At 43.3% G+C, this 214,196-nt stretch overlaps 2 protein-coding genes and 1 long non-coding RNA gene across 4 annotated transcripts in view; 1 reads left to right on the top strand and 2 right to left on the bottom strand.

Moving 5' to 3' along the window:
* Window positions 1-12,202, bottom strand: part of LOC115105392 (scavenger receptor cysteine-rich domain-containing group B protein-like) — a 13,413-nt gene extending 1,211 nt beyond the window's left edge. The window contains exons 1-12 of one of the 2 annotated variants that reach the window (XM_029627383.2): window positions 11,760-12,202; window positions 8,708-8,894; window positions 8,049-8,081; window positions 5,710-5,757; window positions 4,392-4,694; window positions 4,127-4,195; window positions 2,727-3,041; window positions 2,498-2,581; window positions 2,071-2,139; window positions 1,546-1,860; window positions 276-350; window positions 1-58 (exon numbers count right to left, since the gene is read on the bottom strand). The exon at window positions 1-58 is cut by the window's left edge and continues 1,211 nt beyond it. In XM_029627383.2, the coding sequence (XP_029483243.1) occupies window positions 1-58; window positions 276-350; window positions 1,546-1,860; window positions 2,071-2,139; window positions 2,498-2,581; window positions 2,727-3,041; window positions 4,127-4,195; window positions 4,392-4,694; window positions 5,710-5,757; window positions 8,049-8,081; window positions 8,708-8,840 (1,502 nt within the window). In that variant the 5' untranslated portion in view covers window positions 8,841-8,894; window positions 11,760-12,202. The remainder of the gene's footprint in view (window positions 59-275; window positions 351-1,545; window positions 1,861-2,070; window positions 2,140-2,497; window positions 2,582-2,726; window positions 3,042-4,126; window positions 4,196-4,391; window positions 4,695-5,709; window positions 5,758-8,048; window positions 8,082-8,707; window positions 8,895-11,759) is intronic. The other variant, XM_029627384.2, reaches the window with a different exon arrangement.
* Window positions 12,203-30,444: 18,242 nt separating this feature from the next.
* On the top strand, window positions 30,445-205,451 carry LOC115105391 (peripheral-type benzodiazepine receptor-associated protein 1-like). Its single transcript, XM_029627372.2, is given in 32 exon segments — window positions 30,445-32,889; window positions 104,259-104,366; window positions 113,068-113,196; window positions 125,184-125,360; window positions 136,851-137,039; window positions 149,604-149,786; window positions 150,693-150,776; window positions 151,140-151,229; window positions 151,496-151,618; window positions 152,535-152,639; window positions 154,834-154,884; window positions 155,700-155,732; window positions 161,907-162,081; window positions 163,431-163,648; window positions 169,600-169,706; window positions 169,931-170,040; window positions 170,487-171,404; window positions 171,613-171,764; window positions 172,501-173,178; window positions 174,241-174,579; window positions 176,107-176,262; window positions 176,654-176,946; window positions 176,948-177,521; window positions 177,829-177,931; window positions 179,156-179,298; window positions 179,517-179,685; window positions 185,073-185,141; window positions 185,682-185,729; window positions 192,041-192,153; window positions 199,848-199,919; window positions 200,219-200,347; window positions 201,281-205,451. Coding segments are annotated over 32 exon segments (7,257 nt in total). The 5' UTR covers window positions 30,445-31,824; the 3' UTR covers window positions 201,635-205,451.
* A 94-nt stretch (window positions 205,452-205,545) lies between these two features.
* LOC115105390 (uncharacterized) lies at window positions 205,546-207,397 on the bottom strand. Its single transcript, XR_003859862.2, has 2 exons — window positions 207,063-207,397; window positions 205,546-206,199 (listed from the first exon to the last, which is right to left on the bottom strand). It is a non-coding gene; the product is annotated as an uncharacterized LOC115105390 (long non-coding RNA).
* Window positions 207,398-214,196: the final 6,799 nt, after the last annotated feature.

Below are 214,196 nucleotides of genomic sequence, written 5' to 3'. Positions count from 1 at the left end.
GAGAACATCTCCACCCGGCCCTCGCAGCGGTGCTGCCCGCCCACCAACCTCGCCAGGCCTAGAGGGAGAGACAGGGTAGAAACAGTCACATATACTGGAGCAAATAAACATTAAACACTAGAGACACATATCACATACCTGATCCTAAGACATGATTGAAGTATGATGCATTACATAAGACTGCCTCTGACAAGTGATACTGGGAAGGTGTGTTGATCTTTGGATACCGTGAAACCCAGAACATGTAGCTAAACCTCAACAGGTACAAGACTCACCTTCACTTGGTGGTCTAGTGGTGGGCGTTCTCTCTGTCATCCCGAAGTCATTTCCAGGTCCCACAAGCTGAAAGGCTGGAGAAGGAGGGGAAGACCGTATGAGACTTTAATCTGCTGTGTATGTTTCCCAAGGGAGTGGTCATCTACTTGAGAACAACTGTTGATACAGTCCTATCAGAACAGGCTGGAGCACTCAAAACATTGTAATGAGTTAATCAAGTGATCAGTTAATCAGATATATCAGAAGAATACTGCTCCAGAAGTGAACTTAGTGATCATCTCACTCAGAAATCAAAGGTTCACTTGTTCACCTAGTCTGCTCTACTAACCATGATTTGATGTAGACCTGAGTAACAGGAATGAAGTCTTTGTCTCTTTCATTATTTCTTTCTCTACTGTTTGTCTTATTTGTCCTTAAAGAATGGAGGTTTAGCCTGCAGGCTGCCGTGTGAAGCTAATGACCCCTGACTTCTCCACTCTATATTTCATGCCACCCAGCTACTCAACCCTGCACGTTAGAGGCTGCTGCCCTATACAGTATACATAGACATGCAATCACTGGCCACTTTAATAATGGAACACTAGTCACTTTAATTATGTTTACATACTGCTTTACTCATCTCATATGTACATACTGTTTTCTATTTTACTGTATTTAGCCAATGCCACTCCGACGTTGCTCGTCCTAATATTTATATATTTCTTAATTCCATTCTTTTACTTTTAGATTTGTGTATTGTTGTGAATTGTTAGATACTACTGCACTGTTGGAGCTAGGAACGCGAGCATTTCGCCTCACCCGTAACCTTTTGGTTACTAGTCCAACACTCTAACCACTAGGCTACCCTGCCGCCCCAATATGTATGTGTGTGATCAATACATTTGATTTAATTTGATGCCCTTTGGACTATCTGGGACGGGCGCTTGCTCCTCAGAGACCAACACTCACACAGTTAAATGCACCAGCTCAGCAGGGAAGAGGAGAGATGGATGACTGTGGGGATGGTGTCTATGGGGTGACTATGTGAGTAACTGTGAGCGAAAGCGACAGATGAGTTTTGTGTGTGTTCATTTGAGTGCGTGTGTGTGAGTGCATGTGTGTATTTGTGTGTGTGTGTGTGTGTGTGTGTGTATTTACATGACTATGTGCCTAGCTGTCTCCATCTTAACAAGCCACCACTGCAGCAGTACTGCCTGCAGCAGATCAACATATACATTTCTGATTCGCATCGGGCAACAGTTATATTGCCACAGTTCCAGTCGGTCTTACGTGTACAGATGACTCCAGCGTCTTCATGATGTCCACAGTTGTGCTGTCCCCAGCCCAGGTGGAAACAAGCCGACAGCTCCCCTTCACTGCCCGTACAGTCCACATTGTCCAGCAAGATGGGGCCCGAGCCGTAGCCGAAGTAGGCCAGGACCTTGGCAGAGATGGCAGGGCCACAGCCCAGATGCCTACACACCACCTGGGCATTGGGCAGATCCCAGTCATCGTCACACACCGTGCCCCACTGGTTGTTGTGGAACACCTCCACACGGCCCTGGCAGCTGCTGTTACCATTCACCACGCGGATGGTGGGCCGCTCTGGAGGAGGAGAAGGAGAGACAGAGGGGTATGAGGAGATGAGGAGAACATTCTTCATGGAGAGGTTCATCGAAAATGGTGGCATTGTGCCTCCCTGTTGCACAATTTAATATTTGTGAATAATCAGCCAATATTATAATAACTGAAATATGAGTTTAGAGTGCATTAGTGGGAGTTTATAATTATCACATGGGGGTGCAACATCATTACCTCTTGTTGTCATAGCAACCGTTGTCATAGCCGTAGTTGCTTCGGTGACTAATTCTGTTTGGTCGGTTACTAGAATAATAGGAGAAATGCATTAGAATCAGAATGATGAGTCAGTTTACACATATGCAAGCTGATGCCTACAGTACACAGCAGAGGGTTTTCCATCGACTGAGATGAGAGACTGGGAGGAGAGTGGGTGGGGTGACATGATTTACTTGCTCCACTACCACCATTGATTGAGTGGCGCTGCTGAGTCACAGATTTTAGACAGAGAAACCTATAGGGGAAACAGCACCATCTGTTGCTCATAGGATAGAGGTGCAGCAGTGTGGCCTGATGATATGGGTCTGATGAGGGCCTACACTGCAGCTGTTATTGCTATTGTAGTACTGCAGTACATGAAAACGGAAATGACTTCAACAATTACCTGCAGTGCTGGCAGTCTGAAAGAATCCCCTTCCCATGCCCATGGTTTCAGTGTTCACAGGAGGAACGGTAGTGGATCCTGAGCCTGCACAGATAAAACAGACATGAATAGCAGATATTAAAAATAGTGTAAAAGCAATTAGCAACATGAATTTAAGAAAGAGAGAGCGAGAGTGACAGTGAGAGAGAGAGAGAAAAAGAGACAGAGAGAATAAGAAAAAGCTTCTCACCTGAACAGATAACCCCAGCGTCCTCATGATGTCCACAGTTGTGTATCCCCCAGCCCAGGCTGTAGCACTTACTCAGCTGGTTCTCGTAGCCATTACAGTTGACGTTGTCCAGTAGAATCAGGCCTGTCCCGTAGCCAAAATAGGCGTTGGTGGTGGAGGAAACGGCATGACCACAGTATATCTGCTGGCACACCACCCCTGCGTCTCTCATACCCCAGTCGTCATCACACACCGTCCCCCAGCTGCCACGGTAGTAGACCTCCACCCGTCCCTGGCAGTAGTCCACACCACCAACTAACCGGATTGTACCATCTCCTAAAATATAGGGGAGGGGAGGGATTCATCACCATTCCATACATCTTCTCAGTCTAAGCCTGGCTTCATTCTGACATACAGTACACAATGGCATAAGATCCTTCAAACTGAATATCTCTCTGTTTCACTATTTAGCTTGGATTCCAGGCTAGATTTATTGAGATCTTGTGTGCAGATGTTGTCTTTATACAACACATTGAATAAGCACTCTCTGTTGAGCATGTGTTCATTCTTTTTCAGTTCATTTTCTGTCCCTCTGTGACAGTGTTTGTAGACGGGTTGGCTGACAACATCACAAAAATTGAAAAGTTGAAACAATACCAAAGTGTCCTCCCTGCCACTGTTTTGGTAAAAGGCTAAGGGATAGGGCTGGAGAAGTATAACCACTCTCAAATCCATAGATAGCAAAATTATAGTTTTAAGGCCCTGTGCAGGCAAAAACAGGATTTTCCTATGTTTTATATATTTAAACACTACAAGGTTGGAATAACACTGAAATTGTGAAAATGATGATAATGCCCTTCATACGCAAGCGCTGTTTGAAAAGACTGCCTGAAATTTCACGCCTGTTTTGCTGCGATGGAGTTTTGGCCTGACTGGTAACATCACCAGGCGGTAAATTAGTTAATAGACCAAAAAGACAAATAGAGTTTCAAACCTCTGTGCCAATAACAGCTAGATTTCAGTTTTTACCCTCCCCGCTCAGACGACTCTCAGACAGTCCTAGCTAAATTCTTGATTGAGAAATTGCTCTTTGCTAAGAAGCTAATTATTATTATTATTTTTTTACCATTTTAATTGAAAACATTAAGAGTAAGGTACTTAAATGTAACCCAGAAATTATTTGATATTGAGATAAAAACAGCTTCATTGGACCTTTGAACATGTTTTGAGGCTATACGGTGTTTGTTTCCATTTTGAAGTTATATTCTTCAAGAATAAAAATGGATGTAGCAACTGCAGATTGGCCCTTTATTAAACCTATTAAGTGAATAAAATAAACCCTTCTTGAATCAATTTTGTTTACTTATTTTGTGTGTGTGTTTGACTGAAATTAGAGAGAAATAAATTAAATGATCACTTACTTAACCCTGAGTTTCTCCTAGAGGGAGTGGTGGGCTCGCCCATGCCCCGTGACTCCAGCACTGATGTATCTGAGGAGAGACGAGGGGAAAAAAGGAGTGAAAAATGATGTTTTTATTAGTGAAAATAGGTTATTGTATCAGTCACCAGAGATATGTCCCTCTTAGAGATCTTAGAGATCCTTATAAATTGTAAAGACCCTACCTATAGAAAAGGAATTAGAACAGTTATAGACTAGATTTTTATATATCTCTCTATGGGCCCTACCTTTGCATGTGACAGACACGTCCTCATAGTGGTAACAGTTGTGGATGCCCCAGCCCAGACTTCCACACTGTCCCAGGTCTGTCTCCCCTCCTTTGCAGTCTACATTGTCCAGCAGGACGGGCCCTGAGCCCTGGCCATACTCTGAGATGCTGCCCACCGCCATGGCCAGACCACAGTCCAACTGCCGACACACCACGTTGGCATCTACCATGTCCCAGTCGTCATCACACACTGTACCCCATGTCCCGTTGTGCCAAACCTCCACACGCCCCTCACACCTGTTACGCCCGTTCACCAGACGCACTGGAGAGGAGAGGGAAGAGAGATCCAAAGATACACGGGCAGCGAGATACAAAATAATATTACCAGACGCACTGAAGAGGGGGAGAGCAAAATACAACATGGTCAGAGGATTCACTGAGGAATCAGCAATCGGGACAGCTGACCTCCCTGCTCTCTCCCACTCCAATGCTGATGTCATGAATGTTACTGTAAGTGTGTGATGTTGTGTCATATTATCCTGTCAGGAGGCTGGTTTCTAGATCTCATTTAAGTTAATTCAAACCTTGTCCTTTTACTCACTTTGACTACACGCTAGCCACTCTTTTTGTATTCTACATGTGCCACACAACATAGAACAAAAGTCTGTGCAAGCACATAAAAAGCCTACTGTCTGTGGGACAGTATACTGTGTGTTACTGTCTGGAAATATCACTATCATATAATGATAGTTAATAGTGACAAGAATCCGTTTAGAATAGCTTGTGTAATCCCTTCCACCTTCCAATTTAAGGAACAAAATAAGACTAAACAAGCTACGAGAGAGAGAGGGAGAGATGGAGAGAGAGAGAAAGAAAGACAGAGAGGGAGAGAGAGAGAGAGATTGAGAGAGGGAGAGAGAGAGAGAGAGAAGGAGAGTGAGAGAGAGAGGGAGAGAGAGGGAGGGAGAGAGAGAGAGGGAGAGAGTGAGAGAGAGAGGGAGAGAGAGACAGAAAGAGACAGAGACAGAGAGAGAGAGAGGGGAGATGAAGCACACACTGTAGCAGAATAAGTCATTCCGGGGGATTAGGTAAATTGAGAGCAAAGGGAAGTGACCTTGTTGTAGTGTCCCTGGGGCACTGATCTATCTCTTGCTCTCTCCTTTTCCTTCCTTTTCCCTCCCTCCTTCCCTCTCTCTCGCTTCACAAGTTACGTTTGATAGTCTTTTATTCATGAGTTGGATGTGGACATGTATTTGTTGAACATGGGTACTTCAGACAGACAGAAGGTGTGGTGGATGTGGTGAGAGTTGGCGGGAGCCCAGCAGCGCATTGCCAACCTTGAGAATGCGTTGTCTTCATGGCAGTCATCGTCGTCGTGCTATTGGCTGGAAAAGAGGGAGGAAGGAGAGAGAGAAAGAGGGAGAGACTTTGGTCAAATGATTTGTTGAAAGGAGGTTCTTGGCCCTTCATAGTTACTGTATTCTGTATCTACTATATCTATTTTCCTGTAATTCGAGATGCAGCTTGAAAACGCAGCAGGAAGCCTATTTAAACCATGTAGCTAAACCAGCTAAGAAGTCTAACATAGAAATATGTATTGAAGGTTGACACATTCCAGTTTGTGAACTTTGGGGGTTTTCGTTTTGATAATGGAAACATAAAAGTTACCAAAATAATTCCCAATGTCTCTTTTATTTTTAATAAGGTTTTATTTTGTTACAATCACTGTAGAGTTGGATGTGGAACTGGGCACTCCAGTCAGCCTCAAGTCTTCTTGGGTTTGACGCTAGAAGCTTGGCACACCTGTATTTGGAGAGTTTCTCTCATTCTTCTCTGCAGATCCTCTCAAGCTCTGTCAGGTTGGATGGGGAGCATCCCTGCACAGCTATTTTCATGTCTCTCCAGAAATGTTCGATCGGGTTCAGGTCTGGACTCTGGCTGGGACACTCAGGGACATTCAAAACTTGTCCCGAAACCACTCCTATCTTGGCTGTGTGCTTAGGGTCGTTGTCCTTTTGGAAGGTTAACCTTCGACCCAGTCTGAGGTCCTGAGTGCTCTGGAGCAAGTTTTCATTGAGGATCTATCTGTACTTTCCTCTGTTCATCTTTCCTTCGATCCTGACTAGTCTCCCATTCCCTGCCGCTGAAAAACATCTCCACAGCATGAGGCTGCCACCATCATGTGTCACCATGGTGGGGTTGGGATGTTTCCTCCAGATGTGATGCTTGACATTCAGGCCAAATAGTTCAATCTTGGTTTCATCAGACCAGAGAATCATGTTTCTCATGGTCATATTCCTTTAGGTGTCTTTTGTCAAACTCCAAGCGGGTGTCATGTGCCTTTTACAAGGGAGTGGCTTCCTTCTGGCCACTCTACCATAAAGGCCTGATTGGTGGAGTGCTGCAGAGATGGTTGTCCTTCTGGAAGGTTCTCCCATCTCCACAGAGGAACTCTAGAGCTCTGTCAGAGTGACGATCGGGTTCTTGGTCACCACCCTGACCAAGGCCCTTCTCCCCCGATTGCTCAACTTCTTTAATTTAAGAATGATGGAGGCCACTGTGTTCTTGATGACCTTCAATGCTACCAAATTATTTGGTACCCTTCCCCCAGATCTGTCCCTCAACACAATCCTGTCTCTGAGCTCTACGGACTATTCCCTTGACCTCATGTCTTGGTTTTTTCTCTGACATGCACTGTCAACTGTGGGACCTGATATATGTGTGCCTTTCCAAATCCTGTCCAATCAGTTGAATTTATCACAGGTGGACTCCAATCAAGTTGTCGAAACATCTCAAGGATGATCAATGGGAACAGGATGCACCTGAGCTCCACTTCGAGCCTCATAGCAAAGGTTCCGAATACTTATTTAAATAAGGTATTTCTGTGTTTTATTTTTTATACATTTGCTAAAATCTCTATAAACCTTTTTTTCTTCTCGCTTTGTCAATATGGGTTATTGTGTGTAGATAGATGAGGAAAAACATACATTTTTATCCATTATAGAATAAGGCTGTAATGTAACAAAAACTGGAAAAAGTCAAGGGGTCTAAATACTTTCTAAATGCACTATATGTCTTTGACTACGCATTAACCAAACATCTGATAAAAGTCAATCCAGATATAATGATTGAACACCTCTTCTCCCATCATTTAGCAACCACACAGATTCTATAGGGTAGTACTGTGTTGACAAACATCTAAGCCTCATTCACTTGGCTATATTGGTATGACTGTGAGAAATCTGGAAATACTCAGGTTCCTTTACTGGGACTTGTTGGGCTGTATGTCTGGGACCATAAAGTTTGAGGACATCAACTGTGTCTTATAGGGGAAGTATAAAGCCACTGAAACTGTGGTTTCTGGTTACCTGCCTCACAAAGAGAATAGAGGAACCTTTCTAAACATTATGCCAAAAATAGGTAAATTCACCCATTGAAGACTACCTGGCTCATTGAAACTAAAGGCCCTAAACACGTTAACAGTTATGTTATGTTCGCTATGTGGGTTAGTTATTGAAAGCGTCCTGGTATTAGAATATGGTGTTTCTTTGTTTTTGTCATATGTATTCATAAGTGACGTAAGACTGAAATCTGGGGTGGAAACAGTAACGTTACGTGCATTTCAGAAAAGATGGGTCAGTAAAACGAGAAGAGATTGACTTGGAAATATACTCACTGGATATGGCTCGTCTGCTGATTTTGGTCATATCTTTTGAAATCAGAAAATAAAGAGCAGTATGTCAGGGCACAAAGAGATGTCTTAGATACCACAGCAATCCAATGCATATTTGAAGTTTGTAAACATGTTCTATTTTTAGCAAGGGGTCCGTTCGATCCATAAAGTCCAAAGTAGTATAATCAATAACTACTCAGTCACTCCCCGACCGTATCCCTGTTCCGAACAACTAGCAGAATGTTTGTACTTCAAAGCCTAACTGGGTAACAGCTACTAGAGGCAGGCAGTCCTACAGGGACTTGTTCCTCGGTCCCAAGTACACCCAGGTACACCAGGTTCTCTAGCTCTGTAAAGGTTACATACACATGTAAATGTTCTGACTTATTCAGCTCATGACTAGGAAAATCATGACAGATCTGTCTCTTTGCAGTACATATCAAAACAAATTTCACCCACCAATTTATCTGCAAGGAGGGAGCATTCCTTGAGCTGGTGTAATGTTGGTTAATTCACCCACCCCCCAAAGCCCTTTTTGCCCCCCCCTTTCCACCCTCACCCCCCCAACCCCCTCCACACACACAGCCCAGACAACTATGGGGTTTAAAAACGATAGTCTCCCAATTCAAAATGAGCAGTGGTGAAATAGCACGCACACGTACACTCACCGATCTGCAGAATCCCACTGATGCCCACCAGTAGTAGGGAACCTAGCAGGGACAACAGCAGCCAGACAACCACTGTCCAGCCTCCACATGGTCTACGCACACAATCTGCTACGCGCTGCCCTCGCATGGCTCGCTGTCTGACTGACGCTCCAATCAGTCTGGGTGCCTGGTGGAACACACACTTACACACACAACCAATCAGTGCACTGGACTCTCTATCTCCGTCTCTGTCTCTGTCTCTCTGTCGCTCTCACACACACATTACCTACCTTCCTGCCTTTTTCTGTTTCTCTTCACTGCTGAAACAGTCCTGGACCCCTAATACTGGTACTCACTGCCCACCACTAGTCTACTGCTACTACTCATAATCAATAACCATTGTATTCCCAACGTAGTGTTGGATAGCTGTTTCTAGTGCAACCCCCTGCAGCCAAATGACTATACAGTAGTGGGGAGTTAGTATCGATGATAGTATCAGGCAAGTGAAGCTTATTGGTTGGATGTTGGAACATAAATAGTTTCCAAAAACCATGCACTGAACTGAAACCGGTGTGTGTGTGTGTGTGTGTGTGTGTGTGTGTGTGTGTGTGTGTGTGTGTGTGTGTGTGTATGTGTTCCAGTGATGGAGAGGAGAGGTGTGAGTGAGCACGCCATGCTGTGTCTCTGTGTCCACTCCAGATTGATTGGCACTAAAACAACTCCCAGTGTGCCCCAGGACCTGCTGGAGCATAAAGCCGACTGGCCCATTTCCCCAGGCCAAAATGGCTGCCTAGCTGCCTACTACACTGCCACCCCACCCCACCCCACTGGACACTGGCTGGCTGCTAAAACACTGGGCACAGAGAAACTGTTGTGACCTGTGGTGAGCATGCTGGTACAAAATGGATACCAGTGCCATGCATCACCCAGGTGGCAGTGAGTGGACATGTGCCACCGCTACCCCAACAGAGTGGCAAACATTATATTTTCTTTTCAAATTAGTCTATTCTGTACTACAGAGGGCAGTAAGTAAGGGATGCCAGTAGTTATACAGTATGTCTAGAAGGCGTAGACAGTATGGGTGCATCAAAGCTGGGACTAAGAGACTGATAAACAGCTTCTTTCTCCGGTACCCTGCCCTGAACCACCTGCTACACGAGGAAGCACAAAAAAACGTGACCAAAGAATCTGGTTTCATAGGGAGCAGCAAGAAACATTGCAAACTGCTGCTGCTGCTGCTTGATTTCTCTTGATTTTGCCAACAAACAGCTCTTGCCTGGAGGGATGTTTGTTTTTCAAAATAGGTCTGACTCCAGTAATAAACTCTTTAATTGCATACAACTATTGTCCTGAAATCACATCCTCATGCTCATATTTATCCACTGAATTCTGAAGAAAAGTTTGGTTTGTATAATTGTTTGATAAAGCGGTAAGCAATCTAAATGTGAAATATTTTTCTTTTTTTGAGGAAAATGCTTGTTTTGCCTATGTCTGATCAGACTTTTGGGTTGGTTGTTTGTCTTTGTATTGGACCAAAAGCCTCTTTGACCTTACAGAGGAATGTGTACTAGTTAGTTTGGGGACTGGGGACGGATGATGAGGGGAGAAGGAGAATATGATATTGGCCCCTGGAGATAGTGGACATTCCGAGCCCAGGGGCCAACAAAAAGACATTTCTGCTGTCTGTGGTCCCGATCGTCAGGCCTAAACGCTGCTTCCTGCAATCTGTCACTGGAACTCTCTGAAACGCTTAGGCAGCCGATGACACCACAGGGGCGCCTCTCGGCTCCTGGGAGAATAGGAGGAGAGGGGGGTAAGCAGCAGCTAGAAGGGGAGGGTGGCAAGACCAAATTCACCTGCTCATCTTCCTGTAGATATGTGTCCAGTTCAGTTGGATTCTGCCCATATGTTGTAGTATAGTGTAGCTACACTGTATATTACCATAGCAGATACTGTAATGCACTGTAAATACACTGACAGGTCAGCGAACACCCTTCAGCACCAATCAACAGCTTAACAAACCCGCTAACCTTGACCCTGTTCAACTACACTAAACTTGGCCAATGCATTTGGAGCCTCTACCCTGTGTTATTTAATTTAATTGTATTGACGGCCATATTGCATGTATGAAAGGCCATGACATTAAGTTGAAAGATGAAAGGCAGGAGGGAGGAGGTTGTGGAGAGCAGAGGCAACCAGAGGTCATTGTGCTGTCCAATTAGGAATGCGGAGCAGCCCAGCACCATGGCTGTTCCATTTGGGCACAGCGTGCTAACAAACCGCTCGAAACCCTGGGACAAATGGTTCAGTTATGAGGGATGAAAAATAATCTAGTCCCCAATGTTGTATTTTTCAATACTCCATTCATAACGGGATGTAGCGCAGATCCGCCGGGGAATAATGTTGCCTTTTGTGTCGGCTGTGCTTCCCCTCCCTCCTCTTTGCCCTGCGCCCCTGAGAAATAGCTGAAAGATCCTCTGCCCCATGAAAATACCCCTGAACGTCCGAGATAACCAGGAATATAACACTCTGACTCTCTCTCACGGTCACTCACACTAAAAGGGAGGAATTTTGAACCCTTTAAATTCAGATTCTTTGCATCGGTCGACAGGTCTATCTGCCCCTTGTCCATTTCCATGGGTAACATCATCCCCACATTGCATATTTCTTGTTCTTTGCCCATTAAGACGCAGCAAATAAGACAGAAGAGTCATATCTTCAATCAGTTATTGACAAAAAGAAAATCATTTTCATGTTAACATAGGGTTGTAGAGTTATAATTGGCTATAATTGTGATATTATTTAGTAATTTTCCAATTACAATGCCACTTTAGAAATCACTCAATTATTTATGTTCTTGTTTCATCCACTGAAATATTATTTGATTAACTACAGATTGAATATAGTTATACAAAATCACTGTGGTGAGACATTCAAAAGGCACATTTCACGCTACTTTCCAATCACTGGCTTGAAATATAATATATATTTAAACTAAGAGTTAGGATCATGTGCAATTTGAAAAATGTACCAAACATAAAGAAATTATAAGAATTTTCAAAGATACCTGGAATAAAAGTTGCTCTCTTTTCCCACAGGATAAATAAAATCAAATAAATTTCCAAAAATATCTACAAACAAATTGTCCTTCGATTTTCTGATGGCAGGTAGCTCACAGAACAGTTCCCCAACTCTCGCAGCAGAAAAACATAGGAACTTTGTGTGGAAATAGAGGGAGAAAAAAACAGTCGTCCGGCTCTACATGTACCAAGCTGTCTTTCATCTCCTTCACCTTTCCGTGATTATAAGTACCTGGCTTCAGTGACAAGTTTTACTTAAAACAATAAAGACAACAGCATTGTATGTTAATATCCTAATGCCCCGTGACTGCCTATGGTTAGAAGAAGCAGAAGAGAAAAAAAGGAAATGTTGAAAGCCAACCCTTCACATGTACATCTCCAGTTTCAGCTAGCGCTCATTCAAGGTGCGGTCTTCCTCATCTAAGGGACTGTACAGTCACAAGGGGAGAATATGGAGGAGAGGGCAGTGGCTGTGGCCGTGTGCGTGTCCATGTGTGTGTGTGCGCGTGCGTGTCTCTCACCCACAGTCACAATAGTAAAGTAACACAGTGTGAAACTGATTCAATGTTTCAGGTTCAGAGATTTGAAATAGAATTGCACCTTTAGTGTTTTTTTTATGTGAAAAAAAAAGAAACAAAAATGGACTCAAATGTGATTGCAACAGCATTCAAACATGAGACACATCTACAGGACACTGAGAGAGGTATATGTTTTTGTATAAGAGCACAAGCATGACATGATAACTGGCAGGTCTACAAAGTCGAAGTTTCCATGAGTTGTGAGTTCAGGTACGCCTCCACGCAACAGCAAACCAAGGAAAGTAAGAAGCTCGACAACAATGACAAAATCCAACAAAAGGGCTTACCATAAAAAACTTGCAAAAGGTCTAATTCGAGGCGGAAAGGAGTTGGAGCACTGAATAAAAACGGTAAAAGTCAGAGAGGAATTTTATCCATTGTTCAGGATGAGTACAGGTGAGTGATGCTTCCTTCCTCGAATAAGTCCTTTTTCATTGTAAGTCCATTTGTTGGATTTCCATGATGTGTCTTTGGTCACACGATACTTCCAGCACTCACAGAAATATACCTTACATGTTTGTATAGAATAACAACATGCAGGGAAAATAGAGCAGTATCGAGTAGACCCCCCCGGCCACAGCCACTGTGTGTTTTTTGGGGGTTCCATTTTTCTCATAATCAGAATAATTATTTTTAAGTCATAAGAGCACACCTGCTGTGAGGTCAATACAGTACTTGACCTTTTAACTGTACTCTCAATACCTCTAAACATAAAACCATTTACAGTATGCTGTATCGTAAGGAACTTTGTACCAGGATCATGAAGTCGATATCAGTGACAATATTATATTAATTTGAAGAACTGAGGTATTGAAAGGGTGGCCTGTTACAATAAATCACAAAACAATGCAACCAAATGTAGCTCTTGTCTCTGCTACTGGTCCGGTGCATTGTTACAAGAACAGGAAGGTTGAAAAGATTATGGTAGCAGTAACCCTACAATCATACATTACAAGCCGAAACAGGAGGCCTCCATCCTCCAATTGCATATTTCTCACACAAGAAAAAGCCCTGGGCCCCCCATCCCTCGGCTGAATTGAATTGAGCCTCAGCAGAGAAACGTGGCTAGCTGCTCCGGCTCATTGTTAAGGTTCTCAAGTGCCAATTCAGGGCGCCTTCCTATGTTGTCATCGGATGAGTCAAAATACAGGAATTTTGTTTCACAAGGCTAATCCTGTATAGTCTGAACCTCCAGGATTGGAGCCCAAGCCTGGATCACAAATTCTCTAACTGAGATATTAGCTGTTAGTTGGATCATTTCGTAACCTGCTTGTGAGAGAAAAGGAAAAGCTAGCAAAAGCTAAAGCAACATGGTGCCATTATAAACACCACTACCCTCCTTGATCACTACTTCTCTTATTGCCACCACTGACTGCAATATAAACAAATGCTACATACGACAACTACCACTGATAATCTATTCATATAACATACATTCACCCCATTATTGGAGCCCTTGATAAAGATGAGCATAAAAGACTGTAAAAAAAATTAATTATACAAATACTGAGCTATATCGTATGCTCAAAAAACTGTTTTATACTAATACAGTTGCTCAGAAAAGGATTCATATTTTATTCTCTCAGAAAGAGGTGTCAAAATGATTGCGTACCCTCGCCTTGCTAGGGTGACAGCACCAAGTTTTTTTCTATATATATAATGTTTTTGAGATCGGAGAATGTATTGGAAGGGATCTTAGACCATTCTTCCATGCATAATCTTTCCAAATCATTGATATCTTTTGGTCTGCGCTTACGGACTGCCCTCTTCAATTCAAACCACTGATTTGTGGTCAGTCCGGAGACTGAGACTGCCATTGTAAAATGTTTATTTTGTGGTCAAATAACTATTTCTTTGTGGATTCTGACGTGTGCTTAGGGTCATTGTCTTTCTGGAAGATCCACTCGCAGCTAAGTTTCAGCCTCCTGGCAGAGGCAACCAGGTTTTGGTCTCAAATGTCCTGGTACTTGGTAGAGTTGATGATGCTGTTGACCTTAACAAGGGCCCCAGGATCAGTGGAAGCAAAATAGCCCCATAACATCACAGATACACCACCATATTTTGCAGTAGGTCTGAGGTCATTTTCTGCATATGCATCCTTCTTTCGACATGAACCCTCCACTGGTTTGCATGGTCAAAGGCCTCTATTTTTGACTCATCTGGTAAATAGCACCCAGTTCAAAACCAAGTGCCAATGCCGTTTAACTCCAGGAGTTTACACTTGTTGATTGGTCTCAATAAAGCCTTTTTTCTGGCAACCCTTCCAAAGAGCCTATTGGCATGGAGGTGGTATCTAATTGTAGATTTGGAGACATTGTGACCCTAAGATGCAAACAAATTCTGTAATTCTCCAACTGTGGCCCTTGCGTCCTGAACCATCCTGCTCACTGTGCGTCGGGACAAGATACACAGGCATCCTGTTCCAGTGGTTTTAAACGTCTTAATTATTGCCCTAATGGAGGTAAGTGGTATATTTATTTGTTGCTCTTTTTTTTACTCATTGTTGGATTCATGAAGGTCAACAACCATTCGTCTCTTTTAGTTTAAGTTCTTTGCCTTTCCCATGGTGATGGATGACAAATGGTTTTTACATGTGTGTTACCTCATTTTTAAACCTCAGTGAGACAGGAAGCCATGGAAGGCCACAATACAGTTCCTGAAAGTAACTGCCCAGTGATAATCTAACTTTTAAAAGTTCATATTCTGTTAACTCATTCCCAAATAAGTTGTTGTCTCATCCTATACTTGTATACTCTACCATCCAGGACCTCTATACCATAAATTGTCAAAGACTCCAGCTACCCAAGCCCTAGAGTGTTCTCTCTGCTTCTGCACGGCAAGCGGTACCAGCGCACCAAGTCTGGAACCAACAGGACCCTGAACAGCTAATCCAATGGCTACATGGACTACCTGCATTGACCCTAACTCTCTGGCACATTGGACTCTTCCCACTCACTCACACATACTTAAACTGACACCCCAACACACAAATAACATTTTATTTGATTCCATTTGATCGATTTGTGGGCAAAGCATAAATTGGAGGAAAAAACACTTCAAAAACTTCACCTCAACTTCACTAGTATCTCAAACAGACCATTTTATGCTTGCTATTTACTCAAAGAACATGATGTCATCTCCCTGAGGAGGATCAGCTGGCCAATCAGTGTGGTCTAGAGGAGGATGAGCTGGCCAATCAGTGTGGTCTAGAGGAGGATGAGCTGGCCAATCAGTGTGGTCTAGAGAAGGATGAGCTGGTTAATAAGCTAAAAAAAAATGATGACTGGTACAGTATATGTCCACACCATTCTGTTGTTGGAGTACACCCACACCATTCCAACATAGAAAAGCTGCTTTTTAACATACTTAATTACCATTGCTTGGAAGGAAAACTATTTACGTGACTAATTTCAGGAAACTAGGCGTATGTTGTGCCTCACTTCTTCAAAGGAGAGCCATTTGAACATACATTTTTTTTTTTTATCGAAATGCATTTTTGTGGCAGAAATGCCTTCTGGAACATGTGAAGTTTCATGTGCCTTAATAACAAACTTGTATACCATCTGTAAATATCAATAAAATTGTTAAATTACGAGCCTAGTTGGTTTAGCCACAGAAAAAGACAGCAACATTCCAGCTAGCTATGATTGACTGAAATAATGAATGGGCTGGACATGCCGAGAGATGGGTTTGGATTGGTCTGCCATGTAGCACGCTTTTGTCTATTTGAGCAGTTCAGTATGTGTAGATAATCCTTTCTAACACAGCTTTATTTGAAATATATCATGTAGTAGAACTGCAAAAGTGTTGCTCTCCACTTTCTGGAGGACAGAGTGTTGAAATTAGTGGAATTAGAGTATGATAGCTAAGGGGATGGAGAAAACACCTGTCTCCGGATTACATCTTCAAAGTAAGGGCAACCATAGGATCCATGACAGAGCAGGAGAAGCATCCATCCATGTATACGCGTAAGATAGTCTAGGTAGCTGCATTTTCAGATATTACACGTTTCTATTTTTGTCAGAAAGTCATTTTCATTTCAAGTTTAAGTGTACTGTTAGCTAGCTAGCTAACGTTACGTGTAGGATCTGTGTAGTAATATTATTTGTATCTCAGAGCCATTTGCTTTGCTAGTTATAGCCTAATGTTAGCTAGCTAACATTGAACCTGGTTGGTTAGCTACCTACAGATTCATGCAGGGAAGTATAAAGTCATAAATTGGGATTATGGTTCATTGTTTAGCTAGCTAGCTAAACTAGATGTCTTAACAAGAGACTCCACTATGCAAGTAACCATTTCAATAGAATGTGCATGATGTCACTGTGACAACTGTTGATAGACGTAGCTGGTAAACATGCTAGGGCTATCTGCTCCGAGTTCAGAGCACTCTCATCTGAGTGTGACAGAGCACAGAATAACTGACAAATTTACAAATGTTCAACACCTGTTGAATATGGCCGGTGTCAGTAAACGTTGGCAAAAAAGCGCAATCAAATTGTTGCCAGCAGCACAGTTGCAGTGACTCTGGATAATATAAAAACAGCCTAGCCAGCTCTGCTAGGGCGAGTGAAATGGTTAGAGTGAGCTGTTCTCTCATTTGTGTCTGGAAGTAGCTGGCAAGCTAGCCAACGTTAGCCAGTTAGCTTGGGTGCTTGACTGCTGTCGTTAGGACAGAACGCTCGGATCAACCCAATTCCTCGGCCTCACATGCGAATCCTTAAAGAGAGGGGTGGGGCTAAAGCTTAAGAGGGTGTGAACGATGCTGAATGGGTGTAGACAAAGAAGAGCTCTCCAGTAGGTGTACCAAAACATTCAGGCCATTCATCCATTTTCTCAAAAGTGAGGTTACAAGTTTATCAATTTTCAAAGCAGAATTTCTTTCCCATTGTTCCTTAACTGTAGTCTATAATATACCAATTTCTAGCTTTGAGCTTTCTACTTTTATCTAATGTAAAAAACACGAAAAACACAGGGATGTCACTAGCTTACCCCAAATTCTCCTGTAGTAAGTAGTGCAAGGGCATTCTGTAGTGTTGACAACGTAATGTAAGAACACAGCCCAAGTGGCCAGGTCCTCTCTCTCTCTCTCTCTCTCTCTCTCTCTCTCTCTCGCTCTTGCTCTCTCTCAACAGCTCAGGACTGCCTGCCAGGAAGGTTATGTAAAAAATGAGAGAAAAAAAGATAGAACAAACAAAAGCCACAACGAATCAGAAACGCTCTTGATTGTGTGCCGCCGCAGAAATGTGCAAGATGATACAACGTCCAGAATAGGAAGGCACACACAGTGAGAAAGCCTGTGATTGTCTGATTAGGAAAATATACAGTTTAATTAAAGAGAACCACTCAACATTCAACTAATGGAAAACATATATATCAGTTGTGGGGGAAATAATCTCCAATCAAACTAGCACTGTTCCCCATTCACTAGTCATACTGCCACAGGACAAAATCTGGAAAGCCTGATCTTGAATATTATTGTATGTGCACAGATAATGTAGAATCAACCTCCATTCAGATTTTCAATCCAACAAATCTCTTGATTGATAGAATTGTTATATGAAAAGTGGTGGAGAAGCATAATGTATACTTTCTAGATATCTCAATGTTCTAGTTGGAATGAAAACATTGTTTGTTCTTTGTTACCAAAAGGTGCTATGTGTTGTTTTCTATAAAAAAAAGACACTGATCTAACCCTCTCACAGCTATCAAATGCACATCAATGTCCATCTCCAAAATGCCTTGGTATTCTCCTGATTTCATGATGCCATGCACACGTTAAAGGCACCCAGTGCCAGAGGCAGGAAAGCAACCCCAAAACACCACTGAACATCCTCCACGTTTGACTGTAGGGAAGGTGTTCTTTTCATTGAAGGCGTCATTTTGTAGCTATCACACGTATCATATACAGTACAGCAATAAACCATTCAACCAATCATGCCAGTCCTTCCTCAATCTCAGGCCTCTTGTGTCAGATCAAAAGGGATGCTTACATCACACCAGAACAGGTTATTCCTAAAGCAAGCTTCAGTTGGCATGAATGCTGTGGAATTTGGCTGAGATCAAAATCAATCATCTTATTTCTGAAACCTCACAACCATCACCATTCATGCCAAACCTTACCCCATTTCAAGCCTTTTGTGTTTCATCGAAAGATGTATTTACAGTCGTGGCCAAAAATATTGGCACCTTTGCACTTTTTAGTAACGAAAAATAAGTTGAAATTTACCAAAGTATTTGTTCTCCACAATTCTTTATTTCACTGTTAAAGTTACAGAGGCTTTGTTTTTGATTCAGAACTTAATATATCAATTTAAAAAAGAAAATAAACAAGAAATGGCATCGACAACCTTATTGACACCCTAGACTTAATATTTGGTAACAGCCTAACAGCCTACAGCCTATGGTCAAAATAACTGCAATCAAGCACTTCCTATAGCCATCGATGAGCTTCCTGCACCTCTGTACTGGCAGTTTGGCCCACTCCTCTTATGCAAATTGCTCCAGTTCTCCCAGATTTTAAGGGTGCCTTCTCCCAACTGCTGTTTTTAGATCTCTCCATAAGTTTTTAATTGAATTTAGATCTGGGTGCTTTTTGAAGTGTGTTTGGAGTCATTACCCTGCTGGAAGATCAATTACCTTTCGACGGAGATCCAGCTTTCTGACACTTGATCTGATATTGCGCTCCAAAATGCCTTGGTATTCTCCTGATTTCATGATGCCATGCACACGTTAAAGGCACCCAGTGCCAGAGGCAGGAAAGCAACCCCAAAACACCACTGAACATCCTCCACGTTTGACTGTAGGGAAGGTGTTCTTTTCATTGAAGGCGTCATTTTGTTTTCTGTAAATGATGGTGATGGTGTGCTTTACCAAAAAGTTATCATTTGGTCTCATCTGTCCACAGGACATTCTTCCAGAAGGATTTTGTTCAGGTGTGTTTTGGCAAATTGCAGTCGGGCTTTCTTATATGTGTCTCTCTCAGCAGTGGGGTCCTCCTGGGTCTCCTACCATATAACTCCCTTTCATTGAGTTGGCGACGGATGGTGCGAGTTGAAATTGTCGTACCTTGTGACTGAAGGTCAGCTTGAATCTGTGTGGCACTTGCTTTTTCCACCATTTGAAAAAAAATCCTTCGCTGCAATCTTCCATCAGGTTTTCTCTTGCAGCCACGTCCAGGGAGGTTGGCTACAGTGACTTGAGCCTTAAACTTCCTGATAACATTACGTACGGTGGAAACAGGAACATCAAGGACTATGGAGATGGACTTGTAGCCTTGAGGAGCCTTGGCTACAATCTTGTGTCTGACCTCCTTGGATAATTCTCTGGTTTTCTTTATTTTCTCTATGATCTTTGCAGTATACACAGCGACACAAAACAGGAGAATGAGTCCTTTTCTCTATTCAAACTGGTTGAATGAGTGATTTCTATATTGCAGGCACCTGCAACTCACCACAGGTGAGTTCAATTCCAAAGTAAAGGAGAAGCATCGGCTTGAGATCAAATTATTTTTAATACTTCTAAAAGGTGCCAATAATATTGTCCGGGCCATTTTAGGATTTCTTTGTGGAATAAGCTAAGATTTAATAAATTATTAAGATTTTTTTGGTTTTGTTCAACTGCAAACCAAAGACATACATATGTGGATACCAAAATATTTTTACATTTCAACAGTTTTCTGGAAGAAATAGTGTGTTATTTGAAAAAAGTAAATTGTATGGAATTTGACTGCAATCAAAACCCGTTATTATATTTCAATTGTTCTAATCCTTACGCAACTGCTGTATCTTATGCATGCCAACACCTACAGATGCCCAATCTTGGCCCATCTCAGTCCTATTGTGTCTGATCAAAAGGTCGCTTACTTTATATCTATTTTTTGTTGTTGCTCCTTTGCACCCCAGTATCTCTACTTGCACATTCATCATCTGCACATCTATCGCTCCAGTGTTTAATTGCTAAATTGTAATTATTTCGCCACTATGGCCTATTTATTGCCTTACCTCCCTAATCTAACTACATTGCAAGATCCTCCCTAATCTAACTACATTAACTACATTTGCACACACTGTATATAGACTTTTCTATTGTGTTATTGACTGTATGTTTGTTTATCCCATGTGTAACTCTGTATTGTTTGTGTCGCAGTGCTTTGCTCCATCTATGCCAGGTCACAGTTGTAAATGAGAACTTGTTCTCAACTAGCCTACCTGGTTAAATAAAGGTGAAATTAAATAAAAAATTAAATAAATAAACATACCTTTCTCTCTCTAAAATATGTTTTAGCTGAAGTCAACACCCATTTTCTTATCTGAAATATTCCCCTCTCAGGCCTATTGTGTCTGGTGTGCTTTTAAGCCTTATTGCATTACATTCAAAGACATTGTTAATGTCCTTGTTAGATATAGAATCGCACCTCGGCAGCAGCCAGCAGTAAGAATGACTGTTGCAAAGACAATTCATCGCTATCTCCCTCATCCCTCTTTCCCTCTCTTCAAACTACTAGCTGTGACAGCCCAGCATGTGTCTCAGGGTTCGCATGTCGCCAGACGGTGAACGCCATTCATGCAGGTATCTCTCAGATTCCCGGCTGGCGCTGGTGCAGGAGTCCCACAACAATGATGGCTGAGATGGTTACTAATGATTAAGAAGGTATTAACTTAGCCTCATTTCAATTGCAATCTATGGGATTGAATGACCAGAATCCTACAGTGTTATCTCTTCATCTAACATTTGACATTTTGACACAAGTTCTTGTCGAACTTGTGTCAACTTGAAAGCAAAAAGCTAAAACAGTGTTACTGTAGCTAGCCTCATCTGAACCTTCAGAAAGAACAACGTCCGATGTCTGTCTCTGTATAATGGATGGGTTAATAAAGATGTATCGTAGTATTGAATCTCACTGTCTTATCTGCTTCAACAAGGTTACTCACACCAAGTGTGGTAACATTTTACAATATGACCCATCGGAAATAGGGGGGCAATCCCTAGAGAACTGATCTCTTTATATCATATTGCTCTAGAGACATTATGACTAGGGCCCTGTGTTTTGGGCTATCATGTCACATGACCTAGATTTTAACCGCAATTTCTGTTCCAGAAATTAGAATTACACCAAAAAGGAAACCAATTGTCTGAGGAAGGGAGAGTTTGTTAAAAAAGCTTAAAATAAAGGTAAAAATCCAGGTTATGTGACATGATTGCCAAAATCAATGTAGACAATCCCTACACAATAAGGAACAGTCCCTACAGAATTGAACAGTAAGAAACCCTGCTCAACTAAATTACTATATATTTCAACAAAATTGCCATACTACATTATACAATTCTGTTACTAAAGTCATTACAGCATTACTACACAGGGATAAGAGAAGCCTACTGTACAGAAAAGTATGTTATCCAAAGAGAGCTCACACTGGTCTCCAACTAAACGTTTGTAACTGTGGTTACTGTGGTGAACGTTTGTAAACGTTTGTAACTGTGGTGATAGAATAGTCTTTATCTACCTATGCCATGACTATTTCAATGTTAATACTTTAGTAGAATCCTGAGGAGAGAGTCCAATATAAATCGGACTGCTTTTTCACATACTGTATACACTATCTACAGCTTCATGGTCTTGTACTGTACATGGTACAAAACGTCTCCTATATGCTATTATTTATCGACAGGAGACCAGCACAGTGAACAATGATGATCCCCATGAGATGATCCTCTGCTGCTGATAAGTCTTCAAAAAGAACAGCCAGTAATGTTAGAGACAGTACCACTTGTCCACAGAGACACCTTTACTTAACTTCTGATGGCTCTAAGACAATAGTGACACTACCGCCCACCTCTCTGGGTGTGAGACATACCAGTACCCACAAAACAATTAGAGAGAAAGAGATGGATAACACCCATGACATAGTTTTACATAACACTGGACAATCTTAAGGGAGGCTATTACATCCTGTGTTATGTCATTGTGTCACAGAGGGAAATTGGTTATGGTTCTATGGGTTCTCTGTACCATTGCTCTAAATGGTATGCAGCACCAAGTTCTTCCACACCGATCTCGACAAACCATTTCTGTATGGACCTCACTTTGTGCATGGTGGCATTGGCATCCACGTTCAAAGCCACTGCCACATGAATCTTTTGAGTTGTGGTGGTTAAAATATCACTGCTAAAATCTGTTAAGTGGTTTTTGCTTTGCAGGTAGTTCAATACAGTAGGTAATACAGATCATGCGGACTGGGATATGTTCTGGGATGCCTCTGAGAATAACATTGAAGAATACACGGACACCGCGACTGAGTTCATCAGGAAGTGTATAGGGGATGTTGTTCCCACTGTGATTATTAAAACCTACCCAAACCAAAAACCGTGGATGATGCTTTTTATATAGCTTTCAAGGAGCGGGCGTAACGCCCGGGGTGTAGTGGAAGAAGAAGTCAGGCGCAGGAAGCAGAGAGTTCAGGGTAGCGCTACTTTTTATGCACCACAACGGTGAAACGATGCCAACCCAAACAAATGCCCCAAACACGGGGAACTTAAACAGTCCAGCAAAATACAAACACACGGACAACCGTGACCTACAGCCGTGTACACACGTCCACTGAAATAATCCCGCACAACCAGCAGGCTGGTAAATAAAGCCCAACCAATTAGCCTAAACTAAACACATGTGCAACTAATGAACAGAAAAGGGGGAAAAGTGATCAGTGTCAGCTAGTAGGCCGGTGACGACGACCGCTGAGCGCCACCCGAACAGGAAGGGGAGCCACCTTCGGTTGGAGTCCTGACAGTACACATGAAACGAGGGGTTAATGCGATAATAGGAAGGGAGTTGTAATCTATAACACACCTCGATTATCCTCCTCAGGACTTTGAAGGGCCCCACACACTGCGGCCTCAGCTTCCGGCAGGGCAAGCGGAGGGGTAGGTTTCGGGTCAGGTTTCGGGTCGAGAGCCAGACCCTGTCCCCCGGTACAAACACGGGGGCCTCACTGCGGTGGCGGTCAGCACTCCTCTTCTGCCGTCCACTGGCTTGTTTGAGGGATTCCTGGACGGCCCTCCAGGTCTCCTTGGAGCGCCGCACCCACTCCTCCACCGCAGAAGCCTCGGTCTGACTCGGATGCCAAGGTGCCAGGACCGGCTGGTAGCCCAACACACACTGAAACGGTGATAGTGAGTTTTGGGCTAACTCCGCCCATGGGATGTACCTAGACTACTCCCTGGGCCAGTCCTGGCAATACGACCACAGAAACCTACCCACCTCCTGGTTCACTCTCTCCACCTGCCCATTACTCTCGGGGTGATAACCGGAGGTCAGGCTGACAGAGACCCTCAGACACTCCATGAACGCCCTCCATACCCGGGATGTGACCTGGGGACCCCGATCAGAGATGTCCTCCGGCACCCCGTAGTGCCCGGAAGACGTGGGTAAATAACGCCTCCGCAGTCTGTAGGGCTGTAGGGAGACCGGGCAACAGGAGGAGACGGCAGGACTTAGAAAACCGATCCACAACCACCAAAACCGTAGTGTTCCCCTGAGACGGGGGAAGATTGGTCAGGAAATCCACTGATAAGTGAGACCATGGCCGTTGTGGAACGGGGAGGGGTTGTAACTTACCTCTAGGAAGGTGCCTAGGAGCCTTACTCTGGGCGCACACAGGACAGGAAGAGACATAAACCCTAACGTCCCTAGCCAAGGTGGGCCACCAATACTTCCGCCGGAGGCCCCGCACTGTCCTCGCCACCCCAGGATGACCCGAGGAGGGTAGGGTGTGAGCCCACCAAATCAGTTGGTCCCGAACACCAAGCGGCACGTACTTACGCCCAGCCGGACACTGAGGAGGCGCAGGCTCCGCCCGTAACGCCCGCTCGATGTCCGAGTCCACCTCCCATACCACTGGTGCCACCAGCCTCTAGGCTGGAAGGATGGGAGTAGGCTCGGTGGACTGATCCTCCGTGTCATAGAGACGGGACAGCGCGTCGGCCTTTATGTTCAGGGAGCATGGTCGGGTGAAGAACATGGCCCACCTTGCCTGACGCGGATTCAGTCTCCTAGCTGCCCGAATATACTCCAGATTCTGATGGTCGGTCCAGATGAGAAAAGGGTGCTTAGCCCCCTCAAGCCAGTGTCTCCACACCTTCAGGGCCTTGACCACAGCTAACAACTCCCGGTCCCCCACATCATAGTTACGAAAAGAAAGCGCAGGTGCGGAGTTTTGGTGGCGTACCCAAGCGCTGTGATAGCACGGCACCCACCCCAGCCTCGGATGCGTCCACCTCCACTATGAATGCTAGAGAAGGGTCCGGGTGCGCCAACATGGGTGGATCCGTGAACAGCGCCTTCAACCTATTGAAGGCTCTGTCCGCCTCTGCCGACCACCGCAAACGCACTGGCCGCCCCTTCAGCAGTGAGGTAATGGGGGCCGCTACCTGGCCAAAACCCCTGATAAACCTCCGGTAGTAATTGGCAAACGCCAAAAACCTCTGCACCTCCTTCACCGTGGTAGGAGTTGGCCAATTACGAACGGCCTTAATGTGGTCACACTCCATCACGACCCCCGAGGTGGAAATGCAATAACCCAGGAAGGATACGGCTCGTTTGGAGCACACACACTTCTCAGTCTTGACGTATAGGTCATGCTCCAGCAGTCTACCAAGCACCTTGCGTACCAGAGACACATGCGGTGGCAGAATAGATCAGAATATTATCGATATAGACAACCATGCCCTGCCCGTGCGGGACCCTGAGAATCTTGTCTACAAAGGATTGAAAGACGGCTGGATCATTCTTTAACCCATACAGCATGACGAGGTACTCATAGTGGCCCGATGTGGTACTAAACTCGGTTTTCCACTCATCTCCATCCCGAATACGCACCAGACTACGCGCTCCAGAGGTCCAGTTTTGTGAAAAACTGTGCACCGTGAAATGATTCCCCTGCGTCACCATGTCCACCAGCGGGGAAGGGAGAATCTATCGGCACGAGCGGAACACCCAGTTTGATGGCGAGTCCACGATCCATAAAGTTCCCAGCTGCACCTGTATCGACTAGCGCCTTATGCTGGGAAGAGGGGGAAAAAATCAAGAAACAAAATCAAGACAAACATGTGACCAACAGGGGGTTCTGTGTGAGTTTGGTGCTGACTCACCTGGGGTGACCGAGAAGCGTTCCACCTGCCCTCTCGACTCCCAGATGGGCCCCCCCAGCACCGATCGGCTGTGTATCCTCTCCGACCACAGCTGGTGCAGGGGGAGCCTCCTCCTCCGGTACCCCACGGCACGGCTCCCCCTAACTCCATAGGCATGGGAGCGGCGGAGCTGGGTGGTGGAACGAACAGGATCCTCTCCGAACGCTCGGGGGTAGCCAGCAGATTGTCCAGCCGGATAGACATGTCGATGAGTTCATCAAGGGAGAGAGCGGTGTCCCGACACGCTAGCTCCCTACAGTCGCTCAAATAGGATTCCGGGTAGTGCTCCTTTGCCGAAACACAGACAGAGCTGGGCCATTCGTGCACCACCCTATGGGACTCTCAATCACAGCCAAATATGATACAGCCTGGATTATAACCAGGGACTGTAGTGACACCTCTTGCACTAAGATGCAGTGCCTTAGACTGCTGCGCCACTCGGGAGCCCATTGCTAACATCAACAACATCATGCCAGAAACTCTAGACCCACTCCAATTCACATACCGCCCCAACAGATCCACAGATGACGCAATTTCAATCGCACTCCACACTGCCCTTTCCCACCTGGACAAAAGGAACACCTATGTGAGAATGCTGTTCATTGACTACAGCTCAGCTTTCAACATCATAGGGCACAGAAAGCTTGTCACTAAGCTAAGGACCTTGGGAATAAACACTTCCCTTTGCAACTGGATCCTGGACTTCCTGACGGGCTGCCCACAGGTGGTAACTGTAGGCAACAACACATCCCCCATTCTGATCCTCGAAACTGGGGCTCCTTATGGGTGCGTGGTTAGTCCCCTCCTGTACTCCCTGTTCACCCACGACTGCGTGGCCAAACACAACTCCAACACCATCTTTAAGTTTGCTGACAAAACAACAGTGGTAATAGACCTGATCACCGACAACGATGAGACAGCCTATATGGAGGAGGTCAGAGACCTGGCAGTGTGGTGCCAGGACAACAACCTCTCGCTCCATATGAGCAAGACAGGAGCTGATTGTGGACTATAGGAAAAGGAGGGCTGAACAGGCCCCCATTAACATTGAAGGGGCTGAAGTGGAGCATGTTGAGAGTTTCAAGTTCCTTAGTGTCCACATTACCAACAAACAATCATGGTCCAAACACACCAAGACAGTGAAGAGGGCACGACAACACCTTTTCCCCCTCAGGAGACTGAAAAGATTTGGCATGGGTCCCCAGATTCTCAAAAGGTTCTACAGTTGCACCATTGAGAGCATCCTGACCGGTTGCATCACCACCTGGTATGACAACTGCTCGGCATCTGACCGTGAGGCGCTACAGAGGGTAGTGCGTACAGCCCAGTGCATCACTGGGGCCACGCTTCCTGACATCCAGGACCTATATACTAGGCGGTGTCAGAGGAAGGTCCAAAAAGTTTATTTAGTAAATATTTTCTTAACTCTATTTCCTGATCTGCATTGCTCGTTGAGGGCTTGTAAGTAAGCATTTCACTGTAAGGTCTACGACCTGTTGTATTTGGCGCATGTGACAAATACAATTTGATTTGCACCGCAATAGTTAAATAGGATAGACCTTTTACTAGAACACAGTATATATACTGAACAAAAATATAAATGCAACATGCAACAGTTTCAAAGATTTTATTGGGTTACAGTTCATTTAAGGAAATCAGTCAATTGAAATAAATAAATTAGGCTCTAATCTATGGATTGCACATGACTGGGCAGGGGTGCAGCCATGGGCGGGCATTATATATTTTTTATTTAACCAGGCAAGACAGTAAACAACAAATTCTTATTTACAATGATGGCCTAGCCCGTCCAATGCTGGGCCAATTATGCACCACCCTATGGGACTCCCAATCACGTCCGGATGTGATGCAGCCTGGATTCAAACCAGGTACTGCAGTGAAACCTCTTGCACTGAGGTGCAGTGTCTTAGACCACTGCGCCACTCGGGAGCCACTCGGCATAGGCCCGCCCACTTGGGAGCAAGGCCCACCCACTGGGGAGCAAGGCCCAGCCAATCAGAATGAGTTTTTCCAAAATGGCTTTATTACAGACAGAAATACTCCTCAATTTCATCAGCTGTCCAGATTTCTGGTCTCAGATGATCCCACAGATGAAGAAGCCAGATGTGGAGGTCCTGGGCTTGCGTGGTTACACATGGTTGCGGTTGTGAGGCCGGTTGGACGTACTACCAAATTCTCTAAAGGAGGCTTATGGTAGAGAAAGGAACATTTTATGGCAACAGCTGTGATGGACATTCCTGCAGTCAACATGCCAATTGCCTGCTCCCTCAAAACTCAGTGGCATTGTGTTGTGTGACAAAACTGCACATTTTAGAATGGCATTTTATTGTCCCCAGCACAAGGTGCACCTGTGTAATGATCATGCTGTTTATTCAGCTTCTTGATATGCCACACCTGTCAGGTGGACAGATCATCTTGGCAAAGGATAAATGTTCACTTACAGTGATGTAAACAAATTTGTGCACAAAATTTGAGATAAATAATATTGTTCTGCATTTGGAAAAATCCTGGAATATTTTATTTCAGGTCTTGAAACATGGGACCAACACTTAACATCAGTGGAGGCTGCTGAGGGAGGATGGCTCATAATAATGCCTGGAACAGAGTGAATGATACCATTCCACACATTCCGATCCAGCCATTACCAAGAGTCTGTTCTCCCCAATGTATATACACTCTGGGCTCCGACATTGCTTGTCCTAATATATCTTTATTTCTTAATTCCATTCTTTAACTTTTTAGAACCTTCTGTATTGTTGGATATTACTGCACTGTTGGAGCTAGGAATACAAGCATTTTGCTACATCCGCAATATCTGCTAAATGTATTTTTTATTTAACATTTAAGTAGGCAAGTCAGTTAAGAACAAATTCTTATTTACAATGGCGGCCTACCCCGGCCAATGCCTAACCCGGACAACGCTGGGTCAATTGTGCGCAGCCCTATGGGACTCCCAATCACGGCCGGTTATGATACAGCCTGGAATTGAACCAGGGTCTGTAGTGACGCACTGAAATGCAGTGCTTTAGACTGCTGCACTCAATGAACAGGATGCGGTAACATACAGTACACAGGCCTCTGTCTTTTTGTATGTGTGTGTGTCTCTCTATCGTTCTGTCTGTCTCTCACCCTCTCTCTGTCTGTCTCTCTTTCTCTCTCTCCGATTCTCTCTTTGGTGCCAGCTGTCTGCCACACATGAACAGGGAGAGATGGGAATGAGAGAGGGAGCAGCCCAAGGACACCCTGATAACAAAGAGGAGTGTGCAAAACCACACACTTTCTCTCTTTTTCTCTCTCTTTCCTCAAACATAAAATTGTACTGAATCACAAGTGCACACAATCATATTCACTCTGTATTTGATGTTTTTTCATCATCAAATTTTGTGTGCAAGGCTTGGAGTTAATTTCACCAGGCTAATGGAGTGTGTTGGCGTAATTACCAGAGTAGCCTAGATAGCGGACAGTCATTCTCCACATCAGTTCCTTGTTAGCTCAAACTCCCTCCTGTGGCTAAACAAGATACAGTACATTCTCCCCTGGTGGACGTGGCACAATGGAATTGAAAAGATATGTAGCATACCTCAGGGGATTTAATCCATTCAATATCACAGGAAGTATTTTTTCCACATATTTATGCAATCCCAGGTATCATGTTATATGTTCCTGCTGGTCTGGACATATTCTCATGTGAAAAATGTAATAGTGCAAAACCTGTGTTATTCTATTCCCATAACTCAAAGCATGCACAAAGACCTATTTATGACAGGTACAGTTGTCTTCTTTAATGATGAGAGGGGGTCATGTCAGATTGTGATTAGGGAGCTGAGGTCACCAGGGTCCTCTTCACTTTCATCTGGGGTACTGTACTATAGATATAATCTGGTTAAAAAAACAGTGTTCAATCTGGTTTAACAAAGCTACTATAGACATGCCCCTAAACATGTAGCTAGTTGAGGTCACCAGGTCTTTTTCACTGTGGTGTACTTATACCTTAGAGACCTGCCCCTAAAATGTGAAACGCAACCCTTCTCATGTTCCTCTCAGTGACGTTTAAGGTAGAAATCAAATCTCAAGGGTGCAGTTGTCACAAAGAAAACAAGGCAAAAAACAACATAGATCCACAAAACAAAGTAATGCTTCACAAAACTATTTTTCTCCCTTTCCGAGATTTGGTCGGGTGTGGAGCTGGAGGGCAGGGACAGCTTCCTCCCCTCAGAGGTTGGAAATCAGGGCATCAGGCCAGCATGAGAAAACATTTAGAAGAGAGAGAATATTTTGAGGGGAAAAGAGTGAAAGAAAGGGAAGTTCACAATGATCTCTTTTCCCCAATGTCTCAACCTGTAGAGACACCTGACACTACTGATTGAGTGAATTCATATCCCTGTGATGGCAGCGAGGAATAAAACAGCAGATAGTAGCTGAAGGTTGAGTGTGAGAGGAATGTGCAGAGACAAATAGGACACAAACGTTTCTTTGTCACAACAGACAAGAGACACAGAGGAGGGACAGTCACAGGGCACAGCACACAGTCATCTCTGCCCGGGGCAGGCTGTCATTGTAAAATAAGAATTTGTTCTTATTAACTGACTTGCCTAGTTAAATAAAGTTACTATTATTTGTTAATAATGTTAGTTCTGTGTGTGTCATAGACCATAGTTACAATGGTGAGGTGCCTGTGTTGAACCAATTATATTTAGCATCTAATAATAGATAACAGTTTGTCATTTCAAATACGACTCTGCTAAAAACTCGCAGCCTCCCTTCCTCACATTTCAACATGTGAAATAGTTTATTTTTTCATTTTTATCAGCCTTATAAATAACGGGCCATATGCACTTGCACATGCAAGCCACTAGTGGTCGGTCGACTTACCGTCAACTTGATGACGGGGCAAGCTTAAGTGCTCTTCCAGAGACACTTAGAAAGGAGTAGGATCCTCTCCTGAAGCAACTGGTCCTCCATTGAGATGTGGGTTTCGACCGAGGCCACTACGGTAGTTCGAGTAAATCAAGAACTGTTGTCTTACGTGGGCACCGGTTGAGGGCTTGTTCTAACTTTAAATTGTAAAAGGAATGGCTAGTTATTTTAGTAGCAACCGACTGGGTTATAACGTTAGCTATCTAACTTTGTGTGTTGCTGTAGCTACCATTAGCTAACTGGTGAGAGGTGAGTTTGTAATGCTGTGTGTTATGTCTCGTACCTTGACTGTCATCCACGTGTGGCTACTGGTTTTTAATTAGCTCCCGGGCTAACTAGCAGTCAGCTGATTAACTAGCTAGCTAGTGGCAGATTAGCCTAGGCAGCCGATAGTGGCTAAACTAGTACAGTAGCGGATGCAAGCGAGACGTTATCTCACTCTTCGCATGTTTGTTGTCAATTCTAGCCTCTTCGCTCCAGGATACCTGTACACACAGCTCCTGGAGCAGAGGCTATGCCAATTCTAGTTTTGGGGCACGATGACGTCAATTCCAAACATGGCCAGAGAACTGTCCATGTAACGTCAATGAGCTAGCTACCTAATGAACATTTTATTAGGCTAAAAACAAACATGTTATCCTTGCCTAGCTATACGGCATCAACTTTGCTCAAGTTGCATTGTATGATGCCACTTGTTGCATCCCCGACATTTTCTTGCTTTAGTGTGCATAATCAACTAGCTTAGCTAGCATGTATTTGCTAACATTTCATCCTTCACTGTGTGTGTGGATTTGAATGACGTCTGCTGCACGTGGGCAGGTAGCTAGGTAGGAAGATAGTTACACAAATTGACTGACACATTCCAAACTAGTTTGTAGGATCAATGACCAGTCATTTGTCATGCATGTGTATGGAATTTAACTTTTGATGACTGTTTTCTCATCTTTTGTGGACATGCAAGCAATGAGTTCCCTAGTCTCACTACATCAACTACCAACCAATTCTCATGAAAGATAGAACATAAATCATGCAATCACAGTGCTTTGACATCCATCAAACACTGATTTGGATCCTGCCATCTGATTTCCTGCCATCCATTCCCCCCATCAACTTCTTTACAGTGATCTGCTGTGTTAACTTCATGCTGCTTGTTTGATAAGTATCACCCCATTACATCTCAACCTCCTGCATGACTCCTCCCCCCCATAATCATCTGGCCCTCAGTCCAACTGCATGTGTCCTCCCCTTGCCTGAACTGAGAGGGCCTCCACTAAACTGCATGCGCTCTCCCTTGAACTGAACTGAGTGGGTCTCCCCTCGGCGCGCCTGCTTTTCTGTGAGTGCTTCACTGACCATGGGGAAGGACAGGGGGGGTAATGCTATGGTTCTGTCGTCGAAGAGGCCGTGCCACGGGTGGGGGGACCACGGTCGCGACCTGGAAAAGCTGCGTTCGACCCTGGAGGTAGAGAAGTGCCGTAACCATCAGGCTCACCAGAGGTTCTCTCTGGAGCTGCGTCGGCTCCGCGAGGAGGCTGAGAGGGAGCAGCAGCAGGCCCTGAGGGAGCTGACGGCCAGGCACGAGCGACAGAAGGCCCTGGAACTCCAGCGGCTACAGGAGGTGCTGAGGAGGGAGCAGGCTGCTGAGGTGAGACACCTGCTGAGATACAAAGGACAGGAGTTAAAGGCAGTAGGCACTGGGCTGGAGAGGGAAGCTGCCACCAGGCAGGCCAGGGAACTGCAGCGCCGGCTGGCTGAGGAGGCCAACACAACCATCACTAAGTCTGGGTGGAAGAGCAGGGGGGAGAACGTAGACAGAGAGCCTGGTTGTGTTTGCAGCGGTGCCAGCTGCCGTAAGCTGGAGCAGCTGCTGGTGAGGCTGCAGGTTACAGATAGAGATGGAGAGCAGGCTGAGTTCCTCCAGCGTCTCAGACAGGAGCTGGAACTGGAGAAAGACCTCTGCCACCTGCTTGAAGTTGACAGACATGGACGACGACTAGGGACCAGGGAGGTGAAGGAGAGGAACCAGAGCTCCAGGGCTCTCAAAACCAGGCACAGGTCTAAGAGCTGTGTCCATCTCCGCAGCAGCAGCACCCAGGACCAGGAAGACCACTCCCATCGCAGTGGGCCTCCACCACTGGCCCGCTCCAGGTCCCTTTCCCAGAGCTCCAAGAGTCCCTCATCCCCTCCACCCAAGAAGAGAACCAGGAGAGAGCATATGAACGTGGCTTCAGGAAAGAACCTCAGTGCAGCTGCCCGCTGCTCCTCTCCCCTGACTGGGGACACCTGTCGAAGCACCAGCTCCCCTCAGACCACATCCTCACCCCATGCAGGCTGGGACTTCCAGTCTAAGTCGCCTGGGTCAGACAAGTCCTCACCCTCCAAATACTCTGACAAAGACAACATGGAGGACAACATGGAGGTAAGCTGCTTCATATTTGCATTTTCTCACCCCTCTTCCCTTTGACTATAGGTTGATGAGGTGATTTGAGGTCACCTTTCTGGTCTCATTATAGCAAATGCCATGGCTTCAAACTTTCTAATGTGCACATGCATTGATTTTGATTATGTAATGTGTTTCTGATTTGTTATTCAAGTAATTTGGGCATATGCTTTAATAATGCCAGCACAGGCTTTAAAAATGCAACCTTGCATGTTTTTATTTTGCTCAATGAGCGTGTAAGATATGCAGTATAAAGCAAAAGCAATCCTTATAGTCATCGTCTTGGAAGGAGATCAGATAAAAGCTCAAGGAAATTGGATTAGGTCTGCTGGTCATAAAGACCTGAGTTGTTCCATGTAATTTCAGCAATCCATGACACCCACCATCACATACTATTCCAGAACAATTTGTGTAGTTAGAAACAGATAAGATTAGCATTCCTGCAGAATTATTTTGTTAGCTTAATTTCTCAGATAAAATTAAATTAATTGATTGTGCCCAAATTGGCCCTTTTTTTTAAATTTAAGATTCAATATAGTACCCAACATCCAATGTTAGGCCAAATTTCTTCTTTCCATTGTGTAAAGGAATCCAATAAAATTGTCAAAAGCCACCCACGGACCCCACACCCCACGCCAATCCTACCCCAACAAGAGGTATACAGTATGAGTTGACCATGTTTGACAAGTAGTATGGAGCTGCAGTTTGGAGTATTGCTTCTTCATCCTATCTAATGTATTCCAAGTGTAACTTGTGATGCAGATACACAGGGAATACGTTTCCCCTATATGCATTTAGCAGTGGAACATTTTTATAATTGCAGGAAATTAGCTTTGAAACTGCAATTGTTCTCTTAGCCCCATGATACCATTTGTAGAATTGCAGGAAATTAACTTTTTTTTAAAGCTACATTTTGTTTCTGTCATATTCTCTTCCACCTGCTAACTTTGCCACCGCTGCCAAAACATTTTTTTTAGGGGAAACATTGGTTGAGGTTTTTTCTCCCATTCAGAGAAATTAGTCACTTGCATTATTTACCATAAGTTAGTGTGAAAGGACTAGGTTTTTCCCACTAGATGTTCCTGTTACTGTCACACTTTTTTTCTTCCATTTATTAAATGGATCACACAACTTCCTTTGCAACTTTGGGTAGAAAACCAATAGCTTTGGCTCAAGAGGAAAATAAATTGTGTGGTCAAGCCAGTCCACTGTGAATGCAGTTAATTTTGTCCTTCTCTTAGCAACCTAATGCTTCAACCCTCAGGGCTGTCCCTATGGTGCAATTCTCATATGAAGACTTTTCCTACAAGCCTAAAACTTTGATGTAATGGGCTAGTGACTAAAATGTTGTGACAACTCCAATAATACAATTATAAACCTTTGCAGTCATAACATTTGAAAACATCTATGTAGTGTGATTAGTGACATTTACCATTAAACCCAACCCAATAACATTACAGAACACTACATTGTGTGTGTTTGGGACTTTTACCATTGAAGACCATTAGATCTGCTGTAGCCTAATGGTTTGCTTGTTTACCAGGAATGGTCTAACTAATCCAGAACTGTTTTGAAGGGAATAAGCTACTGACAAAGGGGACATTTCCTGGACCGAGATTAAGCCTAGGAGAAGGACAAACTGAATAGCTTTCATGGAGGACTGGCTTGAATTGTGAGGATGACCACACAATTGTATTTTATCATGAGCAAAATCTATCGTCTTTGCAACTTTGGGTAGAAAACCAATGTTATGATCCATTTAATAAACACGAGCAGTAAAATGTATAAAAGGTTGTGGCAGTCGCAGGAACAGCGGTATCTAGTGGGGAAAAACATGTTACCGTAATTTCTGGACTATTAAGTGCACCTGAATATAAACCGCACCCACTGAATTAAAAAAAAAAAGTATTTTGTACATAAATAAGCACATGTCTATAAGCCACAGGTGCCTACTGGTACATTGAAACAAATGAACTTTACACAGCCTTTAAACGAAACACGGCTTGTAACAAAAATAAATAGGCTTTTAAACGAAACACGGCTTGTAACAAAAATTTGAAAAATAGCAGTAAACAGTAGCCTACCAAGAAAGTCATTGGTCACTATCTTCCTCCTCCTGTGCACTGAAACCACTGAAGTCATCTCCTTCGATGTCGGAGTTGAATAGCCTCAGAATTGCTTCATCCGATGTTGGATCGCTGCCTTCTTCAACACGCAGCAGTCCAGCCTTTCAAAACCCGTTGATGATAGTGGATTTTTTGACAATGCTCCACGCTGTCAGCAGCTCTATTTCCTTTTCCAACAGCCAGATCGATCGCCTTCAACTTGAAAGCTGCATCATATGCATTTCTCCATGTCTTTGTCATGATGAGGGTGACAAAATGACTACCGTAATCAGACTGATGGGAAGTTTGAGCGCGCTCGATTTACGTCACATTATGTGACGGTGCTCAGTTTTTTGGCGACATGAATCTTGTGAAAGCGTGAAAAATCCATAAATTAGCCGCGTCATTGTATGCGAGGTTCAAAGCGTGGGAAAAAAGTAGCGGCTTATAGTCCGAAAATTACGGTACTTTAACACTCTTATGGTAAATAATGCAAGCAACTTCAAAAGCTAATTTCTCTGGAAAAAAAAACAGTTTCACAGTGAATACATTACAAAGGATGAAGAAGCAATACTCCAAGCCGCAGCTCCATACTACTTGTCAGACCAAGAACTGATACTGTGTACTGGCTGTTGGGGTGGGTGTGTGGGGTGTCCGTGGGTGGCTTTTGATAATTTCAGTAGTTCCTCATGTTTTACTCATTGCTAGGAAGAATGATGGTCAAAATCTGATGTTCAGTACTATATTGAATATTATATGAATCCCTTAAATTTAAAATGGCCAATTAGGGTGCAATCAATTGGCTTAATTTCTTAAATCAAAATAATGTTTCAGGAATGATAAGATTATCTGTTTAACTACAGACACGATTTCAGCACAATCTGAGATGGTATGTACCAATCCTCTTTCTTGTGCTTTTTAAGTGGAATGGCCCACTTCAAAGTTATGGATGCAAATTGGATGCAGTCTATCACAGTGCAATCCGTTTTGTCACCAAAGCCCCATATACTACCCACCCATTGCGACCTGTACGCTCTCGTTGGCTGGCCCTCGGTTCATACTCGTCGCCAAACCCACTGGCTCCATGTCATCTACAAGACCCTGCTAGGTAAAGTCCCCCCTTATCTCAGCTCGCTGGTCACCATAGCATCACCCACCTGTAGCACGCTCTCCAGCAGGTATATCTCTCTGGTCACCCCCAAAACCAATTCTTTCTTTGGCCGCCTCTTTCCAGTTCTCTGTTGCCAATGACTGGAACGAACTACAAAAATCTCTGAAACTGGGAACCCTTATCTCCCTCACTAGCTTTAAGCACCAACTGTCAGAGCAGCTCACATATTACTGCACCTGTACATAGCCCACCTATAATTTAGCCCAAACAACTACCTCTTTCCCTACTGTATTTTATTTATTTTGCTCCTTTGCACCCCATTATTTTTATTTCTACTTTGCACATTCTTCCACTGCAAATCTACCATTCCAGTGTTTTACTTGCTATATTGTATTTACTTTGCCACCATGGCCTTTTTTTTGCCTTTATCTCCTTTATCTCACCTCATTTGCTCACATGTATATAGACTTGTTTATACTGTATTATTGACTGTGTTTGTTTTACTCCATGTGTCGTTGTATGTGTCGAACTGCTTTGCTTTATCTTGGCCAGGTCGCAATTTTAAATAAGAACTTGTTCTCAACTTGCCTACCTGGTTAAATAAAGGTGAAATTAATCAAATAAAACCATAGGGATGGTGCCAGGTTTCCATCCAGTCGTGATGCTTGGCATTCAGGCCAAATAGTTTAATTTAGGTTTCATCAGACCAGAGACCAGACCAGTTTCTCATGTTCTGAGAGTCCAAGCGGGCTGTCATGTGCCTTTTACTGAGGAGTGGCTTCCATCTGGCCACTATCATAAAGGCCTGATTGGTGGAGTGCTGCAGAGATGGTTGTCCTTCTGGAAAATTCTCCCATCTCCACAGAGGAACTCTGGAGCTCTGTCGGTGACCATCGGGTTCTTGGTCACCTCCCTGACCAAGGCCCTTTTCCCTCGATTGCTCAGTTTGGCCAGGCGGCCAGCTCTAGGAAGAGTCTTGGTGGTTCCAAACTTCTTCCATTTAAGAATGATGGATTCCACTGTGTTCTTGGGGACCAACCTCATGGCTTGGTTTTTGCTTTGACATGCACTGTCGACTGTGGGACCTTATATAGACAGGTGTGTGCCTTTCCAAATCATGTCCAATCAATTGAATTTACCACAGGTGGACTCCAATCAAGTTGTAGAAACATCTCAAGGATGTTCAATGGAAATGGGATGCACCTGAGCTCAATTTTGAGTGTCATAGCAAAGGTTCTGAATATTTATGTAAATAAGGTATTTCTTGTTTTTATTTTTAATACATTTGCAAAAATTTCATCCTCCCTATACACCATAACTAAGTCAAAAGATTGGACACATTTACTTATGACTTTTCTACATTGTAGAATAATAGTGAAGATGTCAACTATGAAATTACACATGGAATCATGTAGTAACCAAAAGTGTTAAACAAATCTAAATATATTTTAGACTCTTCAAAGTAGCCACCCTTTTCCTTGATGACAGCTTTGCACACTCTTGGCACTCTCAACCAGTTTAACCTGGAATGCTTTCTCAACAGTCTTGAAGGAGTTCCCACATATGCTGAGCACTTGTTGGCTGGTTTTCCTACATCACCACTGCTCCTCCATGCTTCACGGTGGGAACCACACATGCAGAGATCATCTGTTCACCTACTCTGCATCTTACAAAGACACGGTGGTTGGAACCCAAAATCTCAAATTTGGACTCATCAGACCAAAGGACTGATTTCCACCGTTCCAATGTCTATTGAGCATGTTTCTTGGCCCAAGGAAGTATCTTATTCTAATTGGTGTCCTTTAGTAGTGGTTTCTTTGCAGCAATTCGACCATGAAGGCCTGATTTCACGCAGTCTCCTCTGAACAGTTCATGTTGAGATGTGTCTTACTTGAACTCTGATGCATTTATTGGGTTGCAATGTCCGAGGCTGGTAACTCTAATGAATTTATCCTCTGCAGCAGAGGTAACTCTGGATCTTTCTTTCCTGTGGTGCTCCTCATTAGAGCCAGTTTCATCAAGAAGCTTCAAATGTGCCTTATTGACCGACCGTTATGCCTTAAAGTAATGATAGACTGTAATTTCTCTTTGCTTATTTGAGCTGTTCTTGCCATAATATTTGGTAAAAGACCATGTTCTGTATACCACTCCTACCTTGTCACAACACAACTGATTGGATCAAACATATTAAGAGGGAAAGAAATTCCATAAATTAACTTTGAACAAGGCACACCTCTTAATTGAAATGCATTCAAAGTTACTACCTCATGAAGCTGGTTGAGAGTGCCAATATTGTGCAAAGCTGTCACTGCAAAGGGTGGCTACTTCACTATTATTCTACAATTTAGTAAAAATAAAGAAAAACCCTCGAATTAGTAGGTGTGTCCAAACTGTTGACTGGTACTGTACAATGAACAAAAATATAAACTCAACATGTATACTATTGGTTTCATGAGCTGAAATAAAATCCCTGAAATGTTCTATATGCACAAAAAGCTTATTTCTCAATGTTGCACATATTTATTTACATCCCTGTTGGTAAGCATTTCTCCTTCGCCATTATAATCCATCCACCTGACAGATGTCGCATATCAAAAAGCTGATTAAACAGCATCATTACACCTTGTGCTGGGGACAATAAAAGGCCACTCTAAAATGTGCCGTTTTATCACACAACACAATGCCACAGATGTCTCAAGTTTTGAGGGAATGTTTAATTGACATGCTTACTGCAGGAATGTCCACCAGAGCTGTTGCCATATAATTGAATGTTCATTTCTCTACCGTCTGAGACCAGCCACCCGGACAGCTGGAGAAACTGTGCATAACAGCTGTGCATAACCAAAGAATTTCTGCACAAATTGTCAGAAACCGTTGTAACCGACTTCAGTGGGCAAATGCTCACCTTTGATGGCTACTGGCACGCTGGAGAAGTGTGCTCTTCACGGATTAATCCCCATTTCAACTGTGCCAGGTAGATGGCAGACAGCGTGTATGGCGTTGTGTGGGGAGCGAGCAGGTTGCTGATGGTACGGGCAGTCATAAGCTACGGACAACGCACACAATTGCATATCGATTGCAATTTGAATGCACAGAGATACCGTGACAAGATCCTGAAGCCCATTGTCGTGCCATTCATCCGACGCCATCACATGTTTCAGCATGATAATGCACAGCCCCATGTGACAAGGATCTGTGTACAGTTCCTGGAAGCTTAAAATGTCCCAGTTCCATAGCTTGCATGCTCACCAGACATGTCACCCATTGAGCATGTTTGGGATGCTCTGGATCACCATGTACGACAGCGTGTTCCAGTTCCTACCCATATCCAGTAACTTCGCACAGCCATTGAAGGATGGGACAGCATTCCCCAGGCCACAATCAACAACCCGATCAACTCAAGGTGAAGAGGCGACTCCGATGGCATGCTGGCCATCTAGGCAGTTGCAAAGAAAAGCCACATCTCAGACTGGCCAATAAAAGATTAAGATGGGCAAAATAACAGACATTGGACAGAGGAACTCTGCCTAAAAGGCCAGCATCCCAGAGTCGCCTCTTCACTGTTGACGTTGAGACTGGTGTTTTGTGGGTACTATTTAATGAAGCTGCCAGTTGAGGACTTGTGAGACGTCTGTTTCTCAAACTAGACGCTCTACTGTACTTGTCCTCTTGCTCAGTTGTGCACCGGGGCCTCCCACTCTTTCTATTCTGGTTAGAGCCAGTTCGCGCTTTTCTGTGAATGGGAGTAGTACACAGCATTGTACAAGATCTTCAGTTTTTTGGCAATTTCTCGCATGGAATAGCCTTCATTTCTCAGAACAAGAATAGACTGAGTTTCAGAAGAAAGTACTTTATTTCAGGCCATTTTGAGCCTGTAATCGAACCCACACATTCTGATGCTCCAGATACTCAACTTTTGTTTATATTTTATTTCACCTTTATTTAATTAATTACTTAAAAATTATACAATGTGATTTTTCTGGATTTTTGTTTTAGATTCCGTCTCTCACAGTTGAAGTGTACCTATGATAACAATTACAGACCTCTACATGCTTTAAGTAGGAAACACTGCCGATTTTGCAGGTTATCAAATACACTGCTCAAAAAAATAAAGGGCACACTAAAATAACACATCCTAGATCTGAATGAATGAAATATTCTTATTAAATACTTTTTTCTTTACATAGTTGAATGTGCTGACAACAAAATCACACAAAAATGATCAATAGAAATCAACCCATGGAGGTCTGGATTTGGAGTCACACTCAAAATTAAAGTGGAAAACCACACTTCAGGCTGATACAACTTTGATGTAATGTCCTTAAAACAAGTCAAAATTAGGCTCAGTAGTGTGTGTGTGGCCTCCACGTGCCTTTATGACCTCCCTACAACGCCTGGGCATGCTCCTGGACAGTCTGTGGTGCAATGGTGGATTGGTGGATGGGAGCGAGACATGATGATACCGAGATGTGCTCAATTGGATTCGGGTCTGGGGAACGGGCGGGCCAGTCCATAGCATCAATGCCTTCCTCTTGCAGGAACTGCTGACCCACTCCAGCCAGATGAGGTCTAGCATTGTCTTGCATTAGGAGGAACCCAGGTCCAACCGCACCAGCATATGGTCTCACAAGGGGTCTGAGGATCTCATCTCGGTACCTAATGGCAGTCAGGCTACCTCTGGCGAGCACATGGAGGGCTGTGCGGCCCCCCAAAGAAATGCCACCCCACACCATGACTGACCCACCGCCAAACTGGTCATGCTGGAGGATGTTGCTGGCAGCAGAACGTTCTCCACTGCGTCTCCAGACTGTCACGTCTGTCACGTCTGTCACGTGCTCAGTGTGAACCTGCTTTCATCTGTGAAGAGCACAGGGCGACAGTGGCGAATTTGCCAATCTTGGTGTTCTCTGGCAAATGCCAAACGTCCTGCACGGTGTTGGGCTGTAAGCACAACCCCCACCTGTGGACGTCGGGACCTCATACCACCCTCATGGAGTCTGTTTCTGACCATTTGAGTAGACGCATGCACATTTGTGGCCTGCTGGTGGTCATTTTGCAGGGCTCTGGCAGTGCTCCTCCTTGCACAGAGGCGGAGGTAGCGGTCCTGCTGCTGGGTTGTTGCCCTCCTACGGCCTCCTCCACGTCTCCTGATGTACTGGCCTGTCTCCTGGTAGCGCCTCCATGCTCTGGACACTACGCTGACAGACACAGCAAACCTTCTTGCCACAGCTCGCATTGATGTGCCATCCTGGATGAGCTGCACTACCTGAGCCACTTGTGTGGGTTGTAGACTCCGTCTCATGCTACCACTAGAGTGAAAGCACCACCAGCATTCAAAAGTGACCAAAACATCAGCCAGGATGCATAGGAACTGAGAAGTGGTCTGGTCACCACCTGCAGCACCACTCCTTTATTGGGGGTGTCTAGCTAATTGCCTATAATTTCCACCTGTTGTCTATTCCATTTGTAGAACAGCATGTGAAATGTATTGTCTATCAGTGTTGCTTCCTAAGTGGACAGTTTGATTTCACAGAAGTGTGATTGACTTGGAGTTACATTGTGTTTAAGTGTTCCCTTTATGTTTTTGAGCAGTGTACTTGTTCTCCCCAGTGTATATGCATACAGAGAATAGAGTCGGCCTGAGAATTGAACCCTGTGGCACCCCCATAGACTGCCAGAGGTCCTGACAACAAGCCCTCCGATATGACACACTGAACTCCATCTGAGAAGTAGTTGGTGAACCAGGCGAGGCAGTCATTTGAGAAACCAAGGTTATTGAGTCTTCCAATAAGAATGTGGTGATTGACAGAGTCGAAAGCCTTAGCCAGGTCGATGAAGACAGCTGCACAGTACTGTCTTTTATCGATGGGGGTTATGATATCGTTTAGGACCTTGAGCGTGGCTGAGGTGCACCCATTACCAGCTCTGAAACCAGATTGCATAGTGGAGAAGGTACGGTGAGATTCGAAATGGTCGGTAATCTGTTTGTTAACTTGGCTTTCGAAGATTTTAGAAAGGCAGGGCAGGATGGATATAGCTCTATAGCAGTTTGGGTCTAGTGTGTCTTCCCCCTTTGAAGAGGGGGGTGACCGCGGAAGCTTTCCAATCTTTGGAGATCTCGGGAGATATGAAAGAGGTTGAACAGGCTAGTAATAAGGGTTGCAACAATTTCGGTGGATAATTTTTGGAAAGATAGGGTCCAGATTCTCTAGCCCAGCTGATTTTGTAGGGATCCAGATTTTGCTGATGGTAGGGGTAGCCAGGTGGAAAGCATGACCAGCCGTAGAAAAATGCTTATTGGTATTATCGTAGATTTATCGGTGGTGACTGTTTCCTAGCCTCAGTGCAGTGGGCAACTGGGAGGAGGTGCTCTTATTCTCCATGGACTTTACAGTGTCCTTATTTTTAGGAATTAGTGCTACAGGATGCAAATTTCTGTTTGAAAAAATTAGCCTTAGGAAAGCTAAGTGACTCTGTATATTGGTTCCTGACTTTCCTAAAAAGTTGCATATTGCGGGGGCTATTCGATGCTAATGCAGAACGCCACAGGATGTTTTTGTACTGGTCAAGGGCAGGGAAGTCTGGGGTGAACCAAGGGCTATATCTGTTCTTAGTTCTACATTTTCTGAATGGGGCATGCTTATTTAAAATGGTGAGGAAAGCACTTTTTAAAGAGCATCCTCTACTGACCGGATGAGGTCAATATCCTTCCAGGATATCCGGGCCAGGTCGATTAGAAAGGCCTGCTCGCTGAAGTGTTTTAGGGAGCGTTTGACAGTGATGAGGGGTGGTCGTTTGACCGCGACACATTACGGACGCAGGCAATGAGGCAGTGATCGCTGAGATCTTGGTTAAAGACTGCAGAGGTGTTTTTAGAGGGCAAGTTGGTTATGATTATCTATGGCCCATGGTTACAGATTTAGGGTTTTACCTGGTAGGTTCCTTGATCATTTGTGTGAGATTGAGGGCATCTAGTTTAGATTGTAGGACGGCCGGGGTGTTAAGCATATCCCAGTTTAGGTCACCTAACAGTACGAACTCTGAAGATAGATGGGGGGGCAATCAATTCACATATGGTGTCCAGGGCACAGCTAGGGCTGAAGGGGGGTCTATAACAAGTGGCAACGGTGAGAGACTTATTTCTGGAAAGGTTTGATTTTTAAAAGTAGAAGCTCGAATTGTTTGGGCCCAGACTTGGATAGTCTTAACAAAACTCTGCAGACTATCTCTGCAGTAGCTTGCAACTCCGCCCCCTTTGGTAGTTCTATCTTGTCGGAAAATGTGGTTGGGGATGCCAATTTCAGAATTTTTGGTGACCTTCCTAAGCCATGCTTCAGACATGGCTACGACATCAGGGTTGGCGGAGTGTGCTAAAGCAGTGAATAAAACAAACTTAGGGAGGAGGCTTCTGATAACTTGTAATGGCTGCAATCCGGATATCGGGATCGATATGACAACTACCAGTGAAAATGGAGTTCCACAGTTCTTCTGTGGAGATGGGAGAACCTTCCACCAATCAGGCTATTATAGTAGAGTGGCCAGATGGATGTCACTCCTCAGTAAAAGGCACATGACAGCCCACTTGAAGTTTGCCAAAAGGCACCTAAAGCACTCTGACCATGAGGAACAAGATTCTCTGGTCTGATGAAACCAAGATTGTACTCGTCTGGAGGAAACCTGGCACCATCCCTACAGTGAAGCGTGTTGGCAGCCTGATGCTGTGGGGATGTTTTTCAGAGGCAGTGAATAGGGGACTAGTCAGGATTGAGGGAAAGATTTAACAGAGCAAAGTACAGAGAGATCCTTGATGAAAACCTGCTCCAAAGCACTCAGGACTTCCGACTGGGGCGAAGGTTCACCTTCCAACATCAAAAATAACCGTAAGCACACAGCCAAGACAATGCAGAAGTGGCTTCGGGACAACTCTCTGAATGTCCTTGAGTGGCCTAGCCAGAGCTGTTCAGCGACGATCCACATCCAACCTGATAGAGCTTGAGAAAATAATGGGGAAAAACTCCCCAAATACAGGTGTGCCAAGCTTGTAGCATCATACCCAAGAAGACCAAGGCCGTACTGAGTAAAGGTTCTGGATACTTATGTAAATGTGCTTTGTCATTATGGGGTATTGTGTGTAGATTGATTAGAGGGGAAAAAACTATTTAATCCATTTTAGAATAAGGCTGTAACGTAACAAAATGTGGGAAAAGTCTAGGGGAATGAATACTTTCGAAATGCACTTTTAGATGTCTCATGGAAGGGTGGGATATGCAAAAGGGGTCAAATTTGAGAACGTTTATCTCTTGAATGTTTTGGAATTCGGGTCCAAAAAGTCACTTTCTGAGCACTTCTACAATGGGCAAATATGTATGGAAGGTTTCAATAAAATCAAAAGGGGCGTTGTCAAAAACGGATTGTCTTGTCTTGCAGTTGTCTTGCATGTTTGCTCTTTTTCTCTGGCTGTTGTTTTCCCATCAGTGCTCCCCGCCCCCAGTCGGGTTTCAATTAAAGATTGAAAGAGGTCTGACGCAGAGCGGGTGGGAGATTGGGGCTGTATGAGAGGAGAGCATGTCAGGGTTGGTTCCATTCATTGCCAACGTCACGCTCACTCCAGTGCCGTGTAATTAAAGTTTTAACTGATGAGAAAATGGGGTGAAATGCAGTGAGAAGGAAAGGGTGCATCTGCTCTGTCTTTGTCTGGAGAGGGATGCTCTCTTGCTCTCCCTTTAGGTGCTATAGGCCAAGGAATTCACTTTCCATTTTCTTGGAGTGGCGATTAGTTATGACATGCAATAAACATGTCTCCTACAGTATTTGTTGTTTGCTAAATCATTTCAATCATTCCTCCTGACAATGTGCCTCAGGCCCTGCAATGGTCATGACCAGGATGTACAGAATGAAGCAGAGAAATCCTTGTCTGCATGACACACACCTCTTATCCTCCTGAGGGATTTAGGCTACCAGGGTTGGTGGAGCATGGTGTGAGGATCTGTGGAAGGAGTGATAAAGCATTCGGTTTAATTGAAATAGTGACCGGAGTCTTAAACTTGGCTTCAGACAGGTCGACAGGTTGCCATTTTCATTTTGATTACTCAGTCAGGTGCCCAGAACTAGATCAGCTTTAATGGGATGACACGCTTACTCACCCTCCCTAATAGTGGAGAGACACACGTGCAAACCCATGCTGCTGTGTATTATTACTACACCTCTAAATGCATAGATTCTCCAGCCAGCCAAGCTCCAATCTGTCTGATCCAGCTAGCAAGAGCAGCTAAAAGTGATGCATACACTATCTATTACAGTGCTGAATTTCCCCTTTTATAGCTTCTGTTATTATAGCACAGACCAGAATACATGATCAGTCACTTTGGAAGGAAGGCTCTTATTTTAAGGGAGATTCTAATTACTGTGGCTGGAATATATGCCCAGCCTGGCCTCAAAATAAAGTGTAGATATCCAGGAGAGGGTCGAATTAAGCAGCAATTAGGCAATACATTATTGAATTACTAATAAGCTAAATTCAAAAACAAGACAAATATTGCACCCTAAATTCAAAACTACTTTTTGTACGAGGCTACGGCAATGTTATGTTTATAAGCTGGTCGGCTACACCACTATTCCAATGTTTTTTGTTGTTGACATATTTCGAGATGTTATTGGTAGATAATCTCTTTACGTGCGCTCTAAACGTGCCGACCCTATGGCATGCTATGTAAACCAGTGGAATCAATCCTTAATGGGGTGATTTGATCTGCGGTCACGTCTCCTTGTTTGAGTTGCTTGGGATGGGAGAGTGACAGCGTTCAGGTTGTAGGGCTGGTAACTGATCATCTGCTGCTTGCAGAGTACTATTTAAACATGGAAGGTCTGTAACTCAATGTGGTGAAAGACCTGATTTTGCTTCACCATCATTCAGTTAGAAATCCCAATCTGGAAGGAGTCATTTCCTCCTCATGGAATGAGATTCATATTCATTGGATGGCCACTGCAGCATTTACAACTCTCCCCTTTGTCTAGCTACAACTACAGTACATAAGTCAGTCAGCAGGTTGCTGCCTGCTATAAACCAGGACAGGGTTTTCGCTTCAGCAGCTCACCCCAATTTGTCTGGACTATTGACTGTATGGTTATGGTTAGTTCATGCTGTATGGTTAGTTCATGCTTGGCTATGAGTCTGCCTAGGTTTGTGTTAATCTCCCTGGGAGTACTCTCTCTCTCCCTCTGTTTGCACGATTGAGAAGCAATTAGTAGAGTAGCTGAATGGTCTGACTCTCAGCTTCGATAGGTATGAATCTCAGCCAGCTGAGCTGCAGGATCATATTGTCAAGTTAATTCGCAAGACACCTGAGTGTGACGGTGACGCTGTGTGTATGTTGGTATTTGTGTGTGTGCACAGTATGCCATCGCTCTGCCTTCAGCCAGCCTTCCTGTGTAGCAGTGTGTGTGCCTCCTCTTCGACAATCAATAGGCAAGCAACATCATTCCAGCGTCATCTCCGTGGAAACCAACTCGAGCTGCAGTTGTGATTGGCCCCCTCCCAGAGGCTGTCTTGATGTGATAGGAGGATAGAATCCCTTTCTTCCCACCCCCTCCTCCTCTCATGAACACAAACGCACACAGTCACACAGTTTGTTTTTCCCCTTCATTTGGTCATCATCTTCCTTCACCTTAATGTTGTTAAATGGGAAACGGGAATTAGACAGTTCATTGAGCCTCGTTGTTTTTAGCAGCAGCGTCAACAAGGAGACCGGCACAGCTGGAGACCACTTGCATCTCAGCCAGCAGAGCAGGAGAGCGAGGACTGGAGAGGAGGTTGGATTTGTTAGTTAAAGCAGTCATTTTCACCTGATCTTGTTTGCCTTCATACACACTATACCAGCAGTAATTCTTCTGTGTTGTCGTCACAGAGAGCCAGAGTCAAGCTCATCTTCTAAGCGACGTACGTACTGCTAATTACTAGGCTTTCCTTTCCTGTTCCCATTTGTGGAAAGGCAACAATGACCGATCCATCCCTCTGTGGAGTACGGAGGAGTGGGAAGGCAGCCTCCCTCAGTCAACCTAGCAAGTAGGACCCAGAATCAATCTGCACGCTTCACTGTTCTAATCAAATAGGATCACGAGGATGTACATGCGTGATCATTGCATAATTTCTACTGCAAATGCTTCATTGTTTGGTGTCTGTGCATGGACGTAAGAAGTGTTTGTCGTGAATACACAATATCCTGCAGTATTTGAAGACTGTTTTTTTGTGGGAGACGTCATTGAGGGCATTTTTCCAGCCCCCCCTAAAAGTTCAAATTTTAAAGGAGCAGCTCTCTGGATTTTTGTGTTGAGCTGGTTTTCTCTTGGATATGTTGTATGGAATATTTGATAAAGGGAACACAACGAGGAAGCCTACCACTTAGTGCTATTTCTGTCACCGTGAAGCTACATTAACAAACTTATGAGGTGGCTGTGTTCTGTTACTGATGAGCCTGTTAATTACATCACTGAGCTTACTGATCTTATCGTGTCTGTGTCGGACACTTAAACTCACCTCAGACCAAGTTACTACACCCCCCCACCCCTTTTATTAACTTACTGTTGATCGAGGAAGAGAAAGAAGGGGACAGGAGGGTGTCAGGGTAAAAAAACTGATTATCCTTGGTAGCGGCTGATCCATGATACCGCCCCCCCAGCAGTGAATGACAAGATTGTGTCGCCCTTGCCCCCCCACCCCCGTTGGGCCTATTGATTTCTGCTGCCAATGCACTGCCGCTGCCTGCTTGTGACAGTAGAGAGTGATGTATGACCTGTGCACCAGGACCGAGCAGCCACCGGAACCTGAACCGGAGCAGCCTGCATCTGCAGTGGATACAGACATGGACAGGAGAAGTCGTGGAGAGGCTGAGGCCCCAGGACAGCAGAACAGGGAGAGGGATACTATGACAGAGGAGCAGCAGTATACTACTTCTACCAATGGTGACTTAATGGACGAGGCAAATCTAGACCGTGCCACTGTGACACCCACAGCATTGCTGGGCAAGAGGCATCACTCACTCTATGAGGACCTCAATGGCTGCGAGGTGGAAAGGTTTTGCAAGGTAAGTCCTGGACTAGAGTATGTTGTGATGGTGTACCTGTAACCCATCTCTACCTTTAAAAAAAAAAAATCCCTAAAATAGTTACAATTCCTCCAGAAAAGATGCACTGCACCTGTAGGACCCCCTAGAGTTTTGCGGTACTGCTGCAAAGTATTGGCTGTTGCATGCATGGATGGTCTGTCAATTAGATTGAACTGCTAATCTGACGCAGGTTTCCTGCAGTTTGAAATGGGCCAGTTCTCTCGCAACTCTGCATAGGACCTTACAAAAGTATGTTGTCAGCTAAGCCTATATGTTTAGGTTGTCAATGAACGTCCTGATCTAATCTTGCTTGAATGCCAGTCTGACTGCAAGTATGACTCAGGTTAGCTGTAGGTTTTCTTTCTGTTTTATCTGGGTCAGTGCTATCGTAGGCAGCTCTGTTTTAGGTTGTCTGTCAATGAATGAACTGCCAGTTTGGTCTGAAGCAGGTTTTGCTGTAGGATCAGGGCTGGGTAATATATTGTGAATGACGGTATGGATCCACATACCGGTATGGATTTTTACAGTACTGTCTAAGGTATTTTCATACAGTGTTTAAAAAGAGTATAACTTCTACGATTTGGACTACTTCACCAAAGATATTTATAACTAACCCAAGATCGTTTACAGTGGGAGATAATTAAGCATTATGGTCAGAACAAGCAAGGAGGTGGGCAAAGCCAAGCATGAGCTAGCAAGATCCTATTGGCGCATTGTAGTATGGATTTGCATATTTCCGTTAGGGAATGCCTCCTTAAGTGTGCACAATCTCAATTCGACCTTGCAGTCCTGCTAAACAACAAAACAAATGTAAAACTTTGGCAAAGCGTCAAGTCTCCAAAATGTAGTGCACTATAATCGTAACAGATTATTGTAGCTTTGGTAACTGAAACATTTGAGATCAGATGTTTCATTGATGAAAACATTTGCAGAATATCGGCCCAGTTTCACTCAGTTCCATCCTCTTCCACTACCCTTGACTAGACTTCCTCTCACTACCATAGTTGGTGATGAGAAAACGTTCTAAACGGATGCTTCAGCTTTATAGCCCCTGTGACGTGTCAGGGTAACCCTATCTGTCTGTGACTTCACTGTTAGTTTTATACTAGTTTGTTTGAGAATAAAACCATTGGAATGGAGGTAGCCTATTAAAATCACTTACAGTTTAAGTCGGAAGTTTACAAATACCTTAGCCAAATACATTTTAACTCAGTTTTTCACAATTCTTGACATTTAATCCTAGTAAAGATCACTTTATTTTAAGAATGCGAAATGTCATAATAGTAGAGTGATTTATTTCAGCTTGTATTTCTTTCATCACGTTCCCAGTGGGTCAGAAGTTTACATACACTCAATTAGTATTTGGTAGCATTGCCTTTAAATGGTTTAACTTGGGTCAAATGTAGGTTGGGTGAATTTTGGCCCATTCCTCCTGACAGAACTGGTGTAACTGAGTTTGTCGGCCAGGTAGGCCTCCTTGCTTGCACACGCCTTTTCAGTTGTGCCCACAAATGTTTTATAGGATTGAGGTCAAGGCTTTGTGATGGCCACGCCAATACCTTGACTTTGTTGTCCTTAAGCCATTTTGCCACAACTTTGGAAGTATGCTTGGGGTCATTGTCCATTTGGAAGACCCATTTGCGACCAAGCTTTAACTTCCTCACTGATGTCTTGAGATGTTGCTTCAATATATCCACATCATTTTCTTTCCTCATGATGCCATCTATTTTGTGAAGTGCACCAGTCCCTCCTGCAGCAAAGCACCCCCACAACATGGTGCTGCCACCCCCGTGCTTCACGGTTGGGATGGTGTTCTTCGGCTTGCTAGCATCCCCCTTTTCCCTCCAAACATAACGATGGTCATTATGGCCGAACAGTTCTATTTTTGTTTTATCAGACCAGAGGACATTACTCCAAAAAGTTTGATCTTTGTCCCCATGTACAGTTGCAAACCGTAGTCTGGCTTTTTTAAGGCTTCTTCCTTGCTGAGCGGCCTTTCAGGTTATGTCGATATTTATGACTCGTTTTACTGTGGATATAGATACTTTTGTACCTGTTTCCCCCAGCATCTTCACGAGGTCCTTTGCTGCTGTTCTGGGATTGATTTGCACTTTTTTCACCAAAGTACGTTCGTCTCTAGGAGACAGAACGCCTCCTTCCTGAGCGGTATGATGGTCCCATGGTGTTTATACTTGCATACAATTGTTTGTACAGGTGAACGTGGTACCTTCAGGTGTTTTGAAATTGCTCCCAAGGATGAACCAGACTTGAGGTCTACAATTTTTTTTCTGATGTCTTGGCTGATTTCTTTTGATTTTCCCATGATGTCAAGCAAAGAGGCACTGAGTTTGAAGGTAGGCATTGACATACATCCACAGGTACACCTCCAATTGACTCAAATGATTTCAATTAGCCTATCAGAAGCTTCTAAAGCTATGACATAATTTTCTGTTATTTTCCAAGCGTTTTAAAGGCACAGTCAACTTAGTGTATGTACACTTCTGACTCACTGGAATTGTGAAACAGTGAATTATAATTGAAATAATCTGTCTGTAAACAATTGTTGGGAAAATGACAAAGTTGATGCCCTAACCGACTTGCCAAAACTATAGTTGGTTAAAAATACATTTGTGGAGTGATTGAAAAACGAGTTTTGATGACTCCAACCTAAGTGTATGTAAACTTCTGACTTCAGCTGTAGAATGAATTTGTTGCCATCCTAAGGTCATGCACTACTCATAAAACACGAAGAAAGAACCTTTCTTGTTCAGAAACATAAACTGTCTCATACTGCCATACCGTCCCAAAAAATGTATACTTAGCAAGAGAGTTGACCTCAACCCATATTTAACACTGCTACAGACTTCCATTGAAGGTCAATAAGGGGAAGTTTGGAACCCAGAAGATCTCTCTCATAATTGGCCTCTACTCGCATCAAGTTGACTGATACTAGTAGGGTGAGTGACATGGTGATAAAGTCAGTTGTATTAAAAACGGTGGCACGTGTACGTTATTTATATTTAACCTTTATTTAACTAGGCAAGTCGGTTAAGAACAAATGATTATTTTACTATGACACCCTTGCCAAACCCTCCCCTAACCCGGATGACGCTGTGCCAATTGTGCACCGCCCAATGGGACTTCCCGATTACGGCTGGTTGTGATACAACCCGGGATTGAACCAGGGTCTGTAGGGACGCCTCTAGCATTGAGATGCAGTACCTTAGACTGCTCTGCCATTCGGGACATCAAGGATTGTTATGCACACTCATACACACAGTCTAGACACACTAAGTGTTTTCTTGTATTGTGCGTGTCACCTTTCTGTGTCCCAACATTTCTGAATATGTACTAATAGGTTATTAGCGTAGAAAGAGCTTGGATTCTGGTTTTGATTGGATTCTGGGGTTAGTAGTAACTGACAAAACATGAGAAAATAACTAGGCTCTTTCCAAGCATCAGTAGCCTGTTTTCATATGGAACTGAATTGCTGTTGGTGTTTTTTTTTTATTGAACTGTAGTGTACTAGATGACAATTGCATTTTATGTGGAGAGATTTAATGGGTAGCTTACATGATTTTGTTCATACACAAATCACTTGGTGATTTATTTAGGGAAGGATGGGGCAGAGATAGGTGGAGGGAGGGCGAGAGGGATGGAGGGAGAGTTTGAAGAGCAGAAGAGGGCGTCTTCCATGTGAGTTCCCCTGAGACAGTCTGTTTTGATGAGCAGAATATGAAGCTAGCTTTCGTGTGTGGCAGTCGTGAGGTAGGACAATCCCCCGCCCGCCTCAGCTTGACCCCACTATGACATCTCTCTTCTCCCTCCCAAATATCTGCTGAGAGGAACAGAAGCACTCCGTCTTCCTGCAAAGGAGTGAAACCAGACTACTCAGCTTTTGGAGGAACATTCATATTTAAAAGCCCATTGTACAAGTACATCAGGTTAGCTTTTTCTTTTTGGTCTTAAAATCAGTTTTTCGTGTTGAGTATTTCAGAGCTAAAAAATGATCTGTCAATGGGGGATGTCTGTCGGGCTCTCTCAGGATGCTGGCCACTGGCCTCTCTGCCGTTGCTTATCCTCGTAAACAAAGCAATTAAGTCTCAATAGAAAACAAATATACTGCACCACACACACACAGCCACACACGCGACGTGGTGGTAGATGAATGGCCATCTGGCCACAGGAGCTGAGAGGGAGGGAGCATTTAAATGATGCATTAGCAATTATCTGATGGACCTTTCAGCCCAGTGGGGGGTGATCCCCAAGTATTGTTAAGATGGGAGGTTCTGTCAGTTTTTTTGAGATGACTATTTATTTTCTGGTTACATGTGGTGCAGAGTGGGCAACCTAGTGCGTGTCCTTATTCCCCTTTACCATTTCCAGCCTTGTGTGTAGTGCGCGGCGTGTGACATTATAGCCCCCAACCCCCACCCAGCTGTTACAGCAGCCTATTATTCAGGAGGTGTGTGTAGAAAAGGAAGGAGTCTATTGTGTGAGGTGATGCTGTCGACTTTCCTTTGGATCGCCAATAAACCTCTGGGCTTTGATCAACTGTATAGACAGTATAGAACAGTAGAATGTCACCTTCTTATTTGAATAATAATAATGATGCGTGCGAAGGGTACAGAGGTATAAATACCCCCCCCCCCAAAGGCTAACCTCCCGTGTTATTGGTAATGGTGAGAAGTTAGAATGTCTTGGGGGGGGGGTATGATCTTAGTGCCTCTATTCATGATTTTCTGTTATCATGGTAGCATCCACATTATTGTATAAGTGATCAGAAACCTATTCTTATTTAGAATAAAAGGGACTCCAAAATGACATAATACATTATTTACCATTCATTTCTATTGAGCACAACATCTGAAACACATTCAAAACAAACTGCAAATGCATCCAACAAGTTTGTAGTCACAAACTTGATGTAGCACTAGGAATATGGGATCAAATAGTAAACGACTTTAGCACACACAGATGTGAATTTTTTTCCAAATACTTATGCCACCTTCCAGTAATGGGACTAGATATAGAAAGTGCTTACATTTCTAAATGGCAAAACAGATATATTAGAAAATACCCTCAAATAAAAGGTGACATTCTGTACTGTCGCCTCAAATGAAACATTTGATCTCAATTCAAATGCTGGAGTATAGAGCCAAATTCTAAGTTTTAGCTTCACTGTCCAAATAAATATGTATATCGGCTGCTGTTTTACAGGCTCCTAACCAACTGTGCTATTTTTTTTCTTCTTCCCATTGTAACTTATTTTGTACATAAAGTTGCTGCTGCTCATCTCTTATGACCTGAAAAGAGGGGACTTTAATGCAGGCAAATTTAAATCCGTTTGACCTCATTTCTACCAGCATGTCACATGTGCAACCAGAGGGGGAAAAATAACTCTAGACCACCTTTACTCCACACACAGAGACATATACAAAGCTCTCCCTTTCCCTCCATTTGGCAAATCTGACCATAATTCTATCCCCCTGATTCCTGCTTACAAGCAAAAACTTGAGCAGGAAGTAACAGTGACTTGCTCAATATGGAAGTGGTCAGATGCCGCAAATGCTACGCTACAGGAATGTTTTGCTAATACAGACTTTTCCGTGATTCATCCAATGGCATTGAGGTGTATACCACAAGTCACCATCTTCAACAACAAGTGCATTGACGACGACGTCCCCACAGTGGCCGTACGTACATATCCCATCCAGAAGCCATGGATTACAGGCAACATCTGCACCGAGCTAAAGGCTAGAGCTGCTAGCTTTCAAGGAGCGGGACACTAATTTGGACGCTTATAAGAAATCCCGCTATGCCCTCAGACGAACCATCAAACAAGCAAAGCATCAATACAGGACTAAGATTGAATCCTATTACACTGGCTCTGACTCTCGTCGGATGTGGCAGGGCTTGCAAACTACTACGGATCACAAGGGAAACCCAGTGACGCGAGCCTACCAGATGAGCTAAATGCCTTTTATGCTCACTTCGAGGCAAGCAACACTGAAGCAACACTGAAGCATGCATGCGAGCACCAGCTGTTCCCGGACAACTGTGTGAAAACGCTCTCCGTAGCCGATGTGAGCCAGACCTTTTAAACAGGTCAACATTCACAAGGTCGCAGGGCCAGGACGTGTACTCAGAGCATGCTCAGACCAACTGGCAAGTATCTTCACTGACATTTTCAACCTCTCACTGACCGTGTCCGTAATACCTACATGTTTGAAGCAGACCACCGTAGTCCCTGTGCCCAATAATGCGACGGTAACCTGCCTAAATGACTACCGCCCGGTGGAACTCATGTCGGTAGTCATGAAGTGCTTTGAAAGGCTGGTCATGGCTCACGTCAACACTATCATCGCGGATACCCGAGACCCACTCCAATTTGTATACTGCCCCAATAGATCCACAGAAGATGCAATCTCAATCGCACTCCACACTGCCTCTTCCCACCTGGTCAAAAGGAAAACCTATGTGAGAATGCTATTCATTGACGACAGCTCAGCGTTCAACACCACTATTGCCCTCAAAGATTATCACTAGGCTAAGGGCCATGGGACTAAACAACTCCCTCTGCAACTCGATCCTGGACTTCCTGACGGGCCGGCCCCAGGTGGTAAGTGTAGGCAACACAAAACAGATTCAAATGGCTCTTCTGTGAAGTCGTGACTTGCGACATACACCTAGTTTCTTGAAACGGGTCATATATACAGTACTAGTCAAAAAATTTGCACTCACCTACTCATTCCAGGGATTATTTTCTACTTTGTGGAGAATTCCAAAAGAGTGCAATGTCATTAAGGCAAATGAAGAATCTCAAATCTAACATTTTGATTTGTATAATGCTTTTTTGGTCACCAGATGATTCCATATGTGTTATTTCATAGTTTTTATGTCTTCACTGTTATTCTACATTGTAGAAAATAGTTAAATAAAGAAAAACCCTTGAAAGAGTAGGTGTGTTAAAACATTTGACTGGTACTGTAAAAAGTTGTTCTGAAAACTTTCCGAATGACCCCCCCTCCCCTTTTATTTTTACACTGCTGCTACTCACTGTTTATTTTCTATGCATATCACTTTACCCCTTCCTACATGTACGAATTACCTCGACTAACCTGTGTATCCCAGCACAATGAATCGGTACAGGTACCCCCTGTGTATAGCCTCTTTATTGTTATGTGATTTTGTTACTTTTTACAGATTTTTTTCCCCCCCATTTAGTTTATTTAGTAAACATTTTCTTAACTCTTTCTTGAACTGTATTGTTGGTTAAGGGCTTGTAAGTAAGCATTTCACGGTTAGGTCTACAGTATTCGGCTTATGTGACAAATACAATTTGATTTGAAGTAGGGGAGTGTACATTTCTTTATTCCCTGTAGAGTAGACCAAGCATACAGGGAAATTAATGCATGAATTATTTTTTTGATGACATCTTGACGAATTATTTGCTCCAATATGTGTATCATCGGTTTGTGTATTTATTTTTATGGCCACGCACAATGACAGAATTACAATGTGAAAGTGTTTTGTTGCGCAATAGAACGTTCTAGCTCCATATCCCAGTCAGCTAAATGTGTCTTGCCTGCCTGCTTCAAAAGCTTTTCGCATTGCTGTAGGGCACTATTCATGATTCATAGTCTCTCACTGTAGCCAAATTTGTCTCCCTTCTCAATCCTGAATCCTTTTAAAGGGTTTGGTATGTTATTATTATTTTTTTTTCCCCACACAGCCAGGCACAGATGCTAGACCTAACGCCTTTGTGTTTTGTATTGTATCAGTAACGGTTTGAACTGTATAAGTCAGGGTGATGTGGTCATGGTAAAGATTTAAAATCCGCAGAGCACTTAAATTTGGTCTCAAATTGCTATTGTTTGCCACTGCTGGCCACTGTTTTTATGATCTGCTTTGAAGAGTAGTTTTAGGGGATGTGTTTAACATGGTGGGGCTATGAGGCTGTTTGATGAAACGCCTGAGGGAGAGGCTAGGGGATAGGAGTGACTATATAAGCCCCCCAGTGCTGTTTCCTGAGCCCCCCCCCCCACCACACAAGAACACACATGCACACCCCTCCTTCTCACCCACTGTGTTCATCAAACAGAATTAATCAGTCTCATATTCTGAAGAATAATCTTGTTTAAAAAAAAATCCTGTCCTTCATCTCGCTGTCTCAATCTAATTCATCCCCCTTCCATTTTGCAACTTTCTGACTCCACAGGAGGTTGTCTGTCAGTCTTAGTGACACTATAGGTGGTTGGTGTTGGTGTTAGTCTGGTGTGACCTGTGGCTGGATAGATGTCAGAGCAGACCTTCCTTGGTGGTCTAAACTCAAAGCACCTGTCTTGATGCCAAATTACATTTCTACTTTTGAGCATCAACCCATCCAGCACAAGGTGTAGTGAGCTGAGGTCATCACTCGATCAATGGCTTTCCACTGACTGGGTCACGGTTCTGGGTTTTCCATGTGAACACAATGAATCATGTTATCTGATTAGCTGTCCATCTCATCTAGGCCGTGATGCCTCAGTTACAGCTCAGGCCCACAGAAAATAATGAGTAGAGGAATGGATGTTGGATTGGTTTGGCAGTGTTTCACAGAGCCTGTTTTATTGATCTGACTCAATCACTGCCTAGTGCTCTGCTGCTCGCTTTGGCTGAAAAGTTTTAAATTGAAAAGAATCAAATCAAAGTTTATTTGTCACGTGCGCCGAATACAACAGGTGTAGACCTTACAGGCTCTAACCAATAGTGCAAAAAAGGTATTAGGTGAACAATGGGTAGGTAAAGAAATAAGTCAGGCTGATTGAGGTAGTATGTACATGTAGATATGGTTAAAGTGACTATGCATATTTGATGAACAGAGAGTAGCAGTAGCGTAAAAGGGGTTGGCGGGTGGTGGGTGGGACACACAGCAATTTAGCCAATGTGCGGGAGCACTGGTTGTTCGGCCCAATTGAGGTAGTATGTACATGAATGTATAGTTAAAGTGACTATGCATATATGATAAAGCGAGAGTAGCAGCAGCGTAAAAAGAGGGGTTTGGGGGGGTGGGGGCACAATGCAAATACTCCGGGTAGCCATTTGATTATGGCTTGGTTGTAAAAACTGTTGAGAAGTCCTAGACTTGGCGCTCCGGTACCGCTTGCCATGCGGTAGTAGAGAGTACAGTCTGCGACTGGGGTCTTTTTAACAATTTAGGGCGTTCCTCTGACACCGCCTGGTGTAGAGGTCCTGGATGGCAGGCAGCTTAGCCCTAGTGATGTACTGGGCCGTACGCACTACCCTTTGAGGCCGATCAATTGCCGCACCAGGCAGTGATGCAACCAGTCAGGATGCTCTCGATGTTGCAGCTGTAGAACCTTTTGAGGAACTCAGGACCCATGCCAAATCTTTTTAGTTTCCTGAGGGGGACTACAGCCCCGTCGATGAGAATGGGGGCGTGCTCAGTCCTCCTTTTCTTGTAGTCCACAATCATCTCCTTAGTCTTGGTTACGTTGAGGGATAGGTTGTTATTCTGGCACCACCCGGCCAGGTCTCTGACCTCCACCCTATAGGCTGTCTTGTTGTTGTCGGTGATCAGGCCTACTACTGTTGTGTCGTCTGCAAACTTAATGATGGGTGTTGGAGTTGTGCCTGGCCATGCAGTCGTGAGTGAACAGGGAGTACAGGAGGGGACTGAGCACGCACTCCACTCCTGGGGAGCTCCAGTGTTGAGGATCAATGTGGCAGATGTGTTGCTACCTACCCTCACCACCTGGGGGCTACCCATCAGGAAGTCCAGGATCCAGTTGCTGAGGGAGGTGTTTAATCCCAGGATCCTTAGCTTAATGATGAGCTTTGAGGGCACTATGGTATTGAACACTGAGCTGTAGTCAATGAACAGCATTCTCACATAGGTGTTCCTTTTGTCCACGTGGGAAAGGGCAGTGTGGAGTAGATAGAGTGCATCATCTGTGGATCTGTTTGGGTGGCATGCAAATTGGTTTGGGTCTAGGGTTTCTGGGATAATAGTGTTGTGAGCCATTACCAACCTTTCAAAGCACTTCATGGCTACAGATGTGAGTGCTATGGGTCTGTAGTCATTTAGGACGGTTGCCTTTGTGTTCTTGGGCATAGGGACTATGGTGATCTGCTTAAAACATGTTGGTATTACAGACTCAATCAGGGACATGTTGAAAATGTCAGTGAAGACACCTGCCAGCAGTTGGTCGGCACATGCCCGGGCACACGTCCTGGTAATCAGTCTGGCACCGCAGCCTTGTGTATGTTGACCTGTTTAAAGGTCTTACTCACGTCGGCTATGGAGAGCGTGATCAAACAGTCGTCGGGAATAACTGATTCTCTCATGCATGCCTCAGTGTTGCTTGCCTCGAAGCGAGCATAGAAGTGATTTAGCTTGTCTGGTAGGCTTGTCACTGGGCAACTCGCGGCTGTGCTTCCCTTTGTAGTCTGTAATAGTTTGCAAGCCCAGCCACAAGACGAGCGTCGGAGCCAGTGTAGTATGATTCAATCTTAGCCCTGAATTGACGCTTTGCCTGTTTGATGGTACGTCGCAGGGCATACCAGGATTTCTTGTAAGATTCCGGGTTAGAGTCACGCGCCTTGAAAGCGGCAGCTCTACCCTTTAGCTCAGTGCGAATGTTGCCTGTAATCCATGGCTTCTGGTTGGGGTATGTACGTACAGTCACTGTGGGGACGACGTCCTCTACGCACTTATTAATAAAGCCATTGACTGATCTGGTGTACTCCTCAATGCCATCGGAAGAATCCCGGAACATGTTCCAGTCTGTGATAGCAAAACAGTCCTGTAGTTTAGCATCTGCTTCATCTGACCACATTTTTTATAGACCGAGTCACTGGTACTTCCTGCTTTAATTTTCGCTTGTAAGCAGGAATCGGGAGGATAGAGTTGTGGTCGGATTTTCCAAATGGAGGACGAGGGAGAGCTTTGTACGCGTCTCGGTGTGTGGAGTACAGGTAATCTAGATTCCCCCCCCCTCTGGTTGCACATTTAACGTGTTGATGGAAATTTGGTAGAACTGATTTTAAGTTTCCCTGCATTAAAGTCTCCGGCCACTAGGAGTGCTGCCTCTGGGTGAGTGGTTTCCTGTTTGCGTATTTCCTTATACAGCTGACTGAGTGTGGTCTTAGTTCCAGCATCTGTCTGTGGTGGTAAATAAACAGCCACGAAAAGTATAGCTGAGAACTCTCTAGGCAAGTAGTGTGGCCTGGAATTTATCACAATATACTCTACTTCAGGCGAGCAAAATCTAGTAAATGCCTTGGATTTCGTGCACCAGCTGTTTACAAATATGCACAGACCCCCCCCCGTTCTATCTTTCCGGTGCAGCGTGTATCCCGTTCCATGTCGTCATTCAGCCATGATTCTGTGAAACATATTACGGTTTTTGATGTCCCGTTGGTTGGATATTCGTGATCGTACCTTGTCTAGTTTATTGTCCAATGATTGCACGTTGGCGAGTCATTTTGACGGTAACTGCAGCTTTCCCACTCGCCTTTTCCAGGTCCTGACCAGGCATCCGGCTACTTGTCCTCTGTACTGGTGTCGCTTCCTCTTGCCAATAACTGGGATGATGGCCCTGTCGGGTGTTTGGAGAATGTTCTATGCGTCTTGCTTGTTGAAGAAATATTCTTTGTCAATTCCGCTGTGAGTGATCGCTGTCCTGATTTCCATAAGCTCTGTATGTACAAAAGAAGTTACACATAAGAGCACAATTTGTTGGAAGCCCGTAAAACTGCTGCCATTTCTTCCGAGGCCATTGGGAAAGGTAGATGCAGACGATGTGAAACGTAATTTTCAAAGATTGCCTAAATGCAAATTGGCTCATGTGACTCCTTGTGGCGGGCCGGGCGCCTGCAGGCTGACTTGTCTTAATTGATGAGTCATGTGAGTCATGTGAAGGAAATGCTATAACCCCCAGCCACATCTTGCTAAGTGGATGGGTCTCCAAAGAAGGTGTAAACAGTACAGCCAAATGGTTATTTGTACAGTAGCAATAACAGAAAAATGTCAATATTAATCAAATAATATACAGTATGTATAATAACAATATCAAAAACAATATCAGTGATAGATGAGGTAGTTATATGCATACAATCAGGGGTAAAGTGGCTGAGCTGCAGGATAAAAATAAATAGTAGCAGCACCGTATGGCGTGTGTATTAGGAGAGAGTCATTTGAATAGAGGCACTGCAGATAGTGCTGATATATGGTCCGAAAAAGGGAATCTATATTTGGAGAGCCTGTTTCTGTCCTGCCCTTGACTTTGGTGCAGGGCATGTGACGTCCATAGCCTCTTCGTTGCAAAACTCCCTGATCTTCTCAAAAACATAAGTGTGTCTAGTTGTGTCTAGTCCAGGTGGTGCTTGTACAGGCAGGCCATCTATGGGAGGAATGATGTCGGCGTTACCAAGCATTTGAAACCTGGTTCCGACTGAGGTCGAACGCTCCTTGACGACAACAATACCAGGCTCCAGGTTATCGAAGCTGTAAACCACGAAATAACCAAAACGATGTAGAAGATATTACAACCTTGCATGACATCAATTCACCTCCCAAGTTTAGATAAGAAGAAGATAAGTTAGTGAAAAGAAAATGTAACGTAAAATGTAATGATTTTTTTTAATGCATCGTTATCAGGTAAGTGTCACTAACCTACAAATGAGCAGAGCGGCAGTACTGCATACAGAATCATCATCCTGGAACCAGAATTGTCTGTGCGTATGTGATAAATAAGATACATGAAGACTAACAGAAATACACAGGCCAATTTAATTCCACTAAATTAACCTATAAGCATGACTTTCCAAATGTATTTTCTTTAGCTAACAGATTAACTGTTAACATCCCTAACACACACATCAATCTAACTCCATCCCTTGTGCTCTCCTCTGCTCCTCTCTTTGACTGAAAAAGTAGAAATTTAATTGTAGAGTTGATCAAATTCTCTTATGTTATTGACTATCCTCGCATAGGCATTGCCTTAAAAGCCTACTTCCTCTCAGAATCTGCTGCAGAAGAGATGCAGAGGTGAGGCTTAGCATAATCACAGAATGTAACGAAGTGACACTTATTATTATTCATTTTTTCACCACCAGCCCCTTAACACCTCACACCACTGCCTCTGATAAGTGAGTGTGTGACTGATGCCACAGCCAGCCATACAGGCAGCTCTCAGCTGACCCACTTTAGAGCCATGGGAAGAGAAAAGTAGAACGAGGCTCCAGAATTCCTCTCTCGCTCTCATTCTCGCTCTCTGTCTCTCTCGACACACAATTACCCCACCAGACATGCCACCAGGGTTTTTTTCACAGTCCCCAGGTCTAGAACAAATTCAAGGAAACATACAGTATTATAGAGAGCCATGATTGCATGGAACTCCCATCTCGTATAGCGCAAGTGAACAGCAAACCTAGTTTCAAAAAACAAATAACCCAACACCTCACGGAACAAAGCCTCTCCCCATGTGACCGACTTGTTGTGTGTATGTACTGACGTGTGTAACTGATAGATGCACACTACATGTTAATGTTTTTAAATGTATGTAAAGTATTTTGTCTGTATATTTTGTAATGTTTTGGAACCCAGTGAGACTAGCTGTCACCATTGGCGTCAGCTAATGGGGACCTAATCAAATACAAATTTCTCTCTCCTTTCTTCTCCCTCCTGTTTCTTCTCATTTTTCCTCTCATCTTTCCTCTCTCTCTTTTCTGTTGATTTTCTTCTCTTCTGCTTCTCCCCTCTCTCTCTCTCTCTTGCGGCTCTGTCTCTTTTCTGTTGATTTTCTTCTCTTCTGCTTCTCCCTCTCTCTCTCTCTCTCTCTCTCTCTCTCTCTCTCTTGCGGCTCTGTCTCTCTCTGGCCTCCCCTGCTGCTCCAGTGCTTTCCCTACACATTTTTCGATGCACTACTTATTTATCAAACTTTTTTACACCACAACCAGTTCCTGTTAGATTTGACAAAAGTTTGCAGAACCTTATTTAAATGTACATTTAAATGAAAGATGACCAGTTGCTTTTGAAAATGTTACATTTCACACACTCCGTGGTCTTTTTCAATATTTTGGTGGTATTTTCGTTGAGCAGTTCCCAAACTCTAACTTTTAAATGATGATTGAGAATCCTCCTGGTTTATCGATCCCACCCCCCGTCCTCGTACATAACTCCCACCCCCCGTCCTCGTACATAACTAGTTCCATAACTAGGAATAGCCTGACTTTTTTCCCCCAGCTCAGATTTACTTGAGGCATACCACGCAACGTACGAATATGTGTAGTGTTAAACCCTTAACAACCATAGCCTCTAGCCTGGGAGTTGGGCCCTTCAGATCAGTATCGCTATACATGCTGTCCTGTTCTCTTCCCATGATTTTATAAACCCCTTATCATGTGATTCACTCTGCTTTCAAAACATCAGGGGATAGGAGATGCTTGTCGCTGGGTTGTGCTGCACCATCTTTTTCAGGTAAGAGTGCCGCCCACACAGTCTCCAATGTAATTCATTGCTGGAGCTTGTAGGTGTTGGCACTTACAAGCTATACAGAGACCTTAAAAGGCTATCTTTCTATTTTCTCCAACAGTGATTATTCCGAACAGTGTTTTTAAATGAGTTTTGTTTGTTTGTTATTTAACCAGTCCTCTTACATAGTCTAGTCTTGTGGGTTCATACTATACATTTCAATCACCTCGTCCTATGACTTAAGGGTTAAGGGCAGACATCAGTACAGTCTAGCCCACCCTACATGTGCCAGTGTGGGGGTGAGTGAATGTCTTATGGCAGTCACAAGGTTTGTGTTGTGAGACATTTTATTGGTCACGTTCCAGGTTTTCTTTTTGCAGTCGCACGCCCATATCAGAAGATTGCTGTAGCATATCAATGTGGTTCCTGAAAAGTCAAACACTTCTCTTGCCATTTTTAGATCTGCGGACCTGCAATAAAGACAACCTGGAACATACCATTCCATTGTGTTTGCCCAGATGTGGAGACTAGAGACTTTTTGTTGGGCTGTAGGAGGTAGATTAGGTTTGTCTGATGATAAAGTAGATAAAACCAAAGGGTTATCACTCTCGTTTGGTATATCCCTGAGGGATGGTGACTTGACACGATCCTCCTGTATACCCCATCCCAGCAGTTCAGATGAAATCCCCTAGCCCCTGTATGCACACACATACACCCTTCAACCCCAATGACCTGTGAGCTCAGGATGAATGGCCTGTCTCTCTGTTTCCTAGTGTAATAAATCTTCCACACACAAACACTGTTCTGCCTCATAATAATGAATGTGTTACAGAGCCCTTTGTATGCTTGGCCATTCACTTGCACATATGGTGATGTTTGGTGAAACAACACCAGGCCATTTGTCTGGAACAAAATAACTGGTGGTGTGTGCATGTTTTCCTACGCTATCAGGACCAGAATGTCCTGACAAGTCACCATAATGTTTCGATATGGTAAGAAAGCAAACATTTTGAAAAGTCTGGACTTTTTTCATGTCCTGAATTTGTTAAAATGCTAATTTAGGCTTAAGTTTTAGGTTCGGTTTAGGGTTAGAAAAATAGGATTTTGACCCTCCGAGTGGCGCAGCGGTCTAAGGCACTACATGTTTGTTTCTTCCGACACATTGGTGCAGCTGGCTTTCGGGTTAAGCTGACGGGTGTTTAAGTAGCGCCGACAGGTGGGTCATGTTTCGGAGGACGCATGACTTCGCCTCTCCTGAGCCCGTTGGAGTTGCAACGATGAGACAAGATTTGAAATTGGTAAGAAAAATGGGGTTTTGACTAATCGGATTTTGAATGGGAATCCATTTTTACTCCCTAAAAAGTCCTAAATAAATACATATGAGTATGTAAACATTATTAAAGTGACTAGTGATCCATTTAATAAAGTGGCCAATGATTTTGAGTCTGTATGTAGGCAGCAGCCTCTCTGTGTTAGTGATGGCTATTTAACCTTGAGCCTTGAGAGAGAAGCTTTTTTTCAGTCTCGGTCCCAGCTTTGATGCACCTGTACTGACCTCGCCTTCTGGATGGTAGTGGTGTGAACAGGCAGTGGCTTGGGTGGTTGTTGTCCTTGATGATCTTTTTGGCCTTCCTGTGACATCGGGTGCTGTAGGTGTCCTGGAGGGCAGGTAGTTTTCCTCTGTGATGCGTTGTGCAGACTGCACCACCCTCTGGAGAGCCTTGTGGTTGTGGGCAGTGCAGTTGCCATACCAGGCGGTGATACAGCCCGACAGGATACCCTCAATTGTTTGTCTGTAAAAGTTTGAGAGTTTCAGGTGCCAAGCCAAATTTCTTCAGCCTCCTGAGATTGAAGAGACGCTGTTGCGCCTTCTTCACTACACAGTCTGTGATGTGTACGCAGAGGAATTTAAAGCTTTCCACCTTCTCCACTGCTGTCCCGTCGATGTGGATAGGGGGGTGTTCCCTCTGCTGTTTCCTGAAGTCCACGATCATCTCCTTTGTTTTGTTGATGTTGAGTGAGAGGTTGTTTTCCTGACACCACACTTCGAGTGCCCTCACCTCCTCCCTGTATGCTGTCTCGTCATTTTTGTTAATCAAGGCCACTGTAGTTGTCGTCTGCAAACTTGATGATCGAGTTGGAGGTGTGCATGGCCATGCAGTAATGGGTGAACAGGGAGTATAGGAGGGGGCTGAGCACGCACCCCTGTGGGGCCCCAGTGTTGAGGATCAGCGAAGTGGAGATGTTGTTTCCTACCTTCACCACCTGGGGGAGGCTCGTCAGAAAGTCCAGGACCCAATTGCATAGGGCGGGGTTGAGACCCAGGGCCTCAAACTTAATGATGAGCTTGGAGGGTACTCTGGTGTTGAATGCTGAGCTTGTAGTCAATGAACAGCTTTCTTACATAGGTATTCTTCTTTCCAGATGGGATAGGGCAGTGTGATGGCGATTGCATCGTCTGTGGACCTATTGGGGCGTTATGCAAATTGAAGTGTGTCTAGTGTCGCAGGTAAGGTGGAGGTGATATGATCCTTGACTAGTCTCTCAAAGCACTTTGATGACAGTAGGAAGTCCACTGAGTGCAGGGTGAGCGGCACAATCAGCTCAAACATAAATAAAAGTTGAATGTCTTCTTTTGATAAGCTTCCGAGGGTAAAGCAATAGAAATAATCACGCATCTCAAAGTGCTAAAAATAGCTCACATATATAGCCTAAGAAACAAGGTTCAAGATATCCCATTTGCTAGTAACAGATGACATTCATATTTGGATTATCTCTGAAACTCACTTTGATAATACCTTTGATAAATTGGTAGCAATACATGGCTATAACATCTACAGAAAATACATGACTGGCAGTGGGGGCGGTGTTGCGGCCTATATACAGGTTACCTGTCTAACAGAACACAGAGGGTGTTCTTTTAATGAAAACCTCCCCAACATAATCCATATAGACTCAGGAATTCCCCAAGGCAGCTGTCTAGCCCCTTACTTTTTTCTATCTTTACTAATGGCCTGCTACTGGCTCTGAGTAAAGCCTGTGTGTCTTTGTATGATAATGACTCAACACTATACACGTCAGCTACCACAGTGAGTGAAATCACTGCAACACTTAAGACCTGCAGTCAGTTTCAGAATTGGTGGCAAAAAAGTTAGTCCTAAATATTTCTAAAACTAAAAGCATTGTATTTGGGACAAATCATTCATTAAACCTTAAACCTTACCTAAATAGTGTAATGAATGTATAAATTGAGCAATTTGAGGTGACTAAACTGCTTAGAGTAACCCTGGATTGTAAACTGTCATGGTCAAAACATGTTGCTGCAACAGTAGCTAAGACGGGGAGAAATCTGTCCATAATGAAGTGCTGCTATGCCTTAACATTATCAACGAGACAGGTCCTACAGGCCCTAGTTTTGTTGCACCTGGACTACTTTTCAGTCGTGTAGTCAGGTGCCACAAAGAGGGACTTAGGAAAATGATAATTTTCTCAGAACATGGCAGCACGGCTGGCCCTTAAATGTACAAGGAGAGTTAACTTTAATAATATGCATGTCAATCTTTCATGGCTCAAAGTAGAGGAGAGATTGACTTCATCAATACTTGTTCTTGTAAGAAGTATTGACATGCTGAATGCACTGAACTGTCTGTTTTGAACTACTAGCACGCAGCTCGGACACCCATGCATACCCCACGACATGCCACCAGAGGTGTCTTTACAATCCCAAAGTCCAGAACAGACTGGGAGGCTCACAGTACTACATAGAGCCATGGCTACATGGAATTCTATTCCACTTCAGGTAACTGATGCAAGCAGTAGAATAAAATAAAATAAAAAACAGATAAAAATACACCTTATGGAACAATGGGGACTGTGACGAGACCCACACAGACACACTTACACATGATAAGACACGCACTCTACACATATGTACACATGGATTTTGTATTTTAGATATGTGGTAGTGGCCTGAGAGCACACACAATGTGTTAAAACTGTTATGAAATGTAATGGCATGTAATATTTTAAATTGGCTGCAACTAGTGGGGATCCTTAATAAATACAAAAAATAAAAATACAAAAATCTCATTAGTCGAATCAATGTTGCCCACCTCCCTGACCAAGGCCCTTCTCCCTCGATTACTCAGTTTGGCCGGGCGGCCAGCTCTAGGAAGAGTCTTGGGGGTTCCACACCTCTCCCATTTAAGAATGATGGAGACCACTGTGTTCTTGGGGACCTTCAATGCTGCAGATATTTTTTGGTACCCTTCCCCAGATCTGTGCCTCGACACAATCTTGTTTCGGAGCTCTACGGACGATTCCTTCGACCTCATGGCTTGGTTTTTGCTCTGACATGCACTGTCAACTGTGGGACCTTATATAGACATCTCCAATCAATTTAATTTACCACAGGTGGACTCCATGTTGTAGAAACATCTCAAGGTTTATCAATGTAAACAGGGTGCACCGGATAACTCAAGTATTCAGCCACTTTGCTATGAGACTAAATTATGTAAATAAGGTATTTCAGTTATTTTTATACATTTGCAAACATTTCTAAAAACCTGTTTTCGCTTTGTCATTACGGGCTATTGTGTGTAGATTCATGAATTTTTAAAAATGTAATCAATTTTAGAATAAGGCTGTAACGTAACAAAATGTGGAAAAAGGGAAGGGGTCTGAATACTTTCCGAATGCACTGTCTCTCTCTCTCTCTTCACCCCACTCCATCTCTTTCTCCCTCCTCCTCTTCTCTCTCTGTGTAGTGTTGGCCTCATTACATGCATCTTGTACTCCCACCTCGGTCCTCAGGCTCCCAGACAGGCTCTGGGTCTCCTCTGTTCCTCTGAGGTTTGACTCCCTGCCCTCAGACATTTCAGTGGCGCTTGGAACCTACCCTCTTGACGCTGAGAGAGATGGGACCTATGATTATTGTTAATCTCCTACACAATGAGAAACACTGAGTGGGCTGAGGGACTGGGGGTTGGCCCGTGTTACTGAAATAGCTTTTCTGAATGTCAATTGCTCTAGCTATATGTGACCCTGAGCTGAGGAAGTGGCTGGGTTGTAATTTTTAAAATTTTTATCTGGGAATATTCGTATCATTGATCTGGTTGTACTTGTACAGTGTTGCAATGATGTGCATGTCTGTTTTGCTGTTATTATAGGAGGGAATCTTCTCAAGATAAGAAACCTTATTGTTAAGATTATTTTTGAAAAACACATTGCCGATTTGGGCATATAAATGATGATATCCCTGTATGTTATTAAAGGGATATGATGTGACACAGTAAAGGAAGAGCTGACATTCCCCTTTCCTCTCCAAGGCTCTGAGGCACACTCCGAGTGGTGTGTCCTCTGTTGTCTGGAGCTCCTGTCTGGCATGTCTCAGATTGATGGTCCTGGCAACTCCTCCAGTCCCAGTCTCCCTGCCTCTCAGCTAGGCTGAATATGCTTTAGGGACCCGGCTCACTCTGTTTCAGGAACATTCTACTCCTTTAGACACTCATGTTCTTCTCTATCTGCTGTTTATCCTTGACGCTCCTTCATAATGTGTTGGGTGGAAACATTGAATATCTTATAGTCAAATCCTATTGTAAAAGCAGGTGAGCTGGTTCTACTCTTTTTGGCCGTTTTGTGTTGGTAACTGAGTGGGTCGTAACACGTCATCCCTGTTACCTATAGATAGACAGGTTAGAAATGTTTTAACAATAACATTTGTTTCTGTGACGCTTGCATACAATTGCCCCTCCCTGTTGCACATAACAAGCTTCCCTTTCCCGGTCAAAAGGGGATTCATGGATGATTTAAGATGAAATTGCCAACCTGTTACAATCAACCCTGTTACTTTACTTGGCACTTAATATAGTCATGTTTTTTTTATTTAACCTCTTGAGATGGGAAAACATGTTTTTATTAAGTTGAACATCTTTATGACAATGTTAAAATTAGGTGAAGCAGTTTTTTTTTGTTCACCAGGTTCCAGCACTTGGTGGAACGACCCAATACTGTTCTTATCTGAATTACAATTAAGCTGTCTAGTCATTGTTTTTTCCCAACCTGATATAACCAGTCAGAAGCCTGGTGACGACCGGAGCCTTTCTGTTGGGAGCCTGATGAGGACTTTCAGGGGAGGCAGTGGTGTATAATGTAGTGATGGAGTAGTAGCACTTCCTGTGTACACAGTGAAAACGTTGTTGCTTCTTTATGGGACCAAACTCTTCCTAAATTAATTGATGTCCTATATGATTTGCTCCAAATTGTCTAGTGATTACCATTTCCAAATCTTCAAAAAATGACCTGAGAGTGCCACTACTATAGAGCCATACGTTTATTAAGTAAGGTCTATAAATTATATTAATCTATTCTCAACAATATGCTAATGACCTTTTTGGAGAATAAAAACATTCTGGTGGAAGAACTGTTTTTTGTAAATCCAGAGCCTGTAAAGATCATATCTTCTCGGTCTGTACAATAATCAGAAATAGATGCACAAAGAGAATCCTATTTTTACATGTTTCATTGATTTCCAGAAAGCTTTTTATTTTGTATATAGGGATATTTTAGCCTATAGAGGTTGATTGGAAATTGTATCTCGCAATCCAGTCTCTTTAAAAAGTACCAATTGCTTGTGTGTGTTAATGAATATCGTACAAATTGGTTTCCCACCCCCTCAGGTGTAAAACAAGGAGACGCCCACTTTGTTTGCTCTGTTTATAAATGATTTGGCAAAGAAATTAAACCGTTAAATATGGGAGTAAGATATGATGATGAAATGCTAAGTATCCTTTTATATGCTGATATTATTTTGATGGCAGAAACAGAACAAGATCCGCAGAACATGTTATTATATGCAGTCAATTGGTGTATAAGATGGAGACTCATGATCAAACAAGACAAAAACACATAGTGGATTTTAGAAAACCAGCTACGAAGAGAAGTGTTTTTCAGTTTTGTTTTTGGTGAACACATTTGAGTTTTACTAGCATTTATAAATATTTGGGTATTTATGAGTGTGTCCTGTTCTGGACTAGTCAGCAGGAGTGTGGGGTGCTAAGAGGTATTTTAAAAATGAACATGTCCATAACAGAGCAGTACATTACTTTTTAGGTGTCCACAAGTCTTGCCTGGACAACTGAAATGTCTGACCTTTTCCAACAGTCTGACTGTAAACATCTGTACGAAAACCAAATTAAGGCAGATGTACAGTTGAAGTCGGAAGTTTACATACACTTAGGTTGGAGTCATTAAAACTCGTTTTTCAACAACTCCACAAGTTTCTTGTTAACAAACCATAGTTTTGGCAAGGCGGTTAGGACATCTACTTTGTGCAGGACACAAGTCATTTTTCCAACAATTGTTTACAGACAGATTATTTAACTTATTATTCACTGAATCACAATTCCAATGTGTCAGAAATGTACATACACTAAGTTGACTGTGCCTTTAAATAGCCTGGGTAATTCCAGAAAATTGTCATGGTTTTAAAGTTTCTAATAGGCTATTTGACATCATTTAAGTCAGTTGGTGGTGTACCTGTGGATGTATTTCAAGGCCTACCTTCAAACTCTGTGCCTCTTTGCTTGACATCATGGGAAAATCAAAAGAAATCAGCCAAGACCTCAGAAAAAACATAGACCTCCACAAGTCTGGTTCATCCTTGGGAGCAATTTCCAAATGCCTGAAGGTACCACGTTCATCTGTACAAACAATAGTACGCAAGTATAAACATCATGGGACCACGCAGCCGTCATACCGCTCAGGAAGGAGACGTGTTCTGTCTCCTAGAGATGCGGGGCGGCAGGGTAGCCTAGTGGTTAGAGCGTTGGACTAGTAACCGGAAGGTTGCAAGTTAAAACCCCTGAGCTGACAAGGTACAAATCTGTCGTTCTGCCCCTGAACAGGCAGTTAAACCCACTGTTCCTAGACCGTCATTGAAAATAAGAATTTGTTCTTAACTGACTTGCCTAGTTAAATAAAGGTTAAAAAAAAAGTACTTTGGTGCGAAAAGTGCAAATCAATCCCAGAACAGCAGCAAAGGACCTTGTGAAGATGCTGGAGGAAATGGGTATAGAAGTATCTATTTCAACAGTAAAACGAGTCATAAATATCTACATAAACAGAAAAACCACTCAGCAAGGAAGAAATCACTGCTCCAAAACTGCCTTTAAAATGCCAGACTACTACTGCAACTGCACAGGGGGACAAAGCTACTTTTTGGAGAAATGTCCTCGTCTGATGAAACAAAAATAGAACTGTTGGGCCATAATGACCATCGTTATGTTTGGAGGAAAAAGGGGGAGGCTAGTAAGCCGAAGAACACCATCCCAACCGTGAAGCACGGTGGTGGCAGCATCATGTTGTGGGGGTTCTTTGCTGCAGGAAGGACTGGTGCACTTCACAAAATAGATGGCATCATGAGGAAAGAAAATTATGTGGATATATTGAAGCAACATCTCAAGTTATCAGTCAGGAAGTTAAAGCTTGGTCGCAAATGGGTCTTCCAAATGGACAATGACTCCAAGCATACTTCCAAAGTTGTGGCAAAATGGCTTAAGAAGAACAAGGTCAAGGTATTGGAGTGGCCATCACAAAGCCCTGACCTGGGAAGAACTGAAAAAGTGTGTGCGAGCAAGGAGGCCTACAAACCTGACTCCGTTACACCAGCTCTGTCCGGAGGAATGGGCCAAAATTCACCCAGCTTATGGTGGGAAGCTTGTGGAAGGCTACCCGAAACGTTTGACCTACCAAATACGAATTGAGTGAATGTAAACTTCTGACCTGCTGGGAATGTGATGGAAGAAATAAAAGCTAAAATAAATAATTCTCTCTACTGTTATTCTGACATTTTCACATTCTTAAAATAAAGTGTTGATCCTATCTGACCTAAGACAGGGAATTTTTACAAGAATTAAATGTCAGGAATTGTGAAAAACTGAGTTTAAATGTATTTGGCTAAGGTGTATGTAAGTATCTGACTCCAACTGTAGATATTATGAAAAAACAACTGTTGGTGCGATAATGAAAAACATTTGGGTGGAGGAGATGTACCCAAATTGAGAACCTTTTGTTTGATTAAGGGTTTTGACCCCTCGATTTTTTCCAAATTTTGTTACATTACAGCCTTATTCTAAAATTGATTGAATTGTTTTTTCCCCTTGTCAATCTACATACATTGCCCCATAATGACAAAGCAAACACTTTTTTTAGACAATTTTGCAAATGTTTTAAAAATAAAAACTGAAATATCACATTTACGTAATTATTCGGGTTGCATGACTTTTTCCACATTTTGTTACATTACAGCCTTATTCTAAAATTGATTGAATTGTTTTTTTCCCCCTCATCAATTTACACAATACCCCATAATGACAAAGCAAACACTGTTTTTTAGACATCCCCACAGCATGATGCTGCCACCACCGTGCTTCACTGTAGGGTTTGTGCCAGGTTTCCTCCAGACGTCACGCTTGACATTCAGGCCAAATGTTCAATCTTTCATTGAACTTCATTGGATCAGAGAATCTCATGGTCTGAGTCCTTTAGGTGCCTTTTGGCAATCTCCAAGTGGGCTGTCATGTGCCTTTTACTGAGGAGTGGTGGACTCCAATCAAATTGTAGAAAAATCGCAACGATGATCAATGGAAACAGGATGCACTTGAGCTCAGTTTCGAGTCTCATAGCAAGGGGTCTGAATACTTATGTAAATAAGGAATTTCTGTTTTTGTTATTAATACATTTGCTAAAGTTTCAAAAAACATGTTCGCTTTGTCATTATGTGGTATTATGTGTTGATTGAGGAACAACTTTTATTTAATCAATTTCAGAATAGGGCTGTACGTAACAATGTGGAAAAAGTCTAGTTGTCTGAATACTTTCCGAATGCACTGTATATTATGTAAAACTTACATAAAAGCAAGATATATGCACAGGTAAGATCAGGTATATTGCCTCTGCGTATTGAAACAGGTAAGATCAGGGATATTTTCTCTGTATTGAAACAGGTCAGTATTTTGGTGAAATGGAAGAGGAAATGCTATGTAACTATTGTGACCTCGAAGCCATAGAGAATGAATCTCATTTCAACCTCTACTGACCTTTCTAACACGATATACGATTGCTCTTATTCCAGAAAGCACACCAAATATACCCTGTTATTATGTGGCTGAGCGATGAGGACAAACGGAAATGTTTTTTTGTCCATTGTGTATTTCCATTTGGAGATATTTAGATAAAGCCTGCAATAAAAGAAAAAGGACTACCTATAATTAAATTATAACAAATATTTAGCTTCTATGTGGTAAGGGCACGTGTGTGTGTTCCAAACTTCTTCCATTTAAGAGTGATGACCTTCAATCCTGTAATGATGGACTGTCATTTCTCTTTGCTTTTTTGAGCTGTTCCTGCCATAATATGGACTTGATCTTTAACCAAATAGCCCTATCTTCTGTATACCAACCCTACCTTGTCACAACACAACTGATTGTCTCAAACGCATTAAGAAGGAAAGAAATTCCACAAATTGACTTTAAACAAGGCACACCTGTTAATTGAAATGCATTTCAGGTGCCTACCTCGTGAAGCTTGTTGAGAGAATGCCAAGAGTGTGCAAAGCGGTCATTAAGGTGGCTACTTTGTAGAAACTCAAATATAAAATATATTTTGATTTGCTTAACACTTTTTTTTGGTTACTACATGTGCCGGAAGAAATGGCAGAAGTTTTATGGGTGCCCAACCAATTGTGCTATTATGTGTTGTTTTTTTTGTACATTTTGTACATAATGCAACGTTATGTATGTATCTTACGGGGAAAAAAGAGATTCTGGATATCAGGACAGTGATCACTCACCTCGGATTAAACAAAGATTTTTTCTTTAACAAGCAAGAAGCACAAGACATTCTCCAAACACCCGACAGGGCCATCATCCCCGGAGCCGGATGCCTGGTCAGGACCCGGAAAAGGCGAGTGGGAAAGCTGCCGCTACCGTCAATACTACTCGCTGACGTGCAATCATTGGACAATAAACTACATGAGGTACGATCACGAATATCCTACCAACGGGACATCAAAAACCGTAATATCCTATGTTTCACGGAATCGTGGCTGAATGACGAGATGGATATTCAGCTCGTGGGATATACGCTGCACCGGCAAGATAGAACAGCACACTCCGGTAAGACTAGGGGGGGGCGGTCTGTGCATAATTGTAAACAACAGCTGGTGCATGAAATCTAAGGAAGTCTCTAGATTTTGCTCGCCGGAAGTAGAGTATATTGTAATAAATTGCAGGCCACACTACTTGCCTAGAGCTTTTTCAGCTATACTTTTCGTGGCTGTTTATTTGCCACCACAGACAGATGCTGGCACTAAGACTGCACTCAGACAGCTGTATAAGGAAATAAGCAAACAGGAAACCACTCATCCAGAGGCGGCGCTCCTAGTGGACGGATACTTTAATGCAGGGAAACTTAAATCAGTTCTACCAAATTTCCATCAACATGTTAAATGTGCAACCAGAGGGGAAAAAAATTCTAGATCACCTGTACTACACACACAGAGACGCGTACAAAGCTCTCCCTCATCCTCCATTTGTTAAATCTGACCACAACTCTATCCTCTGATTCCTTACATGCAAAAATGAAAGCAGGAAGTACCAGTGACTCTGTCTATAAAAAATGTGGTCAGATGAAGCAGATGCTAAACTACAGGACTGTTTTGCTATCACAGACTGGAACATGTTCCGGGATTCTTCCGATGGCATTGAGGAGTACACCAGATCAGTCACTGGCTTTATCAATAAGTGCATCGAGGACGTCGTCCCCACATTGACCGTACGTACATACCCCAACCAGAAGCCATGGATTACAGGCAACATTCGCATTGAGCAAAAGGGTAGAGCTGCCGCTTTCAAGGTGCGTGACTCTAACCCGGAAGCTTACAAGAAATCCTGGTATGCCCTTCGACGAATCATCAAACAGGCAAAGCGTCAATACAGGGCTAAGATTGAATCATACTACACCGGCTCTGACGCTCGTCTTATGTGGCAGAGCTTGCAAACTATTACAGACTACAAAGCGATGCACAGCCGCGAACTGCCCAGTGACATGAGCCAACCAGACGAGCTAAATCACTTCTATGCTCGCTTCCAGGCAAGCAGCACTGAGGCATGCATGAGAGCATCAGCTGTTCCGGACGACTGTGTGATCACGCTCTCCGTAGCCAACGTGAGCAAGACCTTTTAAACAGGTCAACATACACAAGGTTGCGGGGTCAGACGGATTACCAGGTCGTGTGCTCCGGGCATGTGCTGACCAACTGGCATGTGTCTTCACTGACATTTTCAACATGTCCCTGATTGAGTCTGTAAATACCAACATATTTCAAGCAGACCACCATAGTCCCTGTGCCCAAGAACACAAACGCAACCTGCCTAAATGACTACAGACCCGTAGCACATCCATAGCCATGAAGTGCTTTGAAAGGTTGGTAATGGCTCACATCAACACCATTATCCCAGAAACCCTAGACCCACTCCAATTTGCATACTGCCCAAACAGATCCACAGATGATGCATTCTCTATTGCACTCCACACTGCCCTTTCCCACCTGGACAAAAGGAACACTTATGTGAGAATGCTATTCATTGACTACAGCTCAGCGTTTAACACCATAGTACCCTCAAAGCTCATCACTAAGCTAAGGATCCATTGACTAAACACAACTGGATCCTGCACTTCCTGACGGGCCGCCCCCAGGTGGTGAGGGTCGATAGCAACACATCTGCCACGCTTGATCCTCAACACCCTCATTAAGTTTGCAGACGACACAATATTGGTAGGCCTGATCACCGACAACGACGAGACAGCCTATAGGGAGGAGGCCAGAGACCTGGCAGTGTGGTGCCAGGACAATAACCTCTCCCGCAACGTGATCAAAACAAAGGAGGTGATCGTGCTCTACAGGAAAAGGAGGGCCGAACACGCCCCCATTCTCATCGATGGGGCTGTAGTGGAGCTGGTTGAGAGCTTCAGGGTCCTTGGTGTCCACATCGCCAACAAACTATCATGGTCCAAACACCAAGACAGTTTTGAAGGGAGCATGACAACGCCTATTCCCCCTCGGGAGACTGAAAAGAATTGGCATGGGTCCTCAGATCCTCTCAACTTTATAGAGCTGCACCATTGAGAGCATCACCACCTGGTATGGCAACTGCTCAGCCTTCGACCACAAGATGCTATAGAGCACATATGTCAGAGTCAAGGCCCGCGGGCCACATCCGGCCCGCAAGAAGGTTTTTTACGGCCCCTGGGATGATCTTGATTTATTATTAGAACCGGCCCGCAGCAAGCCGGCAGCCCGCAGATCTTTTACACATTTACATTTAAGTCATTTAGCAGACGCTCTTATCCAGAGCTACACGCACCAATACTACATTTCCCACAATGCAAAGGTGACGCACCGAGCAGTAGGCTGCTTCATTTCAATATTTATTGGCACAGCAGTCGTCAGCATCACAGTAAAATTAACTTTCAGATACCCATCAAAAATGGCAAAACGGAAGGTGGATACTGAGAACCGGGGGTTTCAAACAAGGTGGGAGTCGGAGTATATGTTCACGAAGGTAGCTGGAAAACCTGTGTGTCTTCTGTGTGGAGAAAGTGTGGCGGTACTGAAAGAGTATAATCTGAGACGACATTATGAAACGAAACACGCGGACAAAAACAAGAATATGGACATGGAACAAAGGCTACAAAAGGCAGAGGAATTAAAACGAGGCCTCAAATCTCGACAGGCTCTGTTCAAAAAAGCCAAATCACAAGGCCAGGCTGCTGTCAAGGCCAGTTTTATTTTGGCAGAAGAGATCGCTAAATCAGCCCGGCCATTTACGGAGGGGGATTTCATCAAAAACTGCATGATTAAAGTTTGTGACGGTTTGCCCAGAAAAAGGCAACTCTTTTTAAATGTGAGTCTGAGCAGAAACACCATTGCCGAGAGAGTAGACCAGTTGTCCATCAATCTAAAAGAGCAGCTTGTGAAAAAGGGAAAAGATTTTATTGCATATTCCTTGGCTGTGGATGAGAGCACCGACATTTCTGACATTGCCCAGTTGTCAATTTTCATCCGGGAGTGGACTCCAACCTAAGCGTGACAGAGGAGTTTTTGGCTTTACGTCCTATGCATGGCACAACTACGGGGCATGATTTGTATGAAGAGGTGTCAAGATGTGTAAATGAGATGGAGCTGCCTTGGGAAAACTGTGGGTTTGACAACCGACGGAGCACCTGCGATGTGTGGACACAGGAGCGGACTGGTGGCGAAGATACGGAAAAGATGCAAGAGGAAAACGCGACAGGTGAGCTGACAGCTTATCATTGTATCATACACCAGGAAGCGTTGCACCCTTGGAGCATGTAATGAGCATCATCACGCGCACAGTTAACTTTATCAGAGCCAAAGGTTTGAATCACCGCCAGTTCAAGGCATTTCTGACGGAGTTAGAAACGGAGCATGGTGATTTGCCTTATCACACAGAGGTGCGATGGCTAAGCCAGGGAAAGGTGCTTCAAAGATGTTTCGAGCTTCGTGAGGAGATTTGTCTGTTCTTGGACAGCAAAGGGAAAGACACAACACAACTCCGAGACGAAATGTTTCTGTGTGAAATGGCTTTTCTGTGTGACATTACGAGTCATCTGAATGCAATAAACTTGCAGCTGCAGGGTCGGGATCGTGTCATCTCTGATATGTACAGTACAGTGAAGGCATTTAAAACCAAACTGACTCTGTGGGAGACGCAGATGCGGAAAGAAAATTTGAGCCACTTTCCCAGCTGCCAGACCATGAAAGAGAAGCTCTCTACCAGTGCGTTCCCGAGCACACAGTTGGCTGATAAAATAGGTATGCTTGCCGCTGACTTTCGACGCCGATTTGCTGACTTTGAAGCACAAAAAGCAGGTTGGAACTGCTCGGTAACCCATTTGCTGTTGACGTGGAAAGCTCACCACCAAACCTCCAAATGGAGTTGATTGACCTCCAATGCAATGATGCACTGAGGGCAAAATATGCGGCAGTGGGTGCTGCGGAGTTCGCCCCCTTCCTCCCCGAGCTGCGCATCCAGGCTGCTCAAACGTTGTCTATGTTTGGCAGCACATACCTGTGTGAACAACTGTTTTCTTTGATGAACCTGAACAAAACATCACACAGAAGTCGCCATTACTTACTGCTGAACACCTCCACTCAATTCTGAGGATTTCTTCAGCTCAGAGCCTTACCTCGAACATTGATGAACTTGTGGAAAAGATGGGACACCACCAAGTATCACCCTCAACCTCAAACAAGTGAACATTACTGTGCAATCACATATTTAGAGTTTTTACTCAGTTCAAGTTTAAAAGTTAAAATTTAATATTTGTTTTCACTGCATGTTACTTCTCCTTAAACAAAGTGTTGTTTTTGATTAATAGATTTTTGCACTTTATTTTTTGTATTTCAATCCAATTATATTTTAAAAAATATTTCAGTTGAGTGGATGATAGAAAATTGCTATTATTGTTTTTTTCTTTGAAGTAAATTTAGCCCACTTTTGCTAAAATAGAAAATATAGTCTACTGATGGTGCCTTGAATACCGGTTTCTTTCATTTAATGTTCATGTTATGGGGATATTTATATAAAGGAAATTTGTCTTTTGTGTCTGTTGAAAATTAAAGATTACTGACAGAGCCATAAGAAAATATTGCTTTATTTATCTGATCATATTGTAATATATTTGTTAGGTTTTCAGTAGGTTCAATTAGGTTCACTAGACTATATGCGTCATTTAAAATTTTTTCAATGAACATTCGAACAGTCCGGCCCTCGTCTTGTAGCTGATTTTTTTATTTGGCCCTCCGTCCATTTGACTTTGACACCCCTGCTATAGAGGGTAGTGGGTACGGCCCAGTACATCACTGGGGCCAAGCTTCCTGCCATCCAGGACCTCTATACCTGGCGGTGGTCAGAGGAAGGCCCTAAAAAAGACTCCAGCCACCCTAGACATAGACTGTTCTCTCTGCTACCACATGGCAAGCGGTACTGGAGCGCCAAGTGTATGTCCAAAAGGCTTCTTAACAGCTTTTACCCCCAAACCATAAGACTGCTTAACAGCTTATCAAATGGCTACCCAAACTATTTATCATTATCTATGCATAGTCACGTTACCCTTACCTACATGTACATATTACCAAAATTACCTCGGCTAACGTGTACCCCATTCACATTGACTCTTTACCGGTACCCCCTGTATATAGCCTCGTTATTTTATTGTTGCTCTTTATTTTATTTAGTAAATGTTTTCTTAACTGCATTGTTGGTTAAGGGCTTGTAAGTAAGCATTTCACTGTTGTATTTGTCACATGCGCCGAATACAATTTGATTTCTAACTTAAAATTCTGCCTGTATTGGTTACATTTTACCATAATCTGTAGTCTATTGTCCATTCTTAATGAAGTTGTGACCAACTGAAGTGGGGGTGATGGTAAGCAGAGGCGTTGATGTGCATATGCAATATGCATTTCTCTTTGACGAGATTAAGGCTTCGTATCCTTTTGAAGCAGCCAGGATTTAGGTTCTGGTGGAGGATCGAGGAAAGGGGGATGAACAGGGATGAAGGGAGGGTAGACAAATCATCTCTAGGCTACCTGAGTGCAGACATAACCCTATTTTGTGCTGACAATGCACTACGTTGAATAATTTGGTGACCCTTGATGTTTCTCACCCCCATCTTTTGAATTTTAAAAGGCCAGACAATGTCCTCCTCATGTCTGACACCTCCTCAGAAACACACACACATTAGCAGACGCACGCACACACACCCGACCCCTGGCTTTGGTTTATGTATTTTATGCATGGGCTATGAGATGAGCGGCGGCGTCAGTCTTAATTACTATACTTTAAGTCCAATGAGGAGAGCGGTTATTGAGGGGTTAAAATCTGAGCCGACCTCTAGGTCTTTAATAGAGAGGAGGTGAGGATGATGGGACAACAAGCTGCTAAGATCACGCTTTGGAAAGGGTAGGTAAAACATAACATGGCTGGCGATGAGGGTAGGTGGGGGGTTGGGGAGGGGTTCGTATGTCACATGATTGATTTGGCTTTCCCGGCCAATTTTGTTATGAATTCCTACCTAGAATAGAATGAAATTGCTAGCTAGCATGAGAGCAAAATTCATGTTTTTAACAAAACAACCTCATCATCCATTAAAACCTGTAGTAACATGTCAATAGCAGCACCCGACCATTTCATTTAGCGTAGACCTGGGTTAAGATTAGGTTAAGTAAGAGCCAGACAGAGGTGCCTCGCATGTTACCTCAGCGCTTCAGTGTCTCTGATCCTTCCGTTAGCAGCATATGGGGAGCAGACAGACTGGCAGCGTTGGGGGTCACATCCAGACGGTCCTTTTAAAAAATTTGGGCAGTGCCTCTGGGTAGTATTAACAGAATGACCCACAGGGTCTTTAGTATAGAGAGAGAAGGGGAGTTCTGGGCAAGTGTGTGTTTGTGTCTGCATGTGTGGTTGGGGTAACAGCGGTGTTATTGGGGGAGTGTGTGTGGTGTGTAACATTGGGGGTGTTTTTTGGTGGGGGGTCTCTTTGTTTGTCTGCGGCGCACAAGCTGAGACCCCCCTAATCTTTCATCGTAAAGTGCCCGGCGGCGATGGATCGGTGACAACTGCAGGATGGGATTGGAGAGGACATTTAAGGGTTGTTTCATAACTAATAGATGAGTGGAGGGCCAGGGAGCTGCTGTTATTAATCACCCCTCAGACAGAGCCCACAGTCAGAACTAGCCTCAGCAGACAGATATTGTTGTTTCATTCTCTGGATCTTTATTGAGATTCGACAGCTTCTTTGGGAGACATTAAGCTGTGTTTTAGACAAGCCAGCTACTGGTTTTCCTCTCATAATCTCAATTAAGATCCTGGGAAATGAAATCTATAGAGAGTCTGCTGAGGCTAGTTCTGGGGGTATTCATTTTTTTCTCTCTAGGATTTTGCACTGTACGTGGTCCCAGTCTTCTGTAGATTTCAATTAACGAGGAAGAGGTTAAGTGTACAAGTGCTATAACAAGATGCCCGTATTAAACTTGGGAGTATTTATCTAGCTTGCTTTTCCAAAAAAGAAGTGCTGTAGACACAGTAGTATACAGTAGCACCACCGGAGACTGAGGAAACATTGCCCCAGCTGGCTATTTATTTACATGACAATCTACTACTTGAGCATGGTACTAAGTCAAGCTGATGGAAGTGTTCTAGAAGAAGCCACTCGAGTATTGCACCGTTTCTTGAATGCCAGCCATCCAATTTGTGTTGTAAATTTTTTTATTTTTAATCTTCTATGTATCCTAATAGAGCATTCTGTTCATTTTATTTCACAACATCCAACAATACAAGCTCATAAACTGGGGACAACTCATTTCTCAGACATTTATGCTTTCTGCAATGACTACAAATACATGTATTGTAACCCAATGCTGGAAGTGAATGACCCAGATTCTTGATTAACAGTGTTGACAAACTGCTGAATTCTGTCAGTTTAGTTCAAGGATGAAACTAAAAGTCTAGGAATTATTTCAATTCTGCTTCTCTCTTTTGTGCTGTTGAGCTCTTTTGTGATATGAGCTCTGTGTTTCTCTAGTCCAGCTTGTTTCAGCAGATAGTACTTTGTGGGACAGGTGGATTGTGGGTACTGTAGTCTGGGTACCGCTGAAGCTCTGCACACCACACCAAGATTACAGGCCGGTGGCTGGTGAGGCCTGTCAGTGTGCTTCTAATGAGGAAACCAAAATGGATAGGGAGAAATAAAGGAGATGTTCAGTAAAACAGGGGCTATAAACAGGGACTATTCTCAGCACTCGGTTAAGTGAAATAAGAGACGTTGGCTAATTGGAAAAGAGATGGTAGGTCTCTGGGCATTGATTTTCCCTAACAGATCAGACAGAATGTGTTTGTTTTCCCATCGAATGCACCTTGGCAAAAGCTCAATTACATTTTGAACTGAGGTGGTATAAAGTAATGTGTTAAAAGAACTTCTGATGGCAGAATAACATAAGTACATTTTTGCAGTTGTCATTTCCATTCTCTGGTCATTGTGAGTCTGTAACTGTACAGTGTTGATGTAGGTCAGAGATGGTTAGTTTCTCTTTTTTGTTGTTGTTTGAGAACAATACTCTCACTCTTGGGAGGGAAGAAGAGGGAACAGAACATTCTTGCATCACTCCCTCCCTGGCACTTCTGCAGTTTTAACGAGTCAGTGGGATCATCAAAGGTTCTGTTTCGGGGGTCTATCCCACCGTTCATCACTTCGTATCACTTCCTGATCGATGGTAATAAAGAAATCCACTCAGTGCCTTCTCACATACTTGTTTTTGTCTAGAAGTAGAGCTGCAACATGTTTTGAACTTCTCTTTTACTTGTCATTGGCTGAAGATGGTATGAGGAATTCTGTATTTTATTATTACAGGATTCCAGTAGAAAGTGGTTTATGTTCTCCCCTGTCACATACAGTATGAATAAAGACTCATAAGCCGAAAACACCTACTTTATACTACTTGTGCATAACTGATTTGTCCCTTGAATTACACTGTTCTTTAACCTTGAGTTAGTGTACAAATCTCCCATTTGTATTTGTTTTAGTTTTTATTGAACCTTTTTTTTAACAGGGAGTCATGCTGGTGAGTCCTGTATCAAACATACACATTAATACACATCCATTTACACTATACTCATAAATATACACATCAATACACGAAAATCAAAACACAATCATATCAAACATACACATTCGTCAGGAAAAAGGTCCTCAATCAGCTGACTGAATTTCTCTAGAGGCACCAACTCTTCCAATTTTCGAGAGCTTTGGAGATTATTCCACACAAGTAAGGTGCAAAAAAATAAATCAGATTTCCCAAACTCAGTGGAGATTGAAGGGATCTCCACAGGGCCAGGTAGCTCGTACGTCTGTAGGTTAACAATGAAGTAAGGTGGGACGGAAGTTTATGCAAGTGGGCTTTATAAACACAGAGTGCAACGCATCGATCTACGAGACTTCATAATGGGCCAGACTACTTTCTGATAGTTGAAAGCAATGATGTATACGAGTTGAAGCTCGCATCCGCTACAAGACCATGGTGCTTGCCTACGGAGCTGTGAGGGGAACGGCACCTCAGTACCTCCAGGCTCTGATCAGGCCCTACACCCAAACAAGGGCACTGCGTTCATCCACCTCTGGCCTGCTCGCCTCCCTACCACTGAGGAAGTACAGTTCCCGCTCAGCCCAGTCAAAACTGTTCGCTGCTCTAGCCCCCCAATGGTGGAACAAACTCCCTCACGACGCCAGGACAGCGGAGTCAATCACCACCTTCCGGAGACATCTGAAACCCCACCTCTTTAAGGAATACCTAGGATAGGATAAAGTAATCCTTCTCACCCCCTTAAAAGATTTAGATGCACTATTGTAAAGTGGCTGTTCCACTGGATGTCATAAGGTGAACGCACCAATTTGTAAGTCGCTCTGGATAAGAGCGTCTGCTAAATTACTTAAATGTAAATGTAATATCACCACTAGTCGTCGTCCCCCCCATGCCGTTTAGAATGTGATTTTGTTAAGAGCTCCCTTCTTTTCCACCCATGAGCCTCTTTGGTTTGGTCTCTAATGTTAAGTGTGTGTGTGTGTATATATATATACACACACACGCACACACACACTTCCATTCAAAAGTTTGGGGTCACTTAGAAATGTCCTTGAATTTGAAAGAAAAGCATGCTTTTGGTCCATTAAAATGACATTAAATTGATCAGAAATACAGTGTAGACATTGTTAACGTTGTAAATTACTATTGTAGCTGGAAACTGCTGATTTTTAACGGAATATCTACATAGGCGTACAGAGGCCCATTATCAGCAACCATCACTCCTGTGTTCCAATGGCACGTTGTGTTTGCTAATCGAAGTTTATCATTTTAAAAGGCTAATTGATCATTAGCAAACCCTTTTGCAATTATGGTAGCACAGCTGAAAACTGCTCTGATTTAAAGAAGAAAGAAAACTGTCCCTCTTTAGACTAGTTGAGTACATACACACACACACAGAGGGAGAATGATTTATTTCAGATTTAATTTCTTTCATCACATTCTCAGTGGGTCATAAGTTTACATACACTCAATTAGTATTTGGTAGCATTGCCTTTAAATTGTTTAACTTGGGTTTTGGGTAGCCTTCCACAAGCTTCCCACAATAAGTTGGGTGAATTTTAGCCCATTCCTCCTGACAGCTCGTGTAACTGAGTCATGTTTGTAGGCCTCCTTGCTTGCGCACGCTTTCTCAGTTCTGCCCACAATTTTTTTATAGGATTGAGGTCAGGGCTTTGTAATACCTTGACTTTGCTGTCCTTAAGCCATATTGGAACAACTTTGGAAGTATGCTTGGGGTCATTGTCCATTTGGAAGACCCATTTGCGACCAAGTTTTAACTGATGTTTTGAGATGTTGCTTCAATATATCCACATCATTTTCCCCCCTCATGATGTCATCTATTTTGTGAAGTGCACCAGTCCCTCCTGCAGCAAAGCACCCCCACAACATGATGCTGCCACCCTTGTGCTTCACGGTTTGGATGGTGTTCTTCGGCTTGCAAGCCTCCCCCTTTTTCCTCCAAACATAATGATGGTCATTATGGCCAAACAGTTCTATTTTTGTTTCATCAGACCAGAGGACATTTCTCTAAAAAGTACTATCTTTGTCCCCATGTGCAGTTGCAAACCGTAGGCTGGCTTTTTCATGCAGTTTTGGAGCAGTGGCTTCTTCCTTGCTGAGCGGCCTTTCAGGTTATGTCGATTATAGGACTCGTTTTACTGTGGATATAGGTACTTTTATACCCGTTTTTCCTACAGCATCTTCACAAGGTCCTTTGCTGCTGTTCTGGGGTTGATTTGCACTTTTCGCACCAAAGTACGTTCATCTCTAGGAGACAGAACACGTCTCCTTCCTGAGCGATATGATGGCTGCGTGGTCCCATGGTGTTTATACTTGCATACTATTGTTTGTACAGAACGTGGTACCTTCAGGCGTTAAGAAATTGCTTCCAAGGCTGAACCAGACTTGTGGAGGTCTACAATGTATTTTTTGAGGTCTTGGCGATTTCTTTTGATTTTCCCATGATGTCAAGCAAAGAGGCACTGAGTTTGAAGGTAGGCCTTGAAATACATCCACAGGCACACCTCCAATTGACTCAAATTATGTAAATTAGCCTATCAGACTCTTCTAAAGCCATGACATATTTTCGGGGAATTTTCCAGGCTATTTAAAGGCACAGTCAACTTAGTGTGTTTAAACGTCTGACCCACTGGAATACAGTGAATAATAAGTTAAATAATCTGTCTAAACAATTGTTGGAAGAATGACTTGTGTCATGCACAAAGTAGATGTCCTAACCGACTTGCCAAAACTATAGTTTGTTAACAAGAAGTTGAAAACAAGTTTTAATGACTCCAATCTAAGTGTATGGAAACTTTCGACTTCAACTGTATACACACACACACACACAGGGATGCCATTCGGCTCTCTCTCTCTGTCTGTCTTAACGCTTCACTGGTGTCATTGTGTAAGGCCGGTCTGTGGTGGTTCCCAGATTAATGGAATGTAATTATAAACCAGTCTGGGGTGAATATTGTTTTTGCCCCTCTCTCCCTGCTATCGTAATTAAAAAAGGGGGGAGCGGCTTCATTTTACTGTGTGTCGTTTTGGGGGATGGAGGGGAGACGTAGGGCGTTCAGTCTTGCCAAGAGCTGTACACACAAAGTGTCTCAGAGTAGGAGTGCTGATCTAGGATAATTTTTGCTGATCTGGGATCTGTTTTGCCATGTAGATTATAAATAATAAGATTCTATGGACATATTCTAGATCAGCACTTACTCTGAGATGCTTAGTGGATACGGGCTCAGGCCTGTATTCATTAGATATTATGTTCAGATGCAGCAGCAGACTTCATGGCTCATTCAGGGTTAGGAACTCTGGAAGCATTCACACGGAGTCTCCAGTTGGCTAATGTTGCATTTTCCTAAATGAATCGGAGGTGAGCTATTACTGTAAATGCAGATGGCTCACCAACTGTCACAAATCCCTCCAGAACTTTCATTATGCACACCTGGCCCCTATTCCCAGTGATTAGTAATTGTAGAAGTGTTTTTTTGTTTACCATTGTCCTGTCGATTATTGTTACAATGTCTGTTTAAAAAATATATATTTTTATTTTTACCACCCAATTTCGTGGTATCCAATTGTTAGTAATTACTATCTTGTCTCATCGCTACAACTCCCGTACGGGCTCGGGAGAGACGAAGGTCAAAAGCCATGCGTCCTTCGAAACACAACCCAACCAAGCCGCACCGCTTCTTAACACAGCGCGCCTCCAACCCGGAAGCCAGCCGCACCAATGTGTCGGAGGAAACACCGTGCACCTGGCTACCTTGGTTAGCGCGCACTGCGCCCGGCCCGCCACAGGAGTCGCTGGTGCGCGATGAGACAAGGATAACCCTACCGGCCAAACCCTCCCTAACCCGGACGACACTAGGCCAATTGTGCGTCGCCCCACGGACCTCCCGGTCGCGGCCGGCTGCAACAGATCCTGGGCGCGAACCCAGAGTCTCTAGACCACCCGGCCTCCCGGGTGGCGCAGTTACAATGTCTGTTGGTCTTGTGAGTACCTGTGCTGTGTGTTTTGGCTTTCGTACCCTTGTGGATTGCGCAGATGATTACTGGTCTCGTCCCGTTTGATAATCATCATTGTGTTATTTATTTGAGGTACTCCTCGCTCTTTTGTTTAGGTTTCAACCCTGTGTGTTGTATACGTGTTTGTTTAGTCCTCGTCCCTCTGCCTTTACACTGCACGCCGTAATTTGGGTAAAGAAATAAAAACCCTATTGCGCATTCCTGCGCCTGTCTCCCGACTCATTCATACCAACGTGACACCAACTAGGCTACCTTAAAGGTCCCGCACAGTCATCCTATTTCCCAAGTAAAAATAGCCTTTCAATGACCAAAACATCACCCATGGTCAGGCAGGCGGGTACAGAGTCCAGAAATAAGGAAGGGTCAAAATCAGGAGAACTAGCAAAAGAGAATAGTTAAAGCAGGCGCACGGGAAAAACACGCTGGTTGACTTGAACATACAAGACAAACTGGCACAGAGAGACAGGAAACACAGGGATAAATACACCGGGGAAAATAAGTGACACCTGGAAGGGGTTGAGACCATCACAAGGACAGGTGAAACAGATCAGGGCGTGACATTTGCATTATAAATTAGGGTTTTATGTATTGATCAGACATTTACGATAGGCAAACATAGCTTAATATTTATCAACATGAACACTTATGAGAAATAAAGGTCAGCAATAATGGTGAGACATCATTTGACATATAATGTATTAGAGCCGTAAGCCTAATATAAGCACCAGGCCGCCCTATAGTGTGCAGCACACGTTGATTCGTACATTTTTTAACACTTATCTCACGTCACTTAAAAGTGAATTACTTAGGCTTTAGGAAATTCAACCAACTACAGAGATTGATGGGGAGGGGGACCCATCTACCCCATTTCAAGTAAGCAGACCTCAGTCACCCCCAAGATGGAAACGGGAGACAAATCCAGCTATGGCCTCCTCCTTATCAGGTCTCTCACACTGGGCAGACAGGGGTCCTGGGATGGACAGCTCGCACAGCTTCCCCACATATGGCGTTGGATCAAGGTTGACCTCAGCATATCCCCCCCTTTGGTCTGTCTTCACAGCATATCCCCCCTTGTTTGCCTTTGGGAAAGCTGATTTTGTATCACAGCATTCTGTCTGCGGTGGTTGCCTGTGCAGACAGAATAGATGTAGAATTTTGTAAAATGTCTATAATTCTAGCTTGACGATAATGGAAAGTGAAATAGTTGATGATGAGCCCCAATGATAGAAGCTACCTAGGCTGTAAGATAAATCAAATCAAATCAAATCAAATTTTATTTGTCACATACACATGGTTAGCAGATGTTAATGCGAGTGTAGCGAAATGCTTGTGCTTCTAGTTCCGACAATGCAGTGATAACCAACAAGTAATCTAACTAACAATTCCAAAACTACTGTCTTATACACAGTGTAAGGGGATAAGGAATATGTACATAAGGATATATGAATGAGTGATGGTACAGAGCAGCATACAGTAGATGGTATCGAGTACAGTATATACATATGAGATGAGTATGTAGACAAAGTAAACAAAGTGGCATAGTTAAAGTGGCTAGTGACATAAGAATGCAGTCGATGATCTAGAGTACAGTATATACATATGCATATGAGATGAATAATGTAGGGTAAGTAACATTATATAAGGTAGCATTGTTTAAAGTGGCTAGTGATATATTTACATCATTTCCCATCAATTCCCATTATTAAAGTGGCTGGAGTTGGGTCAGTGTCAATGACAGTGTGTTGGCAGCAGTCATTCAATGTTAGTGGTGGCTGTTTAACAGTCTGATGGCCTTGAGGTAGAAGCTGTTTTTCAGTCTCTCGGTCCCAGCTTTGATGCACCTGTACTGACCTCGCCTTCTGGATGATAGCGGGGTGAACAGGCAGTGGTTCGGGTGGTTGATGTCCTTGATGATCTTTATGGCCTTCCTGTAACATCGGGTGGTGTAGGTGTCCTGGAGGGCAGGTAGTTTGCCCCCGGTGATGCGTTGTGCAGACCTCACTACCCTCTGGAGAGCCTTACGGTTGAGGGCAGAGCAGTTGCCGTACCAGGCGGTGATACAGCCCGCCAGGATGCTCTCGATTGTGCATCTGTAGAAGTTTGTGAGTGCTTTTGGTGACAAGCCGAATTTCTTCAGCCTCCTGAGGTTGAAGAGGCGCTGCTGCGCCTTCTTCACGACGCTGTCAGAGTGAGTGGACCAATTCAGTTTGTCTGTGATGTGTATGCCGAGGAACTTAAAACTTGCTACCCTCTCCACTACTGATCCATCGATGTGGATAGGGGGGTGTTCCCTCTGCTGTTTCCTGAAGTCCACAATCATCTCCTTAGTTTTGTTGACGTTGAGTGTGAGGTTATTTTCCTGACACCACACTCCGAGGGCCCTCACCTCCTCCCTGTAGGCCGTCTCGTCGTTGTTGGTAATCAAGCCTACCACTGTTGTGTCGTCCGCAAACTTGATGATTGAGTTGGAGCGTGCATGGCCACGCAGTCGTGGGTGAACAGGGAGTACAGGAGAGGGTAGGAGAGATAACAACCCACTCAATGGAATTGCAAATGTGATTTTCATGGATAAATGACAAATACTATCCATACCACATCTCCTTTTGTGGACAACATTCTTTCGTTTCAGCTGTGTGCTGTGTGTTTCAGCTAACGTTAAATTAGCACTATGGCATCCAGTCACAACACAGTGTGTTTAACTTTCGTCATGCTGGTAAGTAGCTTGCTAGCTAAAATTCAGAACACAAAAAGGGGTTTGTTACCAATTTCGTTCTGCTTGAATACAGTTTGTAAACGAAGCCGTATGATGTGCACCTGTGACGTTTTTAAGGCGTTACATATCTAAATTACTGAGATTATAAAATATCTGGCATTACTTGGCCTTGCATAATGCTGGAAGTAATGCCTGTCTATTCAATCCAAGTGTTTGACATGGGTGTGAGGGGGCCAGTAACTTTATGATTAACTTTCTCAATGTACCAGCTACAGTCATTTTTCATACTTGGGTCAACCTACTATGAATTGGTTTTATCCAATTTAGTGTTGTCACGCTGCAAAATGTTTACTGTTTACGATACCTAGTAGTATCACGATACCACGGGGGGAGAATTCAGAGTGGCCTAGCACCCTGTCCTCGTGATGCTTGTTCCCGTTTTCTAAACATTATCTATGGATTTTTACATGGCTGGGAATACAGATACACATCTGTTGGTCACAGATACCTTTAAAAAAAAAAGGTAGGGACGTGAATCTGAAAACGAGTCAGTATCTGGTGTGACCACTGTTTGCCTCATGCAGCGCAACAAATCTGCTTTGCATAAAGTTGATCAGGCTGTTGGCTGTGAGAAGTTACTGCAACTGGAACACACTGTTGTACACAAAGATCCAGAACATCCAAAATATGCTCAACGGGTGACATGTCTGGTGAGTATGCAGGCCATGGAAAAACTGTGCCATTTTCAGCTTCCAGGAATTGTGTACAGATCCTTGTGACATGGGGCTGTGCATTATCATGCTGAAACATGAGGTAATGGCGGTGGATGAATGTCACGACAATGGGCCTCAAGATCATCATGGTATCGCTGTGCATTCAAATTGCCATCGATGAAATGCAAATGTTTTTGTTGACATCAGCAAACCGCTTTCCCACACAACGCCATACACTATTGATGTCTGCCATCTGCCCGGTACAGTTGAAACCGGGATTCATCCGTGAAGAACACACCTCTATTGAAAGTGAACATTTGGCCACTGAAGTCGGTTACGACACCGAACAGCATTCAGGTCAAGACCCTGGTGAGGACAACGAGCATGCAGATGAGCTTCCCTGAGACGTTTCTGATGGTTTGTGCAAAAATGATTCTGTTGTGCAAACCCACAGTTTCATTAGCTGTCCGGTTGTCTGGTCTCAGACGATCCAGCGGCTGAAAAAGCCAGATGTGAAGGTCCTAGGCTGGCGTGGTCACACGTGGTTGTGAGGCCGATTGGACGCATTGCCAAATTCTCTAAAACAACATTGGAAATGCGGCTTATGGTAGCGTAATGCACATTACATTCTCTGGCAACAGCTCTGGTGGACATTCCTGCAGTCAGCATGCCAATTGCACGCTCCCTCAAAACTTGAGACATCTGTGGCATTGTGTTGTGACAAAACTATAGATTAGAGTGGTATTTTATCGTCATCAGCACAAGTGTAATGTGTAATGATCATGCTGTTTAATTAGCTTCTTGATATGCTACTTTCGTCAGGTGGATGGGATCTTTTATTTCAGCTCATGTAACATAGGACCAACATTTTACATGTTGCGTTTATATTTTTGTTCAGTATACATGCATAATGATCTGCATGTCATTTTGGCAGTAAGGGGAAAACACTGCATGAAACCTACTCTTCAGTTAACAGACATATACACACACACTCTCCCTCCCTCACACACACTCGGTCTCCCTCTCTCTCATAAACACACATCACTCTCGCTCCCACAAACACACACACTGCTCCAAACTTTAAAAACGTTAGGCATCAAACAGAATGTAAGGAGCACCAGAAGGAGAGAGATTTTATGTATAGTTAGGCCTATATGAATCCTACCTTTTGAAGCACATCTCATTAGTAGCAGACCCTTTCTTCCTGGGCCAATCAAATTAGCCTAGACCTACTGTCAAAGTTACCAGGTTGTTAGCTAGCTAGGTAACATGACTGAACAATGTTGTTTGTTATCAAACCAATAATTAGCAGGCCAGGATTAGTACAAAACATGTCCGGTCACATGGTTTGTGAAATTATATTAAATGCGCGTGAAATCGTACAGGGAAAAAAAAGGTAACTCCTGTTATGAGAGTCATATTATTTTTATTTTATCATTTATTTTAGCCCGTTTTCTCCCCAATTTTGCGATATCCAATACAGCCTTGTCCCATCGCTGCAATTCCCGTACGCATTTGGGAGAGGCGAAGGTCGAGAGCCATGCGTCCTCCGAAATATGACCCTGCCAAGCCGCACTGCTTCTTGACACACTACTCGCTTAACCAGGAAGCCAGCCACACCAATGTGTCGGAGGAAACACCGTAGAACTGGCGACCGAAGTCGGCGTGTATGCGGGATGGGACAAGGACATCCTGAACCGGCCAAACCCTCCCCTAACCCGGACGGCGCTGGGCCAAATGTGCGCCGCCTCCTGGTCGCAGCCGGCTGCGACACAGCCTGGGATGCATTGCCTTAGACCGCTGCGCCACTGGGGAGGCCAAGAGTGTTATTGTTTGTAACAATTTGAGCTAGACAAGCATGCCTGTTGTGAAGCTGGCACTGCTGTCTGACAGTGAACTTGCAAAGCCTATGCTCAGATTGCCCTGTGCTCTTGGTTATGTCAGGGATGAAATGATATACAATTGAACAACTTTGCTCGCTCTGCACGCTGCTCCAATGTATCAAATGTACCAATGTAACAACAGAAGACTGATCAAGGTCTCCAAGATGGCTAAATTATATTTAAAAGACTAATAGAGGATTAGATGCGCAGGCAGAGCGGACAGAGAGAAGTTGGTGAGTGATGGCTGGAAGGGGATGCAGTTGGCGGATTACAGCTGCCACACATGATATGCACATAAAGGTGAAGTCGGCATTATTGGACTGGTGCAGACAAGATGCTAGTTGCTGTTGCTTATAAAATGTAACTGAACCAATAAACATTTTATAACAAGCGCCAGCCAGTGGGTTTTTTAGATTTGTAGGGCCGAAAAAGTACGGGTAGTATCATGTATTATGACGTTTTGGTACCGTGACATTTCCTTGGTACCGGTATACCATGCAACTCTAATCCAAATATCATCACATTTTCACTGTTTGGGACGCTCATTGCCATCAGATTATGTGATGTCTGAACGAGGCAATGGTTTTTGGGGATTTTAAACATGTTACTATCCTGTTGAGAATCTCAAACAGACAGGCAGAATGTCGGATGTTTTTGATAATCTTGTTAACGGTACATGTTCCCCAAGGGGTACCACACCCCCCCGCTCAACTGAAACAGTGGCGCACAGAATGCAAAAATATTCTTCGAAATATTTAACCTCCACACATTAACAAGTCCAATAGCTCAAATGAATGATAAACACCTTGTTCATCTACCCAGCATGTCAGATTTCTAAAATGTTTTACGGCGAAAACATAGCACATATTTATGTCAAACCACCACAAAGACACAGACGATATACAGCCATTTTGTCGAACAAAAGATGCAATCACAAACGCAGGATTAAAAGAAAAATAATTCACTAACCTTTTGAAAATCTTCACCAGATGACAGTAATAGTACAGTACATTTAGTTTTTTTTTCAATAATATGCCATTTATATCCATAAATCTCCGTTTACATTGACACCATGTTCAGAAAATGCTCAAAAATGTCCGGAGAAATTATAGATAGCACCGCCAGATAACAGAAATAAACATCATAAACTTTGACTAAATATACATGTTCTACATATAGTTAGAAAGATACACTGCTTCTTAATGCAACCGCTTTGCCACATTTATTTTTAACGTTACAGAATTAGTTCACTATGTAATAATCTGAGACGGTGCTCAGACGTAAGCAATATTTCTTCGCTATGTTGGAGTCAACAGAAATACAAAATTACAACATAAATATTCCCTTACCTTTGATGGTCTTCGATCAGAATGTAGTGGAAGGAGTCATACTTACCTAATATATAGTTTGGTTTCAGTTCGTGTGTCCTTACAGTAGCATATGCTACGAGTTCCAGCTGAAATGCATCCAAAATGACTTCTGGTCCCGAACAGTTGCGCATCAAAACTTCAAAATTACATATTATATGTTGACTAAACTGGTCAAACTAAGTGCAGAATGAAGCTTTAGGATGTTATAAACTCAAAACAATTCTCAATTCTACCGGACAGTCATACTTCTTCTCAGGCATTCTGGAACAAAGGAAGGTCTGTTCCAAAAGCGCGCTCTAACGCCCATGTATTTTCTCGCGACACCGACTCTTTCGCCTCACAAAGGGTCAAAGCTCGCGGGATTTGCTCAATTAAACGCTCTACTGAATGAGGACATCTAGTGGAAGACATAGAAAGTGTCTCCAGATCCATAGCTGGTTGGGAAGGGTGGGGGCGATGACGTCAAAGTTGCCCCAACTTTCAGTATTCCAAAAATAGTTTGGGAGATTGCCTGCCCTCTGAGTTCTGCTATACTTACAGACATAATTCAAACGGTTTTAGAAGCTTTAGAGTGTTTTCTATCCAATAATAATTATTATATGCATATATTAGCAATTTTGGACAGATTTATTTTTCAGTTTACTATGGGCACACAATTCAACCAAAGGGGGCAGTATTCTGCCTAGCCCTAACAGGTTTAATTAAAGGCAGTGAATGATTCAGTTCTATAGAGAACCACATTTTGTTACGGAAGTTCTTCTGTCCCATTTCTGAACAGCTTCTAGCACTAATTCCTTCTTTGATTGGGTAAAAACCTATCCAGCTGTGACCTTCCGGCTCCAAAGATGAATCTCCTTGATTCTCCGATTTAGTTAAGAAGTCAGGACATAACTAGTGAATTGATGGCCCACATCCCTAGCTATTCATCTTAAAACATACATTTTACCTGACATGCCTTCTGCTCTTTATAAGAGGACAAACAATGGGATAAACCCTAGCTTGGGTAAGCCTGTGTAAATAGATGAGGCAGTTATTTTCCACCAACGGCTCCATACCCATAGAAATATAATCACATTTCTACGTTCCAGAATGTCCCGGTGGGATCGCAGGTGGCTTTCAGGTGGTTCTGTGTTGTTACCATACACAGAGTGTACAAAACATTTAACAACACCTTCCTAATATTGAGTTGCACCCACTTTTGCCCTCAGAACAGCCTCAATTCATCAGGGCATGGACTCTACAAGGTGTCAAGCATTCCACAGGGATCCTGGCAAATGTTGACTCCATTGCTTCCCGTCAGTTGTGTAAAGTTAGTTGGATGTCCTTTGGGTGGTGGACCATTCTTGATATGTATGGAAAACTGTTGAGTGTGAAAAACCCAGCAGCGTTGCAGTTCTTGACACACTCAAACCGGTGCGCCTGGCACCTACTACCATACCCTGTTCAAAGGCAATTGAATCTTTTGTCATGCCCGTTTACCCTCTGACTAGCACACACACAATCCATTTCTGAATTGTAGACCATTTACTACCCATCCTAGTCTGGTTTCAAGAGCGTAGGTTCCATTACCCTGACTGTTGATTTACATTTTCCTTCACACGCAAAATGGCTCTAACAGATATGTTTGTTTAGTTGATACTCGGTACTTTTTACCCCATCCCTAGTTTGAAGCTGTTTACTGTTCAGTAGACTGCCCTGTGGTCTGTTTGTGGTCTTAAGGTGTCGTGGGGTCTTCTGTCTGTCTGTGGCTGAACAGGTGCTATACGCCGGCCTCAGAGAAAGTGCACACTGCCCTTTCACCTGTCTGTCTATAAGAGAGGATATCTGAGAATCCTAAACGGTTGAGATGAGAGGGGGAGAGCACTACAGAGAGGACCAGAAGGCTTGTCAGCAGCAGCATACCTCTGTGGTGGTGGCTAAAACCATACACGCTATAGTGCTCCTGAAAACACGCCACTTTGACCTAGGTTGTACTGGCGTTTCTCACAGCACACGAAAGCATCACACACACGCGCCGCATCACACACACAGACATACCAGCACCTGTCAGGGTGATGTGCAGGTTGTGCGTGTTCTTCTGATCCGTTGTCTCCTCTCTCATCATGACTCCTGTCAGCTTCACTACAGTATACCAGGAGTCATACAGAGGCTAGGAGGACAGGCTCCGTCTCAATGGGATGTTTTGGGGGGTTTTACAATGCTGTAATGGGTTTCCGTTAGAATAGACCTAACCATCAGTTCAATTCTCACAAGAAAGACCATTTTTAAAATACCACCTTGCATTTTTTATGAAAATGAATTAAATTATTCAATCAGCTTTGTAATATTCATATTGTATCCTGTCTACCCCATTGATGCACCATTTGATTCTGTTGTTGTGTTTTTTTGAAACACCTATACAGTAGTAACTAGGTCAAGTCTCTGAGTCTGCTAAGATCCATTTTGAAACAGCAACATCTCAATGGTCTTTTAAATAACTTCTGTCTGCTGAGTGAAAAAAAAGGGTTACCATGGCAACCAGAGTTGGCCCAGGCTGGTGATGTCAGCGTGTGTTTTGAAACACAGAGACGAAAGAGAGGACGGCTTTCAATTATTTCTGTTTGCATCCAGCCTGATTATGGACTGACTGGTGCAGGCCACAGCCAGGCGGGGTGGAGTGTTTGTATGTGTTGGGTGTCTGTCTCTGTGAGTGTGTAGAATGTGGGGTGGGCCAGCCTCACCTCGCCTCAGTCTTATTACACTCTCTCTGTCTGGCAAATACTGGTTCAGGGACACCTGCTCTGCTGCTGAGTTAAATCTGCCTGCCCTACTGAGCCAATGAGCGAGCCAGCTCTGCCTGTGTGTGGGTGGATGGGTGGGGGTGGGTGTGTAAAGCTGAGAGTTAGAGGAGCAGTCTGAATACTAAACCACTGGCCCTGAGCGTACGTACCTAGCCTGACAGACAGCCTGCAGCCCCTTCTGTTGTCTGAGAGGGGTCAGCATGACCGTTTGTGGAGGGGAACATAAACAGAACACACACGGGGCGGCAGGTAGCCTAGTGGTTAGAGCGTTGGGCCAGTAACCAAAAGGTTGCTAGATCGAATTACCGAGCCGAGAATGTAAATAGTCAGAGTGGCCATTTGATGAATTGTTCAGCAGTCTTATGGCTTGGGGGTAGAAGCTGTTAAAGAGCCTTTTTTGTCGTAGACTTAGTGCTCCAGTACCACTTGCCGTACGATAGCAGACTCCAACCAATAGGCCTCCTAGTGAACAATGACGGGATGTGGATGGGCTCCAACACCATTAGACATCAGTATAAAGACCAGGCTGAGGCTGAGCTCATTCAGTCAGTCTGGGCTGGAGCAGGGCTACATCTGACCTGATGGATTGGGCCTTAGTGGAGTGGAGTTCTCCACTGGGTTATACCAGGACACTAGGACACAGTTAGACTGGTCCCAGCTCTGTTTGTGGTGTCTTGCCAACTCGGCAAGATGGCACTAACAAGGATACAGGGACTGTGGCTGGTAAAAACCGACGGGCTGAAAATATCTCAAGGACACAGTGCTTCACCACTGAGCTCGATAGCTAGGCCAACTCTTTCCCTGGCACTTGCTTAGAGAAGCAAATGAGTGGGCTTTAGTCTTAAGCCTGTGTACGGTGAAGTAGGGCCGGCACAATTACCGTATAACCGTCTTGACAGTTAGGGATGAAGACCGCCATGAAAATAAAATAACCATCATAAACGAACAGCTGACTGAAGATGTGACGTCCAGGTATTCATGTGGTTGAGTCCGTTTCTGAGGTAACATGGCCTCTTACAATAGGATGAAACTTTGTTGCTCCTTGCTGAAACAAGCAAGATCTTTTAGCGAACAAGTCTTTGGTTGCCTAGGCAACACCCTATGTAGCAGCAGCACACATAGAAATAGAATGGGCTTCAAACGTCTAACCCTGGCAATTTGCCTGGTAAACTCATTGGTCCACTCGCAATCGCTGCCTGGTATTGGGATGCAATCATTTCCATGGTCATGTAGAATGTTAATTCAAATGATGCTAACTGATGTGGCTCATGCAATGGCATGGATATTTTGTAACGTCAGTTGAGTTGAATCAACAAATCACAGAACATATTGATTGGTACACTTCCTGCTTTTACTTCCTGCTTCTACTTCCTGCTTTGCTCCTATGGGTACACTTGCAATGGCCACCAGTCCACCCATTATGCCATCATTGTGTTGAATGGAGATGCCCATTCTCTTGATTCTATTTCTATGCTAGCACATGCAGTCAGGAGCAAAGGAGATGCCAAAATATGCGTCTTAAGAAAAATGTAAATGTTAATTTGGCTGACCAATAACTGTCATCTAAAATGTGCATACCTTCATTCTGCAATCACATCTATCTGCCTTGATAGAAAACTGCTAGTGCTTAGGGCTGAGAATTACCAGGGACCTCATAATATGATATTGTCACTATACTTAGGTACTTATAAGATATATATTGCGATTCGATACTGCGGTTTAATTACGAGTTGATGTTCCAAACATATTGCTCACTATACACTGAGTGTACAAAACATTAAGAACACCCACTCTTTCCATGACAGACTGACCAGGTGAAAGCTATGATCCCTTATTGATGTCACTTGTTAAATCCACTTCAATCAGTGTAGATGAAGGGGAGGAGACAGGTTAAAGAAAGATTTTTAAGCCTTGAGACAATTGAGACATGGATTATGTATGTATGCTATTCAGAGGATGAATGGACAAGAAAAAAGATTCAAACGCCTTTGAACGGGGTATGGTAGTAGGTGCCAGCCGCACCGGTTTGATTGTGTCAAGAACTTTCACGCGCTACAATTTCCACCACCCGAAGGACATCCAGCCAACTTGACACAACATTGGGAAGCATTGGAGTCAACATGGGCCAGCATCCCTGTAGAACTCTTTTGACACCTTGTAAGAGTCTATGCTCTGACAAATGTTTTATTTTATTTTTTATTTTACCTTTATTTAACTAGGCAAGTCAATTAAGAACCAATTCTTATTGTCAATGACGGCCTAGGAACAGTGGGCTAACTGCCTGTTCAGGGGCAGAACGACAGATTTGTACCTTGTCAGCTCAAGGATTTGAACTTGCAACCTTTTGGTTACTAGTCCAACGCTCTAAACACTAGGCTACCCTGCCACTGTTCTGAGGGCATAGGGGGTGCATCTCATGAGGGCATAGGGGGGTGGTATACTCAGTCTGCTGCAGAGAGACTAGAGAGCATGAGAAAATTTGATATATATTTTTTCAGTCATGGAAAAAAACATTACCTAAACAAAAAATGTCAGTATCGCCATGTAACTATCGATCACTGCTAGTGCTGGACTCATTTGGGGAGTATTGGAGTTTTTAGAATATATTTGATATTCCGTTAGCAGTACAACTGTGACAGACATCCATTCCTGTAGTCTGTGTATCCATCCATCCAATCATCATCTTTAGCATTGCTTGCCAGCACGAGAGAGGACCATCATTAATTTCTACATCAGTTTCAGCTCTGCCAATTCATCCCCACAAACTGAATCTGAATTATTTTACAGGAAGATGTCATCTAAAATGGATGGCCAAACATGATGTCATAGGTATCTGGCTGTTGGGCTGTTTGGGTTGAGGCCTACTGTAGCTAAACATTGCTGTTTTCATCACCAGATAAGACCTGTTGAGAGCACCAGTCCAAATGCTGTCTGCTTTCACCCAACAGCATCTGTGGCTTCTGGCACCACCAATCTGCACTGAAATGTAAATGTAAATGCCTGGCTCTCCTAGTTGTGGCAGCATCATGCTGTGGGGATGTTTTTCAGTGGCAGGGACTGGGACTAGTCAGGATCGAGGGAAAGATGAATGGAGCAAAGTACAGAGAGATCCTTGATGAAAACCTGCTCCAGAACGCTCAGGACCTAAGACTGGGGCGAAGCTTCACCTTCCAACAGGACAACGACGTTAAGCACACAGCCAAGACAACGCAGGAGTGGTTTCGGGACAGCTCTCTGAATGTCCTTGAGTGGCCCAGACAGAGCCCGGACTTGAACCCGATCGAACATCTCTGGAGAGACTTGAAAATAGCTGTGCAGTCACACTCCCCATCCATCCTGACAGAGCTTGAGAAGATTTGCAGAGAAGAATGGGAGAAACTTCCCAAATACAGGTGTGCCAAGCTTGTAGCATCCTACCCAAGAAGACTCAAGGCTGTAATCACTGCCAAAGGTGCTTCAACAATGGGGTCTGAATACTTATGTAAATGTTATATTTCCTCTTTATATATATATACACACTACCGTCCAAAAGTTTGGGGTCACTTAGGTCCTTGTTTTTGAAAGAAGATATATTTTTTGGTCCATTAAAATAACATCAAATTAATCAGAAATAAAGTGTAGACATTGTTAATGTTGTAATTGACTATTGTATCTGGAAACGGCTCATTTTTAATGGAATATCTACATAGGCGTACAGAGGCCCATTATCAGCAACCATCACTCATGTGTTCCAATGGCACGTAGTGTTAGCTAATCCAAGTTTATAATTTTAAAAGGCTAATTGATCATTAGAAAACCCTTTTGCAATTATGTTAGCACAGCTAACCTGTTTGTGCTGATTAAAGAAGCAATACAACTGGCCTTCTTCAGACTAGGAGTGGGAGGCCCCGGTGCACAACTGAGCAAGAGGACAGACAAGTACATCAGACAAGTACATCGCTGGTTCAAATGTCAGTTGTGAAGCTAATAGCAGTGACAGCCATAGCAACTAGCTCACGGATGTGCGTTTCAACAATACTGTGTAACTCCGGTAGGGCAACATCTGAAAAATAGCACCTACTTGGTAGTGTGTACCAGACGGAGAAAGCCAACATCATCCACGACAGAGAACGTTTGATTGTCAAGGGCAATGAATTCCTTTATCTTGACGTTAATGGATTTTGCCTCTGAAATGTTCTTGAGTCTTTTAAATGACTGCTCAACTTTAACTTGTTTAGTTGTTGGAAGTGTGCGCTTAGTTAATTTTTTTCTGGTTTTGTTCTAAGTCGTCGCTGAACGTCTGGGGTTGATGCACTTTCAAATGAGTAATTAGGTTTGTGGTATTGAAAGATTTCACGTTCTCCCCTCCTTGGGAAATAATAGCAGCACAAACGTTGCATATGGCCTTTTTGTTTTCTTCCTTTGAAACTTCAAAATAGATCCACACAGCAGACATTGTGGGCTAGTTTAGGAATGATGTGTTGCACGTGTAGCGCTGTATTTTTCAAGGTGTCATTACGTCATCTACCTACGTTATATAGGTATGCACGTCAGCTTTGACATCGGTTTTGCACATCGCCGTTAAACTAGACATCGGGCCGATGTTGACATTTTTAGCTAATATCGGCTGATTCTGATATTCTTACCGATATATTGTGCATCCCTAATCAGTAACATAGTCAATTAAGTTTAATTTAAGATGTTACATAGAATTTATCTTGTGAAACATTTTGTAAAGATTCAAGCTGAATATTGACTATAGTTGGGATTTCTGTATTTACAGTAGATTTTTGGGGATGAACATACAGAACTTTGTTTCAAAGAAAACAGGACAGGTTTATTTAAGAAATTCTGACGTTGATAAAGATGTAGTATATTTCATTCAACTGCTTGTAATATTAGGTACATTTAATATTCACCAATGCAAATGGTCTAACTCAAAACCTAACTTGAATGAATTTAAACGATATGGCACTACTTTAACTAAAAATTAAAACAAAAAGGAAATTCAAACTGGTTGTATTATGTGTCTGTTTAATGTAAAAGGTTTGTATGTATGCTTGTTTGCTTGTGGCTATTTTTTGTTGTTGATATGTTTGTTAACTTTTCTTTTAAAGTTGATAACAAAATGTCTTCATAATACAGGTGAATGCATATTATTCGATCGGATTGTGTGCATGCACTGAGTTATTGGGCTTGCTTTAGCTGATTTAATGGGGCTACAGATGACAAACTATCCCTTCCATGTAGGACTTGTTTTATTGGCAATTGCTCAGAGACCATATTATTTATTTGTACTGATCAACAACATTTGAACAGAAGAAGCAATCTCTTCTTTTATAAAAGTGTGTGCTGTCTCTTTAAGAAAGTAATGATTTATGAATCATTTAGGAGGCAGAAAGTGGCTTTATGGTTATGGAATCTAGTGGCAACTAGACAGGAGGTGTGTGAGAAAGAAGAGATAAAGAAGTTAATTGTTTTTTAGTGGTGAGGGAGACTACGTGAATTTATAAAGTTTTTAGTGACAATCAGCTTTCAAATCGGTATATTTTGCGCTATGGTTAGCATATTATCAGAAAGTACTAGGGTAGTGAATTAATGTTTTCTTCAGCTGTAAGCTAATAAGGAAAGTTAGCCTACAATTAAAGCTGGAAGCTACCGGTTCAACTTGCATTGTAAACGTGTTCTGTATGGACATTGTTTTGCGAACAGTAATGAACAGTTTCAACATTTCTACATGCTGTGTTGCATTATTCTTCTGTGCAGCATGAGTGGGGAAATAACAATACAGCTCTAGCAAGGAATGAGTGGAGCAGGCACTTTGCTCTTTGTACTATAAAGGGGGTGTCCTGATAGACAGACTTGATCCTCTCAATCACGTGAGACACATTTGACAATGGTACTGAACGTAACAAAAATTCCACTGTTTTTTGTACTATTATTTTTCAAAAATATTTTTCAAATATTCGGTATACCATGCAACACTAATGTTCTGTCCGATGGCAAACCCAGATGAGGTGTTTGCCCAGGGGCTGCTAACTGATTGATTGACTGACTGACTCCAAGGACAAAAACCCATCTCACTTCCAGCTCTTCTGTCTGTCCATCTGCTCACTCTCCATCAGACCCTCAACTCTGCCAGGTCTGGCTGCTCCCTCCATCCCTCAGAAGTAATTTAATCAGGGATGTAGTGGTTTTTTTCCAGGGGTTCTTCCTTCCTGATTTTCTGTCAGGATCCTCCATTCATACATTGAAATTGATCTACTGTAACTGTACCCCTCAAACGAATATTCCTACTTTCTTTCCATAATACACACAGAGCAGGGTGACCTCAACTCATATGTGTCCTCCATATGGGCATTAAGAACATGGCAGGGCCCCTTGTTCAACTGGCCTTCACATAAACACAAACTCATGATGGGCCTCTGAACTGGAAATAAGTCAGTCACCCCTCGAACGGTTCGTCCAGCTGGCCGTTTATTGGAGGCGCAGAGGATAGCGAGCTTGTTTGTGTTGTGCCAAGGAGTTGACAAGGGGAAGTAAGGGGAGGGGACAGGGTGGATCAACCGCTAAGTCCATAAAACTTTGGAGTCCATGATTACCTTCTTAGATGTATGTCAGACCAGATGTAGTTAAGATGGAGGGAGGGCATGTCGGATTATACTGTTGCTTTTTAAACCAAATCAAATGTTATTGGTCACATACACATGGTTAGCAGATGTTATTGCGAGTGTAGCGAAATGCTTGTGCTTTTAGTTCTGACAGTGCAGTAATATCTAACAAGTAATCTAACAATTCCACAACAACTACCTAATACACTCAGCTAAGTAAAGGGATATAATAAGAATATATACATAAAAATGTATAGGTAGCCTAGTGGTTAGAGCGTTGGACTAGTAACCGAAAGGTTGCAAGATCGAATCCCAGAGATGACAAGGTAAACATCTGTCGTTCTGCCCCTGAACAGGCAGTTAACCCACTGTTCCTAGTCCGTCATTGAAAATAAGAATTTGTTCTTAATTAACTGACTTGCTTAGTTAAATAAAGGTTTAAAAATATATAATATATGGATGAGCGATGACTGAGCGGCATAGGCAAGATGCAATAGATGGTATAAAAATGCAGTATATACATACGGGATGAGTAATGCAAGATATGTAAACATTATAAAGTGACTAGTGATATATTTATTCAAGTGGCCAATGATTTCAAGTCTGTATGTAGGCAGCAGCCTCTCCGTGTTAGTGACGGCTATTGCCAGATATGTGTTTGTGATCTCTCTTTAGTCTCTACTTTCTTATCCGTGCTCTGAGTGTGACTCACTAACAGGTTATAGGAGTTCAGTGCCAGCCAGGCAGGCTGCAGTGTGATGGGTTGATTGAGCCTTCTCTAATGAAAAGGCCCACTACCCTGAGAGCAGTGTTAGTTGTATGACCAGCAGCGTTGGTTTGAAAGTACAAACAATACAACAGTAAGAGGAGGGAGGAGAGGAGGGAGGCTGTATAGGGGCTATGGAGGGAGAGTTGGGAGGCTTTTTGGAGACTGTGGGAGTATGGAAAGAAAGAGGGACTGTGGGAGAATGTTTCCCCTGAAGGACATGAGCAGCTGAATGTCAATGACGCAACACCATGAGAATGTGGTCTGTAATAAGAAAGTGGTCTGGAAGCAGTAAGCAATCTCTACTGCACTGCAGAGATTCATCAAGGGGACCAAAAGACTAATCACCAAACGTACGGCAACCACGCCACTGGTTTGCTAGAAAGCTGAAATGATTGAACAGCACAAAATATTGAAGATTGTATCTTAAAGCTGGAATCCCTAATGATGAAACTGTCCCTTTGGGATATTACAACAACAAAGACGTTACTGCAAACAACAAACGCTGTTGTTTTTTTCTCCCTTGGACATTTTTTAAAATTGTACCTTTATTTAACTAGGCAAGTCAGTTAAGAACAAATTCTTATTTTCAATGATGGCCTAGGAACAGTGGGTTAACGGCCTTGTTCAGGGGCAGAATGACAGATTTGTACCTTGTCAGCTCGGAGATTCGATCTTGCAACCTTTCGGTTATTAGTCCAACGTTCTGACCACTAGGCTACACTGCCACCCCGTAATTACATGCGTGATAGAACAGCAGAATATGTAATGCAATGTTTTTACCACACTGCTTGACACACCTTACCTCCGTTCGGTCCACAAAACCAAAACAATAACAAAGGTACTAGGGGCGGACAGTGGCGCTTTTCCCCCCCTAATGCAGATTCCATCTTTAATGTAATGTCCTGGCAAGACTTGTAAATGTGGAGTGGAAGCATGTACATGGTCCTGATGTGTGTGTTCTATCTCTGTGTTCCAGAATGGCACTGACTATGGGTTCTTGGTGCGTCAGAACTCTGAGCTGCTGCAAGCTCTGGATGAGATGGAGAAGACCTGCACCAACCTGAGAGAGGAGAACGGCCTGCTGGTGAGCATTTACATGGACTAGAGTAGAGGTCTGGACAAGAACTAGGGACGAGGTAGAGGCCTCGTCTAGACTAAAGTTGATGATAATCTCACAATTCTTTAAGGCAATATTGCAGAAACTTTTTTCCATTGACAATTAGCCATTTTGACCGGCAGTGCCACCTTGTGGGCAATCTTTAGGAATCCTCCAATCAGAGCGCAGATATTGGTCATGTGACCATGGTGGATGTTTTTGAGAGGGAGTGAAAGAGAATCAATTCTGTTTTGGAGTAAAATGTTAGCCTTTCACGTCTCATGTTGGTTGCCTCACAACAATTTTTCTCATAATACGTTAAGATATACTGTATACTGACCAAAAAAAATAAACACAACACGTAAAGACCTTTAGAGTTTAATTCGGGAGATGGTAACTCTTTAACCTCTCTAGGATAGGGGACGCAAGCGTCCCACTTGGCCGAAAGCCAGGGAAAATTCAGCGCGGCAAATTCAAATAAAATGATATAAAAATCAAACTTTCGTTAAATCACATATGTAAGATAGTAAATTAAAGCTACACTCGTTGTGAATCCAGCCAACGTGTCAGATTTTTAAAAAGCTTTTCAGCGAAAGCATAAGAAGCTATTGTCTTCCTGTTCAATACAGGAAGACAACAAACCAACGCTACTTTTCAAGTCTTGCGCAACTCTCAACAGTGTTACCCAGTTCCTAGATGGCCATACTTCTTCATTGCACAAAGGAATAACCTCAACCAAATTCCAAAGACTGGTGACATCCAGTAAAAGCAGTAGGAACTGAAAACCAGTTCCTAAGAAATATTGTTTCCCAATGAGAACACACTGAACAGACAGAGACCTCAACAACAAAAAACATTCTGAATGGTTAGTCCTCTGGGTTTTGCCTGCTACATAAGTTCTGTTATACTCACAGACATGATTCAAACAGTTTTATAAAATTCAGAGTGTTTTCTATCAAAATCTACTAATAATATGCATATCTTATATTATTGGCATGAGTAACAGGAAGTTGAAATTGGGCACGCTATTTATCCAAAAGGGAAAATGCTGCCCCCTATACCTTAAGACCGCTCTCGTGGTGCCCCAAATTCCAAATTAGTTCATTGTTACATGATTAATTTAATCAGGTAACAATTAAACATAGTTAGTTGGTTCGATAAATAACAGTCATCAGATTAATGAAAGTAAAGTCATGGTAGCAGCATAAACATGGTACAAACATTGTTAGGCACAGACAACAGCGCAAAGGGAAAAAAGCTAATGATAATAATTTGTACACTGCAAACTGACCACAACTAATCCCATAAAGAGATTGTATTTGAAAATAACAATCATTTCATACCTTGATTACATTGAGACAGGATCACGTCTCATTTTTGTTCGTAGCAATACTTGGTGAACAGATTTCCTAAGGGAAACAGTTGTTTTGCTGAATTCCTAGTGATTTTAGTCTTTTTGTAACCAAAATGTTTAATATGGTTGTGGTCCTTAGCCCCTTTCACACGCTGGCTGTATGAATACAAATGGTGTGTTTTTGAGAAGTGGTGTGACCAAGATACAGATCATTGCTTACCTGTGCTTTGTATCCAAGGTTTTATGCTTCTTGCAGGACCTTTTGAGCATTGGTAAGGAATGATCAGTCTCCCGCCACCATTCACTATACAGGAGGATGAGGTGAGAACTGTTTTCAAAAAGCAAAGCTTAAGGAAAGCCGAAGGACGGATCAACTTGCACCAGCTGTGCTCCACTACTTTGTTGAACAACTGGCCCTGTTCACTTACATTTTTAACACTTCCTGATGCCAATGTACAGTACCACAGTGCTTCAAGTACCATCATCTCTGTCCCCAAATCACCTAAAACAATGCCACAGGCCTAAGTGCTGTCCCCCTGCTCTTCTCCCTCTTTTTGATTGTTGATATTTATATCTATGAATTGTGGTGATGCTATTCTAGTTGCTTGGCAGAAATGTGTTAATGTACACACTGTATAAATTAAAATTAATGTGGGTGAATGTTTGTTGTATGAGGTAAGGCTGGAGTAGATGCACTCACCCCATTCACGAAAATGATTTGCTCCTACAGATAGTGAGTCACATTGCCGTCAATATCAGTCCTATGGGCGAAAACAGCTCCTTGATGAGAGAGGTCAAAGTAGAATTGCAAGAATCGTGCAAGCTAACAGGTGAGCCACAAACAGACAAATAATGGCGCAGTGCAGAACGGCATCTCGGAAAGGCACAACTCGTCACTTGGACTATTGCAGCAGACGACTACAACGGGTTACACTCTAATCAGTTAAAAGCAAGAAGAAGCGGCTCAAGTGGGCACACAATCACCAACACTGGACAATTGAAGAGTGGGGGGAAAATTTGCCTGGTCCGACGAATTCCAGTTCCTGTTGCATAATGCTGATGTCCGAGTCAGGATTTGGCGTAAGCAGCATGAGTCCATGGACCCATCCTGACTGGTGTCAACAGTACAGGCTGGTGGCAGTGGTGTTCTGGTGTGGGGAATGTTTTCCTGGCACACGTTAGGTCCCTTGATACCAACTGAGCAAAGATTGAAAAACACAGTGTATCTGAACATTATTGCTGACCAAACCCAATAGAGCATCTTTGGGATGAGATGGAATGGGCATTTCGCAGCATGAATGTACCGCCGTCCAATCTGTCCGATCTGCAGCAACTGCGGTATGCCATCGTGTCAGCATGGACCAACATCCCTGTGGAAGGTTTGTAACACCTTGTAGAGTCCATGCCCCGAATAATTCAGACTGTTCTGGAGACAAAGGAGGGTCTGACCTGATACTAGATGGGTGTGCAGTGCCTTCAGAAAGTAGTCATACCCCTTGACTTATTTCACATTTTGTTGTTTCAGCCAGAATTAAAAATGGATTATATGTTTTTACACATAAATACCCCATAAAGACAAAGTGAAAATGTGTTTTTAGAAATCTTCGCAAATGTTTTGAAAATTAAATATGGAAATATCTGATTTGCATAAGTATTCATGGCCCTGAGGCAATACATGTTAGAATCAACTTTTAGTAAGTCTCTCAGAGCTTTGCACATCTGGATTGTACAACATTTGCATATTATTCTTTTTTTAATCTTCAAGCTCTGTCAAGTTGGGTGTTGAACATTGCTAGACAACCATTTTCTTGCCATAGATTTTCAAGCACATTTAAGTAACCAATTGTGCTATATTGTTTGTTTTTTCGCATTGTTTGTATCTTACTTTGTATATAATGTTTCTGCTACCTTCTCTTATGACCGAAAATAGCTTCTGGATACCAAACTGGGTGAAGATTTTTTATTTAATGAGTCTGACGCGAAGGATGTACTGTTGCTCCCGGACCAGGCCCAAATCCCCATCATTCGCATGAAAAAAAGACGGAGATAAAGGGGGCACAGATCCGGGTGCCTTGTCAGAATTCTTCAGTGAGTGGGTAACCCGCCTCTACCAACCGTTCGTTTGGCCAACGTGCAATCACTGGAGAATAAACTGGATGAGCTCAGTTCGAGGCTATCCTACCAACGGGACATTAAAAACTGTAATATCTTGTGTTTCACCGAGTTGTGGCTGAACGGCAACATGCATAATATACAGTTGGCTGGGTTTTCCATACAGGCAACATCCGCACCAAGCTAAAGGCTAGAGCTGCTGCTTTCAAGGTGCGGGACACTAATCCGGACGCTTATAAGAAATCTTGCTATGCCTGCAAATAAACCATCAACCAAGCAAAGCATCAATACAGGACTAAGATTGAATCCTACTACACTGGCTCTGACGCTGGTCGGATGTGGCAGGGCTTGCAAACCTTTACGGACTACAAAGGGAAACCCAGAAGTGAGCTGCCCAGTTACTCGAGCCTACCAGACGAGCTAAATGCTTGCCTTGAAGCTAGCCTAAAAGGCAACACTGAAGCATACATAAGAGCGCCAGCTGTTCCAGACGACGGTGTGATAACGCTTTCCGTAGCAGACGTAAGTAAGACGTTTAAACAGGTCAACATTCACAAGGCCAGCCGGATTACCAGGACGTGTACTCCGAGCAACTGGAAAGTGTCTTCACTGACATTTTCAACCTCTCACTGACCAAGTTTGTAATACCTACATGTTTCAAGCAGACCACCATAGTCCCTTTGCCCAAAAAAGGGAAGATAACCTGCCTAAATGACTACCACCCCATGGCACTCAGGTCGGTAGCCATGAAGTGCTCTGAAAGGCTGGTCATGGCTCACATCAACACCATCATCCTGGAAACCCTACATCACTGGGGCCAAGCTTCCTTCCATCTAGGACCTCTATACCAGGCGGTGTCAGAGGAAGACCCAAAAAATTGTCAAAGACTCCAGTCACCCAAGTCATAAATTGTTCTCTCTGCTACCGCATGGCAAGCGGTATCGGAGGGCCAAGTCTAGGTCCAAAAGGTTCCTTAACCTGTTGCTTCTACTCGGGACGCTTGCGTCCCAACTAGAGCTCTGGAAATGCAAATGCACTACGCTAAATGCTAATAGTATTAGTTAAAACTCAAAAGTTCATTAAAATACACATGCAGGGTATCGAATTAAAGCTACACTCGTTGTGAATCCAGGCAACAAGTCAGATTTTTAAAATGCTTTTCGGCGAAAGCATGAGAAGCTATTATCTGATAGCATGCAACACCCCAAAAGACCCACAGGGGACGTAAACAAAATAATTAGCATTTCGGCGTTACACAAACCGCACAATAAAATAGAAAACATTCATTACATTTCACCATCTTCTTTGTTGGCACTCCTAGATGTCCCATAAACACTATTTGGGTCTTTATTTTGATTAAATCGGTCCATATAAAGCCTAGATATCGTTATATGTAGACTGTGTGATAAATGAAAAAAACATTGTTTCAAAACGTAACGTCATTTTTTAAAATTCAAAAAGTCGACGATAAACTTTCACAAAACACTTCAAATACGTTTGTAATGCAACTTTAGGTATTAGTAAACGTTAATAAGCGATAAAATTCATCAGGAGGCGATGTAAAGATCATTAGCTGTCCGTCTGGAAAAATGTCCGGCTAGAAACTCAACGAAAATATCCGGTCCTAGACCGGATTAGATACGGTGTCCTGTATGTGTTTGACCAAGAAAAAACTCAAAGGGAAATGACAAGACTCTAGACACCCTGTGGAAGCTGTAGGTACTGCAACCTCAGTCAATTAATTGTGGTTCACGTTTATCAATGGGTTCAAGTAGCGCATGGATATATTTTCCCCATTTTCAGTGAACAGTTTTTCCTGTGCTTTTCGATGTAAATGCCGTTCTGGTAAAGCCACAGCAGTGATTTAACCAGTTTTTTAAACGTCTGAGTGTTTTCTATCCACACAGACTAAGCAAATGCATATACTATATTCCTGGCATGAGTAGCAGGGCGCTGAAATGTTGCGCGATTTTTAACAGAATGTTCAAAAAAGTAGAGGGTCGACTGAAGAGGTTAACAGCTACAACATCTGTTGTATCCGGGGCATGTGACAAATAAAATTTGATTTGATTTGATCCTCAGTTGTCTCTTTTCACAGCCATTAAACTGTCTTAAAGTCGCCATTGGCCTCATGGTGAAAACCCTGAGCGGTTTCCTTCCTCTCCGGCAACTGAGTTAGGTAGGACACCTGTAGCTTTGTAGTCACTGGGTTTATTGATACTCCATCCAAATCGTAATTAATAACTTCTCCATGCTCAAAGGAATATTTTAAATCAGTGTTGTTTTTTTTACCCATCTACCAAAAGGTGCCCTTCTTTGTGAGGCATTGGAAAACATCCCTGGTTTTTGTGGTTGAATCTGTGTTTGAAATTCACTGCTCGACTGAGAGTGAATACTTTCTGAAGTTGCACTTCAAAGCTACCATGCTGCACTGTAAACAAATACCACCAACCTTGGTTTTGTGGAAATAAAGTATATTGTATCTAACAGAGGAAAGGCTTTCTCCACTGTTTAAACAGAGTACGACACGCTTTCCACTCTGGGTCCTTGCGATCTCCAGAGTGCTGGAGTGAGTCCCTTCTACATGCTCATTGTGTGGTAACAAGTAGCTCGTTTTTGATAAGTGGTGTGACCAAGGATAGATCATTCCTTACCAATGCTCTGTATCTGAGGTTTTATGCTTCTTGCAGGGAAAGTTTTCTCTGCTGTTAAAGTCTGTTTAGCTGCAAAGTCTGTAAAGTCTGTAAAGTCTGTTAAAGTCTGTCTATCTTGGCCTGTCATATAGGCTTCGGCAATAAGACAGTAGGAACTTCCTCTGTTATGTCGTTTTATGAAGGGAGCGTATCGCCTACACCCAATATCCAATCCCTTAGCTCCATCTTTAGAGTGGTCTATTGTGCTTGAGGCTATTTCACATCAGCCTTTTTGAGCCACTGGAATCATGGAGATGAAATATCTCTCCTTCATATTGTTTTACTTAACCGTTTCCAAGCCTTTAGTCCTGTCATGGGACCTGACTATTGTGCTTGAGGACTTTCACAGCAGCCTTTTTTTGAGCCGTTGAAAAGCATGGAGATGTAATATCTCTCTTTCATACTGCTTTTCTAATTGCCCTTCCGTCTGCAAAGCGAGTGAGTGAGATGCACGCACTGTCAGTCCACCATTCTTGCCTATAGTTTGACCCAGGTTATCCAAAGTAACCTTCTTACCTAACCCCGTCTTCATGCCTAAGGCCATTCATATTTTGTCTCACCTTAGAGCTTGTGGCTTTACACCCACCACCTCTACGAAAGAAGAGCGTCTCCACTGTTATGTCCAGTACATTCTTTGCACATTTACTTGGACAGAATGGGAGCTTTACGCAATAGCGAACAACTTTTAGTTTCTTGGGCACCTCCATGCAAGTGGACCCCCTCTCTCGTTAACTTCTTGAGTGTAGGGGGCAGGATTTTCGTTTTTGGCAAAAAAAAATGTACCCATTTGAAACAGCCTATTTCTCAGACCCACGGACTAGAATATGCATATAATAGATTAGGATAGAAAACACTCTAAAGTTTCCAAAACTGTCCAAATATTGTCTGTGAGTATAACAGAACTGATATTGCAGGCGAAAACCTAAGGAAAATCCAACAAGGAAGTGCTGTGTTTCCTGAAAGCTCTGTTCCATTGAATGCCCTGCCTCCATTTAAAGGGATATCAACCAGATTTCTTTTCCTATGGCTTCCTCAAGGTGTCAACAGTCTAGACATAGTTTCAGGCTTTTATTTTGAAAAATGAGCGAGAAAGATCACATCGCGTCAGTGGATAGCTGGGTGTTCGCGGAGTTTTGCTTGCGCAACAGAGTGGGGCAGCCATTGTCTCTCCCTCTCCTATTGAAAAAGCTACAATCCCGGTTGATACATTATTGATTTATATATTTTAAAAACAACCTAAGGATTGATTATAAAAAACGTTTGACATGTTTCTGTGGACATTACGGATACTATTTGGAATTTTCGTCTGTGATGTCGTTACCACTCGAGCCTGTGGATTTCTGAACATAACGCGCCACGGTATTTTGGATATAAAATAATCTTTATGGAACAAAAGGAACAGTTATTGTGTAACTGGGAGTCTCGTGAGTGCAAACATCCGAAAATCATCAAAGGTAAGCGATTTAATATATTGTTTTTCTGACTTTCGTGACCAATCTACTGGGCTGCTAGCTGTTTCTAATATTTTCTCTACTGAGAGAGATGTTCTTACATAAACGCTTGTTATGTTTTCGCCGAAAAGCTGTGTTGAAATCTGACATGCCAGGTGGATTAACAACAAGCTAAGCTGTGTTTTGCTATAATGCACTTGTGATTTAATGAAAATGAAATATTTTTTGTATTTTAATTTTAATTTGGCGCTCTGCAATTCAGCGGGTGTTGATGAAAATGATCTCGCTAACGTGATGGGTGCGTCAAGAAGTTAACAGCTATCCCATTGGATACTGGAGGCTATTATATTGGCTTATAATAGCAAGGGTTTTACAGCCCCCGGAGGGCCTGAGGGCTCATTCCACCAGAGGTATGGCTACCTCTATGGTACTGTTCAAAGGCATCTCTTTACAATATGTTTGCGATGTGACATGTTGGGCCACCCCTCGTACGTTTGAGCTTTTTACCAACTGGACGTCACTGCACCTTTGTTGATGTGTACTGTGTCGGAGCCTCTGAGGGGTGATGCTGTTGGGGTTACCCTAGCTTCAGAGAGCATGTCTACGTTACGGGAGTTGGCCATATCCCCATAGTGATACATCGAAACAAGAATTTGAAGAGAACTCATTGTTACTTTCGTAACCCTGGTCCTCTGATCATGAGTGAGATGTATCACCGCATTTCCCTACTCGCAGAGAGCAAGGAAGAAAGGCATGCTTGAGAATGACCAGAGGACAGGCGAGTGGCATCTTATAAGGAGGGAGGGGCTCACCTCATTCGCCTCTCGATCTGTCTGTCTCCGAAATATGTTATGTGATTGGTTCTTCGTGTTGTGATCCGCCTGGAACGAATCCCCATAGTGACACTCATATTATCAGAGAACCGGGGTTACAAAAGTTTGTCTTTGTCTTTTTGAGTCCTCTACTGTGTTATTTTGGTCCAGTCCTCACCATGCCTGTCCTGTTCTGGCAGTGTGAGTCAGAGCTGCAGGCCTGTGGAGGAGGTTTTTAAATATGTCTCTCCCTCTATCTCTCTGCAGAGGAAGAGCAGTGTCCCAGAGACTGAGGAGAAGGTGAGGCGTCTGAGGAGGAAGAACACAGAGCTGGCTGTCATCGCTAAGAGACTGGAGGATAGGGCACGCAAACTACAGGAGGCCAACCTCAAAGTGGTAAACTACAAGCCTATCACTGTTTTCAGATATAGCTATTGCCTTACTGCAAGGTTGTCATACTCATTTCAAATCAAATGTTATTTGTCACGTGCTGAATACAACAATTTAGATGAAATATGAAATGCTTGTTTAGGAGCTCTTCCCAGTAAAATAAATAAATAGTAACACAAGGAATAATATACACAAGAATGTACATGTAGTACAGGTAATAGATCAATTTTCAGGGGTACTATGTATTTGATGTAGATATGGACAGTGCATTCAGAAAGTATTCAGACCCCTTGACTTTTTCCACATTTTGTTACTTTACAGCCTTATTCTAAAATGGCTTAAATAAAACATGTTCCTCGTCAATCTACACACAATACCCCATAATGATAAAGCGAAATATTAGCAAATGTATAAAAAAAAAAAAAACTGAAATACCTTATTTACATAAGTATTTAGACCCTTTGCTATGAGCCTGTGCTGTCTCGGAGCCTGTTGGTCCATGAGCCGATGCTCCCGTACCATTTGCCAGACGGTAGGAGAGTGAACAGTCTATGGCTTGGGTGGCTGGAGTCTTTGGCAATTTTTTGGGCCTTCCTCTGACACCGCCTGATATAGAGGTCCTGGATGGCAGGGAGCTTGGCCACAGTGATGTACTGAGCTGTCTGCACCACCCTCTGAAGCACTTTGCTGTCAAGGGTGCATTTGCCGTACCAAGTGGCCATGCAGCCAGTCAGGATGCTCTCAATGGTGCAGCTGTAGAACGTTTGAGTATCCAAGGGCCCGTGCCAAATCATTTCAGCCTCCTGGCGGGGAAGAGGCATTGCCGTGCCCTCTTCACAGCCGTGCGGGTGTCTGTGGACCATGTTAAGTCCTTAGTGATGTGGACGACAAGGAATTTGAAGCTCTCGATCCGCATCACTACAGCCCTGTCAATGTGGATGGGGGACGTGCTCTCTCCTCTTTCTCCTGTAGTCCACCATCAGCTCCTTGGTCTTACTGACGTTGATAGAGATGTTGTTTCCCTGGCACCACACTGCTAAGACTCTGACCTCCTCCCTGTAGTCTGTCTCATCGCCGTCGGTGATCAGGCATGTGGTGGAATTATAATCAAAGGAGAGACATTTAGATTTCTTCAAAACAATTGAACTGTATTATTTATTTACTGCAGTAATGGAGTTGGTAGGTAACCACCCTGGAGGTGATCACTGAGTTACAGCTCTTTATAGCTCTTTATGAATACACGACAAACAGCAGATGTGTGGATTGGGCCAACAGGTTAGGAGTTGTATGAAATAAATGAATAATTCACAGCAGACAGTATCTGCTGTGAAGACTGTTCTCAATGTAAAGGGAAACAGGGCTTGGCCCCCAAAACGAGGTTCCTCTCAAGCCGAGCCATCTCCCTCACATTAATGGAACGTGGCTTGTTAGGTTTATCACCTAAGGCATCGTAAATCTACTGTCAGTGTTAACACAGACACATGAGAGTTCTAACCCCATTCTGTTACGTCTAAGAAAAATGCAATAACAGTATTATAACAATCTTGTAATTTCGCCACCATAGGCCTACCCCCGTTGTGTCGTCAGCAAACTTGATGGTAGTGTTGGAGTCGTGGGTGAACAGGGAGGGGACCCCCCGTGTTGAGGGTCAGCGTGGCAGGTTGCCTACCCTCGCCACATCGGGCCAGCCCGTCAGGAAGTCCCGTATCCAGTTGCAGAGGGAGGTGTTCAGTCCCAGGGTCCACAGCTTGGAGGGGACTATGGTGTTGAACGCTGAGCTGTAGTCTATGAACCACGTTCTCACATAGTTATTTCCCCTCTTGTCCAGGTGGGAGAGGGCCGTGTGAAGTGCAATAGAGATGGCATCATCTGTGGATCTGTTGGGGCGGTATGCAAATTGGAATGGATCCAGGGTGTCTGGGTTGATGGTATTAATGTGTGTCATGACCAGCCTTTCAAAGCACTTCATCATTACAGATGTGAATGCTATAGGGCTATAGTAATTTAGACAGGTTACCTTGGAGTTCTTAGGAACAGGGACAATGGTGGTCAGCTTGAAACATGTTGGGATTACAGACTGTGACAAGGAGACCTTGAAAATGTCCGTGAAGACACTTGCCAGCTGGTCTGCGCATGCTTTGAGAACGCGCACTGGTATTCTGTCTGGCCTGGCGACCTTGCGAGCTTTAACATGTTTCAAAGTTTTACTCACATCGGCCATGGATAGCCAGATCACACAGTCATCCAAAACAACGGGGCTTTCACGCAAGACTCAGTGTTATATTTATAGAATCGAGCACATTTACAGTGGAAGAAAAAGTATGTGAACCCTTTAGAATTACCTGGATTTCTGAATAAATTGGTCATACAATTTCATCTGATCTTCATCGAAGTCATAACAATAGACAAACACAGTCTGCTTAAACTAATAACACACAAACAATTATAATTGTTCATATTTTTATTGAACACACCGTGTAACCATTCACAGTGCAGGTTGAAAAAGTATGTGAACCCTTGGATTTAATAACAGGTTGACCCTCCTTTGGCAGCAATAACCTCAACCAAACGTTTTCTGTAGTTGCGGATCAGACCTGCACAAAGGTCAGGAGGAATTTTGGACCATTCCTCTTTACAAAAATGTCTATTCCACAATATTCTTGGGATGTCTGGTGTGAACTGCTCTCTTGAGGTCATGCCACAGCATCTCAATCGGGTTGAGGTCAGGACTGACTGGGCCACTCCAGAAGGCATATTTTCTTCTGTTCAAGCCATTCTGTTGTTGTTTTACTTCTGTCTTTTGGGTTGTTGTCTTGTTGCATCACCTAACTTCTGAGCTTCAACTGGCAGACAGATAGCCTAACATTCTCCTGCAAAATATCTTGATAAACCTGGGATTTTTGTTGTTGTTGTCAATGATAGATAACAAGCTGTCCAGGCCCTGAGGCAGAAAAGCAGCCCCAGACCATGATGCTCCCTCCACCATAGTTTACAGTTGAGATGAGGTTTTGATGTTGGTGTGCTGTGCCTTTTTCCTCCACACATAGTGTTGTGTGTTCCTTCCAAACAACACAACTTTAGTTTCATCTGTCCACAGAATATTTTGCGAGTAGCGCTGTGGAACATCCAGGTGCTCTTTTGCGAACTTCAGACGTGCAGCAATGTTTTTTTTGGACAGCAGTGGCTTCTTCCATGGTGTCCTCCCATGAACACCATTCTTGTTTAGTGTTTTACGTATTGTAGACTCGTCAACAGAGATGTTATCATGTTCCAGAGATTTCTGTAAATCTTTAGCTGACACTCTAGGATTCTTCTTAATCTCATTGAGCATTCTGATCTGTTCTCTTGCAGTCATCTTTGCAGGACGGCCACTCCTAGGGAGAGTAGCAACAGTGCTGAAATTTCTCCATTTATAGACAATTTATCTTACCGTGGACTGACTTTTAGAGATACTTTTGTAACCCTTTCCAGCTTTATGCAAGGCAGCAATTCTTAATCTTAGGTCTTCTGAGATCTATTTTGTTCTAGGCATGGTTGCAACAAGCCATGCTTCTTGTGAATAGCAAAAAACTCAAACTGATGTGGTAAACTCTTCAATGCTATCAGATGAATCCTTGAACATATCCCAGTCTGTACTAGCAAAAAATCTTATAGCCTCGCGTCTGCTTTATTGGACCCCTGACGTACTGAGGGCATCAGTGTTACTTCCTGTTTTGAGTGTTTGTTTGTAAATGGGAAGCAGGAGAATAGATTTGCCGAAGAGAGGACGAGGGAGGGCCTTGTATGCGCTTCTGTGGGTAAAATAAAAGTGGTCTAGACTTTTAGCGCTTCTAGTAGAGCAGAAGAAGTGAGGTTGTATGTCTACCCACATTAAAGTCTCCGGTTTCTTGTTTGTTTATGGCCCCATACATTTTTTTGAGTGCCAAAGTGGTGTTGGCGCTCTTACCATGAGGTTTTCTATATCAGGTGAGCAAAAGCTTGAGATTTCCTTCACACTGGAAGCAGCACACCAGTTGTTGTTTATTAACAAGGCGGCCTCAGGACATACCCGTGGCCGTCTGATCATGCTGCTGCATGGGGAAACCACTGAGTTCTACGTACATAGAGTCATCCAGTCATGTCTACGCAAGGTATATAATATTGCAGCTTTTTAAGTCTCTGATAGGAGACTCTCGAACAAAGCTCGTCCATCTTATTCTCTAGTGACTGGCTATTTGCCAATAGGATGGAAGGGAGTGCCGGTCGATTTTCTCTTTGTCTCAGTCTCACCAGGATGCCGGCTCGTCTACCCCATCTACGCCCGTGGCGTTTTGGTAGCCCATGAAACAAAGGAATTGGTTCCGGTATGAACAGGTGAGTGTGAGATGAAGTCGGATTTGAAGTCGAAATTGAGGTTAGTAACTGTTGATCTGATGTCTAGAAGTGATTGGCAGTTGTACACTGAGTACAGAAAACATTAAGAACACCTGCTCTTTCCATGACATAACCAGGTGAAAGCTATGATTCCTCATTGATGTCACTTGTTAAATCCACTTCAATTATTGTAGATGAAGGGAGGAGGCAGGTTAAATATGGATTTTTAAGCCTTGAGACAATTTAGACATGGATTGTGTATGTGTTCAATTCAGATGGTGAATGGGCAAGACAAAAGATTTAAGTGCCTTTGAACAGTAGTAGGTGCCAGGCGTACCAGTTTGTGTCAAACTGCAAGACTGCTGGGCTTTTCATGCTCTACAGTATCCTGTGTGTATCAAGAATGGTCCACCACCTAAGGACATCCAGGCAACTTGACACAACTATGGGAATCATTGGAGTCAACATGGGGGGCCAGCATCCCTGTGGAACGCTTTCAAGTCCATGCCCCGAAGAATTGAGTCTGTCCTGAGGGCAAAAAGGGTGTTCCTAATGTATGGTATATCCAGTCTGATAATAGTATGAACTTTCTGTACAACAAAAAGTAAAGATAAACACAAAAAAGTCACTAAATAACGTAGTCAGGGTTAGAACTCGTAAGTAGTCGATGCCATTTCCTAAGCGGCCAACCTCAAAGTGGTACACACACTGCCTATTACCATTTACAGGAATAGCTAGTGCCTTCCTGCATGGCTTAAACCTCGTCTCACTGCTCTGCTGACCTGATTTCAAATAGTAGTTGTTTTCTTTCAAATACTTTGAGCTGTGCCTACGCTTGAGCCTGCCTGCCAGCTACATTTCATTCAAATACAGATAAGGTATTTGAAAGAAATTAAATACTATTTGAACCAAGGTCTATTTCACACCTCTGCAGGGGTTCCCAAACTTTATTGGCCCATGACCCCATTTTGATATCTGAAAATGATTTAGACCCAAACCACGTGTAAAACAATTATGTCATTAACAGCCAATGTTGACTTTTTAAATTGCTGCTATGGCAGTCAATTGCAAAGTAATCTGACATAAGATAAATGATCTCACCAACATTAATGAGATAGGTGTGCTTGATGCAGGTCGCATTGGAGATGATCAAAGTCAGGGGGTGTGGTTGACAGTGGGCACCTCATCTCTCCTGTCACATCCAAACTGGATCGGTATTTGTTTTTAATGCAGACGAGAGCACTGACGTTCAGTCACATGACAGTTCGATCAGCTGTTCCATTTCACTTACTGGCATGTCAACTGAGCCAGGATCACAGTCAAACAGATTTAGCTGATTCGGTCACTCATCTGTAGAGTTTTGCTGTATTTCCCCTGCATGTTTGCATTCAGTTCGTTCACTTTCTCGAATATGTCCATAACATATGCAAGGAGGACACATTTTCTTTTCATTAAACAGAAATTCAACAAAGTCTGTTTTTATATTAATTGCAAATGACAACTGTTCCTCTCTGAATTCAAAAAATCTTCCCAACACTCCAACCTCGATAACCACCAAGCCTCGGTGTGAAATAAAACATTGTCATGCTCTTATCCCATATCTCCAAATAGTTTTGTGAACAAGCATGCACAATGTAGTTTACAATTGAAGTTACCAGCTGCATATCTCTGAGTCCTGTGCTCAACTCTTTTGCCGTCAGTTGCTCTAGGTGTATCCATTATAGCTCAGTGGGTGATATAATGAGTCCATATGGCAGAGGGAGACATTCATAATGTGCAACGGCCTGCCCACTGCCCGTAATACAGTGCATTCGAAAGGTATTCAGACCCCTTCCCTTTTTACACATTTTGTTATGCTACAACCTTATTCAAAAATGCATTAAATAAAAAAAGTACTCATCAATCTACACACAATACCCGATAATGACAAAGCGAAAACAGGTGTTTGCAAATGTATTACAGATTTTTAAAACAGAAATAACTTATTTACATAATTACTCAGATCCTTTGCTATGAGACTGGAAATTGAGTTCAGGTGCATCCTGTTTCCATTGATCATGCTTGAGATGTATCTACAACTTGATTGGAGTCCACTTGTGGTAAATTAAATTGATTGGACATGATTTGGAAAGGCACACACCTGTCTATATAAGGTCCCACAGTTGACAGTGCATGTCGGAGCAAACACCAAGCCATGAGGTCAAAGGAATTGTCCATAGAGCTCCGAGGCACGGCGGGGAAGGGTACCAAAAAGGTCAGCATTGAAGGTCCCCAACAACACAGTGGCCTCCCATCATTCATAAATGGAAGAAGTTTGGAACCACCAGCCAAACTGAGCAATTGGGGGAGAAAGGCCTTGGCCAGGGAGATGATCAAGAACCCGATGGTCACTCTGACAGGGCTCTAGAGTTCCTCTGTGGAGATGGGAGAACCTTCCAGAAGGACAACCATCTCTGCAGCACTCCACCAATTAAGCCTTTATGGTAGAGTGGCCAGACTGTAGCCATTCCTCAGTAAAAGACACATGACAACCCACTTGGAATTTGCCTAAAGGCAACTAAAGGACTTAGGCCACGATGAAACCAAGATTGAACTATTTTGCCTGAATGCCAAGTGTCACGTCTGGAGGAAACCTGGCACCATCCCTACGGTGAATCATGGTGGGGATCATTTTCAGCAGCAGGAAGACTAGTCAGGATTGAGGGAGAGATGAACGGAGCAAAGTACAGAGAGATCCTTGATGAAAACCTGCTCCAGAGCACTCAGGACCTCAGACTGGGGGCGAAGGTTCACCTTCCAACAGGACAACGAGCCTAAGCACACAGTCAAGACATTGCAGGAGTGGCTTCGGGACAACTCTCTGAATGTCCTTGAGCGGCCCAGCCAGAGCCCGGACTTGAACCTGATCTAACATCTTTGGACAGACCTGATAATAGCTGTGAAGCAACACTCTACATCCAACCTGACAGAGCTTGAGAGGATCTGCAGAGAAGAATGGGAGAAACTTCCCAAATACAGGTGTGCCAAGCTTGTAGCGTCATATCCAAGAAGACTCGATGCTGTAATCGATGCCAACAGTGCTTCAACAAGGTACTGAGTAAAGGGTCTGAATACTTATGTAAATGTGATATTTCCATTTTATTTTCAATAAATTAGCAAAAATGTCTAAACCTGTTTTTGCTTTGTCATTGTGGTGTATTGTGTGTATACTAGAATAAGGCTGAAACGTAACAAAATATGGAAAAAGTCAAGAGGCCTGAATACTTTCCGAAGGCACTCTTATGTCCTTGTGAATAGCATCCCCCGCCATGTAACGAACAAAAGTCATTGCATTGGCATCTCGGCCCTCACCGCTAACATCCTTTTGGAGAGTATAAGGTGAGGAGTTTGAGTCGTTCAGAGTCAGAGTTTCCTCTTGATTGCTAGCTAAGGCATCAATTCTTAGTTTCACAGTGATATCTGCCAAAGGATTAATGTGAGTTTCTGTCCCTCTGCCTCCTCACACATTATTTTCACCATATCAATTGCGTCCGGTAATATCAAAGTCTCTGCAATAGTGTGTGGTTACATAGCGTTGCGGGCTTAGCCATTCACCGTGGGAATGATTCAAGTGCAACGGTCAAGTGTGGCCTTTCCCACGATCTAAGGGCGCGCTCTGGTTGAATTTTTACTTTCATATTTGAATCATTTAGATTGAGATTTTTAAGGTTAACCACATTACAGTTATTTAGAGAGACAAAGACAACATTATTGTATATTTTTTTAATTGGACAAAAGTAGAAACTTCGAGCTAGAAAATGGTATATCATACACTGCAGTTGAGGAACAATGGAGTAATTCTGCTTTGAAAATAAACTTGTAAACCCAGTTTGGGGCTGAAAATGGCCTGTGAATGTTTTGGTACCTACTGAAGAGCTTTTCTTTGTCTACACCCATTCAACATCGTTCACACCCTCTTAAGCCTTAGCCCCACCCATCTCTTTAAGGATTCACATGTGAGGCCATGTGTGAAACAGAGTGAATAAGGTAGTCTAGTAATGGTAGTAGTAAAAATGCAATTTATCTAGTCCTTGGCCTATATCCCAGTCTTACTTTGGTGCAGGTCATGCTGTTCTTCACATTACCATCTCTGATAAACACACACTATATCAAATACAATCAAAGTTTATTTGTCATATGCATGGTATACAAAAGGTGTAAACGGTACAGTGAAATGGTTACTTTCATAGTGGAGTCTTTTGTTTAGTGTCTAGCTAGCTAAATAATTTACCATCATCTCAACTCATACGACCTTGCACCATGCATGAATCTGCAGGTAGCTGAAGCTAAACAACTAGGTTCAATGTTTGCTAGTTGGCTAACATTAGGCTATAATAGCCATGCAAATGTGAATAATATTACTACACAGATCATATGCGTAACATTAGCTAACGTCAGCCATCTAACTAACAGTACTCTTTAATTTGCAATGAAAACGACTTTCTGACAAAATTAGAAATGTATGATATCTGAAAATGTAGCTAGACTTTTACCTATATACATGGATGAACGCTTCTCCCTCTCTTTCATGGATGGCATGGTTGCCCTTAGTTTGAAGATGTAATCCAGGGACAGGTGTTTTAAACAACAACCTTCTGTGTTTTCTTTTAAACTCTCTCCTCATTTGGGGCTCCCAAGTAATGCAGTGGTCTAAGGAACTGCATCTCAGTGCTAGAGGCGTCACTACAGATCCTGGTTTGATTCCAGGCTGTATCACAACCAGCTGTGATTTGGAGTCCCATAGGGCAGCGCACAATTGGCCCAACGTCGCCCGGATTAGGCTTTGGCCGGGGTGGGGCGTCATTGTAAATAAGAATTTGTTATTAACTGACTTGCCAAGTTAAATAAAGGTTAAATTTAAAAAATTGGCTTCTGCTTCCGTTCCGCTGATTTCAAAACTCGGTCAACTTCTTCCGTAAATCAGGGATTTCCTCATCGTCTGATTAATTTTCAGTGTCCGATAGAGTCAGCATGGCATGATTGTCCTCAAGAAAGTAGTCCATCACAACTTTTTCCCACTGATCTTTGTCGATAGAGCCTGTTAACTTAACGGCAGCAATGTTGAGCAGTAGCAAAAATATTATCTTTAAAAAAATGCAGCGGTAGAAAGGATTATCTACACATACTGAGCAGCTCATGTTATAGACAGAAGCACGCTAAATGGCAGACCAATCCGAACTCATCTCTCGGCTTGTCCAGCCCATCACTTATCTCAGCCAATCATTGCTAGTGGGAAGATTCCTGTATTTTTCAGTGGCTAAACCAACTAGGCTACTATTTAACAATTGTATTTGTATTTACAGATTGCATACATGTTTGGTTTTTGCATTTTGATAAATAAAAAATGTATAAAATAACAAGTAAAAATTCCTCTCATGTGAAGTATTGACATGCGACATATGCCTAGCTTCTTGAAACAGGTCACATATTGGTAGGTGGGTAAAAACAATCCCTTTGGGCATGGTGAAGTTATTAATTCAACTTTGCATGGTGTATCAATACACCCAGTCACAAAGATACAGGTGTCCTTCCCATCTCATTTGCCGCAGAGGAATGAAACCACTCACGGATTTCACCATGAGGCCAATGGTGACTTTAAAACAGTTTGAGTTTAATGGCTGTGATAGGAGAAAACTTAGGATGGATCAACAACATTGTAATAATACTAACATAAATGACAAAGTGAAACGAAGGAAGCCTGTACAGAATAAAACATATTCCAAAACATGCATCCTGTTTGCAATAAGACACTGAAGTAAAAGGCAAAAAATGTGGCAAAGAAATTAACTCTATGTCCTGAGATCAAAGATCTATGTTTCGGCAAACACAACACATCACTGAGTACCACTCTTAATATTTTCAAACATGGTGGCTTAATCATGTTATGGGTATGCTTGTCATCGGCAAGGACTAGGGAGTTTTTTATGCATGAAAATAAATGGAGTAAAACTAAGCACAGGCAAAATCCTGGTTCTTTCCAACAGACACTGCGAGACCAATTCACCTTTCAGCAGGACAATAACCTAAAACACAAGGCCAAGTATACTCCGGAGTGTCTTACCAAGATGACATTAAATGTTCCTGAGTGGCCTAGTTACAGTTTGGACTTAAATCTGCTTGAAAAGCTATGGCAAGACTTGAAAAGCAATGATCAACAACTAACTTGACAGAGCATTGAAGAATTTTGTGGTCTGAGGCAGGCGTTAGATTAGAGGGTTTTCAAGTGCAAAGTTAATAATGATGGTTTTGGGAAACAGATCAGAGATTTAACGATGCTCCAACAAAAGTTTGAACGATTAACTTAGCCTTAAGATGCTTTTGGGAAGCCGGCCCCAGGTCATTCCTGTGTGATGAGAGCTAAGATGTGTACCGTTCTGCACTTGTAAAACTACACAGCTGTTTTGTGCACTTTGCCTGGACTGTATGAATATTCACTCAGAATAAATAAAAAACAGGGACTGTATTATTTAGAGGAAGAGATTCCTCCTGCCCAGACGAGTAACTCCCCCATCCCCCTCTACCACATTTGGGCTAATCAAGTACATTAGTCCAGTGTGCCACCTGTACAACCACCTGTTTGTACCCAGGCCACCAGACCCGCAGCCCATTGGCTACCTCAGTATTCCACACAGCACCTGTTCACCTGCCTGAGAGAGAGAGACCCTTTCTCTATCCCTCTCACCCTCCCCCTCTCTCCCTCTCCCTTTTCTTCTCCCCCTCTTTCCCCTTTCCCATAGACAGCAAAAACAATACAAATAAAGCCTCAATCAATGAAAAATGAGAGGAACCTTTAAGAGTGCCAAAGCTAGTTCTTCAGCTATTATATTTGACTTCATTATAAGGGCACAAGGCGAGACCCAGATGCAGACAAGGGAGGCAGATGGTTTGAGTCTTTGATATTTTTTAAATCATTCCAAAAGGGGTAGGCAAGAGAATGGTCGTGGACATGCAAAAGGTCAAAACCAGTTTAGAGGCCAAGAGGTGCAGAGTGGCAGGCGGCCTCGAGGTCAGGGCATGCAGAATGGTCAGGCAGGGGGGTACAGAGTCCAGAAAATTGGCAAGGGTCAAAACCGGGAGGACTAGCAAAAGAGAATAGAAAAAGCAGGAGCACGGGAATAATACGCTGGTTGACTTGAACATACAAGACGAACTGGCACAGAGAGACAGGAAACACAGGGATAAATACACCGGGGAAAATAAGCGACACCTGGAAGGGGTTGAGACCATCACAAGGACAGGTGAAACAGATCAGGGTGTGACATTCATAACAATTGGACAGGGCTGATTTATATATAATGTTATTTCTAGACTGTATTTGATATTTAAAACACTTTGAAATGCCAGTTAGGCTTGGCTCGCTTAACTGCTGCTCCCACGGACAGAATGTGGGCAATTGTTTTATTGTGATTTAAGATTGTTTTGTGAGTGAGAGTTGGAACCTTGAACGACTTGTCTCCAGCAAATATACAGGTGAAAAACAATCCTTTCTGAGAGGGTCAAGGGGTATAAGTATACGTTTGTGATGAACAGTCCTTCTTACAATTCCATTTTCCATCCGCTTTGTGTTGACCCTTACCCTCTAACGCTTCCCCTCTGTCCAGGTGAACGCTCCAGCTCCGGTGCGGCCTGGGGCGGTGGAGCAGTACAAGAGGGCGTTTGCCCGTCAGAGAGCCCGTGACCTGGCACAGCATGCAGATACACTGCTCTACAAGGACAAGGAGATTGCTGCCCTTCAGCAGGAGTGTAGGCAGCTGGAGACCCGTCTGGGCACAGCCAAGGTACTCCACACCATAGAAATAGAATCGGAATACCCATTCTAGTATCTGTACTTCTATACCCAATTCAGGTGCAAAACACTCTTTCAATACCAATCTAATGTTTGTGTTTGAGATCGACTACTTTGCAGTCTGACTGCAAAATCACTGACGTAAAAATCACCTTGGCTTGCATTCCCTCAAATGCGCTCAACATTTCAGATGTAAAAATCACCTTGGCTTGCATCCCCTCAAACGCGCTCAACATTTCAGATGTAAAAATCACCTTGGCTTGCATTCCCTCAAACGCGCTCAACATTTCAGATGTAAAAATCACCTTGGCTTGCATCCCCTCAAACGCGCTCAACATTTCAGATGTAAAAATCACCTTGGCTTGCATCCCCTCAAACGCGCTCAACATTTCAGATGTAAAAATCACCTTGGCTTGCATTCCCACAGACGCGCTCAACATTTCAGATGTAAAAATCACCTTGGCTTGCATCCCCTCAAACGCGCTCAACATTTCAGATGTAAAAATCACCTTGGCTTGCATTCCCACAGACGCGCTCAACATTTCAGATGTAAAAATCACCTTGGCTTGCATCCCCTCAAACGCGCTCAACATTTCAGATGTAAAAATCACCTTGGCTTGCATCCCCTCAAACGCGCTCAACATTTCAGATGTAAAAATCACCTTGGCTTGCATCCCCTCAAACGCGCTGAACATTTCAATAATAACCTGTTATCTAACACTAGCAGTCTTCCCACAAAAGGCTCTCTGTGTCATCCATTGTAGTCAGTCCTATTCACTAATCTCATCAAAGGACTAAAATGCCTCAGGTTTGCCCTCTGTTGGTCTGTTTGGTAACTGCTCTTGAAAACCCTCTAAGCCTGAACTAGTGACTGAGCTGTACTGATACAGATGTGTAGATAGAGAGACCACCCTCTCCTCATGGCTGTGATCTAAGTGCCTGATTTAAATTACTCCTCTCTATGCCCGTCTGTGACTAAGAGCTCATTTTCTTGCTCTGAATATCTGCTGGGAGTACTACTACAGAGGGAATCCCAGGATGAGCTGTGGACTGAGTTGATGGTGATGATCAGTGGCGGACTTACAATTAGACAGAAGAGGCAATTGCTTCAGGCCTCACATCTACAACATCCGTAGAGTACGGCCTTTCCTCGCCAAGGAAGCGGTATATGTCCTAATCCAGGCACTTGTCATCTCCCGTCTAGACTACTGCAACTCTCTTTTGGCTGGGCTCCCCGCTTGTGCCATCAAACCCCTGCAACATATCCGGACTCCCAGGGCACACGGTGAAAAACGCAGCTGCTTCTTTATGGGATCAAACTTTTTAAATTGAAACGTTTTCAATGTTTAAAACATAGCGATCGGATCGTAAATGGAGGCAGCTGAAGTTTGAATCCCGTGAGGGTGAAATACAGTCAATAGACAGACTTGTCAGGGATTGTTTGGCGAGTAATCTGGCTAGCCTAGCTATAACATTACATTTAGTTGGCTATCTAACGTTACCTTGAACAGCAATAACAGAAACATATGGACACCAGTAGAAATCTACACAGTGGTGAGAAAAGCATGGAGACAAATTTATCAAAGAAAGAAAGTGCCAATAGCATGGCTAATGTCATGACGGAGATAAGGAGTCTAGGTACAAAAATTGAAGTAGAAAGAAGAAATGAAGCTGTGTATTGAAAAAGGACTGAATAGTAAAATTGACAGCTTACGTGTATCTTTGGAGAAAGCCATTTAGGATAATCATACAGCTCTGCCGACTCAACTGGAGAATAATAACAAGCAGCTACAAGGCCACATTGCTCTTGAAGTTGGACGTCTGGTGACCATGTAGAATTCCTAGAATCTGGTTTAATAGGCGCTGCCAAAACAAAGTTCGACCCAGACATGTCTATCATAATGGCATGTCTGCCAGCTGATGAATAGGACCTTATCTCCAAAGTGAACCAGTTGATATCGGTAGGCCTAGGCTTCGAAAAACAGAGGTGACTGTAGTTGAGAGGGGTTGTGAAGGTGGAGTGTCGGTCTGTGAAGGAGAAAGGGTCTCAGAAAAAACAAAAGCTGCGAGACCATCCTGATTATAATAAAGTCTTCCTTCGATGAGCCAAGTCTCACATGATCGGCTTATAGAACTGAACTTCAAGACGCTGCTGAGAGAAATACCAGGAGGAAAGGATTATTTTGTCATGGGAAGTGGACGGGTCATGAAATGAGAACAACCAGAGGGACAACAGCAGACGGGTCATGAAACGAGAACAACCAGAGGGACAACAGCAGACGGGTCATGAAACGAGAACAACCAGAGGGACAACAGCAGACGGGTCATGAAACGAGAACAACCAGAGGGACAACAGCAGACAGGTCATAAAACGAGAACAACCAGAGGGACAACAGCAGACGGGTCATGAAACGAGAACAACCAGAGGGACAACAGCAGACAGGTCATAAAACGAGAACAACCAGAGGGACAACACGGACAAGGACATGAGGGTGGACAGACCTACTACATACTGAGGGGCTTCCCATCCCCTACGAGATTCCATTTCAAAAGTGCATGTTAACGGATGGACTACATTGAACAAGACACAATGAATAATGATACTAAAATCCTTAAACCCAGACATTATCTTGATAAATGAAACGCATTTGTGTCGGCAACAACAGCAACACTCACATGAAAGCCCCAAGGGATTCTGGGGGAGTGGGAATATGTGTAAAGTATGATATGATGAAAGCATATAAAATTGACATTATCGATAAAGCCATAGAGAAGGAATTATTGGTTTGCACTTTGAACATAGGGAGTCAGATTGTTTTGTTTTCATGATATTTGCCACCTGAACAGTCCACAGGGGGTAGAGATGGATCCTCCTTCTATAGTCATTTGTTAAGTCAAGTATACCTATATACAGAAGAAGATGCTATTTACATATGTGGGGATCTTAACAGTTGAATTGGGAGGTTAGATGACTATATAAATGATATTGATGATATTCCATCGCGTGTTGCTTTGGATGGCTTTGTTAATCATCATTAATCATCATGGAGAGACCCTATTAGAATTCCTTCAGGACTCTAAAAGGTCATTAATGGAAGGATATGCCACTTAAGCGATAACTTTACATCCATATCTGGCAAAGGAAAAGCTGTGGTGGACTATATAGTTAACCTGGAATTGAAGGTGTTATCTCCTACACAGATGGTTGAAGAATGCAAATGTTTTCGCACCTCGGCTCGCAGGTAGTATAACTTTTCATTACATTTCACTATAGCACAACGGTTTGATTTGTCTAATCTTAGCAATTTCTCCTTAGCTAGCTACATAGCCGTCTTTGTATCAAAGATAATTGCGTAATCATCGTATTTCATCGTCCTAACGTAGTCTACACTGCTACCTGCCCAGCAGCTAGCCAGCTAGCCAGCTAGCTAACGTCCACCGTCTACCAGTTGTCTTTGCTGTCTTTGCTGTCTTCGTATCCAAGATAATTGTGTAGTTTAGAGTGTGTAGTCTTAGAGTGATTATCTTAATTTACCGAGGTTAGCTAGCCAGCTATTTGTCGTCCTTAACGTAGGAGACACTGCTAGCTAGCCAACAGCTAGCCAACGTCTGCCGAATAGAACTTCCTCACTCAACAACCCGGTCGCATTCCGCTTCGCTCCACAGGTAGTATCACATTTTCATTTCATTTCATTACAGTACAACGGTTTGATTTGTTTGATCGTAGCAGGCTACATAGCTAGCTACATAGCCGTCTTTGTATCAAAGAGAATTGTGTAGTCTAGAGCGATTTTCTAGGTTAGCTAGCCAGCTATTGTCGTTCTTTTAACGCAACGTAACGTAATCAACACTGCTAGCTAGCCAGCTAGCCCCCGAATAGCAGCACTGTGGGAAACTATCACACTCAACGGAACGACTTGATTAGTGTAGTGTCAACAACGCAGCCACTGCCAGCTAGCCTACTTCAGCAGTACTGTATCATTTTAATCATTTTAGTCAATAAGATTCTTGCTACGTAAGCTTAACTTTCTGAACATTCGAGACGTGTAGTCCACTTGTCATTCCAATCTCCTTTGCATTAGCGTAGCCTCTTCTGTAGCCTGTCAACTATGTGTCTGTCTATCCCTGTTCTCTCCTCTCTGCACAGAACATACAAACGCTCCACACCGCGTGGCCGCGGCCACCCTAATCTGGTGGTCCCAGCGCGCACGACCCACGTGGAGTTCCAGGTCTCCGGTAGCCTCTGGAACTGCCGATCTGCGGCCAACAAGGCAGAGTTCATCTCAGCCTATGCCTCCCTCCAGTCCCTCGACTTCTTGGCACTGACGGAAACATGGATCACCACAGATAACACTGCTACTCCTACTGCTCTCTCTTCGTCCGCCCACGTGTTCTCGCACACCCCGAGAGCTTCTGGTCAGCGGGGTGGTGGCACCGGGATCCTCATCTCTCCCAAGTGGTCATTCTCTCTTTCTCCCCTTACCCATCTGTCTATCGCCTCCTTTGAATTCCATGCTGTCACAGTTACCAGCCCTTTCAAGCTTAACATCCTTATCATTTATCGCCCTCCAGGTTCCCTCGGAGAGTTCATCAATGAGCTTGATGCCTTGATAAGCTCCTTTCCTGAGGACAGCTCACCTCTCACAGTGCTGGGCGACTTTAACCTCCCCACGTCTACCTTTGACTCATTCCTCTCTGCCTCCTTCTTTCCACTCCTCTCCTCTTTTGACCTCACCCTCTCACCTTCCCCCTACTCACAAGGCAGGCAATACGCTCAACCTCATCTTTACTAGATGCTGTTCTTCCACTAACCTCATTGCAACTCCCCTCCAAGTCTCCGACCACTACCTTGTATCCTTTTCCCTCTCGCTCTCATCCAACACTTCCCACACTGCCCCTACTCGGATGGTATCGCGCCGTCCCAACCTTCGCTCTCTCTCCCCCGCTACTCTCTCCTCTTCCATCCTATCATCTCTTCCCTCTGCTCAAACCTTCTCCAACCTATCTCCTGATTCTGCCTCCTCAACCCTCCTCTCCTCCCTTTCTGCATCCTTTGACTCTCTATGTCCCCTATCCTCCAGGCCGGCTCGGTCCTCCCCTCCCGCTCCGTGGCTCGACGACTCATTGCGAGCTCACAGAACAAGGCTCCGGGCAGCCGAGCGGAAATGGAGGAAAACTCGCCTCCCTGCGGACCTGGCATCCTTTCACTCCCTCCTCTCTACATTTTCCTCTTCTGTCTCTGCTGCTAAAGCCACTTTCTTCCACTCTAAATTCCAAGCATCTGCCTCTAACCCTAGGAAGCTCTTTGCCACCTTCTCCTCCCTCCTGAATCCTCCTCCCCCCCCCTCCTCCCTCTCTGCAGATGACTTCGTCAACCATTTTGAAAAGAAGGTCGACGACATCCGATCCTCGTTTGCTAAGTCAAACGACACCGCTGGTTCTGCTCACACTGCCCTACCCTGTGCTCTGACCTCTTTCTCTCCTCTCTCTCCAGATGAAATCTTGCGTCTTGTGACGGCCGGCCGCCCAACAACCTGCCCGCTTGACCCTATCCCCTCCTCTCTTCTCCAGACCATTTCCGGAGACCTTCTCCCTTACCTCACCTCGCTCATCAACTCATCCCTGACCGCTGGCTACGTCCCTTCCGTCTTCAAGAGAGCGAGAGTTGCACCCCTTCTGAAAAAACCTACACTCGATCCCTCCGATGTCAACAACTACAGACCAGTATCCCTTCTTTCTTTTCTCTCCAAAACTCTTGAACGTGCCGTCCTTGGCCAGCTCTCCCGCTATCTCTCTCAGAATGACCTTCTTGATCCAAATCAGTCAGGTTTCAAGACTAGTCATTCAACTGAGACTGCTCTTCTCTGTATCACGGAGGCGCTCCGCACTGCTAAAGCTAACTCTCTCTCCTCTGCTCTCATCCTTCTAGACCTATCGGCTGCCTTCGATACTGTGAACCATCAGATCCTCCTCTCCACCCTCTCCGAGTTGGGCATCTCCGGCGCGGCCCACGCTTGGATTGCGTCCTACCTGACAGGTCGCTCCTACCAGGTGGCGTGGCGAGAATCTGTCTCCTCACCACGCGCTCTCACCACTGGCGTCCCCAGGGCTCTGTTCTAGGCCCTCTCCTATTCTCGCTATACACCAAGTCACTTGGCTCTGTCATAACCTCACATGGTCTCTCCTATCATTGCTATGCAGACGACACACAATTAATCTTCTCCTTTCCCCCTTCTGATGACCAGGTGGCGAATCGCATCTCTGCATGTCTGGCAGACATATCAGTGTGGATGACAGATCACCACCTCAAGCTGAACCTCGGCAAGACGGAGCTGCTCTTCCTCCCGGGAAGGACTGCCCGTTCCATGATCTCGCCATCACGGTTGACAACTCCATTGTGTCCTCCTCCCAGAGCGCTAAGAACCTTGGCGTGATCCTGGACAACACCCTGTCGTTCTCAGCCAACATCAAGGCGGTGGCCCGTTCCTGTAGGTTCATGCTCTACAACATCCGCAGAGTACGACCCTGCCTCACACAGGAAGCGGCGCAGGTCTTAATCCAGGCACTTGTCATCTCCCGTCTGGATTACTGCAACTCGCTGTTGGCTGGGCTCCCTGCCTGTGCCATTAAACCCCTACAACTCATCCAGAACGCCGCAGCCCGTCTGGTGTTCAACCTTCCCAAGTTCTCTCACGTCACCCCGCTCCTCCGCTCCCTCCACTGGCTTCCAGTTGAAGCTCGCATCCGCTACAAGACCATGGTGCTTGCCTACGGAGCTGTGAGGGGAACGGCACCTCAGTACCTCCAGGCTCTGATCAGGCCCTACACCCAAACAAGTGCACTGCGTTCATCCACCTCTGGCCTGCTCGCCTCCCTACCACTGAGGAAGTTCAGTTCCCGCTCAGCCCAGTCAAAACTGTTCGCTGCTCTGGCCCCCCAATGGTGGAACAAACTCCCTCACGACGCCAGGACAGCGGAGTCAATCACCACCTTCCGGAGACACCTGAAACCCCACCTCTTTAAGGAATACCTAGGATAGGATAAAGTAATCCTTCTCACCCCCCTTAAAAGATTTAGATGCACTATTGTAAAGTGGCTGTTCCACTGGATGCCATAAGGTGAACGCACCAATTTGTAAGTCGCTCTGGATAAGAGCGTCTGCTAAATGACTTAAATGTAAAATGTAAATGTTTTGACTTAATTGGAGAAAAAAGTAGACTTCCTGATCATTCTCTTTTATTTATGATATTTTCTGTTGGCCACAAATGTTCTCAACCACATTCCCAGTGGGTCAGAAGTTTACATACACTCAATTAGTATTTAGTAGCATTGCCTTTAAATTGTTTAACTTGGGTCAAACGTTTTGGGTTTTCAACAAGCTTCCCACAATAGGTTCGGTGAATTTTGGCCCATTCCTCCTGATAGAGCTTGTGTAACTGAGTCAGGTTTGTAGGCCTCCTTGCTCGCACACACTTTTTCAGTTCTGCCCACAAATGTTCTATAGGATTGAGTTCAGGGCTTTGTGATGTCCACTCCAATACCTTGACTTTGTTGTCCTTAAGCCATTTTGCCACAACTTTGGAAGTATGCTTGGGGTCATTGTCCATTTGGAAGACCCATTTGCAACCAAGCTTTAACTTCCTGACCGATGTCTTGAGATGTTGCATCAATATATCCACATAATTGTTTTTCCTCATGATGCCATCTATTTTGTGAAGTGCACCAGTCTCTCCTGCAGCAAAGCACCCCCACAACATGCTGCCACCCCTGTACTTCACGGTTGGGATGGTGTTCTTCGGCTTGCAAGCCTCCCCCTTTTCCTCCAAACATAACGATGGTCATTATGGCCAAACAGTTCTATTTTTGTTTAATCAATGTCTACACTGTATTTCTGATCAATTAGATTTTTCCTAATGGACAAAAAAAGTGATTTTCTTTAAAAAACAAGGGCATTACTAAGTGACCCCAAACTTTTGAATGGTAGTGTATATATGTATGTATATTATTTTACTGCTCTAGGGATGTAATTATTGTTTGGATAACCTTATTTACTATTATGTATTGATTTACTTTTTCACTCTTTATGTGATGCACAATGCAGAGAACACCGGAGAATAATGATCATTTAATTGCAATAGTGAATTATTGTAATGTTTGTTGATGTGTCAATTAATCCCATAAGGGATAGGTTTGCTAATTGGCAATTTGACACGAAAATAAAATTTCATTAATTGATTTGTTCATTCATTCCAGAATGCGGCAGACCGCATGGTGTTCAACCGTCCTAAGTTCTTCCATGTCACCCCGCTCCTCCGCACAGTCCACTGGCTTCCAGTCTAAGCTCGCATCATCTTCAAGACCCAGGTGGTTGCCTGCAGTGCAGCAAGAGGACTGCCCCTCCTTACCTTCAGGCTATCCTCAAACCCTACATCCCAATCCTAGCACTCCGTTCCTCCACCTCTGGTCTCTTGGCCCTCCCACCCATACAGGAGGGCAGCTCCCGCTCAGCCCAGTAAAAGATCTTCTCTGTACTGGCACCCCAATGGTGGAACAAGCTTCCCCCTAAAGTCAGGAAGAAGAGGCCCCTGCCCATCTTTCTAAAACATCTGAAACCTTCTCTTTGAATAGTATTTTAAATATCTCTCATGGCGTCTCCACTTGAGGTCCCCCCATGCTCCACTCGAGGCCCCCCAACCCCCCACTCCCCCGACAAACAACCCGCTATAGTGGGCTGCTGGAAGGGGGGGTTTTGCCTGGCCACTGTGCCCAGGTTAATGAGGCCACGTTGTTGACAGAAAAGGCCTCAAAAAAAGTTAATGAATCCATACAGCCAAGTAATAATTCATCATAGATCAATAATTTATTTCCGTACATACAAGTGCCTTGCGAAAGTATTCGGCCCCCTTGAACTTTGCGACCTTTTGCCACATTTCAGGCTTCAAACATAAAGATATAAAAATGTATTTTTTTGTGAAGAATCAACAAGTGGGACACAATCATGAAGTGGAACGACATTTATTGGATATTTCAAACTTTTTTAACAAATCAAAAACTGAAAAATTGGGCGTGCAAAATTATTCAGCCCCCTTAAGTTAATACTTTGTAGGGCCACCTTTTGCTGTGATTACAGCTGTAAGTCGCTTGGGGTATGTCTCTATCAGTTTTGCACATCGAGAGACTGAATTTTTTTCCCATTCCTCCTTGCAAAACAGCTTTAGCTCAGTGAGGTTGGATGGAGAGCATTTGTGAACAACAGTTTTCAGTTCTTTCCACAGATTCTCGATTGGATTCAGGTCTGGACTTTGACTTGGCCATTCTAACACCTGGATATGTTTATTTTTGAACCATTCCATTGTAGATTTTGCTTTATGTTTTGGATCATTGTCTTGTTGGAAGACAAATCTCCGTCCCAGTCTCAGGTCTTTTGCAGACTCCATCAGATTTTCTTCCAGAATGGTCCTGTATTTGGCTCCATCCATCTTCCCATCAATTTTAACCATCTTCCCTGTCCCTGCTGAAGAAAAGCAGGTCCAAACCATGATTCTGCCACCACCATGTTTGACAGTGGGGATGGTGTGTTCAGGGTGATGAGCTGTGTTGCTTTTACGCCAAACATAACGTTTTGCATTGTTGCCAAAAAGTTCCATTTTGGTTTCATCTGACCAGAGCACCTTCTTCCACATGTTTGGTGTGTCTCCCAGGTGGCTTGTGGCAAACTTTAAACGACACTTTTTATGGATATCTTTAAGAAATGGCTTTCTTCTTGCCACTCTTCCATAAAGGCCAGATTTGTGCAATATACGACTGATTGTTGTCCTATGGACAGAGTCTCCCACCTCAGCTGTAGATCTCTGCAGTTCATCCAGAGTGATCATGGGCCTCTTGGCTGCATCTCTGATCAGTCTTCTCCTTGTATGAGCTGAAAGTTTAGAGGGACGGCCAGGTCTTGGTAGATTTGCAGTGGTCTGATACTCCTTCCATTTCAATATTATCGCTTGCACAGTGCTCCTGGGATGTTTAAAGCTTGGGAAATCTTTTTGTATCCAAATCCAGCTTTAAACTTCTTCACAACAGTATCTCGGACCTGCCTGGTGTGTTCCTTGTTCTTCATGATGCTCTCTGCGCTTTTAACGGACCTCTGAGACTATCACAGTGCAGGTGCATTGATACGGAGACTTGATTACACACAGGTGGATTGTATTTATCATCATTAGTCATTTAGGTCAACATTGGATCATTCAGAGATCCTCACTGAACTTCTGGAGAGAGTTTGCTACACTGAAAGTAAAGGGGCTGAATAATTTTGCACGCCCAATTTTTCAGTTTTTGATTTGTTAAAAAAGTTTGAAATATCCAATAAATGTCGTTCCACTTCATGATTGTGTCCCACTTGTTGTTGATTCTTCACAAAAAAAATACAGTTTTATATCTTTATGTTTGAAGCCTGAAATGTGGCAAAAGGTCGCAAAGTTCAAGGGGGCCGAATACTTTCGCAAGGCACTGTATATATTTCATATCAATGTTAAAATAATCCAGGTTCTTCTCATAATAGTAGAAACAAGTGTCATTAATAACCCACAGACTGGTTAATAATAATGGACTATTCCACATGCATCGTTTCACGCAATATGATTGCAAATGTGACTTTCATTGAAATTAAGCTACAGCATTGAGGCACTTTCAGAGTGGGGCAGAGAAAATACATTTTTATTTTAAATGAAGTTAACCTTTACCTAAGTTAACATTTATTTAGTGAAAAGCCAGGTGCTGCTGATAATGCTGCCATCTTGTCGAAGCCCATGTATCTCATGCTGTCTGGTAAAAAGAGTATGGCATGTCATATTCTTTTTGGCCAGACAGTATCAGATATATGGGCTACATATAGTAAGACAGAGGGGCGCTGTTTCCCTCGCTTGGATGCTTTCTCCGGTGAGATAGTTTCAGCCACTTACGAATTGAAAGAAAGTTGGCAGGTACACATTGCACTGTTAGGATGCTGGAATTATTTTGGGTGAACGTGCGAAGGTAGCCTACTTTTTGAAGTGATTTGTATGTCATTCAGATGAAAACATCATAACTGGTTGTGTTCATGGCACATTAAAAGGTAATACATGTTTACAGTTAAATTACATATCGTTACTCTAAAACCCATACAAAATGTGTGTGGGGGTGCTCAGACTGACCGCTGCCTGGGGCCTCCAAGTCACTAAGTGTGCCCCTTGTGATGATAATATTGAGGATGATGATGGCAGTGTCAGTATGTTCACCGGTGTTTAACCCCACCAGAGCCTGATGCATCAGGTCGCAATTGTAAATGAGAACTTGTTCTCAACTTGCCTACCTGGTTAAATAAATAAAAACTTTATAATAATGTGACTAAGACAAGAGGGAGACATTGTTTTCCCAGCCTGAGTGGAAAAGTCCTCAAGCATTACAATGCATTGTTTCACATCTCTTTGACATCTTTGTGTGTGTGTTGCAGGGCTGCCCTATTCCGTCCAGCGTGGTGGAGTTTGAGAGGCTGCTGAGGGAGTCTCAGAAGGAGGTGCTGAGGCTCCAGAGGCAACTGTCAGTCTCCTCCTCCAGAGTCACCTCCTCTAAAGAAACCTCCTGCAGGGAGCACAATGGCCACGACAGGCCCTGCACACCTGAGGAGAAGAGCAAAGAGAATGTAAGGACTGGAACTATTTCATGATATAATAAATACCATTTAGCAGACGCTTGTATCTAAAGCGACTAACAGTCATTTGTGCATGGCTCCAACACTGCCCCCTGTTGATGGTAAAAGAGCACTACATCAGAGCGGTATAGGAACGGAATACCTTTTGCCCTGTTAGAAAGAGAACTCAAAGCAACGGACCTGGGTTCAAAAACTATTAAAATAATTTTGAATGCTTTAGCTGTACCTGATTGAGCTTGCCTGTTGCAATGTAACCAATAGAAAACTCTTAAATGCACAAACCATACCCACCTGGCACCGGAGATACTTTTGAGGAGATGGGAAACTCCATTGGAATCATATTAACGCTCATTGTGTACTTTGCCTGTACGTTGTCAATGGCCCACGCAGTGCATTTTGGGTACACTCTGACAAGGAGATCTCTCCTTCAAGGCATCAATGGGAGTCGATTAGGCGCTAGCACAAAATCCAAACATGAGCACAAATTGAACAAGAAGCTCAATATTACAAATCTTTTCCAGGATTTGAGGGAATTAACTTGTTCTCTGTAATATCGTATAGCTTTGAAATCGTGACATTACGTACTTTTGAAGAAAATATGCCGACTTCTCGACTCATACCCTGACTTTTAGAAGGGATTGCGTGATGATTAGCTTATCAACCGCGTGACGCAGCATGACAACACAAAGGCGACTGGTGGACAGTCTGCTGGGCAGAGCGTAATACTTTTCTCCATTCATTTCCCACGGGGATTCTTATCTCCTTCTTTTCTAATATCTCTGCTGGCACTTCAAGCAGGCTAAAGCAAATGATACAATTATTAGAAATATTTAAAATGGTGTATTCCCACCTTATATTAGTCATTAGGATTTTTAAAAACATTAGTACAAATCAAATTGTATTTGTCACATGCGCCGAATACCACAGGTGTAGACCTTACCGTGAAATGTTTACTTATAAGCCCATAATTAACCAACAATAAAGTTAAGAAAATAGAGTAAAGAAAATATTTACTATATATTCAAAATAAAATAAAAACGGATCACAATAAAATAGCAATAATGAGGCTGTAACAGTACTGAGTCAATGAGTGTGGGTACAGGTTAGTTAAGGTCATTTGTACATGTAGGTAGGGGTAAAGTGACTATGCATAGATAATAAACAGCAAGTAGCAGCAGTGTAAAAACAAAGGGGTGGGGGGGATCAATACAAATAGTCCAGGTGGCCATTTGATTAGTTGTTTAGCAGTCTAATGGCTTGGGGGTAGAAGCTATTAAGGAGCCTTTTTCCAGGTCTCTGACCTCCCTATAGGCTGTCTCATCGTTTCTTGGTGATCAGGTCTACCTTCGCTATGTCATCAGCAAACTTAATGATGGTATTGGAGTCGTGCTTGGCCGCGCAGTCTTGGGTGAACAGGGAGTACAGGAAGGGACTAAGCACGCACCCCTAAAGGACACGCGTGTTGAGGGAAAAAAATAGCACAAGCAATGTGTATAACCTAGAAGTACCCACCCAGATGTAACTGCCCATCTAAGTACTATTTATCTCCAAACACCACATTTTGCTTCCAGTGTGCTTCTGTCCAGATGTTGAGGTTTAAACCATCCAGCTGCTGTGGAATGAGTACAGTGCTGCAGCACTTCCCAAAAGGCAGCACAGCGCGAGGCTGAGTGTGGTGACGTGACGCAGCGTGTTTAGGGCCAAGTTTGAGATTAGGCTGAAGCTGACTGACTGACACGGACCGGGTCATGTCTTTTCATTACGAGGGGTGGATGGGATAGATATAATAGCTCTCTGTGCTGTGATGTGCTGTACTCTCAGGGTTATGCTGATAGAGCTGACTACAGTAATCTGCCTGACTGCCAGGGGACGTAATGAGATGATTCCCTGTCTTGAACTTGGGCCTGATTTAGAGACACAAGTCACACGCTCCCTCTGCTCTCTCTGCAACACTAATGACTAAAGAATTCTTAGAAATAGTTAACTCACTACACCCAGATGTCATGAAATGTTCACATTTTGGTTGCAGACTCAATTTAATAAGATGTAAATATATAAATTAATAAAACACTTTGGTTTAAAAAGAAATACATCTTAAGACATGCATTTCAAGACATTAATGATCTTATTTATCTATGTATTGTATGACAACAAAGTTAGTGTCAAAATTCACTTTGCTCTTTGCAGCTTAGATGAGAATGCTGGTTCTGGTAATCTGTCATGTGTGTGACACACACATACACACAGAGTGACACGCACATGCACGCACACCACAGAAAGGGGCCATGTTGTGTGGCTGTCCACTCTAATCCCCTTTAACAACAGAATGGTACAGTCCAGTAATCCTCTCTCTGTTGCCGTGGTAGCAGTGAGAGGGTTTTGGATGGTAGGTAACGTTAAGACTCCAGCCGACTCTCCTACCATACACTTTCCTAGCTGATCACCCGCCTCGCCCCTGCCTTGCCCCTGCTCTGGATAATTGGGGGCCGGGGATAGCCTTGACGTTGCCACAGATCACTGGAGAGGGGTAGGTTGTATTTGGTGGGGGTGTGTGTTGGTGTCTTTATGTCCCAGTAACTCTGTGTTTGTGGTTAACCTTGTAGTATACCCCCTAGGTACTGTAGGACTCTAAGCTAGACAGGACAGTTTCAGGAGAAATCGTCAGACATATCTAGCACTTTGCAGAATAATCATCCAAAGTGCAATATAGTTAAGGTTTAAGAAATCTAGATATTATATGTCTTTGAAACGGGCAAGTGAAAATGTCATCAGATTACCATAGCCCGCTGCCTGTAGTTTCAGCTTGGCTGCTCTGTTGGCATTACGTGTTCTCTATGTTATTATTGCACATGATGAGTCCCAACTAAGTGGATTTCTTCTGCAGATCTAATATCGCTGTTGCATTTCACAAAAAAATCCCACGGCCGAGGCCTACTTGTGGAGTTGCAGTGACGCCTTTCTCCAAAACCTGTTTTGGAACTGTCAGTCAGATATTTCAGATCCCAGATGTGGGAATTTAGGCAGCAGCCAGCAGCATATCGTTCCGTGAATTAGTGACCGCCAGGCCCGGATTGTGGACAAAGCAGCATTATGATAGCAGTATGGCATCGCTGATGATACTACGTAGCTGTATTAAAACAGAAAACCAAACCAGCAGCCAGGACAATCCAATCCATTTAAGGTGCTTTTAAAAAGAAGTGATCCAGTTACCTGTTTCAGTAGTCCTCCACAGGGATTACACCAATGTGCTTATTGCATCCAGGCCCAGGGCTGTGCTGACTGAATGGGATGTGACACTGCTGCTGTAAGCATGGACCTGGCCTAGAGTACCTTAACCTAGGGTGTAAATCTATGGTATGTTTCGTGTGTACAGTATGTCCATGTACAGTAGCATGGACCAGGCCTTCCATGCTCTACCTAATAGTTTGCGTAGGAATAAACATCTATTTTGTGTAAAGAAAGTGTACCCAAACATTCTTCAGCCCAGGTGCTCGACTGAGGGACTTGAAAATCAAGTAAAAACATTCCTTCAACGGGTGAATATCAAGGTAAATAAAGAAAAGGCACTGTTTCTGCATAGATCTGATGATTTATTTATGGGACATACAAACAGGACTGTCTGTAGTATATGTGTAGTATTATGCATAGTATATGCTTTATTAGTTACCAATGCTCTTCTGGCATCCTGGACCAGGGCTGACTGAATGGGTTCTTTTGACACTACTGCAGTAAGCATTGACCTGGCTTACTGTATGGATGGACTACACCTATAGGATGTGTATGGTGCTTTAGTCAGAATGGAGCTATAGTATGTGTAGGTTGAACAGTGTGTGCTTTAGTAAGCATGAACCTGCCCTACTGTCCCTCAGTATCCATTAAATAAACCTAGTGTAGTGGGCATGTGCTATTGAAAGCGTGAGCCATGCTTTAGGTCGATGCGCTTTAGTATGTTGTAGTCCAAGTATGAATCGGGTCTTGTGTGACGTTTTACAGGCTCTCCGTTTAGCCATGGACCGGGCCTTGTGTTGCATTGTCCATGTCGTATGTGTGTAGGCCTAGTGCACATCATGCTTTAGTAGATATGAACTAGGCTTTTTGTGCAGTTGTTTTATAGTTAATAACCTACAGGTTTGATAACCTCAGTCTATGCCTTGTGCTGTGTCAGGTAAAGTGGTGCATGTGTGGTCCAGAGATGGTTGCCAAGGCCAGGTGTTTGTTGTGTAATCATGCACCACTCCTGTGGCTTCATGTGGCTGGACACAGAGTTAGGCGGAATTGATGGTTCACCGCCTATTATTACAACTTCACAAGCCTCATCTAATTGGCTCTTATCGAGGCATGGACGTGATGTCAGAATAGACTGCAGACTAGTATCACAGGCTGTGAACTATGATTGAAGCTTGTGTTTTTTGGGGTAACAAAGCCTCAGGAGTGGACGTAACGGTCATGGTGTGGTCATAATGGAAAGACTTCCCACTTGCTTACCACCAAACAATGATCAAATACAACTGAGACGTACTGGGCGAGTTTTGTCTAGTGGTAGTGCTGCCGACTCCACGCTAACCGTCAGGTTCGCCACTGTCTGTCCTATGGATCTAGCTGATCTGTCGTCTCCTCTCTTTCCTTGCTGTGTAAATAAAGTACAAAATCCGGATAAAAACTAACAAATGAAACAATGTATTACACTAAAAACCAACAAAAATAACATTGCTTCTGCCACATACCCTGCAGAAGTACTTTTCTTAACCTGCCACTGTGGCAAGCCGTTACAGATGAGTAGATGCTAAGTAGTTACTGTAAGTGAAAAGAAGCCAGCCATACCCATAATTGACTAAAAAGTTACATTGCATAATGTTGCACAACGATTCCATGAACAATGTGCATGTTCTGACATTTTGAGTGATTGGTTTAGTGGAGTGGGTTGAGAGCTTCAAGTTCCTCCATGTCCACATTCACTAAGGACCTATCATGGCCCAAACACACCAACACAGTCGGGAAGAGGGCACAGCAACGCCTCTTCCCCCTCAGGAGGCTGAAAAGATTTGGCATGGGCCCTCAGATCCTCAAAAAGTTCTACAGCTGCACCATCATCTTGACTGGCTGCATCACCGCTTGGTATGGAAACTGCTCGGTAACCGCAAGGCGCTACAGAGGGTAGTGTGTACCGTCCGGTACATCACTGGGGCCGAACTCTCTGCCATCCAGGACCTCTATACCAGACAGCGTCAGAGGAAGGCCCTAAAAATGGTCAAAGACTCCAGCCACCTAAGTCCATAGACTGTTCCCTCTGCTACCGCATATGGCAAGCATTACTGGAGTGGCAAATCTGGGACCAAAAGGCTCATGAAAAGCTTTTAACCCCAAGCCATAAGATTGCTGAACCGTTAATCTAATGGCCACCCTGACAATTAACATTGTTTTTATAATTATAAAGGAGGTCAATGTCATTTTTTCCCCCACGGACTCTCTTGCACTGGCTCTATGCACACTCACTAGACTGTACCCACACACTCACACATACTACACTAACATACACACACTACGCTCACACTCACAAAAAACACACATGTATATTGACGCCACACACACACACACACACACACACTCGCAAATAGACCCAGTTTCACACACTTCACACACGATACTGTTCTGTTTGTTATCTATCCTGATTGCCTAGTCACTTTTACCCCTACCTATAGCTGAAGTTGGAAGTTTACATACACCTTAGCCAAATACATTTAAACTCAGTTTTTCATAATTCCTGACATTTAATCCTTGTAAGAATTCCCTGTCTTAGGTCAGTTTGGGATCACCACTTTATTTTAAGAATGTGAAATGTCAGAATAATAGTTGAGAGTGATTTATTTCCTTCATCACATTCCCAGTGGGTCAGAAGTTTACATACACTCAATTAGTATTTGGATTCAATATCAGCATGGGACTTGTCTGTTTACACACAGAAACAGCACTATACGGGTTAAAAACAGCAAGTCATAACACTGCCTGTTGGCTGACAAGTTACTACAGTTTAGTGACAAAATTGCATCCATGGGTGGACCTGGGAGGGCATAGGCCCACCCACTGGGGAGCCAGGGCCATCCAATCAGAATACTGGCTGGTCACAGACGATCCCGCAGGTGAAGAAGCCGGATGTGGAGGTCTTGGGCTGGCATGGTTACACGAGGTCTGCGGTCTATTCCACTCCTGAGGCCAGTTGGACGTACTGCCAAATTCTCTAAAACGACACTAGCCTAGGCTTATGGTAGAGAAAATAGCAATTCTCTGACAACAGCTCTGGTGAACATTCCTGCAGTCAGCATGCCAATTGAACGCTACCTCAAAACATCTTTGGCATTGGATTGTGTGATAAAACTGCACATTTTAGAGTGGTGTTTTTTGGGGTCCCAAATATAAGGTTTCTTGATATGGATTATCTTGGAAAAGGAAAAATGCTGACTAACAAGGATGTAAACAAATTTCTACATTTTTTTTATTTTTAGAAATATGCTTTTTGTGAATATGGAAAGTTTCTGGCATGTTCTATTTCAGCTAATGAAAGATGGGAGCAACACTTTACGTGTTGCGTTTATATTTTTGTTCTGTATATATCACATAGCTCACACTCAACACATTAGGCATTATGCAACATCGTCTCTCTCTGTGTCTTCCCCTCAAATACTATCTGACCTGCATGCCACACTGCCTGAACTCTGATAATCTGTGGCTCTGATCTCTGAACCTCAGCATTGTGGGCAAACACTCAAATTCCCTCCTTATACATGCCTATCTGAGATCAGGGGACCGACCGCTTTCACTCCCTCACTTCCCTCGAACAATGGACTGGGCTTAAGTGTAATGACAGTCGGACAGTATTCTATTCTACAGTTCTATTTTAGGTTCCACTCCTGATGTTTCATGAATATTTTTTTGTTGCTCATAGTAACCTTAATAATGATAATAGTAATAATAATATAGTTATTTTCCTTGGCTCGTGTTCTATATTGTAAGTGTGTGAGTGCTCATGTGTGCAAGTATATTATGTGGTCTCAAAATGGCTAGCAACACTGAGCGGTCTCTTCATAGAGCTATAAGCACTTGATATAAGTCACTTCAGAGAGTTTTCTCTTCACATGGCGCTGGCTGGTCCTTACTTTGATCCTGTTACTCGGTCATAGCCTTGTCTGCACTAGCCTAGTTCTACTGGATTAGATAAGTAGGTGTGGCTCTAAAATTAGAGACCTGATTCCTGACTCTTAACCCGCTGAAGCTAGGGTGACAAGGAGAAGACACTAATGTCATACAGATCCAGAGCCACTTCCCCACACTTAGTCCCCCCCCCCCCCAGCCACAGCTAACAACAGACTTTCAGCATGCCTATAGAGAAGGGCATTCTACTTGTATTGCACGGACACAAACAACTCTATGATTGGCTGAAAGAAATTGACAATAAGAAGATGGTGGGAGCTGTACTCTTAGATTTCAGTGCAGCCTTTGATATTATACACAATAATCTGTGTCATGGAAATTCTACACAGGGACACGCGAAGTAAATCTTAAGAGTCATTGTTTATTAATAGTTAACTGGAGACATTCCAACAAACTTGATGCACCATATTACACGTCTGTCTGGAGCTCTAACGGGCAGTCCCGTTAGATATCTTATATACTGCTTACAGACACGTTACCTACGCATGATTTAACTAATTCATCATTCATAATTAATTAATCATTAATGTTTGGTTCATGCAAAATATTAAAGTAAAAAATCAATCCAACACAAACTGGCATTAACTTCTTATGGCTGCAATCCCGTTAACGGGAGCGATATGACAACAGCCAGTCAAAGTGTAGGGCGCCATTTTCAAAACATCAAAAATCTCATAATTAACATTCCTCAAACATACATGTATCTCATACCATTTTAAAGCTATTCTTGTTGTTAATCCCACCACAGTGTCCGATTTTCAAATATGCTTTACAGCAAAAGCACCACAAACTAATATGTTAGGTCACCACATAGCCACAGAAAAACACAGCCATTTTTTTTCCAGCTAAAGAGAGGAGTTTCAAAACGCACAAATAGAGATAAAATTAATCACTAACCTTTTATGATCTTCATCAGATGACACTAATAGGCCTTCATGTTACACAATACATGTATGTTTTGTTTGATAAAGTTCATATTTATCAATAATGAGTTTACATTGGCGCGTTACATTCACTAGTTCCAAAAACATCCAGTGATTTTGCATAGCCACATCATTCAACAGAAATACTCATCATAAATTTAGATAATAATACAAGTTATACACATGGAATTATAGATATACCTCTCCTTAATGGAACCGCTGTGTCTGATTTTAAAAAACCTTTACGGAATAAGCCAGCCATGCAATAATCTGAGACGGCGCTCAGAAAATTTTGTCACAATAGCCGCTATGTTGACGTCAACATAAACAATAAATGACATGATAAATATTCCTTTACCTTTGATGATCTACATCAGAAAGCACTCCAGGAATCCCAGGTCCACAATAAATGTTTTGTTTTGTTCGAAAATGTCCGTTATTTATGTCCAAATACCTTCTTTTGTTAGCGTGTTTGGTATACATATCCAAACGCTCATTCTGGTCAGCGTGACATCAAAAACTTCAAAAAGTTATATTACAGGTCGAAGAAACATTCCAAACTAAGTACAGAATCAGTCATTAGGTTGTTTTTAACATATAGCTTCAACAAAGTTCCAACCGGAGTATTCCTTCTTGTCTTCATGAGCAATGGAACACAAGTGAATACCATGAGGAATAAGCATGATCAGAAAATGGCTGCTTGATAGACACCTGATGCATTCTGCTATCATTCACTCCCACAACACCATAGAAGTCTCATTACAATTTCTATTGATGGTTGACATCTAGTGGAACCCCTAGGCAGTGCAACATCATTAATATCTCAAGGGGATTTCATTGGGGACTCTGGTGTATACATACAAAGCTCAGATTTCTCACTTCCTGTTTTAATTTCTCCTCAGGGTTTTGCCTGCCATATAAGTTCTGTTATACTCACAGACATCATTCCAACCGTTTTAGAAACTTTAAAGTGTGTTCTATCCAATACTAATAATAATATGCATATATTAGCAACTGAGACTGAGGAGCAGGCCGTTTACTTTGGGCAACTTATTCATCCAAGCTACTCAATACTGCCCCCCAGCCATAATAAGTTAACAAACAGAAACAATACAACACAAAAACAGCATTCTTAATACCACAACTGACTAAACAAGTCCTACAGGCTCTAGTTTTGTCATATCTTGACTACTGTCCGGCAATATGGTCAGGTGCTGCAAAGAAAGACATTAAAAAAGCTACAGCTGGCTAACAACAGAACAGAACATATTGCCCTAAAAATGTTCCAAGACAGCTAATGTCAACAAAATGCATGTTGACCTTTCATGGCTCAAAGTAGAGTAGAGATGGTCTGCCTTCACTTCTCCTTTTTGTTAGAAATATGAATGTGTTACAAACTCCAAACTGTCTATTCAGTCAACTAACTTACAGCTCTGACATACATTCATATTTCACAAGGCATGCAACTAAAGGTCTCCTCATTGTCCCTAAAGCCAAAATGAATTCAAGGCAACGCATAGTAATATATAGAGCCATGATAGCATGGAACTCCTTGCCATCTCAAATCACTCAAGCAAGCAGCAAAAGTAGCTTTAAAAAAATTAATAAATCCTCACATCACAGCACAACGCGTCTAACCTAAATAGCGATAGTATCTCCCTCTCGAGCACATCTGGTGTTTGGGTTCAAGTTAAAGATAAGATGTGCCCTTGGCAACAGGATATCAGGGCTTTTGATCAGAGAAAGCAATTGTAAGCAAAGCCTCAGTAGAGTAAGAACATACTGCTCCTGATGATATGATAGTCTGGTCAGCTTACTGATGTTCGTTTTATTGATGTGTATAAAAGTCTATTCTTATTTTTTTGTGTGACTGGTGGAGGCTGCTGGGTGTGTGGTGAGGAGAATGGGAAATGGAAATGGGAAACAACTCCATAAGAGAACTGTAGGAAACTCGATATCAAGGGGACCTCATTCATTTTATGAATTTGTCCAAAGGCTACGCACTATACCTCAGTTAACACGGCAAATGTTTGGTTAAGTTCATATCTATGCACTAGACAGGGCAAAGGACGTAAGTGAAGCCCTTCTGACTTTAAGTGTATTGAACGGAGTGGAGTGATGGAGCTCTAAAAAGTCCACGTATGAAGCTGAACGATTAAATTGATACTCTTATCTGTAGCTCATGGCTATGAGCAGGGGGTGATAGACTTCATAGAAGCCCCAATCTGATGATGAATCTGTTCAATTTATTGAACGGAGTGGAGTGATGGAGCTCTAAAAAGTCTACATATGTAAAGTGAAGGTTTCAATTGAAACTTTAGATATAAGAAACTCCAACACAGTTGCTGAGGTGATTAAAGTGAAGCCTTAGCGAGGAGAACACTCCATCTGTAGTTCATTTATGAGTTGAATGGCATGGTTGCTAGGGTGACATCTGTGGTTGAAGCCTTAGCTGGAGGAATTATTGTGTTTCCATTGTAATTTTCATTGCACTTGTATTCAGTAGCATCTATGAATTATTATTATTATTATGAATAGTATTGACGTCAAACGGGAGAACCAAGGACACGGGCAGTTCCTAATGTTGTGAGATTCTCGTTAGTGTTTACAGAACAACGGGTTCTGAGAGATTAGGATCAGGACTTGCAATTGTAACAGTAAGCAACTGTAACAAAATGGATGACTTCAGTGTAGCTGTTATTATGAGTACATGTTGCATGGACTGCTAAGGCATAAAAATATAAAAGTGTGTATTCTTATTTTAAATGTATGTAGTTCTGTACCTGTCTTCATTGTATGTATTGTAATTTGTTTTGCTACATATAATTTATGTCGTTTTGTACCTGTCTATTCGTGTTTTGTATTATGTCATTTTATGTAGTTCTGTCCTTCAGCTGTAATTGTCTATTTCATGGTATGTATTATGTCATGTGTTCTATTTTTTGTGGAACCCAGGAAGAGTACCTGCAGCTTTGGCTGTAGCTAACATGGATCCTAATAGAATACTAATACATCAGCGCCTGTATTTATAAAGAGTCTCAGATTAGGAGTGCTGATACAGCGTCAGTTTTCCCTTCTCATAATGAATATGAGGGGATGCCCGATACTCGATCAGCACTCCTACTCTGCTTAGTTGATACGGGTTCAGAAGTACTCTCTTTCTCCTAACTCTAAGAATCACCTAACTCTGCTTAGTTGATATGGGTTCAGAGGTACTCTCTTTCTCCTAACTCTAAGAATCACCTAACTCTGCTTAGTTGATATGGGTTCAGAGGTACTCTCTTTCTCCTAACTCTAAGAATCACCTAACTCTGCTTACTTGATATGGGTTCAGAGGTACTCTCTTTCTCCTAACTCTAAGAATCGCCTAACTCTGAGCAGTGTATTATAATCGTAAAGGAATGTCCATTAAAGGAGAGGAGGGACTCTCCTTTCTAAAGAATCATTTTAAGAGTTACATCCAGTCTGCTAGTATTGGTATGTGAGTCACGGTTCAGGCTGGAGGGATTCCCTGTGGATTAGATGACTGTGTAGAGGAGTCCGAGGAGTCAGGCCACTGGGAAGGAAGAAAGGCTGGAGGATAGCTGTATTATAATCCCTGTCTATCTGTCATTTGGTTGGTGCTGGGAGTCAGGTTTATATTACACAACCTTGAGGTTGATATGACATATTTGTGTTCTGCTATTATTCTGCTATGTTCTCTTTTAGTCACTTTGTTTGACACAGCTCTCTACACAGGGGGAATGATGCTCACATCTAATTCACTGAAACGCTTTTCAATCAAGCCATTAGCCAAAGAAAATTGTTTAGTCATGGTTTCCTTAGATTTGAATGATGGGCTTTGCACCTCTGTCGGTCTGGGTATAATTATGTCTTGTCTGGCTTTAGCCTTAGAGCCAGTGTGAAACTTCTGATTACTGTGCTTCATTACCAGAACTGGGTTCAAATACATTTCAATATCTGGTATTTTAAATAATTTTTCTGTGTATATGAGTTTTTCAAATACTTTGCAAGTGTATTTCCAAATACATTCATATATCATTTTAAATCAAATTATTTGAATGTATGTGAAAGTAATTTAGATATTTGAACTCCAGGTCTGTTCATTACGTTGACTTATGTAATACTCAAGGTGTCAAGGTTTGCCCTTGCCTTACTCAATTCTTTAGCTTCTTTAATCTGTATCAAGTGAGGTTTAATTATTATGTGCACGGATGCGCTTCACAATGTGCACGGATGCGCTTCACACTGCTACAACGTGGAAACTACGGAACCAAAACAACGGAGAGGTTTAGCCTCGCGCTTCAACGCTCTTAGTAGTTGCGAAAATTGTCCCGTTATGTGTTTACTTTGTGCATGCAACGTCATCTTGCAGAGTCTGCCTTTTAGGCATAATTGTGAACTTTCTGGTTTGTGCCCTTGGCAGGTTGCAGCAGAGACCCCGTGTGTGGCGTTAGATGAGGCTCCATCCAGGTGTGAGGAGACTCCCAGAGAGGAGGAGGAGTCAGGGTCGCGAGTGACCCAACCCTCACTGGGCCTCTGCCCCGCCCCCACCCCTAGCCTCTCCCACCAGGAGGAGCACACAGAGGAGCAGCGACTACAGTTGCTGGTGAGAACAAATACATCAATGCCACAAACGCACACACACTCACACACATATGATTGACCACCTCACCTCGTACAATATACAACCCTGTCATGGCTAGCTATACTGACACATACACACATGCACATACCTCTTGTTGGAGACTGGACTGATATTATGAGTGAGATATGATGTAAGGTTTGCTTGTAGTCTGGAGGATGGCTCACAGACAAGTAATCGTTAGAACAAATCAGGCCACAGGTCTTCGCTTTTTAATAATCAATATTGTCGTGCTGCAGCTGTTGCATCTAGTCAGTCAATTAGCCACTGAGTCCCCCCACACAGCACACATAACAGTCCTTGTGCAGTCATCATAATGCTTGGTTATTCTGTGTCTGGCGATGGATGTTGAAATAAGCCGATTTTTTTTTTCCATTATTTTTTTTCATTTCGCTACTGGGGGGTGGGGGGGCCTGCATGACTGTGCATGTAAGCTGCATTTAGAGTAATTAAAGAATGCTAAGCTTGTTAATACCTCGTTGTTACCATGTCAGAGGTCAATATGGAAATCAAGAGCTTATATTTTATTGTGCAGACAAAACAGATTGATCGTGATTTGTGCAGACACTTTTTTTGTCAAACGAAAAATGATATGTTAATATGCTTTGACATCTAATATACACGACAGGGTATCATAGACATGGTACTGTAGCCGGGCAGGCTCACAGAACAGTGTGCATGTGCATGATAGTCTTACTGTCTGACGCCAAATAGGCCTGTGTCACGTTTAGGAATAGGCAGCCAAAAAAGCTCCTATTTCTAACACCGTGTTCAGATTGCAATGGGGCGAATAGGGTCCGATATGGATGTTTCTGACGCTCGCAGGTCGTGTAGTCGCTGTAACGTGACATGCTCTGGCTTCCTTTTCAGGAACAGGAGCTGAGTAAGAAGAGAAAAGAATGTGAAAACCTTGAGCATGAAGTAAGGAAGAGACAGAAGAAATGTCTAGATTTGGTAAGAAATCCTCAGGGGCCATCCACTCGTGTGTTTGTTAACTACTGTACTCTCAGCGTGCTACTACCAGTGGACCAGGTGTTATGACCAGTGGTAGCTGAGAACATCCCACTGGAATGGAATGAATGGAACAGTATCAACCACATGAAACACAAGGTTCCAATAACTCCATTCCAGCCATTACATTACACCCATCCTGAAACGAAAGTGACACCAGCCTCCACTGATTTACAGCACTAATACGGCTGTACTACAGTATAATGACTATACTCTCTGTTGACTGGGACTGATGAGAAATCATGGCTTCGTCCCTGGCTGTTGAATCTGAGTCTTGTCTTCTTGTTGTCGTTTGTGCTCTGACAGGAGAGCCTGCTTGAGGATGAGCGGGGCAAAAATGAACAACTAGAGGAGGAGGCGGATCTCCTCAGGAGGAAGGCACAGCCGCCCGACCAGGTCAGTCTCCATTCTATTCTATTGAGGGCCTCTTAGGCTTACGGTTGTTTTAGATGACAGAATAAATCTCTACATTATGGTTCAAATTGGGAACCCTCAGCAGTCTTTTCTGTCGTGAACCTTCAGTAGACCGGAAGGGCTTCTGTTTCTATGTTGGAATGGGACAGTATTTGTTTTGTGTCTGTCCTTCTCCTGTTAGTCATGAGGAATGTCAGTACTCTCTCTATCCCCATCTCTCTCTCTCTCTCCCCATCCCTCTCTCTCAGGCCCGGGTTGAGAATGAGGAGCTGAGGGAAGACCTCTCTGAAGTGACCGCTCAACGTGATTCAGTTCTCGAGGAGAACCAGAGACTCCGTGCCAAACTGGAGAACCTAGAGCAGGTCCTAAAGGTACAGGCTCACCTCCAGTCTTCTGTTGCAACACTTCCAAGTTTCACTATTTCAGAACAAATGTGAAGAATCCGGAGATCCCTGGGGCCAGGTCCACTTTGACTACAAACATAGTAGTGTTAGCATTTATTATTAGTGTTGCCAGTATGCATTTACTAGTAGTGTTGCCAGTATGCATTTACTAGTAGTGTTGCCAGTATGCATTTACTAGTAGTGTTGCCAGTATGCATTTATTAGTAGTGTTGCCAGTATGCATTTATTAGTAGTGTTGCCAGTTTGCATTTACTAGTAGTGTTGCCAGTATGCATTTATTAGTAGTGTTGCCAGTATGCATTTACTAGTAGTGTTGCCAGTATGCATTTACTAGTAGTGTTGCCAGTATGCATTTACTAGTAGTGTTGCCAGTATGCATTTATTAGTAGTGTTGCCAGTATGCATTTATTAGTAGTGTTGCCAGTATGCATTTACTAGTAGTGTTGCCAGTATGCATTTACTAGTAGTGTTGCCAGTATTTATTAGCATTTAGTATGCATAGTAGTAGTGTTGCCAGTATGCATTTATTAGTAGTGTTGCCAGTATGCATTTATTAGTAGTGTTGCCAGTATGCATTTACTAGTAGTGTTGCCAGTATGCATTTACTAGTAGTGTTGCCCCAGTATGCATTTACTAGTAGTGTTGCCATTTACTAGTAGTGTTGCCAGTATGCATTTACTAGTAGTGTTGCCAGTATGCATTTACTAGTAGTGTTGCCAGTATGCATTTACTAGTAGTGTTGCCAGTATGCATTTACTAGTAACGTTGCCATTTGAATTTGTCTGGGAATTTGCCTCATGGAAGCCGAGAGTAGAGACTATAGAGTAATTATGTAAGTGTTGTTTGACTACATGAGATACGTGTCTCCTTTGATTGCTTGCAGCATATGCGAGAGGTCGCCGAGCGAAGGCAGCAGCTGGAACTAGAACATGAGCAGGCACTGGCTATCCTCAAGTTTAAACAGGATGAGATCAAACGGCTACAGCGGGTGAGCAGCACCGTACATGGCCTCTGGTCCTCTGTAGCTCAGTTGGTAGAGCATGGTGCTTATAATGCCAGGACAGTGGGTTCAATTCCCAGGACCTATACGTAAAATGTATGCTTATATAAATGGCATATACAGAACATCTTGGCCATGTTCTGTTATAATCTCCACACGGCACAGCCAGAAGAGGACTGGCCACCCCACATAGCCTGGTTCCTCTCTAGGTTTCTTCCTAGGTTTTGGCCTTTCTAGGGAGTTTTTCCTAGCCACCGTGCTTCTACACCTGCATTGCTTGCTGTTTGGGGTTTTAGGCTGGGTTTCTGTACAGCACTTTGAGATATCAGCTGATGTACGAAGGGCTATATAAATAAATTTGATTCGATTTGCATTCGGAAAGTAATCAGTCCCCTTTTCCACATTTTGTTACGTTACAGCCTTATTATCAAATGGATTATATTGTTTGTTTTTTTCTCATCATTTTACACACAATACCCCATAATGACAAAGCAAAAAATGTTTTTTAGAATTTTTTACAAATGTATTACAACCATTTTTTAAAAACCTTATGTACATACGTATTCAGACCCTTTGCAATTAGTCTTGAAATTGAGCTCAGGTGAATCCGGTTTCCATTGATCATCCTTTGAGATGTTTCTACTACTTGATTGGAGTACACCTGTGGTAAATTCAATTGATTGGTTGCAGTGTATTCAGACCCCTTGATTTTTTTTAGGTTAAAGCAGAGCTATTTTCAGGTCTCTCCAGAGATGTTAGATCGGGTTCAAGTCCGGGCTCTGGCTATGCCACTCAAGAACATTCAGAGACTTGTCCCAAAGCCACTTCTGCATTGTCTTGGCTGTGTGCTTAGGGTCGTTGTCCTGTTCGAAGGTGAACCTTCGCCCCCAGTCTGAGGTCCTGAGCTCTCTGGAGCACGTTTTCATCAAAGGTCTCTCTGTACTTTGCTCCGTTCATCTTTCCCTCAATCCTGACTAGTCTCCCAGCCCCCGCCACTGAAAAACATCCCCACAGCATGATGCTGCCACTACCATGCTTCACCGTATGGATGGTGCCAGGTTTCCTTCAGGCGTGACACTTGGCATTCAGGCCAAAGAGTTCAATCTTGGTTTCATCAGACCAGAGAATCTCGTTTCTCATGGTCTGAGAGTCCTTTAGGTGCCTTTTGGCAAATTCCAAGCGGGCTGTCAGTGCCTTTTACTGAGGAATAGCTTCTGTCTGGTCTGCTCTACCACAAAGGCCTGATTGGTGGAGTGCTGCATAGATGTTTTTTCCTTCTGGAAGGTTCTCCCATTTCCACAGAGGAACTCTAGAGCTCTGTCCGAGTGACCATCGGGTTCTTGGTCACCTCCCTGACCAAGACCATTCTCCCCCGATTGCTCAGTTTGGCCAGGCGGCCAGCTCTAGGAAGAGTCTTGATGGTTCCAAACTTCTTCCATTTAAGAATGATGGAGGCCACTGTGTTCTTGGGGACCTTCAATGCTGCAGAAATGTTGTGGTACCCTTCCCCAGATCTCGACACAATCCTGACTCTGAGCTCTACGGACAGTTCTTTCGACCTCTTGGCTTGGTTTTTGCTCTGACATACACTGTTGACTGTGGGACCTTATATAGACAGGTGTTTGCCTTTCCAAACCATGTCCAATCAATTGAATTTACCACAGGTGGACACCAATCAAGTTGTAGAAACATCTCAAGGATGATCAATGGAAACAGGATGTACCTGAGCGCAGTTTTGAGTCTCATAGCAAAGGGTCTGGATATTAAGGAAATAAGGTATTTCTGTTTTAAGTTTTAATACATTTGCAAACATTTCTAAAACTGTTTTCACTTTGTTATTATTGGTTATTGTGTGTAGATTGCTGAGGATTGCTTTTTATTTAATCAATTTTAGACGTACCATAACAAAGTAGAAAAAGTCAAGGAGTCTGAATACTTTCCAAATGCACTGTATATAATCACAACTGCCAAGAAACTCTGTTCCCAGCAATCACTCAGCAAAACCCAATCAAACTCAAATAAAAAATGTTGTCATCAATTATATTATGGGTAATTAAGACTTTGTCCAGTAGGAGGCAGCCTTTGGGTGCAGGGCTGTTTGTTTTGTTCTAGAGAGAACTTTTGAGAGGGACTAGATGTGAACTAATAAATAAAAAACTGTGTTTATTTTTCCATTCAACAGGCTGAGTTTTTTGCCAAGAGGGAGCATGAGGGGGTGGTACAGTTGCTGGAGGTAAGTCTGGTCTTGATCTTGTATTTTTATGTTGCCAATAGAGGTCTAGAGCTTGTATTTATATAGTGCAGACAGAGGTCTAGATCTTGTACTTCTATGTTTCTGATGATATTTCTATTGGTGCAGAGGTGCGGTTGTTGTAGTTCTATAGACACTACATTATCATTCCCTCTCTTTCACATGAAGGTAGCCTGGCTGTGTAACACAGGACTGTCTATAAAAGGCAGGGCCTCCCTCAACATGCTATAGTATAGGCCTAATGGCTAATGAGGCTGAGGTGAAATTGCACGCTCGAGGGGAATATATCAATATTTATCTACGTAAGCTTGTGGAAGTCACTGACTCTCTCTCTCCCCAGAGAAGTGAGAGGTAGAGTGTGTTCGTTTAGAGCAGGGATCATCAACTAGATTCAGCCAAGGGACCATTTTCTTCTTGAGCGGAAGATCAGGGGGCCGGAACATATTTACAAATCATTTGTAGACTGCAAATTGACCCCAAGAAGCCCAAACAGATATAGTATTTTACCAAAGCATAATTATTTCAAACCTTGCTTACATTTGTGTACGACCACATATATCTCTCTATTATGCGTGGGAATACTTTGGAAAAGATTTCCAAAATAAAAATCCCTTGGAGCTGATTTGCTAGTGTTTTTACCGTATTTTTTGTTCAACCATTTAAACAGTGAAAGAACCTCCGACAGACTGATCATCATAGTGTATACTGTCATTGTGTCAGTAAACCCTTTGTTATGCATTGTGTTAATGTGTTGTGTTTCTCTGTGTAAAATGAAGTGTGTATGTATTCTGTTGTAGGACTTGATCCAGCTTGTGTTGCAGAGGGAGCTGGTACAGTACCGTTACGCTCCTGTTTTGTTTGACTTGCTCATTACTATTCCTCCTACTCTCTTCCTCTCCATCTCTCTAAACAAAGAGCATCACTTGTAAAAGTATCTCTCTCTCCCTCCAGAGGAGGTGTGGAAGACGGAGAGAAATAGTGATGAGATCATAGTGTCTATACGGTCCGTTTCTATCCCTATCTCTATGATTTACGCTGACAGACTCTTCTCTCTCAGGACCTGGACTCTAATCTATTAACCATGTTTTTCTTCCTCAACTCCACTTTTCACAAGCATGAGTTTTGTTTTTGAAGTGCTTTTTTTTCTGTGCTTTGTTTCCCTGCTAACCAGACAACTCTGGACTGCATGCAGGTACCGGCAACACAAAGCCTCTGTCCTGATACTCTAGCCCAGATCCCAACCTCATCCACCCTGTTACCAACCCCCACCTTAATTAAGCCTCTGTGTAGATAGATAGACAGACTACTACACCTTGCCTTTACAAAGTCCTAGACACAAGTGTCCTTGCAGCAAGTTAGTTTGAGAATCAGGGACAAATTGAAATGTGACCGGTGATACCCTGATTAGGGCTGTGGCGGTGATTGTCAAGCAAATAACCGACAGTCTCCTGGCTTCCATGCATAGCCTACAAGCCACTGATGCAGACCTTTGGAACATCTGCATTTTTAAAAGTCTAGTAAATCCATGTAATACAGCCTACACCTTCACAATGAATCCATTATTTCTTTTAGACAGGTCTAAAGAAACATTATGTGAAGAAAATGTAGTCTATTTCAGTACTGAGTTGTCCTTATGTTAGGCCCTGATCTGGCTATGCCATATGGCTGTAGGCTACACTAGTTAATATAGCAGACAAGATTCGCTTAGAATTCTGTGACATTTTATAATATTTTATAGTATGAAGAATACAATTTAACATAACTGAATAAAATAGAAAGTATATTTTCTCCCAACAATGAGGGAGTGTGCACATGCAGCTGTTCTATGTTGAGCGGTTAACAAAGAAACAGGTCCTCCTACATGCTGAATTTAGATGTATTTATGCAACTTTAGGCTAAATGTTTAGATGATGGGACTAATGATGATTTGAAAAAAGTTGCATGAAAGGCATCAGTCTCTCATTCACAATTTGAAAAGCACTTGATAATATTCTCACCAGGCCTTATGTAACTTTACTTGTGATACAAATGTTGGGCTGTATGTTTACATGTTTAATACATTCTAAGGCTGCATTATGTGACTCTAATGATCATTTGAAAAAAGTTGCATGAAAGGCATGAGCTCTGCTTTGTTTTTTTGCGCAGGCTGTACACACTTCATCATTCTCTCATTCACAATTTGACAAGCACTTGATAATGCCTCAAATTTCCTTGCTGCGTTCCCTTTGTGTGGCCATAATGCCTCCTAAAAGGCTGAATGCAAAAAAAAACAACATACCTTTTGTGGCCAGTGGCCGTTGTGCCCTTGGGCTGAAATTAATCATTATAATTTGTGCCGAAACACCTCTCACTCACATGGCTCCATCACGTGATCTGGTCTTTCTCACAGGTTACAAGTACAGGCTGCGCCAAGACATCGGGCTGCAACTGCGTGTGTCCTTGTCCAAGGCGCATATTGTAGATATTGGAAGAACTGTCCACATTTTACTTTTCGTCAGCAGAAAAGCAAAAGCACTAGCATATGTCAATCTATTATCCCCCATAGTACAAAAGTTGACCTATAAATATTCCAAACATACATAGTCTAGAACAGTTGTGATATGTGATAGATCCCAAATTAATACAACCACTAGCATCAAATAACCTGTTTTAAGCAATGAGCCTGACGCAGCAGATGAGAACGTTTAGCTCAAAATGTTGATAAACTATTAGGCTATTTCTTCACATTATAAGCACAGCAATGCGCACAAGACAGTAGGCTATAAGCGCAAATGTTCCATTAGCAGGAAAACACCATTCTCATAAGTGACCAAAAATGCAATTTATACATGTTTTGCTTTTATTATGAAGGTGCATTTTTATGGTGAAAATGATCTTCCCCAAACTAGAAACTCACGCGCTGCGTATGTATGCCAGTTAGGCTCTTCACCCGTTGTACAGCTGATTAATGTGCTTCATTTTAAGAAGTTATTTGTTCACTTTAGTTGTGATACAAACCTTGTCAAAACATATAGGTCTAGGCTACATGAGGTGTGCGACTGTGATTTGAAAAAGTTGCACAAATCATAATGTGCTGTTTGCATTAAGCTAGGCTGTCACGCTGGTATAAAGGATTTGGAGACAGGCGCAGGAATACACAATAGGGTTTTTTAATACTCCCAAAACAAACACATATACAAAAACACTGGCCTGTACCCAAACAAACAAGCGAGGGTAAACCTCGTTGAATAACACGGGACGATACCCGTAAAACACAACAGGCTGCGTGCTTTATAAAACAGCTGCACCAACGCATAGGTACTCACACCACCAACGCATAGGTACTCACACCACCAACGCATAGGTACTCACACCACCAACGCATAGGTACTCACACCACCAACGCATAGGTACTCACACCACCAACGCATAGGTACTCACACCACCAACGCATAGGTACTCACACCACCAACGGACATGGGAACAATAACGGACAAAGACAGAGGGAACAGAGGGCACATATATAACATACTAATCAGGGGAAATGGGAACCAGGTGTGTGTGTAATCAGACAAGACAGTCCGGGGTTGACGATAATGAATCCCGTTCAGTGAAGCCTAGAAAGCCGGTGACGTACTGGTGAACAGAATGAGCATCAGTACCGGGAGGATCCGTGACATAGGCATTATTCACCAGTGATAATAAATTATTCACAAGTGATATGCTAATATTGTCACCCATTACACTATTCTTGATTTAATCTTGTCTTTACATATACTAAATAATATATGTGTGAAATATGTTTTGATTTAGAATGGACCGTTATCATGCACCTATCTCGAAAACAGGGGCAACGGAAAAAAAATACATGTAATCTAGGCACTTAAATAGCGATTGGTGGACACCTTTCACATAGTTCATTTTCATGCCAGCCAGGTAGGCTATAGTCCTGTTGTGAAGAGAAGCAATGTGCTAAATATTAATACATTTGAGAAATAAATATAGTAGGCCTAGCCTACAGAAAGCTGATGGGATCCTCCTTTTTTTAATAGAGGCCATCACTCTGTTTTCTGACGCAATTGCATAGCCTATAGAAATGTTGCACAACATGAGCTCATGGGCTCTCATTAAGTGTTTGATTTTCGAATACATTTGCATTGATGCTTAGAGGGACAATAGAGTGCAGAGTACCAGGCAGTTAGCAAGTTTGGTTGGCTACTAATGACCATCAACAGCATCAGAGCTTGGAGAAGCCTAATTACCGTGACTAAACGGTCACATGGAATTTGACTGCCATCATGAATCGTGACTGCCGGTGTGGCGGTAATATAGTCACCGTAACAGCCCTAAACCTGAGGCCATATTTATTGTCTCTGGGGACTTTAATAAAGCAAATCTGAGGAAAACGCTACCGAAGTTCTATACCTGAAGTTATTGGTTTCTAGGATGTATTTATGGAAAGGCAAAGATGGCCTCGTATGTTTTCTAGCTACAGCAGAGGTGGTCTATAGTGTTGTAACAGGCTTTGAATACAACATGACAAGGTTATTTGGGCTCTCTCTGAGAGGTGATAGGCATGTGTCAGTGTACTGTCCTATGTGCCTTTTCCTACACGTCTGTGTGGTTCAACCAGTTACATAACAAGCCTAGTAGTAATTGTGTTCATTTTAAATAATCCCTTTGTTGACATGGAGAAACCCTCTGATGCTGGCTGGCCCTCTGTGTGTGAATGTGTATTAGTATGTGTCCTTGTGTGCGCTAGCACTGTGTGTATGGAAGTGTTTAACTATACACGTCCACACACACACAGAGAGAGAGAAAGAGTGGAGTGTGAGGGAGGGAGGGAGGGAGTGTGAGAGAGTGAGTGAGGGAGGAAGTGGAGTGTGAGAGAGTGAGTGTAGGTGATTAAAGTCAGTGTGAAACAGGTCAGGCCGAGTGATGCTGCTGTTAGATTACTCTATGGCACGAAATCCAGTCCCCCGCTGGGCTGAGTAAACTGAACCTTGTTCATAGGAGAATTGGCTTGGTTCTTAAGCTCAAGGTGTTAAGATAGAGTTAGCCTGCTTTCTTGGCAGTCGAGCTGTGACCCTCACAGTGGGGCTTCTCGCTCTCTTCCCTCTACATTTACATTACATTTAAGTCATTTAGCAGACGCTCTTATCCAGAGCGACTTACAAATTGGTGCTTTCACCTTATGACATCCAGTGGAACAGTAGTGCATCTAAGTCTTTTAAGGGGGGTGAGAAGGATTACTTTATCCTATCCTAGGTATTCCTTAAAGAGGTGGGGTTTCAGGTGTCTCCGGAAGGTGGTGATTGACTCCGCTGTCCTGGCGTCGTGAGGGAGTTTGTTCCACCATTGGGGGGCCAGAGCAGCGAACAGTTTTGACTGGGCTGAGCGGGAACTGTACTTCCTCAGTGGTAGGGAGGCGAGCAGGCCAGAGGTGGATGAACGCAGTGCCCTTGTTTGGGTGTAGGGCCTGATCAGAGCCTGGAGGTACTGAGGTGCCGTTCCCCTCACAGCTCCGTAGGCAAGCACCATGGTCTTGTAGCGGATGCGAGCTTCAACTGGAAGCCAGTGGAGAGAGCGGAGGAGCGGGGTGACGTGATAGAACTTGGGAAGGTTGAACACCAGACGGGCTGCGGCGTTCTGGATGAGTTGTAGGGGTTTAATGGCACAGGCAGGGAGCCCAGCCAACAGCGAGTTGCAGTAATCCAGACGGGAGATGACAAGTACCTGGATTAGGACCTGCGCCACTTCCTGTGTGAGGCAGGGTCGTACTCTGCGGATGTTGTAGAGCATGAACCTACAGGAACGGGCCACCGCCTTGATGTTATTTGAGAACGACAGGGTGTTGTCCAGGATCACGCCAAGGTTCTTAGCGCTCTGGGACGAGGACACAATGGAGTTGTCAACCGTGATGGCGAGATCATGGAACGGGCAGTCCTTCCCCTCTCTCTCGCTGCTCTCTCCCTCTCTTTCTTTCTCCTCTCAACGTAGTTTTGAATCTCACTATTGGGAGCTTGATCTATCCTATAGTCAGCACAGTGACTCAAATCTCGTTAGAGAACGGGTAGCATGCCCCCACCAACAAAAAAAAACTTTTGTGAACCAACACTTGCACTTGACTTTTTCCGCCCCTTACTAGCTCTGACTTTGCTGTTAGCTACTTTATTGAGGAAAGATGTACTTACTATGACTGTGGTTATCTTAAGATGAATGCACTAATTGTAAGTGAGCGTCTGATGAATGACTAAAATATCATACATTAGCTGGATCTACTTGCTCTATCTCCCATTTTGTGACTTGGTTCATGTTAGAGTTCGAGCAGTCATTTGGGACAGGCTGTGCTTGGTGGTGTAGGTGCGAGGTTTGACAGGAAGCTGTGTGTGTGTGTGTGTGTGTGTGTGTGTGCACATGTGTGTGCACATGTGTGTGTCAGTGCACGTGCGTGTGTGTTTCGTTTAGCTAGGGGCCCTGTCACATCACTACCAGGAAACTCCCACCACAACCGGAAGTGAAAGCAGCCGGTTATAGAAACTCACTGGGGGCTGATGCTAAACCCTGTTAGAGCGTTCTGACTGAGCTGTGGCCGTGGCTCTGTAGTGGCTTTGCTAGTGTGAATGTGAGCGCTGCAGAACTGTGTCGGAGGACATGCAACTCGCTGCAAACTACGCTAGCTACGCTTCAGATTCTGTTTGTCACCCACAAAACCAACACCTCCTACTAAGGCCTTGAAACCTGTTATTCACCCTTCTCACTCCTTTTCCCGCCTTTTTGTCTTTTAATTTGATCCTAAATGTGATAGTAATTGTAAGTGAATGTTTATGCATATGATAATAAGTCAATTTCTTTAAGTTGATATTCCAGTAGTATCATTTTTAAATAGGCAGATTGTCAAAGTAGGCCACCACACAAATACCCTTTCATTAGCCTATGATATTTTGTTTGCCTAGGAGCTGAAACTAAATCCTTTGTATGTATGTGTGTGTGTGTACCTCTATCTCTCTCTGTGCTGTCTTCAGTCTAAGGTGCGCGAGTTGGAGGATAAATGTCGCAGCCAGAGTGAACAGTTCGGCCTGCTCAGCCATGAGCTGGAGACCTTCCGACTGCAGGCCGGCAAACTGGACCTGGCCGGCTCCGCACTCCTCACTAACCACGCCCTCTGCCATCTGACCAACGGTGTGGGCCTCGCTGGGGGTAACCATGGCAACCGTTATTACCATCATGTTCCTGATACATGCCAAAGGGCAACCTTTGTTACCATGATATTACCCTAACCATTCAACCATATCATATTGCCGTCACGACACCAATACATTCCACATACTCACTCATATTCCCTTCATGAGATACACTCCCCATCCCAATAAATGCATCTTCATATGTCCTTTGTATGCCCCCTCAGGCTCATTTTAACTACTAATACTGAATCTCCCACAGGCACAGTTTACCAATATGGTCTATAGTTTCTACCAAGATTGATTGTACACATGAAGATTGCTAAACTAAAGAGTGCTTATTCCAACCCTGGATCTCCATGTAGGATTGTGTTGGTATTACTTTTAAATCGACATGATTACGTTTGAAAGGGATTCCGCATGCATTCACTTTGATGCAGACTGAGAACATAATATATTGTAATCCTGGCCGCCACTGGCTTTAAAGTATCCCTTCAAATCTCTATTGTATCCATCCCTCCCTCCCTCCCTCCAGCCATGTACAGTGGGTGTGCTGTTTCTGTTGTAGATCAAGGTGGCCAACCTATGGGATGATTTGAACTCTCTGGGTGATGATATGGACTTCTGGAGTCTGGAGGAGAGAGAGAGAGACTCCCTTAGGACTCCTCGTTACCATGTACTGCTACTATTCCTAGAGATCCTGGGTCATTGAGACTGTCACTGCTACCATGAGCACTATCACTCCCTTTCCTGGTCTTTTTTTGAGTAACTTGGTCCCTGAAATCACTGTTAGGTTAATTGTAACGACCCACATATTCACAATCAATTGGTTTGGTTTGGTGGGGCCTGCAATGAGTGGCTGTATGAATGATGCCACACATATACAATCCCTCTCACACAAAGGTCCCAAACACACACAGAGGCGTGGTTCAACAACGGTGAGTGAGTGATATCCGGGCTGTATGTGTTAAGCCCCTTAGTTCTTTCTGGCCCCTGTGTGCCATGTATGGTGCTGTGCTCGGGGGTCGTGACCTCTAAGCACAGAGACAGATGGGGACAGGAGGGTTTTACTCCCTCCACTCCACTGTTTAATCAGCCAGGGACCTAGAACACCAACCTTCAATTGGATAACTACAAACATGTCACAGATGAGGGTGTATGTTTGTAGCCTGAGGTGGTCCAGTTGTCTAGGCCACTGCCACCAGGACACATGTACTTGTGCTCACATGGGTTCCAATCCAACCCGCTGCTCTTCTAGCACACTTCCTCCTCCTAACTTTCCTGTTACTCTCTCGCTATCCTTTCGATGAAACATGAAAAAAGCTGAGAGATTTGTTTGCTCATGAAGTATCTTCCTCCTCCCTGTAGATGTGGCGGCAACTCTCCAGATGGGGGCCACCCCTCACGCTGCGGGTCTCACACGCTCCCCCACCACCAAGCACCGTGAGCTGCCCACCATCAGCCTGACCAAGTCCTCCAGCTCCCCCAAGTCTGTCTCTGACACCACCCACCTCTCCCCAAAGTCGGCCGAGTCCCACCACAGCCCCCATCACAGCCCACGCAGGACCAGCCCCACGCCACACGAGGTGAGAGCTCTAACACATAATTTAATCCCGATTTATTGCATAGGGATTAAGTCACTACTTAATTAATATGGGGAGTTTCTTGTTCAACTTAAAAACATAGTACAGTAGTCTCACTAACGGTAGGACTAGATGACAATTTCAGATTGGCTTAGTATTTGAGTTTTGCTTAAAGGGATACTTCAGGATTTTGGCAATCAGGCCCTTTATCTACTTCCCCAGAGTCAGATGAACTCGTGGTTACTGTTTTTATGTCGGTTTCCAGTATGAAGGAAGTTAGAGGTAGTTTCGTGTGCCAATGCTGACTAGCGTTAGCGCAATGATTGGAAGTCTATGGGTATCTACTAGTGACACACACAATAATCTTCTACACAAAGAGATTAAGATACTTTTTTGCATTAGACATGCTGCTGACATCTTTAATCATGAAAATAACTGCAATTTTCAATTAATTGGGTTCAAATATTCCTCAAGATCAAACAGCTCGTATGGATTGCCTCCTCCTTTTCAACTCTATGGTTAGGACAGATTGCTTGTTGAGATTAACAAAATGGCACAGTCATTCCTATGGATTTGCTCGTCAGACTTCATGGATTTAAAAACGTCATTAGCCTTTCTCTCATGTCTCTCACACTGTACTATCAAACAGCCTAGGCTTAAATAAATAAAGGCAAATACAACACATACATTGCTAGAGATAAGAGAATAGGACCCTGTTGCGGTTGGGTGGTCTAACTCTTCTTTCATACGGTGTCCAGCTTTGTGCCTTAACCTTTTTCTCTCTCTCTCACATGGCACTGTCATGTAGCATACTGGCCAAAGACAAATGCAGCACTTATTATACAATTCAAAAGATAAGACCCTTTTGGGTTGGGGCTTTTAAACCATTTCTTCCATGTTTTAAAGCAGCAGACCTCTCCCTCATCCAGTGTCCAGCTGTGTGTTGTAGCTAGCTGATGTCTGTCCTGCGTGCCCCAGCCAGCCAGTGTTGGGTCTAAGTCTCTCTGTAGTAGATCTTTATCCTCCCTCCCTCTCATCCATCTAAACCAGCCAGGTCAGGACAGGCAGCACCAGCAGCAGCTAGCTCTCTAAATCTCATATTTAGTGAGATAATCCCACTGCTGTGGATTATTAAGGTTGTAGTAGTTGTAAGTGATTATCCTTAAAAGGTTTTTTGCTGGCAGGGAGCGATAAAAAATATGCCTGTTACTTATTGTTTATGCATAATGTATCACTCAGACCCTATAATTAGACATACGTCCAGTCGACAAACAAAACACTCAACATTTGTGTCAGTGTGTGTGTGTGTATCTGAACCCTATCAAAGTAGTGCACTATATATAGGGATGTAGTACAATATAGCCTATGGGGAATAGGGTGCAATTTCATCCTACTGGCAGCGATTGTTTGTATGTTTGTGTCGGCCTACAGCAGGGGTCTGCGGCCAGTGGGCCAAAACCGGCCTGCAAGTGATTTTTTGGGGGTTTTACAAAGTTTTTAGTTAAGATATTAAACTTTTAAAAAATTAAATCACCAGGAATTAATCCACAACATTTTTGTATTTTATGCAGAGACATACAGTGGGGTTCAAAATTATTGGATCCCTTGATAACCTGTATGCTCTCGTTGGCTGGCCCTCGATACATATTGGACACGATAACAACACCCACCCGTAGCACACGCTCCAGCAGGTATATCTCACTGGTCATCCCCAAAGCCAACACCTCCTTTGGCCGCCTTTCCTTCCAGTTCTCTGCTGCCAATGACTGGAATGAATTGCAAAAATCGCTGAAGCTGGAGACTTATACTTCTCTCGCTTATTTAGTTTCATTCTGAGCCATTTTCTTTTGCCAAATTAAGTTCCAAATGTAATGTTTGCCGCAATATAACATCCTGCTCGTATTTTCCCTATTAAAATTTACTTGGCTTACTTTTGATGTCACCCTAATAAAATTGTGAAACCTTGGTGAAGGTTTGGTGTGGTGAGGCAATAAGTATATTTATACTGCAGGCGTGTGATATGAAGGCAGTGCGCACCAACTGACATCGACAGTTGAACTTGAGGTGAGGAATAATGCTTTAGGCCAGTGGTTCCCAAACTTTTATAGTCCCGAACCCCTTCAAACACTCAACCTCCAGCTGCGTACCTCCTCTAGCACCAGGGTCAGCGCACTCTCAAATGGTGTCTTTTGCCATCATCGTAATGATGATGGCAAAAGTAGTAATCATATAGTAATCATACTATACGATACATTTATTAAACATAAGAATGAGTGAGTTTTTGTCATAACCCCACTCATAACCCCACTCGTGGGAAGTGACAAAGAGCTCTTATAGGACCAGGGCACAAATAATAATATAATAGTAATCAATAATTTTGCTCTTTATTTGACCATCATACATATAAAACCTTATTTGTTCATTGAAAATTGATTGTGAATAACTCACCACAGGTTAATGAGAAGGGTGTGCTTGAAAGGATGCACATAACTCTGCAATGTTGAGTTGTAATTGGAGAGTCTCAGTCTTAAGTCATTTTCCTCACACAGTCTGTGCCTCTATTTAGTTTTCATGCTTTTGTGAAGACAGAGAATCCAATCTCACATAGGTACGTGATTGCAAAGGGCATCAGTGCTTTAACAGCGTGATTTGCCAAGGCAGGATACTCTGAGCGTGGCAGTGGCTTCTGATTAAATTAAATTTAACAGAACCGCTTGTTGCAATTTTGATGAGGCTCTCTTGTTCAGACATTGGTAAGTGGACTAGAGGCAGGGCATGAAAGGGATAATGAATCCAGTTGTTTGCGTTATCCGTTTTGGGAAAGTACATGCGTATTTGCGCAACCAACTCACTCCGGTGCTTCGCTATATCACATTTGACATTGTCCCGTAAACTTGAGTTCATTTTCACACAAAAAATCATACAATGATGGAAAGACCTTTGTGTTGTCCTTGTTAATGCAGACAGAAATGAGCTCCAACTTAATCATAGCCTCAATTTTGTCCTGCACATTAAATATTGTTGCGTAGAGTCCCTGTAATCCTAGATTCAGATCATTCTGTCGAGAAAAATCATCACCAAGATCACGAGAAACTCGGCATCATGCAAGCGGTCAGACAAGTGAAAATTATGGCCAGTAAAAATAACTTTAAGCGTGTCTTCCAATTTCTTTTAAATACATACAGTGGGGCAAAAAAGTATTTAGTCAGCCACCAATTGTGCAAGTTCTCCCACTTAAAAAGATGAGAGGCCTGTAATTTTCATCATAGGTACACTTCAACTATGACAGACAAAATGAGAAAAGAAATCCAGAAAATCACATTGTAGGATTTTTAATGAATTTATTTGCAAATTATGGTGGAAAATAAGTATTTGGTCACCTACAAACAAGCAAGATTTCTGGCTCTCACAGACCTGTAACTTCTTCTTTAAGAGGCTCCTCTGTCCTCCACTCGTTACCTGTATTAATGGCACCTGTTTGAACTTGTTATCAGTATAATAAACATCTTTCAAGCTGTCAGGCATTCCCTTAGCAGCAAGAGCCTCTCGGCGGATCCTGCAGTGAACCCAAGTGGCGTCGGGAGCAACTGCTTGCATGCGCGTTACCACTCCACTATGTCTCACTGTCATGGCTTTTGCTCCATCAGTACAGATACCAACACATCTTGACCACCAAAGTCCATTTGATGTCACAAAGCTGTCCTGTACTTTAAAAATATCCTCTCGTGGACGCATGACATTCAACCTTCGTCTCTCCCGAGCCCGTACGGGAGTTGTAGCGATGAGACAAGATAGTAGCTACTACAATAATTGGATACCACGAAAATTGGGGAGAAAAAGGGGTAAAATTAAAAATTTAAAATTTAAAAATATCCTCTCGTGTTGTCCTGGTTTCCAGTGGTTTGCAGAAGAGAATGTCTTCCTTAATTGACCCCCCCATAAATGTAACGGACATCTCCTGCCATGTCACTGATGCGTCGTGAACCAGTGTTGTTTGATGAAGGCATTGTCTGTATAGTTTTTTTGGCCTTTTCCCCCAGTATTGTCCCAGCCATATACACGGCAGCAGGAATAATTAAGTACTCCACAATAGTATGGGGCTTGCTTGTCCTAGAAACTCTGTAGCTCTCCATATAAGACGTTTGTTATTAATGGTATCTGTTACTCAAAAGTCGTCTTAATTCTCGCTCAAAAACTGTGGCTTATTTTTATGTTTTATTTTATTTCATTTTATTTCTAAATGTCTGCGCAAGAGTGAAGTTTTCATTGAGTTGTGAGATAGTACTTTTGCACATATAACACACTGTGGCTGAGGAAAGGCACTACTCCCCATATATGTGAACCCCAAATCAATGTAGTTCTCATCATATTTGCGCCTCTTCGATGGTCCAACGTCCCTGTCTGTTGTTCGGTGCTTTCCCGGGTAAGGGGGCAGTAGCTCTTCGGCTGCATCAGATTCACAACTGTCAGCGTCCATGCTAGCTGGGCTAACAACAAATGTAGAATTACTGATGCTAGCATTGAATGTGCTCGTGGAAGCAGAGCAACTTGTGTCATCGACAGGTGCAGGTGTAGTACAGCTGGTAGTAGCAGTAGAGCTGGTATGTGTATCTATGGATGCGGCCTTACTTTTTTTAACCATTTATCCATTTTCGAGCAAACGGAATGAGCAGCAGCTACATTTGGCTACAAAGGACTGTTAGTGGAATTCCCGCGAGAGAGTAACGGTTAATGCACAGCTGACATGCAGGTAAAAATAAGGTCAAACGGATTTCAGTTTCCCTGCATTAAAATCACCGGCCACGAGAAGTGCCGCCTCTGGGTGTGCATTTTCTTGTTTGCTTATGGCCCTCTACAGCTCGTTGAGTGCGGTCTTAGTGCCAGCATCGGTTTGTGGTGGTAAATAGACAGCTACGAAATATATAGATGAAAACTCTCTTGGTAAATAGTATGGTCTGCAGCTTATCATGAGGTATTCTAACTCCGGCGAGCAAAAACTTGAGACTTCCTTATCATTAGAGGTTGCGCACCGGCTGCTGTTAACAATGATGCACACTCCTCACCCCTTCATTTTACCCGATTATAGTCATGTTCTGGACAAAAACTGTCCCATGGCTGAATCTAGTTGCCTACAGTATTAGCCAGAGGTAAACATAGGCAGTCAGATCATTAAGCTGATACTGTGTGGTATTAAAGGGAGCATTTTCAGAGAAGAGAACATTCCGTATAAGCAGCTTGTTAGTGGCCAGTGTCCCAATCCACTGTGAATTGTGCCCATTGCCCACATTATACATAAATCTCATTGCACAATCTCTGAGGGAGTAAGTCAATGGCAGAAAAACATATCCTGCGTGTGGCCCTAGCCTTCTACTCTTCAGGAGGCATTGGTCCAGCCAAGTGTTGGGAAGATGTTGACCTGCTGGCAGCTCAAGGTTCCAGTAGAAATGATATACAGTGGGGAGAACTATTTGAAGTATTTGATACACTGCCGATTTTGCAGGTTTCCCTACTTACAAAGCATGTAGAGGTCTATACTTATGTCATGCAATAACATGCAAATTAATCACTTAAAAATCATACAATGTGATTTTCTGGATTTTTGTTTTAGATTCCATCTCTCACAGTTGAAGTGTACCTATGATAAAAATTACAGACCTCTACATGCTTTGTAAGTAGGAAAACCTGCAAAATCGACAGTGTATCAAATACTTGTTCTCCCCACTGTATATAACACTAAGGAAGCACTTTTATCCAAAGCCACTTACATTCCAGTGAGTGTATATGTTGTTTGTATGAATATGTGAAACTGTAGGAATTGAACCTGGCTAGGAATGGACATTGCTATGAATGGACATTGCTATGAATGGACATTGCTCGCACCAAGCTCTTACCAACTGAGCCACCCAGTATAACAGGGTTCCAGTGGCCTCATTTGTTGACTGTCATGTTCTAAGGTTGACACAGCCAGTGAAGTGGAGGAGTTGGACATTGATGTGTCCCCAGCACCTTACACCACTCTCAGAGGAGCCGCCAAGCTACAGGTCTTCATCGGCAGATACAGGTAAGGACTGACAGACACAGATTTGGCCAAAGCAGCAGTATGCCTTCACTAAATACCGAAGGCATACTATTTAGTAGATTGAATTGGAGACCAGTTATGATATATTTTTTTTCTCTCACTAAGAATGTTATTCATTTTTGTCTTATCTCAGCATTCAACTGTAACAATGTGATTAGATGGGTAATGTTTATAATACATGATAATGTGACTTTATTTTTCCCAAGCTATAACCCCTATGATGGTCCAAATGATAACCCAGAGGTGGAGCTGCCACTCACCGCTGGGGAGTACATCTATGTTTATGGCGGTATGGATGACGACGGCTTCTATGAAGGTGAGCCTTCTCCAAAACCTTAAAGGGGCAATCAGCAGTTGCTACATGCAAAACATAATTAATTCTTAAAGAAAATAATGTATAAATGCCTCATGAGCTTAATTCAACTGTTGTACTCCCATCAAAACCCCCAAAATAAGGTTGTTTTACGCCAATGTTTGTAAACAACGTTAACAAACCCTATATAGCCTCAAAACATGGTTCAAACTAATTTTGATATCATGGATGGTCAGTCCTTGCATCTGAATTTGAATTTGAGTGGTTATATTTCTCCAAATCCATCCCTTAGCTTTTTACCAAAACAGGGTCTGGGATGACACCTTGTTATTTTTTCTACTGCTCATTTTACACTGAAAGTTCCCATTTTAACACTGACATTTTAACACGGTCAAGGTTTTGGTGTCGACATACCAAACACAAGTCTGTCTCTCTGTGTCCCCCTGCAGGTGAGCTGATGGACGGGCGGAGAGGGCTGGTCCCCTCCAACTTTGTGGAGCGCGTCTCAGATGACGACATGATGAGCGCCCACGTTCCAGAGGGCACGGACATATCCCACAACTCCTTGCTGGACAGCAGCCTGCACAGTGCCAGCCACCAGCACCACCTCCGCCTGGGGAGCCCAGGTACCTCTGAGAGGACCGACCCTACGTTTGCAGCCTCCAACCCAGGTCCCCTATCCGTCTCTTTCCCCTCAGGGGAGCAGGTCCCGGCCCCCACGGACCCCTCCCTCCGACCCCTCCTCTCCCCAGCCCCCCTCACCAACGGCCTGGACCTAGACCTGGAGGTGGGGGTGGACACTGTGCCTTACCCGCGCAAGCTCACCCTCATCAAGCAGCTGGCCAAGAGCATCATCATTGGCTGGGATGGGCCGCTGGTGCCAGCGGGCTGGGGCAATGTGTGGAGCTACAATGTGTACGTGGACCAGGAGCTGAGGCTCAACGTGCCCTTCGGCTCTCAGACTAAAGCTGTCCTAGAGAGACTAGACGTCAATCTCAAGGCCTATCGAGTGTCTGTGCAGAGCCTGACTGAGCGCGGCAGCTCAGACCAGCTCCGTTGCTCCATGCTGGTGGGCAGGGACGTATGTGTGGCGCCCACCCAGCTCAGAGTCGACCGTGTCACCGCCACCTCGGCCAGCCTGTCGTGGCTGCCCAGCAACAGTAACTATGTGCACATTGTGTCCTTGAACGAGGAGGAGATGGAGCTGGTTAAGGCTGGCAGCTACTCGCTGTGTCTCAGTAACCTTACGCCCAGCCTGCACTACACGGTCAAGGTGGAGGCTCGGCCACACCAAACCCCCTGGGAGCTTCCCCAGGAGAGGCGGGAACACAAGACCGCCACCACTACATTTACCGTGCTGGCCGCAGGTAAGTGAGCAACCAGGGTAGAGAGATACTGGAGATCAAAGAGGGCTGAAGAACTGCCGGTTTAATTTTTTACATGAAAATATATTCCACTCACCTGGTGTTCCCAGGTCTTTAAAACAGGCCTTGATTAGAGAGGACAAATGAAATCAGGCCCTGTTTAAGACCTAAGATTAGCTTGTCTTCTAATATGTATTACCTCCACTCCCAGGTCCCCCTGATGCTCCTCTGGATGTGCAGCTGGAGCAGGGGCCCTCCCCGGGAATCGCCCTTATCAGCTGGCTGCCTGTCACCATCGATGCTGCTGGGACCTCCAACGGAGTCCGCGTCACCGGATACACCATCTATGCTGACAAGAAAAAGGCAATAACTGTAGTGTTGTGTTTCTGCACCTGAATGCACTGGAAACAGAGGAGAGTGTTTAAGGTTTTGGGTGTAATGGGGTTGAAATTATGCTAAGAGGTAAATGCTTTTGAAATGAGTTTGAATCGGTGTGTCTGTCAAGCAAGTGTTTTCAGAGAGGTTCTGTGCTCTAAAGACCCATTGAGTCTGTTGCTCTCTTCCTCAAGACGCTGGTTTGTGTTTAAATGTGCCATGGTATTTTCAGTGCTTCAGCTTGGGCTGTGAACAGTATCTGTGATAATGGCTTGTCCTATACCGCTGACTTTTATATCCTTTAAGTGTTTTACGTCTCTGTGTGAGGATAGTGTGTGTGAGGAGTGTTTTGCTGCGAGGATAGTGTGTGTGAGGAGTGTTTTGCTGTGAGGATAATGTGTAGGGGTGTTTTGCTGTGAGGATAATGTTTAGGAGTGTTTTGCTGTGAGGATAATGTGTAGGGGTGTTTTGCTGTGAGGATAGTGTGTGTGAGGAGTGTTTTGCTGTGAGGATAATGTGTAGGAGTGTTTTGCTGTGAGGATAATGTGTAGGAGTGTTTTGCTGTGAGGATAATGTGTAGGAGTGTTTTTCTGTGAGGATAATGTTTAGGAGTGTTTTGCTGTGAGGATAATGTGTAGGACTGTTTTGCTGTGAAGATATTTTGTGTAGAGAGTATGTGTCTGTGCTGCTGACACTACCCATCTCCTCTTCTGCCATACCCTAGGTGTTGGAGGTGTCATCCCCCACGGCAGGCAGTGCCCTAATGGGCCCGTCTCAAATCCAGTCCCTTATGACGGCCCACCAGCTCACCGTGCGCACCATGTCCGGCCACGGGGAATCCACCGACTCTGTGCCAGTCAACGTGCCCGCCAAGCTAGCCGCCATCATGACGGACCAGGCCTCGGCTACCTCCGCCCCTTGCTCCTTATCACCCTCCGTTCACCAGTCACCACCCTACCAGTCACCCCCTGTCCACCAGTCACCCCCCTTCTTGTCTTCATCACCACCCGTACAGCCCCAATCCCCGTCCTATGGGAACTCAGCTGCCAAAGTCTCCACGCTACCCTACGCCACGGCCTCACCGCCGCTAGACGCACACGCCATGGTCCCTAACGGGGGGCTGCCCTCTGCCAACTCTCCCCCAGTCCACACCCTCCACACAGAGGCCTCCTCCCCGCTCCCTGCCTCGTACGCAGAGGCCTGGGCCAACCCCTTAGCAAAGTCTCCTGCTCCCCCTCGGGATGCCTTGGCAATGCATGAGGCCACCATGTCACCTCCAGTAGCACCAAACTATCAGGCCAAGTTGCCATCAGTACCATCAGCCTATGAGGCTATGATGTCACCACCAATACAACCAGCCTATCAGGCCATGCTACCACCAGCCTCTCACATCAACACAACGGTACTTACAGTAATGCAACAACACCTCCTCTAAAACTCTTATCTAGAACTCTAGAACTCACCTCATGGCTCCAGACTTACTTTTTCCTGTGGTGACACTGGTGACACTAACATTTTCAGTTTGTGGCACAAGGCCATTATTCGGTCGCACCAAACTTTGTTGCGGCATCACACAATAGTAAAAAAATTGCAATCATCTTATAAAGTCATTCGCAGGGCTACTGAGATGGTATGATTCATGAAACGTGTTCAAGCAGGGATGCAGGATCAAGATATTTTTATGTGTAACCTAAACCAGTGATTGTCACAAATTTTGGGTTGACAATTACTCTATTGTTGCTATATTTTACTCTCAATATAGGGCTCCAGAATTGCACATTTATTCTGTTCAATAGAGATTCATTTGCTTAGCAAAATTTTGTGTGTATAAAATAAATATCACATAAGGTAATTCATTTGGGGCTAACTCACCATCTGAGGAAGTGGAAACTCAAAATGCATTAGGTAGATCGCTAAATATAATATGTTGCTAGTTAGCCGTGTAATTGATGAATGTAACAGTAAATGTAACGTCCTAAAAACTTTGCAGCATACCCATTTATGTCTATAGCCTTTGCAGTCTCCGCGCACCGTCAATGTTGAGAGTAATACCTGCAGAAAGCTGAGACCCTCCTCTCACCAACAGGCACAGCTCCTTTCAAAACGTTTATTGCATTTTTTTTATGTTGCAATAATTTTTCTCTCCCACTAGCCTACTCAGCGCGAAAGGAGAAACAGACACAGGGACGGACACAGGGACAGGGCAGACACTTTCATGCCGGGATCAGGAAAATAATGCACTGTTTTGAGTGACCAGCTTGAATTTGCAGTTCGCACCGATCCGACCAATCAAACATTTTACTCACACAGCCTAAGAATCGCAAAATGTGACTAAATGGTCTCAGTCTGGAGCCTTGCAACTGCTCTAGAATATATAGTACTAGAGGTATGTTATTATCTAGTATACATTATTACAACTATTTTAACTAAGTGTATGTTGTATGTACGCCTGTCTGTTCTCCAGGTCAATGCAGCCTTGCCCCCCAGCCAGAGTCCAGTCCCAGGCCTAGTCCCAGCAGCCATGGAGCAGAGCAGAGCAGTCACAGAAATCCCCGGAGCTCCCCGTCCCGTCATGTCCATCACAGACTTTCTCCCCATGGAGGACTACTCCCGTGCAAACCTTTCAACCCCTGAGCCCTGCCCCACCCCACCCCAGGACAGACACTCTCTCCAGCCCCCCAAAGCCCCCTCTCCCCTGGAGTCAGAACCAGACTACTCCATGGAGAGGTCGACCACACGCCTGGTGTCCATGGAGGAGTTCCTCAGGCAGGAGAAGGACCCAGGCTTCAGCAGGCAGCCACAGGTTGGTTAGTTAGTTATTTAGTACTGACTGTGCTTTTTTGGAATGTGATACATTAAATATCATTGCCAGTTTTCTGGGCAGATGCAATACGCCCGGCAACTCTGAAGTGTTCTTTATTGTTCCAATGTTCCCCTCACATTGGCTAGTACTCTGTGCTTTAATCCTCTGATGATGTTCATTGCCGAAAGAAACTCTTTCTCACCCAGCCTTTCTCAACTCTTTCTCATCCAGCCTCACCCCTTGACTAGATGAACCAGTAACTCATCTAGGTCTAGGAAAGGCTGTGGGATCATTACCTCGTATTTATCAACATGGTGCTTTAGACTAGGGGTCATGACCCCATATAGTTTAAAAATATATATATATTATAATATCGTCTTTGTATCTCAAAATCATTGTAAAGCGGTTACCCTTAAAAATCTAAATGAAAATTATTCAAATGTAAAAGATCAAATTCAACCAGAGAGCACCCTTAGCTCATGGGAAAAGGCCGCACTTGACAATTGAGCTTGAATCTTTCCATTGTGAATGGATAGGCCTGCTACGTTATGAAACCACACAATATTGCAGAGATTTGATATTACCGGAAAATAAAGTGTGAGAATTTTGAGGCACAGAAACTCACATTAATACCTTTGTCAGATAGGAAAGAATTCTTATTGGAGAGAGTTTTTCAAAAGCGAACCATTCCCTCGGCTGTGCATGTTTCTAACAGAAAACAGCATCAGTAAGTGTCCCACATGAGTGATGACTGCTCACCTCCAATGCTTGGAATAGCACTTTGGGACCTGCTTTCCAATCAGTTTGACTGTGATCCTGGTTCAGTTGACATGCCGGTAAGTGAAGTCAAACAGCTGATCGAGCTGTCATGGGACCGAATGCTGCAGACAATGCATTTACAGGTCACTACGGAGGAGTTTTGGTTCCTGACTCAAAGGGAATCCACTTCCGTCGCCCTCTGAGCATTAAAACTCATGGCACCCTTCATCAGCTCATATCTGTGTGAAGCTGGATTCAGTGCTCTCGTCTGCATATAAAAAATAAAAAAATGTATCCAGGTTGGATGTGACAGCAGAGACGAGGTGCGTACCGTCGACCACGCCCCCTGACTTTGAGAAGCTCTGACTGGACATGCATCAAGCACACCCATCTCATTAGTGGTGGTGAGATAAGAGAGATTATGTTAGACTCATTTGCTATTGACTGACATAGCCACAAATAAAAAAAGTAAACATTGGATGTGAATTACATCATTTCTTTTCAAATGGTTGGGGTCATGCAAACTTTCAGATATCAAAATGGAGTTGTGGGCCAAAAAGGTTTGGGAGCCTCTGGACTAGAGAGCATTGAGGATAGTGGCATTATACCAAGACATACCAACGTTCATAGTAACATTTCCTACTATGAAAATGAGCATTTGGAGGATTTACCTTGTCAATGTACGTTTAATTTGTATTGACATGATTGGTTATTCCACATGCTCTAAGCCTGTCCTGTTGTACTGTGTGGTTGTGCTCTGTGTGTCAGGGTTATGCTGTTGGCCTGGTGGAGCCTCCGTACGGTGCAACAGAGAACAGTAGGGGCTCGGACCTGTCTGATATCCTGGAGGAAGAGGAGGAGGACATGTACTCAGACCCCCCTGGACCCGCCCTGGCCCGGGGATACACCACAGGAGCCGACAGGGTAAACATTCACTACAAACACTTGATTTTACTGATCTTGCTGAGGAGGACAGCCTCTGTTTTTGTTACGTTTGCTTTACTTTCCCTCTTTCATTCTTGAATTCACTCACTGTTTTGATTCTTTTTTTTTTTTTTGTATGTCACACTTCACCCCTACCTTATGCCACCGTGCCCTGCCCAACCTGCTCACATCCACCTCCTTCCTGAACTCCTATCTCCTTCTCCTACATCACACCTCTTACCTTCACCCCTACCTTATGCCACCGTGCCCTGCCCAATCTGCTCACATCCGCCTCCTTCCTGAACTCCTATCTCCATCTCCTACATCCAACCTCTTACCTTCAACCTGTGACACCCTCTCCTCTGTGACCCTTGACCCATGACCCCTGTAGCCAGACCAGTGGGAGGTGCCAGACAGTGACGAGGAGATTCTGGAGAGTATCCTGAAGCTTCCTCCACAGGCCCAGGCTCAGGCCTACCACTACCATCACGGTCATCATCACCTCAACAAGCACCTGTTCAGCATCCCAGAGGTCACTGATGAAGAGGACAACAGCGTGGACGAGGACTATAATCACCGTCGCCACCGAAGACAGTCCCAAGCCAGGCCCAGCCGCACACACCTCCACCCCGATGACCCCCACTACCACAGAACCCGAGACCAGCCCCACCACCACCACCACCACCAGCAGCAGAGCTGAAGCCAAAGAGCCTTTACCCAGACACAGTGGTGGTGCTGTTGTCAGGGCTCGGCCCCAGCACAGGGTCCACTACGCAGACAGAGTAGACAGCATCAGCTACCCTGAGGAGGGGGAGCTGGTCCTCGGGCCCAGTAAGGAGATGTGGGTGCGTCAGGCCCCCCAGAAGGTCCACAGCAGTGGGGGAAGGAACGGAGTGGGGACGGTTGCCCTGGTAGGCGGGCTAGGGGACAGGCTCAGAAGAGAAGCCTTGCTACGGAGTCAGATGGCGGTCGCTGCGTTAACGTCCCAGGCCACCGGCCACGCACCATGCTCCTACCTAGTCAGCAAGACCGTTCGGACAGTCAAGTCCCCTGTGGGCTCGGTAGCAGAGATCGACATTGAGTATGGGACTGACGAGGAGGATCCATTGACCTATGACCGCGGGGAACGCGGAGAGGTGGTGGTGGAGCAGATGAGTTCTGAGTGGTGGGTGGAGGGGTCACCACCTGACCCCCTCACGCTGGCCCTGCGCCGGGGAAAACCTGCCCTCCAGGCCATTGCAGCTGCTGCAGCAGAATGGGTGTGTTCTCACTCGTTGTACCCCGTGGCTGTATTTAAATTCCCTCTTCTCTACCGGTGTCTGTGTAGTTGGCTTGTCATGCATCGCATGTCCCCTTTATCTGAGATCCAACCGTCTGTCTGTCTGTCTGACGGCACCGTTGCTTCTCCAGACTCAACCTGAAAAACCACCTGATCCTTATTGCATACTACTCATGTCTATAACCCTGCAGTCCCTTACTGTACAACCTGAATGCAAGTTATTGTCCTATGTGCTGATGTCTTTCTCTCTGACTGACTGTCTGTGTGTGTGTGTTTATGTTGACCAGGAGCCTGGCAGAGACCCGTCGATGGAGGCTAGTGCTGGGTGGAGCGGACAGGCTGAGCTCTCTCCTAAGCTGACCAGGGCAGAGGCCAGGCAGGAGCTCAATGGTCAGAATCTCATTCCCCCCCTCGAGCGCTCTCTCTCTCTCTCTTTATCTCTGTCTCTCTTGTTCTGCGATCTATCTCTCTCTTCCTCTCTCTCTCTCTGTCTGCCTCTGTCGGTCTGCCTGTCTCTGTCTCTCTCTCTCTGAGAAAGACACCAGGATGTTAGATTACGAGTTTGTGTGTGTGTGTGTGTGTGTGTGGGGGGGGGGATAGGGTGATTGGGGAGAGCGAGAGATGGCCTGTAAGCTTAGAACCGGCTTAACTTCAAAATGGCTCGTCATGACATGAGATGGATGAGAGGAAGAGACAACCATGAAAATAGTACCCTAGATTAGCCCACAGTGAAACCAACCAAGCTGGAGTCTCTCTCTCTGCATCTTTCTCTCGCTCTCTCTTTCCATCCCTCCTGTCTCTCGTTCTGCCTCTTTCACTCTCTTTCTCTCGCTCTCTCTTTCTCTCCCTCTTTCAATCTCACAGCTGTGTTCTCATTGAAAAGCTCACAGATATAGTTCTGCTATTCTCAGCGGCAGGTGGAAGAACAAGGAACGTGCAGAGACATACATAGGACACACACACATGCGCTCTGCACGTACGCCCCCACGACACTAGAGAGGGAGGGAGGGATCAGCGAAGATGTTGTTCTCACATACAGTATCTCCAGATATCTATACAGACAGAGGATATGAATGTGGTCTATTTCTTCCTGTCAGCTCTGCTCTGCTTGCCTATAGTCTGACTGTTGCTACATACAGATGGGCTGATCCCTCCTAATGAGATCGAACCTTGTCTCATTGGTGCAGCTTATGTCCTAGTTAACTACAGCAGTTCACATTCCCTACACTGCCCTATAGGCCTGCATATAGGTCTAGGTAATCAGTCATCTTGATCCCTACATCACATAGACCAGTGATGGGCAACTCTAATGGGGGTGGGGGCCACAAAAACGTCTGAATTCATCATAAGGGGGCGCAGTGACTGGCAGGTCTGTGTACCCACATCCATATACACACATATGCAGTCAGAACTGGCCCAAGCCTGTTGGGGACCCGAAACAAAACACACATTTTAACAGAGTGGGAGTGGGCTCTTCCATGTGGATTTCGAGAACTGTGGGAGTGTGGGCAAGGGGGATGTGTGTGACCAGGCAAATCCAGGTGTATGCACCGCAATGCTTAGGCTAGCTGTTGCTCCAAATAATGTCGGATCTGTTTGTGTGTTTGCATGAAGAGAGCATGGAGCCTGCGCGGCCTATAGGAGACAACGAGGTGCGTATCTTTGTAGCGCTGTTCCCCTACGACCCGGTTAACATGTCCCCGAACCCTGATGCCGCTGAGGAGGAACTGCCCTTCAGAGAGGGACAGATCATCAAGGTATGGCCCCAACTGGTTAAAATTATAGTATTGCCTGCTGGAATAGTGATATCCCTAGCACCATGTTTTACACACTCTCATCTAATCTATCATTAATTATAGGCTGTTCAAGGCAAAACGTTTCTTCTATTAAGAAGTTAAGACAGTAATAGCTCAACCTAACGGCAGCCATCTTGTTTTCTCTCTTCACCTTCCCCATCCTCCATTTTCCTGTACAGATCTACGGAGATAAAGACTCAGACGGGTTCTACCACGGCGAATTGAACGGTCGTCACGGTTACGTACCGTGTAACATGGTGTCTGAGATTCAGGTGGAGGATGAGGAGACCAGAGAGACACTCCTGCAGCAGGGCTTCCTGTCTACCCACGCAAACATGGAGAAGATAGGTAGGCACAACTGTCAGTAACAGCACCAGTCAATCATCAAAGGGTTTTTACATCTGTCAATCATATCAACAGCCAATCCCAGCAGGGTTCATTCCACAAGTGTCCAATTTAACAGGGCCCTTCTCTGATCCAAGTTACCCACTGCCCATGTAATCAAACAATCAATCAAGTACATTTGAATTGTATTATTCTTTCTGTTTGGTGTCAGCTCAATGGTTTGTATTGATGTTGTCAGCCTGTACACTTCACTTTAAAATATGCACCAACTGCGGTCTAACACTTTTCAGGTGTGGGTAGGTTCTTTGTCGTTTTGCTTTAATGAAATCTCCATTGTCCATGTTGTGGAGTGGAAGTGAAAGAAAGTAAAAATGGCAATACAGAAGTACTGTAGCTATGCCCATTAGGGTGAAGTATCAGATGTTGTGAGTTTCATAACTGCCAACAGATGCTCCATTTTTATTTTTATTTTTTTACTCCTCTCTTACTAGTCTTGAAATCAACCAGCTGTGACTCGATAATATACTGTACTTCAAACTTGAATAATTTGAAATGAAAGCAAAAGTCTTTCTTCACCACAATCTGTTGGGGGAAATCCTCACAACCGGTAAAACAGCAGCTGCGTCTTAGTTAATGGAAAACATTCATTTGACCTATTAACTTTTTACTGTAATTGACCCATTTACTGGCCAAATTGCACTATTTGATTAAATTCAAAACGGGAAGAAAATATATAATCTGAGGGGTATCCTACTGAGCAAGCAAGATCTACTCAGGGTTTTCTAAAGCTAACCAGCTTCAGGTAGCCTCACATTCCAGCTCAGGCTTCATCCATATACACGCCGCTAACTCTAGCAGGCTTGTAACTGCACGTGCATATCCCACGTTGTTAGTCGAACGCTGAACTCTTCATTGAGACAATGCTGAAGCATTTATTAATGGGAAAGTCAGTGCCACATTTTCATTTGTGCCGAAATCAAATTGAAGCAAAAGTTATCTTGCAAATTCAGCAGGCTACGGTGTGAAATGGTCTTTCAGAAATGCCTTCTTCTCTTTGGTGTGCTTATCAATGCATAAGCACCTTGTTTCCCACTCCTATCGATAAAATAATTGTATTAGAGGTCGACCGATTATGATTTTTCAATGCCGATACCGATTATTGGAGGACCAATAAAAGCAGATACCGATTAATCGGGCGATTTTTATATAGATTTGTTATTTGTAATAATGACAATTACAACAATACTGAATGAACGCTTTTATTTGAACTTAATATAATACATCAATAAAATCAATTTAGCCTCAAATAAATAATGAAACATGTTCAATTTGGTTTAAATAATGCAAAAACAAAATGTTGGAGAAGAAAGTAAAAGTGCAATATGTGCCATGTAAAAAAGCTAACGTTTAAGTTCCTTGCTCAGAACGTGAGAACGTATGAAAGCTTTTAACATGAGTCTTCAATATTCCCAGGTAAGAAGTTTAGGTTGTAGTTATTATAGGAATTATAGGACTATTTCTCTCTATACCATTTGTATTTCATATACCTTTGACTATTGGATGTTCTTATAGGCACTATAGTATTGCCAGTGTAACAGTATAGCTTCTGTCCCTCGCCTCGAACCAGGGACCCTCTGCACACATCGACAACAGCGACCCTCGAAGCATCGTTACCCATCGCTCCACAAAAGCCGCAGCCCTTGCAGAGCAAGAGGAACAACTACTTCAACGTCTCAGAGCGAGTGACGTGACGTCACTGATTGAAACACTATTAGCGCGCTCCCCGCTAACTAGCTAGCCATTTCACATCGGCTACACCAGTCTAAATCTCGGGAGTTAATCGGCTTGAAGTCATAAACAGCTCAATGCTTGAAGCACAGCGAAGAGCTGCTGGCAAATGCAGGAAAGTGCTGTTTGAATGAATGCTTACGAGCCTGCTGCTGCCTACCACTGCTCAGTCAGACTGCTATATCAAATCATAGACTTAATTATAACATAATAACACACAGAAATACGAGCCTTAGGTCATTAATATGGTCAAGTCCGGAAACTATCATTTCGAAAACAAAACGTTTCTTTCAGTGAAATACGGAACCGTTCCATATTTTATCTAACGGGTGGCATCCCTAAGTCTAAATATTGCTGTTACATTGCACAACCTTCAATGTTATGTCATAATTATGTACAATTCTGGCAAATTAATTACGGTCTTTGTTAGGAAGAAATGGTCTTCACACAGTTCGCAACGAGCCAGGCGGCCCAAACTGCTGCATATACCCTGACTGTGCTTGCACAGAACGCAAGAGAAGTGACACAATTTCCCTACTTAAAAGAAATTCATGTTAGCAGGCAATATTAACTAAATATGCAGGTTTAAAAATATATACTTGTGTATTGATTTTAATGAAAGGCATTGATGTTTATGGTTAGGTACATTGGTGCAACGACAGTGCTTTTTTTTGTGAATGAGCTTGTTAAATCATCACCCGTTTGGCGAAGTAGGCTGTGATTCGATGAGAAATTAACAGGCACCGCATCGATTATATGCAATGCAGGACAAGCTAGATAAACTAGTACTATCATCAACCATGTGTAGTTAACCAGTGATTATGTTAAGATTGATTGTTTTTTATAAGATAAGTTTAATGCTAGCTAGCAACTTACCTTGGCTCCTTGCTGCACTCGCGTAACAGGTAGTCAGCCTGCCACGCAGTCTCCTCGTGGAGTGCAATGTAATCGGCCATAATCGGTGTCCAAAAATGGCAATTACAGATTGTTATGAAAACATGAAATCGGCCCTAATTAATCGTCCATTCCGATTAATCGGTCGACCTCTAAATTGTATCATAATAATTGTATTTGTCATACGAAAGTTTTACTGTGCGTGAAGTTTCAAATTTTTTCCATCATTACTAAATGACTTGGTATTTTAACGTTTCACTTTTTTTTTACACACAAAAAAATATTTGATTAAAAAAATCTTTAATCCATCTTTCTCAAATGAAGGGGATGATAATGCAATCTTTGCGAGAGGGAGGGAATCTGATTTTATTGGTCCTCAACTCGCGGCTCAGATACTTCATTCAGGATAAGTAGAGTTATCCCTGAGTTAGCCTGCCCCGGAGCAGGTTTGTTCTGGAGGATTCGTTACCATAGAAATATACATTGGGGAGAACAAGTATTTGATACACTGCCGATTTTGCAGGTTTTCCTATTTACAAAGCATGTAGAGGTCTGTAATTTTTATCAAAGGTACACTTCAACTGTGAGAGACGGAATCTAAAACAAAAATCCAGAAAATCACGTTGTGTGATTTTTAAGTAATTAATTTGCATTTTATTGCATGACATAAGTATTTGATACATCAGAAAAGCAGAACTTAATATTTGGTACAGAAACCTTTGTTTGCAATTACCGAGATCATACGTTTCCTGTAGTTCTTGACCAGGTTTGCACACACTGCAAGCAGGGATTTTGGCCCACTCCTCCATACAGACCTTCTCCAGATCCTTCAGGTTTCGGGGCTGTTGCTGGACAATACGGACTTTCAGCTCCCTCCAAAGATTTTCTATTGGGTTCAGGTCTGGAGACTGGCTAGGCCACTCCAGGACCTTGAGATGGGTCTTACAGAGCCACTCCTTAGTTGCCCTGGCTGTGTGTTTCGGGTCATTGTCATGCTGGAAGACCCAGCCACGACCCATCTTCAATGCTCTTACTGAGGGAAGGAGGTTGTTGGCCAAGATCTCACGATACATGGCCCCATCCATCCTCCCCTCAATACGGTGCAGTCGTCCTGTCCCCTTTGCAGAAAAGCATCCCAAAGAATGATGTTTCCACCTCCATGCTTCACGGTTGGGATGGTGTTCTTGGGGTTGTACTCATCCTTCTTCTTCCTCCAAACATGGCGAGTGGAGTTTAGACCAAAAAGCTAGATTTTTGTCTCATCAGACCACATGACCTTCTCCCATTCCTCCTCTGGATCATCCAGATGGTCATTCTGGGCTGATCCCTCACCTTCCTCATGATCATTGATGCCCCACGAGGTGAGATCTTGCATGGAGCCCCAGACCGAGGGTGATTGACCGTCATCTTGAACTTCTTCCCATTTTCTAATAATTGCGCCAACATTTGTTGCCTTCTCACCAAGCTGCTTGCCTATTGTCCTGTAGCCCATCCCAGCCTTGTGCAGGTCTACAATTTTATCCCTGATGTCCTTACACAGCTCTTTGGTCTTGGACATTGTGGAGAGGTTGGAGTCTGTTTGATTGTGTGGACAGGTGTCTTTTATACAGGTAACAAATTCAAACAGGTGCATTTAATACAGGTAATGAGTGGAGAACAGGAGGGCTTCTTAAAGAAAAACTAACAGGTCTGTGAGAGCCGGAATTCTTACTGGTTGGTAGGTGATCAAATACTTATGTCATGCAATAAAATGCAAATCTATTTTATTTTATAAATAAAAATCATACAATGTGATTTTCTGGATTTTTGTTTTATATTCCGTCTCTCACAGTTGAAGTGTACCTATGATAAAAATTACAGACCTCTACATGCTTTGTAAGTAGGAAAACTTTCGTATGACTGGTGGTTAGAGCGTGTGACTAGTAACCGGAAGGTTGCGAGTTCAACCCCCCGAGCTGACAAGGTACAAATCTGTCGTTCTGCCCCTGAACAGGCAGTTAACCCACTGTTCCTAGGCCGTCATTGAAAATAAGAATTTGTTCTTAACTGACTTGCCTGGTTAAATAAAGGTAAAATGAAAAAATCCCACATTGAACTCAGAGTTAACCAAAGTTACCTCACTGTCTCTTCAAACCTGATTCATAGGATACCCCTCTGTAGTTCAGCCTATCTGCTTTGTATGCTCTCGTAGTTTATCTTCACTTAGACTTGATTGTGTCACTGACTGTTTTAGGATAATCATCCCAGCTTCAGCTTTTGCCAAGCCTAATTCTCTTTTAGTTTTTCATCGACTCTGTGTCATGCAAATCACTTTAGTTAGTGTAATAAGCTCTGGGGGCTAATTGCTTTGGACCCCCACAAACACACACACAGGCGCACACACACACCCTCAGGAACCACACACAGCATTACCCACCCTGCCAACTAGATCAAGCTGACAAACAATGTGCTTCTATTTCCTGCTTATCGTTCCCCCACAATGATCTCTGCAGATGTTTTAGCCCTTTCACTTCCACTTGGTCTCACCTGCTGTGTTCTGTTCGCTTTTTATTATTATTGGTTGGTTGGTTTTTAAAATGGCTTTTTACGGCCTTCAAAACTCATTCTGTCTCTTGTCTGGTCTGCTTCTTCACGATTTGGTGTCTCTGTCTGTCTGTGTTTTTCTTTATGGTTTCAAATTTGGTTTCCCTTTTTAAAACTCCATAAAGGCACTCGCTCACATGCAAAGCTTCCGCGTCGGCCTGTCCCACCGCCAAAACCGAGACGATCCAAGAAAGGTGTGTCTCGCTGTCGCTGCTGACTGGCTTTCTCTCTCTCTCCTTTCTCCTTCCCTCTTGCCCACTCTTCCCTTGGTCTGCCTTTTTTCTCTCTCTATTACACTCCTTCTTGCTCACTGACCAGAGGGGATTTGTGGATTCACAGTATTAAATATACAGAACATTAGAATGATCTGCCATAGACTGAGATGTCGTTTTTTTGTTGTTGAAAATTAGGCCTAACACTTTTATTAATGCACTTATATGCATGGTTAAAGCATTTGGATATAGGAGTTGCCATAGTTTCAGTGCGGTACCCACTCTTCAGCATCCCCTCTGATCTCCTCCATCTATCTGTGCCTCTGTCTACTCCTGTGTGACTGTCTGATATCATATCTGGCCTCAGGCTGCTCTCTCTAGGGTTGGCTTTGGTTTCTACGTTTTGGTTTGGTTGTACTACTGAGTGTGTCAGAGCCAATTAGGACCAGAGTGAAATGCTTTAACCTGCTTCTCTCTCCCCACCCTACCCTACCCTACTCCCATCCCTATCTACTCTTCCAGTTGAGTCTACTGCAATGTGGGAGGATAGCTTAGAATCCTCCAGTCAAGGTTTGTAATGTATCCATCATTGGCTCTCTCTCTTTCTGCCTCACAAGCATGAAGGGACGCCCGCTCTAGCATCGACTGAAAACCTGCATGTATTAGACAAGATACACATGTCATCATCGTTATGAGACCTCTCTAAACGTTTCTCTAACTGCTCTAGCCGCCACCTGATACCTGCAAGTGAGTCGATCCATGAAATGAGTACCTTTTGGGTAGTGTAACTTTGTGCAAAAAAACATTCACCAATTGTTTACATTCTGCCATCAAGAGCACATGTTCAATAAAAAAAACATGTTTTCCCATTTATATAGTAAGTGTCAAATAAAGTAACATAGTTGACCATCATCTTTCATCTTAAATCAGCCAAATAGAATATTGTTATGTGTAACAGGAATCACACAAAAATGTAAGTTGTTATAACATGTTTAGCCTGTCTATCTATGGGTAACAGGGTTGATGTCTTATGCTTGACCAAAACACCAGGAAATGTCCAAAAGGAGTAGAACCAGCTCACCTGCTTCGACACCAATAATGTGTATAAACCGTGGATTGCTGATGCTATGTAATGGCCAATGAGAAGCTTGAAGCCACTCTACGCTATATTAGCACTCCCCAGAAGGAGGAGTCCTCCATAGGAATTAATGGAATTCTACAGTATTTCAATAAAATGTTTCAAGGACAAAATTATATGTACAATGACCAAAATAAAAATGCAACATGTAAACTGTTGGTCCCATGTTTCATGAGCTGAAATAAATGATCCCAAAAATTGCCCAAATTTGTTTACATCGCTCTTAGTGAGCAATTCTTCTTTGCCAAGATAATCCATCCACCTGACTGGTGTGGCATATCAAGAGACTGATTAAACAGCATGATCATTACACAGGTGGACCTTGTGCTGGAGACAACAAAAGGCCACTCTAAAATGTGCAGTTTTGTCACACAACACAATGCCAGAATTGGCAATTGGTCTGTTGACTGCAGGATTGTCCACCAGAACTGTTGCCAGGGAATTGAATGTTAATTTCTCTGCCATAAGCCGCCTCCAACGTTGTTTTAAAGAATTTGACAGTACGTCCAACCGGCCTCACAACTGCAGACCACGTGTATGGCGTTGTGTGGGAGAGCGGTTTGCTGATGTCAACACTGAACAGAGTGCCCCATAGTTATGATGGGATTATGGTATGGGCAGGCATAAGATACGGACAACAAACACCAATTGCCTTTTATCGATGGGAATTTGAATGCAGTGATACCGTAATGAGATCCTAAGGCCCATTATTGTGCCTCCATCACCTCATGTTTCAGCATGGTAATGCACGGCCCAATCTGTACACAATTCCTGGAAGCTGAAAATGTCCCAGTTCTTCCATGGCCTGCATACTCACCTGACATGTCACCCGTTGAGCATGTTTGGGATGCTCTATGACCGTGTGTTCCAGTTCCCGCCAATATCCAGCCATTTCAAACAGCCATTGAAGAGGTATGGGACAGCATTCCACAGGCCACAATCAACAGCCTGATCAACTCAATGCGAAGGAGATTTGTCACGCTGCCTGAGGCAAATGGTGGTCACAGCAGATACTGACTAGTTTTCTGATTCACGCCCCTACCTTTTTTAAAGGTATCTGTGACCAACAGATGCATATCTGTATTACTAGTCATGTGAAATCCATAGATTAGGGCCTAATGAATTTATTTCAATTGACTGATGTAAAATCTTAGAAAGTGTTGCATCTTGTGTTTTTATATTTTTGGTCAGTATATTTAAGTATTGTTGTGGAGCAGTAACATTAGTACTCAATAAAAAAATATAATGAGGCACCGATATGACATTTTTGGACAGTACCGATATCCGATATTTTCCTTTCCCCCCCAAAAAACGATAACCGATATTTAACATTTTAGGGGCCTTAAGCATTCTAGTACAATTAAATAGTTAACACACACACACATGGACGCGGCGGCCTAAGGCACTGCATCTCAGTGCAAGAGGCATCACTACAGTCCCTGGTTCGAATCCAGGCTCTATCACATTCGGACGTGATTGGAAGTCCCATAGGGCAGCGCACAATTGGCCCAGCGTCATCCGGGTTTGGCCAGGGTAGGCCATCATTGTCAATAAGAATTTGATATTAACTGACTTGCCAAGTTAAATAAAGGTTACACACCACACTGACCCCCCCAAAGAAATTGTTGGCATTTACGTATGTCCCCATTACCAGTAAAAAATAATCAAAACCTATTTTCTTTCACTTACTTGCTGTGCTGTTTCGTTGTTAATTTCTTGTCGTTTCATTCTCAACCAGGATTTCTATGGAACGCCGTTTGGGTCTTTGCGTGTCCAAATAACACTATTTGACTTGTCAAATAAGCTTGTTGACCAATCAGGATCTGAATATGACTGCACGTCACATAATAACTTAACGCATTCATACGTTTTTTACATAGTGTAATCAATGTGTAATAACTATCACTCGTATTTCATATGTTACAACGATGCATCAATACGTATGCTATGATTGCTGGTAAAGTGGCCTCGCGCACCTGCAGTGCCTAGATAGCTTATGGATGCAAACACTGTTTTTCCCCGAAAACATAGCAAAATGACAGTCTGTTTCAGTAGATGTAGTTAGCTAGCTAACTACATAGCTAGGTGCCATCATCTAAAATAACCCTAATTTATAAGACAGTTCTTATTTGATTAATGGTGGTCGGACCCATCCATGTGAAGCTAGCCACAGTAAGGATTAGCCACAATAGTGGATTTTTTGGTTCGCCTTCAAAAGAAAAGTATGGCATAATTCTACTATTTGTATTCATTTGCATCACTGTCAATGACATACATTTATTTTGAAGGCAAACTGCAAATTCCACTATTGTGCCTAATCCTTACAGCACATAACCTGGTCCGGTCGAGCCTCACTAACCAGATGAAGCTAGCTGGCTGCTTATAACGTTAGCTTTGAGCAACAGGGTTAAGTAGCGGGATAGCTATTTTTTTCATTAAATTAATTTCAATTTCAGTGGACGAACAACAAGTGGCAACCTAGCTCATACTTACAAGGATTCCTAAATCATTGCTAAGAATAATGAACATGACTGCAGTTTCTACTGGTCATTGTTTTCAGGCTTGTTGTATTGGTGCTAGCTAGGTACCCCAGAAGTTGCTGTCGAACAAATTATGCTTTATTACCAAAATGGTATTGTAAATGCATCGTTCGTGGCCGGTGTTTGCATGTTTGCAGACTTTTTTTGTACTACTTTGACAGTGCTACTGTATCCTTTTTGATGCACAAAGACCCAAACGGCGTTCCATAGTATGTATGTATGTATTATGTATGTCGTGAAGCTAATAGCAGTGACGCTATTACTGTGTAACTCCGGTAGGGCAACATCTGAAAAATAGCGCACTTGGTAATGTGTACTGGTGCTTGACCAGTCGGCGAAAGCCAACATCACCCACAACAGAGAACGGTTGATTGTCAAGGGCAATGAATTCCATTATCTTGGCTTTAATGGATTCCGCCTTTGAGTTGTCTCGCTGAAATTTTCTTACTCTTTCAAGTGACTGCTCAACTTGTTGACTGCTCGATCCACATTGTGGGCTAGGTTAGGAATGCTGTGTTGCACGTGTAGTGCAACATTTTATGTGGCGTCATTACGTCATGTACCTACGTTATATAGGTATGCATGGCAGCTTTGACATCGGTTTTTAACATCGGCGTTAAACTAGATACCAATGTTGGCATTTTTAGCTAATATCGGACAATTCCGATATGTTCACCGATATATCATGCATCCCTAAAAATATATATATTTTATGGAATAATATTGTTTTTATATATAATTTTTGTAACTGTTATTTTCAGTTCATTTGATATAATTTAAAAGTGTGCATTAAGATGTCTATAATGAAAAATGCTTGTCATACAAATGTAGACATTAATACAAGCAATTCCTTAGCTTCCAAACAACTAGGGCTTTACAGTGATGGTGAAAACTTGGAGAAATGTTATGGTTAAGTGGGTTAAAATATTCCTAGAAGTAACAGAGGCTGCCCAGGGGCACGTCAAAATGCTGAATTTGGCACTAGAAAGTCTTAATTCATATAAAATAACTGATTTATCGAATGTTCCATGTGGTCTATATTACAGGACACTTCATGTAATATATAACCATCTTTTAAAATTCAATATTGGTGCACAATTTCTACTTACAATATCAAAGGGACTCTAACGGGACTCATTTTGTGGAACGACCAATGCATTTACACTTGATGACATCATTAACATGCGACCTCTCTAAATCTGTCTCATGCCTTATCCTGCTGCCACCAAGGTCTGTCTGTGTTTCTCCTATATTAATCCTATATTAATTTAGCAGTGGCGTGCCGCCACTCCCAATAAGAATAATACAAATAATTAACATTTCTGCCGAGACAAGCTTTCAACATCAGTAACATCAAGTTACAGATCTTCCTCAGATTATCATCAGGTCATCCGAAAAACCTTCAAGGTAACTAGCTAGATAGCTTGTAATCCTGGAAGTGGAGCCAACTTTGTTAATAGATGTATGTACAGTGCATTCGGACCCCTTGACTTTTCCCACATTTTGTTACATTACAGGCGTATTCTAAAATTGATGAAATTAAAAATATCCTCATCAATCAGGTTTTTAGAAATGTTTGCAAATTGATTGAAAATAAAAAAACAGATACCTTATTTACATAAGTATTCAAACCCTTTGCTATGAGACTAGAAATTGAGCTCAGGTGCATCCTGTTTCCTTGAGATATTTTTACAACTTGATTGAAGTCGACCTGTGGTAAATTCAATTAATTTGACATGATTTGGAAAGGCACACAGCTGTCTATATAAGGTCCCACAGTTGACAATGCATATCAGAGCAAAAACCAAGCCATGAGGTTGAAGGAATTGTCCGTAGAGCTTTGAAACAGGATTGTGTTGATGTACAGTTCTGGGGAAGGGTACCAAAAATGAAGGTTCCCAAGAACACAGTGGCCTCCATCATTCTTTAATGGAAGAAGTTTGTAACCACCAGTACTTTGCTAGAGCTGGCCGCCAGGCCAAACTAAGCAATCGGGGGAGAAAAGCCTTGGTCAGGTAGGTGACCAAGAACCCTGCTGGTCACTCTGACAGAGCTCCAGAGTTCCTCTGTGAAGATGGGAGAACCTTCCAGAAGGACAACCATCTCTGCAGCACTCCACCAATCAGGCCTTTATGGTAGAGTGACCAGAGGGAAGCCAGTCCTCAGTAAAAGGCACATGACAGCCCGCTAGGAGGACTCTGACCATGAGGAACATCTCTGGAGAGACCTGAAAATAGCTGTGCAGCTACGCTCCCCATCTAACCTGACAGAGCTTGAGAGGATCTGCAGAGAAGAATGTGAGAAACTCCCCAAATACAGGTGCGCCAAGCTCGTAGTGTCATACCCAAGAAGACTCGAGGCTGTAATCGCTGCCAAAGGTGCTTCAACAAAGTACTGAGTAAAGGGTCTGAATACTTATGTGATATTTTTTTTTATACATTTGCAAACATTTGTAATAACCTGTTTTTGCTTTGTGGGATATTGTATGTAGATTGAGGGGGAAAATGTTGAGAATAAGGCGGTAACAAAATGTGGAAAAAGTGAAAGGGTCAGAAATATTTTTCGAATGCACTATAATAATGGTTAGCTAAAATACATCATCATCACAAATCATTTTTGGGGTTAATATAGACTTGACTGGAGATGTCATTGAAATTAAATTAAACTGTCCTTGATTTTCCCCCCTCACCCCCTCCTCCTCGCTACTTCTGCCACCACTGCTGGAAATGAAACTTCGGGGAAACATTGTCTGCTTGGCTGGTGGTGATAATGATGATGATGATCTCCTTAAATGCATTTCCCTCTTCTCCATCTCCATTATCCTCCTAACACTGTTTCATTTTCTTTTCTAAGTGACATCACTACATGAACTCTCATGTCTTTTCATGTTTTGCACTTACAGTTCACTAACTGTCGAGTGAAAACAGGCTAAACTGGCGTGACTCTTATCTGACCCTCACCATCTTGCTTGCCTGCAAGGAAATGGGCAAAAAACATCATCATCAAAGCCAACCACTGCTATTGTTAATCTTTTAATCTTGGTTTTCCCTGTGATGGTGTGAAGCTAGCTATGCACTGCATGATTCTGAATTACTATGAACTGCATGCTGACATGGAGGTTCAAATGAACAGGGTGTGCCACTCAGAAATTGTAAAAAATCTGGTCCGAAATTTGACTCTGTATTTCTGTGTTGGATCGACAGATCCCAGCCAGTCTGGTGTTGCCATGGCGAACCCAGCAGGTCCCGTTCCTCGCAGGATGAAGGCCATCTTTGACTATGACCCTCGAGAGAGTTCTCCCAACGCTGACATTGAGGTAAGCGACATGATAGTCCCTGTAACAAAAAAGGCTTGTGTTATAGTAACATTCTTAAAAGAGCAAAGTACACATTTCTGATTCAATTGACAATAAAGCTGTAACAATAATGTTCTATTGTTTGCAATGTTCCCCGGAACTGCCGTGCAGAAGAAAGATCAGTTGATGCTGAGAAGCAGAAGATTGAACTTCACTCAACTTTCTAGAGTTTTCTGTTAGTTAACACCTATCAATATTTCCTTTTACTGTGGGAAATGTGATCGAATCAATGCAATATTAGCCACTTTGAATGCAACGTACAGTACCGAAACAAAATGAACTATCCAAGAGATTTTGTTGTAGGCAAAGCACATTGGAGTAGGATTCTATTGCATTGACAGGCACGACTCAGGCCCGTATTCTACAAACCAGTGTGCCATAACCAATCAGAGCTGCACTAGGCCTATATGCAAACAGAACATTGCCATATATTGATCTGTGCCATTCACTTTGAACTGGACTGTGTTTATAGCATGAGCAGTCGTGAGTGGATGTGCTTGTTTAGAGATCAAAGCGAGAGCTACAAGTATCAACGTGTGCACATTTGTTCATATAATTTGCTAGTTAGTGAGTTATTAGCCCAGTTATAGTTCACTCCCCTGCAACGGGGGAGTGATTGCTTCCTACAAGAACACTAAACGTGCATTTCTAGCCATCTTTGAAAAGTTTTGTAAAGAGCGTTTTTTTGTCTTAAAGGGGTAGTATTGAGACAGGTTTGAATAAGCTAAGTAGCCAATAGGCAGAGGGTAGCATAATTTGACTGATTCTCTGTAATAATGGTATGGGAATAATGATGTGTTTTATTTTGTGAAGTGGTTTCTTGCATCAAACACAAAATGTTCAGCCACCTTGTCTGAAGGACAAGTGGAAAAAGAGATAAACAAGTCTCATGGAATGTAGACCTACATTGAACACCACACATTGGCTGCTACTGTAGGTTGAATAATAGAACAGCTATTTCCATGTTAAAATGTTATGGAATACATTTTTTCCATTGTTTTTGATGGTAGGCCATTCTGGTTGGCCTACATTATGATCAAATAGTCACAGTAGCCTACTTGACCACTGTTAAAACTGTAACTTAACGAGGGTACTGCCTACTGTAGTCCTATTGTAACCATTGACACCCAAATAGCTGCCAACTTGATCCATGGCTTGATCCATAAACTTGTATCCCAGGCTGAGACAGAGTCACCTGAAGCAGTAAAGCTAATTGTGGGAAAATGTAACATGTGCATTCTATCTGAACATTTACCATCATACCAGCAATATGTTACATGTTCTACCCAAAATGAAGCCTGTCTGGACCTCTGTTATGGTAACATCCCAGGTGCGTATTTTTCCAAGGCACTACCCAATCTTGGGGTTCAGCTCATCCCAGTCTACAAATCGTGTTTGCAGTGAGAGAAGGCTAAAAAGGTGGAGATTGAAAGCTGGACTCGTGAAGCTACTGAAGCCCTGCAGGACTGTTTTGAGTCCACTGACTGGGTGGTCCTGATGGACAGCGCTGATGACCTGGAAGAGGCAGCGGATACTGTCTCTGAGTACATTAGTTTCTGTGAGGATCTCGTTATTCCCAAAAATAAAGTCAACATGTTCCACAATAATACATTGTGGGTAACTCTGGAATTAAAAGAGCTACCCAATCAGAAAAAAACAAGTGTTTAAATCAGGTGTCAGTAAAGGGGAAAGGAAAAATCTTCAGAGGCAACTCAAAAGCAAAATCAAGAAGTGCAAGGCAGCCAACACAGACACATTAGAAAACCTTTTCAAGGACAGTAGGAAAGCCTGGCAAGGGCTATAAACCATCACAGGCTACAAACCAATAACATTGTATGACCGTCAAATGATCTTACCTTTACAAATGATTTGAACAGTTTCTATTATAGGTTTGACGTGTGATTTTACATCGCAGAGAAAAGTCTCCTTTGACAGTATAGACAGCATACCAGCTGTTGATTTACAGATCTCTGAGAATGATGTCAAGCAATACTTTCAACGTGTCAACCCACGAAAATCATATGGTCCAGACGGCATTAGCAACAAGGCACTTCAGGCATGAACAGACCAGCTCGCATTACCGTTCCAGAAGCTGTTCCAGCTGTCACTGGACAGTGGGATAATTCCAGACTTATGGAATAAGTTGCTGATTGTCCCAGTAGCTAAAAACAACAGGCCAAAAGAAAATAACGATTTACGCCCTGTAGCCTTGACATCTTGACCTATGACATTTTTTGAAAAAACAAATTCTCTCTGGTTTCTCATCCCAATTAGATCCAAACCAATTTGCCTACCGTGTCTCCAGGGGTGTTGATGATGTGTTGCTGGTCATGTTGAACAATATCTACAAACATTAAGAAAAGGCAAATAGCCTAGAGAAAATGTTATTCATTGACTTCAGTAGTGCGTTTAACACCATCCAACCACACCTACTGGTGGATAATCTGGTGAATTTGGGTGTCAACTCTCTACTGATCAAGTGGATTAATAGTTTCCTTGTGAACTGTACTCAACAAGTGAAGTTTAACTCCGCCATCTCTACATCTAGAACGGTTCATGCGGAAGCCCCTCAAGGTTGCGTACTTTCACCAATACTGTACACACTGTACACAAATGATTGTCAAGCCTCTGACTCAGCCCACAAATGTGACTCACCACCCGGATTCTGTCTTATGTAGCAACATTTGAATTTCATTTTTTTTTTTTTTACATTGGATAAAAGTAGTAACTCAGAACTACAAAATGGTATATAATAAACTGCATTTGAGGAAGCAATGGGAAAGTAATTCTGCTTTGAAAGTTGATCAACTTGTAAACTCACTTTTGAGAAAATTGTGGTATTACTATTGGAGAGCCGTTTTTTGTCTACACCCATTCAGCATTGTTCACACCCTCTTAAGCCTTAGCCCCAACCATCTCTTTAAGGGTTGATCCGTGCATTCTGTACTAACTTTCCAGCTACTTCCAGACATCTAAGAGAGCAAGAACAGCTCACTGAACATTACTCACCCTAGTAGAGCTGGTTAGGCTGTTATGTTATCCAGAATGTTGGTGACTGCAACTGTGCTGTCAGATTGTCCATTCGTAAATTCAGAGCGCACACTGGATGCTCTGGCCAATAAGTAGTGTTGTTCCGAAAGCTCTGACCTCACAACAACAGTCAAGCATCCAAGCTAACTGGCTAACATTGGCTAGCTACTTCCAGACACATAATGAGAGTGTTCTCTCACTCTGACCATTTTACTCCCCCTAGCAGAGCTGGTTAGGCAGATTTCATGTTATCCAGAGCGTTGGTGACTGTAATTGTGCTGCTGGCAACAATTTAATTACACTTTATTGCCGACGTATACTGACACTGGACAGTATATTCAACGGGTGTTGAGCGTTCAAAAATTAATCAGGTATTTTGTGCTCTGGCACACTAAGACGAGAGTATTTTGTTAAGAAATTTAGCTAGATAGCTAGCTAGGTAAACAATTAATACCAGAGAAAGGTGTAACGTTAGTTAGCAAGCCAGCCAGCTAATGATAGCTAGCTAGCTAACAGTACGCTAACTTGAAATGAAAATACATTGTCAAAAGTAGAGTGCAGTCTTTGGTTAAGACATGTAGCTAGTTAGCTAGCTAAACAATGGACCAACAGCTCCGCCCCCCCGCAGCTACTCGCCCAAGCCTCTCCAGGTTCTCCTTTACTCAAATCCAGATAGCAGATGTTCTGAAAGAGCTGCAAAACCTGGACCCGTACAAATCAGCTGGGCTTGACAATCTGGACCCTCTATTTCTGAAACTATCCGCCGCCATTGTTGCAACCCCTATTACCAGCCTGTTCAACCTCTCTTTCATATCGTCTGAGATCCCCAAGGATTGGAAAGCTGCCGAAGTCATCCCCCTCTTCAAAGGGGGAGACACCCTGGACCCAAACTGTTACAGACCTATATCCATCCTGCCCTGCCTATCTAAGGTCTTCGAAAGCCAAGTCAACAAACAGGTCACTGACCATCTCGAATCCCACCGTACCTTCTCCGCTGTGCAATCTGGTTTCTGAGCCGGTCACGGGTGCGGGTCACGGGTGCACCTCAGCCACGCTCAAGGTACTAAACCCCTGCCCCTGAACAGGCAGTTAACCCACTGTTCCTAGGCCGTCATTGAAAATAAGAATTTGTTCTTAACTGACTTGCCTGGTTAAATAAAGGTAAAATAAAAACAATATCATAACCGCCATCGATAAAAGTACTGGGCAGCCGTCTTCATCGACCTGGCCAAGGCTTTCGACTCTGTCAATCACCATATTCTTATCGGCAGACTCAGTAGCCTCGGTTTTTCTAATGACTGCCTTGCCTGGTTCACCAACTACTTTGCAGACAGAGTTCAGTGTGTCAAATCGGAGGGCATGTTGTCCTGTCCTCTGGCAGTCTCTATGGGGGTGCCACAGGGTTCAATTCTCGTGCCGACTCTTTTCTCTGTATATGTCAATAATGTTGCTCTTGCTGCGGGCGATTCCCTGATCCACCTCTACGCAGACGACACCATTCTGTATACTTCCGGCCCTTCCTTGGACACTGTGCTATCTAACCTCCAAACGAGCTTCAACGCCATACAACACTCCTTCTGTGGCCTCCAACTGCTCTTAAATGCTAGTAAAACCAAATGCAGGCTTTTCAACCGTTCGCTGCCTGTATCCGCATGCCCGACTAGCATCACCACCCTGGATGGTTCCGTCCTAGAATATGTGGACATCTATAAGTACCTAGGTGTCTGGCTAGACTGTAAACTCTCCTTCCAGACTCATAACAAACATCTCCAATCTAAAATCAAATCTAGAGTCGACTTTCTATTCCGCAACAAAGCCCCCTTCACTCACGCCGCCAAACTTACCCTAGTAAAACTGACTATCCTACCGATCCTCGACTTCGGCAATGTCTTCTACAAATAGCTTCCAATACTCTCCTCAGCAAACTGGATGCAGTTTATCACAGTGCCATCCGTTTTGTTACTAAAGCACCTTATACCACCCACCACTGCGACCTGTATGCTCTAGTCGGCTGGCCCTCGCTACATATTCGTCGCCAGACCCACTGGCTCCAGGTCATCTACAAGTCCATGCTAGGTAAAGCTCCGCCTTATCTCAGTTCACTGGTCGCTACCCACCCGTAGCACGCGCTCCAGCAGGTGTATCTCACTGATCATCCCTAATGCCAACACCTCATTTGGCCGCCTTTCGTTTCAGTTCTCTGCTGCCTGTGACTGGAACGAATTGCAAAAATCACTGAAGTTGGAGACTTTTATCTCCCTCACGAACTTCAAACATCTGCTATCTGAGCAGCTAACCGATCGCTGCAGCTGTACATAGTCTATCGGTAAATAGCCCACCCAATTTACTTACCTCATCCCCATACTGTTTATATTTATTTACTTTTCTGCTCTTTTGCACACCAGTATCTCTACCTGCACATGACCATCTGATCATTTATCACTCCAGTGTTAATCTGCTAAATTGTAATTATTCGCCTACCTCCTCATGCCTTTTGCACACAATGTGTATAGACTCTCTCTTTTTTTCTTTTTTTCCCCTACTGTGTTATTGACTTGTTAATTGTTTACTCCATGTGTAACTCTGTGTTGTCTGTTCACACTGCTATGCTTTATCTTGGCCAGGTCACAGTTGTAAATGAGAACTTGTTCTCAACTAGCCTACCTGGTTAAATAAAGGTGAAATATATTTTTTTAAATCACAACTCCCGACGTTACTACCCTGCATGAATCTGCAGGTGGGTAACCAACCAGGTTCTATGGCTAATAAGATCATACACATAATGTTAGCTAGCGACCCAGCCAGCTATTGTTAACTAGCTAACAGTACACTTTAAATAAAAAACACTTTCTGTCAAAATCTGAAACGTGTAATATCTGAAAATGTAGCTAGCTAGATAGACTATCTTACCTGTGGTCTGAAATCGGAGTAAGTTAGATAGCCGGAGCGAATTTACCAGCTAGTATGTCTACCAACAGTTGCGGTGACATTTCTATTGAAATGCATACTTGCATGGAGTCTTTTGTTAAGACATGTAGCTAGCTAAACAATGGACCATAATCACAACTCATGATGTTACTATCCTGCATGAATCTGCAGGTAGCTAACCAACCAGGTTCTATGGTTTTAATTAGTCAAGCAAATGTGTCTACGAAGAGTAAGATCATACACAATGTTAGCTAGCGACCCAGCCAGCTAACATTAGCTAGCTAACAATACACTTGAAACCACTTTCTGTCAAAATTAGAAACGTGTCATATCTGAAAATGTTGCTTGCTAGACATCTTACCAGTATACATCATGGTTGGAAGCATCTCCTGTCTGACTCCATGCATGGTGGCCCTTAGTTTGACAATGTAATCCAGACTGGTGTGTTCTCCATCTCCTTAGCTATCATACTCGAATTCCACTGATTTCAAAACTCGGTCCTCCAGAAAGTGGAGAGCATACACATAATGTTAGCTAGCTAACAGTACACTTTAACTTGACATTAGGTTTATGCAGTTTTACTATGCGATACATTAATACTCTATACATAAAAATCAGCGTCTGACACGATTACCTAGACATACTGACCAGCTCCAATAGACAGACGCGTGCTATATGGCAGACCAATCCAAACACATCTCTCGGCATGTCCAGCCCACTCATTATCTCAGCCAATCATGGCTAGCAGGAATGTTGCTCGCTTTTTCTGTGGCTAAACCAACTACGCTCGTAGTTTTAACAATTTTATTTGTATTTACAGATGGTATACAAGTTTGATATTAAGGCACATGAAAGTAAACATGTTCGAGAAGGCATTTATGCCAATAAAAAAATTAAATTACGTTCACACAGCCCTCCTGTGAAGTCGTGACTTGCGACATACGCCTACTTTCCTGAATCGGGTCACAAATACTCTCAATTTGCAGATGACACCGCTGTTGTGGGTTTTCTCTACCCAGACCCAAGCCTCTCCAAGGTTTTGACAGAGAAATGGCAGTTCGTCCAGTGGTGCGCTTTCTTGAAATAAACGTTAAAAAAAACTAAATTGGAAGGAAAAACTCCACTACCCCCTACGAAGATCAATGGGGAATCAGTCGATAGAGTGACCACAATGACCGTGCCTTTGCAAAGATGAAGAAATTGCAACAGAGAATGTTTTTTTTTACGCAAACTTAACCATTTTAATGTAGACCGCCATATCTTACATGTTCTAGAAATCTGTTATGCGGAGTGTACTGTCCTGATTCTGATATGAGTGATTGGAAACATGCGAGTGCAAGACCAAATCAAGCTTCAGCGCTTGATCAAGACGGCGGGGAGGATAATTGGACAGTACTCATCCCTTTCACTCAAAACTCATTCACAGCAGCAGCCGGACAAGGGGAAAGAGACTTTTTCAAAAGAAAATAAAAACAGAGATATATGTGTAATGCATCGTCTGTTGGTCCCTCAAGTATACAGCAAATTACACGTTCAATTTGAATGTGTAGCTATAGCACTTTCATTGAATTACTTTGTGTAGATTCTGTGTTTCCATGTTTTATGTACCGTCTTTTTAAGCACATGACCAAAGTCATTTCCCCCTGGTGGGATAATAAAGTTAATCTGAATCTGGTCTTCTCTATCGTCCTCTGCAGGCGGAGCTGACCTTCAGTGCCGGGGACGTCATTTATGTGTTTGGTGACATGGACGATGATGGCTTCTTCTATGTGAGTGTACAAGCATACACCTCTTCCAAAGAGAACAATGCAGCTATGTCTCATGTAAACAAAAACACTGAGAAGGTTGTAAGCACTCTCTTTTTGATACCGTTTCAACACTTTAAAGGCATGACCATTTGAATGACAAGGGAAGCTGTTGGATTAGATAGTAGTAACATTAGTTGTTCTTGTAGTAGTAATACTGTTGTAGTTGATGAACAGACAGGCTAGCAGACCGTCTTTTTTGATTGACTACAGTAAAGGTTATATGTGATGTCGGTGTCTAATGTGTATGCGGGTGTTTCCAGGGCGACCTGAACGGACACAAAGGCCTGGTCCCGTCTAACTTCCTGCAGGCTATGCCAGAGGCTCCTCGGAAAGCCCCACCACCTGACCCTCAGCCTCCGCCTCTAGCAGAGCCCAGGAGAGAATTACAGGTGCGTCTGTGTATGGGTTACGCCTATGACACTGTGGGTACATGTGTACAGTACATCACCAACTGCTTTGTGGCCAAACACTGATGATGGCCTAATTGCCAAAAACGTTTCTAGCCCGTTGCCTCTCAGAGCACAAATAGAAGCATGAAAATGTTTAAGTGTTTTTGTGAAGGTGGATCCCCCACACAGCATTTGATGTTGCAGAAGACTGCCCATCTTTCTATGCACTTATTATCGACCATTTTCCAAAATATTCCCTTTTCATTTTGTTTTCATATCTATGCTTATTTAGTCGTTGTATGCATTTGTCTTTTTTTGGTTGTCTCTATAATTTCCGTTCTGTTTTTACATTTCTTTTCTCCTTCTGTTTCCTGCATGGCCTTTTGCAGAAGCAAAAACGAACTGTGCACTTTAAGACTTGAGCGTAAGTGTCTCTGGGGCGGAAACACCCTCCCAGCAGAGTGCTAGCAACTAGTGCACCCTACTCCCTCTGCCTTGTGCTACTCTTTATCATTATCCTTCCTACCGTACCAGTACTAGTATGTGTAGTGTCCTGTCTTTTGGGTCCCCATGTTCATGAGGTCAGGCCCAAGGTGGTGTGTTGATGGGTTGAGATGTCTGAACATCTGGGTATTCTCCACTTATCCATTCCCTACCCAACCGTTCTCCTGTATCCCTTGGCCTCCATTATTATTTTTAGACTCCCTGATCTTTTAGACTCCAAATGTTCTCTCTGTGGCGTGTTGATGTTAGTTGAATCAGTTCATGTACAATGTACGTTACTGACTCTTAGTAGGATTGTTGTTGATAGTTTGTTACTTAACAGTTTTATTTGGATAGACAGATTCAGTAGAATCCTGATAACAATAAGGAAACAAATGATCAGAAAGTTTTATTTTCTTATACTCTGTTTGCATGGTTTCCCTCCCCAAGGTGAGCCCGAGCACCTCCATGGAGCAGACAACACCAGAGGAGGTTCCACATTCACCCCTACAGACAGGGCTGACTGGCCCAGTCCACACACACATCCACCACCTAGACCTGAATCCATCCGCAGCAGCAGCCATGTTAGACCCCTCCATGGACCCTGGCCCAGGCGCATACTATCCCAACCCAGCCCCAAGACAAGCCGCCCCCAGAATCAGCACCTCTCCACCCCACGTTCCACCAGAAAGCCCCTCAAAAACAGACCAGACAGATGCCTCCCCACCAGGCAAGAAAAAGAAAGGCTTCTTCTCCAAAGGGAAGAAGCTTTTCAAAAAGCTTGGATCCAGCAAGAAGGATTGAAACTTGGGACATTTACCCCCCCCCCCCCTTATTGAAAGCACTTTTACATGTTTGTTATCAGTCTTCGTTGTCTTAGTCTATGTTCATTTAGTTGGAGTGTTCTGTCACTACAGATACACTAACTTGTCCTTGGCCGATATTATACAGCTAAATATACCGCTTCAATGGGCTTTCTTGATAATACCAGCTGTCAATAGAGATCAATAGTAATGGATTTTTTTTAAGGCACTAACTCCACTATGTGTAGGACAAAGTCTATGAGGAGATTATTGTTTTTAAATACGTTTTTGTAGGGTTTTAGGATAAATGTTGAAAATAGGATCTGTGGTAAACACAGGCTTAGGATCTTATAAGGGTCTTTTATGAGATCATCTTCATCAGCTAATGTCACTTTTTGGGAACTTTCAAGCATTTATGTTAGGAAAAAAAGCACATAAAGGCTTCATAATTCATAAAGGTTATGTTAACTGACTGATATTATTTCATAGAACAGAAAGTATAAGATCTCCTAAGCTTGTGTTAACCTCAGACCTTATTTTCTACATTTATTTATCCCAAAACCCTGTTCTTTCCCCATTAATTTTCCCCATAGGAATGGTTGAACAAACCAAAGGTAACTCATTTCTGTTTTTTTATGACTACAAGCTGGCGAGCTCTATATGTGGAGCATATTTTGTCTGTATCCGAAATGGCACCCTATTCCCTTTATTGTGCACTACTTTGGGAATAGGGTGCCATTTCAAACGCAGAGATTGTCATATATAAAACGTGGCAGCATCACTGACAGCATGCTAATGAGCATGTTGAAGTATTTAAACTCCTAACCTGTACTGTGCTTACAGGCTGCCTCTAAATACCCACCAATTACCTAATACGTGTTAACCATTAGTAGTCCACACCACTCTGTGAGGGTTTGTACTTGACGTGTATCTGGAAGTAATCTCTGGAAGGATTGGATTTGCTTTGAGTTGATCAGATACAGATGCAGAGGTGATGTTCAAATGCTGCTCTAGTCTCTAGACTCCCCATCGTTAGCTTTTCTATGGTCCAACTCTATCCGTGGTCCAACTCTATCCGTGGTCCAACTCTATTCGTGGTCCAACTCCGTCCGTGGTTCAACTCCGTCCGTGCTCCAACTCTGTCCGTGGTTCAACTCTGTCTGTTGTGGTCCAACTCTGTCTGTTGTGGTCCAACTCTGTCTGTTGTGGTCCAACTCTGTCTGTTGTGGTCCAACTCTGTCTGTTGTGGTCCAACTCTGTCCGTGGTTCAACTCCGTCCGTGGTTCAACTCCGTCCGTGGTTCAACTCTGTCCGTGGTTCAACTCCGTCCATGGTTCAACTCCGTCTGTTGTGGTCCAACTCTGTCCGTGGTTCAACTCCGTCCATGGTTCAACTCCGTCCATGGTTCAACTCTGTCCGTGGTTCAACTCCGTCTGTTGTGGTCCAACTCTGTCTGTTGTGGTCCAACCCTGTCCGTGGTTCAACTCCGTCCATGGTTCAACTCCGTCCATGGTTCAACTCTGTCCGTGGTTCAACTCTGTCTGTTGTGGTCCAACTCTGTATGTGGTCCAACTCTGTCAGTTACACTGAGGATGGAAGAAAGCATCTCTTTATCTGTTGCCTGCTGTTTCTCATCCCTGTAAGTTTTCAGATCGATCTGGAATCTATTCTACATAGATGTATTTTAAACACCAGTTTGTTCAGTGAGTCGCTCTCTGTCTCATATCAAAAGTATTGTTTTTAACGCTAATTGTAGACTTTCACTCATTATGAGCTCACTACAGTATAGCTGAATGGAAGTTTAACAACTCCGTCCATTATGATTGACAACCATAAAGTCATTTATTTTAGATCTTTGTGTTGAGTATGTTTGGTAAATTGTGTTTTTGGTGTGAGGAAGGATGGATCTTATGGCCTCCTGAAGTGTGTAGACAAAGCGAGACTGACAGTGGCGAGACTGAAACCTATCTATGCCTTTCTGTCTAACGTTGGCGCACAGAACTCATACTCGTGTGTGTGTGCGTGTGTGTGCGCGTGTGCGTGCATGTCTGGGCGTGTATGGGGTAATTTCCTGTCACTGTACTGTCATAGTATAGTCCAGGGTCTGTATTGAGTCTGTCCTTATTCTTTCCTCCATTTTAGGAGTGTTGTAAGGACAATGAACACTAAAACGTTTGGAAGTGTTCATTTTATTCTACCATGGTTAACAACTCAACTCATGCACTGTAGCTGCATTGTTTGATCCAGCTGCTCCATCCAGTATAATATGCAGTAATAGTTTTCTGAAGGTGTCCAAATGACAGGCGAAGTTAGAAAATGTGATAAGTTGGTTTTATTTGTGTGTTGTGTTGAATACAGGGCTGGTGTTAAATGTTAATCATTTCTCAGGTTCAACTAGTTTTAGTCACTCAGCTCTGCTCGGTTGAGCCACCTCGTTTCACTAAAATGTGTCTGTTGAACCGCAGAGGGAGATTCTTGCCAAAACATTAGGTGCTTTATCCGTTACTATAACGAGGAGATACCAAGCATGAAACACCAGGGGTGTGTTCATTGGGGTGAAATAGCTCGAAATATACAGCATAGTATGTTCTACCTAATAACAGCCTATGTGAGACATGTCTGTTCTATAGGCCACAGTTTTATCTGCAACTTTCTGAACGTTGCTTGCGACCCATTGGATTAGCCCCAGCAGAGGGCGGAGTCTAAGCACACCTGACTCCAGACGTTGGAGGAGGCAAATCGGGTTTCTTTGATGCTATGAATGTTTTGAGTTTTATTTATGTATTATTTGAATTGTATAGTTCTATCAGTGTTACAAATTAAAAGGGACCATAACGAATAGCAGAAAACGAGGAAACATCGGTTGCGCCACTTTTGAGCTGGCCTTGAATAATCCTGGTAAGAAAGCAGAGATGATATATCAGTGCTGTACTGTACGAGTCGGGTTGTACTTTAAAGTGGCTGAACATTTACAGTGGATATTTGTATTCCTTCACAGCCTTTAATGGACAAATGTTCCCCTACCTACCTGCTCTAATCTGTAGTCAGAAAGCTAGTAGCATTCATTGTTGTTGCAAGCTTTAGGAGCGTACTACTACTGCCCATGTCTGTCACCACACAGGCTACATGTACCCTGCTCTAAATAGGACCTTAACCCTTAGCAAGCATTTTGATATAGTTGACATAATATTTAGCCTTACGAGACCTGTTTAGTCTTAATATGTTGTTTACACTACTTTATTGATTGCATGCATAATAATGTTGTTATACCCATATTTGGCCTTATTTATTATCGTCATATTTATGTATAGGTCTAACGTTACTTGGCATTATGTTTGCAATATTTTAGTCATCTGATTTGATTATTGATGCAGTGGAAGCCAAGTGTGGAGTATTATGGAGTTTCAGGAGTCTGTGTGTGTATGTGTTTTATAATTTACACATACACCGCTGTAAGTGCGGCACTATGGGGCTTTGGACTATAAGGTATGATCATATTTTCATACAGAGAATGGAACTTTTTGTTGTCTTTCCTGACCTGTATATATGCTTTCTTTTGAAAACAAGGGGAAGATTTACCTTTTGTATCTTAAGGTTTGTATTAACCATTTTTGGAAAAGCTCACCTGTAAATATGTTTTTGTTTTGATTTTGTTAATATTGTTTTTCAGATGTCTTTTTTGCATGTGGAGGCAGTGTTGTTGATTTGAGGAGCAATAACTCAGAAGTAGTGCACAGAGGACTTGTTGACTTGAAATGGTGGCGATTTCTTTCAATATGTATCTTTTTACAGGAATAAAGTATATTTTCACATAAAAAGCACTTGTGCTGTGGATTATTATGTGGATTTTGACTTGGTGTTAAAAATGCAAAATGCAAATGAAAGTATAGTTATAGAAAATACCAAAAAATGCACGTTTTATTTCATTCTTTATTGAGCACAAATTTTGCAATACCCTTACCAATACAGACTTATCAATATGCATCATACATTTCTAAATCAAAAGCATAGAATGATACAACATAGAATGATAAGACCTCTTTAAAGGACCAGACCATTTACAGTTCAACGGAAATTAGTATATCTATACAGTTTGAGACATTTAAAACATTTAATGTTCAGAATTGTAATACGAAAACGCATTCAGTGCCTCACATTTTTTTAAGGAGACGCATGAGGTATTTCCAGCTTTGTTCAGTGTTGGGTGGGTGCACAGCCCATGTGAACTGTAGGGGGTGACACTCTGAGTTGCGCACACCACCACTATGTGAAAAAAGCGGGTTCCTCTTTTTCTCATTTCCTGTATGTGAACAGTCTCTCTCTTCAGGCGCCATTTTGGTTGCTATGTCTTTGTCACCGTAGCCAACAGTACACTCATCCATAAAGTAGGAAACACTACACTGTGGTGAGGAGTTTAGTAGTGCTTTCTACTTTATGGATGACTGCACTGTACTTCCTCCAATGTCTTCCTTTCCCCCTTCTTTCGCTTCTTCTCCTGCACCTGCCTCAACACTGGTGCCCATTTATTTATCCAGGTTACTCTCATTGAGATTTTTCAAGAGAGACCTGGTCCAACCAAGACAGCAGCAGGGGGGAACAATGTTTGAAACAAATATCAGACATACTGTAACAACTTACAGCCATAGACACGTCATAAAATAAAATATTTAGATTTCAATTACAGAAACATACAAGCGTCATATATTTTTTTAAATATTGCTATAGAGCTTCCTATAGAGGAATGGTCATGTACAATTGTATAGTTATGAGGAATGATGCAGTTAGTTTCACATATTTGAGAGAGAATAAAATGCTCTTAATGCTGAATAGTTTTAGCGTTGATCAAAGGCAGTAGAAATGAAGGGAAAAGACAACACCTCCCCTTCCCTCAAACGGTGCCCAGAGTCAGTTTCTCTAACTTAGATCAGTACAATGGCATTGTTCTGTTCAGACAACATACCAACGCCATTGTACTCAGCTAAGATCAGTCTATTGAGGCATTATCTGGTGGAAGCCATTTTGTCTTACATGAGTGAGCTTTTCCCCCTCTGAAGACAGGTGAAGTAAAAACGATTCTCCTAACAATGTTACAGCAAATATGATTGTTGGTTATAGTAAACTACTTCTTATTCACTTGAAATCTAAAGACAATGCAATACTCCAAAATGTCCCGAATTTATCCCCATTTCTGTTTTACAGTGAACATTTGGTATGGTTCGTTCTTTTTAAACGAATGAATGAGGATTTCACACTATTACTATATACATTTTCCCCCACACATTGATCAACTGTACACATTGACATTTTAGCGTCGTAGAGAGTGAATGGACTAGTAACAATGGCCCCCATTAGAATGATCTCTCCTTACCTAAATTTGACGATTTCTATTCCATCTCATAACGAAAAAACATAATTTTTTCATACTGTACCTGAGTGAAGACTCCTTTGTCTCTACAAAAGGTGAAGAGCTTGTCCAGCGGTCTAGGTGCCCGGTGTCTTCTCCCCTCCCTAGAAGAAGTGGATGAAGAAGAAGAAGTTGTCTCCTTTTTAAACCTCTCCGCCCACGTGGTACAAACCACAGGAAGAGGTCTAACAGTCACAGGCGTTTTCTCCTCCTTCCGTCTCGCTTTTTCTCCTTCCGTCTCTCTTTCGCTCTTGCAGATGCAGTTTACAATGCCTTTCATGCATACGAAGAAACACACAACAGACACATCATCCTCTAATCTACATGTATTAGTTGATTTTGAAATCAAACCATTTTGAATCTAGAATCCACCCTGGTTATTTAAGACCTATTCTCTCACAGCCCCATATCCAACTTTATCCTCAGAACTTTCTTCGATCATCTTTCTTGGTAGGAAATTAGGCCAAAGGAGGGAAGTCAATGAGCCAATACATGTCAATAGACAGTTTTAGTGCATAAACACGATAATTTATGAAGTAAACGTACGGCAGGGTAGCTTAGTGGTTAGAGCGTTGGACTAGTAACCGAAAGGTTGCAAGTTCCTATCCCTGATCTGACAAGGTACAAATCTGTCGTTCTGCCCCTGAACAGGCAGTTAACCAACTGTTCCTAGGCCGACATTGAGAATAAGAATTTGTTCTTAACTGACTTGCCTAGTTAAATAAAGATAAAATATACCAACTAGGAAACTGAGGGCCCTCTCAGGACTTTAGCCCCCTAATCACATCTACTATCACCCCAATAATTTTACAACCTCGTGTTCCTTTTCGTGTAAAACCACGGTAATCCCCTCTTATCTCCTTCTTTCTCTCTTCCATTGGCTTTTGAAACCATGCTCTCATCTGTAATCTAGACTGCTTTATATTGTCAATAACACGGTTGCAAAATGAAAAGAGAAACTGAAAACTTTCAATGATGAGAATCAATTGGAAGAGAGAGATAAACTACGATAGTGTTCATGATGAGCGTGTGCGTATGTCTCTTCACAAATATCACATCTAGTTCATTTTATATAACTTAGTTATAGTTACAAGAATATCAGATGAGATCAGTCAGGTGAAAGAAGTCTATTGGTTTTACCAGAAGGATAAGTCGTGCCAAAGGGTTAGTTGAGCCACCCCTTGTTTCTAGAATATTCTACACAGAATTAATCATGTGACCAAATATTTAGGAAGAGGTCATAATTTAATGGAGTCTGTGAAGGAAAAATGCATTTATTGTGTTAAAGTTTTCTTGATGCTTGTATCTAAACCAAAGTAGATCATTTAAAGACTGTTTTATGCATCAGTTAGGTTCTCTATAAGCTACAATATGACATCCTAAACCTTGCATGGAAGTGCATCTTCGTAGCTGTGTGGGCTAATACAGTAAAAATGGTTGCTCTGGGGGAAATTTGGCCAGGGGCAAGTTGGGCAAATGGCTCACTATACCCCATACAAATAATGATTACATTGTCAATTTTATGCATAAAATGTATAGTTTTTTTGCAATTTGTCATGCAGATGAACTCAAGATAGTGCATTTTTATTGTTACAGAGCAGACACAATCATGCCCTGTGTATACAAATGTCAAACTAGCAGGGGTCTTGCCCATTTTGAGGTTCTTGAAAGAGCAGCCAAGGAAGTGAGAGGAGGGAAGAAGTCCATTCAAGCAGCAGCAAGGAATGAAAACATTGATCGAATGACACTGAAGAGGTACAATGACAAAAAATAAACCAAACATGCACCTGTTTGACAAAGAGGCTAGATAGAGGCACACACGCTCTTGTCTGATGACATGGAGTCTGAGCTTGCTAAATATATCAATAATCTCACATGACAGTTTCATGGGCTTAGTAGCCTTAAATCCAGAAAGGCGAGCCGCCTATGCTCTATTTACACCAAAAGTTGTGCCAAGAGACCACTTTCTTGTTTGTTTTTTTGACAACCTATGCTTTCAAAACGGTTAAGTTTACATTAATTCAGATGATTTCAAGGGATACACAACATCCTGAAATATATGTAGATATACAGTATTTGTTAGAAAGAATACTATATTTCCCCTGACGTAGTGATGCTAAATGTAAAGAATAACTCAACATACCACAGCACACTACATGGCATCATTTATTTTAATTCATTGCTCAGTGTCTTTACCTGCATTGGTATTGTGCAACTGTCTGATAATACTATTTCAGGAAGTACCTGTTGGAAAAAAAACACATGTTATTTCCTGTGCGAGGCCTACACCTGCACTGTAGTCTTCACACATACTGTATGTCACTCTCAGTAGCATTCTTTTTCCTTTTCTTGAAAACAGGAAATACTGTATTTGCAATATATACATGTGTTTATACTGTATATAGGCATTCTCATAGGTAAGATTAAACTATATGGATTGGATTATGCTATAAAGTAGCATAACATAGCTCCTCCCCTTTGCCCTGATGACCTTTGGAGAAAGGCTCACTATGGTATATCTAAAACGACTTATTACCCACATTGTTCTTGCTGGCTTCATAGCGATATATTTTCATGTCTAAGCAACCCACAGCTCAGCTCAGATAGAGATGGAGGAAGTGGGGGAGGGCTGCCTGCACCACAGCAAAGCACCAGAAATGTGCACATTAGAAAATACACTTGACTTCTTTTAAATGCTTGCAGAAAATACGTTCATTCATTTTCATTTAAGTTAGCAGTTTTGAAAGGCCTTGACATTAAACTTTGTATAGAAGGCATAGGGAGCAAATCAGCTTGTGAATCAGTTTTGTGCCAATGCAATCAGACTTGATCACTACTATTTTATCATGTACGTTTTGATTTGGGCGTACACATTTCCAAACCAATGAATGTATGCCAGTAAAATTCGGATCAGGTTCGGCCTTTGTACTTTATCAGGTGGAGCTGAGCTCTACACAGTCCTCTCTCTCCCTAGGTCTTTGTTTATAAGAGATGGGTCCTTACGGGTCTGGTGGTGGCAAAGTTAAGTTTTATTTTCCACTCTACAGTTTGAGGGACTTCACCACCGTTGCTGTTCACAGCTGAAAGGCCAGAGAGGTTTCAATTCCCTCTTCTACCCTACGATGTAAGAACACTCTCACCAGTACAGCCGTGGGGAGTGGTTTGTAACTATGACAACCTAGGAGATGGAATGGCAATGGGTGGGAGAAGGGGAGTCTATGGGGTTGGAAGAGATGAATGAATATGACAGTGGGTGTTGAAATGTAAGGTTACTTGCGTAACCCAGGTTCTCTGATATTGTGAGTGAAATATCTCACATATGGGATTCACCAGAATCTCAGAAGCTCGAAGAACCTATTACACATCTGTTGGTCAGATAGGTCGAGTGGAAAGGAACTGAGCCCCTTCCCCCATTATAATGAGCCACTCGCCCGCCCTCTGGTCATTCTTGAGCATACCGCCTTCCTCACACTCTTGCGAGTAAGGGAATGCAGTGAGATGTCTCACTCACGATATCAGACAACCTGGGTTACGCGAGTAACCTTGAGTTCTCTTTCAATGATTTGTTTTGATATCTCACATGTGGCATATGCGCAACTCCTGTATCGCAAACATGCGCTCCGATGCCAGGTAGTCTCAACGTTTCAACCCTCAGAGGTCCCGACACTGAGGACAGTATGCGCCAACGAAGGTGCAGTGACGTCTTGCCAGTAGAACCTCATAACAGTATGAGAGGATGCCCTTAAACAGTTCTACAGCTGCAGCATTGAGAGCATGGCTGCATCACTGGCTGCATCACCATTTGATACGGCAACTGCAAGGCACCCGACCACAAGGCGCTACAGAGGATAGTGAGTTCGGCCCAGTACATCACTAGAGCCGAGCTCCCTGCCATTCAGGACCTCTATACCAGGTGGTGTCAGAGGACGGCCCTAATAATTGTCAAAGACTCCAGCCAAGTCATAGACTGTTCTCTTTGCTACCGTACAGCAAGCGTTACCAGTGCACCAAGTCTAGAACCAACTGGACCCTGAACAGCTTCTACCCCCAAGCTGTAAGACTGCTGAACAAACACTAACTCTTGTGTTGTGCACTGACTCTATCCACACACATTGAACTCTATCCAAACACACACACATAATTACACTGACACCCCAACACACACACACATGCATTCTGACACCCCAAAACACACACACTACTTATGCTCACACACACATACCACACACACATGCATTCTGACGTCACACACACACACACACACACATTCATTCACTATTTCTATTTTATAAAAAAATTTATCTTAATCTTTAACTCTGCATTGTTGGAAAAGGACCTGTAAGTAAGAATTTCACTGTTAGTCTACACCTGTTGTTTACGGGCTTCCGGGTTGGAGCGAGCGGTCGCATCTGCACTCGGTCCGCAGGTAGTATTACATTTCATTACATTTCATTATACATTTCATTATAGTACAACGGTTTGATTTGTCTAATCTTAGCAATTTCTTCTTAGCTAGCTACATAGCCGTCTTTCTATCATAGATAATTGCGTAATTATCGTATTTCGTCGTCCTAACGCAGTCTACACTGCCCTGCAGCTAGCTAACGTCCACCGTTAGCTAGTCCACCGTCTACCGATTAGCAACGGTTTGATTTGTCTAATCTTAGCAATTTCTTCTTAGCTAGCTACATAGCCGTCTTTGTATCATAGATAATTGCGTAATTATCGTATTTCGTCGTCCTAACGCAGTCTACACTGCCCTGCAGCTAGCCAGCTAGCTAACGTCCACCGTTAGCTAGTCCACCGTCTACCGATTAGCAGCACAACTATTACACTCAACTGAACGACTTGATTAGTGTAGTGTTAGCTAGCTACATAGTTGTCTTTGCTGTCTTCGTATCCAAGATAATTGTGTAGTTAGAGTGTGTAGTTTTAGAGTGATTATCTTAATTTACCGAGGTTAGCTAGCCAGCTATTTGTCGTCCTTAACGTAGGAGACACTCCTAGCTAGCCAACGTCTACCGAACAGAACTTCCGCACTCAACAATCCGGTCGCATTTCGCTTCGCTCCACAGGTAGTATCACATTTTTCATTTCATTTCATTACAGTACAACGGCTTGATTTGTTTGATCGTAGCTAGCTACATAGCTAGCTACATAGCCGTCTGTGTATCAAAGATAATTGTGTAGTCTTGAGCGATTTCCTAGGTTAGCTAGCCAGCTATTGTCGTTCTTTTAACGCAACGTAACGTAATCAACACTGCTAGCTAGCCAGCTAGCCCCGAATAGCAGCACAGTAGCACAGTAGGAACTATTACACTCAACGGAACGACTTGATTAGTGTAGTGTCAACAACGCAGACACTGCCAGCGAGCCTACATAGTCAACAACGCAGCCTCTGCCAGCTAGCCTACTTCAGCAGTACTGTATCATTTTAATCATTTTAGTCAATAAGATTCTTGCTACGTAAGCTTAACTTTCTGAACACTCGAGACGTGTAGTCCACTTGTCATTCCAATCCCCTTTGCATTAGCGTAGCCTCTTGTGTAGCCTGTCAACTATGTGTCTGTCTATCCCTGTTCTCTCCTCTCTGCACAGACCATACAAACGCTCCACACCGCGTGGCCGCGGCCACCTAATCTGGTGGTCCCAGCGCACGACCCACGTGGAGTTCCAGGTCTCCGGTAGCCTCTGGAACTGCCGATCTGCGGCCAACAAGGCAGAGTTCATCTCAGCCTATGCCTCCCTCCAGTCCCTCGACTTCTTGGCACTGACGGAAACATGGATCACCACAGATAACACTGCTACTCTTACTGCTCTCTCTTCGTCCGCCCACGTGTTCTCGCACACCCCGAGAGCTTCTGGTCAGCGGGGTGGTGGCACCGGGATCCTCATCTCTCCCAAGTGGTCATTCTCTCTTTCTCCCCTTACCCATCTGTCTATCGCCTCCTTTGAATTCCATGCTGTCACAGTTACCAGCCCTTTCAAGCTTAACATCCTTATCATTTATCGCCCTCCAGGTTCCCTCGGAGAGTTCATCAATGAGCTTGATGCCTTGATAAGCTCCTTTCCTGAGGACGGCTCACCTCTCACAGTTCTGGGCGACTTTAACCTCCCCACGTCTACCTTTGACTCATTCCTCTCTGCCTCCTTCTTTCCACTCCTCTCCTCTTTTGACCTCACCCTCTCACCTTCCCCCTACTCACAAGGCAGGAAATACGCTCGACCTCATCTTTACTAGATGCTGTTCTTCCACTAACCTCATTGCAACTCCTCCAAGTCTCCGACCACTACCTCGTATCCTTTTCCCTCTCGCTCTCATCCAACACCTCCCACACTGCCCCTACTCGGATGGTATCGCGCCGTCCCAACCTTCGCTCTCTCTCCTCGCTACTCTCTCCTCTTCCATCCTATCATCTCTTCCCTCTGCTCAAACCTTCTCCAACCTATCTCCTGATTCTGCCTCCTCAACCCTCCTCTCCTCCCTTTCTGCATCCTTTGACTCTCTATGTCCCCTATCCTCCAGGCCGGCTCGGTCCTCCCCCCCCGCTCCGTGGCTCGACGACTCATTGCGAGCTCACAGAACAGGGCTCCGGGCAGCCGAGCGGAAATGGAGGAAAACTCGCCTCCCTGCTGACCTGACATCCTTTCACTCCCTCCTCTCTACATTTTCCTCTTCTCTCTCTGCTGCTAAAGCCACTTTCTACCACTCTAAATTCCAAGCATCTGCCTCTAACCCTAGGAAGCTCTTTGCAACCTTCTCCTCCCTCCTGAATCCTCCCCCCCCTCCTCCCTCTCTGCAGATGACTTCGTCAACCATTTTGAAAAGAAGGTCGATGACATCCGATCCTCGTTTGCTAAGTCAAACGACACCGCTGGTTCTGCTCACACTGCCCTACCCTGTGCTCTGACCTCTTTCTCCCCTCTCTCTCCAGATGAAATCTCGCGTCTTGTGACGGCCGGCCGCCCAACAACCTGCCTGCTTGACCCTATCCCCTCCTCTCTTCTCCAGACCATTTCCGGTGACCTTCTCCCTTACCTCACCTCGCTCATCAACTCATCCCTGACCGCTGGCTACGTCCCTTCCGTCTTCAAGAGAGCGAGAGTTGCACCCCTTCTGAAAAAACCTACACTCGATCCCTCCGATGTCAACAACTAC

This window comes from Oncorhynchus nerka, linkage group LG22 (assembly GCF_034236695.1).
Source record: "Oncorhynchus nerka isolate Pitt River linkage group LG22, Oner_Uvic_2.0, whole genome shotgun sequence".
Lineage (NCBI taxonomy): Eukaryota > Metazoa > Chordata > Actinopteri > Salmoniformes > Salmonidae > Oncorhynchus > Oncorhynchus nerka.
This window is presented reverse-complemented; position numbering and strand designations above follow the sequence as displayed.